At 38.6% G+C, this 288,358-nt stretch overlaps 11 protein-coding genes, 1 long non-coding RNA gene and 2 other non-coding genes across 25 annotated transcripts in view; 6 read left to right on the top strand and 8 right to left on the bottom strand.

Annotated features, from left to right (window-relative positions):
* banp (BTG3 associated nuclear protein) overlaps window positions 1–61,245 on the bottom strand; it is a 77,183-nt gene extending 15,938 nt beyond the window's left edge. Inside the window, exons 1-12 of one of the 4 annotated variants that reach the window (XM_062035972.1) lie at window positions 61,107–61,245; window positions 55,713–55,791; window positions 55,490–55,602; window positions 55,185–55,384; window positions 54,691–54,771; window positions 53,939–54,111; window positions 51,152–51,391; window positions 50,006–50,140; window positions 47,167–47,288; window positions 42,817–42,888; window positions 39,466–39,510; window positions 209–349 (exon numbers count right to left, since the gene is read on the bottom strand). In XM_062035972.1, coding sequence (XP_061891956.1) covers window positions 209–349; window positions 39,466–39,510; window positions 42,817–42,888; window positions 47,167–47,288; window positions 50,006–50,140; window positions 51,152–51,391; window positions 53,939–54,111; window positions 54,691–54,771; window positions 55,185–55,384; window positions 55,490–55,602; window positions 55,713–55,782 — 1,392 coding nt within the window. In that variant the 5' untranslated portion in view covers window positions 55,783–55,791; window positions 61,107–61,245. Of the gene's footprint in view, window positions 1–208; window positions 350–39,465; window positions 39,511–42,816; window positions 42,889–47,166; window positions 47,289–49,981; window positions 50,141–51,151; window positions 51,392–53,938; window positions 54,112–54,690; window positions 54,772–55,184; window positions 55,385–55,489; window positions 55,603–55,712; window positions 55,792–61,106 lie in introns of all 4 variants that reach the window. The other 3 variants (XM_062035970.1, XM_062035971.1, XM_062035973.1) reach the window with 3 other exon arrangements.
* LOC133641879 (F-box only protein 31-A-like) lies at window positions 61,146–75,695 on the top strand. Its single transcript, XM_062035976.1, has 2 exons — window positions 61,146–61,284; window positions 75,043–75,695. The coding sequence occupies exons 1-2, from the start codon at window positions 61,214–61,216 to the stop codon at window positions 75,263–75,265; spliced, it is 294 nt and encodes a 97-aa protein (XP_061891960.1). The 5' UTR covers window positions 61,146–61,213; the 3' UTR covers window positions 75,266–75,695.
* Window positions 62,515–72,778, bottom strand: LOC133641878 (cilia- and flagella-associated protein 20-like). 2 transcript variants are annotated; one of them, XM_062035975.1, is made up of 7 exons: window positions 72,583–72,778; window positions 72,353–72,389; window positions 67,553–67,632; window positions 67,350–67,461; window positions 67,077–67,265; window positions 63,217–63,329; window positions 62,515–63,121 (listed from the first exon to the last, which is right to left on the bottom strand). In XM_062035975.1, the coding sequence occupies exons 1-7, from the start codon at window positions 72,612–72,614 to the stop codon at window positions 63,085–63,087; spliced, it is 600 nt and encodes a 199-aa protein (XP_061891959.1). In that variant the 5' UTR covers window positions 72,615–72,778; the 3' UTR covers window positions 62,515–63,084. The 2 variants fall into 2 exon arrangements, with proteins under 2 accessions (XP_061891959.1, XP_061891958.1); XM_062035974.1 differs by lacking the exon at window positions 72,583–72,778 and having other exon boundaries at window positions 72,353–72,510.
* A 3,754-nt stretch (window positions 75,696–79,449) lies between the features above and the next one.
* LOC133641858 (fatty acyl-CoA hydrolase precursor, medium chain-like) lies at window positions 79,450–96,355 on the bottom strand. Its single transcript, XM_062035937.1, has 13 exons — window positions 96,156–96,355; window positions 91,144–91,336; window positions 90,892–91,033; window positions 88,646–88,779; window positions 85,321–85,474; window positions 85,147–85,251; window positions 84,963–85,064; window positions 80,890–81,033; window positions 80,737–80,814; window positions 80,512–80,659; window positions 80,292–80,441; window positions 80,162–80,234; window positions 79,450–80,088 (listed from the first exon to the last, which is right to left on the bottom strand). The coding sequence occupies exons 1-13, from the start codon at window positions 96,217–96,219 to the stop codon at window positions 79,902–79,904; spliced, it is 1,674 nt and encodes a 557-aa protein (XP_061891921.1). The 5' UTR covers window positions 96,220–96,355; the 3' UTR covers window positions 79,450–79,901.
* Window positions 96,356–101,574: 5,219 nt separating this feature from the next.
* On the top strand, window positions 101,575–120,868 carry LOC133641952 (fatty acyl-CoA hydrolase precursor, medium chain-like). Its single transcript, XM_062036102.1, has 13 exons — window positions 101,575–101,761; window positions 107,702–107,894; window positions 108,015–108,156; window positions 110,429–110,562; window positions 113,822–113,975; window positions 114,045–114,149; window positions 114,232–114,333; window positions 116,706–116,849; window positions 116,930–117,007; window positions 117,103–117,250; window positions 119,911–120,060; window positions 120,118–120,190; window positions 120,269–120,868. The coding sequence occupies exons 1-13, from the start codon at window positions 101,698–101,700 to the stop codon at window positions 120,453–120,455; spliced, it is 1,674 nt and encodes a 557-aa protein (XP_061892086.1). The 5' UTR covers window positions 101,575–101,697; the 3' UTR covers window positions 120,456–120,868.
* fbxo31 (F-box protein 31) lies at window positions 120,086–149,374 on the bottom strand. 2 transcript variants are annotated; one of them, XM_062036104.1, is made up of 10 exons: window positions 148,924–149,374; window positions 143,066–143,137; window positions 139,452–139,538; window positions 139,119–139,195; window positions 138,803–138,970; window positions 138,616–138,690; window positions 138,387–138,496; window positions 136,047–136,200; window positions 128,818–129,179; window positions 120,086–123,069 (listed from the first exon to the last, which is right to left on the bottom strand). In XM_062036104.1, exons 1-10 carry the CDS (start codon window positions 149,318–149,320, stop codon window positions 122,847–122,849), a joined length of 1,725 nt encoding a protein of 574 aa, XP_061892088.1. In that variant the 5' UTR covers window positions 149,321–149,374; the 3' UTR covers window positions 120,086–122,846. The 2 variants fall into 2 exon arrangements, with proteins under 2 accessions (XP_061892088.1, XP_061892087.1); XM_062036103.1 differs by lacking the exon at window positions 139,452–139,538 and having other exon boundaries at window positions 120,088–123,069.
* Window positions 149,375–159,330: 9,956 nt separating this feature from the next.
* trnar-acg (transfer RNA arginine (anticodon ACG)) lies at window positions 159,331–159,403 on the bottom strand. Its single transcript has one exon. It is a non-coding gene; the product is annotated as a tRNA-Arg (tRNA).
* A 348-nt stretch (window positions 159,404–159,751) lies between these two features.
* fanci (FA complementation group I) lies at window positions 159,752–182,883 on the top strand. Of its 5 annotated transcripts, XM_062035951.1 has the most exons (39): window positions 159,752–159,829; window positions 159,916–160,002; window positions 160,113–160,182; window positions 161,879–162,009; window positions 162,263–162,416; window positions 163,434–163,491; window positions 163,663–163,704; window positions 163,788–163,911; window positions 164,007–164,092; window positions 164,180–164,312; window positions 164,406–164,483; window positions 164,566–164,702; window positions 166,353–166,533; window positions 166,610–166,697; window positions 166,850–166,980; window positions 167,057–167,127; window positions 167,230–167,344; window positions 167,970–168,125; window positions 169,941–170,063; window positions 170,239–170,307; window positions 170,460–170,561; window positions 172,688–172,870; window positions 172,952–173,073; window positions 173,147–173,308; window positions 175,560–175,739; window positions 175,803–175,969; window positions 176,062–176,132; window positions 176,195–176,311; window positions 176,385–176,436; window positions 176,501–176,628; window positions 178,330–178,395; window positions 178,483–178,579; window positions 178,693–178,880; window positions 178,964–179,020; window positions 179,094–179,153; window positions 179,260–179,331; window positions 181,083–181,178; window positions 181,265–181,366; window positions 181,464–182,883. In XM_062035951.1, exons 2-39 carry the CDS (start codon window positions 159,922–159,924, stop codon window positions 181,521–181,523), a joined length of 4,110 nt encoding a protein of 1,369 aa, XP_061891935.1. In that variant the 5' UTR covers window positions 159,752–159,829; window positions 159,916–159,921; the 3' UTR covers window positions 181,524–182,883. The 5 variants fall into 5 exon arrangements, with proteins under 5 accessions (XP_061891935.1, XP_061891933.1, XP_061891934.1 ...); XM_062035949.1 differs by having other exon boundaries at window positions 159,770–160,002; window positions 181,464–182,882; XM_062035950.1 differs by having other exon boundaries at window positions 159,770–160,002; window positions 178,696–178,880; window positions 181,464–182,881.
* polg (polymerase (DNA directed), gamma) lies at window positions 180,895–198,210 on the bottom strand. Its single transcript, XM_062035954.1, has 23 exons — window positions 197,900–198,210; window positions 197,072–197,674; window positions 196,430–196,625; window positions 193,189–193,356; window positions 192,972–193,118; window positions 192,070–192,149; window positions 191,788–191,970; window positions 190,158–190,300; window positions 189,962–190,085; window positions 189,656–189,877; window positions 189,477–189,591; window positions 189,269–189,334; window positions 188,655–188,780; window positions 188,421–188,581; window positions 186,798–186,851; window positions 186,607–186,724; window positions 186,395–186,527; window positions 185,895–186,141; window positions 185,699–185,821; window positions 185,434–185,602; window positions 183,378–183,586; window positions 183,143–183,303; window positions 180,895–181,680 (listed from the first exon to the last, which is right to left on the bottom strand). Exons 2-23 carry the CDS (start codon window positions 197,641–197,643, stop codon window positions 181,592–181,594), a joined length of 3,606 nt encoding a protein of 1,201 aa, XP_061891938.1. The 5' UTR covers window positions 197,644–197,674; window positions 197,900–198,210; the 3' UTR covers window positions 180,895–181,591.
* A 150-nt stretch (window positions 198,211–198,360) lies between these two features.
* trnar-ucg (transfer RNA arginine (anticodon UCG)) lies at window positions 198,361–198,433 on the top strand. Its single transcript has one exon. It is a non-coding gene; the product is annotated as a tRNA-Arg (tRNA).
* A 6,553-nt stretch (window positions 198,434–204,986) lies between these two features.
* On the top strand, window positions 204,987–253,054 carry LOC133641512 (uncharacterized). Of its 3 annotated transcripts, none has more exons than XR_009824292.1 (8): window positions 204,987–205,128; window positions 205,932–206,125; window positions 207,388–207,609; window positions 214,525–214,867; window positions 250,080–250,132; window positions 250,246–250,298; window positions 252,473–252,596; window positions 252,708–253,054. It is a non-coding gene; the product is annotated as an uncharacterized LOC133641512 (long non-coding RNA). The 3 variants fall into 3 exon arrangements; XR_009824290.1 differs by having other exon boundaries at window positions 250,246–250,302; window positions 252,422–252,596; XR_009824291.1 differs by having other exon boundaries at window positions 250,246–250,302; window positions 252,708–253,053.
* Window positions 246,221–269,289, bottom strand: rhcgb (Rh family, C glycoprotein b). Its single transcript, XM_062035291.1, has 11 exons — window positions 269,021–269,289; window positions 262,960–263,152; window positions 262,368–262,518; window positions 261,422–261,569; window positions 261,168–261,334; window positions 260,946–261,083; window positions 252,689–252,825; window positions 252,484–252,608; window positions 252,336–252,409; window positions 252,202–252,269; window positions 246,221–247,572 (listed from the first exon to the last, which is right to left on the bottom strand). The coding sequence occupies exons 1-11, from the start codon at window positions 269,241–269,243 to the stop codon at window positions 247,539–247,541; spliced, it is 1,458 nt and encodes a 485-aa protein (XP_061891275.1). The 5' UTR covers window positions 269,244–269,289; the 3' UTR covers window positions 246,221–247,538.
* Window positions 269,290–273,363: 4,074 nt separating this feature from the next.
* Window positions 273,364–275,066, bottom strand: gdpgp1 (GDP-D-glucose phosphorylase 1). Its single transcript, XM_062035292.1, has one exon. It carries the CDS (start codon window positions 274,749–274,751, stop codon window positions 273,669–273,671), a length of 1,083 nt encoding a protein of 360 aa, XP_061891276.1. The 5' UTR covers window positions 274,752–275,066; the 3' UTR covers window positions 273,364–273,668.
* A 3,094-nt stretch (window positions 275,067–278,160) lies between these two features.
* LOC133641666 (titin-like) lies at window positions 278,161–286,145 on the top strand. Its single transcript, XM_062035566.1, has 4 exons — window positions 278,161–278,512; window positions 278,866–278,965; window positions 279,090–285,350; window positions 285,484–286,145. The coding sequence occupies exons 1-4, from the start codon at window positions 278,492–278,494 to the stop codon at window positions 285,516–285,518; spliced, it is 6,417 nt and encodes a 2,138-aa protein (XP_061891550.1). The 5' UTR covers window positions 278,161–278,491; the 3' UTR covers window positions 285,519–286,145.
* Window positions 286,146–288,358: the final 2,213 nt, after the last annotated feature.

Genomic DNA, 288,358 nt, shown 5'->3' with positions numbered 1-288,358 from the left:
AACGTTTGTCTTGGTGAAAACATTTTGAGATCCACTGTTCTACTTTATGCTGTAGTTTTTGTAGACAGAATGAAGATTGAATTGTGAGTGATTTAGAGGAGTTTACTCAGGTAGTTGGAATGTTACCCAGTGTTAGTGTTACTAAGCAACTGTTTACACTTGGTACAAGAGCCTGCAGGAGTTGGTGTCTGGTGCATTACTTTTTTACCTGTACTGCAGCTGTGTGATCTGTGACTGGGGCAAGTTGGACATATTGTACTTGGATATCAGGGGGAAGGGAGGTGCCTTCAATCGCTGTCGCCCCCGCTTCAGCTGATGCCACTGCTATGAGCTGAGCTCCCCGAAGTACCTACGCAAAATAGGAAGAAAGGGAGAGGGAAATGGGGAAAGAAAAGTTAACAATCGTCTCTAGCATTTTTTATTTGCCTATAACGTTATCATGAGCCATCTAGCTTTGATTTTGTCAAAAAAGGGGAATTGATAACAAACCTAACAACAAACTAATAACAAACCTAACAATACGTGTCATCAACTTTAACCAGCAGAATGTAAAAAGCAGTGGCCTAACTTTTTATGATACATTGATGTTTGCACTGTGCACCGATGGAAATTAGAGCCTAACACACAAATAGCCGAATGCCTCGTTAATGTTCAGTCAGATGTGTTGAATTGATCACAGGTGCCAGTGTGAAAGTGCAGTGTCACACAGACATATAAATGAACTTTGTGACAACAAAATGAATCACAAGGTCCAAGGTAAATTACTTTTTACTTTTAATTGATTCTCATTTGTTCACTCAGTTGTACACAAACAAAACAACAAAGTATGTGATTACTTGTTTGTTTTTTTTACATTTAAGTTCAGTGTTCTGTAGACATTTTTCAGTGGTGTAGCTCTGGTGTGGCTGTTGCAATACAGTGGAACACAATCCACATAGCCAAAGTACTATAGTGCAGTATATACAAAAGTGCAAGGTCACAATATTAGCAGGGTCCACAACAGCTGTGTTTTGAATAAAAGTTCAAAACTCTGTTAAAAATAAAAGTTGTTTCCTTTGACAAAGAAGGGAATTGACATTTCTAATTTTGTATGCCAAAATGATGGGTTGTTCATGCAATATTCTTTGTTAGCTGTATGATTAAACCCATGCATTAAATGGTTCATATCATGATTGTTTTCTGCATTTAAACACTTCCTTATGGTCTACAAAAAAAATAAAAAATGTTTGCATAGATAATAGATAGGATGCGCTGTTTGTGGGCGGTCTTATGTACATGCCTCCACTTCGACTGCATCTTATCCCTGTCAACCATTACCATGTTGTAGTTTTTAGGGTTTCCATAGGGAGTCTACTGACAAATGTTAGAACTATACGCTACTTTGTATTAGAAATGGCTACAGCGGAGGATGCATGTGCATGTACGAGCCAGTATGCCTCACAACAAGATAGAGAAAAATAATTAACTTATTGCATTAATTATGTGAATCACAACTTACAAGAACTGTTGTATTTATTATTCATAGACTTAAATTGTGTTACAGATTAAAAAACAAAGCGAGTGAACAGATGTGTAAGTATATGCAATAAAGTGAAAAGGGATAGGATTAAACAAGCTGTGCTTCTTTCTACTCCTTTTCGGACAAGTTGTAATGAGAAAATGGAAATATATGATGTACCATACCATGCCATAGCATACCATACCAACTTTCTCTATAAAACCCTTTAAAAACAACCACAGTTGTATCAGATTTTAACAGTTTGCATTGTCGAAGTAAACACTACAACAACAACAACATCGGACTACAATGGCAGACTCACCAATGGGAAGAACGTCACAAATGGGACAAATTCCTAATAGCTCATTTGGAGGAACTATGAAAGAGGGCAAGATTGTTTCATAAAAATCACCGCCATACCTTAATGGTTTGATTTCACATGTTCGGGACTTATGCAGATCCCAAATACACACAAAAAAAGGGACCAATAGGTAAGAAGATGTGTTTTTGTATAATAGGTTACCTTTAAGAAGGCAGCTCGCTTTCAATATTACCGATGTTGATTTAATTTTTACAACAGTCCATTTCATGAATGGCCCAATCAGGCAAGTTCCTGATCAGAGTCATAGGTGAGCTGGCGCCTATCCCAGCTGACTTTGGAAGAGAGGCAGAGTAGACCCTGGATTGGTCAATCACAAACAACCCTTTTTACATTCACATTCACACCTATGGATACTTTAGAGTCCCCAATTAGTTTAGCATGCATGTTTTTGGACTGTTGGACAGAACCAGAGTACCTGAAGTAAACCCCTGCAAGCATGTGGAGAACATGCAAACTCCAAGAAGAGGTCTGTGCCAAGCTAGCCAAATCCACCTGGCTGTGAGGCAGATGTGCTAATCACATGTGCTGCCAAGATTATTCCTATTTTCAATTAATTCTATTATGCAAGCCCTTGCTTTTAAACAGAAACATGTCTAGTGCAGTTAATGCCTCCAATACAGGTTTTATTAAGCTTTGTTTATGTGATAATTCAGTAAAGTTATGGGAGGTCTTCTTTAACGTCGCTTTCCAGCTGCACTCATTGCTGAGGTTGGCTGGGACTTTTCCAATAGGCATTACAAACTGCAGAAAAACCAAACCTCAGCTCCACCGTCTACCCAGTCCGCTCATGTTCTTTGAAGTTCTGAAAGATCTGGCTTGGTTAAGCCCCCCGATAACCACCAGCGTGCTATGTCTTCGGCACGATCACTAGTTCCACCACAATTTCTGCTGAATCGTCACCACCATGCAGCAAGTACAGGCAGCCCGCTGGAAGTTATTAGTGTGGAAGTCTGGCTGACTAACTCAATCAAAAACACAGGATTGAGGCTGACAGAGCCGCACTCTAAATATAAAAGACAACTGTTACGTCTAAGTGAAATGAATCATGTTTGATTGTCCATAAATGATTCCTGATCAAAAGAAAAGTCATCTTAAAAAGTTGGTCAAGGAGAGCAGTAATCTGAGGGCTCTATTAAGTAATTTACATGTTGCGTGCCTTTTATAGTTTACTTCAAACCGAAAATGCAACTGTTTCAGTTCTTTTTTTCTTGCTTAACTGATGCAGTCATCTTTGCACAGATTTCCTCAAATAAAAAATATCTGCCAAACGCTTTATGTCGCTTTTCTTCATATGTTAGTTTCCACAAAACAATCTCTACTGTTCAAATACTGGACATAAGCAATCAAACTGCAGTTTAACGGATGCTAATGTTGGCACTAGTAGATTGTAGTAGAACACTTGTTATACTAAATTCTTGACTTCCATCTGAGAGCCATTTGCATTCTCAGCTGTGTGAAGATGTACACAGTGGTTCAGAAAAACAGCTCAAATTGGAACACTATTTGAGATCTTCGCAGTGAGGACACAGGAACTTCTCTTTTGCACATCCTGTCCCATGACTCAGTGTGTCTGAACACGTGGTCTATGGTAATCAGGTATAGTCACACTTGGCTTCGGTGCTTGATGTGCTGAAAAGAAAACAAATCTAAACTGAGGAAATGATCATACACGGTGGAAGCTCGAAATAAAAAATGCCTCTGAGGTCATTCATTTCAGACTTCAAAAAAATGTCATGAAAATACCGATATGGTGCAGACGTCCACAAGTTTTGATGAGGTCTCCCATCACTTAATGTACAGTACAGGTGATAGTAAAAGCTTAATGTAGGAGTTAAAAAAGTTGAAGGCATTCTTGCATAACGATGTAACAGATATTTTTCATCATGTGAAAAATCTAATGATTAGGTAGACTAAACAACAATAGTGACTGAGAATGCACAAATGCAACAAAGTGGGTAATGGAAGTGTAGGATAGCTCTTGGATTAATTCCCTGACTGGAATAACAAAGCAAAATTGTTTGGATTCTGCATCCATTGTTATCTAAATGAGAGATGAGATGCATGTCTTAAAATGCAGAGTAGCGAAAATAACTTGGCTAAATAATTTTTTTGTCAGACTCAACAACTACTACAACTATCATCAGGTCTTAAGTACATTTGTTACTGCTAGGGATGTAACAGTATTACAAATACTGCGCTATTTCAGTTTCAACGTCATTTCAATAACACTGTGACGTGACGGTATTAAATGAAAACTTGGTGAGTGTAGTTTTCTTTTGGTGTTTTAGCTAAATAAACTACATCTCCCAAAATACTCTGCGCAGCACGGGATAGGCAATATGGGGACATTGAACACTGTAAGCAGGAAGTGAAGCGTGTTCCTACTCATCGTAGATCAAATGAATTGTTTTTTGGACATTAAATTTGTCCATAACTGGTTGATTCATGTTGCTAACAAACAGACAAACAATCCAAGGCAAAACATAACCTCTTTGGCGGAGGTAAGGAAGTCTGTGTTCTGCAAAGCGAAGCACGCCAGCGAAACACGCCACTTTTGTTTCAAGTGTTTCCAAGGCGGCCAGCTGGTCTCGTCACACCGCATAGCGGGAAATCACCAAAGAAAAATGTTTAACGTGGGAAATAAGAGTAAACTAAAAAGCTACTTAATAACATCCTCAATCCATCAATCTATTATTCAACTGCTTGTCCGTCTATGTCGCGGGGGAGGGGGGGTGGGGGGCGCTGAAGCCTATACAAGCTGCACTCTGGTGGAAAGTAGGGCTGGACAAGTTGCCAGCTCAAACCGTCACACAGAAAAGATATTTGAAGCCAGCGAAACCAACATCAGTTTGTGAGGTATTTACATTTTTAAAAGTTATGTTAGTTTACTTTTCTGAAAAACATTTTCCAGACCTATATGAAAAATTACCACTGTAGAGAACAGTTTCCCGTAATGTAAAAAAAACCTGTACATTATTGTTTTACACTTGTTTTTGGATGTTTACTTTGTTACTTTAAAAGACATCAACTGTAAGTTATTCTTTTCAATATTTGCTTGAAACAGTAGATGTTCCTGCACAATTATTTGCACATAGAAATACTTCTTCATAGTAAGAAATATGATTAGAACATTTTAGCCTTATGTTTGTGTTCAATTACAGTAAGCAATTTTATCCAAAACATTCCTGCCACTTCATTTTAAACACTATGGTATTTTTACCAAGCATTTTTGGGACATATACTACAATAATATCGTTCTGTGGCCTTAATACCGTGATAATATCTACCATGAGATTTTAAACCGTTACATCCCTAGTTGATGCTGACCTCGAAGCCGAGACTCAAATAACTTAATGTGCATGTAAGCCCTCAGTGTTGTCAGCCTGAGTGCAAACAGGCAGTGTGAAAGAGATGGTTAGCACAATAGACTGCTGATAAGAAAAACAGAAAAACTATTAGGAGTTGTTTTAATCGTCAGTTGGCTTTGTGAGCTGCTGGCCTTAAGGAAAAAATAAGTAGCTGATGCTAATATGGTTTCACTAATACATTTATTAAGCAAAAAAAAAACTAATTTTGAAAAAAATAGGAAATGGTGAAACCTTTTTTCAAACTAGCTCTTTTTCAGCTTTATCAAAAGATGTGATATTTCAAATAAAATGCTTTATACTAGTTTATATGTACATTCCTGCTAGCAAGTCAAGTGATGCATCAGTTGAACAAATACTGTTTTGGCATTGAACTATGTTCATGAGGCTGACTGGCATCCAAGCCCATAGAAGTTTTCAGTTAAAGCAAGCTGTGCATCAGATGATACTATTAGTCAACAACTTGGTGTCTGTAAGTGTTTTTGTCTGACTTTGTTTTGTGGTGTTTGCTGCAATCAGAGCAGAAAGGAATCCCCCATTCCGCAGGACCCTACAGCTACACATACAATATACATGACACTATTCTGTGTTTTAAGGAAAGGGACACACTAATGTGTTCCTTTAATTCCCAAAGGAAAGCTTCCTCATCTAAAAAGAAAAAAAGGCAAAACAAGGAAATGGGAAAAAAAGCAACATTTGGACTTTGGAGTGGCTTGAACTTTCTTTCAGCTTCACAGCTGTCAACATCTGGATTTGCCAGCTCTGGACAGATGTCCCGGCAGTAACACTATCTCCGGTTAGATAGGTGGGGCGGGGCGGCTTTTGGACTTTTATTTTGGCTGTTACTCTGCTGTAAAAATGCCCAAACATAGAGAAGAGATGGGTGCTTGTTTAGTGCCGACCTGAAAAATGAACCTAAAAATGTCTTATCGCACTCATTGGCCCTTTAGTCACGTATGCATTTATTTTTAGAGTTGGGAAATACACTTCTAGACAAAAGCAGAAACATCATAATTACTGCTAAGAAAATTAGGAATGCTATACAATGTCGTAGCCTGACGGTGACCTTGTACCCTGAACCACAGCTTCCCATCTCCTCCCATACCAAATCTTAACACATGCATTTAATTACCGTAGTCCCCCCCCACCCCCCCACCCCCGCACACACACCATCATTCCCACTATGAAGCTAGGAGTTATATCAAGACATGGCTCAGAGAGGCTGTATGACGAACCCAGCATGAACTAAATCCTGACCCTGATCCAAAACCTAAAAATCAAAAGGGGACTGATGACAAAAATAACAGCTGTAATTAAGCCAGGCCCCCCCAACACTAAAAGGACGGAAATTCCACTCAGGCGTTCTCTCTCCATCCGCTTGTGCAACTCCAAACTTGGCCCATCTACCTAATAAAGCCATTTTTTCTCATGTTGCTATTGTAAATTTAACGATTTAGATTACTCTTTGATGATTTGACCCAAAGCCGCGCGATTATAGCGAAAATCTAAATCACAATTAATTGAACCTTCTAACTTCATTTTGGTCAATGCACAATTTTCTCAATATCAACTACTACTGTACTTTTTGGTCCACTTTATTTTTATTGTAGCAACAATGTGTTCAAAACATTTTCCCCTCTTGTAATTCTCTCTACTAATACAGCTTCCCCTTAAAATACACTGTTGGTTACTCAACAGGCAAGGTGTCAGAAAGCCTTAAGGCTGCCAAAAAACATCAGAGAAAGTTGCCAGTCCGCTAAACCGAAGTGTCATGGAAATTTTTTTTATCACAGAACCGGAAGTACTACGTGAGCAGCTTGTACCTAAAAGGAACAAAAATTATACACTTAAAATATCCATCAGCGATATGCCAACATTTCTAAGCGGACAATACATTATAACAGTTATTGGAATTTTCCTTTGAAAATCTAAATATTTGCAGACTCAATTTCAGAAAAGGGAAGGATTTATCATCGTTTATCACTCCGCGTCAGCTACCAATACTTTTAATTGTATTTTGTCATACAGTCTCTTATAATAATTAAGACTTTCCAGTCTTTTTCCTCAGTCAGTCAGCAGTGATGTTGCTAGGTATGCGCCCTTTGTCCCTGACGCATTCAAATCTGAAAAAAAGCAGTAAATGTACTATCCATGCGTTTCATAGAAGCACCTAATTTCTCCCATGAAAAAAAATAATTGTGAACTACAAATCATGTTTAAAAATCCAAGTAACGAGTAGGAGTGCAACAATTTGTTGATGTTGAAAAATTGTCCCAAAAATTGGTTGCCGATTAATAATTTTGTCAATAATAGATGACGTCATCATGTTTTTTTCAGAAAGAAACGAAAAAACAAGCGCCAGCATGACCGGTAACTACCGAGCAACAGGAAGAGAAAATGTAAAAACTAAACAAATCATTGACACGAATAACTTGCTCAATTTTCAAAGCAGAAGTTGCTTTTCATGGCAGTACGTCCGATTTAAAACGTTTAAAGCGCATTTAAAACGGAGGCATGTCAGACATCTGGAAAATGCGGCTTTCGTCACTCCTTGATAAGATAGTTAGCTTGTGAGCTAGCTAAAAATAGAAACAAAGTTGTGTGAAAATGTCTTAAACTATCATTTCAGACAAAGTCTGCAAGCTGAACTAAATTGTCTAAATACTGTGCCTGTGTGTAGCTTTCTAAACACATTCATCATAGTTACAAATATCTATTTTTTGAGGAAGTTATAGCTTTAGTGTTGTTTTGTTGTTATTGCTGTTTTATTTATTCTGTTATCAATACAAATACTATTGTTTTTATCAGCACTTGCTTTTAAGTAATTTAGTAGTAATTTGTGTTGTTAATTTTCCCATGCCTAAAATATCTCAAAATGAATTTAAAAGCCAATGGTTAAATTAGAGCCATTTCATAATCCAATTAATCTAATCTTTAAAATAAATAGTCGATGACTACTCTACTATGAAAATAGTTATTAGTAGCAGCCCTGGTAACAAGCAAAAGAAACCTTGTTGTCAGCAGACCAGACAATTTACTCTGGAAATCTGCTCAGCAGACATCATCGCCTGGCGACAGTTTCGCGACATGCTAGTTTAGCCACTACCAAAACAACTAGCTCGTCAGCAGGATTTAATTTCAACAATTAAAAATACTGTACATCCGGAAAGTATTGACGGCGCTTCACTTTTTCCACATTTTGTTATGTTGCAGCTTTATTCCAAAATGGAATAATTAATTTTTCTCCTCAAAATTCTACAGACCCCATGACAATATGAAAAGTTTTACTTTAATTTTGCAAATTTGATAAAAACAAAGAAAATAAAGTATGTAGTTTGCGCAACATTTTGTTGATGCACCTTTGGCAGCAATTACAGCCATAAGTCTTTTTGAATACGACGCCAAAAGTTTGGCACAACTATTGCTGGGCAGTTTCGCCCATTCCTCTTTGCAGCACCTCTCAAGCTCCATCAGGTTGGATGGGAAGCGTTGGTTTTCATCCAAGATTTCTCTGTACATAGAGCTTTAATTGGAGTTCACCTGTGGTAAATTCAGTTGATTGGACTTAATTTGGAAAGGCACACACATTGCTATATATAAGGTCCAACACTTGACAGTGCAAGGCAGAACACAAACCAATCGTGAAGTCAAAGGAATTGTGTGTAGACCTCCGAGACAGGATTATCTTGGGCCACAAATCTGGGGAAGACTCTCAATCCATGAGAAACAAAATTCTGTGGTCTGATGAGACAAAGATTGAACTTTTGGGCGTGAATGCCAGGCATCATGTTTGGAGGAAACCAGGCACCACTTGTCACCAAGCCAATACCATCTTTACAATGAAGCATGGTGGTGGGATCATTATGCTATGGTAGAGAAATTAACATTCAATTCATGGGCAACAGCTTTTGTGGACATTCCTGCAGTCAGCATGCCAACTGCACGCTCCCTCAAAACTTGTGACATCTGTGGCATTGTGCTGTGTGATAAAACTGCACATTTCAGTGTGGCCTTTTATTGTGGACAGCCTAACGCACAGCTGTGCAATGATCATGCTGTTTAATCAATTTATAAGCTACATTTTAAAAGAGTAATTAGTAATCAGATTACTTTGGCAAAACTGTTAATAAGTTAAATTGACTGACTGATTGGAAGAAAAAGTGAAACAACAGTGCTTCAGTCCACAATTGTCCATACCTATTGTGAAAACTTCTTAAGCATGCACATATCTATTTCAAAAGATTACTTTTTAGTGTTTACACAGAAAGTGTTTTCTTTCCGTGATTACTTTTTAAAGCCCACCCCATTTTTCTTTCAACTTGACAAGGCCAAGCCCAAATAAATTCTGATTCATTATCATGATTCTCTGCAACTTGACAAGGCCAAGCCCAAATAAATTCTGATTCATTATCATGATTCTCTGCAGCTGTTATTTTGTTTATGCCAGTATAAAAATGATTTGTTTGATAGCAATCATGAGATATGATTAGAGATGTCCGATATTATCGGCTGATAAATGCTTTAAAATGTAATATTGGAAATTATCGGTATCGTTTTTTAAATTATCGGTATCGTTTTTATTTTTTATTAAATCAACATAAAAAACACAAGATACACTTACAATTAGTAAACCAACCCAAAAAACCTCCCTCCCCCATTAACACTCATTCACACATTCTGTTATTAATATTCTGATTCCTACATTATATATCAATATATAACAATACAGTCTGCAAGGGATACAGTCCGTAAGCACACGATTGTGCGTGCTGCTGGTCCACTAATAGTACTAACCTTTAACAGTTAATTTTACTCATTTTCATTAATTACTAGTTTCTATGTTACTGTTTTTATATTGTTTTACTTTCTTTTTTATTGAAGAAAATGCTTTTTATTTATCTTATTTTATTTTATTATTTTTAAAAAAAAGGAACTTATCTTCACCATACCTGGTTGTCCAAATTAGGCATAATAATGTGTTAATTCCACGACTGTATATATAGCGGTATCGGTTGATATCGGTATCGGTAATTAAGAGTTGGACAATATTGGAATATCGGATATCGGCAAAAAGCCATTATCGGACATCCCTAGATATGATTGACCAATACTCATCAGCTGGAACAATTTTACAAAGTAGAAGTTATTTGGATGTGTCCCCACTTTGCCAATATCCGGAATAAAGTCCATACTGTCACCCTCTTCTGAAACAAAATTGGTTAGGAAGCCACCAAGGTTCAATCCTGCCATGAAGTGGAAACAGCAGGAAAACCACTGTCCATAGTTAACCCAGTTTTACATCAACATGGACTGAAGGTGCCTACTAAGAAAGAAGCCCCTGCTCCAAAAACAACACCTTCCAACTCGACTAAAATTTTCAGCTACCGAGATAGACAAATTTTGAGTTATTAGGCCATAATGACAAAAAGCATATTTGGAGGGGGCAAAATGATGCTATCAAACCTAAGAACCCAAAACACTGTGCCAAACTTCACTTCACTTAAAGGTTTAGTCTTTGCCAGTAATCAAAGATCAGTTGTGCCGTTCTTTGACCCCACTTCCCACTTAAAGACCAGCATGTGTGTCTAGTGTGAGTGCTCTGATCCCTGCTGCTGTTCAGTATATTTTCCCTCGTCCTTTGGCACGACTGGAAGAGGTGAAACAGGGGATGGAACATTCATATGCACGCACGCAACATAGCTGAGTCATAGAATGTGATTGCCTCCTTGTAGGTCTTTAACAGAAGCATTTCATAATATAAATAATTCAATAAAATTGCAGTCAAATTCCACGGCAAGCTCACTCACCCGTGATTACATTCGTATGCGCAATAGAGACTTATTATTTAATTGATGTGATTGCTCCAATCGCAAGTAATTCATAAAGGCAACCACCTTGCACAATAGTATACACATACATGCATACATACATACATATAATCAGAATGACTTGAAATAAGATAAAGTTGCAAGAAAATTGCAGTGACATCAGATAAACTGGCATTTACTGACTTTTGTTGGAAGGAGGAAATCAAGCCAGAAACTGGCCTAATTATGTGTAGTAGACTTAAAGGACATTAAGCCAAATAAGGGCGAATGTATAATTTTGTCCCTGTATGAATACATTCAAACCCTGCACACCCAATTATTATGTTTTAATTATTTAAGTTTTATAATAAAAAAAAAAATGGAAAAAGAATGGCTCAAAAAATATTTAAAAATCCCAAAATCAATATGACATTTATGTCCATAATGAGTGTATTTAAACTTTTGACTGGTGCTGACGTCATCATACATTTAATTATCGTATTGCACGATTGCAGTCTCAGTGAGAAAGGACATTTTTGGGTTCTTTGTGTAAAAAGCAGCTTTTAATAAATAAAATATCTGTAATATATCTGTGTATTTGTGCAGGATCTTTGTGTAGAGAGACTAATAACTTTTTTGAAAACATCCACATTTTGTTTCGTCTGCAATTTCAGGATAAAATATTTCAGCAACAATCCTTTGCTAATGTTGAGTCACATTGAATGAGTTGAAAACATCTGGTCCCTCTTATTCATGCAGTCCGTTACTCCGGGTTCTGCCGAAACAGAAAAGAAAACCGACAGAAGTGTACCGGCCAATGTATGATACGCATACAAACAGAACATAGGATTCCTTGATCTGTAACTCTGTATCGCCATGCTGCGATGACACAAGGACATGAAACAGACATCTACTCCTTTGAAACAATATCCACCCTTAGGCCTCCCTGTTTATGTGCATCCCCCTTACACTAAAATGGGTCATAAAGTATGCTCTTTGTAGCTTTGTATTTTATTTAACTTTTGCTGCATGTGTGAGTGACAGGAATCTCAACAACCACCAACACACTACGAGCAAGTTCTAAAAACATGAGTCAGCAGTTTCATCCCAGCACAAATTATACCCAAAATCTGCTAGGTCATTACAACTTTTAAGCAAGTGTGACATCTGGGGCATCATGGTTAAGTCTTTCTCCGTGTAGACCAACCACACCAAAGTACAGGCTGGGCTGCAGCCACGAACAATCACTGGGCCAAAATCTTGTTTTGTTTAATCTCCGACCTACTTCCCACACTGACCCAAAAAGTCATGCTTGGGAGGATCCAGCAGATGCACGGCAAAATGTCCTGTGAAATGAGGTTTTCCCTACGAGGAGGTGAGGCTTGGGGTGTGTATCCTCTTGATAGTCACTTCAAAACTCCCTTGGGGGGCATACAGGTCAGTTGTTGATACTAATGGCCACACCCCTTGCACTCCATGCAATTAGGATTGCTTGCAAATCATTCAGCTGAATCCAAAATATCAATGTTTTTAGAAAAAGTGAAATGTTATATGGATAAAATTTATTAAGGCAGACTTAGACTTGAGAAAAGCATTTTTTACTGTAAACCATACCATACAAAATCAGCGTATTTTAATGTTCCGACCAAAAAATGCATGGAGTCTTATTTATCCAACACCACAACATAATGTCTGTGGTCAGTTGGGGGAAGTCTTTCCAAGATTGCCCTAAAAGGGAAGGCTACCTAATGGATCAGTGTTTTTTTCCCTTAACAATCAACCTGACATTTGCATAGGTGTAGACATTCAGTTCTATGCAGATGATGCAGTAATTTTTAAGAGTTGTAAAACTCCTGAAGATGCTGTTTAGATTATTTCATCAGGTCTGGTCAATGTTCAGGACTGGCTTACTGGAGTCCTGCTTTCTGTTAAAAACAGAAAACGGTCTTTTTAATGTATTTTGGAGGTTAAAAACTAAAACTGGTGAAGAATTTTAAATACTTAGGCATACTACTTGACCTGGCACTTTCTTTTAAAATTCAAGTCAAAAACATCGATCTATCCATTCATTTTCTACTGCGTGTTTGTCCCTCTCGGGTTTGCGGGGGAGCTGAAACTGAAGCTGCACTCTGGCGGGAGGCAGGGTACACCCTGGACAAGTCCATATCAAAAATATGTCCAGGACAATTAAATACTTTTTTGTTTAATCAACTGACAAAAGTTATAATGTTTTTTGCACTGCATTCAGCAATTTCACTGCAATTCTGAAAAAAATTAAGTAGCTCTATGAAAAAGCTTTGAAATTTTGGACAATAAAACTTAACTTGCATAACTGTAATATTCTCTTTAAGTAAAATATGTTGCGCTTTGCTAAGTTTATAAAATTGAAAAATGTCTGTCTAATGTATAAAAGCCTAATGGATTAGTGCTGCCCTCACTAAATCCATCCATCCATTTACTACTGCTTGTCCGTGTTGGGGTCACTGGGGGTGCTGGAGCCTATCTCAGTTGCATTCGGGCGGAAGGCGGGGTACATAACTACGTTATATACAGAATGAGAATGTAACGGTAAACGATATGATGATAAAACTCGGTAAAATTCCAGACGTTTTATACATTTTACATTTTTCATTACCGAAAAAACAATTCATTAATGCCTTTTAGACAACACTGTTTACTTCCTGAAAACATAAGTGCCACAGCAAGGGCTAATGCTCACTAGCACCGTTTAGCTTGAGGAAAAAATGGCGGCAACTACACGTACTTTGCTCTGGAGATGTTCCCTCCGAGTGAACGTAGCCAATTGCTTCATTTCACTTCATTTTACTCGCTTCTACTTCCGTGGCGTCTCGGCGTGCATTTAAGAGTGCAGTGCTGTAATTAGATGTGGACAGAATTGGAGATAGACGCATTAGTCCCACACTAAAAGTACAACTTGGAGGAGAAAAATATTTGATGTTGCAGTTTCATTTTGAAAGTGCAACATAGCGTCCTTCCGTCAGCTGCTGGGACTGGAGTTAGCATGCAGCAGGCGATTTGTCGGGAACTTTGCCCCAACTTGTTTATAAAGTATTTAGTTTGTTTACTGGGATGGTCACTTGTCCTTTATTCAATAGCTAACTTTACCAGTGTTCAAATATCATCAATACTTGCTAAAATGTTTTGTCATCTCATCGAATTAAACGCAGGCTGTGTGGTCAGTGAGGCACAAAACATGTGTATTAGATGTAAGATGTATCACTCCTGTTTATTTTTGTTGGCCAAACTGCTGCACTATACCACACAGTGTTGTTGGAGAAACAAGCTTATTTATTAGACTTGATCTTCATTACCCAAACTGCTTTGTGTTTTATATTGATACCAAAAAGTAAACAACCTGTTTTGTTTTTTTTTGCATTACTTGTGTTTTGTCATTTCATGAAGTTTATCACTTTAAAAACCATTCATGTGACATCAGATTTTGTTAATATTTTATAGTGAATTCCTATACGACAAATTTCTGCTCAAACTCTTAATGGATCTGTCCCGATACAGCATGCATATGTACATACATTAGTACATGTAAATGTACATACCGTAACTTAGAAATACCTCTCTCTATGAAAATGTAAAAATAGAGATAAAGGCATCATGTAATGAGAAAAAGCTGACATGTTGATACAATTAATGAGCAAAAACACAAATATATGTTTTTAAATATATGGAAAATATTTATCTACAGCCTTTTTATTAGACATTACAAATTACATGATGGCATTGTGTTCACACCACACCAACACTTTTTTTACCCAACATAATGAATAAACGTGACTTCAATATTGATAAAAAAAATAATCGTAATTATTATTTTGGCAAAAATCGAGCAGCTTTATTTGTGACACTAGATCTCATATATGAACACTATTTTATCCATATTGACAAAAAGTGAAGTTACGTCTTATGTCCATAAGGTGCCATATTGTACAATTCTCGCATTTATTTGTTTATTTATGTTATTAAATTTTTCTGCCATATTACTTTGTTTATAATGCTTGTGTTGCTTTCATATGCACTTTCAATTTGCTACTTGAAGTACATACATACATTTTGAATGTGTTGTTTAAAAAAAAATAAAACTTCGTTAAAAGGTTTCAGTACATGTAGTTTTTGAAAATGTATCATATTTAAAAATACCGCGATAATGATAGCGGTGATAAGAAATGTTCATACTGTGACATCCCTAATGCCTCATAAGTCAAACAAATTTAGGTTTCAATCACTCTTGTGGCATCACATACAGTACATATCTAGAAAGAAACCAAAATGCTCCGAATGTGCTCTTACTCCACTTCCAACTAGGGTCATACAGTATATCGGTACTAATAGAGTACCACTGTACCAATTATTTAAAAAAGGTACTAAACTGCCTTTGAAAAATACCAGTACATTTTTTAATCGACATTATGCACGCTGCGGTGACAATGCTAGCATACAAGCCGCGGCGTATGTTAGTCGACACACGCACACACAGCACTTGCAAGCAGAAACAGTGCAAAGAAAGAAGAGGGAGAATGGAGATGTTTTGGGTTTAAAACTAACGATAAAGTATGTGGAGCTATAAACAATACAGCACAGCTCTGCAAGTGGTGCATTTAAACATAGCTAGCGAGCTAGTGGCTAACGTCTTTCCGTAGTGTTTTAGCTACTTCTAAACCACTAATCCTCTCCTTCATGGCAACAAATAAATTGTTTCTTACAAGTATCATCCGTACAGGACGAGGAATAGCAAAACATGCATCACGACACACCGTAGGAGGATAAAATAGCTAACCGCTAACAGCAAGCTAGGGTTGTTCTGATACCAATATGCAATTCGATACTTTTTAAATTAAAGGGAACCACAAAAATGTAATTACCGGTATAGGCTTTATTTTAACAGAAAATGTTATAATGAATTAAACATGTATCTTTTTGCAATCAAATAACAATTTTGGCATTAAATAACATTGTGAACAAACTAGACAACTTGTCTTTTAGCTGTAAGTTAAAAGTTAAAGTTAAAGTACCACTGATAGTTACACACACGGAATTACCCTAAATAAGCAAATAAAGGCTCCTATTATGGCTGCTGACATATGCAGTAACATACTGTGTCATTTGCGAATTGTAATATTTTGTCAAAATTATGAGCGACACGCGGTAGAAAATTGATGGATGGATGGATGAATGATTAATCTACTTGTTCATTTACTGTTAATATATGGTTACTTTCTGTTTTAACATATTCTGTCTACACTTCTGTTAAAATTTAATAAACACTTATTCTTCTGTTGTTTGGATACTTTACATACGTTTTGGATGATACTAAAAAAGTTGGTATCAATCTAATGCCAAGTAGTTACAGGGTCAAACATTGGTCATACTTAATGTTCTCATGTGTCCAGGGATGTATTTCATGGTTTAATAAACAATAAAAAATCAAACACGGAAAAATAAAAAAAATATCACAAAAAAGATTTTGTGATAATAAAAATAGCTATGTAATCATTTAGTATTGACTGTATAAGGCTTGTGTATTTGGTATTGTTAGTGTTTACAGCTTCACCTTTATCATTAGTTTTAAGCCAAAATGTGTCCATTCTCCCTTGTCTGTCTCTACATTGTGTCTTCTTGTAAGTACTCCGTGCGTATGCGTTGCCTAACATGCGCTTCTGCTCGTATTATCAGCAATGCCATGACGTGGCAATGTCCATCCACCCATCATGTCAGTAAGAAAAAAAAAAGGTCCACTATTTTTCAGAGGCAGTATAGTACCATTTTTAATTCATTAGTACCACGGTACTTTAGTAGTACTGGTATACCGTACAATCCTAGTCTACACAGATATCGACTGTTACAAATTCAAGTACAAGAGCTGTTAATATTAATGATTACATTAATATTTTTTATCATCACAAAATATTTTGTTTTTTTGTTTTTATTATGTTGATAAACTCCGGATATAGGTCCCTGGACAAATTAGGACTTTAAATATGACCAATGTATGACCCTATAACTACTTGGCATCGGCTCAATATCACATTTATTTTATCACCCAAAACTTATGGAAAGTGTCCAAACAACAAAGGAATAAGTTCTTATAACATTTTTTAACATAAGTATAGATGCAACATGTTAAAATAGAAATGAACCAGACATTAAAAGTAAATGAACAAATAGATTAAAATCCAGTATCTACCGCTTGTCTCTCATATTTTTGACAAAATAATACAGTAGGAAATGACACTATGTTACTGTATATGTCACCAGCTAAATTCAGAGCCTTTGTCACCTGTTTGCTTACTTACTACTAAAAGATACGTTTTCTAGTACGATAACCATGTTATTTAATGCCTAAGAGTGTTCTTTGATTGCAATAAGAAACACATGTTTAATGTATCAAAAGATATTTTGTTAAAATAATGCCAATAATGCCATTTTTTGTGGTCCCCTTTATTTAAAAAAGCCTCAAAATACTGGTAACAAAATGTTTGTATCGGAACAACCCTATTTCCAATCAGAAGTTAACAATTCAACCAGCATCTCAGAACTGACTTCAGAGATTCCCCTGTAGGCCATTTTTGACAGGGACAATCTTGTTTTAATTGTATAGCAAACTGTCAAAACAAGTACCAATGTTTTTTTTTGTTATTTCACCCTTCATTTCCTGCTTTGATAGATTTGAGGGGGAACATACAAGCCAGCAAAGATGGAAATATTATAATGATTCCTTTGAGGTCAATGTGGACACTTCCTAAACCATTTGAGCTGGAGAAAACTTTTTTTTCAATTTAAGTTGGTATCTGGTACAGTAATGTTTTTTTCCTGTTATTCAAAGCTCAACTGGTCCCTGTATTTAATTATGAATGGCACAAAGCATTTCTTCCAGACAGTTTCTCTTTTTGGCTTTCCTCTCCACAGCTTTCCCCCTCTATCCCCTCCTCTTCATCAATCTAGTCTTTCATGTTTCAATCCCCCATTTGGTCTGCATCAGTGCAGCACAGTCGAAAAGGGAGTCGGCCACTCGATAAGAAGCTAGGACAGCCAGGAAGTACAGTAAACGACTATATTATAGTTTCAATGGTCTGCTTCTATTTCTTCTGTTTTATAGAGAAACATTTTTGGATCCAATTTTGCTTCGACAACACAATTGTTAATGGCATTGACTGACAACGCCTTTGATGTAAATCTTCGTAGATTGTGGAGTAATGAGCAGCTCGACAAGATCCATTAGAATAGTTACAGCAAAGTCCTGCTTACACATCGAATAATAATGTTCATTTTGGTAATCTTTACTGTTGGTGTGTCAGTCACACAAACCCTTTTTTTTATCAGAGGGTATTACAAAAATACTTTTGTCAGAACAGATGCATCATAGTGTGTATATCAAGTAATAAGAGTTCCCCAAATATTCTCTGGGAGTAAACGAAAACACAGATAGCGAAAGGTTAAATGTGGAAAATGGATGTAAAAAGGTTAACTACTATCTACAAAAGCCCAAAGAAACGTTACAAAGAATAAAGCATCACCAGAAACCATGAACATGACTGATGACTCTGATAGGTACTTTGAATCCTGCTGTAAATCATCTGGGGTGATTTGGTGAGGCAATGAACCCAGAAGCAGCTGATTTTTTAATGACTATGCTGAACACCTGACAATGCATGAAGTGCAGGAAGTGGAAGGTGCCATATAGGACAGGTGTCAAAAAGGATATAGTAGAGCATAGGAGAAAAAGATAAGACGGAAATGAGGGGGAGAAGAAAACTGCCCCAGGGAAAGGAACAGTGGAAGCGAACTCAATGTGATGAAGTGTGTGGGCTACCTTCCAAAAACATAGCCCCCACACTGCAAGACTACAAAAACAATGACATCATACATAGAATGCTTGATGAAGGCCTCTCTGTAAACAAAAAAGCGGACATTTTGGTGAGTCTACGGGATTTAGTTTGATTACTACGGTGTTTGTCCAAAGTTTTTCAATGGTAGTCCAAAACACATTTGAGCAATCATAATAAGGACAGCAATGTATGCAAAAATATTTATGTACATGTCATGCATTTACTTTTTTGTGAGATGTTTCTTAATGTCCTTTATGTACTTTCTGGCATTCTGATTTAAAGGGGCTCTACTAAACTAACTTGTCTTAACTTTTGGTACCTGTTTGGGATCCACATAAGTCCAGAACATTTGAAATCAAACCATGGAGGCATTGCGAAGATATTTATAAAACAATCTTGCCTTCATTCAAACTTGCTCTAAAAGAGCAGTTTAAAATTTGAGACTTTAGTGACGCATGTTGCCTTAGTTTTGTCAGCGGATATCTCCATATATGGTAGCGGTTGTACCCTAAGACAGTGGTCCCCAACCTTTTTGTAGCTGCGGACCGGTCAACGCTTGATAATTTGTCCCGTGGCCCGGCGAGGGGGGGGGGGGGGTGATTTATTTATTTATTTTTTTCATAAAAAAAGTAAAATAATAAACGTGAATCCACTGTGTACTCATATGGACCTTTATTAGCACATTGCGCCAACAACATAACATGAGTATACCATCAACGTCTCTGGTAACTTCCTCTCTGCCCATGATAACATAAATAAAAAAATCACGTGAAAAAATATATAAATGACAAGAATTAGCAATTCCACACTACTTTCATTATGAATGTTATTTTTCAACAGCTGAAATAAAGTTGTCAGTTTGAACCGTCAGATAAGCCTCCTGCATGTTTGTGTGCCCGAGTCGACTCACAAGCTCCTCCTCTCCCTCACCTCCCTCTGCCCAAACGCGCTCTGATTTTCGTTGCTATGGTAACGTTTACATGCCTTCAAAATAAGATGCAGATACAACATTAAAAACGAATATAAAGTGCATGAGATTTTTAACTCACCGTAACACTACATCAATGGGAGCCCCGAGCTTGTTTCTCTGCAACGAGACGGTCCCAACTGGGGTAATGGGAGACAAAGACACCCGACGTGTGTTGCTTATGTCCAGTCTGCTACGTTGTTTTGTTTTGGTGGCTGTCCCTGCAGAAAATCCCGCTTCACACAGATAGGATGTTGGAAATGGCAACAGTGTTTTCAGTGCTGTGGTGGCGATCTCGGGGTATTCTGCCATGACTTTAATCCAGAAAACAGGCAGAGTTTTTGTCTGAAATACACTTTTAAGGCTGCCGTCATTTGCGATCTCCAGCATTTGATCTTCTTCTTGCACAGACATGCTGGATTCATCTGCTTTGTTGACAAATGGGTCGCGGATCCATTCCTTGGTAGTTCGTGGGTCTTTTGAAGTTGGGAAGTAGCGCTCAAACTCTTTTAAAAGCACAGACAGGTGATCGTGCAGCAGCTTGGTGAATGAAGGCGCAGGCTCAGTCTCACGCAAAAACCCAGCCAATGTTTGAAACATGTCCAGGTTTTTTGGGTTGGTGCACTAATTGTAAGTGTATCTTGTGTTATTTATGTTGATTTAATTTATTTAAAAAAAAAAAAAAAATTTAAAAAAAAAAAAAATTATTAAAAAATTCTTCTGCGGCCCGGTACCAATCGAGCCCGGTGGTTGGGGACCACTGCCCTAAGAGCTTTGCGTGAGTCCGCCTTTTTTATCAAGTTGTAGTCCCAAAGTTGTAGTCAGTAAGTTCCTTATTTTTCTCCATCCTCTTGTTGTGGGGCAGACTGGCTTCTACATGCACATGCATGCTAATATCCTCCGCTGTTGCCATTTTCTAATAAATAGTGTATAGTTCTGACTAAGGTCTTTCAGTAGACTCAATATGGACGCGCTAAAAAATTACAACACGGCTGACGGGGAAAGACACAATCGAAGGGTCTTGGCCTGGAAAACTTTGGCACGTAAATAAAGCCGCCAACAAAATGGTGCATTCTGAAAAGACAGAAATGTTGACCAAAGCACCACCATTACATGTTATGTTGACCACAAGGAAATGTTTAAATGTAGAAAAAAATCATAAAATGGCCCCTTTAAGAGATAATCTGGGATCACTGCTTTACCATAATACTTGTGTTAAAAGCTCAATGTGCAACAAGAGACTGAAAAAGAGGTCCCTGTTATTTTGTTTTGGAACGGCCTATCATTCTACAAACACAACTTAAGCGTTAAAAAAAAAACACCCTGACACTCCCAAAGGGATTAAAGTCTTTTGCAGTTTTGTAGTTCTCACATCCTTGGACTCAATAGTGTCTGTCTGCGAGAACCAAAACCTTAAAATGTATCTAATGCATAAGCACCCAGACTTACAGTCTTTACAGCATATAATCTTGATATAGATGATAAAAATGTAATGTGTTATAGTTTAAAACTTCGCACCAGCCTAATCACGGTCGCAGGTTGAGAAAGATAGAAAGGTCTGCAGCAGTTTGGTTCAACAAGCAGGTCAAATGAGGGCATTTCTATGTTTGTGTTTGAGACAGAAAAAACAAGGCAGGACACTTGGTGAGAAAAACAATTAGTTGAAAACACACAAGTGGCCAATAAAATTTAACAATTTTTCCTCTTCAAATCAAGACTCAAAACACACTTATTCCTGACTGACTGCTTAATCACTTTAATTCAGCTATCTTTGTTGTTGTTTCGTAACTAATGATTTTATTGGTACCTGTTTTTTTGTACAGCATTCTTGAGTGCCCAGAAAGGCACCTCCTAAATAAAATGTATTATTATTATTGTAAAAAAAACACACAAAAAATGCTCTCAAAACAAATATGTGTGCAGAAACAAATTTTATGGATGATTGAGATCTTCATCAATTGAATAAATAACTGAGCAGCTGAAAGAGCATAGTTCCAGATGCAGATTCAGGATGTTGCTTGTGATTCTAACACATGACATCTTTTTAGATATTATGACATATGTTGGTGGAAGGATTTTTACCAACTTGTGTTTATGCAATCACATTCGCTGCTGCATTGAAAGATAGTAAAGTCTATATTTTTTTAAAATTATTAAATAGGTTGTTGCTTGCATATTAGTTTCAATAGGTGATTTCATTAACAAAGTACTGGTGAATTAAGCTACCCTGTATTTAATCTATCTACATTAGAATAAATGTTTAAATAATGATTAGCAATGACACTAAGGATGTTTCGATCAGGGTTTATGCTGCTGATTCTGATCTTCCATAAGTGAGCGCAAATTCCATAAAATAAGGCCCTACTTTTTTCCTTCGCTTTGAACTCTGCGATTTATAAAACAATGCAGCTAATTCATGGATTTTTCTTCACTGACAGCCATAACGTAAAAAAAAACAAAGCAAACAGCCCTTTGAGACTCTTGTGATTTAGGGCTATATAAATAAACATTGATTGATTGATTGAAATACACTGAATAGGCATGTAATTGTTTGTGCTATGGCGCCGTCTTTTGGACGAGTTTGCTCACGGCAGATACAATTGCCGTTTGGTCTTTTAGCTGTCCGTAGCGTTACTATTTGTGTCGATTTTTCATTCATCATTCAAAGCAACATTTGTAAGTTTTACACTATAACTACAACAACTCTTACTTGATAAACCGTCCCGTGTGATGTATGTAGGAGTGTTTTACCAGTGTTGGTCATCTTACCTTAATGAAAGTAATTAGTTATACAGTTACAAATTACTCCTCCCAAAAAGTAACTGAATTAGTAACTCAGTTACCTCAATGTAAGAGTAATTAGTTACTCAGCAAAGTAACTGTGACATTATTTTTCATTCGTTATTTTATAGGCTATTACGTTTGATAACACCTTTAACGTCAAATATGTTTATATTAACTGGGTGAAAGATAAAGACATTATATCCAGTATTTTAGAACATTTTGAATTCATCTGAACTCATTAGATTGCAGCGTGCCATATATGCATAAAAATCAAAATGTATAAAAAATAAATATTCTGTAAAGTAACAACATTAAATATTGAAAGTACAAAACCCATTAAGGTACCAAAAGTGTAATCTTAGGTAAAAAGACACAAAGGAACATTAGGCCTTTAAAGTACTAGTAGAATGGAAAAACAAGTTAATTTGATATGCTTAATTATGTTTCATAGTATTCTATAAACCATATACGTTTGTATTTACAATCCGCAAAGTATGTGAAAATACCATCTGAACATCATAAAATGCCACAAACTCAGTCAGCCATTTTAAATATTCCCCTTCGAATATCTTCTGCAACGTAGATTCTACGTTACTGGAGTAACGTTCTGCACTCTGACATTATCATCAGATCAGTCATACTAGAAATGTGCAAAAATTGTAAAGAGATGTGCTGTTTATCATTCACAATCCTAATGTAAGGCAAGAACACATATGCTTGACTTTTTTTTAAATGCATTCGAAACCGTAAATAGCTAACAATTGAGTCAACAGATCTGTTGACCAATAAAACGGAATCTGTTTTAATAAAAAGCTGTTAAACGCAGAATATTACAGAAATTGACATAACTTTGACTGAAATGCTGTCATTGTGAGGAGGAACAACATTTGTTTGGTAAAATAATGTGTCCAGTACCGCTCAAACAGCCACAATACACTCAACAGCATCTTCCAGAACTAAACAATGTTGAGACAGCCGCTCCAAACACGGACTAAACTATGACGTTAAATCTACAAGAACAATCCATACACCCACAACACATCTCATCTGTGTTCGTTGTTGTGAACATCATCATCAATGTAAGATCAATGTACACACAGAACTGCAGTAGCAACTTGAGAAGCTTTTTTTTGTTTTTTTTAAAGAACCTCAAGTCGTCTCCAAACTTTTCAAGCTCAGAACAGCTGCATTCTTCCCCGTTCACAATAACTGTGCTGTGCGCAACATCCGGTATGACTGCACTAACAAAAAAGAGGTTTCAAAAAAGTACCTTACACAAGTATGTTTTAAAGCACTTATTAATACATTTACAAAATTATGTTGACTAAAAAAACTGGGCAAAAATGTCCAAAGATGTATTTGGACAATGTATGCAAGCATTTTTGCATTTATGTTTCAAACATTTTATTACATTTAAAAAATGGATGGATGGATAATTATGACACAAAAAGCACACACTCCATGGTGCTAAAATACGTTTAATAGTGACAAACTAAATTAAAACATTTAAATGAGGGAAAAGCGGTAGAAAATGGATGCACGGAAATCGGAAAAACTCAATTTATTTGTATTTTTATATTGCAATGTTTGTTTAAATTTATTGTTGATACTATACATTTTATTTTACTTGTTTATTCATTACCAATTTATATCCGGTTGTTCTTTTATGTCATATTTTCATCTGCATTTTGGTAGTACAACAAATACTAAAAAAATAATAATCATGTTATTAATGGTGATTTCAATCCATCCATCCACTTTCTAACGCTTGTCCCTCTTGGGGTCACGGGGGGTGCTGGAATCACGATTGTAATTTTTGCCATAATCGTCCAGCCCTACTTTGTATGGAAATACACATTTAACCGGTAGCCGCCTCTGTGACCAAAAATACATTAAGTATCGGTCAGAGGTGGTTGGCGTTGAAAGGCATTAATTGGCAGGGTCTGATCTTGTACTTTTTCACAAAACTACTGTTACTTGGTGATCTTACGTCATTTGAATACCTGTGTGCTGTGTTGAAATGCTCTCCCAAAATTCTCTTGTTAATTATCTACAGGCCACCTAAATATTCTGCACATTTTTTCGATGATTTTACTGAATTATTGTCTAGCATCTCCACTGACTTTGACTGCCTGGTTATAACTGGTGATTTTAATTTTCATATTAGAGTTAGAGTTAGAGTTTGAGTTTATTTCGAACATGCAAGCATACAACATGATACATCACAATTTCCAGTTTCTCTTTTCAACATGTTCGAAAAGGAGTAGGAAGAAGCAGAGCTTATTTAATCCTACCCCTTTTCTTTACATAACAGTTGCTGAAACTTTTTTGTTCACTTCCTGTTCTCAATTTATTCACAATAAACTCCATAGGTAATCACAATAAAAATAAATAAATAAATAATAGTAAGGATTTAATAATAGTAATTGGTGAAGTAAGTCATATTTCATATGATGAAATAAGTAAAATTACTTTAAGAATGAATGAATGGATGGATGAAACAAATTGAGAATGTTTGTCATGGTTCTTCTTCTTTGTACTTTGTGAACACTTTAAGTTTGAAGAGTTTCTTGAAGTGGATCATATTAGTACATTGTTTGATTGCTTTGCTTAATCCATTCCATAATTTAATTCCACATATTGATATACTGAAGGTCTTAAGTGTTGTACGTGCGTACAAATGTTTTAAATTACATTTTTCTCTAAGATTATATTTCTCCTCTTTTGTTGAGAAGAATTGTTGTATATTCTTGGGTAGCAGGTTATAGTTTGCTTTGTGCATAATCTTAGCTGTTTGCAAATTCACTATGTCGTGGAATTTCAGTATCTTTGATTCAATAAATAAAGGATTTGTATGTTCTCTATATCCAACATTATGTATTATTCTAACTGATCTTTTTTGTAACACCGTTAATGAATGAAGTGTACTTTTGTAATTATTTCCCCATATTTCTACACAGTAGCTCAGATATGGTAACACTAGTGAGCAGTAGAGAATATGAAGTGATTTTTTGTCTAGAACATGTTTTGCTTTACTCATTATTGACGTGTTTCTTGCTACTTTATGTTGTATATTTTTTACCTGAGATTTCCAGTTCAATTTATCATCAATCATTATACCTAGAAATTTGGTTTCATTTACTCTTTCAATTTCTATTCCGTCTATTTGTATTTGACTTTCTCTACTACTATTACCAAATAGCATTATTTTAGTTTTACTGAGATTCAACGATAATCTATTTTTGTCAAACCATCTTTTTAATTTGTTAATTTCTTCTGTTATTATTTGTATTATCTCCTGTGTGTTCTCTCCTGAACAAAACGCTGTTGTATCATCCGCAAATAATACTAACTTTAAATCTTTTGTAACTTTACAAATGTCATTTATATAGAGATTGAATAATTTAGGTCCTAATATTGATCCCTGAGGTACACCACAGGATATATTTAGCGTTGTAGACATGTGTTCGCCTAGCTTCACGTATTGTTTCCTGTTCGTTAGATAACTTCTTATCCAGTTTAAGACTAACCCTCTGATGCCATATCGTTCTAGTTTTTTGATTAAAATATTGTGATTAATTGTGTCAAATGCTTTAGTTAGATCCATAAAAACTGCTGCTGCACATTTTTTACTGTCTATTGCATTGGTAATTTCTTCTGTAATTTCAATTAAAGCCATTGAAGTTGAGACATTAGCTCTGTATCCATATTGGTTCTCTTCGAGTATTCTATTTTTATTTATGAAACTCTCTAATCTGTTATCAAACAGTTTTTCAATGATTTTAGAAAATTGTGGAAGTAAAGAAACAGGTCTGTAATTTGTAAATTGATGTTTATCTCCAGTCTTATAAATTGGTGCAACTTTAGCTATTTTCATTTTGTTTGGGAATGTACCTGTTTGAAATGATAGATTACTAATATACATTAATGGTCCTGAGATCTCTTCTATAACCTTTTTTATCGTTTCCATATCAATTCCATTACAATCAGTTGAAGTCTTAGATTTACATTTTTTAACGATTGTCACTATTTCCTCCTGTGTCACATTACTGAGGAACATGGAGTTGGGATTTCGCTCTATGGTATCATTATAGTCCTCAATTGGAACTGGGTCTGGAATCCTTTCTTCCAATTTTGGTCCAATATTTACAAAATAATTATTGAAGCTTTCAACTACTTCCTTTATGTTGTCATTTTTTTTATTTCCGTCTAAAAAGTATTGAGGGTAGTCCCTCTTTGTGCCATTTGTAATAATGCTATTGAGGATGCCCCATGTTGCTCTCATATTATTTTTGTTCCTGTCCAATAATTCACTGTAATATTCTTTTCTACATGATCGTAGTATGTCTGTTAACTTGTTTTTATACTTTTTGTGCTTAATTTCTGCCTCTATAGTTCTTTGTGCTATAAATTCTCTATATAGTGTATTCTTCTTCTTACAAGCATTTTTTAATCCTTTTGTCATCCACGGTTGATTATTCTTTCTCTGTTTATTACTGAGTTGTATCCATGGACAATGTTTGTCATAAAGTATTATGAACTTGTTTAAGAAATGTTCATATGCTTCATCAACCTCCTTTTCATTGTACACATTGTCCCAATCTTGCTTTTGTAGATCAATTTTGAAAGCAGTCATCCTCTTCTCTGTGCACAGTCTTCGAAATGTCCTTTTGTCTTCCATGTTCTTCTTGTAGTGTCCATCATATATTGTAAAAACTGGCAGATGATCACTAACGTCGGTTATAAGTAGACCACTTGTAGTGTTATTGTCAAACTCATTGGTAAAAATATTATCAATAAGCGTGGCACAGTGTGCTGTGGTTCTGCTTGGCTTTGTGATTTTTGGATATAAACTGATGCTGTACATTGTATCAATGAAGTCATCAATAGACTTTTGCTTGTTAGGGTTCTATAAGTCAATATTAAAGTCACCACATAAGAACATTATTCTTTGACCATTATCCATGTAAGTAGCCTTGATCCATTCTTCAAATGTTTCTATACTTGACTTAGGTGATCTATATATACAACTGATGAAAATGTTTTTGCTTTTTTCCTGACATATTTCAATGGTTATACATTCTAAGATATTATCTATAGCAAATGACATGTTTTTTACCACTTTGTAGTTCAGGTTCTTCATCACGTACACAGCTACTCCTCCATTTTTGTTGGTTCTGTTGTAGTTTAGTTCATATCCTTCCAGATCAAAATCTATTCCTTTTTTATCATCAATCCATGTTTCTGTGACAGCAATCACTTTGAATGGTTCGTTGATGTGTTCCAAAAAGTTCTTAATGTTGTTGTAGTTTGCATACAAGCTTCTGCTATTAAAATGAATAATTGACAATTTGTTATCGCATGTAATGTTGCTATTATATTGATCATCTGTATAATAAAAACAATTATTACTGATGTGGGAGAAAAAATTTGTATCTGGATCTATATCATTTTCCAAATCCTGGTTTTTGTAATCTTTTTTGCAGAAATTTTTTAGTTTCATATTTTCTTGTTCAACAATCTTTGATGTTGTTTCAATAATCTCAATAAGTGTAGGTGGATGCAATCCTGAATGTAGGTCCTCTTGTTTAGTCGTCCCTTGGATTATAGTAGTGTCGATGCTGAATTTGGGTGTTTGTTTTCTGTCAGAGTCCATTATCATCGTTGTTGTGGTAGCTGTGTAAACTTTAAAAATTGTCCAGGTCCTTGATGTCATGGACAACAATTACTCTTGCTTCTGGACCTCCATTCAGCTTGATGTAGATTTTACAGTTGGTGCTCCAAGTTCCCTGGATTTTTCCCTGCTTTCTCAAGTCGCGTGCTTTCTTGGCGATTCCAGCATTACGTTTTGTGAGATGCTCATTCATGTACACATTTGTTCCCTTCAGCTTCTTTCCCTGTCTCAGCAATGCCATTTTAGATTTTGTGTTTACGAGTTTCACGAGCACGACTGGAGTGGCGTTGTTGTTTCTTCCGTTCAGTGGGATGCATGTTTCGATGGTATTAATGTCAATTTCAATTTCCTTTGATTGCAGAAAGTTGACCACTTGCTGTTCTGCTGAGATCATATCCATTTCATCTGGTTCACCTTCATTAGTCACAGCTTTCGCATAGGATCTTGGTTTAATTCGGTGCCCTGTCACGATGATATCATTCATTCATTTGTCCTGATCCATTTAATCTATGATATTCCTCAACATGTTGTTGTCTTCTTGAAGGGTCTTCATTCGTTTGCCCATTTCAGTGGCTTCATTATTTCTTCTGTTGTTCTGAGATTGCAGATTTTCTATATTTTCCTGCAGACTTTTCACATCTTGTTCGTGTTCTGTTGTTACTTTTCTCAGATATTCTTTCAATTATTTCATTTCTTCTTTCATTTCTTTTTTCATTTCTTCTTTCATTTCTTTTTTCATTTCTTTCATTTCTTCAAGTTTTTGTATTATCACTTCTTGATTCCCATCATGTCCTGTGCCCAACCTCAAATCTTGTTCCCAGTTGTGTTCTGTATCAGCTGACCCCGAAGGTTTCGGGATTTCAATCTTTCCTTTACCTTTTCGCATCGCGGCAGTCACTGACGTCAATGCCTCTTGCTTGTGTCTTAACGGCAGTTGCTTCTTTAGCGACTTGCAGCACTTTAACTTGTTTTTTCCAACAATTTCGTATCTTGCGCCGTTCAGAGATCAATTTGAGGTGTCAGCCTCATATTGACGATTTAAATGACAAGGGCGCAAAATAACTTTTTACTAGTTTAGACACATTTGAACTGTCTCAACATGTGAAAGAGGCTACTCATTGTAAGGGACACACTCTGGACCTGATTATCACAAAAGGTCTCAATGTTTCTGATGTTCTTGTGATTGATCCTTCATTATCTGATAATTTCTGTGTTTTCTTTAATATTTCTGTAATTCCGGACACACAAACAGAATCAAAGAATGTCAAAAAGCGGTACATAAATGAACATGCTAATGTCCTCTTTAAAAACGCCATCTCCTCACTACCACCTCTAAACCCATGTCATGCTGATGATCTTGTAAGCATCTTTAATTCCAAAATTGTGAATATCATAGATATCATTGCACCTGTTACAGTTAAAACGATTTCTGGCAAGCAAAAGGCACCCTGGAGAAAATCTGCTGCTGTAACAGCCCAGAGAAGAGAGTGCAGGAAGGCTGAACGAATCTGGCGGAATACAAAACTTCATATTCACCATGACATCTATAAAGAGAGCCTCCAGGCCTACAATTTAGTCTTAAAAAGTGCTAGAGAAACATTCTTCTCCAATATCATAAACAGCAACACAAATAAGGCCAAAACCCTATTCGCAACCGTTGACAGACTGACTAAACCGCCAACACAAATACCAGCCGAACTCCATTCCACGCAGAAATGCAATGAGTTTGCATTCTTTTATACTGATAACATTGAAGGCATCAGACGCACCATCAATATCTCAAGTAAAAAAGTTGGATCACCAACCCATTTAGGAAAAAGTAACACAGCAATGATGGCAAGCTTTAATGCCATAGACTCTAAAACTCTAGTGGAAACGGTGACAGCTCTAAAGTCATCCACCTGCTGCCTTGATGTTTTACCTACCAACTTCTTTAAGAATGTTTTTGACTGCCTATCAACAGACGTCTTGCAAATAGCTAATAATTCTATTCAATCGGGCAATTTCCCAAAGGCTTTCAAAACTGCAGTCATTAAACCTCTTCTAAAAAAGCAGAGCCTAGATGCCTCTGTTATCAACAACTACAGACCAATTTCAAATCTACCATTCATAAGTAAAATAATTGAGAAAGTTATCCTCCAACAACTAAATCACTTCTTGGCTTCTACTGGCTGCCACAACAACTTCCAGTCAGGATTTCGACCTCTTCATAGCACAGAGACGGCCCTTCTTAAAGTTATAAATGACATCCGTCTAAACACAGACTCTGGCAAAACTTCAGTATTAATGCTTTTGGACCTCAGTGCTGCATTTGACACTGTCGACCACTCAATACTTTTGGACAGGTTGGAAAACTGGTTGGGGATCTCAGGCACAGTTTTAAGCTGGTTCAAGTCATATCTACAAGATAGGAACTATTTTGTTTCCATTGGTGACTTTGTATCAGAACCAACCAACGTAACGTGTGGAGTCCCCCAAGGTTCAATCTTGGGGCCGACTTTATTTAACATCTATATGCTCCCACGAGGACAAATCATGCAAAATAATAACATTGACCATCATTGCTATGCCGATGACACCCAAATCTATGTAGCGCTATCACCAAATGACTATCGCCCCATAGATCTTCTGTGCCAGTGCATTGAGCAAGTCAAACACTGGATGTGCCAAAATGTCCTACAACTAAATGAAGATAAAACTGAGATAATTGTTTTTGGTGCTAAAAAAGAAAGGTTTAAAGTCGTCCAACACCTTCAATCACTGTCCCTGAAAACCTCAAATAAAGCCAGAAATCTTGGGGTTATTTTAGATTCTGATGTACATTTCGACAGTCACATCAAATCAGTAACAAAATCGGCCTACTATCACCTCAAAAATGTAAAAAGACTTAGAGGGCTCATGTCAGCTCAAGACTTTGAAAAACTTGTACATGCCTTTATTACCAGTAGGCTAGACTATTGTAATGGTCTCCTTGCAGGTCTTCCCAAAAAAACTGTCAGGCAGCTACAGCTTGTTCAGAACGCTGCTGCTAGAGTTCTAACAAAGACCAAAAAATGTGAGCACATTACACCAATTCTTAAATCCTTACATTGGCTCCCTGTACATCAGAGAATTGATTTCAAAATCCTCCTGCTCACATATAAATCACTACATGGTCTAGGGCCGAAGTATATTACTGATATGCTCCCACTATATAAGCCCTCTAGATCACTAAGATCTTCTGAGACCAATCTGTTAGCGGTTCGAAGAGTAAACGCAAATCAAGGGAGAGCATCATTCAGTCACTATGCAACAAATAGCTGGAATAAACTTCCTGAAGATGTCAGACTTTCCCCAACTCTGACTACTTTTAAAACTAGACTGAAGACTTTTATGTTCACCTTAGCTTTCAGCTAAATCTTTTAATCTTTTAACTTTTAACGTCTGCACTGTTTTTATTTTTATTGTCTGCATTTTAATTTTGCTTTTATTTTCTTTCATTTCACTTTGTTGTCTGTGAAGCACTTTGAGTCTGCCTTGTGTATGAAAAGCGCTATACAAATAAAGTTGCCTTGCCTTGCCTTGTTAGGCACATCCCTAAATGATACATAATTACAACAAAGTGGCAAATGCATCCAATAAGATATGTAAGGAACAAACTCTAGTTTAATATTTTTATAACAACAAAGTTTAAAGATTGGAGTATAGAGGTATGAAATTGGCACTTTTCCATTGTTAAGCGGTTATAAGGAATTCAATAGCAATGATTGCACACATGCATTTACTGCATTTAACCTCAGTTTGCTTTGTACGAAACAAAAAGCTTACACATGCCCGTCGCGTAGGGCACCTGTCTGTACAAAATAACACATTGAACAGCAAGACAGACAGTGTGAGAAAAGGCTTCCTTCCCAAAAGCCTTGCCTCTGGACAAACATATTGAAACAATGCAATTGAAATAATGTGTTTTTTCAGGTCCATATACAGGCTGCAATAGTCATGCACAGGCCAGGTCCCCACTGACCAAAACCTGCTTAACTGTGTGTGTCTGTGTGTATGTGTCTGTATGTATGTGTCTGTCTGTGGTCAGATGCAAGTTTCTGCTTGAGTGCAGTGAACAAGACAAAGTAGTCAAAGAACATTTTATAAACTAACGAAAGGAGAAAATCCCTAAGTTAATAATCATCACTTCTATTGCGGCAAATGAACTGTAATTCTTTGCATCTTTGCGTTATCACTGGAGGACGGGAGGACAAGGCCAAATATGTTATACTCTGACGAACAGCAAGCAAGAGCAGGCATGCTAATTACTAAGCTCACCGCAAAATTGGCTTGAAAAAAGAGAAGAAATTAGTTCTTAGTAAACTATAAGAAGTTTAGATGGAACTACGTTACAGCAGAAAGTAAGCAGGAGGGCTGTGAATCTTTGGGCAGCAGATGATACAATTCGCTTCTAGATTTAAAAAGATTTTCGATTCAAAATCAATACTTTTTAATAACATTGATTGTCGGTTCTATGATAAACTACATTCCTCCATAAAATAGATAAACAGCTGTGATACATTTCTATATTACTAGAAAACTGGTTTTGTTTTGTAAAATGATATCCCAAAATGTTATGAAATCAAATACAAATAGGGCAACAAGAGAAGTATCCCAGAATTCTCTTTTCTAATGCAAATCTGTACAGCAGATATGGGCATCTACATCAACAATATGATTTGCCTGAGTAGCTGAAGACAGATTGAAAACATGTTATTTTAGTTGTTTTTTTTTAAAATCTATATTTGATTTTTTTAATCGATTAAGAATCGTTCCAAATAAGAATCGCAATTTACTCTTAAATTGATTATTTTTGACACCACTAGTAAGCAGGTATTAACAGGAAACTAACAAGTACTGTAAATACTTGACTAGGGTTCTACGGTATGCTGGTACTAACAAAGTATGCGGTACTAATGAATTAAAAAGGTACTATACTGTCATTGAAAAATATTGGTACTTTTTTTTTTCATCTTCTTGATGCGTGCCGTGGTGACATTGTTGGTATACAGGCTTCGGCGCATGTTAGTCAACACACACAAACAGCACTTGCAAGCAGAAAGAGTGTGAAGACAGAAGAGGGAAAATGGACGTATTTTGGCTTAAAAACTAACAAAGTACATGGAGCTATAATAATTGAAGCGCTGCTCTGCAAGCAGTGCTTTAAAACGTAGCTAGCTAGTAGCTAGTAGCTGGCTAACGGCTTACGTCTCTCCGTAGTGTTTTAGCTACTTCTATTTCACTAATCCTCGCCTCCATGGTGACAGATACGTTTCTTATAAGTATCATCCCTCCAGGACGAGGGTTAGCGAAACATGCTTCACTACTCACCGTAGGATGATTACAATAGCTAACCGCTAACAAGCTAATGCTTCTCAATATAAACAAAAGGGTAGCTCTATATATATACAGTGGGGCAAAAAAGTATTTAGTTAGTCACCAAATGTGCATGTTTTCCTACTTATAAAGATGAAAGAGGTCTGGAATTTTCATCATTGGTATGCCTCAACTATGAGATAAAATGAGAAAAACAAAATCCAGAAAATCCCATTTTAAAGAATTTATTTGCAAATGATGGTGGAAATTAAGTATTTGGTCAATAATAAAAGTTAATCTCACTACTTTGTTATATACCCTTTGTTGGCAATGACACAGGTCAAAGTAAAACAAGTTGAAAAACGTATTCGGGTGTTACCATTTAGTGGTCAATTGTACGGAATATGTACTGTACTGTACAATCTACTAATAAAAGTTTAAATCAATCAAAAACGTTTTCTGTAAGTCTTCACAAGGTTTTCACGCACTGTTGCTGGTATTTTGGCCCATCCCTCCATTCAGATCTCCTCTAGAGCAGTGATGTTTTGGGGCTGTCGCCAGGCAACACGGACTTTCGACTCCCTCCAAAGATTTTCTATGGGGTTGAAATCTGGAGACTGGCTCGGCCACTCCAGGACCTTGAAATGTTTCTTACGAACAGTGTTGAGACTAACTTTGTAACGCGCTACTGTAACGCCGTTAGTTTCGGCGGTAACTAGTAATCTAACGCACTATTTTTTCATATTCAGTAACTCAGTTACCGTTACTACATGATGCGTTACTACCGTATTTTTTGGATTATAAATCACAGTTTTTTTCATAGTTTGGCCGTGGGTGCGACATATTCTCCGGAGCAACTTGTGTGTGAAATTATTAACACATTACCGTAAAATATCAAATAATATTTAAATAATAAAACAACAATTCAAATCTGCCTGGTTAGGCTTTGTGTATGTCACGTGTGCCTTCCTTAAGTGAAGCCAGGTTTACAGCTGTGTTGTTATCATGTTGTTTGTTACTTATGTATGTTATCCATCCATCCATTTTCTACCGCTTATTCGCTTCGGGGTCGCTGGAGCCTATCTCAGCTACAATCGGGCGGAAGGCGGGGTACACCCTGGACAAGTCGCCACCTCATCGCAGGGCCAACAGATAGACAGACAACATTCACACACTAGGGCCAATTATAGTGTTGCCAATCAACTTATCCCCAGGTGCATGTCTTTGGAGGCGGGAGGAAGCCGGAGTACCCGGAGGAAATAGCCGGAGTACCCGGAGGAAATCCACGCAGTCACGGGGAGGACATGCAAACTCCACACAGAAAGATCCCGAACTCGGGATTGAACTCAGGACTACTCAGGACCTTCGTATTGTGAGGCAGATGCACTAACCCCTCTCCCACCGTGCTGCCTTATGTACAAACCCCGTTTCCATATGAGTTGGGAAATTGTGTTAGATGTAAATATAAACGGAATACAATGATTTGCAAATACTTTTCAACCCATATTCAGTTGAATATGCTACAAAGACAATATATTTGATGTTCAAACTGATAAACTTTTTTTTTTTTTCAAATAATCATTAACTTTAGAATTTGATGCCAGCAACACGTGACAAAGAAGTTGGGAAAGGTGGCAATAAATACTGATAAAGTTGAGGAATGCTTATCAAACACTTATTTGGAACATTCAACAGGTGAACAGGCAAATTGGGAACAGGTGGGTGCCATGATTGGGTGTAAAAGTAGATTCCATGAAATGCTCAGTCATTCACAAACAAGGATGGGGCGAGGGTCACCACTTTGTCACAAATGCGTTAGCAAATTGTTGAACAGTTTCAGAAAAACCTTTCTCAACCAGCTTTTGCAAGGAATTTAGGGATTTCACCATCTACTGTCCGTAATATCATCAAAGAGTTCAGAGAATCTGGAGAAATCACTGCACGTAAGCAGCTAAGCCCGTGACCTTCTATCCCTCAGGCTGTACTGCATCAACAAGCGACATCAGTGTGTAAAGGATATCACCACATGGGATCAGGAACACTTCAGACACCCACTGTCAGTAACTACAGTTGGTCGCTACATCTGTAAGTGCAAGTTAAAACTCTCCTATGCAAGGCGAAAACCGTTTATCAACAACACCCAGAAACGCCGTCAGCTTCGCTGGGCCTGAGCTCATCTAAGATGGACTGATACAAAGTGGAAAAGTGTTCTGTGGTCTGACGAGTCCACATTTCAAATTGTTTCTGGAAACTGTGGACGTCGTGTCCTCGGACCAAAGAGGAAAAGAACCATCCGGATTGTTATAGGCGCAAAGTTGAAAAGCCAGCATCTGTGATGGTATGGGGGTGTATTAGTGCCCAAGACATGGGTAACTTACACATCTGTGAAGGCGCCATTAATGCTGAAAGGTACATACAGGTTTTGGAGCAACATATGTTATAATGATAAATGATAAATGGGTTATACTTGTATAGCGCTTTTCTACCTTCAAGGTACTCAAAGCGCTTTGACAGTATTTCCACATTCACCCACTCACACACACATTCACACACTGATGGCGGGAGCTGCCATGCAAGGCGCTACCAGCACCCATCAGGAGCAAGGGTGAAGTGTCTTGCCCAAGGACACAAGGGACGTGACTAGGATGGTAGATGGTGGGGATTGAACCCCAGTAACCAGCAACCCTCCGATTTCTGGCACGGCCACTCTACCCACTTCGCCACGCCATCCAAGCAACGTTATCATGGACGCCCCTGCTTATTTCAGCAAGACAATGCCAAGCCACGTGTTACATCAACGTGGCTTCAAAGTAAAAGAGTGCGGGTACTAGACTGGCCTGCCTGTAGTCCAGACCTGTCTCCCATTGAAAATGTGTGGCGCATTATGAAGCCTAAAATACCACAACGTAGACCCCCGGACTGTTGAAAAACTTAAGCTGTACATCAAGGAAGAATGGGAAAGAATTCCACCTGAGAAGCTTAAAAAATGTGTCTCCTCAGTTCCCAAACGTTTACTGAGTGTTGTTAAAAGGAAAGGCCATGTAACACAGTGGTCAACATGCCCTTTCCCAACTACTTTGGCACGTGTTGCATCCATGAAATTCTAAGTTAATTATTATTTGCAAAAAAAAAATAAAGTTTATGAGTTTGAACATCAAATATCTTGTCTTTGTAGTGCATTCAATTGAATATGGGTTGAAAATTATTTGCAAATCATTGTATTCTGTTTATATTTACATCTAACACAATTTCCCAACTTTTATGGAAACGGGGTTTGTATGTTATGTTGCAGCTATTTAAAATAGTTTTGTCAATTAGTTCTGGCCTGAAATAAATTGGCCCTTTGAAACATATCTTTGTCTTTGTGTGTTGTATGTAGACCACATTGCTTAGCAGAGTTCAGTGATGCAAATGCATGTCAAGTTGATCAACAGATTGTATTATTCTCCAGTGCAATAACAGTACTGAAATGAAGGCTAAAAGGGCATTAATGGGAGCTGTTAAAAAAAGAAGAAAAAAAAAGAAGAAAAAAAAAGGAACTAAATAGTTACTTTTCACAGTAACGCATTACTTTTTGGTGTAACTAACTGAGTTAGTAACAAAGTTAATTTTGAAATAAAGTAATTAGTTACTGTAACTAGTTACTGGTTTTCAGTAACTAACCCAACACTGCTTACGAAGCCACTCCTTTGTTGCCCGGGCGGTGTGTTTAGGATCATTGTCATGCTGTAAGACCCAGCCACATTTATTCTTCAATGCCCTTGCTGACGGAAGGAGGTTTTCACTCAAAATCTCACGATACATGGCCTCATTCATTCTTTCCCTTACACAGATCAGTCGTCCTTGTCCCTTTGCAGAAAAACAGCCCCAAAACTTGATGTTTGCACCCCCATGCTTCACAGTAGGTATGGTGTTCTTTGGATGCAACTCAGCATTCCTTCTCCTCCAAACATAACAAGTTGAGTTTTTACCAAAAAGTTATATTTTAATTTCATCTGACCATGTACCATTCTCCCAGTACTCCTTTGGATCATCCAAATGCTCTCTAGCAAACTTCAGACGGGCCTGGACATGTACTAGCTTAAGCAGGGGGACACGTCTGGCACCGCAAGATTTGAGTCCCTGGCGGCGTAGTGTGTTACTGATGGTAGCCTTTGTTACTTTGGTCCCAGCTCTCTGCGGGTCATTCACTAGGTCCCCCCGTCTGATTCTGAGATTTTTGCTCACCGTTCTTGTGATCATTTTGACCCCACAGTGTGAGATCTTGCGTGGAGCCCCAGATCGAAGGAGATTATCAGTGGTCTTGTATGTCTTCAATTTTCTAATAATTGCTCCCATAGTTGATTTCTTCACACCGAGCTGCTTACCTATTGTAGATTCAGTCTTCCCAGCCTGGTACAAGTCTACAATTTTGTTTCTGGTGTCCATTGGAGTATGGAGTGTGACTGTTTGAGGTTGTCTTTTATACTGACAACGAGGCCAGGTGTCATTAATACAGGTAACGGAGGACAGAGGAGCCTCTTAAAGAATAAGTTACAGGTCTGTGAAAGCCAGAAATCTTGCTTGTTCGTAGGTGGCCAAATACCTATTTTACAGAGGAATTTACCAATTAATTAATTAAGAACCCTACAATGTTATTTTCTAGATTAATTTCCCCCATTTTGTCTCTCATAGTTGAAGTGTACCTATGATGAAAATTACAGGCCTCTCATCTTTTTAAGTAGGAGAACTTGCACAATTGGTGGCTGACTAAATACTTGTTTGCCCCACTGTATATTGGCAACAAGTAAAAGAGCCGTATCTAGTCAATACTACAATGATTACATCAATATTTTATTATCACAAAATATTTTAGAATTTTTGAAATTGTTTATAAACTCAGAATATACATCTCTGGGAACAGGAGAATTTAAATCATGAACATTGATGACCCTAAAACTACTTGGTATCGGATACCCGAATTTGAGTTTGGCTGTATTACTAGGGTTTAGGCATTTTCATTTTTTGTGAAGTGAAATGAGATGTGAGGAAAACAATGGTTAACTCTTCCAAGAACCCTTCCATCCATCCATTTTCTACCGCTGGTCTTCCAAGAACCATTTTAATGGAATTCATTACAATTTTTATTTTTCATTAAAAAGATCAGCAAATATCAGTGAAATCTTTTCCGGATTGTCAAGTATTCTTAGCAATATTGTTATCACGCCATTTCATGATGAGCTGTGAAACATCTACATCACTATCTTACATTACATTATGCACACTGACACTGGGACAGTTGTTTCATACCATGCTGAAGCACCGTTAGGCCTGCCTCCCTGTTCCCTGCATCATTCTGGCCTTAACCATTCCACTGCCTTACTGCAGTGCTGTGCAGTACTACTGCGTCTATTCTTCAACACTTCTATTTTATAATAAATGTTGGTCCACTCTCAGGTATTTCGATTTCACTTTCACTCCTACAATCAATACTACTTGATTTGTAACCTCTGACATCATCCTGACACAGGAAGCAGCCTATCAACAATAAGAACCTTAACAATTGTCAGTTTCAGTTCAGCCTTGATAGAGTTGGATAGTTTTTTATTAATGTTTATTATTATGAAGACCTGTGATGAACATGAATTTCCCTTGCCTTTGCCGTGTTACAAACATGTTAAAAAGTCCTGTTTGTGTTTGAATGAAGACCAACTCTTTGAGTTCCAGTACAAAGGAGTGTCAGTAACTGAGTACATACGGAAGCACCCACAGTTGTTCACTACTCTGCCCCCCATTTAATTCAATGTTCTTACCTGTCCATCTTGACCAACATGCACCTGGTGGATCTGGAGGTTCCCCTAAAAGGCAGAAATGGTGTGTCAAGTCAGAATCTACAAGCTATCCATCATGAGAGTCCTCAGAGTGAAAATACATCCTCTAAGACATGCAACTTGATAAGATCCGACATAACACAGCAAATTACGTCCTAATCATAGGGGATTTGAAAGACAAAAACACCTGAGCATGTTTCCCATGTTAAATTTAAAGTGCTGATGATGAGCCATTAAAAATACAAAGGATTAAGCGTGTTGTTTATTCTGAAACATTAACAATAGATTAAGAAATTGCTAAATTACAGTAGTAATATGGATGTCACAGGCACAGCTGTTGTATGGATTCTCAGCGTGCAGTTGCCATGGCACTATATTACATATACATCAGTGTTACTATACACTGTATATATACAGTACCAATGTATTTGTATATTCATGAACTATTCTGTCATGTCCACTTACAACATGGCAAAATAAAGACAGACTGTCCTCTGCACACGTCACATGAGTCTAACTGCAATGCAAGGAGCATTGTAAAAGCACACCAACAATGCCATAAACAGCACTGCACAAGATGGATCATATGTGCCATATTGAAACATGTCTCAAATTACCAGTTTTTTCTCGTTAATTGCATTTCATGTGATAGCAGCAGTCTAAGATGTCATATTGTCGGAGACCTGTTTATTCTTGCAAATAGCTTATTTTCCTTTTCAAGCAAGCTAAAATGCAGTGTCTTGGTGGAAAGGGGTCTGTTGAGAATGAAACTCTCTGTTAACGGCGGTTGGAAGATGTGGGTTTCTGTTGCTAAGCTTTGAACTCTAGAAAACAAACATAATCATGAAATAGGAAGGGGAGAGGAGAAAAAAAATCTGACATCAGCCAGTAAAGACTTTAAAAGCTTTTCTGCCTTCGATTCGCCTCGTCCCTCTCACTCAGCTTCCTCCTCTCCGTGAAAATTTGAGTCCAAAATGTGAAAAACACGTGGTCAAAGTGTCAATGACTTCTGCTTAAATGTCAAGCTGTAATGCATGTGCTGAACATCAAATACTATGTGATTACAGTTGTGTGTTTACATAGACTGGCGCCTTGAAATAAATCTCTCCCCAAATACCTGACAAAGTCATCTACAGTGATGCTAATGCAGAAATTACTCTTCAGTTGCCAGAAAGTTTTGTATTTTAATTTCATCTGGCAGGTCAGTGCTGTTAGCGCATGCAGTGACGCCTGGTGGGGGACACCAGACATCTGGGATTTACATGAAAACAAAAGTTGTAACTCCGTGAAAAAGTAGGCGGGTATACAAACATGAAGGCATTCGAAGACCAACATCTGTTTTTGTTCAAATTCACTAATGACTTTAATAGTCAGCTATTATTTAAGTGCTTTACTTAGACGTACTGTACTAACAGAAGGCACATATTTGCTGGATACGCAATTGTTTAACTTTCATTAAGCTATAATTTTTCACCCAACACTGAAAGCTACGACTAAAATGACATACCAGCAATAAGTGTAGTAGTAGTGCTAAAATGTATTGGTTATCATTGCGTATGTAGTTTTTAAATTATAAATACAGTCATCCCCAGTATTGGCTGTTAATTGGTACGGAAATTGACCGCGACATATCATAATTTCTGCAAAGAAGGTATTATTAATCATAAATTAAATATTCCCATTGCCGGAGCATTAAAAAACCTGTTTACAACCTTCTAAATGTCTTTCAATATTATGAAAGCACCAGACATGAAATAACACCCTTTAGTCACCGTTACACTTTTTTAATCCTGCTGGTTGAGGCTTAGCCAATCAATGGTCACGATACTGAATAGCGTGCTATGATTGATCTAGTCTCCTCCAGCAGCCAATGTTACTGTAGTATTGACATTTTTATTTTTTATAGTAACCCTTAATGCTGGAAATGCCCAAAAAAATTGTAGAATAAAAATATCTCAAAAATATACAATGTGTTGAAGCCACAATATTTGAAGCACGGTGTGGCGAGGGATGGCTGTATACTATATATTTTTACTGAAGGTCACCCAGAAAAGCAGAAAATGGTAAAGTTACAAGATTAAAGTTGTACTATTACAAGAGTAAAGCCATAATATTATAATAATGAAGTTAAAATATATAAACTAAAGTAAATAATCTCCAGTGATGGCCAAAAATGTTGGAAGTGACTTTAAATATATTATGTGCGTGTGAATTTGTTGCTTCATTTTTCATGTGTGGTTCAAAAAAAGATTTTTTTTTTTAGAATCTAACAGACATGTCTAAAATGTTCCTTTAAAAATACTGAGGCAGCAGAATTATTTGAGCACAAAATTTAAATTACTGCTCAAATTTCAAGCCATGGCTGCAATAATAACAAATATTAATGGTAACATTATGTTGATGTTCCCATAAACAATGAAATGGAACATTTATTTATGAAGACCTGACTAAACATTCAACACAACAAAAGAGGCCAACTCAGTTTGTGTATTTTTGTCACAAAAAGACAAACTCTAGCACAATCACATTAAAATGCACCGATAGAAATGTAATTATGGCAGCACATCACAATATATGTTAACTACAGCAGAAAGATTTTTTTCTAGATAGCATTATCATACAAACACATTATAACTATGTTGCTTGTCGTTCCAACGGCATACAGATACCAACGCTGACTTGGATGCAGCACATTATAATGCATCTAATGTATATCAATATAGTGATGTCAGATGTACAGTGACATAAACATTGTTTAAAATCAGTGCGCACTTAAATGGAGCCCAGGAAACACCATGAGTGGCTACCGCTCCACAAAATGAAACGAACACCCGTAAGTAAATATTTATGTTCAAATGTTAAATAAGGTTGAAAAACATGAGACAATGTCACACATTTTTTTGTAATACAAATCAAAAAGCTCCCTTTTACCTGTGCAGACACAAACACAGAGTTTTGCATCGTGGCTGAGCATGCTAATTAGACGATAACATAATTTTGCCTCCCTCCATCGCTACAGATATATTACATTTCTTTAAGATTATGCTTGTAATATATCTTTTCCCTCACAAAATGCCAACTTAATTTTCTAAATGTTTATTTTCTTATTATTGTGGCACTTTATGTTCTTTTTTTTAATTTATAGTATACAACCATATTGTTTCTATTTATTATTTAACCAAATGAAATGTTTGTTTCAGTCACTTCAAGGGTTAATGTGACATTTATATTGGAAATTAAATACATTTGTTTCTCTTCTCTCTGCGCATTAGAATAGGATAACATACTGAGCATTATTTTTCCTCACACTCCCTTACAAATGTATAGACTTACCTCACTGTCCTGTGTGATCTGCACCTCCTCTCCTTGAGGCACCTGGGCAATGTGCAACTGTCCCTGTGGAATCTGCAAAAGACATGAGGTAAGAACATGAAAAAAATTTAATAAAATATTGTAGACTGCAGGTAAGCTTTTATGGGGTCACTGTGTTAGAGGGTAAATTAATGTAAGATATTTAACTGATCAAGCAGACAAACAACGTCAACTTCGCAAAAGGGCTTTTTGATTCATGTTTTTTCTTAACTTATAAAGATGTCAGTGTAACACAGACCACTGAAAAGATGGCTACTGAAATGCTTGATTATGCTATTAATGTTTTAAGAAATGTTGTAAATTTCCAGCTCTTAGTGTCAATTAGTTAATAAAAGACGGTGCGCAAAAAGGCTCAGAACAAGGTGGTATAAGGCACTACTTCTCAAAAATTAAATGTACATATGTTGGTTTCAGACCAGTTGTTGGCACACAACCACAGAGAAGTGTCATGACCTTCAGTTACTATATCTTAGTGGAACATTTTAGTCAAACCTATAAACAAGAGCTATGCAACTACAATTGCAAAGCCAATGCAAATGATCAAATATCCCCTCCATTTGTGCAGTGCCAGGGACAAGTACATATATGCATGAGAAGGAAGAGACAGAAATGCGTGTAAGAAGGAGATGAGGGGGGAGAATTTTTTGAAAGCATAAACACTTCATGTTGCATGCCTGGTCTGAGGGGTATTGATGCATACCACCAAGCTTGACAAAAATCCAAGGAGAAACACCACATTTCCATATGCAACTCAATACAGATCACAACATGTGTTTATCTGTCATTGAATAAAATAAGTGGTTTCTAATAAAAACAAGCAAAAAAACCAATGTAAATTTCAAAATGATTCGAAATTCAACAATTTGGTCAGGGTCATCTATAAACTCAGAGATTGACATATTGACATGTTATAATCTGATGTCAGCATCACTTGCCAAACTCCTGTTTGGAGAAGATCCAGTACATGGTCATATCATGATACCACCTCCAGCTGGATAATAGAGCAACATAAGAGGGCAACAGGTGCTATGATCATGTATTCATTATGTTTTTAATTAAAAATAAATTCAATACAAAAGCAGTGTCAATGCCTTAAAGGGGACCTGTTATGCAAAACCAACTTTTCTTACCTATTGGTAGCTGTTTTTGTGTATTGAGAATCTGCATAAGTCCCAAAATATGTAAATAAAAACATGGAGGCATGGCAGAGATTCATAAAACAATATCGTCTTCCTTAATACTTCCTCCAAACAAGCCACTTGGAATTTGCCTCATCTGTAATTTTTTTCCCATTGGTGATGTCAGCGGCTATTTCTAAATACGGTTAAGTTTTAACCAAAGATCTTTGCGCGAGTCCACCATTGTAGTCCGACGCTGAAGTCAAAAGGCACATTTTTCTCTATCCTCTTGTTGTGGGGCAGACTGGCTCATACATGCACATGCATCCTCCGCTGTTGCCATTTCTAATACAAAGTAGCGTAGTTATAACGTACAGTGCATCTGGGAATAATTCACAGCGTTTCACTTTTTTCACATTTTGTTGTTACAGCCTCATTCCAAAATTTAATAAATTCCTTTGTGTCCTTAAAATTGTACACACAATACTTCATAATGTCAATGTTAAGACATTTTTAAGAGCTTTTTGAAATGTATTAAAAAAAAGTTTTTTTAATCACAAGTTCTTAAGTACTTCTTTGCTCAATACTTTGTTGATATACTTTTTGGCATAAATTACAGACTCAAGTCTTTTTGAAAAGGATGCCACAAGTTTGGCACACCTATCTTTGGGCAGTTTCACACATTCTTCTTCGCCTATTCCTCTTTGAAGCACCTGGCTGGGCCACTTAAGGACATTTATAGGTTTGTCCTGAAGCCTTTCCGTTGATATCTTGGCTGTGTGGTTAGGGTCGTTGTCCAGCTGAAAAATGAACCGTTGCCCCAGTCTGAGTTCAAGAGCGGTACGGAGCAGGTTTTTATCCAGGATGTCTCTGTATATTGCTGCATTCATCCTTCCCTCTACCTGACTAGTCTCCCAGTTCCTGCCGCTGAAAAACATCTCCATAGCATGATGCTGCCACCACCATGCTTCACTGTATGGATGGTATTAGCCTGGATGGTGATGAATGGTGCCTGGTTTCCTCCAAACATGACGCCTGGCATTCAGACTAAAAGAGTTCAATCTTTGTCTCATCAAACCAGAATATTTTGTTTCTCATGGTCTGAGTCTTTCAGGTGCATTTTCGCAAACGTTTACGAAGGAATAGCGTCAGTCTGGCTACTGTACCATACAACCCTGAAGAGATGGGTGTCCTTCTGGTAGGTTCTGCTCTCTTTAGCTCTGACAGAGTGACCATCGGGTTCTTGGTCACTTCCCTGAGTAGGGGCCCTTCTCCTCCGATTGCTCAGTTTAAACTGCTGGCTAACATTAGGAAGAGTCCTGGTGGTTCCAAACTTCTTCCATTTACAGATGATGGAGGCCACTGTGCTCATTGAGACCTTTAAAAACAGCAGATATTTGTCTGTACCCTTTCCCAGATTTGTGCCTCGAGACAATCATGTCTCAGAGGTCTACAGACAATTCCTTTGAATTCATTCTTTGTTTGTGCTCTGCTATGCACTGTCAAGTGTGGGACCTTATAATATATAACTAGGTGTGTGCCTTTCCAAATCATGTCCAACCAACTGAATTTAAAACAGGTGGACTCCAATTAACCTGTAGGAAAATCTCAAGCATGATCAGTCAAAGCAGGATTTCCCTGAGCTTACTTTTGAGCGTATTGGCAAAGGCTGTGAATACTATGGTACATGTGATTTCGTAGTATTTTTTTAAATACATTTGAAAAAAAAGTGAAAAAATTCTTTACAAAAAAAAAAGTTCTACATTGTCATTATGGGGTATTGTGTGTACAATTTTAAGCACAAAAATGTATTTATTACATTTTGGAATAAGACTAACATAACAAAATGTGGGAACAGAGAAGCGCTGTGAATATTTTCCGGATGCACTGTAGACTCGACATGGAAGCGCTAAAAACTACAACATGGCTGGTGAGAAGACACAGTGGAGGCACGTAAATAGAACCGCTGACAAAATGGCTCAGTCAGACAGTCAGTATTAATGGGGCCTTCAAAGATGTGTAAGTTACCCATGCCTTGGGCACGAATACACCCTCATACATTCACAGATGCTGGCTTTTAAAATTTGCGCCTATAACAATCCGGATGGTTCTTTTCCTCTTTGTTCCAGAGGACACGACGTTCAGTTTCCAAAAACAATTTGAAATGTGGACTCGTCAGACCATAGAACACTTTTCCACTTTGCATCAGTCCATCTTAGATGAGCTCGGGCCCAACGAAGCCAGCAGCGTTTCTTGGTGTTGTTGATGAATGGCTTTCACTTTACATAGTAGAGTTTTAACTTGCACTTACAGATGTAGCAACAAACTGTAGTTACTGACAGTGGTTTTCTAAAGTGTTCCTGAGCCCATGTGGCGATATCCTTTACACACTGATGTCCCTTTTTGATGCAGTACCGCCTGAGGGAAGGGATCGAAGGTCCGTGATATCATCGCTTATGTGCAGTTAATTCTCCAGATTCTCTGAACCTTTTGATGATATTACGGACCGTAGATGGTGAAATCCCTAAATTCCTTGCATTCTCTCGTTGAGAAAGGCAGCAGGGGAGTAGCTCATCCCCCTTTGGCTGAGAGTTTTCTAGAAAGTCGATATATGAACATCCACCTCACTGTGACATCGCAACATAGTCGGACTGCAAAACCTTGCGAACAGATGCATCCAAAAATGTGTACAAGCTCAGGCAAAAATGCATTAACCTTATAATTTGACGCGTTAGCAGTTTGACACAAGTATCCAACATTGTAACGAGTCAGAAAAGACAGAATTCATCATTGGTGCCCCTTAAACCTGTCTGCATACATTCTCAAGATACTTCATTTTCACTAAAAACTTTTTAGCGTGGTTTGACTATTTGGAGATACTCTAGGTGCACCAATAAGAAAAGGATAATTAGTACCAGACACTTCCTGTTTGTCAGCCCACCCATTATGTCATAATGGTCTGATTACAAATTAACTCAAACAGCTGTAGAAGTTATCCCAGAGCAACCCCTTCTTTTAATGTTAAGGATATAGAAGATTTCTGCTTCGTTGTGTTGCGCAGCCTAATCCCTTTATGCACACTACAAATATGCACTTCACCATTTACAAGACAGTAAACTTCATGCAGAGTTCGCTTCTTCTTGGAAAATAACCAATCTAGAGAAATAGCTAGGGACAAACGCTTGATACTCACCACTTGAACTTGTCCATCCTCGCCAATATGATGGAACTGGACCTGCTGATTGGCCAACGCATAGTGCAACGTCTGCTGGGTGGCTGTTTCTATGTGGGTGGCTTCTTCTGCGAGGCCTCCCTCTGATCCAGAGCAGAAACACTACATTACAAGGGTGTTTGTGTGTTCAGTGGGGGTGGGTCAAGATTTAGGTGAACCTGATTTAAGCACACAGGAGCATATACATTACTGTATATTAGATGCTTCCTTTCCCACTTGAGGCAAAATCATCTAAAGAATTGGCAACACAAACCCTTTTAAACTTTTATAAAACACTCGACCATCTGTGAACAAGGCTGTGTTTATACTGTGCATGTGCATCAGACATTTACAAACAACAGGGATTCCTGATCTTGTCATCCAAACTCCAGGCCTCAGTCTAAACACTCCACCAAAAGTCTGACACCCTTGCTGGATCTGTGATATGACCCAAGAAAATGCTACACAAGTTCACATATAAAAAAAACAGGGTAGACAGTAACTGAAGTCTGCCAACCAGCTATAAAATAAACACAATCATATCTACTCTCTAATACAAATGTGAAACAATTAAAGAGCATTTGCTCTCAGAAATGAATGAAGCAGTTTATGGTAATTTTTTCATAACAAACCAAGTTTTCTGGTTCAGTGCCAAGAGTCAATATTAATATTTGGGGTATAAATATGTTTAAAACAGGAAGGGCAGCACTGTGAAGAATGTAGTCTGCCTCAGTAAAAAGGTTTGCGGCTAGGAGACCCAGAGTGTAACAAGCGGTAGAAAATGGATTAGAAAGGACAGATTTTTAAAAATAATAATAGAAAATATATATATCTACATATATACTTTTTTTTTTTAACTTGGGAATTCCCGCGGGCCGGAATTTGGATGCTGGCGGCCCGCGGGCCTTAGTTTGGGGACCACTGGTCTATATGCTTCAGTTACGAGATAAAACTGGCAATCGGTAGTGGGTGTGTGTGTGGCCGGGATAGGCTCCAGCATCCCTGTGACCCTTAACAGGATGATGAGCAAAGAAAATGGATGAACAAATCCATTCGTGTGTTTTTTTCCCGTTAAAGGTCTCCCATTTTTAATTATTATGGTCATACATTGATAAAAGTAAATAACCTGTACTACTGCAGTTTGCCAGAAGAGGAAGCGTTTCCAGAGGACGTGTGGAAACATTCTGCTTTACTGCTAGTTTTTGCTAGAATGGTGTTGAATTGCCTCTTTTCTTCTAATATGTAATTGGATTAGAGGGTGTATCATGTCAGCATATCTTGTGCATGTGTCATAATAAACTGCAGTATTTGTATTTTGATTTTTAAGGCATGTGTGGCCTGAAAATACATGGCCTCACCAACTACCCCTAGTGTGTGCTCACAGGATATTTGGGTTTCCTCTGCAGTCCTACTTTCCCTCAATAGAGGTGAGAGGTGATGTTTCACAGGGAGTGAAGGAGAGCATGCATTGTGTGCTGATTGCAACCACCTGCAACATCACGCATTGTATGTGAAACTTCCTAAAATAACTCTAAAGTAAGTGTATAATATACAATTAATGAATAAAGTACTTATTTCGGTGGAACTGTAGGAGAAAAAATTAAGCATTTTAATCATTTGGTGAAATGTATCCAACAATTACCGAAGTAAGCAGTTGGTATTTTTTTTCTTTTTCTCCTGTCCAGCTTCTCAGGCAAATCATATTGTTGATGCAGATGCCCATATCGGCTGTACAAATTTACTTCACAAAAGAGAAGTGTGGGGTACTTCTCTTGTTGCCTTATACGTATTTGACTTTATTAAATGTATTTATATTATCATTTGGTGCAGCCGGGCCGGAGCAGGAGGGGATAGAAAGACAAAATAAGGAAGACAGAGGGGGAAATTGTGGGGACAAGAGGGGGACAAGACAGAGAGACAAAAACAACAACAGCAAACACAACAATAACAACAACAATAGAGCAACATCAGCAAATACAATATGTACAAATATGATGGTACAAGTGATAGCAAAGAAGCAGTTAGTAAAATAAGTAATAAAACAGAAATGAAAATTACACTAAAAATGGAGCAATACAAATACCATATATACGTAATGATAACTAGAGATACAAAAGAAAGCAGAAAAATGGAGGGGAAGAAAGAGAAGCCAGCTATATTAACCTTGTAGATTGTTATAGTAACAATAGGTTAAGCTTTGTCAGTGTGCCATGTGTTACCCAGTTTACCCTAGGGTAACAACGTTAATTTATGTTTGATGAAACGTGATTATATGAATGAGTGTATGTATGTATATGTACAGTATGTGTATATGTTTGTTTGTACAGTGAATGTATATGTACAGTATGTATACGGTATATGTATGTTTGTACAGTGAATGTATATGTACATGTATGTGTATATGTATGTTTGTTACAGTGAATGTGCGTGTGGATGTACGAACTTTGAGTATGTATGTACTGTATTTGTGTATGTATGTGGAGCGTAGGTACCTATGTATGTATGTATGTATATATGTATGTATGTATGTAAGCAGTTGGTAATTATACTTGGGTATGTTATATTATAAAGGAATTTTCTATTTATTGTCTATTCTGAAACATGTGCCACTATACTGATCTTACTTATTACTTTTACCACAATTAGATAGGGAAAAGAAGGTTGTGAAATATTACATGTTAATCTGTATTTCATACGGTTAATGTCTGGTGCAATGCAGAATGAGTGATCGCATTAAAGAAAAGATATTGTGAAACTTTACGGCCCTGTTTAAACAACCACATCATTTGTACATTACCTGAGCCTGAAACATGAGGCGTACGTTTAGAGAAGCTCTTGACGGCCAGACTCTGACCACGCTGCTTGCGTCTCCAGGCAGTGCGACATTTTGAGTCAATGCTTTGCTTGATGCGATACCAGTCTGACTCTGAGATGTCAAATTTGTGGAACAAGTGGCCTGCGGAGAAGCGAAAGAAGTCTGAGTTCATCTTAAACTGCTTACACATTGGAATATTCTTATTTAATGCTGAAATGAATTGAATAGCTGCAATCTGAAATTACTTTGTGACAGCGTCACAAATAAAGGGCACCAGAATACACAAAGCACATGATAGAACGAGATGCACAAAAAAGTAATTTGATTAGTGCAAGGACATGTAACCACTTGATGAAGGAGCGCAACAGCCGTTGATGGCTGTCTCGCGAAGCCCAATGAACTGATCAAGTAATTTACAACTCAATTCTACACAAATTTATCACTCAGCCAAAGCCTGGGGTAGAAAAATGAGAGGGGGGAAACTGAGGGTTATCTGCAGACATGTCATATGGGAGAAGGCTGCCCTTCCACACTCAATTGGACAAGTACAAACAGGAAAAACAAGTGCTCTTTCATTCCTTTTTTTTTGAGGAAAATTAAGTGATTCATTCAACCGGCTATGCTTCAGTTCTAATGCAGTCTTGTATCCCCTCACTAATCTGATTTGGACTCTATATGCATGTGCAAAATACACTATGTAGCTACAGGACAGAAACAGCAATCAAAGAGCCCAGTGAATTAAGAGTGTCTCTTCTTGGATCATTTTCCAGACATGTGCTTGTCATTTAAAGTCTGGTATGTTATAAAATGTGTTGCACATTACGCTTGTGTGCAATGATGAATGTATGTTGTTGTAACCCACCATGGGAATAGAGACTGCAGCCTATTTCTGAGTTCTATTCAATGATGCTTTGTAATGGCAGGAGATAAAATATTGGAAGTTTTCAGAGTTCATTTATGGATTCAAGGGGCAAGGAGTTAATCCCTGGGCGATTTAAGGTTTACACATATTACTTTGATATACAGTACAGTAATCTGTACATGCAATAGTCATAAAAAAGGTCTGCAATTGGGTCACTGTAAAGTCTTCAAATAGTAGCACAAGCATATCTTCTAAAATGAGGAACATTTTAAAAGTTACATTGGACTCACATCGAATGCCATAAATCATGAGTGGATCCAGCTGCTTCTTGCCATGTTTGCCTTGACCAGACAGATTAGACATGGCCTGGACCTCCCGATGGAAAAGGTAGTCCAGCAGTGTCAAAGCCATTTTTTCTGCTGTGCGGCAGTTTGAGGTGATATGGAGCATGTCAGCTGGCGAGACTGGGCAGCGAACCCGCATCTCTGGGTTCGTCTCATCGCCTAACCATGTGCCCCCAGGGTAGTCATCTGAAACCATATAAACACTTATTCAAACTCAAGATTTACTGTGTGAACAACTTCAGTCATTCAGGGTGGAACATTTTAATCCTTCCACTGTATTAATGACAAACATCTTTACTGATAAAACTGCAAAGCGCCTAATACAACAGCACACCCATCTGGCAAAACAGGGGAAGTGCGAGAATTGAAAAGCAAATTGTTTCACCCTGGTAAAAACAACAACATTGAGAGCCACAAAATGTGTTGAATATAAGACACAGTTTTAAACTTAAAACATAAATATGATTTAAAATTTAATGGATAATAGTCTGCATGTGAAGACCACCTATCACAAATAGTGCATTATGCACAAGCAACTAAGTAAACCTACTGAAATAATGAATGCAGTGTTACTCAAAGAGAGACAGGAGTCAATGTCCATATTTCATTCTCTCGTGATTAATAACATTAAAAGGAGTGTACAGAGCAAGAGCCCAATCTTAAAGCAAACATTTGCAATCTCCAATCCCTCAAATGGCACAGCATCAAGAACTATCATTCATCTGGAGATGGGGCTCAAGATTACTTTGACAAAACAGTTGACTAGAACTAGAATTAGAAGTTACAGCTACAAACGCCAGGTAAAACACGGCTGAATCCAGATGTCCTGTCAACTACTGCCCATCCTCTGAGACATCTGATCCCCTCACAAAGGAAACGTATTTTGTTGTCAAACCAATCACTATTATAGGTCTTTTTGAAAAGGATGTGGGCCAAAAAAAAAGGAAATAACCGTGTGGCTGTTACCAACAGGCCCAGAAGCCTAGTTGTATCAGTGCATGTGCTTTCAATATAGTGCCAGGTATAGCTGTAGAAGACAGGTAAAATATAATAAACTATCCACCTTAACAATACCTGACCTTTTTCTGGTTTGTGATTTTATCTATATTTACTGACATTATAGGTATAATGAAATGAAAAGCAATGCTTTGTGTATGGATAATAAAAAAGGATGTTATGGTAGAACTAACAGAGGATTCATATATAATCATTACAGTCCATATTAAAGAGCTAACGATATTTAGTGTATGCAATCCAGGAGATTTGATTTAATGAATGTAAAAAGGTGGGAGATTTATGACAAACTAATAAATGGGAGAACCAGAGTACAGAAGGGCAAGATACGGTCGCATCTTAAGGGAAACGAGAGACTTGACAGCTATGTGTAATGACCCGGAACTTATGAGTTTTAGAATTTCAGGATTTCACATGTATGTGAAGCTGTAAACATGCACAGGCTGAGTCCTGATTGATTATTGGATCAGAGATGAGTGACGATGGCTGCAAATATGTGGATGTGCTTTTCATTGGTATTGCGGAATTTGCCGCCAAAAATAACCTGTTCAAGTAATAAAGAGATTATTGATCAATCATGTCCTCGTCATCCTTTGAATGTCCAGGGAAAGGCTTCAGTATTTTATATTAGTGGTATAACTGTACAGGATTCTGGCTCTGTTTTGCTACATTTTTTGGGTGTTAAGGGAGAAACCTTTATTCCTCTTAAAGTTTTTTCTTAATTGTACTTGTCAGCAAACACTGTATTCTGAAGTAAACAAAGAATCACTGATGTAAAGACTTTTATTAAAAGTTAACAGTTACTCAACAATGCTTTTAAATGGTAAATTGCCACTTACCAGTGGTTTGGCTTTAAGACGCACCATCTCTTCTTAATGGTGACCCAAATTGCAGGGTTTTTGTTTTTTACTTAAAATAGCTTATAGTTAATAAAAACACATTAAAGTGAAGTTTGAATTTGAGCTACAGTAGTTTAAAATATTGTCTTCCATCACAAAAAAAAGTTTAATAATTTCAGGAACAATATTTTTTATCCAAAGAGTCAACAATTATTTGAACAAAAAGTGTGAGTCTTTATTCGTTTATTCGTACATGCTAAATCTGAGTTAAATTACAGCAAACATAAACAGAAAGTCTAATTCAAAAGTATTTACTTAAAAATGTTTTTTTCTTCTTCTGATTAACTCAGTAGGTAAATGTATTTCCCCAGTATAGTCAACGGTGCCCGCAGTACACATTGTGGGCGGAATATTCCTATGCAACAACTGATCTGCCTGAAAACGGTGAGACACTGTCTCTCTCGAGGTGCATTTGAATGAAGCTGCTGCTTTTTTTATTTTGTCTTTCAACTTCTATGCTAGTGCTGGTCATTATTCCTTTTTCTCCTGGGCTCCAATTACAACAATATGACAGGGACGAGGCACGGAGATTGAAGATTACATTGTGGGGAAGGCTTTTTGTGACCCTGTACAGGCACACCCCCGCAAACACACAAGTGTGGTTCATAAAGCGCATTGTCCGGTGCAGGCTGGACTCATTTTACCGCCTACCGTTGCATCCCTATTAAATATCCACACAAAAATATTACTATCTGGGAAATGTTTAACTTTACCAAGGATGTTGGTGGACAAAGGAAATGTATGTGGGTCTCCTGCAGAATCCAGTGGGCAGCTCTGACATTTGAATTTCATTGGGCTCGTCTAAAGTGAAAAGTCTTACCCTCAGAATTGAGTGTGATGAGCGTGACATTCTGTCCATTTTGTGCATTGTTCGGATTTCCTCCATTGGAAACAGAGTCACTGGCCTCTGAGCCACTATCCTGTTCCTCCTGACTCTCCTCGGGGGCTGGCACCTTCACCAGGATTGTGTTTTGTCGCTTCTTAGCCACTGTGCTGCAAAGAAAACCCCATGCAGGACAAAAATGCATATTGTTATAGAAGGACAAACATGCATATTGTTATTAACAGTGGCCAAATTAGGTATGGGGATTCACAACACTTCGTGAGTGTGATGATGACCATAGAACAGGAAATGTATTATGCTATAGTGACAGAAAATGGTGCAGATGTCTCTGTCCAGGCTGCTCATTACAATATGGCTACAGCGACGATAAAAGTTCGGAAAAAAGATTACGGAATCTAGAGAGTAACTTCCGCTGTATTTAGTCTTAATGGGAAGAGTTCCCACCTACCAGGTATACACATTAAACCTCTCCTAAAAAGTATTAGTGATTATGTAACTCGTTTTAGGTTGTTGCAGTACCACAGTCAACTCGCCTTGAAAAAGCCTACATTTCTGTCTCAATATGACAGCAAGTTGTGTGTATTACCGGTTAGTTTCTGGTAAAATACAACGGAAAAATTATCGAAGCTCTCAAAAGATGATCAGGACTGACAACAGTAAAACTGTTTCTTCACAAAAAATCATTTACCAGCAGGCTTTAATGCAGCAAGAGACTAAAAGCAACTCACTTGCTGAGCAGATTTTCCAATGAAGGGTCTTCTTGCTTCATGGGTTCACTGCCCACAATCACATTTGTTTGAGGAACAACACTGAGGGGGATGCGAGAGACAAGCGTTCAATTGATACATTTGACTTACATTTAATTAAGCTCCTTTTCTAAAAATCATATTTATCCTGGTCAGTTTTTACTCTAAAGCAGGGATCCCAGGGATGACTTTTTGACTCAGAGGCAACATAAGAGCATAAGAATTTGTATTTTTGAATATTCTGCTAAAATAGACAATGAACAGGTTATCTGTCTACAACTGGACGTAGCAAGATGCCGCTGACCCACCAGTGTAATGTCCAAGCCTTAAAGAAAGAGTTACTTGCCCTTCAGACTTACATAAGAAATGTGATCAAATAGAGCAATATTCCCAATGCATCATTTATGCAGCACTAAAAATACCTAAAGCCTAATACAGATAAATTGGTCTGAAATCTGCGAGCACATGATTCTTACCAGCGCACTTTGTTCCATGTCTGAGTGGCCCCCTGAGGTGACCCTGCAACCATTGGAACCTGGATAGGATTTTTTGCATAATTCATTATGCTATCCAGCCTTTGTGTTAGAGCCTTGCAAGTGGTGTCCACAGACTGCAGCTTGGATTCAATTACTTCCAATCGCTGGTTGACCGATGTTGTGAATGAGACCATCATATTCTGGCAAGAAAGTTTTTCAAATATGTGAGCGAATGCCTCCCAAAGTGTCACATTGTAAAAATAAAAGGGTTTAGGATTACACCCAAGGGAGAAAAGCTTAAATACCTTAATATAAGATATGTCCTGGTTGTTGCCATAGTTTTCCTGACTGTTGCTGAATTTTCTCTTTTTCTTCTGAGGATTCTCTTCATTTTGTCCATGATTGTCCAGCATGTCTGCTATGACACAAGTACACACTCTTTAGCCAAACAGAGGCAAGACCGATGTTTATATGACATCTTTTAACATAAAATAACAATACTTTTGTAATTTTTCCATTGATTCTCACCTGCAGGGCCCTCCGGGCTTAAGTCCTCCACTGTTATTTGCACAATTTCCTCCAGTTCCTCTTCTGACATAGCTCAGATCTAGAATAAGTGAAACCTCTCCCTTTACTACACTATTATAAATAAGATATTGAAAATGATACCATTTTTTTTTAATATTTATATTTTCAGAATTCCAGGAATGTTCTAGGTTGCAAGGGATATTAGGCACAGTAATTGAGGAGAAAATCGGGGAACTGATTAAATTAATGTACAGTATATTAAAGCATTTGTATTTAACACAAACTGTTGAGTTTCATATAAAATATGCTTACAAGTCCTAATGTTTATTTAAATAAATCGTACTTTCACACACAAAATACAGTATATTCACCATAAAGTGGAAAGTGCCCATCTTAAGGAAAGTTCAAGGAAATGTTTTGATAAATTTACTACTCCTATACATTAAGATTGTTTTTTGTGCATTAATATTAATCAGACATGCACCTTGAGAGTATCTGATGTAACATACGGTAAGTCTCTCACATGTATGTAAATTGGGGCCATTTCCGGCCTCTTGCTTCATACACTGGCACAACATTGAGAGAATATTGTACAAAACCCAAAACCAGTGAAGTTAGCACATTGTGTAAATTGTAAATAAAAACAGATACAATGATTTGCAAATGCTTTTCAACCTACATTCAATTGAATACACTGCAAACACAAGATAGTTAATGTTCGAACTGGTAAACTTTGTTATTTTTTGCAAATATTAGCTCATTTGGCATTTGGTGCCTGCAACATGTTTCGAAAAAGCTTACACAAGTGCCAAAAAAGACTAAGAAATTTGAGGAATGCTCATCATACTTATTTGGAACATCCCACAGGTGAACAGGCTAATTGGGAACAGGTGGGTGCCATGATTGGTATAAAAGCAGCTTCCATGAAATGCTCAGTAATTCACAAACAAGGATGGGGCGAGGGTCACCACTTTGTGAACAAATGCGTGAGCAAATTGTCCAACAGTTAAAGAACAACATTTCACAACAAGCTATTGCAAGGATTTAGGGATTTCACCATCTACGGTCCGTAATATCGTCAAAACGTTCAGAAAATCTGGAGAAATCACTGCACGTAAGCGGCAAGGCCAAAAACCAACATTGAATGCCCGTGACCTTTGATCCCTCAGGCAGTATTGCATGAAAAACCGACATCAGTGTGTAAAGGATATCATTGCATGGGTTCAGGAACACTTCGGAAAACCACTGTCAGTAACTACCGTTTGTCGCTACATCTGTAAGTGCAAGTTAAAACTCTATGCAAAGCGAAAGCCATTTTTCAACAACACCCAGAAATGCCGTCGGCTTCGCTGGGCCCGAGCTCATCTAAGATGGACTGAAGCAAAGTGGAAAAGTGTTCTGTGGTCTGACGAGTCCACATTTCAAATTTTTGGGGGAAACTGTGGACTTCGTGTCCTCCAGACCAAAGAGGAAAAGAACCATCCGGACTTGTTATAGGCGCAAAGTTCAAAAGTGTATTAGTGCCCAAGGCATGGGTAACACACACATCTGTGAAGGCACCATTAATGCTGAAAGGTACATACAGGTTTTGGGGCAACATACGTTGCCATCAAAGCAACGTTTTTTTCATGGACGTCCCTGCTTATTTCAGCAAGACAATGCCAAGCCACATTCTGCACGTGTTACAACAGCGTGGCTTTGTAGTAAAAGAGTATGGGTACTAGACTGTGAAAATGTGTGGCCCATTATGAAGCATAAAATACGACAACGGAGACCCTGGACTGTTGAACAACTTAAACTGTACATCAAGCAAGAACGGCAAAGAATTCCACCTGAAAAGCTTCAACATTTGGTCTCCTCAGTTCCCAAACGTTCACTGAGTGTTGTTCAAAGGAAAGGCCATGTAACAGTGGTAAAAATGCCCCTGTGCCAACTTTTTTGCAATGTGTTGCTGCCGTTAAATTCTAAGTTAATGATTATTTGCAAAAAAAAAATTGTGTTTCTCAGTTAGAACATTAAAATATCTTGTCTTTGCAGTGTATTCAATTGAATATAAGTTGAAAAAGATTTGCAAATCATTGTACTGTTTTTATTTATGAATTACACAACTGCGTGGGTTCCCTCCAGCTACCTCCCACCTCCAAAGACATGCACCTGGGGATAGGTTGATTGACACTAAAGTTGGCCCTACTGTGTGAATGTGAGTGTGAATGTTGTTTGTCTATCTGTGTTGGCCCTGTGATGAGGTGGCGACTTGTCCAGGGTGTACCCCGCCTTCCGCCCATGTGCAGCCGAGATGGGCTCCAGCACCCACATCGACCCCGAAATAGATGCATGGATGGATGTATAGAAATTACCAAAGTAGGGCAATATTATATCTTATTTTGAATGTGCTTGTTACTACATTATACACACCTACAGCATGTATGTAAAACGTTGATGGAAGTTTTGGGATATTTTTAGAGCACTGTATAGGTGGAATAGAGCGAATCCCTTTACCTCAATTGTTAGCTGACTTGTGCTCGCATAATTGTCGGAATACAAGCAATACCGTACAACCTGAGAGAGGACACTAAGGAGAACAACATATACCGTCCCTCTTCGCCTGATGAAACGATATAGACAGCGGCAGGAGTCAACCCATGTAATTAATCCTGCTTTTGATCGGCAACACAAAATTGGCCCTAGTGTGTGAATGTGAGTGTGAATGTTGTCTGTCTATCTGTGTGGCCCTGTGATGAGGTGGCGACTTGTCCAGGGTGTACCCCGCCTGCCGCCCGAATGCAGCTGAGATAGGCTCCAGCGACATCAAAAGGGACAAGCGGTAGAAAATGGATGGACAACGTGCCAACTTCACTGGTTTTGGGTTTTGTATGTTACCTCTATCACAAACAACACACATGTTTAGATAAAAGTAATTATAAAAACACAGTTGGCATATGACATTATGAGAATTGCATTAACAATGAAAGCGGTAGAAAAATGGATCGTTATTATTTATATAACAGCCAAGAAATTAGCACCACTACATTTCACGACACAGGTGTCAAACTCAAGGCCCGGGGGCCAGTTCTGGCCCACCAAATCATTTTATGTGGCCCGCGAAAGTCAGGAAAAAATGGGTTTCAATAAAATACTTTTTTTTTTTTTTACTAAATGCATTCGTTCTTTCCATTATGACAGAAAAAAAAATGCATATTTTAAACTTTAATATCTGATCATGCCAATTATATAATATACTGTATTGCAAAACTATTTTTGTGAGATAAAAACAAATAGATAAATATCTGCTTGTCATCTTTGTTTATGGTTTTAAAGCAAGTTATACATTTTAAAAAAAATAATCAAATGCATATGCATTTCGATTGCTCATGATTAATCACAGGTTATTACCCTCATGCATAATGTAAATTAATTTGAAAAAAAGCAGCCATTACTGCGATGTGGCCCTCAATGAAAATGTGTTTTGACACCCCCGTTTGACAACATTAATTTACAACCGCATTACCTCAACATTCTAACATGGACTCAATTTATTTATCTAGATCAGTGGTTCTTAACCTGGGTTCGATCAAACCCTAGGGGTTCGGTGAGTCGGCCTCAGGGGTTCGGCGGAGCCTCCGCCACGGAGGTAAAGACACATCCGAATTTTCATGTAAATAAAAACTTCTCCCTATCGGCGTATTATGGATACCCCCAAACAATGTTCCCTCTAGTTTTCCATCTGATTTGCACGTTTTTTGATTGATCGATTGAAACTTTTACTAGCAGATTGCAAAGGAAGAGAATACATTATATGAAACAGTACAGTTTACACAGTATAGTACATATTCCGTACAATTGACCACTAAATGGTAACACCCAAATAAGTTTTTCAACTTGTTTAAGTCGGGGTCCACGTTAATCCATTCATGGTAATGTGTGTAAGGCAGAGGTGTCCAAACATTTTCCAGCGAGGGCCACACAGAGAAAAATTTAAGGATGCGAGGGCCACTTTTATACATTTTGCATATGAAAAATACTCAAACCAAAACAATGTAGGTGAACATATGCTAACATTTTAAAAACACTTCTACATCTTAGCTTTGTGTTATAGATAACAAAGCAATAAAATCATTCATGATTATTTTATTTGTATTTTTGTTAACTGTGCTCTAAAGTAAGCTTGTATTTACTAATATTGCTATTAGACCGTCAACTGAAACGCTTTTGGAGGGCTTTAGTACACTCAAAAACATATCATGTTTCACACACGGAAATCATCAAAGACCTCATACAGTAAGACGCTCAGGTTGTTGGCCATTTTGGTTTTCAGCTCCCATTTTTGGGGCATTTGGTCCCGTTGAATTTTTCATAGTTTTTTGTTCTAATTTGATTGATTTCGTTTTTTGTTGTAATTTGGGGCCTGTTTACTTTGTCTATACAATGTGTCGCGGGCCAATAAAAATTGTGTTGCGGGGCGCAAATGGCCCCCGGGCCGCACTTTGGACACCCCTGGTGTAAGGTGTGTAATTTGTTGTGAGTTCATGTTGGTTTTGATCTTTGAACAAGGTAGTGTTCATGCACGGTTCATTTTGAGCACCAGTAAAAAAAACAAATTTTTCTTGAATTTGAAAAAAAACCATTTTATTTTTCACTAAAGATGGGTTCGGTGAATGCGCATATGAAACTGGTGGGGTTCGGTACCTCCAACAAGGTTAAGAACCACTGATCTAGATACATGATGTAACATGTGAATATGTTGATGACACATACAGAAATATATAATATTGCATGTAAACTATAAGGGTGACTGCCAGTATTATGCAAAAAAAATCAATGTTGACTTGATTGCGTGCCAGCGCTGTTTAGAGACACAAGCAAATTAATTCGAGTACACATTTCCCTAAACCGACATTTCAGCTAATGTTTACTTAAGGTAAGAGTCGAATTAGGTTGACTTAGCAAAACGGTTTGAATTGTGTAAAATAGTCTTATATTATGTTACGCTATTTACATTTAAAGGCTATTTACAGCGCAGGCTCCATAGCCTTGATGAAAATGAAAGACGTTTTGATAGCCAGTAACTTCCAAACATAACCTGAAAAATATATATATTTTAAATTATGTAAGCCTCATTAATAATGAACTCGGATAAACGGCGTTTATTTGATAGTGTACCAAAATGCTAGCTAGCGTTAGCTTAGCTTGCTTGATAATGTCACAGCTAATGCAAAGAGTCGCGGCAAAAGCTAGTCTGGTGTTAGCATGCTAGCTGGGCCTAAAGGCCATGAATATATTGCACCATATGTGTAAACCTTTAAGAAAAAATAACGATACACTTTGTTTTAAAATTGATTATTTCCCCTCTACTTGCGAACAAGTACTTCGCAGGCGAAGACGGGCTTATATTACCGTGTGAATGATGAATTCTCGTGTTGTTTGTCGAAGGTACGATAACGGCGTCGTTCCTCGCGAGAGATGAGACGCTGTGGGGCGGGCCTAGTGCGCATGCTCAACAGATGCGTTCAGGGACTCAACGGGAGAAGGGGAAAGGGCGCCTACCTGATTGTGACCTGTGCCAAAGGATGAGGTATCACACAATTCTACAGCATTCTAAACAGACAAATGTTTTCATCATTTCAACAAATCCTCACTAAATGTGTAAAGACGTGCACAAGTTGTCCATAACATTCGAAACCACAGCTGTATAATACGTGATGCAATTAGTTGAAAGTCCACTAGGTGGCTATGAAGGTTAATGTTGGAAAAAAAATCTCTTAAAATGCTTTTTAAAAAGACAGCAATTCAGCCAATTGCAATTACAGTTTTTACCTTGAATCACTACACACACCGTGACATCTTTTAGAAAGTGTAGTGTTATCTGGCTCCCAGTAAAGGAGTTTAGGTACAATTGACCTCTGACCCTAGGTATGTTTAATCAGTAGATATGTCCGATAATGGGTTTTTTTCCAATATCTGATATTCCGATATTGTCCAACTCTTAATTACCGATACCAATATCAACCGATACCGATATATACAGTTGTGGAATTAACACATTAGTATGCCTAATTTTGTTGTGATGCCCCGCTGGATGCATTAAACAATGTAACAAGGTTTTCCAAAATAAGAGAACAACTTCAACTCAAGTTATGGAAAAAAGTGCCAACATGGCACTGCCATATTTATTATTGAAGTCACAAAATGCATTATTTTTTTTAACATGCCTCAAAACAGCAGCTTGGAATTTGGGACATGCTCTCCCTGAGAGAGCATTAGGAGGTTGAGGTGGGCGGGGTTGGTTGGAGGGGGAGGGTGTATATTGTAGCGTCCCGGAAGAGTTAGTGCTGCAAGGGGTTCTGGGTATTTGTTCTGTTGTGTTTATGTTGTTTTACGGTGCAGATGTTCTCCCGAAATGTGTTTGTCATTGTTGTTTGGTGTGGGATCACAGTGTGGCGCATATTTGTAACAGTGTTAAAGTTGTTTATACGCCCTCAGTGTGACCTGTATGGCTGCTGATCAAGTATGCCTTGCATTCACTTGTGAGTGTGTAAAAAGCCGTAGATATTATGTGACTGGGCTGGCACGGTAAGGCAGTGCCTTCAAGGTTTATTGGCGATCTGTACTTCTTCCTATGTCCGTGTGCACAGCGGCGATTTTAAAAGTCATAAATTTTACTTTTTGAAACCGATACCGATCATTTTGAAACCGATACCGATCATTTCTGATATTACATTTTAAAGCATTTATCGGCCGATAATATCGGCAGTCCGATATTATCGGACATCCCTATTAATCAGTTATAGTTATTAGGATTTGAGGTGATTTCATGATCACTTGTGGGAACACCTGATGCTTAACTATAGGACATAACAAGAAAGAGGCAAAGGTTAGGCTTGTCCTGAAGTTTTTACCCAAAAGCCAAATATCTCAAACTTTTTTGTTTTGTTTTTACACAAACAAAAGTCACAATGAATATTGCAGTATTCTTTAGTGTAAGTTTACACAATGTATCATTCATTTTAATTCATGAATGAAATGTGTCACGTTTAAAGCAGTCTTATGTTGTCCAACAACATGCAACATTTTTGGCTTTTTTTTGGCCCAAGCTTTAGTTTACAAAAAATATACTTAGTTGTTGTTTATTATTTTTCACAAGAGATATTTACATCATTCTTAACACGAGGAACATTGTTTTGCAATGAACAAAACACAATTTAACTTCAGTAAGTCATGCAAGTTCAGTGGGATTTGTTTATGAAAATAAAGGAAATCCCACAATTAACTAGAAGCTTATTTGTTTCAAACGACAATATTACACTGTATATATGTTTTAGGGGTATTGTAAGGTTTTTCACATTAAAGAAAAATGCTCAAAACTATTTTAGGTCTATGCTAATGGAGCAACTCTGGAACCTCCCTTTTTGCTGCAAGAAAAAAAAAGGCAAATAGAAGTTGTAAACATTGAATAATCCAAATATTTACTTTTTAAATGTACTTTATGAATTTCAGCAGGACCCACCTTCCGTCTTGTTTCTTGACAGGAATAACCAGCTTAAACTCTGGCGGGAGCTCGTCCTCTGTATACCGTTTATCTGTGAAATACACCCTCCTAATACGACAATTTGCATGCATCTGAAAAAAAAAACACCAAATAACATGTATAAGTGACAAAAATAAGACAAAGGTTGTGGAGATATTGCTATTGATCACTTGTAGTCCTGTATGTTTATAGCTACAAACATTTTAAATATTTAATCGTGATTAATCGCAGTTTGTTCATAGTTAACTTTAAATTAATCGCGATATCGCATATAGATATAATTTTTCATCATTAATAATTGTGCCCATTAAAAGGTCATTTTTAAAGTTTTTATTACCATGACTGGACAATTAGTTTGCTCTATGAAATGTTTTTTAAACACTATGTTTTTCCTAAACAGCTCAACACAAAGGACATACACACGCTTTTAAAGAAAACAAAAAAATACCGGCAGTGCGTTGGAGTCTTGCCAGATTGTGTAGGATTACAGAATTTGTGTTTTTGCGGTCTAAGCGCTTTGCATTCAGAGGGGAGGAGCAACACTTCCATGATCAGATAACAGGTTTGCACATTAACACAAAATGTGGATTGTTACAATCATGCTGATTGTCAAAGATAATGTAAAATAAGATATTTCTATCTGAATAAATGCTTTTGATATTCTCTACATTACTGTACATCTTGTACAAGTTAATGGTATTCATACTTCTGCATGACAATGTTTTAACCTTCAGTATTATCTATAAAGTGTAAAATTCAGCCTGCTAAACATTCTATAATTGCAAACTGTCAATCAGAACAGGTTATAAAATAATATACACTTTTATTTTGATCTGCCAGAAAGCGTTCATTAAGGTAGAAATATCACTTATTGCATGACAAAACATCTTTGAGCATGACTGTAATGAAAGACAAATGATTTTTGCTATTGTAGATAGACCGCATGTGACTCGTAGCGCTATTCTTGTGAAGCCCGAAGTGCGTGATTGGTATGAGAAAAGGTGTCTTCACATGTTTTGACAAATCATTTACCTGCTCAGTGTTCTTGTGGTTAGAAGGTCCGCCCTGAGACTGAAAGGTCGTGAGTTCAAACCCCGGCCGAGTCATACCAAAGACTATAAAAATGGGACCCATTGCCTCCCTGCTTGGCACTCAGCATCAAGAGTTGGAACTGGGGGTTAAATCACCAAAATGATTCCCGAGCATGGCCACCGCTACTGCTCACTGCTCCCCTCACCTCCCAGGGGGTGGAACAAGGGGATGGGTCAAATGCAGAGGATAAATTTCACCACACCTAGTGTGTGTGTGACTTAACTTTACAAGTCTGTTAAAAAGTGACTGTAGACTTCCTCTCTACCATCTTTTTTTCTGTTGAGCTTTTATTTATTCTTACTTAGCAGTTAGTGTAACAATCTACATTTTATATTATCAATGCTTTCAACTGTAATGTAAACACAAACATGAAGTTCCTCCTCTCTACAAGTGGCAAAGCCCGCCAGCAGGCGCTCGCTCCAGTGTTGTCGTCTCACCGCGATCGAAGATGAAATAGTCTTGTCGGGAGAACTACGAGCCATGGCTGTGGATCTGAGAGTTCCATAATGAACCTCTTAATTTGTGCATTTCTGCTCGCTATTTTCGAGCTTGTGGCTCAACAGTAACCGGACGCCATTACTTTTTCCCCACGCTAATGAATGGACAGAGGGTAAAAAAGGAGTCAGGACACATGCGGGTTAATCGCGCGTTGAAAAAATTAGCGCAATTAAAGGAACTTATAGTTAATTAGTTATTATCACGTTAACTTTGACAGCCCTATTTAGCCCATCAAAGTAGGGTGCGCAGCAATAGTGACATATTGGCTCAGTGGGCCTGCAGGGATGCAAACCTTGGGCTGCTAAAATAGTACTAAATCGTAAAAATGGTATTAACCCACCTAGTAATGGCATTCCCATAACAAATATTTGTCCCATTCTTTTTCTGCTACTGCTCCCGTTCTTCCCACTCCTCCGTTATACTTAACTATTAAATACTGTTACTACTTCTACATTTCTCAACCAATTCAAACCATTCCGAAGTCAAATCACTACTTCATGTCCTCAATGTTAGTCAATTAATGATAGTCATTCTAGCTTTTTAAGCTATCTTTGCAGGTATACACCTCAGTCATATATTTTGATACTTGATGCACATATTTAAGCATGCGTATTTTGCAGGCATGCAACCATATTTTTTGACACCTGTTGCATCTGTACAGTCAGTTAGCATGCTAGCTTTTTTAACTATTTTTGCAGGTTTTTACCTCCACAGTCATATATTTGGTACTTGACGAATGCAAACTGTTGGTGTGCTAACATACTAACTAGAGATGTCCGATAATATCGGACTCCCGATATTATCGGCCGATGAATGCTTTAAAAATGTAATATCGGAAATTATCGGTATCAGTTTCAAAAAGTAAAATGTATGACTTTTTAGAACGCCACTGTACGGAGTGGTGCACGGACGTAGGAAGAAGTACAGAGCGCCAATAAACCTTAAAGGCATTGCCTTTGCGTGCCGGCCCAATCACATAATATCTACGGCTTTTCACACACACAAGTGAATGCAGCCATACAGGGCACACTGAGGGTGACCGTATAAACAACTTTAACACTGTTACAAATATGCGCCACACTGTGAACCCACACCAAACAAGAATGACAAACACATTTCGGGAGAACATCCGCACCGTAACACAACATAAACACAACAGAACAAATACCCAGAACCCCTTGCAGCACTAACTCTTCCGGGACCCTACAATATACACCCCGCTGCCCCCTACCCAAACCCCGACCACCTCAACCTCCTCATGCTCTCTCAAATTCCAAGATGCTGTTTTGAGGCATGTTCAAAAAAATAATGCACTTTGTGACTTCAATAATAAATATGGCAGTGCCATGTTGGCATTTTTTTCCATAACTTGAGTTGATTTATTTTGGAAAACCTTGTTACATTGTTTAATGCATCCAGCGGGGCATCACAACAAAATTAGGCATAATGTCTTAATTCCACGACTGTATATATCGGTATCGGCTGATATCGGAATCCGTAATTAAGAGTTGGACAATATCGGAATATCGGATATCGGCAAAAAAGCCATTATCGGACATCTCTAATACTAACGCATGTTGATCTTTGTATAGGCACACACCTAAAAGTCGTATGTTTGTTACCTGACACAATCTGGCTAGTATGCTAACTTTTTGCATTTCTGTGTGTTTTTCTCAGCATTTACTCACAATTTCTACCAAAATTGCTTCTTGTAGTTGTACATGTTGCTCCAAAACCAGAAAAGGCTTACGATTTGAAAATGCTGTTTTTGCAAAAACAGTAATGGTTTTTTACATATTGAAAATTCTGTATTGAAAAAGCAGACCAATCACAGCTTTGCAGTCCGCAAGTTAAAGTTTGTAAATGTGCACCTCAAGCTCTTTCAGAGGGTTTGGAGAGGGATGAGTGAGCCGCAGTAACGCTGTATCATAATCCAAGCTTTAAATGTAAGTATTTAACTTCTTTTTTTACACAAGCCATAATCTACATTTGAAATATTCCTTACTCATTTTAATATTAACAGTGGTTAACTTATTTTTACACTTGCATGACAGTTAAGCATATTACTGTGCATTTGCCCGTCCAATTAATGGAGGTTTTATGATGGCATCCTCTCTGCACACACACACACACTTACACACACTTACACACACACACACACACACACACACACACACACACACACACACACACACACACACACACACACACACACACACACACACACACACACGCACACACAAACATACCTGCACACGTTGTGTCTCGACATAACTGGTTCCATAAGCCCTCATGGTAATATCAGCCAAGTTAAACTGAAACTGGTTCCAGCAATCATCAACATTAATCGGCATGGTGCACATGAATGAGTTGACTTGCGTCGTGCTGTGATGATTGCTTGCCCGAAACCGTCGGCGTAAATTCTGATCGTCCAACACCTGAACGTGAAATGGAGAGGAGACATCTTTAACAGCAACAATTATCGTATATCCTGAACACGTGTAAGGTGCCTGTATCTGTGCCTGGACTTCAAAGCTGAAATATTTCCTGGTTTTCTTGACAATCATCACGAGAAAAGGCATCTTGATGCCAAGCGTCTGCCTGGGGTCAGCTGGACACGTGATGTAGTTCGTACTGTCGGGAGGACAGACAGGTGAACAAGGTATAAGCGTGTATATTGTTACGAATAAAAAACTACGGTTGGAGTTGAGAACATCAAACTCACCTGACGTTTGCACCCTCCACCTCCAGCACAAGCGAGTTGATGTCATTGTCTGTAACTCGTTTTATATGACCATTCTTCACCTGGGAAACCCCCAAAAAATATTCAATTCAATTCATTTGTTATTAAAAAAACACATTTGCTTTGTCACCTGTAACACAAAGCTAAGATGTTGATGTTTTGTTCAGAAAGCTTTCATTGTGTTGGTTTGAGCACTTTTAATTGCTTGCATTTCGACACCTGACTTCAAAACCAGTGTTGGTCAACCAAGCTAAGATGGCTGTTGTACAGCAAGCAGTGCGCAAACTATCTGAGTACAAAAGAGGCGTCAATCTTCCTGCAAAAAGCAGATACGAGCAAAAAAATCTAACTATGCAATTGAATAGATCCCTATACTTTGTAAAAAAAAATATCTGCAAAAAGTCAGTGTTCAAAAACAAGAAAAAAAAAAAAAAATTAGGGGTATTTTATTTGAACTAAGCAAAATTATCTGCCAATAGAACAAGAAAATTCGGCTTGTCAAGACTTTCCAAAACAAGTAAAATTAGCTAACCTCAATGAACCCAAAAATACCTTAAAATAAGTATATTCTCACTAATAACAAGTGCACTTTTCTTGGTAGAAAAAAAACCAGACCTTTGTGCTCAATATGTTGAAAAATATTCTTAAATTAAGTAAATGCTAGTGCCATTATCTTAAAATAATGATATGCGCTCGGCATCATGATTTTTTTTCATGCTTGAAGTAACAAATTATTACTTTAAAAAAGTAGTTTTATATTTGTGAGTTTTACTCAATATAGGTCATAAAATCTCAGCAACAAGCTGTAATAAATTACTGAGATCATTTAGGACCAAAACACTTAAAACAAGTAAAAGATTATAACATAAAATCTGCTTAGTGAGAAGAATGATCTTATCGGACAGAAAATAGGCAAATATCACCCTTATTTGAGATATTTAATCTTACTTAGATTTCAGTTTTTGCATTGCAGACATATCGAACGATTGTGCTCCAGACGCCATTTTACACCACAAAACAGATAAAAACTTGGAAAAGCATGGCGGTCTATAACTTATTTGTGTGTGGTTGGGTCAAGGAAATTGCTATCAAGACTCTCCCAGATAAATATGCATTGTTTTTGAGCGGGTAAGGTTGCACTTCATGATTTAACTTCACATCTAAATAAGCCATGTTCATTGCTGTTGTTGTACGCATCGTTTACGAGTAACATGTTTTTCCCCGTCTTTATCAAAATATAAGTGTATATGTCAACATTGTGTATGTGCTGAAAGCTTCATTTTTGAATGCCTTTGGTAAGAGCTTAACTCTTTTAGCTTTTGCTCACATTTGCTTTCTTTTAATTAGAAGAAAGCAAATACTTGTCGCAAACATCCATCCATCCATCCATCTTCTACCGCTTGTCCCTTTCGGAGTGGCAGGGGGGTGCTGGAGCCTATCTCAGCTGCATTCGGGCGGAAGGCGGGGTACACCCTGGACAAGTCGCCACCTCATCGCAGGGCCAACACAGATAGACAGACAACATTCACCCTCACATTCACACACTAGGGCCAATTTAGTGTTGCCAATCATGTATTTAAGAAATACAAATAATATCAAGATCATATTTAAATGAGAAATAATAACCGTTAAAAGTATATCAAACAAACCTTTAACGAAGTGATCACTGCAAACTCATGCATTTTTCGATTCTGCTCCCTTAGACTAGAGCGTGAGCTGCTTTTCTCATTGTTTCGTCAAATCTTGCACTCTTCCTCCCTTTTTAATTGAATGATTCGTACAACCGAAAACAATGCAAGCATAAGGCATTATTTTCTTCGAGAAAGGCTGAATGGCGCCTAGTACCCATTAAGAAAAGAGCTAGCTTGACCACCACACATATTCATTGGGCGGGATGTGTTGTCAGTAACTGCTCAGTGGACTTGTGGTTAGAGTGTCCGCCCTGAGATCGGTAGGTCGTGAGTTCAAACCCTCAAAATGGGACCCTGCTTGGCACTCAGCATCAAGGGTTGGAATTGGGGCTTAAATGACTTAGACTTAGACAAAAACTTGGACAAACTTTAATGATCCGCAAGGGAAATTGTTCCACACAGTAGCTCAGTTACAATGATCGAAAGTGTAAGGATGGAAAGGACAATGCAGGTACAGTATAAATAGACTAAATATAGCGATATAAAATATAACATGTATACGTAATATTTACATAATATATGTATAGTATACTATATATACTGATATATTATATTATATTATGTTTATCACCAAAACGATTCCTGAGTGCAGCCTCCGCTGCTGCTCACTGCTCCCCTCACCTTCCAAGGGGATGGGTCAAATGCAGAGGGTAATTTCAGCACACGTAGCGTGTGTGTGACTATCGGTGGTACTTTAACTTTTAACATCCCACAAAACGGGACAGCCAATCATTTCCGTGGGTCCAATATTCCTAAACCGATCACCGGGATGAGTCCATCTTTCTGTGGCCAATCACGGAACCGGGCCCATCTTTCCAAACACCAGCGCCAGCTTTTGGCTGCCCAATCACAGCATGAATGCAAACTTTTTTGGCCAGCCCCTCCAGAGCGATCATTCGTAAATTGAGCTGTTTAGGCAAAGCGGGTGCACTTTGTACCCTAAAGCAGTGGTCCCCAACCTTTTTGTAACTGCGGACCGGTCAACGCTTGAAAATTTGTCCCACGGACCAGGGGGCTGGGGGGGAGGTGGGGTGTTATGGTATTTTGTTATTTTTTATTTTTTGTCATAAAAAATACAATCACGTGTGCTTACGGACTGTATCCCTGCAGACTGTATTGATCTATATTGATATATAATGTAGGAACCAGAAATATTAATAACAGAAAGAAACAACCTTTTTGTGTGAATGAGTGTAAATGGGGGAGGGAGGTTTTTTGGGTTGGTGCACTAATTGTAAGTTTATCTTGTGTTTTTTATGTTGATTTAATAAAAAAAAAAAAAAAAAAAGTTTTTTAAATGTATTTATTTATTTCTTGTGCGGCCCGGTACCAATCGATCCACGGACCGGTACCGGGCCGCGGCCCGGTAGTTGGGGACCACTGCCCTAAAGGCCTAATAATAATTTCACTATTAATTATTTCTTAAGTTATTATGTTGTGAGCACTTTGTACTTTAGAGGCCTTATAATAATTTCACTATTAATTATTTCTTAAGTCATTATGTTGTGATCCGCAAAAAATTGTCAATGCATAGTTGTCTGTTTTCATTAATTATGCCGATGGATAAAAACCCTTGTCGCCGCATTTTGGTTGTATTGTCTGGTTATTAGAAGGCGCATGTATCTGTTTCTTTTGCGCATGAAACATTTTTGCCATCGTTGCACAGGTGTAAAAGAAAGTGCATCTCTATCCTCCTTCAAAACCGCACTAAAACAACACCTCCAGGCAACTTCAACCCTTGACTAACACCTTCCCCCTTCCACATCCCACCTCCCCGGATCGTAAATAACCAAATGTAAATAATCAAATGTATTTCTAATGTATATACTTGTTCTTATGCTATCTGAACTCATTATGTTCTCTGCTCGCTGTACATAGAGTTAGAGTTAGAGTTTGAGTTTATTTCGAACATGCAAGCATACAACATGATACATCACAATTTCCAGTTTCTCTTTTCAACATATCCTACCAAGTCAGACCTACACTGTTTCAATGCCCATTTCTCTGATGATGCAATTGTTGATGACTGAAGTATGCTGTTATCAACCAAACCCTCCTCATCCCACCCCCCGGATTGTAAATAATGTAAATAATTCAATGTATATACTCTGATGATTAACTTGTGTGATGACTGTATTATGATGATAGTATATATTTGTACCATGAATTGATTTACGTGGACCCCGACAAGTAAAATTAGCTAACCTCAATGAACCCAAAAATACCTTAAAATAAGTATATTCTCACTAATAACAAGTGCACTTTTCTTGGTAGAAAAAAAACAGACCTTTTTGCTCAATATGTTGAAAAATATTCTTAAATTAAGTAAATGCTAGTGCCATTATCTTAAAATAATGATATGTGCTCTGCATCATGATTTTTTTTCATGCTTGAAGTAAGAAATTATTACTTTAAAAAAGTAGTTTTATATTTGTGAGTGTTGATGACACAGTTTTGCATCAGTTGATATGAAAAAATACAATCATGTGTGCTTACGGACTGTATCCCTGCAGACTGTATTGATCTATATTGATATCTAATGTAGGAACCAGAAATATTAACAGAAAGAAACAACCCTTTTGTGTGAATGAGTGTATAAATATACTCTGATGATTAACTTGTGTGATGACTGTATTATGATGACAGTATATATTTGTACCATGAAATTATTTACGTGGACCCCGACTTAAACAAGGTAAAAAACTTGTTCGGGTGTTACCATTTAGTGGTCAATTGTACGGAATATGTACTGAACTGTGCAATCTACTAATAAAAGTTTCAATCAATCAAGCTTGTGTTAGGTTTAACTATTTTGTTGAATATTTTTTGGTCAGATTCGGTTAAAACCACTTTCATATCGAACATGCATGTGCTGTGTATCATAACTGACTTCAATAACAAAAAAAGAGGACTGAAGTCATGAAAATGTATTATTTTCTTAGCTCCCACACGAATCGATCAAGCCCCCCTTTGGCCCCTGGAGAGAGAAAATCCTGGAGCCGTCCCTGGTTACGCTGCACAAGCCGCGTCAGAAAAGAAGCTGAAATCGATTTTTTTTTTGGTGTGTTAGTTCTAGTCGTCGGTCACTTACCTTTGTGTCCCAAATCTGAAGAGGTTTGCTCCCGATGCTGTACAAAATAGACAGAAAGCCGCCTTGAAAGGTACTTCTGAACATGTTTGTATGTGTGCGGCTCTGTTGACAGAACCGAAAGTGTCGTCCATAGAGTGACAATGTATGTGCACACAACACACAATACACTTACTTTTCAATCAAAGGCGATCATGCACGCGTAAGAACAACACAAAAAGCACACCTCATACCTTTTAGCGACACGCTGCGACATCGTCGTCATTTGGCTTTTTTTTTTTTTTTTTTTTTTTTAATATTGGAATGTTTCTTTTACTTTTTTTCAAGTCCAGCAAGCCTGATTGTATGTGACATTTGACTTTTCAAAAGCATCCCTTTATAAAACTTAGGGTAAACAAACACTGCATGTGCTTTTACTTTGAAAGCCTAGAAACGTGACACTGCTGATTTGGATATCAGCAGGGTCTACTATCTAAAAATAGTTAGTGTTGCTGTTAAAATAGATCTATATTTTGTTATATTGTATTCAGTTGTTTTGCACTACAAGCTAATTTATTTTGTTTGTAATAAAAGTAAATAAGAGTATTAGTTGTATAATTTTGTAAAGAGCCTTGCTACGGGGTGTTAGCCAATGACTTGGCTGGGGGGCGGGACTTCTGGGGAGAGATAGGGAAGTGACGTCGAGGATAGGAAGTAGTGGTTCGAGTATTGCCGGGAAAAGTTGTGTGGTTGAATCGCATCTTGTGCAACAAAGACAAGACAAACAGAGAAGTTGTATGAGCCTACATTCCTGGGATATTACAATATTGTTACATTGTCTTGCATTAAATATTGTTAAATTGTATTTACTAAATTGTTTGCTCAAAATATTTTCCTACTTTTTTATGATTATCATTATGAATTTCTTTGTCTTTCTTTGGCCAAAAATAGAACAAACACATTGTGAAAATTTTACAATAAAAAAAGTAAAGTTTAAATTATTTAATGTTTCTGTGCGGCCCGGAAGCAAATGTGTCACAGACCAGTACAGCTCCCACAACTGGTGGTTGGGGACCAAGTCCTGTACAGCAGTGGTCCCCAACCACCGGGCCGTTTGGTACCGGGCCGTCCGTGGACCGATTGGTACCGGGCCGCACAAGAAATAAAAAAATAGATTTTTAATCTTTTTTATTTTTTATTATTATTATTTTTTTATTAAATCAACATAAGAAACACAATATATACATTATATATAAATATAGATCAATACACTCTGCAGGTATAGTCCGTAATCACACCTGATTGTATTTCGTGCATAGTGTTGCCGATACTTATGTTGATACATTTTACCTGGACATTTTTCAAGATCATTGAATGATTTTGGTGATTTAAAAAATTGGTTAATTTAAAAATTATAATCATAAAAAACAGAGGAAAATATTTTGAGCAAACAATTTTGTAAATACAATTTAAACATATTTACACTAAGGGGCTATTGTTCTTAAGATATTTAATTAATTATTATTCTTATTTTTTAGAAATATTATTATTCTGCCAACTAAATCTTTTTTGAGGCCCTTCGCACACTAAAAAAACATACCGTATCTTGCAAAAAATTAGTATCAATCAATCAATCAATGTTTATTTATATAGCCCTAAATCACAAGTGTCTCAAAGGGCTGTACAAGCCACAACGACATCCTCGGTACAGAGCCCACATACGGGCAAGGAAAACTCACCCCAGTGGGACGTCAATGTGAATGACTATGAGAAACCTTGGAGAGGACCGCATAAGTGGGTAACCCCCGCCCCCCCCCCCTCACACACGTTCATAATGACAGGACGCGCAGAAATCATCAAAGATCATACACAATAAGACGCACAAGTCGTTGGACATTTTGGTTTACAGGTTCCATTTCTGGGAATATTTGGGCCAGTTCAATTATTTTGTCGTTTTTTGTGTAATGTCCTAATCAAGGATGTGTTTATTTAGTCTTTAAAATGCCTGCTCTCCATTCAATTTACGTGCTTAGTGGTTCTGTGAAAGAGCTCCTAACTTAACACACTTGTATCTCAAACCAACGTCTTATAAATATTCCATCCATCCATTTTCTACCGCTTGTCCCTTTTGGGGTCGCGGGGTGTGCTGGCGCCTATCCCAGCTGCATTCGAGCGGAAGGCGGGGTACACCCTGGACAAGTCGCCACCTCATCGCAGGGCCAACACAGATAGACAGACAACATTCACACTCACATTCACACACTAGGGCCAATTTAGTGTTGCCAATCAACCTATCGTCTTATAAATATGTCATTTATAAAGAAAATACATCATAAATGTTACTAGAAAATAAAAATAGCCGTGAAAGTAAAATAAGGTTTATCGAATCAAATTAAGAATGTCAAAGACTGTATTATTCTCACTGATCTTTTTTGTAATAAGGTTAATGAATGAAGTGTACTTTTGTAGTTATTTCCCCATATTTGAGCACCAATGGGTTTAGAGTGGGAAGAGGGAGTTTTGTGTATGAAGGCCCAGAAAGTGGTGCTACACCTCTGGTTGTTAGGCTGTTATTATTAGATGTTATTCCACTCATATCCAGAGTTCCGCTTCATAGAGGAACTTTGACTTGACTATAAGCAAATCTGCATCTGTTCAAACATTGACCAGATATTCTTTTTTTTGTTTTTTTGTTTTTTGTACATCCATATCAGCTTCTACGGGACAGGCCTGATTGCAGGACATGGCTTTACAAGTCCCGAGCGCACCCCTGGCCTCTTCGTGCTGTTTGACGAGTATCGTTTCGGATTCATCTGGCTGGAGTTGAAGTCGTTCAGTCTCTACAGTCGCCTGACGGACGGCCTCGCCCACGCACACGCCCCAAACATGGAGCAATTCGAGGCCATGCTGCGCAACATGCAGTCTTGGACATCCTGATAATCCCAGCTGTAGGTCCCTTCCGGCAATGCAATGCATAATAATAATAATAATAATAATAATAATATACAGTACTTTATACCCAAGTAACCTCTGTATCCTCCTCCTGCAGCGTTACAATATATATGACACATTTTCCAGCTTTTATCTATACATGTTTGTCAAACATTTAATTTAACTGTCCAATAGAGGCAGTTTTATCTCGCACACCCAAGCAATCCCTTTGGAAGGCCAGTGCAGCATGACAACGGGTCACAATATTTATTTATTCCCTCCAGGCAAAAAAAGGAGCGATATTTCATGCCACTTCTTATGGAGCAAACTGTATGTGCCTCTGATTTTAAAACCGTGTGTGTGAAGCTAATGCATTTCAATTCAGTGCCCAGTATGCTCCACTATACACACATGCTGGTTTTGGTTTGTCACTTTAGTTTGCTACAGTACATAATCCTGCGGAGAAAAAAAGACAGCTTCTCAGGTACCTTTTTCTTTGGGCCACAAAATTGGGAATGATGACATCAGTTTTAATCCCAAATTAATTTAATTATTAAAGCAAGATGTGTAACAGGCCGTGCCGGGCCGTGCATTTCCCACCTAGGCCTTCAGTGATGTCCGACTTCAATGATTATCTCTCAAAATACCATAACTGATGTCACCACATGACCATTGCTGGAGAAATACTATACAGGAACACATTTACGCACTACTGTGCATTGAATCACGACCAACAGTGTATAAAACGTGTTATTTTCTGGCGCATTTAAAAATCAATAAACCCGCATCAGCAATTAAAACATATCTTATGTGGTACTGTCAAAATTAAAATTGCAAAAAACATATTAAACGTGAAAAAATAAAGAAATAACATATCTGAACTCATCTACCGGGGTTGGCTGACATGGTCTCACAAGATGTAGTTTCTCTTTAAATATCCTTCTTGAAAATGGCTTTGCAAATATATGTGTTGTCTTGTCTAATCATAAAAGATGCAGACGAGGCATGTTGGCTAAGTTCTTAAAGTTTACTCCACAAGGTGCTCATCAAAACATCCCGCTGCCAGCTAAACGGGGCTACTGCGCATGCTCTGCACTACTGTGGCATGCTGGGTAAAGGAGTTCTTGTTTTCTCTAGCTCATAACATCACAATATATATCTGCCTTAGGCCATCTAGAATGCCTTACTGACAACAACTCGTGATCTGATTGGCTATCGCAATTATCTATCAACTATATGGGCCCGTTCACTTACAGTGCACGGACGGCCGCATTGCTGAATCTGAAGGCTCAGCCCGATTTGGTACAGCCTGGCAACATAAGCTAGCTGAATTCTGATTGGAGAAAAACTCTATAAACTAAAAACAACAGCGCTGAAGGACATGAAGAGAATATGAATACTTTTAGATATTTAGGGAAAGTAAATAAAAAATAACTTGTATCTTTAATTATGATCGTGATTTCTGGTTATGTTAGGCCAGCAGAGAAGGCCTTGCTGGCCCTGACGGCACACCATTGGTAACAGGACTATCTTTTAACTCTTATCAAACGCTGACATTCAGATTTTGTGCTCTTTGAGCTTTAGTGATAACATTTTCCATCCATCCATTAATTTTCTACCGCTTATCCCTTTCGGAGTCGCGGGGGGGTGCTGGAGCCTATCTCAGCTACAATCGGGCGGAAGGCGGGGTACACCCTGGACAAGTCGCCACCTCATCGCAGGGCCAACACAGATAGACAGACAACATTCACACACTAGGGCCAATTTAGTGTTGCCAATCAATTTCATTTTGGAATAATCCAAAGCATGATCTCACCACACCTTACTTGATAATGTCAACTGGAAAGATGTGTTAGAAAAGTAGAACATAAGCTATACAACTTGCAATGGATTTTGCAAAAATGCAGTGTATTGTTTGAAATGTATTACTTGTTCTGTTTATTGAAATGTATACCTTGCCTTTCACCAGAAACCTTCCTCTATTTTCCCCATACATGACTATCTAGCTATATATTTGAAAAACCCCTTCAATCAAAATTCATATGGAAGTATACCAAGTACTATATGAGTATATGTTTGTGTGTTGTATTATGACTTGTTGCCCAGTAGCTTTCCTACAACAAGTGCACTTTTCCCAGGCAGTATAGTAACTAAATACACTGCGCAGACTGGGCAGCATATTTGTGGTAGACTGCAGCTATATTAACATTTGCACACAAAAAAGTACTTGAGCATCTTCAAATTGTGTCCCGTTCATCTGAACCAAAATGTAGAAATGTTCCTATCTTCAATTCATCATTACGTGACTAATTTGAATGACTTACCTTATTGTTGCTTTGTATTCTGTACTACTGTAGGGCTCATTTATAATAAGCAAACTAATTAACTTTTCACATCAGTTTTTTTCTCTTTGTAATTTTGTTTTTCATTGTAATCGTACATACGATTCCTCCCCTACTGCTGTTTAATAGAGGGCCAAATGGGTAAAAATCTGTAAATAATTACTTGAGTGTCAATATCATTGATTACTGAAACCATTATTCAAATTATATGTAATCTTATTAAAATGTGTCAATCAATTAAATTATTAAACCATGAAATTAAATCGAGAAATAATTAAATCAATAAATTATTAAATGTAATGTAATTTAAATGTTTCATTAGTAAACCTCAATAATAATGAATTTAATAACTTAATAATTTAAATCAAATGATTAAATGTAGTTTTAGTGAAATAATGTAATCAATTCTATTTTTTTATGATTCAAATGATTGATTTGATGATTTATTAATCACACATTTAAGTAATTCCTTAAAGATTTATTTAATCTTGTCCCATTTGGCAGTCCATACTCTTTTACCTCAAGTGCCATGGTCATGGAGTAAAAAAAACGGCATCTGTAGCATCCGTGATAAGTATATTTATTTCTAGAAATCAATTTCTGGTGCAAGCCACACTGCAAAAAGTGAAAATTAAGCAAAATTTAATGCCCAAATTAAAAGTTCCTTATTTTGTACTCAAATATTTTTTCTCAATGGGCACTTTCTATGTTAGACAACTTCTCTTCTCCAGAACGAGACCAGTTGACTTGTCAAAATACCAAATGTTACGTACTCTGTCAACTCAAATGTATGTTCTTGTTCTGTTGGCATGTTATTGTATTTTTATATTAATATTTTTAGATTTCCTATTTTGCAGTATAGCTTTTCTCCTGTCGCCGCTTGAGACACATGCATTTTTTTTCTTTTACATTATTTAATGATATAAATGATCAGTGTTGGGACTAACGCGTTACTTAGTAACTTAGTAACGCGTTAGTCCCAACACTGATCACTGTAACGCCGTTAGTTTTGGCGGTAACTAGTAATCTAACGCGTTATTTTTTTATATACAGTAACTCAGTTACCGTTACTGCATGATGCGTTATTGCGTTATTTTACGTTATTTTTATGTAGTATCGGCTAGAAACTGAAGATCTGAGTGTGTTTTATTGGAGCGCTCCGGTGGAAAAGAAGAGGCGTGCTTTCCCCCACCCACAGAAAGCACGCCTCCCCGCAGGGGAGACGTTCCTCCAGAGCCGTACTTCGGGTCTAACAACCTTCGCTTTACCCGGAAGAGGGTCTTTACAGCTGAGGGTGAATGACGAGGCCGGCGGTTTGTTGCAACTTTGTGACTTTATTGCACGCAGCCATCCACCAAGCTAGAACACCTGCACACACTCACTGTCGCCGCTCCCTCACCTCTCTCGCCCACTCACTCACTGACGTCACTCACCCCTCATGCTGTCATATCTTAAAGGGCCACACACACACACACACACATACGCTACTCTCATAACAACTAACAAGACATCATGGCGAAGCCAGAAGTCGAGTTTTTTAACATGGAGACATTCTCAATACTTTTCTTTTGTCGAGCACAAAGAAAATAACATTTTAGTTAAATGTAAGTTGTGTCTTGGATCAAAGATCCTATCTACTTAGAGTTCAAGTTAAAGTGCCATTATGTTGCAGCTATTTAAAATAGTTTTGTCAATTTTTTCTGGCCTGAAATAAATTGGCCCTTTGAAACATATCTTTGTCTTTGTGTGTTGTATGTAGACCACATTGCTTTCTGAGTTCAGTGATGCAAATGCATGTCAAGTTGATCAACAGATTGTATTATTCTCCAGTGCAATAACGGTACTGAAATGAAGGCTAAAAGGGCATTAATGGGAGCCTTAAAAAAAAGGGGGAAAAAAGAAGTAACTAAATAGTTACTTTTCACAGTAACGCATTACTTTTTGGTGTAAGTAACTGAGTTAGTAACTGAGTTACTCTTGAAATAAAGTAACTACTAATTGTAACTAGTTACTGGTTTTCAGTAACTAACCCAACACTGTAAATGATACATTTCATTAAAGTTTACCCGTTCAATTCTTTATTTTTTGGGATAGCATTTTTGAAACTGTAAAAAGTGCACGTCTCTTACAGTCAATGAAAATATCTTGTTTCAAACTTTCATACAATTGCATTGATTTTAGAATATATCCTGCGGGATCAATAAAGCATCTACCTAAGTATTGTTAACTGCATTCATCAGTTTAACCACCTCAAGTAAGTGCATCACAATCGATCATCGGGTTGAAATGATGTCCGTCTGCTACAGGTCACTACGCTTCAGCTTCTCCTGATGCAGTCGAAGTTTCTCTGGCAGGATCTGAGTCATGAAGACAAAGCGAGACTGTTTCAAGTGCTGACCAGTGACTTGCTTCTTTTCACTTATTGCCAGGAAGTGTTCTTCTCCTCCATAGTTTGGCCAGTGAGCAAGTCCATCCCCATTAGGAGACCTACATAAATGCAACAAGAAGACGTCTTAATGCTTGATTCTCGCTTTGCAACGTAATCAACCAGGTTTGTTACCCTGTGCGAGCAAAGGCACCCCAGGTTCTCATCACGGTCTTGCTAAGTTGTTCTTCCTCCTCCGGACATGCATCTAAAACAAAGATTATTAATACAATAAACAATAAACAGACATCATTTAAGATCTCACCAGTTAATCGGATGTGGGCCGTGGTAAAGCAAAATCCGAAAACGGTGAAAATCTCGTCTCCGTGGTCACTCTTAACAAAGCTTGGCCTTCGAGCTCTCAAAAAGTGAGGGGAATGCTGGTACTCGTACAAGTACACTGGGACACCTGCATCTATGAGGCAGAAAGTGTATGCAGCGTCTTCAAAAAGAACAGCATTTTGTGTACTCCTGTATAAGAATACCTCTGTGAGCATTTGCAGTCTTAATGGCAGGAATGACAAACAGCATATCTCCCAGCATCTCGGTAAAAGCGTCTCTAATTTTTGCACGGTCTTTGCCAACTCCGACATATTCGTCTACCATCAGATCCGTGATGATGGATTCTTCAGGCTGGAAAAGACCGTTTATAGAAAAACACTCAAAGGGAGCAGTGACACAAAGGAATAGAATATTATGAACCTTCTTACATTGGAGTTGAAGGCAGAAAAACTGTTAACAATCTGCTCTCGGTCCATTCCTTCAGTCCAGTTTGGGGGAGCCATGAACTAAAAAAAAGCAAGTATATGAGGGTTTTTTCTTGAGTGCAACTTCTGGGCACAAACTGAATGGATGGCACTTACAGCAGGAAGCAACCAGCCGCCTTCGTCATTGTTGACACCAGTCATGAAAGGTACATTCAGAATTTCCCGTTTCTCAAACAGCTCATTCACAGGTTTTTTCAGGAAGACTCCATCGATATTAACGGAAATTTTCATAGTTTTTTCCTTGGGAAGATAAGAGACAGCAGCCACAAGAAAATGACCACCTCGTTAGTAATTTCAATACACACAAATTGTAAATATTTGTGTTGAACTTGTTCAACAAGTTACATTGAGGGACATCACAATTGCACATGCACAATTTACAATTTCCAAAAAGGAGTCGGAAGAAGCAGAATTTGTTTAATCCTCACCCTTCTCCATGCTTGTTACTTAGAATTAATTTGCGCCATTTCTATTACATTGTTGCGTTTTTCCTTGTTCCTTGCATTGAACAAAGAGAGCACAGTACCAAGTCAAACTCATTGTGTGTAAAACATGCTCGGCTAATAAAGATTATTCTGATTCTGATGGTGACTCTTAAATAATTCATGTTTTTAGTCCGAAAAGGAGTATGTAGAAGCAGATCTTATTTAACCCTACCCCTTCTCTTGTGTCTATTTGTGCAAATTAATTCAGACCATATCTTTTACATGTAGACTTACAATAGTTCACATTTAGTCTGAAAAGGAGTAGGCAGAATATTCCATTCAATCCCACCCTTTCTCCATGCCCATTACTGATGATTCATTGACAACATTTTTACGTGTTGCCTCTTGGAGTAATATTTTTTGTTTAGTTCAAAAAGGAGTAGGAAGAAGTACAGCCAATTTAATCCTACCCCTTCTATGTGCCGATAACAGATCATTCATTCACATCATACAGTGTGTTTAATAAATTGACTCTTACAATATTTCATTTGATAAGTCTGAAAAGGAGTAGGAAGCAGACCTTATTTAATCTTACACCTTCTCCATATCCATTATTAATAATTCATTTGCACCATATTTTTACACAACTCTTACACTATTCATGTTTAGCCGGAAAAGAAGTTAGAAGAAGCAAAGTTTATTTAATCCTCTGTTCTCCATGCTTGTTACTAATACTTCATTAGCACCATATGTTTACCATGTTGAATTTGACTAAATGTTATGTTTAGTAAAAGGGAGAAGCAGAGTTTATTTAATCCTACTCCTTCTCCATGTTCATTATTGATAATTCACACCATATTTTTTACATGATGACTCTTACACAATTTGTTTATTTTGAAAGGGAGTAGGAAGAAGCAGAGTTTATTTACAAAACCCAAAACCAATGAAGCTCGCAAATCGTAAATAAAAACAGAATACAATGATTTGCAAATCCTTTTCAACTTATATTCAATTGAATACGCTGCAAAGACAAGATACTTAACGTTCGAACTGGAAAACTTAATTTTTTGCAAATTTGAGCTCATTTGGAATTTTCAATCAATCAATCAATCGTTTACTTATGTAGCCCTAAATCCCGAGTGTCTCAAAGGGCTGCACAAGCCACAACGACATCCTCGGCTCAGATCCCACATCAGGGCAAGAAAAAAACTCAACCCAATGGGATGACGATGAGAAACCTTGGAGGGGACCGCAGATGTGGGGACCCCCCGCCCCCCAGGCGACCGGTGCAATGGACGTCGAATGGATCTAGCATAATATTGTGAGAGTCCAGTCCATAGTGGATCTAACATAATAGTGAGAGTCCAGTCTATAGTGGGGCCAGCAGGAGTTGGAGGAGTTTTGATGTCTGCGACATGTTTCAAAAAAGGTGGCACAAGTGGCAAAAAAGATTGACAAAGTTGATGAATGCTCATCAAACACAGGTGAACAGGCTAATTGAGAACAGGTGGGTGCCATGATTGGAGATAAAAGCAGCTTCCTTGAAATGCTTAGTCATTCACAAACAAGGATGGGGCGAGGGTCACCACTTTGTGAACAAATGTGTGAGCAAATTGTCGAACAGTTTAAGAACAACATTTCTCAACGAGCTATTGCAAGGAATTTAGGGATTTCACCATCTACAGTCTGTAATATCATCAAAAGGTTCAGAGAATCTGGAGAAATCACTGCACATAAGCGGCAAGGCCCGTGACCATCGATCCCTCAGGCCGTACTTCATCAAAAAGCGACATCCGTGTGTAAAGGATATCACTAGATGGGCTCAGGAAGACTTCAGAAAACCACTGTCAGTAACTACAGTTTGTCGCTACATCTGTAAGTGCAAGTTAAAACTCTACTATGCAAAGCGAAAGTCATTTATCAACAACACCCAGAAACGCTGCCGGCTTCGCTGGGCCCGAGCTCATCTAAGATGGACTGATGCAGAGTGGAAAAGTGTTCTGTGGTATGACGAGTCCACATTTCAAATTGTTTTTGGAAATTGTGGACGTCATGTCCTTCGGACCAAAAAGGAAAAGAACAGTCTGGACTGTTATAGGTGCAAAGTTGAAAAGCCAGCATCTGTGATGGTATGGGGGTGTATTAGTGCCCAAGACATGGGTAACTTACACATCTGTGATGACACCATTAATGCTGAAAGGTACATACAGGTTTTGGAGCAACATATGTTGCCATCCAAGCAACGACTTTTTCATGGACGCCCCTGCTTATTTCAGCAAGACAATGCCAAGCCACATTCTGCACGTGTCACAACAGTGTGGTTTCATAGTAAAAGAGTGCGGGTACTAGACTGGCCTGCCTGTAGTCCAGACCTGTCTCCCATTGAAAATGTGTGGCGCATTATGAAGCCTAAAATACCACAACGGAGACCCCGGACTGTTGAACAACTGAAGCTGTACATCAAGCAAGAACGGCAAAGAATTCCACCTGAAAAGCTTCAAAAATTGGTCTCCTCAGTTCCTAAATGTTTACTAAGTGTTGTTAAAAGGAAAGGCCATGTAACACAGTGGTAAAAATGCCCCTTTGTCAACTTTTTTGCAATGTGTTGCCGCCATTAAATTCTAAGTTAATTATTTGCAAAAAAATATATGTTTCTCAGTTCAAACATTAAATATCTTGTCTTTGCAGTCTATTCAATTGAATATACGTTGAAAAGGATTTGCAAATCATTGTATTCTGTTTTTATTTACAAATTACACAACGTGCCAACTTCACTAGCTTTGGGTTTTGTATTAATGCTCCACCGTCTCCGTGTCCATTACTAATAATTCATTTGCACCGTATATTTAACATGTTGACCATTATACTATTTCATGTTTAGTCTGAAAAGGAGTAGTAAGAAGCAACATTTATTTAATCCTACCCCTTCTCCATATCCCTTACTGATAAATAATTTACATCATACAGTATGTTTAATAAATTGAGGCTTACACTATTTTATGTTTAGTCCAAAAAGGAGTAGGAAGAAGAATCTTATTTAATTATATACCTATGTCAATTACTAATAATTAAGTATAGTGCAGACGGTTTATTTCTACCCCTATTCCATGTCCGTTACTAATAATTAAATCATATACTGCATCCATGGCAGCCTATTACTGATAATTCATTCATATCACACATACAGTATGTTCAACAAGTTGACGCTTACGCTATTTATGTTCACTCCAAAAAAAGAGTAGGAAGAAGCGGGCTGTTTATTCCTACCGCTTTTACATGCCCATTAATAATAATGCAATCACACCATATTGACTATTAATTTAGTCTGAAAAGGAGTAGGAAGAAGCAGATCTGATTTAGTCACACCCCTTCTCTATGTCATAACTAATAATTACCGGTAATTTGCATCATATTTTCACATACACTCCTACACTATTTTTGTTTAGTCTAAAAGGGGTAGGAAGAAGCAACGTTTATTTAATCCTACTTTTTCTCCATGACCATTACTAATTAATTTGCACCATATTTAAAAAAAAGAAAAGAAAGTATGATACTATTTTTGTTTAGGTCGATAATGAGTAGAAAAAAGCAGAGCTTATTCAATTCTAACTCTTCTCCATATCCATTACTAATAATTCATTCACACCATTTGTTTAACAATAATGTATGTTGATCTATTTTGTCATTAAAAGGTTTGTAAATGGTGAGTTTAATTCCTCACAAGTTTAAATCCATTCTGCATACCTGTTCTGTAACTTTCAAAATGGTGTCCAGATCCAGGTTTTTCATGCAGTCAGCGATGTGTTGTGTACTCTCAATGTTACATCCTGTTCTATTGGCGATAGCCTGAAGACGCAGAACACGAAGGACTGGGTTAAACATGACGTCGTGAAACCCCACAACTATTTTTGACTGAAGATGCATCAACCTTGGTTACGGGTAGAGGATCATTCGTCACTAATGCGTCCATTGCAGCAGTGCCACTTTCAGCGATGGCTCGGTGGATCAGGCCGTGGGACAAAGGTGAGAGAAGCTGGGGATCAAACCACAATCAGGGTCTCTGTGAACGTGCACCACTCTGAACAAAGAAGTTGATCCTCACCAGCAGGGAAACGCTCACTCCGCCAGCAGACTCTCCAAATATGGTCACAGAAGATGGGTCTCCTCCAAAGTTGTGAATGTGCTTCTGGACCCAGCGGAGTGCTTGGACCTGATCCAGCAAGCCAAAGTTACCGGACATGTGCTCATCTCCTGTGCTACATGAGACACGCATCACACACCAATCAGTGTTGCACATCAGTCAAACACACTCCTGGCACAGGACGATGCAACCATTAAGTCAAACTCTTATTAGGCTGTACATTGTGATCACGGCTACGTGGACAAATATGCTTCTGAAGTTGCATCAAAATGTCTGCAAGTGTCAGAAATACGAAAAGACGGCAAAGGTGCTTTTTACAGCTTCTGTGAAAGCCATTACAAGATGAGGTACAAACTTGAACCCGAATCTGCGGCTGGTAATTATAAAGGAAATATGGACAATGGTCAATGACTCACATTACATTTGAGGGTTAAAGAAAAGATGGCTGAAGTGGACAATTTATTTAGATTTGTTTGGTAAAATAATACCCTTTTGAAGATACAGTAACCTATTAAAATGGTACATTTAAGAAAAAAAGCATCTTTTGTTTTGTTTGTTTATTTTTAACAATTGTATTTCTTTCTATTAAAAATGTTATGGTTCAAACACCTGCCGCCTTTCACTCTGCTATGCGCTCCGCTGAGCCCACGGGCGTTCCTCTCCTGCAGGAGGCTCGGCTGCTCTCACTCTACAATCAACACACCTGACGCTGATGAGATCCCTGCCTTCATAAGCCAGCGCGTCCTGCGTTCCGGTGCCAGAACGTAGCTACTTGTCCCGGTACAGTAAGCCTTACACGTCTCTAGCTTCCTTGCCTATGTGTTTCCCCTCCGTTGTGCTCATTGTGTCTTGTCCTGTGTCGTCATCCAGCAGCCCTTCGTCATTCCCTGGTTTCGAACTATGTGTCTCGTCTCCCCGGATCCCCTCTGGACTTCCTGCTGCCTTCTCGGATCTCGACCTCACGGACAACGACGCCTTGCTCCAGACCCTGACCACCTGCCTGTCCCCGGACCTCCAAGCCTGCCTTGCCCTTTCTGGACATCCGCACTGATCTCAACATGCACCTTCAACACAACGCGGTAACACTTTACATATAATCGCTTCACATAGTCACACCATATATACAAACCCCGTTTCCGTATGAGTTGGGAAATTGTGTTAGATGTAAATATAAACGGAATGCAATGATTTGCAAATCCTTTTCAACCCATATTCAATTGAATGCACTACAAAGACAAGATATTTGATGTTCAAACTCATAAACTTTATTTTTTTTTGCAAATAATAATTAACTTAGAATTTCATGGCTGCAACACGTGCCAAAGTAGTTGGGAAAGGACATGTTCACCACTGTGTTACATGGCCTTTCCTTTTAACAACACTCAGTAAACGTTTGGGAACTAAGGAGACACATTTTTAAGCTTCTCAGGTGGAATTCTTTCCCATTCTTGCTTGATGTACAGCTTAAGTTGTTCAATAGTCCGGGGGTCTCCGTTGTGGTATTTTAGGCTTCATAATGCGCCACACATTTTCAATGGGAGACAGGTCTGGACTACAGGCAGGCCAGTCTAGTACCTGCACTCTTTTACTATGAAGCCACGTTGATGTAACACGTGGCTTGGCATTATCTTGCTGAAATAAGCAGGGGCGTCCATGGTAACGTTGCTTGGATGGCAACATATGTTGCTCCAAAACCTGTATGTATCTTTCAGCATTAATGGCGCCTTCACAGATGTGTAAGTTACCCATGTCTTGGGCACTAATACACCCCCATACCATCACACATGCTGGCTTTTCAACTTTGCGCCTAAAACTATCCGGATGGTTCTTTTCCTCTTTGGTCCAGAGGACACGACGTCCACAGTTTCCAAAAAAAATTTGAAATGTGGACTTGTCAGACCACAGAACACTTTTCCACTTTGTATCAGTCCATCTTAGATGAGCTCAGGCCCAGCGAAGCCGACGGCGTTTCTGGGTGTTGTTGATAAACGGTTTTCGCCTTGCATAGGAGAGTTTTAACTTGCACTTACAGATGTAGCGACCAACTGTAGTTACTGACAGTGGGTTTCTGAAGTGTTCCTGAGCCCATGTGGTGATATCCTTTACACACTGATGTCGCTTGTTGATGCAGTACAGCCTGAGGGATCGAAGGTCACGGGCTTAGCTGCTTACGTGCAGTGATTTCTCCAGATTCTCTGAACCCTTTGATGATATTACGGACCGTAGATGGTGAAATCCCTAAATTCCTTGCAATAGCTGGTTGAGAAAGGTTTTTCTTAAACTGTTCAACAACTTGCTCACACACTTGTTGACAAAGTGGTGACCCTCGCCCCATCCTTGTTTGTGAATGACTGAGCATTTCCTGGAATCTACTTTTATACGCAATCATGGCACCCACCTGTTCCCAATTTGCCTGTTCACCTGTGAGATGTTCCAAATAAGTGTTTGATGAGCATTCCTCAACTTTATCAGTATTTATTGCCACCTTTCCCAACTTCTTTGTCACGTGTTGCTGGCATCAAATTCTAAAGTTAAGGATTATTTGCAAAAAAAAAAAAAGTTTATCAGTTTGAACATCAAATATGTTGTCTTTGTAGCATATTCAACTGAATATGGGTTGAAAATGATTTGCAAATCATTGTATTCCGTTTATATTTACATCTAACACAATTTCCCAACTCATATGGAAATGGGGTTTGTATTTGGATTAGTCACACACTTCATTCTTGTATATTAATAAACATGTTGCAAATTAATGACGTCCCTGCCTCCGTGCCGTCTCCTTCTCCCACTGTACTGTTACAACAAATTGGGGTTTGTGTCGCTGGCCGGCCTGGCTGTGTGGGACCGGAGGTCCCTTGTTCCCTGGGCACTGCACCTGCTGTTTTGTGCTAGGCTCTCTGGGTGGCTGGGGCCGTACATTGGCCCCAGCACACACTCTCCATTGTGACTATAAATAGTATAATTGGTCTATAAAATTGTTTTAACTATACCTCGGCATAACATTGTACGCTAAATATTGCATTTAAACGATAATTTCACCCTGTGTACAATGTACGATGAATTCCCATAATGTACAATCATTTCCCACATTCAATACTTTGCTATTAGCAAACAGGATACATTGTGTACGTCAAAAAATATGATACCATGAACAGAATTAGAGGATAAATAACTGTTGCACACTTCTCCTTGTCTCCTGTATTTTCATTGAACTTCACTCTCCTTTTTCTTTAAGGAAGTTGTCACTCCGATGTTCTGTGGATGGTTTTACAATAATAATTACCTGGAAAAGCCCAAAATTCCCAAGCGATACTGGATCAGAACCACCACCACATCCTGATAAGCAGCCAAAACAGATCCATCAAACGATGAAGCTGATCCTATAGCAAACCCGCCACCATGGATCCACACCATCACCTGGTCAAACAAAGACAAAACATACTCATATTTTGCTTTTTTTTAATGTTTAAATGAAATACTGATTATGAATACTAAAAAGACTTTGGTCTGGTTTACCCTCCTGAGAATCATTTGTATTTGTTTTTAGTCGGCTTCTTTTTTCAGCGTTCACTCAAGGCACAAAACTATCAAACTTAATAATAATTTAAATGCCAAACTAAAATGGAGAGAAAATTGGATTAAAGAAAATACAAGGATTATTATTACAGAGAATAGTAAATGTATGTTAGAAATATATTTTAAAAGAATGAGCTGTGCTGAATTTGACAGTGGAAGGTTTTGTCATTGAACAGGTTACTGAAGTAAAGCTACTCGGTGTCAATGTAGACAATACAACCATCCCTGGTTTATCGCAGTTAATTGGTTCAGGGCATGTGATAAATGAATTTCCGCAAATTTAAATGAAATATTTTCAAAGCAAGAGCATAAAAAGCCCGTTTATGAGCTTCTAAATACATTTTTCAACATTATAAGAGCCCTCCAGACATGAAATTACACTTTGGTCACCTTTACATTCTTTTATTTCAGTATAGTAATGCTGTCTGAGGCTGAGCCAATCAGTGACCACAATACTCAACAGCACACTCTAATTGGTTTGCTCTCCAATAGTAGCCAATACTACTCTAGTATATACTTTTAGTTTATTTAGCTATGTATCTGCTTAAAAATGCTTAATTTATGTTTAAAATTAATAAATACAAATCTGCAATATGGTGAAGTCGCAATATTTGAAGCGCAGTGTGGTGAGGGAAAACAGTATGTTAAATTTGAACAGCCAAATTGATAAGATTTTATTGAAAATTGGCAGAAGTATGGCAGTAATAAAGCACTGTAAAAAATGTTTACCGAATAGTGTTATGAAAATTCTGGTTAAATCATCAGTTTTGTCCCATTTAGATCATTGTCCTGTGACTGTATGTTGCTCAAAATGAAGCGTCCTTAACTGTCCAATTAGGACGTGTGTTACACGAATACATTTCTATCAGTCTTGGTTAACTGTGAAGGGTCGGATTGATTTTTCGGTTTTCAATTGTGTTAGAAAAACAATTTTAACAATAAGAAAGCCAATGATATTTTACAACATACAACATTCCACGTGTCAGTCAACAGAAAGTCGCTTCTTGATACCTCTTTCTCAAAGTAATTTAATGCAGATGACACTGCAATAGAGAGCAATGGTGGCTTGGAATTTCCTTCAATTTCTGATCATGGGAATGATGAATTCAGTAACTTTTTGTAAAAGATTAAGACTTTATACATGTACTAGGGCTGTCAAAAATAATGATTATGATTATTAGTAATAATGTATGTACACAGAATAATCACACAACTTATTTTGAATGTACATGCTGCTTTACCTTAGTCGTGGACCTGAAAGGCGCAGTGATCAGGTCAATGCATACGTCAGTGCAAAGGCGAGTGAGCTGGTGTGCTCGCTGGCAAATTTAACTTCAAAATTCACTCCAATGGGACTTTAGATGAAACTGTTGCCAAGTTTTGAACAAAGTAACACTTTTAATCAACTTTTAAATGTTCCGAGATGATATTCTGACAATAAAATTGCATTTGTGTCAAAATATCGGGCTCTCTCTTTAAATTAATTTAGATTGTGCAAGCGAGCAATAACCTGCAATTAATCAAGATAACCCAAATTCAAAAGTGTGATTAATATGACTTAAAAAAATAATTTGACAGCACTAACTAAAATGTACACTAATTTATTTTTGCTTTTTGGTCTATGTTCTGGTTTCTAACTGGATCGAGTGCAAATATTTTTTACCTTTTGTTTTGTAAACAATATTGTATTTTTATGGCTTCCATTTGATCCTTTTATAGCCTAACATGGAGCAGTTTTATTTTGACCGTGGAGTTATCTGTTATGTATGAAAGTGTATAATCCCTTTTGCCTTAACGTTGTGCATGTGTAAAAGCCTTTTTGAAATTTTAGAGCCCAGGAAGAACAGCGGCTGCTATGGCAGTAGCCAATGGGGATCTTAATAAACAAACTCCAGTGTCCACCACTACATCAACTACAGCAACAGTCCAAAACTAGTACCAAGGGGTTCTTACTGGGAGTTTAGCATCATGAGCTCTGCTCTCAGGAGTATAGATGTTGAGGTAAAGGCAGTCTTCTGAAACGTCAGGAATTTCTGGAATTAAGCCGCCGAGCAGTTCAGACACATCGAGGAGAATCTGTCTATTTTGCATGCATCTGAAAAGGAATATTTAAAAAAAAAAATGTACAAATGCATAAAAACACATAACATGGCAGAAAACACATTGACTTGATTTTGGTTAAGAGTATACTTTAGTAACGCTTACATGGGAGGCTGCTTGGTGGCGTCTCTCACACCTTCCCACCTGTCCACATCCTGGGGTGCAGACAGTCTCAGAGCAGGGCCAAGGGGGGGCTTGGCAAAGGGGACACTCAGGTAGGCATAGACCCCCGTCTCCTTCCCCTTCACACTCACATAGTCACCTTTCAGGCTCCCGAGCGCTGTGTGGACTATGGGTGCTGTCAAGATAAAAGCGCTGAGTCAGAATCCTTGCGTCGTATACAATCAGTGGGTTAGGACAATTCTAAGTACCCCTGCCAAAAAATTGGATTGTGGCAGTTCCTCCAGGATTTCGCAGGCTTTTTTTTTTTCGTGATTGTTGTGGCCTAAACTGATTGAATTTGTGGCCTCTTTTTCAGAAAGTTGCAGCAAAAGTTGCAATGTTTTTACGATTAGGCTTATCTTTTTCAGTAACACTGAATCAATTTGTGATTTGAGGAATTTGTTATCAATGTTTTAAGAAGCACAGGATTTCAACACAAAATGGAAAATACTGTGTTGATGTTTTACTCATTTTACACCACAGACTTAATTGTAGACACTAAATGGCAGGAGAAGCACACATTTACAGTATTTTCCGGACTATAATGCGCACTTAAAATCATTTTTTCCCCTCAAAACTCGACAGTGCGCCTTATAACCCGGTGCGCCTAATGTAAGGAATAAGTTTGGTCGAGCTCACCCACCTCAAAGCTATTTTATTTGGTACATGGTGTAATTATAAGTGTGACCAGTAGATGGCAGTCAAACATAAGAATTACGTGTAGCCTGTACTATGATGGGTCTCAAGTAAACAAAACCAATATTTTAAACGTTCCATTGAAAATATAGAACATTACACACGGCGCTCAAAAATCTATCAAAATGTTTTAGTACGACTTTGATAAGCTATGAAGCTGCACCGCTTGAAGGATTGTCGGCGCATTAAACATACGAGTATTATTATGGTGTGTGTATAAGGTAAGACATTATCTGCCATTTTGTTTCGCAATATTACGCAAAAGCAACTTTGCTTACCTTCTGGTATCTGCTGATCTGTATTTGGGATCAGCGTAAATCCTGAAAAATTGCGCGCGTCCGCGCCGACACCGTTGTTGATAAGCTTCTTCTTGTTATATGACATTCATCCTCCGCTGTTGCCATTTCTAATATAAAGTAGTGTAAAGTTCTTACTGAAATCTGTCAGTAAACTCGCCATGAAATCGCTAAAACATACCGGTGTAGTGAGTTTACATTATTCACCCAAGGAACTTTAGTTAATAAATTGATTAACGTGGACCCCGACTTGAACAAGTTTAAAAACTTATTCGGGTGTTACCATTTAGTGGTCAATTGTACGGAATATGTACTGTAATGTGTAAACTGTACTGTTTCATATAATGTATTCTCTTCCTTTGCAATCTACTAATAAAAGTTTAAATCTAATTTAATCAATCAAAGTTATTAGAGTTCGGGTCGGACGGTTTTTCACAGGACACATTTCCGGTGTGGTTGTTTCCGGATGAGGAGATGCTGCTCCGTTATTGATTGAAGTAAAGCCTAAATGTCATTAAAACAGTTAGCTCCATCTTTTAACACTTCTTCCACTCCCGTCCTTGTATGCTACACCGCTACAACAAAGATGACTGGGAGAAGACGCTGCCGAAGGTGAGCCACGTAAATAAGACCGCCCACAAAACGGCACATCCGGAAGCGACTGTCAGAAAGAGGCTTGAAGATGATCTGTAAAACATAATCTATGCAACATTTTGACCAAACAAACCACCATTACATGTTATGTAGACCACAAGGAAGTGTTTTCAGTTTAGAAAAAATAATAATAATATGACTCCTTTAATGCACCCTATAATCCGGTGCGCCTAATATATGAAAAAAGGTCAAACATAGACCATTCATCGGCAGTGCGCCTTATAATCCGATGCACTCTATGGTCCGGAAAATACGGTATATAGTAATAGTTTATTACCTTTTAAAAGTTTCCATCTTAAACGTTCGTTTATGTTCCAACACATTTACACTCGCACATTAAGAGCATTTTTTAACTGTGGAGATCCATACATAGCGCTCATTTATGTTGGTAAATGAGAGGATGAGAGACCATCATCACACTTTAACATCTCTGTCATCTATATGCTGTATATTTGTTTAGTCGGCTTGGCAGATAAGAATATGTTCCTAATGGTCTTAGCCTGAATAAATAAAGGTTAAATAACTGAATAAATTGTGTCAGTGATGGTGCTACACAAAGGTTAGAGGGGGCTATAGCCCTGTCAGAAATCTGTTTAGCCCCAGTTGAGCCCTTCAGCATTTGTGGGCCCTATCAAGCAAATCCAACATTTCCTACCCATTGCACTGCAAAAACTGAAATCTAAGTAAGATTAAAATATCTCAAATAAGGATGATATTTGCTTATTTTCTGTCTGATAAGATAATTCTTCTCACTAAGCAGAATTTATGTTAGAGTGTTTTACTTCTTTTAAGGGTTTTGGTCCTAAATGATCTCAGTAAGATATTACAGCTTGTTGCTGAGATTTTATGACCTATATTGAGTAAAACATGCTTGAAACTAGAATATCAACTGATGCAAAGCTGTGTCATCAACACTCACAAGTATAAAACTACTTGTTTAAAGTAATAATTTCTTATTTCAAGAATGAAAAAAAAAAAAATCATGACTTTGACACAATTGTGTCTCATATTAAAACAGATGACAGCCAAATGGACTTTGCTGTTTTATTTTCAATGAAACAATAGAAAATACGTACTCGTATGGTAGTGCAGTTGTTATTAATGAGAATATACTTATTTTAGGGTATTTTGGGGTTCATTGAGGTTAGCTAATTTTACTTATTTTGGAAAGTCTTGACTAGTCAAATGTTCTTGTTCTATTGGCAGATAATTTTGCTTAGTTCAAATAAAATACCCCTAATTTTTATATATTTTTTTCTTGTTTTTGAACACTGACTTTTTGCAGCGTGGTACCTGCTGTGGGGTATTTGGGATCTGCATAAGTCCCGAAATTTTTAAACCAAACCATGGAGACATTAGAAAACAATCTTGCCTTCCTTCATATTTCCTCCTTCCTCCAAATGGAGCATGCATGTAAATAAAACTGCCACAAAATGGTACAACGTTGGGGCAGCCAATCGTCTCCGCGAAACCATCTTTGCTAATCCTATCACAGGGCTGAGTCCATCTTTCTGTGGCCAATCACGCAACTGGGTTTTCAAACTTTCCAAACCCTTATCAAAAGACCCCCTTGTCTTCTTCTATGGCGTTTTACCTGCAAGTCCACGTAAAACTTATTTCAGGTCGACTTGTTGTAAGCCCCGCCCACAGGCACCCGCCCTCCGTGTCAAATTGCGGCCATTTTGAAATGAATCGAACAGAAGCGTATGTGAAAAAGGAACAGTTGGAATTGAAAACCTACCACACGCACAAAAACAATACCAGTGTAAAAAAATATGAAGATTGGCATTGAAAAGCATGTCATGACAAAATATTGTATTTTTTCAAACAAACATAATTAGACCGTTGACATGCATGTTTGAGTGCCACTAAATAATTTAACAGACAAATTCGATTGGCCAAAATGTGCGAGGAAGTTGCAGGCTTTAGACAAAATAGCAAAACTGCGCTTAATTCGCAAAGATTCGTTGGATTTGCGTCAATCTTGTCTGCTTTTTTTTTTTAATCACGCACACAAATCAGCACAAACACACTACGATATAAGTTACGAGGCATTATACGTTTTTATAGGCCAAAGTTGGAACGTTCGGGTCACGGCAATGGTTTGGACAGCCCTGCAATACATGGTTGATCGTACACCGACTGCACAGGTCAGGTAAGGTTGCTTTACACTGTTGATTTCAAAACATATTGTGTAATCTAACATAATCTGCTACAGAGACGTTAGGGAGTGGTTCATCAGATGAATGGGTAAAAAGTCAAAGAACAATCAAAGTTTAATTACAGTATATAGCCCTTAATCACAAGTGCCTCGTAGGGCTTGAGTTATGGCCAATTCCTTATCAGGGAGCTGTGTCACACAGGCCCTACAGCAAACCCAATAGTCAGGGTTCATTTGTTGCCGATTAGGATTAGATTAGGATAGCATAGATTTTTATTTATTCCAGAATGGGGAAATTGCGTTGTTGCAGTGCAGGTTTTTACATAGAGTAACAGAGCATAATGACAAGCAAAAAATAGTAATACATACTACATAAATAAACAATCAAAAATATGGTGCGCAGCACAGCACTGCAAGTCTGCACCATACTGAAGGAGAATGAGTCGATGATATGAAATATATGAAAAAGCAGCCGATGGTGTGTTTGACAGAGAAGCAACTGGGAAGAAATACTGCATACGTTCACACTGCTGTACACTATTATTACGTTACTTCTTAAAACTACTGTAGTTGTTAGTAGCACATTTGATTGTACTGTTTTTATACAATAATTCTTATCTAAAAGTGTGTTGTTATTTTTTACATGTTAACATTGTGCAAGCACTGATTAAATTGATTCCAATTCCATTTCAATGGTTGTTGATTTCAGATACAAGTGTTTTGAGTTAAGAGCTCAGTCAGGGAACAAATTAAGCTTGTAAACTGAGGTACTACTGTACATCAATCAGGGATGGAAAGAAGACAAGAAAAAAGAAATGTGTTTTTAAAAAAAAAATACTAACAAGAAAATAGGAAAACAAATTAAATGTTAAAAATAAAAAAATAGCAGTAAAAATTAAATGAATATATAGGAAAATAATACAATTTGATTAAAGACAAAGTAAAAAGAGATTTAATGAAAATTTGCAAGTTGCACAGGTGGCTGCTGGCCAACACCCACATGGCCTTTGGACACACACAATTCAGCAACAGTGGAGGACTAAGATTTAGGATTAATAACACACTTGGAGGTTTGAAACACAAAATGAGTTGTAAACGCATTAAAGCAACAACCACTTCTGCAAAGTCAAACAAATACTGCTGCTCACCGTCACTTTTTGCAGCAACACATGCAAACAAGAGGGTCAAAAGAAAGCAAAAGGTTTCCTTCATGGTGGTCCTCCTTGTTGCTGGTGTAGGTGTGACTGTCCACACAAAGTTCTGCAAGGCTGCACTCGTCAGTTCTTCAGTTTGTATTGCTGCTGCACTTTAGGAGTAGGAGAGTGACACTCTTTGCCTTACTTTCGCAATCTGCAGGCCCAGCCCACTTTTACCATTTTAAGTTTTCACCAAAACATGACATGACAAAAAAACCTCCCTCCCCCATGCACACTCATACACACACACTCACACAAAAGGGGTTGTTTCTTTCTGCTACCAATATTTCTGGTTCCCACAACATGGACAACACTTCTGCAGGGGACACAGTCCCTGAAGCACACTTGATTGTATGTGCTGCTGGTCCACTTACATTTTCATTTAATTATTTTTTCTTTTTTTAATGTAATTATTTTTATATTGTTTTACTTTCTTTTTTATCCAACAAAATATTTATTTATCTTATGTAAAAAAAAAATCTTCACCAGACAAGGTTGTAAATGAAATTAGATTTGTTTAAAGGGTTTTTAAAACCAGGTCCAGTCCAGATAATGTCCAAGTCGGGTTCAGCAACACACACCTTCATTCATGTACACTGAAAAAAAATAAAAAAATTTGGGAACACAACAGATTGCATATAATATATAAACAAAATGACATTTTCCAAAAAAAATTTTTTAGAAAATGTACCATTTTACATTTTCACCACACCAAAACATGACATGCATTTGCTACAATAATACTTCCATAATGCACCCTCTATTTCCTGCTAATTCACATCCTTTGCATCATATCATATCTGATGGAAAAAAACAGATTTGACCTGTATGCACTTTTCAGAATGCAATTATTGAAATCGGAAACTTATGTGTACACATTTGTATTCTACCCTGTGCAATAATACAATACAATTATATTACAGTGATAATATTACAACACAATGCAAAGGTCTTTGACTTATTATCTTATTAATTGGAACAATAAAATGATTTGTTGGCACATATGTTGGTTTTCTATGGCAACACGTGTTGCAATGCATTTTGGGATTGCAAGATAACGACTCAAATTAGGTTTAGATACACTGTATAAATCTTACACACGTACACGCAGATGTACACAAATGATCCTATTGTGTTAATATGTGTGTGACCGATATTTTCTTAACATATTGTCAAGTATTGGTGAGCGCAGAGAAGTGTTTTATTTTGAAGAGCCTCAAAAGTGTTTTAGTCCTGTTACTTACCCTGTTTGTCGCTTTGTGTGTTGCCACTACTTTTACATTGACTTACATCCATCCATCCACTTTCTACCGATTGTCCCTAAGGGGGTCGCGGGGGGTGCTGGAGCCTATCCTAACTGCATTTGGGCAAAAGGTGAGGTACACCCTGGACAAGTCACCACCTCATCACAGGGCCAACACAGATAGACAGACAACATTCACACTCACATTCACACACTAGGGACCATTTAGTGTTGCCAATCAACCTATCCCCAGGTGCATGTCTTTGGAGGTGGGAGGAAGCCGGAGTACCCGGAGGGAACGCACGCAGTCACGGGGAGAACATGAAAACTCTACACAGAAAACCCCCAAGCTCGGGGATCTAACTTAGTACCTTCCTATTGTGAGGCACACACACTAACCCCTTTCAAACAGTGCTGGCAACTACTGAATATTTACATGAAATGTATTCTCAATTGCACAGTACAAATTACTAGATGAAGCAATTCCTGAAAGAATTGCGTACGTGTGAACGCTCCAAAGCTGAATCTGAACTAAAATGCTGATGCAATGTAGAATGAATGGTTGACTATAAAAATGGGACCCATAACCTCCCTGCTTGGCACTCAGCAACAAGGGTTGGAGTTGGGGGTTAAATCACCAAAATGATTCCCGGGCGCGGCGCCGCTGCTGCCCACTGCTCCCCAAGGGGATGGGTCAAATGCAGAGGACAAATTTCACCACATCTAGTGTGTGTGTGACAATCATTGGTACTTTAATCTTAATCTTTAATCTTAGAATGGTTTGAATGTTAAAATGGTTTGAATGTTAAAGAGCTGACGCTGAACTGAAATGCTATGTCAATGTACAAAACCCAAAACCAGTGAAGTTGGCACGTTGTGTAATTCGTAAATAAAAACAGAATACAATGATTTGCAAATCCTTTTCAACGTATATTCAATTGAATAGACTGCAAAGACAAGATATTTAATGTTCGAACTGAGAAACTTATTTTTTTTTTGCAAATAATCATTAACTTGTAATTTAATGGCTGAAGCAACACGTTGCAAAAAAGTTGGCACAGGGGCATTTTTACCACTGTGTTACATGGCCTTTCCTTTTAACAACACTCAGTGAATGTTTGGGAACTGAGGAGACACATTTTTGAAGCTTTTCAAGTGGAATTATTTGCCGTTCTTGCTTGATGTACAGCTTAAGTTGTTCAACAGTCCGGGGTCTCCGTTGTTGTTTTTTATGCGTCATAATGCGCCACACATTTTCAATGGGAGACAGGTCTGGACTACAGGCAGGCCAGTCTAGTACCCACACTCTTTTACTATGAAGCCCCGCTGTTGTGACACGTGCAGAATGTGGCTTGGCATTGTCTTGCTGAAATAAGCAGCTAACGTTGCTTGGATGGAAACATGTTGCTCCAAAACCTGTATGTACCTTTCAGCATTAATGGTGCCTTCACAGATGTGTAAGTTACCCATGCCTTGGGCACTAATACACCCCCATACCATCACAGATGCTGGCTTTTCAACATTGAGCCTATAATAATCTGGATGGTTCTTTTCCTCTTTGGTCCGGAGAACACAACGCTCACAGTTTCAAAAAAAACTATTTGAAATGTGGACTCGTCAGACCACAGAACACTTTTCCTCTTTGCATCAGTTCATCTTAGATGAGCTTGGGCCCAGCGAAGCATTTCTGGGTGTTGTTGATAAATGGCTTTGGCGTTGCATAGTAGAGTTTTAACTTGCACTTACAGATGTAGCGGCAAATTGTAGTTACTGAAAGTTCCTGAGCCCCTTTTACAAAAAAAACAAAATGACATTGAACGTCACTCAGTGAGACAAAGATAGTGCATCCTGGTTGAAACGCGACACGGCCACTAAAGTTGTGTATGAGGAGCGTTTGTCCTAGTGCCGTGCTAGAGTGCATGTTAAGTGCCTTTAGAGGAATCTTTTGGTACACCTGCCGATGACAGCCTTCAGACTTCGAGACCGATAGAGGACAAGTACCTCAAGGGAAAGTTGAAAAGAACTTTCTTGATGGAGAATCCTCCATCAAGTCTTTTATTGGGTGCCAAACAATCATCCATGCCACACCCACTTCTAAACATGAAGACTTGCATTCAGACTTAGTCCAGATCATTTCTTTGCTTAGTCAGAATCCCTCTGTTGGTGTTTGGTCGCCTCCATGCAGGCTGTGTTGTGCCTTTTTACTAAGGAGTGGCTTCCCTTTGGCCACTTGGTGGATTGCTTCAGACTTGTCTTTCTGGAAGGTTTGTGTGACAAGAAAACGCGGGAGCTCTCGTTTTTTTTTTTTATGTTGGTTTTTGATGCAATACTGCCTGAGGGATCGAAAGTCACAACCTTGCTGCTTACGTGCAGTGATTTCTCCAGATTCTCTGAACCTTTTGATGATATTAGAGACCATAGATGGTGTAATCCCTAAATTCCTTGCAATAGCTGGTTGAGAAATGTTGTTCTTAAACTGTTGGACAATTTGCTCACGCATTTGTTCACAAAGTGGTGACTCTTGCCCCATCCTTGTTTGTGAATGACTGAGCATTTCATGGAAGCTGCTTTTATACCCAATCATGGCGCCCACCTGTTCCCAATTAGCCTGTTCACCTGTGGGATGTTCCAAATAAGTGTTTGATGAGCATTCCTCAAATTTCCCATTCTTTTTTGCCACTTGTGCCAGCTTTTTTAAAACATGTTGCAGGCATCAAATTCCAAATGAGCTAATATTTGCAAAAAATAACAAAGTTTACCAGTTCAAACGTTAAGCATCTTGTCTTTGCAGTGTATTCAATTGAATATAAATTGGCAAGGATTTGCAAATAATTGGATTCTGTTGTTGTTTACGATTTACACAACATGCCAACTTCACAGGTTTTGGGTTTTGTATGATGAAAGTAGAAATTTTTGACTGTTTAAATTATTTAAATCTTGAAACGGTTTAAATGTTGAAACGGTTTTAATTTTGAAGTGGTTTAAATGTTGAAATAGTTTGAATGTTGAAATGGTTTGAGTGTTGAAATCATGGTTTGAATGTTAAAAAACTATGTTGCTTGTTGCTAAACTGATGTTTTAGTGTAATTTAAAAATGTGTTGAAAGTGGATATAGTTTCAATCATCAATAATTATTTGGTTAAAACATATCAAATTAGCTCAAATGTTAGCCTAAAATGTGTTAACTGGAGAATGGGAACAGGGGAAGAGCTAACATACTTCAAAGATAATGAAATCCATGATTATTTGGTTTAAAAAACATAGAAAATGATCTAAAATGCTAGCATAAAACATTGAAGAGCTAACATTAGCATGCTAACATTGGCATGCTAACGGGCGAAAGACTAGCATACTTTTAAGATGGCGGCAAGTCATGGAATCCATGGTTATTATGTTAGAAAGTGCGTGCACACATACCCTAGGGGGGGTCCCCACATCGGCGGTCCTCTCCAAGGTTTCTCATTGTCCCATTGGGTTGAGTTTTTCCTTGCCCTGATGTGGGATCTGAACCGAGGATGTCGTTGTGGCTTGTGCAGCCCTTTTAGACACTTGTGATTTAGGGCTATATAAATAAACATTTATTGATGTTGATCGATTGTCTTTGCAGTTTATTCAATTGAATATAAGTTGAAAAGGATTTGCAAATCATTATATTCTGTTTTTATTTACGAATTACACAACATGCCAACCTCACTGGTTTTGCGTTTTGTATTTTTCCAGTGTATCTAAACTTAATTTTAGACGTTATCTAGCAATCCCAAAATGCATTGCAACACGTGTTGCCATAGAAAACCAACAAATGTGCCAACAATTCATTTTATTATTCCAATTAATAAGATAATAAGTCAAAAACATTTGTATAGAGTTGGAATATTATTAGTGTAATATTATTTTATTGTATTATTGCACAGGGTAGAATACAAATGTGTACACATAAGTTTTCAATTTCAATAATTGCATTCTGAAAAGTGCATACATGTCAAATTCTGTTTTTTTCCATCAGATATGATATGATGCAAAGGAAATAGAGGGTGCATTATGGAAGTATTATTGTAGCAAATGCATGTCATGTTTTGGTGAAAACTTAAAATGGTAAAAGTGGGCTGGGCCTGCAGATTGCGAAAGTAAGGCAAAGAGTGTCACTCCTACTCCTAAAGTGCAGCAGCAATACAAACTGAAGAACTGACGAGTGCAGCCTTGCAGAACTTTGTGTGGACAGTCACACCTACACCAGCAACAAGGAGGACCACCATGAAGGAAACCTTTTGCTTTCTTTTGACCCTCTTGTTTGCATGTGTTGCTGCAAAAAGTGACGGTGAGCAGCAGTATTTGTTTGACTTTGCAGAAGTGGTTGTTGCTTTAATGCCTTTACAACTCATTTTGTGTTTCAAACCTCCAAGTGTGTTTTTAATCCTAAATCTTAGTCCTCCACTGTTGCTGAATTGTGTGTGTCCAAAGGTGCAACTTGTTTACTTTTCATATCATCTAAGATTGGAATACTTAATGGGTATGATTTTCATTAAATCTCTTTTTACTTTGTCTTCAATCAAACTTGATTCTTTTCCTATACATTCATTGAATTTTTACTCCTATTTTTTTTTTTTTTAACATTTAATTTGTTTTCCTATCACTAGATTGTGCAGTACTTTTTTTACTACTGTTTGCTTGTTATTTTTTTTTCTTGTCTTCTTTCCATCACTGATTGATGTACAGTTGCACCTCAGCTTACAAGCGTAAACACTTGTATCTGAAATCAACAACCATTGAAATGGAATTGGAATCAATGTAATCAAAACAACACAATGTTAAGAAGTAAAAAGAAAAACACACTTTTAGATAATAATTATTGTATACAAATGGTACAATCAAATGTACTACTAACAACTACAGTAGTTGTATGAAGTAACGTAATAATAGTGTACAGCATTTACCTTGGAGAGTGAACTTCTGCAGTATTTCTTCCGAGTTGCTTCTCTGTCAAACACACCATCAGCAGCTTTTTCATATATTCATAGATAAATATATGCCGCTTAGATATCGTTTTATCATTCTTGGCTGCCATCATCGATTCATTCTGCTTCAGTATGGTGCAGACTAACAGTGCTATGCCGCGCGCCATGTTTTTGATTGTTTATTTATGTAGTATTTATTACTATTTTTTGTTTGTCATTATGCTCTACTTCTGTTACTGTATGTAAAAACCTGCACTGCAGCAACGCAATTCCCCCATTGTGGAATAAATAAAAGTCTATGCTATCCTAATCTTAATGGAACTGGTTAAGCCTGTCGGCAACAAATGAACCCTGACTATTGGGTTTGCCGTAGGGCCTGTGTGACACAGCTCCCTGATAAGGGATTGGCCATAACTCCAGCCCTTTGAGGCACTTGTGAATAAGGGCTATATACTGTAGTTAAACTTTGATTGTTCATTGACTTTTTACCCATTCATCTGATGAACCACTCCCTAACATCTCTGTAGCAGATTATGTTAGATTACACAATATGTTTTGAAATCAACAGTGTAAAGCAAAAAAACAAAAAAACCAAAAAAAACAGTGTAAAGCAAAAAATAAAAAAAACACCAAAAAAACAGTATAAAGCAACTTTACCTGACCTGTGCAGTCGGTGTACGATCAACCATGTAATGCAAGGCTGTCCAAACCATTGCCGTGACCCGAACGTTCTAACTTTGGCCTATAAAAACGTATAATGCCTCGTAACTTATATCGTAGTGTGTTTGTGCTGATTTGAGTGTGTGATTAAAAAAAAAAGCAGACAAGATTGATGCGAATCCAACAAATTTCTCTTTCTCTCTGGCACTCATCGAGGGCGGACGCTCCCCTTTCCTCTCCCTTATCTCTCCTGCTTGCTTCTTTGTCTTGTCTTGTCTTAACTTTCTTGTTACCTCTTTTTGCACTGCTCTCCAAATCTAAACATTGGAACTATTTAACTGGCCTCAACGAAGTTGACAAGATCTTGGGTTTGGGGGAACCTGCTTGTTGTGAAGAAACGGTTGTTGCTGGACACGCAATGGACTCTTGGGAGAAGAAGGAGTGCTGCGTGCCTGGCGACCCTTTTTTGTCGAGGACGTGAAGATATCTACCTGTTCGGAATTATGACAACAGGACATCTACTGATTGGAGTAAGCCTTGCTCTGGTTTGTCCACAAATTGGAAGTTGCTGGCAGTCTTCAAAGTACCCCAAAGCTGCCACAAACGATTGGAGGATGCAGGAAGAACTGTAGACACTTGTGATTTGGATAACATCGGACTGTCTGCCCCGCAGGATTTTTGAGGACCAGTCATAGACAATTTAGAGTGAAAAGCAAATTTTATTTTCACTCGCATACAAAACATTCTAACTTGGATTGTTTCCCTGGCTTCGAGACTCTCCCGAAGGACAGTGCGGCGAAGACACAACAAACTCCCTTCTTGTCTCTCATGGACACACACTTGTTGTTGTTTACTTTGGACTAGCGACTGCACAAGATCAAGGCCGCGGAACAGAGACACACTGCAGGCTTACACACAAACATGCATCCAAAAAAATATACGCCACACATACACACCCCACCCCCCCCCCCAACCCAACGCCCTCGATTTAAATCCCATAGGGGTGATGAAAGGATGGTCAGCGCCTGAGAGCTGCAGCCTACCACCATGACCCCACACTCCCTTCCCTCTGTTGCTAGATATCTCGAGATGTATGTTGTAATATGTATATGTGCTTTGCTATGGAGGTTTTTTCCCACTCCAGACTGGGCCCCCTTAGGAGCCCAGTCTGGATTGTATTTTTTTTACTCATCCTTCCCCGGCGTTTTACCCTTTTCCCCATCTTTTACGGGGCGCCTTGTGGCGACCCATCAGCGTTCCTGTTCTGTAACCCTGTACACTGTTTGTTTGTCTAATCTTGAACGGGTTTGTGCTGAAAACAAAGTTTTGTTGTACTTGTGCAATGAAAATAAAGACCTATCTATCTATCTATCTATCTATCTATCTATCTATCTATCTATCTATCTATCTATCTATCTATCTATCTATCTATCTATCTATCTATCTATCTATCTATCTATCTATCTATCTATCTATCTATCTATCTATCTTCACGAATTAAGCGCAGCTTTGCTACTTTGTCTAAAGCCTGCAACTTCTCCGCACATTTTGGCCAATCTGTGTCATTTTTGCCATTCGAATTTGTCAGTTAAATTATTTAGTGGCACTCAAACACGCATGTCAACTGTCTAATTATGTCGACGAAGCAAGAACAGCAACATGTAACACTATATCAACTCTATTGATCAAACAACATAATCCTTGACCGATTTGTGGGGGGTGTGGGGGGCTAAGAAAATAATCTATTTTCAGGACTTCAATTCTCATTTTTTCAATAAAATCAATTATGATACACAGCACAAGCATGATCAATATAAAGGTAGTTTCAGCTGAATTTGACCAAAGAATATTCAACTAAATAGTTAGGCTTAACACAAGCCACAATGGCAAAAATGTTTCACGCGCAAAGGTGATATGGAGCCAAAACACTGTCAATAATTTTTTAAAATTGAATTTGTAGAAAAAAATGCATTGGCACTGAAACAAGTTTTGGCATTGTAACAAATGAATACAAACATTAAAAAAAAATACAATATTTTGGTGGCTATTTTTGAGTGTCATGACATGCTTTTCAATGCCAATCTTCATATTTTTTTTACACTGGTATTGTTTTTGTGCGTGTGGTAGGTTTTCAATTCCAACTGTTCCTTTTTCACATACGCTTCTGTTCGATTCATTTCAAAATGGCAGCAACTTGACACGGAGGGCGGGTGCCTGTGGGCGGGGCTTACAACAAGTCGACCTGAAATAAGTTGTACGTGGACTTGCAGGTCCTGCGATGAGGTGGCGACTTGTCCAGGGTGTACCCCGCCTTCCGCCCGAATGCAGCTGAGATAGGCTCCAGCACCCCCCGCGACCCCAAAAGGGACAAGCGGTAGAAAACGGATGGATGGATGGACTTGCAGGTAAAACACCGTAGAACAAGACAGGAGGACCGAGGGGGTCTTTTGATAAGGGTTTGGCAAGATGAACCCAGTTGCGTGATTGGCCACAGAAAGATGGACTCAGCCCGGTGATAGGATTAGCAAAGATGGTTTCGCAGAGACGATTGGCTGCCCCGAAGCTGTCCCATTTTGTGGCAGTCTTATTTACATGCATGCTCCATTTGGAGGAAGGAGGAAATATGAAGGAAGGCAAAATTGTTTTCTAATGTCTCCATGGTTTGGTTTAAAATTTTCGGGACTTATGCAGATCCCAAATACCCCACAGCAGGTACCAATGGGTAAGAAATGTTGGATCTGCTTGATAGGGCCCAAAAATGCTGAAGGGCTCAACTGGGGCTAAACAGATTTCTGACAGGGCTATAGCCCCCTCTAACCTTGGTGTAGCACCATCACTGACACAATTTATTCAGTTATTTAACCTTTATTTATTCAGGCTAAAACCATTAGGAACATATTCTTATCTGCCAAGCCGACTAAACAAATATACAGCATATAGATGACAGAGATGTTGAAGTGTGATGATGGTCTCTCATCCTCTCATTTACCAACATAAATGAGCGCTATGTATGGATCTCCACAGTTAAAAAATGCTCTTAATGTGCGAGTGTGAAAGTGTTGGAACATAAACGAATGTTTAAGATAGAAACTTTTAAAAGGTAATAAACTATTACTATATACCGTATTTTCCGGACCATAGAGTGCATCGGATTATAAGGCGCACTGCCGATGAATGGCTTATGTTTGACCTTTTTTCATATATTAGGTGCACCGGATTATAGGGTGCATTAAAGGGGTCATATTATTATTATTTTTTTCTAAATAGAAAACACTTCCTTGTGGTCTACATAACATGTAATGGTGGTTTGTTTGGTCAAAATGTTGCATAGATTATGTTTTACAGATCATCTTCAAGCCTCTTTCTGACAGTCGCTTCAGGATGTGCCATTTTGTGGGCGGTCTTATTTACGTGGCTCACCTTCGGCAGCATCTTCTCCCCGTCATCTTTGTTGTAGCGGTGTAGCATACAAGGACGGGAGTGGAAGAAGTGTGAAAAGATGGAGCTAACTGTTTTAATGACATTCAGACTTTACTTAAATCAATAACAGAGCAGCATCTCCTCATCCGGAAACAACCACACCGGAAATGTGTCCTGTGAAAAACCATCCGACCGGAACTCTAATAACTAAATTTCCTTGGGTGAATAATGTAAACTCACTACACCGGTATGTTTTAGCGCTTTCATGGCGAGTTTACTGAAAAATATAAGTAAGAACTTTACACTACTTTATATTATTAATGGCAACAGCGGAGGATGAATAATACAAATAAGAAGCTTATCAACTACGCGCGCAATTTTTCAGGATTTACGCTGATCCCAAATACAGATCAGCAGGTACCAGAAGGTAAGAAAAGTTGCTTTTGCGTAATATTGCGAAACAAAACGGCAGATAATGCCTTACCTTATACACACACCATAATAATACTCGTATGTTTAATGCGCTGACAATCCTTCAAGCGGTGCAGCTTCATAGCTTACCAAAGTCGTACTAAAACATTTTGATAGATTTTTGAGCGCTGTGTGTAATGTTCTATATTTTCAATGGAACATTTAAAATATTGGTGTTGTTTACTTGAGACCCATCATAGTGCAGGCTACACTTATCCTTTATGTTTGACTGCCATGTACTGGTCACACTTATCATTACACCATGTACCAAATAAAATAGCTTTGAGGTGGGTGAGCTCGACTAAACGTATTCGTTACATTGGGCGCACTGTCGAGTTTTGAGGGGGAAAAAAGGTTTTTAAGTGTGCCTTATAGTCCGGAAAATATGGTAAATATGTGCTTCTCCTGCCATTTAGTGTCTACGATTAAGTCTGTGGTGTAAAATGAGTAAAACATTAACACAGTATTTTAAATTTTTTGTTGAAATCCTGTGCTTCTTAAAATCACAAATTGATTTAGTGTTACTGAAAAAAAGAGCCTAATCGTAAAAACATTGCAACTTTTGCTGCAACTTTCTGAAAAAGAGGTCACAAATTCAATCAGTTTAGGCCACAACAATCACGAAAAAAAATCCTGCGAAATCCTGGAGGAACTGCCACAATCCAATCTTTTGGCAGGGGTACTTAGAATTGTCCTAACCCACTGATTGTATACGACGCAAGGATTCTGACTCAGCACTTTTATCTTGACAGCACCCATAGTCCACACAGCGCTCGGGAGCCTGAAAGGTGACTATGTGAGTGTGAAGGGGAAGGAGACGGGGGTCTATGCCTACCTGAGTGTCCCCTTTGCCAAGCCCCCCCTTGGCCCTGCTCTGAGACTGTCTGCACCCCAGGATGTGGACAGGTGGGAAGGTGTGAGAGACGCCACCGAGCAGCCTCCCATGTAAGCGTTACTAAAGTATACTCTTAACCAAAATCAAGTCATTTATATACATAAAGGTGTGTTTTCTGCCATGTTATGTTTTTATGCATTTGTAAATTTTAAAAAAATATTCCTTTTCAGATGCATGCAAAGTAGACAGGTTCTTCTAGATGTGTCTGAACTGCTCGGCGGCTTAATTTCAGAAATTCCTGACGTTTCAGAAGACTGCCTTTACCTCAACATCTATACTCCTGAGAGCAGAGCTCATGATGCTAAACTCCCAGTAAGAACCCCTTGGTACTAGTTTTGGACTGTTGCTGTAGTTGATGTAGTGAAGGACACTGGAGTTTGTTTATTAAGATCCCCATTGGCTACTGCCATAGCAGCCGCTGTTCCTCCTGGGCTCTAAAATTTCAAAAAGGCTTTTACACATGCACAACGTTAAGGCAAAAGGGAATATACACTTTCATACATAACAGATAACTCCACGGTCAAAATAAAACTGCTCCATGTTAGGCTATAAAAGGATCAAATGGAAGCCATAAAAATACAATATTGTTTACAAAAACAAAAGGTAAAAAATATTTGCACTCGATCCAGTTAGAAACCAGAACATAGACCAAAAAGCTAAATAAATAAGTGTAAATTGTAGTTAGTGCTGTCAAATTATATTTTTAAATCATATTAATCACACTTTTGAATTTGGGTTATCTTGATTAATTGCAGGTTATTGCTCGCTTGCACAATCTAAATTAATTTAAAGAGAGAGCCCAACATTTTGACACAAATGCAATTTTATTGTCAGAATATCATCTTGGAACATGTAAAAGTTGATTAAAAGTGTTACTTTGTTCAAAACTTGGCAACAGTTTCATCTAAAGTCCCATTGGAGTGAATTTTGAAGTGAAATTTGCCAGCGAGCACACCAGCTCACTCGCCTTTGCACTGACGTATGCATTGACCTCATCACTGCGCCTTTCAGGTAACCATCCACGACTAAGGTAAAGCAGCATATACATTCAAAATAACTTGTGTGATTATTCTGCGTATAAACATGATTACTAATAATCCTAATCATTATTTTTGACAGCCCTAGTACATGTATAAAGTCTTAATATTTTACAAAAAGTTACTGAATTCATCATTTCCATGATCAGAAATTGAAGAAGGAAATTCCAAGCCACCATTGCTCTCTATTGCAGTGTCATCTGCATTAAATTACTTTGAGAAAGAGGTATCAAGAAGCGACTTTCTGTTGACTGACACGTGGAATGTTGTATGTTGTAAAATATCATTGGCTTTCTTATTGTTTAAATTGTTTTTCTAACACAATTGAAAACCGAAAAATCAATCCGACCCTTCACAGTTAACCAAGACTGATAGAAATGTATTCGTGTAACACACGTCTTAATTGGACAGTTAAGGACGCTTCATTTTGAGCAACATACAGTCACAGGACAATGATCTAAATGGGACAAAACTGATGATTTAACCAGAATTTTCATAACACTATTAGGTTAATATTTTTTACAGTGCTTTATTACTGCCATCCATCCATCCATCCATCCATCCATTTTCTACTGCTTGTCCCATTCGGGGTTGCGGGGGGTGCTACTTCTGCCAATTTTCAGTAAAATGTTATCAATTTGGCTGTTCAAATTTAACATACTGTTTTCCCTCAACACACTGCGCTTCAAATATTGCGACTTCACCATATTGCAGATTTGTATTTATTCATTTTAAACATAAATTAAGCATTTTTAAGCAGATATATAGCTAAATAAACTAAAAGTATCTATACCAGAGTAGTATTGGCTACTAGTGGAGACCAAACCATTTAGAGTGTGCTGTTGAGTATTGTGGTCACTGATTGGCTCAGCCTCAGACAGCATTACTATACTGAAATAAAAGAATGTAAAGGTGACCAAAGTGTAATTTCATGTCTAGAGGGCTCTCATAATGTTGACATTTTTATTTAGAAGGTCATAAACAGGCTTTTTATGCTCTTGCTTTGAAAATATTTCATTTATTTTTATTACAAATTAGTTTTGCTTACAATTTCGTTGTACAATGTACAATGACAATAAAGATATATTCTATTCTATTCTATTCTATTAAAATGATTGATTCCTACTTCGCGGAAATTCATTTATCCCAGTCATGTTCTGAACCAATTAACTGCGATAAACCAGGGATGGTTGTATTGTCCACATTGACACAGAGTAGCTTTACTTCAGTAACCTGTTCAATGACAGAACCTCCCACTTCTTTTAAAATATATTTCTAACATACATTTACTCTTCTCTGTAATAATAATCCTTGTATTTTCTTCAATCCAATTGTCTCTCCATTTTAGTTTGGCATTTAAATTATTATTAAGTTTAATAGTTTTGTGCCTTGAGTGAACGCTGAAAAAAGAAACAGACCAAAAACAAATGCAGAGGATTCTCAGGAGGGTAAACAAGACTGGAGTATTTTTAGTATTCATAATCAGTATTTCATTTAAACATTTTCAAAAAGTAAAATATGAGTATGTTTTGTCTTTGTTTGACCAGGTGATGGTGTGGATCCATGGTGGCGGGTTTGCTATTGGATCAACTTCATCGTTTGATGGATCTGCTTTGGCTGCTTATCAGGATGTGGTGGTGGTTCTGATCCAGTATCGCTTGGGAATTTGGGGCTTTTCCAGGTAAATATTATTGTAAAACCATCCACAAAACAATTGAGTGACAACTTTCTTAAGGAAAAAGGAGAGTGAAGTTCAATGAAAATACAGGAGACAAGGAAAAGTGCATCAGTTATTTATCCTCATGTATTTTGCCACTGATTCTGTTCATGGTGGAAGGAGAAAACCATCATATTTTTTGACGTACACAATGTATCCTGTTTGCTAATAGCAAAGTATTGAATGGGGCAAATGATTGTACATTATGGGAATTCATCGTACATTGTACACAGGGTGAAATTATCGTACAAATACAATATTTAGCGCATGTTTTTCCACACTGTATGACACCACTGTAAAAAGGTGCGATGCCAGGGTGGTGCATGTGTGAGCTCGGGGAATATGCTTTTTTTGCCATACCATAATATGATGAAGCATATGTAGCACTTGGCTTCACTGTAACCACGTTGGGAGACGAGGAAAGACCGGTGTGTTGTTTCCTTTAATGTTAATAAGCGTACAATGTTATGCCGAGGTATAGTTATAACAATTTTATAGACAAATTATACTAATGGTTAGAGTGTCCGCCCTGAGATCGGTAGGTTGTGAGTTCAAACCCCGGCCAAGTCAAACCAAAGACTATAAAAATGGGACCCGTTACTTCCCTGCTTGGCACACAGCATCAAGGGTTGGAATTGGGGGTTAAATCACCAAAAATGATTCTCGGGCGCGGCCACCGCTGCTGCCCACTCACCTCCCAGGGGGTGATCAAGGGTGATGGGTCAAATGCAGAGAATAATTTTGCCACACTTAGTGTGTGTGTGACAATCAGTGGTACTTTAACTTTAGTCACAATGGAGAGTGTGGGGGTGGGGGGAGCAATCATTTCTTCTTCCTAAGGCGGGGGTAACAGAAAATATTTAAAAAGCACTGCCCTAGGGCAGGGGTCGGCAACCTTTACCACTCAAAGAGCCATTTTGGCAAGTTTCCCAAATTAAAGAAAGTAATGGGAGCCACAAAAAAAAAATTTAAAATGAAAAACACCGCATAAAAAGCTTAAATGCTTTGTGCTATGTTAATGCACTTTAATGTGGAAATTTGATGTTAGTGCAGCCCGCGAGTTTTGAATGAATGGCGCTTGATAGCGCCATACTTGCCAACCCTCTCATTTTTCCCGGGAGACTCCTGAATATCAGAGGGTGATGACACTGCATTTGGCGCCCTCTACAGTCTGCCCTAAAAGTGTACCTGCTCGACTACATGTAGAATGCAGTTTCAGCTTGCTCACGTAAGTGACATCAAGGCGTACTAGCTCAGCAGCCACACATCTTACACTGACGGTACCAATACCCAGAATCCCATGCAGCCCTAACTCTTCCGCTCAACCAACGCACGGAGAGGGGGGGGGGGGGGTTGATGTGTGGGGGGATTTGGTGGTAGCGGGGGTGTATAATGTAGACCGGAAGAGTTAGGGCTGCATGGGATTCTGGGTAAGAGTTGTGTTGTGTTTATGTTGTGTTACGGTGGGATGTTCTCCAGAAATGTGTTTTTCATTCTTTTTTGGTGTGGGTTCACAGTGTGGCGCATATTTGTAACGTAACAATGTTAAAGTAGTTTGATACGGCTACCGTCAGTGTAAGCTGTGTGGCTGATGAGTAAGTATGCTTTGCTGTCTCCTGTGTGTGCAAGTAATAACAACATGCAACATGTGGCTGGACTGGCACGCTGTATGTAAATGCTATAGAGGACAATTACTGCAGTGCAATTAGGGCACGCCCTTTATTTAGTAATTAGAGTGTAAATAGGACTATTTTTTCCCTGGGAGTTATCTAGGAGAGACACTGAGATCCATAAACCTCCTGGGAAAATCGGGGGGGTCGGCATGTATGTAGCTGAGCCGCATCAGAGTGGTCAAGGAGCCGCATGCGGCTCCGGAGCCGCGGGTTGCCGACCCCTGCCCTAGGGGAACAACGTCAATTCATGTTTGATGAAACGTGATTATATGCATGAGTATATGTATGCATATGTATATGTACAGTATGTGCATATGTAGGTTCAAGGTTCAAGGGTTTATTTGTCACATGCAGAGTACACCACAGTGAAATGCTTTTTTCCATGTCCTTCAGATATTGCGTACAGTGGGATCCAAACACTAGTTGCTGAATCTAATACACTAATACAAAAAATACAACAATTTGAATAGCTCTGATGTACATTAATTACAAGACAATAAGTTGCACAATAAGTCCCAGTAGTTATGGTAGAAGTATCAGTACAAGTAAAAGTACAGTAGTCACATACAGTACCAGTAAAATATCAAATAGTATAACAGTATATACAGTATACACGGTATATACAGTATAGGAAGTAATAAATATTAAGGTGTCTACAGTTCTTTTGGCAGTTGTATGTATGTTTGTACAGTATGTGTATATGTATGTTTGTACAGTAAATGTACCGGGAGTGTGTATGTATGTATGTACTACATTTGTGTATGTATGTGGGAGCGTATGTACGTTTGTACCTGTGTGTGTGGGTAAGTACCAATGTGTGCGCGTATGGATGTATTAATGAATGAATATACATGTGTGTATATATGTATGAATAATTGTGTGTATGTATGTGAATTTGTATGTAGAATATATTTGTCTCCCAGTGTGTGCGGGGGCCAAAGTACGGCCCCAGCCACCGAGAGAGCCCAGCCCAAAACAGCAGGTGCTTGTTCCCTTGCCCAGGGAACAAGGGACCTCCGGTCCCACGCAGCCAGGCCGGCCAGCGACACAAACCCCATTTTTAATAGAAAAAAATACAATTCTATTTTGTTAAAAATAAACAAACAAAACAAAAATGCTTCTTTTTTTTTTTTTTTTAAATGTACCCTTTCAATAGGTTACTGTATCTTCAAAAGGGTATTATTTTACCAAACAAATCTAAATAAATTGTCCACTTCAGCCATCTTTTCTTTAACCCTCAAATGTAATGTGAGTCATTGACCATTGTCCATATTTCCTTTATGATTACCAGCCGCAGATTCGGGTTCAAGTTTATACCTCATCTTGTGATGGCTTTCACAGAAGCTGTAAAAACCAACAACGATCCTCTTTTCGTACTTCTGACACTTGCAGACATTTTGATGCAACTTCAGAAGCATATTTGTCCACATAGCCGTGATCACAATGTACAGCCTAATAAGAGTTTGACTTAATGGTTGCATCGTCCTGTGCCAGGAGTGTGTTTGACTGATGTGCAACACTGATTGGTGTGTGATGCGTGTCTCATGTAGCACAGGAGATGAGCACATGTCCGGTAACTTTGGCTTGCTGGATCAGGTCCAAGCACTCCGCTGGGTCCAGAAGCACATTCACAACTTTGGAGGAGACCCATCTTCTGTGACCATATTTGGAGAGTCTGCTGGCGGAGTGAGCGTTTCCCTGCTGGTGAGGATCAACTTCTTTGTTCAGAGTGGTGCACGTTCACAGAGACCCTGATTGTGGTTTGATCCCCAGCTTCTCTCACCTTTGTCCCACGGCCTGATCCACCGAGCCATCGCTCAAAGTGGCACTGCTGCAATGGACGCATTAGTGACGAATGATCCTCTGCCCGTAACCAAGGTTGATGCATCTTCAGTCAAAAATAGTTGTGGGGTTTCACGACGTCATGTTTAACCCAGTCTTTCGTGTTCTGCGTCTTTAGGCTATCGCCAATAGAACAGGATGTAACATTGAAAGTACACAACACATCGCTGACTGCATGAAAAACCTGGATCCGGACACCATTTTGAAAGTTACAGAACAGGTATGCAGAATGGATTTAAACTTGTGAGGAATTAAACTCACCATTTACAAACCTTTTAATGACAAAATAGATCCACATACATTATTGTTAAACAAATGGTGTGAAGGAATTATTAGTAATGGATATGGAGAAGGGTTAGAATTGAATAAGCTCTGCTTTTTTCTACTTCTTTTCGAACTAAACAAAAATAGTATCTGTGGAAGTCGCTTCCTCGCAGTCCCACTGTCAGACATGGCACAGGAGCCCAGCGTGCAGGTTTAACAAGGTTTTTAATGTTTTATACAAAGTTTTCTCTCTCAGAACGTGACTTTTCAGACACGTCCGTATCCTCTCTCCTCATCTGCTCCCAGACGCTTACTGTTAAAGACAACAGATGATTAGATTAACACGTACCACCTGTGCAATCTAATCACCTGCCAGCTGTGTCTCGCCGTCAGCACATGCCCCGCCCCTGCCCGATGGTGCTCGTCCTCAGCACCTTGGACAGCGGTGGTGACTTTTGCTCCTACAGGCAGCGCTGACTACACCTTCCCCCACAGTATCATTAATTTTTTTTTTAAAAATAAGGTGCAAATTAATTAGTAATGGCATGGAGAAAAAGCAGGATTAAATAAGCTGTGCTTCTTCCTACTCCTTTTCAGACTAAACAAAAGTAGTGTAGGAGTCTATGTGAAAATATGATGCTAATTACCTGTAATTATTAGTTATGACATAGAGAAGGGGTGGGAATAAATCGGATCTGCTTCTTTCTACTCCTTATCAGACTAAATTAAGAGTCAACATGGAAAAATATGGTGCAAATGCATTATTAGTAATGGGCATAAACAGCCCGTTTCTTCCTACTCTTTTTTTTGGACTGAACATAAATAGTGTAAGCGTCAACTTGTTGAACTTGTTGAACATACTGTATGTGTGTCGTGTGATATGAATGATTTATCAGTAATAGGCTGCCATGGATGCAGTATTTGATTTAATTATTAGTAACAGACATGGAATAGGGGTAGAAATAAACCGTCTTCACTATACTTAATTATTAGTAATTGACATAGAGAAGGTTTATTATTAAATAAGATTCTTCTTCCTACTCCTTTTTGGACTAAACATAAAATAGTGTAAGCATCAACTTATTAAACATACTGTATGATGTAAATTATTTATCAGTAAGGGATATGGAGAAGGGGTAGGATTAAATAAATGTTGCTTCTTACTACTCCTTTTCAGACTAAACATGAAATAGTATAAGAGTCAACATGTTAAATATACGGTGCAAATGAATTATTAGTAATGGACACGGAGAAGGTGTAGCATCAATAAATAAACTTTGCTTCTTCCTACTCCTTTTCAAAATAAACTAATTGTGTAAGAGTCATCATGTAAACAATATGGTGTGAATTATCAATAGTGAACATGGAGAAAGAGTAGGATGAAATAAACTCTGCTTGTCCCTTTTACTAAACATAACATTTAGTCAAATTCAACATGGTAAACATATGGTGCTAATGAAGTATTAGTAACAGGCATGGAGAACAGAGGATTAAATAAACTTTGCCTCTTCTAACTTCTTTTCGGACTAAACATGAATAGTGTAAGAGTTGTGTAAAAAATATTTTGCAAATGAATTATTAGTTATGGACATGGAGAAGGTGTAGGATTAAATAAGGTCTGCTTCCTACTCCTTTTCAGACTTATCAAATGAAATATTGTAAGAGTCAATTTATTAAACACACTGTATGATGTGAATGAATGATCTGTTATGGGCACTTAGAAGGGGTAGGATTAAATAGGCTCTACTTCTTCCTACTCCTTTTTGAACTAAACACTTAAAAATATTGTGTCAATGAATCATCAGTAATGGGCATGGAGAAAAGGTGGGATTGAATAAGATATTCTGCCTACTGCTTTTCAGACTAAACGTGAACTATTGTAAGTCTACATGTAAAAGATATGGTCTGAATTAATTTGCACAAATAGACACAAGAGAAGGGGTAGGGTTAAATAAGATCTGCTTCTACGTACTCCTTTTCGGACTAAAAACATGAATTATTTAAGAGTCACCATCAGAATCAGAATAATCTTTATTAGCCAAGCATGTTTTACACACAATGAGTTTGACTTGGTACTGTGCTCTCTTTGTTCAATGCAAGGAACAAGGAAAAACGCAACAATGTAATAGAAATGGCGCAAATTAATTCTAAGTAACAATTTGGAGAAGGGTGAGGATTAAACAAATTCTACTTCTTCCGACTCTTTTTCGGACATTGTAAATTGTGCATGTGCAATTGTGATGTCCCTCAATGTAAGTTCAACACAAATATTTACAATTTGTGTGTTGTGGTCATTTTCTTGTGGCTGCTGTCTCTTATTTTCCCAAGGAAAAAACGATGAAAATTTACATTAATATCGATGGAGTCTTCCTGAAAAAACCTGTGAATGAGCTGTTTGAGAAACAGGAAATTCTGAACGTACCTTTCATGACTGGTGTCAACGATCACGAAGGCGGCTGGTTGCTTCCTGCTGTAAGTGCCATCCATTCAGTTTGTGCCCAGAAGTTGCTCTCAAGAAGAAAAAAAAAACCTCATATACTTGCTTTTTCTAGTACGTGTTACCCCCAAACTGGACTGAAGGAATTGACCGAGAGCAGTTTGTTAACGGGTTTTCTGCCTACAACCCCGATGTAAGAAGGTTCATAATAGTATTATGATTATTATTATAATATTCCTTTGTGTCACTGCTCCCTTTGAGTGTTTTTCTATATACTGTCTTTTCCAGCCTGAAGAATCCATCATCACGGATCTGTTGGTAGACGAATATGTCGGAGTTGGTGAAGACCGTGCAAAAATTAGAGACGCTTTTACCGAGATGCTGGGAGATATGCTGTTTGTCATTCCTGCCATTAAGACTGCAAATGCTCACAGAGGTATTCTTATATAGGACAGAAGAAGAATGGAGTAGTGCCTATAAAGTTAAAGTACCAATGATTGTCACACACACACTCGGTGTAGCGAAATTATTCTCTGCATTTGACCCCTCACCCTTGATCACCCGGGGAGCAGTGAGCAGCAGCGGTGGCCGCGCCCGGGAATAATTTTTGGTGATTTAACCCCCAATTCCAACCCTTGATGCTGAGTGTCAAGCAGGGAGGTAATGGGTCCCATTTTTGGGGGGTTAGTGGGGGTTTGTTTTATGACCGGAAGTGAGGGGGGAGTTTATGACCCCCCCAGGAAGTGGGCGTGGCCTCCATGGTCTCACTAGTTTAGGGAGGGCTAGTGGGGGAATGATTAATGACCCCTGAAGTGGGCATGACCTAAAGTATACAGTATATCCGGCCGCCATTTTAATTTGTAGGGTTTTTTTTTTCAAGCCATCCGCCACTTTGGTTGTAGTTCGAGATGTCGGCAGTCCGATATTATCGGCCGATAAATGCTTTATATCGGAAATTATCGGTATCAGTTTCAAAAAGTACAATTTATGACTTTTTAAAACACCGCTGTACGGAGTGGTACACGGACGTAGGGAGAAGTGCAGAGCGCCAATAAACCTTAAAGGCACTGCCTTTGCGTGCCGGTCCAATCACATAATATGTACGGCTTTTCACACACACAAGTGAATGCCATTCATACTTGATCAACAGCCATACAGGTCACACTGAGGGTGGCCGTATAAACAACTTTAACACTGTTACAAATAGGCGCCACTCTGTGAACCCACACCAAACAAGAATGACGAACACATTTCGGGAGAACATCCGCACCGTAACACAACATAAACACAACAGATCAAATACCCAGAACCCCTTGCAGCACTAACTCTTCCGGGACGCTACAATATACATCTCCCGCTACCCCCTACCTCAACCTCAACCTCGCCCAACCCCGCCCACCTCAACCTCCTCATGCTCTCTCAGGGAGAGCATGTCCCAAATTCCAAGCTGCTGTTTTGAGGCATGTTTAAAAAAAATAATGCACTTTGTGACTTCAATAATAAATATGGCCGTGCCATGTTGGCATTTTTTTCAATAACTTGAGTTGATTTATTTTGGAAAACCTTGTTACATTGTTTAATGCATCCAGCGGGGCATCACAACCAAATTAGGCATAATAATGTGTTATTTCCACGACTGTATATATCAGTATCGGTTGATATCGGAATCGGTAATTAAGAGTTGGACAATATCGGAATATCGGATATCGGCAAGAAAGCCATTATCGGACATCTCTAGTTGTAGTCCTTAATTATTTATGACCCCTACAGCATACTTGCCAACCCTCCCCATTTTAGCGGGAGAATCCCGATATTCAGCGCCTCTCCCGACAACCTCCCGACAGAGATTTTCTCCCGACAAACTCCCTAACCACGCCCCCCGCCCCAACCACGCCCCCCCCCCCCCACCTCCCGATATTGGAGGTCTCAAGGTTGGCAAGTATACCCTACAGGCTGACAAGAGTATTACGGCTTGTAATTTTGACTCGTATTAGAACCATATTGTGCAGAGTCCATAACTGTAATTTTAAACATGTTAGTGTTTCTCCTAGGAGACTGTCCAAGTGCATGACGAATCAATATTTCATGATTACATGTACAGTACATACTGACAGTCATCACACAGAGAGCTAACAAAATGTTAGTTCTTATAGATGAGTTATGGTTATGTTCCCCTAACTGGGATTGCCTTCAACTCGGTCACATATGACACCGTCATAGTGACCAGATCGCATATAAAGAATAAATAGAAATAGAGGGGAAAAAACACCAATATTCCTACAGTGTAATGACAGACAATTAAAAATATTGTGTTAATTGATACTAAAAAATCTATGTGTCTTAAACATTACCGCTATTCTGATATAATTAAACATATCAAGTTATCCATCCATCCATCTTCTTCCGCTTATCCGAGGTCTGGTCGCGGGGGCAGCAGCCTAAGCAGGGAAGCCCAGACTTCCCTCTCCCCAGCCATTTCGTCCAGCTCCTCCCGGGGGATCCCGAGGCGTTCCCAGGCCAGCCGGGAGACATAGTCTTCCCAACGTGGTCTGGGTCTTCCCAGTGGCCTCCTACCGGTTGGACGTGCCCGAAACACCTCCCTAGGGAGGCGTTCGGGTGGCGTCCTAAGCAGATGCCCGAACCACCACATCTGGCTCCTCGATGTGGAGGAGCAGCGGCTTTACTTTGAGATCCCCCCGGATGACAGAGCTTCTCACCCTATCTCTAAGGGAGAGTAGAGCCCCGCCACCCGGCGGAGGAAGCTCATTTCGGCCGCTTGTGCCCGTGATCTTGTCCTTTCGGTCATAACCCAAAGCTCATGACCATAGGTGAGGATGGGAACGTAGATCGACCGGTAAATTGAGAGCCTCGCGCGAATCAAGTTAAGTCATCATATATCGAAGAAAATAAAGCAAAACAGTTAATAGCCATGATGCTTTCTAAGAAAAGCTGATTTTTTTGTTAATTTCACTTTTAAAAAAGCCATTCTGATGTATCCCCGCTGACCAACCTTTATAGGCACTATTCCATTCTTCTTCTTAGGAGTACAGAAAATGCTGTTCTTTTTGAAGACGCTGCATACTTTCTGCCTCATAGATGCAGGTGTCCCAGTGTACTTGTACGAATACCAGCATTCCCCTCACTTTTTGAGAGCTCACAGGCCAAACTTTGTCAGGTCTGACCATAGAGACGAGGTGTTTGCCGTTTTCGGATTTTGCTTTACCACCGCCCACATCCGATTAACTGGTGAGATCTTAAATGCTGTCTGTTTATTGTTTATTGTATTAATAACCTTTGTTTTAGATGCATGTCCGGAAGAGGAAGAACAACTTAGCAAGACCGTGATGAGTTACTGGGGTGCCTTTGCTCGCACAGGGTAACAAACCAGACCTGGTTGATCACGTTGCAAAGCGGGAATCAAGCATTAAGACGTCTTCTTGTTGTATTTATGTAGGTCTCCTAATGGGGATGGACTTGCTCACTGGCCAAACTATGGAGGAGAAGAACACTTCCTGGCAATAAGTGAAAAGAAGCAAGTCACTGGTCAGCACTTGAAACAGTCTCGCTTTGTCTTCATGACTCAGATCCTGCCAGAGAAACTTCGACTGCATCAGGAGAAGCTGGAGCGTAGTGACCTGTAGCAGACGGACATCATTTCAACCCGATGATCGATTGTGATGCACTTACTTGAGGTGGTTAAACTGATGAACGCAGTTAACAATACTTAGGTAGATGCTTTATTGATCCCGCAGGAAATACTCGAAAATCAATGCAATTGTATGAAAGTTTGAAACAAGATAATTTCATTGACTGTAAGAGACGTGCACTTTTTACAGTTTCAAAAATGCTATCCCAAAAAATAAAGAATTGAACGGGTAAACTTTAATGAAATGTATCATTTATATCATTAAATAATTTAAAAGAAAAAAAAATGCATGTGTCTCAAGCGGCGACAGGAGAAAAGCTATACTGCAAAATAGGAAATCTAAAAATATTAATATAAAAATACAATTACATGCCAACAGAACAAGACAATACATTTGAGTTGACAGAATACGTAACATTTGGTATTTTGACAAGTCAACTGGTCTCGTTCTGAAGAAGAGAAGTTGTCTAACATAGAAAGTGCCCATTGAGAAAAAATATCATTTGAGTACAAAATAAGTATCTTTTAATTTGGGCATTAAATCTTGCTTAAATTTCACTTTTTGCAGTGTAGCTTACACCAGAAATGGATTTCTAGAAATAAATATACTTATCACGGATGCTACAGATGCAGTTTTTTTTTTACTCCATGGCACTTGAGGTAAAAAATATGGACGGCCAAATGGGACACAATTAAATAAATCTTTAAAAAATTACTTAAATGTGTCATTAATAAATCATCAAATCAATAATTTTAATGATAAAAAACTAGAATTGATGAAAAATGTCATTATTTCACTAAAATTACATTTAATAATTTGATTTAAATATTAAATTATTAAATTCATGATTATTAAGGTTTACCAATGAAACATTTAAATTACATTACATTTAATCATTTATTGATTTAATTTTTTTTCGATTTGACTTCATGGTTTAATAATTTAATTGATTGACACATTTTAATAAGATTACATATAATAATTTGAATAATGGTTTCAGTAATCAATGATATTGACACACAAGTAATTATTTACAGATTTTTACCCATTTGGCCCTCTATAAAACAGCAGTAGGGGAGGAATCGTATGTACGATTACAATGAAAAACAAAATTACAAAGAGAAAAAAACAGATGTGAAAAGTTAATTTGTTTGCTTATTATAAATGAGCCCTACAGTAGTACAGAATACAAAGCAACAATAAGGTAAGTCATTCAAATTAGTCACGTAATGATGAATTGAAGATAGGAACATTTCTACATTTTGGTTCAGATGAACGGGACACAATTTGAAGATGCTCAAGTACTTTTTTGTGTGCAAATGTTAATATAGCTGCAGTCTACCACAAATATGCTGCCCAGTCTGCACAGTGTATTTAGTTACTATACTGCCTGGGAAAAGTGCACTTGTTGTAGGAAAGCCACTGGGCAACAAGTCATAACATGATACACAAACATATACTCATATAGTACTTGGTATACTTCCATATGAATTTTGATTGAAGGGGTTTTTCAAATATATAGCTAGATAGTCATGTATGGGAAAAATAGAGGAAGGTTTCTGGTGAAAGGCAAGGTATACATTTCAATAAACAGAACAAGTAATACATTTCAAACAATACACTGCAATTTTGCAAAATCCAGTGCAAGTTGTATAGCTTATGTTCTACTTTTCTAACACATCTTTCCAGTTGACATTATCAAGTAAGGTGTGGTGAGATCATGCTTCGGATTATTCCAAAATGAAAATGTTATCACTAACGCTCAAAGAGCACGAAATCTGCATGTCAGCGTTTGATAAGAGTTAAAAGATAGCCCTGTTACACATCTTGCTTTAATAATGAAATTATTCCGGTTTAAAACTGATTAAAACAATTTTGTGGCCCAAAGAAAAAGGTACCTGAGAAGCTGTCTTTCTTTTCCACAGGGATTATGTACTGTAGCAAACTAAAGTGACAAACCAAAACCAGCATGTGTGTATAGTGGAGCATACTGGGCACTGAATTGAAATGCATTAGCTTCACACACACGGTTTTTAAAATCAGAGGCACATACAGTTTGCTCCATAAGAAGTGGCATGAAATATCCCTCCTGTTTTTCCTGGAGGGAATAAATAAATAAATATTGTGACCCGTTGTCATGCTGCACTGGCCTTCCAAAGGGATTGCTTGGGTCTGCGAGATAAAACTGCCTTGATTGGACAGTTAAATTAAACGTTTGACAAACATGTATAGATAAAAGCTGGAAAATGTTTCATGAGCTAATATATATTGTAACGCTGCAGGAGGAGGATACAGAGGTTACTTGGGTATAATGTACTGTATATTATTATTACTATTATTATTATTATGCATTGCATTGCCGGAAGGGACCTGAAGCCGGGATCATCAGGATGTCCAAGACTGCATGTTGCGCAGCATGGCCTCGAATTGCTCCATGTTTGGGGCGTGTGCGTGGGCGAGGCCGTCCGTCAGGCGACTGTAGAGACTGAACGACTTCAACTCCAGCCAGATGAATCCGAAACGATCCTCGTCAAACAGCACGAAGAGGCCAGGGGTGCGCTCGGGACTTGTAAAGCCATGTCCTGCAATCAGGCCTGTCCCGTAGAAGCTGATATGGATGTACAAAAAAAAAAAAAAGAGTCAAAGTCTGGTCAATGTTTGAACAGATGCAGGTTTGCTTATAGTCAAGTCAAAGCTCCTCTATGAAGCGGAACACTGGATATGAGTGGAATAACATCTAATAATAACAGCCTAACAACCAGAGGTGTAGCACCATTTTCTAGGCCTCCCTACACAAAACTCCCTCTACCCGCTCTAAACCCATTGGTGCAGAAATATGGGGAAATAACTACAAAAGTACACTTCATCCATTAACCTTATTACAAAAAAGATCAGTTAGAATAATAAAGTTGAATATAGAGAACATACAAACACTTTATTTACTGAATTTAAAAATTGAAATTCAATGATTTGGTAAATTTGCAAACAGCTAATATTATGTGCAAAGCAAACTATAACCTGCCACTCAGGAATGTACAACAATTCTTCTCAACAAAAGAAGAAATATAACCTTAGTGAAAAATTTAATTTAAAACATTTGTATGCACGTACAACACTTAAGACCTTCAGTATATCAGTATGTGGAATTAAATTATGGAATGGATTAAGCAAAGAAATCAAACAATGTACTAATACAAACCCCGTTTCCATATGAGTTGGGAAATTGTGTTAGATGTAAATATAACGGTGAAATCCCTAAATTCCTTGCAATAGCTGGTTGAGAAAGGTTTTTCTTAAACTGTTTAACAATTTGCTCACGCATTTGTTGACAAAGTGGTGACCCTCGCCCCATCCTTGTTTGTGAATGACTGAGCATTTCATGGAATCTACTTTTATACCCAATCATGGCACCCACCTGTTCCCAATTTGCCTGTTCACCTGTGGGATGTTCCAAATAAGTGTTTGATGAGCATTCCTCAACTTTCTCAGTCTTTATTGCCACCTTTCCCAACTTCTTTGGCACGTGTTGCAGCCATGAAATTCTAAGTTAATTATTATTTGCAAAAAAAAATAAAGTTTATGAGTTTGAACATCAAATATCTTGTCTTTGTAGTGCATTCAATTTAATATGGGTTGAAAAGGATTTGCAAATCATTGTATTCCGTTTATATTTACATATAACACAATTTCCCAACTCATACGGAAACGGGGTTTGTATGATCCAATTCCAAGAAACTCTTCAAACTTAAAGTGTTTACAAAGTACAAAGAAGAAGAACCATAATAAACATTCTGAATGTATTGTTAATCTTTTTTTAATCTTTTTTTTTATCTCAACATATAAAATGCAATTTACTTCACTAGTTATTGTTATATTTTTTAATCTTACTACTTATGGAGTATATTGTGAATTAATTGATTGCAGGAAGTGAACAAAATGTTAGTAACTGCTATGTAAAGGAAAAGGGTAGGGATTAAATAAGCTCTGTTCTTCCTACTCCTTTTCGAACATGTTGAAAAGAAAAAATATAAATTGTGATTTATCATTTTGTAATTGTATGCATGTTCGAAATAAACTCAAACTCAATTCAACCCCACTAAACGTCCCACTTAATATGTTTACATGCACTAAAACACTAATTGCAAGTTAAACATAGCTTTTTAAAACAAATGCAAAAACCTTAATTAAATTTTTGACTTTTTAAAGATGGGATTAATAGACCTAGATAAACCCCCTAAATAATTAGGTTTTGTTTAAAAAAAAAAAAAATTAAAAAAAGGTTAGTTTTTGTTTTTTAACAAAAAAAGCCAACAAAGTCAATATAATATGGCCTTAAGATCAATTTAAATAATCATATAATCTGCCATTATTCACCTAAATATGATTATAAATATGTAAAGTTTCCTTTACGTCAGAGTGTGAAATAGGGATATGCTCAGGGGTGTCCAAACTCCCGCCCGCGTGCCAAGTGCGGCCAGTGAGTCATCGCAAGTTTATCAAGAAGATGTATGCCTAAATGTATTCCCCTGTGAATTGAGTTGGAGTGATGTTGTCGCCATCTTGTTGGCAAAGATAGAATCAATGTTCAATTTCATTTGACAGTGGCTTGAGCACAGCATCAATATAGATGACCCAATCCAAAAAACTTTCCCCACTCATGGTGTAAATGAACTATAACCAACAAATAAAGTCAACACACGGTCGTACATAACACACCTGCTGCTCATTGAACTTTGTGGACAATATAAAACACGTACATATAATTGAAAACTACCGGTACACATATATAAATCCATTACAGTGCATGTTGGGTGATATGCAAAACAGTCTCGCCACACTTCCCCATGTTTGACGCATTTTAGCTGCTTGGTATTTCTGATTGATTACAAAACTTTAAGGAGGTGGCCAGGGAAGTAAACAAGGTAGAAGTCGAAATTTCACATACTCTTAATATTCAATGTTTTATCGTTTATACTTCATAGTGCATTGTCGTTAGGGTCTGATATAGGTGGGAGTTGTTAAAGTTGAAGTATTTGAATTATGTGTTGTTGTTCAGTCTATTATAGCTCGCTTTAAACAATGCAAACTGAAGTGTTTGGTACTAAAGACCCATCATATTGTGTGTATTAGTGTATGGCTTTAAAAAATACACAAATTATGGCTTTACCACAGTTTGTACTGTATTCTTACATGTTTGGCAAACCCCGGCAAATGTTTTAGCCTAATGCGGCCCCCCGAGTCAAAAAAATTACGTAAGATTGTCCTTAGTGGATAACATCAATAATAATAACACATCATTATGAATACGGTTATATATATAATTATAATTATTAGTGCATGTCCTCCTCCTGTCTTTAAAATCTAATGACGGCTGTTTGTAGCATTAATCGAGGGTCTTTGAACGCACCACAGTTATGTGCAATGAGATCCAAAATGTTCTTCCATGCTGCCACTAATAGATTTATTATATTTTTCCCTTTCTTTTATCACCTAATATTTGTTGGAAAATGTTGGTGTTGTGAGTCAACGTGTGAGCTTTGATGATGTTATGACGTCTGCGTTGAGTGAAATGTTCAAAGTTAGGTTTGCTGCTATCAAGGTGGAACAAACCATTTAAGACGGGTGTAGGTAGTCTTAGACATTATTCATTTGATTCAATAAACTTTATTATTTTACTTTCACGGCTATTTTTATTTTCTAGTAACATTCATGATGTATTTTCTTTATAAATTACAAATTTATAAGACGACAGGTTGATTGGCAACACTAAATTGTCCCTAGTGTGTGAATGTGGGTGTGAATGTTGTCTGTCTGTGTTGGCCCTGCGATAAGGTAGCGACTTGTCCAGGGTGTACCCCGCCTTCTGCTCGAATGCAGCTGGGATAGGCTCCAGCACCCCCCGCGACCCCAAAAGGGACAAGCGGTAGAAAACGGATGGATGGGATTTTTATAAGACGTTGGTTTGAGATACAATTGTGTTAAGTTAGGAGCTCTTTCACAGAACCACTAAGCTCGTAAATTGAATGGAGAGCAGGTGTGGTAAATTTGGTGCTATCGCTCTCACACTTAAATATGGCCCCTCACGGCAAAGAATGCTCAGCAACATGACACAAAAAGATTCGATTAGATCAGGGGTGTCCAAAGTGTGGCACGTGGGCCATTTGCGGCCTGCAGCTTATTTTCTTATTGGCCCCCGACACATTTTAAAGACTAAATAAACACATCCTGTATTAGGACATTACACAAAAAATGACGAAAAATTGCGACTGGCCGAAATATTCCCAAAAATGGGACCTGTAAACCAAAATGTCCGACAATTTGTGTGTCTTATTGTGTATGATTTTTGCGTGTTCTGTCATGATGTAAGTGTGCACTAATTTCTTGCAAGATATGGTACGTTTTTTTAGTGTGCGAAGGGCCTCAAAAAAGTTTTAGTTGGCCGAATAATAATATTTGTAAAAAATAAGAACAATAAATAATTAAATATCTTATGGACAGTAATAGTCAACATACAAAACCCAAAACCAGTTAAGTTGATACGTTGTGTAAATCGTAAATAAAAACAGAATACAATGATTTGCAAATCCTTTTCAACTTATATTCAATTGAATAAACTGCAAAGACAAGATATTTAATGTTCGAACTGAGAAACGTAATTTTTTTTTGAAAATAATCATTAACTTAGAATTTAATGGCAGCAACACATTGCAAAAAAGTTGGCACAGGGGCATTTTTACCACTGCGTTACATGGCCTTTCCTTTTAACAACACTCAGTGAAGGTTTGGGAACTGAGGAGACCAATTTTTGAAGCTTTTCAGGTGGAATTATTTCCCATTCTTGCTTGATGTACAGCTTAAGTTGTTCAACAGTCCGGGGTCTCTGTTGTGGTATTTTAGGCTTCATAATGCGCCACACATTTTCAATGGGAGACAGCTCTGGACTACAGGCAGGCCAGTCTAGTACCCGCACTCTTTTACAATGAAGCCACGCTGTTGTAACACGTGGCTTGGCATTGTCTTGCTGAAATAAGCAGGGGCGTCCATGATAACGTTGCTTGGATAGCAACATATGTTGCTCCAAAACCTGTATGTACCTTTCAGCATTAATGGTGCCTTCACAGATGTGTAAGTTACCCATGCCTTGGGCACTAATACACCCCCATACCATCACAGATGCTGGCTTTTCAACTTTGCGCCTATAACAATCCGGATGGTTCATTTTCTTTTTGATCCGGAGGACACGACGTCCACAGTTTCCATAAATAATTTGAAATGTGTACTCGTCAGACCACAGAACACTTTTACACTTTGCATCAGTCCATCTTAGATGAGCTCAGGCCCAGCGAAGCCGATGGCGTTTCTGGGTGTTGTTGATGAATGGCTTTCACTTTACATAGTAGAGTTTTAACTTGCACTTACAGATGTAGCAACAAACTATAGTTACTGACAATGGTTTTCTGAAGTGTTCCTGAGCCCATGTGGTGATATCCTTTACACACTGATGTCGCTTTTTGATGCAGTACCGCCTGAGGGATCGAAGGTCCGTAATATTATCGCTCAAGTGCAGTGATTTCTCCAGATTCTCTGAACCTTTTGATGATATTACGGACTGTAGATGGTGAAACCCCTAAATTCCTTGCAATAACTCCTTGAGAAATGTTGTTCTTAAACTGTTCGACAATTTGCTCACGCATTTGTTCACAAAGTGGTGACCCTCGCCCCATCCTTGTTTGTGAATGACTGAGCATTTCATGGAAGCTGCTTTCATGCCCAATCATGGCACCCACCTGTTCCCAATTAGCCTGTTCACCTGTGGGATGTTCCAAATAAGTGTTTGATGAGCATTCCTCAACTTTCTCAGTCGTTTTTGCCACTTGTGCCAGCTTTTTTGAAACATGTTGCATGAATCAAATGCCAGATGAGCTAATATTTGCAAAAAATAAAGTTTTCCAGTTTGAACATTAAATATCTTGTCTTTGTAGTCTATTCAATAGAATAAATGTTGAAAAGGATTTACAAATCATTGTATTCTGTTTTTATTTACGATTTACACAATGTGCCAACTTCACTGGTTTTGGGGTTTGTAGATTAGATGTTACTCTAATATGCTTTGTTACATATAACAAAGCTAAGCTGGTAAGTTTTTTTAGATCCTTCAGCATATATTGATTGACTTACATTGTATTGTTTTTAGTATCTTTAGTACAAATCGTGTGAAAGTAGTCCTCGCATCCTTCAATCTTTCTGTATGCGGCACTCGCTGGAAAAAGTTTGGATGCCCATGGACTAGATTAACCATAAGGTTATGGTTTTTATTAGTGTCATTACTTCCACAATAATATTTCAAATGTCTTACCATTTTCTGCAGGTGCGAGGATACACCTCATTTCGAGCCATGACTCCTAGAGGCAGAATGAAGGGCTGCGTCTCAGGAGGACCGGTGTCTCCGCTTGGACCCGCCTGGCAACCGTCTGAACCAACGCCATTATGGACCTCAAGCCCTTCTGCTGAGCTAACACCGCCACATGCTCCCTCTGCCGGGACTCTCACCGGGGCGGGAGTGTCCTCTCTCGCCTCGCTCTGTACTTGTTGGTGTACCCCAAGTACGAGTCGTGACAGCTCCTCCACATTGCGCTGATGTTCCAAGTCCGGGAGGAGGAGAGGCTGGCTCAAGTCAACATCCAAAGTCAGTTGCCCAGCAGGAACGTTGGGGTCTCCCTGTAAATAAAGTGCAAAATACTGTTAGCATTACCGTTAGAATAATACAGCTCCTTCTTTAATAGCAATTGTTACCTTTCACATATGAACTGATATGGTACCAGTTCCTGAAACCTGGGATACCGGTCCTCAACGGTGCCAATTTTCGATACTTTTCTGTGTGTTCATAAATGTTATTTTTTTAATATTGAAATCTAATTTCTTTATGTAACAGCTGAATATTATAACGGTGCTAGCCAGATTTGTTATCTTGTTTTCTTACACTTCTGAATCTCATTTGCAAGTATAATGTACTTGCAATTCCAAGATGTTAGATAGCAGTAGCGTATAGGCTATGGTGTGTTGCCAGTCTAGTCTTATGTTGCACCCTACAAAGTATTTATACTGTGAGTATTGTACTTATTACAATCACCGAAATGATTCCCGAGCGCGGCCACTGCTGCTGCTCACTGCTCCCCTCACCTCCCAGGGGGTTGAAACAAGGGGATGGGTCAAACTCAGAGAGTAATTTCACCACACCTAGTGTGTGTGTGTGACTATCAGTGGTACTTTAACTTTAACTTTTATTACCAGTGTTGGTAATCACGGCGTTACTAACAGCGTAATTATTTTCAGTAACGAGTATTTATATCATTACGATTCCCATTGTTGCAATGCCGTTGCCGTTACTGAGAATGTGAAGTGGCTCGTTACTACAGTTTGAAGAATGAAGCGCAAGGTGTCAGGTTTCGGCCACACATCAGTTGCCTGGAGATAGCAGGAGTGGGGATGATGACACAGTTGTAAATGTGTTGATGATGATTGGCTGGGTGAGCGAATCAAGCCGTGCTAATTCTGTCTCACTGCACGCTCTGACTGACACATAACTAGACCGCAATGATGGAGACAATCCGGAGACAGGGAAATTCAAAGGTAGCATTCCCAAACCTAGCACTACTTTTCGCTCATTGAAATTAAAGGCAAGAATGTTTATGTAACATGCACGCTATGCGCAGGAAAAAAGAGTTTATCCACATCTGCGTCAAGCAACTCGAATCTTATGAAGCACCTCACATCAACACATGACGCTTACTGCTGCTTCTTAACCCAAACCCGAGCCCAAATGCAGTCACTCTATTAAAACAAGCAACCATTGATTTTTCCAGTCAGCAACAGTTGACCAAGGCTGACCTGAACCACATTGATTGCCAGGTACATTGTTGGAAACTTGCTACCCCTATCTACTGGGGAGTCTGAGTCAATCAAAGATGTCATTGATAACATTCCAATACGAGGAGGAAGGAGGGTTGCATCATGCCGAAACACTTTTGCGAAATTTAACTTGTAAAAATCGTCTCGTTCTAGGTGGTTAGCAATGCCACTGATGGGAGCAATCCATTCCGACTCAAAATCATTTTAAAAATGCATTCAAAAACCGCTAACAATACCGGTACTTAATTTACATTCCATAACCTGTATAATAACCAAACTGTAGCGACATTGTTATTGTAAGAGTGAACACTGTGAAACTGTTTGTCTAGTGCAGTGGTTCTCAACCTTTTTTCAGTGATGTACCCCCTGTGAATATTTTTTTAATTCAAGTACCTAATCAGAGCAAATAATTTTTGGTTGAAAAAAAAGAGATAAAGAAGTAATATACAGCACTATGTCATCAGTTTCTGATTTTTTAAACTGTATAACAGTGCAAAATATTGCTCATTTGTAGTGGTCTTTCTTGAACTATTTGGAAAAAAATATATAAAAATAACTCAAAACTTGTTGAAAAATAAACAAGTGATTCAATTATAAATAAACGTTTCTACACAGAAGTAATCATCAACTTAAAGTGCCCTCTTTGGGGATTGTCAAAAATGTCCTCTCCTGTTGTTCTCCCCTCTAATGTTTTACAAAAAAGTATGTGCTTATGAATATCGTCAGTATCGATGTATCTGACAAAACCTACAAGTTGTGCATTTCCACTAATATCTGTGGATTCATCCAGCTGGAGGGAAAATGAGTCGCTAAGTTTTCCAACAACTTGCTCAACAATGTATTTTCCCATTTTATCTACTCTCTAGCAAACAGAGTCATTTGATAAAGGCACATTCTTTATTTTCTCGGCTGCGTTTTTATCAAGTATTATCAGCTCTTCAGCGATAGTGAACGGCTTTTTTGGCTTTAGCAACAAGCAAAGACACCGCGTAAGAAGCCTCCAGGGCCAATGTTCCCTCTAATTTTTCATGTGTGTGAGCAAACGCACAAACTCCTTGAGCATTCAGTGGAGCACATGTGAGCGACATCAGACGTGCACACTGTGGCTACACCAGCGTCACACCTGACCCAAACCTGACATCATAACAATTTAAATGTTTTATTAAAATAATTTTCTGATATAAGTGATTTTGCCCCCTTACAATGACAATAACAAAAATACATGTTTTTCATGAGCTATGTGCTAGTATTGTATGTCTGGCTGCGGGTCCTGCCTTTAAAAGAAATGTTACCCCTTTCAGAGATTACATTTAGTTCCTGTAACTTTCTGTCTGTAAAATACATCTTTTTATTAGCATTTATGAAATCTAGTGACAATATTTCATGAATAATATCCTTAGATTAACATTCTTAATAAATGGCAGTAAAATAAGCACACATCTGATTGTGGAGTCAGTATTACAACCTGGCATTTACACATTGTGTGGCAGCGTTGGGGTTGTCTGACTTTTTGTGTGGTCATAAACGCAGCACTGGCTAAGTGCCATGAGTGCGTGTGTTGGTGCAGGTGAACGAGCGAGCGGCTTCTGTTGAAACGACGGATGATAACGTTGGTTTAAGCCTGGTTTGTATGGCAGAAAATTACCAGTTTTTATAGATAAAAGGTTTTTTTACTCATGTTTTTGGTGTGGTTACAAACAGTTTTGCTCAATAAAGTGATTGATGGAATTCCTGTCCGTAAAGTGTCTTGACAGACGATAATTGAACTGTGTTGACAAAGATTGTTTTATTCATTGGGGCCACTCTTGTTGTCACTTGTCTCTCACAGAGTTGCATTGCAAAATCATACAGAATAAATTGTAATGTATTTATTTTGTTTAAAGTTCAGATGGGATTTTTGATTTCCTGTGCGGCATTAATTTGCAGTATGCAGAGGACGCATGAGCGGTGCGCAATTTCGCAGGCGCGCACCTTAAAAGGAACGTTGTCCAGGGCTTTGGCTGATGTTGTGGAGGGTTTCCGCATCGTGTCTTGAGATGACCTGAATTAATTTAGTCTCCTCTTAAAAAAATCAGGTGGCTTACCGACATGGCAAGCGTGTTTTGTCCGGAGATGCCGCTGAAGATGCGCGGCCGCTTCATGCCGCTGTTCGCTAACATTTCTCCACAGAAAAAACACAATGCCTTGGGGGGGGGGGGGGGTTACAACTCGAGGCCTAAATCCCATTAACACATATTCTTCAGAATACTGTCTGAATTTTGCCGGCTCAGGTTTGGCCTTCTTTGGCACATGTTCCTCCTTGTTTTCAGCTGCATTACAGCTACGTTTTAATCAAGCCTCCATTGTTTTCTACATCGATAGTTGATTGACAGTTGCTGCCGTGTGGCAGCGCCAGGTAGGGTTAAACCATTATGGCATGGGCCATGGGGGAAACTCTGGGTTTATGATAATGAATGGAATAGCCTACTTGATTTGATGTTCAGTTTATGAACTTACATTCATATTTTGTTGAAGTATTATTCAATAGATATATTTATAAAGGATTTTTGAATTGTTGCTATTTTTAGAATATTAAAAAACAATCTCAAGTACCCCTTGGCATACTTTCAAGTACCCCCAGGGGTACGGTACCCCCATTTGAGAACCACTGGTCTAGTGTACCAACACATTGGTGTGCTACGGTATTAGATAGGAGAGATAAGTTGGCTTCTACGTCAGCACCCGATTCACATTTGAGTTTGTAATTCACAACACAAACCAATCTGTACTGACTGAAAAACATGAACAATCATATTACAGTATCTGTACAGTATTAGTCCACATTTCATGTTTTTTTTTGTACACAGCTAGCTCGACAGCGTATGTAATTATAATAACACTCGATGGACCATTGTGCGTTTGGTCCATCTTGGCGGGGAAGTTACCAGTTGATTTTGGGTAAGAAATCCATTTTATAGTGGCTCATAGTTTGGCTCCAAGTTGCACATTTGCACCGTCAAAGTCTCGCCGACCTCACTCTCTTGGCTTCTGTCTGCTCCAACGTTTCACTCTCTGTTCACGATCGCTTCAGTAACCACACTGTAAAAACTGAAATCTAAGTAAGATTAAATATCTCAAATAAGGGTGATATTTGTTTATTTTCTGTCTGATAAGATAATTCTTCTCACTAAGCAGATTTTATGTTAGAGTGTTTTACTTGTTTTAAGGGTTTTGGTCCTAAATGATCTCAGTAAGATATTACAGCTTGTTGCTGAGATTTTATGACCTATATTGAGTAAAACATGCTTGAAACTAGAATATCAACTGTTGCAAAGCTGTGTCATCAACACTCACAAGTATAAAACAACTTTTTTAAAGTAATAAAGTAATGCTTCCTTCAAGCATGAAAAAAAAATCATGATGCCGAGCGCATATCATTATATAAATAAATAAATAATGATAAATGGGTTATACTTATAACTTACTTATATAGCGCTTTTCTACCTTCAAGGTACTCAAAGCGCTTTGACAGTATTTCCACATTTACCCATTCACACACACATTCACACACTGATGGCGCGAGCTGCCATGCAAGGCGCTAACCAGCAGCCATCAGAGGCAAAGGGTGAAGTGTCTTGCCCAAGGACACAACGGACGTGACTAGGAAGGTAGAAGGTGGGAATTGAACCCCAGTAACCAGCAACACTCCGATTGCTGGCACAGCCACTCTACCAACTTCGCCACGCCGTCCCTATGTCAAGATAATGGCACTAGCATTTACTTAATTTAAGAATATTTTTCAACATATTGATCAAAAAGGTCTCATTTTTTTTCTACCAAGAAATGTGCACTTGTTATTAGTGATGTACTTATTTTAAGGTATTTTTGGGTTCATTGAGGCTAGCTAATTTTACTTGTTTTGGAAAGTCTTGACAAGCCAAATTTTCTTGTTCCATTGGCAGATAATTTTGCTTTAAAATACCCCTATTTTTTTAATTTATTTTTGAACACTGACTTTTTGCAGTGCAGCACTTCATCCTCCGTATATTCAGGTTCAAAAAGGAAAGATTGTGAATCCTCATTTGACCAAAAATAGTCGTCTTCATTGTCTGTTAACAAGTCTGCCATGATTACAAAACACACTCGCATTTTTTTCCGGAAGTACCAACACACATTTTTTGCCATTAGTTGGAAGTGCGATGCTATGGAAACTGAAAAAAATGCACCGGGGTAAGTTAGTTCTGGCAATGCTTAAAATTACCAAAATACGGTTAATATTGTACAATTTACTTATTGTTACGAACGTGTCTGTTACTACATTATATATATACTTTCAGTGTGTATATAAAACATTAATGGAGGACTTTGAAGGCTACAATGGTGACTCCCATTAGCCGCATCTTCCAAGCGTTTTTATCATCTTTAAAATCCTTAAAAAAAAAGGACGTGTGTTCTTTTTTTTCATAATGATTGTGAACGATGAGCAAAATTCCAAAAAAGTGCAATTCCCCTTTAAGGAGAACACAAGTGCTAATAGATACAACATCCCATCAGTCGGCATTGTAAGTGGCTGTTTTATGTTTAGCAATAATACTACCTGATAAGGCTTCAAGGCTCTCACAAAGTCTGACATTAGTTGTAGCAAACAGAGGGTGCTCTCGATGCTGTTGTTGACATCGATTTCACAGAGCACATAACGGTAACGTTCGTTGCTTTGTGCTCTGTGGAATCAATGCACTCAGAAATAAGTTCCGGCAATGCTTAAGATGACCAAAATACAGTAAAAATTACATGTTATCATGAATGTGACTGTTACCACATTACAGACAGTATACTGTATGTATGTATGTATGCATGTATATAAAACAGTGTTGAAGGTTTTTGGATGGTTTTTAGACTGCTTTATAGGCTGAATAGATCATATTCTATTACCTGCATTGTTACAGTCACCTCTTACGAGCAGTATTTTTTACGATTGAGGATGCACAGAAAAGTGAAAGTGATGTCTGTTTTTGTCTCAAATAAGGACTGTGGACGATAGGCTAAATTCTGAAAAAAGTGCAGTTCCACTTTAACAAGCTGCATCACAAACACAGGCGTGTTTTACATGAGCACTACCACTGAATGGCGGCTGACACTTTCACATCCTGTTCCTCGTCCCGCCGGCCAGGGAAAGTTGGTATCATTTATTAGCTTATTATTAATAGGTTTTTCTTTTGACCTGTCTTTATCACATGTATGTATGTTGTGTGGAGTGAACGAGTGTTCCATGTTTTGAATTGATGGATTTTTTTTGGTCTTTATATTTATTTATTTTAGAAACAAAGTTGCAGGCCAACTGTCCTACAAGGACCTTCCAAGACGAATGATAGCATTGGAAGTTTTTTTTCCACACAGAACAATCAATCAATCAAAGTCAATCAAAGTTTATTTATATGGCCCTTAATCAAGACAAGGAAGAGTATAATATATGCTGTCGCAAACAGATAACCCAACTGAACACACAGCCTAAAACATGTGTTAATTGTAATGGTTGTTGGGGAGCTGCTAGTCCCTTAAGATCACAAAGTGGACGCATGCTCGTAGAATGAAAGAGATGAGTGAAATGAAAAATAATCTGTTGATGAATATGGCATAAAAAAAGCATTCGCCAATAGCTTTTAATGAGTGAAATATAGCAGTAGATATTGGACTTACAGTGAGTTTGGTGGCTCGTGCAGAGTTCCTGTGGAAGCTGAGCATGACGATCTCCAAGCCGTGACTGCCATAGGTGCCTTTGAAGAGGCCCGGCTGAGTCAAGTCAGTCGGCATTGCAGGTGGCAAGTAGATGCGCCGGTATGTCAGGCAGTTGCTGTAAGAACAAAAAATGAGATTTTTACCATCCATTATTAGAGCTGCCTTTCCATGACACCAATCTTAACCTTTTTCAGTCAAACCACAAGCCATACATCTATATTAAAAAACGAATTGTCCTTTTAAAACAAAAAAGACACTAAAAATAGAATGATATTTCCACATAAATTCAGATATATATATATTTAAAAAACGAAACCAAATATATCAGCAGGGTGGTTAAAAACCCTTTCCTTTTTAAATATACACACAGAGGACCAAAAAACAAAACTAAATATATCAGCAGGGGGGTTAAAAACCCTTTCCTTTTTAAATACACACACAGAGGACCAAAAAGACTGAAAACATTTTTTGTTGCTGTTTTTAGGTTTATAAAAAATCTTAGAAATTCACAAACTAACATACTTGCTAAAATAAAGCAAATACTGCATTATTTTGAAGGCCAATGTAACAGACTTATTTCAAAAGGTCAGCCAAATCTGGCGACTGACAGCCAAATTACGTTAAAAAAACCTTAGAGCTATTATTATGTGTACTATTCAGTTGCTCCATGATTTTGCAGGATTTTTTGGAGATTGTTGCGGCTGAAAAAATGCTTGATCCCACCACAGTCTTTTCAAAAAGATGTTTTGATGTTTTTCGATTATGTGTATTTTTATTCTTACTCTAATCTAATTATATTATTTCTTGAATTCAGTAGTGTTTGTCACTTTCTTTGCCAAAGTGCTGACAATAAGCAAGTGCACAACTTTGTTTACATCAACTGATGCAATCAAACGCATGTACACGAGACAGTTTTACGGCACAACAGGTCACAAGTGACTTTGCTGCCTTAATTGCTTTCATGCAGTCTTATGCGTTCTGGCAAAATGCCTGGTTGCGCCTCCTGTCTCAGCAGGATTTAAAGTGGTCCACTTCTTGCAACGTTTGTAACTCTTAGCGCAAGCAAGTTCCATTTTTGCCATCAAGGTAGTACCAGTGTAAGACCAGGTTCTCTACCAAACTACAGAGGACAGACAATAGGCACCATATAAACTGTGATTGTTTGGCTCGACTTACTGTAGCAATGTGATGCGTTCAGTGACACTCTGGAAACACAGACTCTAAAGCTCTTACTCTGACTAGTACTGTATGCTAAAACTTCTGTATGCTAAAACTATACCGAGCTCTTCACAGAGACTAAGTCACTGTGTTTTTAATCATACTAAAACCAAGACATATTTATTGTAAAAATGTTTGCCTTTAACTGAATCATACTAAATCCGGGGTTAAGGCACCACTGTATATGTTTGTACTAAATTCTTCCGACTTGCATCAAATCTCATCGCAGCGGTGTACCTAATGGTGTGGCCAGTGTGTGTTTTGTGTAATGAATGCAATCAAGCAGAAATTTTAGACTCCAAAATAAATCACACATTTGACCAGTGATTCTCAAACTATGGTACGTTTACCACTATGCAGGCTACATCTAGTGGTACGCCAAATAATCACTTGATTAAAGTACAGTGTTTTATTTTTCTTACATTCAAACACAGTGTTTATGTTGTGGAGAATGCATATATTTTTAAGAGTTCTTTCTTTATTCATAGTCATGTTTAAAGCAGCTAATATTTTCCCATGTGTACACTTTGTGTTTGAATCTTATGTCCGCAAGTAAACTCTGTACCTTGCCTTGAAGGCGTTGGAATGTGTATTGGGAGTATGACGTACACCCTTTTTACCTTATCTGTATTAGAACAATGAGGCTGTATTCTTTTCTAGGCCGAGTGGGGGCTGTTTTCGTATTCAATAAGCTGTCTCTTCCCGTTTGATTTTTGGACCGCTTCTAGATACTGCTATAAACGCACTGTAAGACTGGTCTCCTAAAGCTTTAGTAAAACTTGATAATATTCCTATTCTGTCTTGATGGTCCTTCTTACTCAACATATATGTCTCCGAAAGAATTTGGGATTGACCAGTGACTTTCATTCTCTGAGAGGAAGACTGATCTGATGCAACACTGTTCAAACGGTGTGTAATGTTACAGTGGCCAAAAATATTAAATATACTTGCAAAATAAAACCTCTGCCTTATTTTTAATGATTACCTAGGCCTACTATGTTACTCTATTTAATGTTGGTCATTATGGTGGTACTTGGAGAGCCAAGTGTTTTCTGAGGTGGTACTTGGTTAAAAATGGCATACTCATATTGGCTGGTGTAAATGAACTTCATCAGGATGAGCTCCTGCATGTGCTCGTGGAAGATTTCTTCTAGCGTCCGGCCCCATTCTTCCTCCAACCATGTCCTGAACTCCTACACACATACACACACAGTAAATACAATCTAAATCACACAATATAATTATGTCACGATGATCGAGGTCGTAGTGAGAATAGAGGAAGTGGCGGACATCTCATAACTGATAGACCTACCTCTTGTCTGCCTCCTGGCATGCGGTGATGATCTGTCTGATTACATTTCGTTGAGAATTCATCCTTTTTAACGGTCTAAAACATAACAATATAACACTATTAGCAAATTACCAACTTTTTACATGCACACTCGTGCATAGAATCCAATGGGCGTGTGTGTGTGTGCGCGTGTGTGAGTCACACTCACCTGGATGTCTCCTTTGTGGGGACCCTTGTGTCCATACATGCACTCCACAGTGGCCTTTTTGTTGTCCCACATGTGGATACGGAAGAGCGGTCGTCTTCTCATGGGATCTTCCACACGAGGATCATGCGGTGGCAAATACATCCAGCCGATGATGAACAGCCCATCCACCTTTAAATAATTCACCAGCCGGACAATCAAAAATGGCTTTGTTGACAAATATATTTAGCTAAATATTGCATCGCGTTCAATACATGATCCCTACTTGACATTTTAGAGTGGGTGATACTCAATATTTAAGCTGTATGTTAATGCTTACCACAACATTGAGTAATCCTCCATAAGGGCCAATGTCAGGCTGCCATAGGCCCAATATATGTCTGTATGGATGAAGCACTGCAACATAAGAACACATTGCAGCATAATTATATTATTATTCCTTATCATGCTACTTACTCACATGCTTTACGCAAAGTCCCATTTTATTGGTGCTTAACTTCCATTAATATTCCAATTATTAAGCATATATTTTGTCACACCACAGCAAGCGATGCTTAATTTGTAACAGAGCGGTTTAATCCTAAATCAAACCCACACACACACATGGCTCTTCATGCTGTAACCACCCGTGTCAGGGCCAATATGTACATACAGTGCATGTACACGTCTTTATAGTCCATATGCTCGTAGTCCGGTAGGAGCTTCATAAAGCGCCCCGACTTCACTCGTGGGTTAACACCTGGACAAACACAACACAGGCATGTGTAGAGGATCCGGCGTGCACCGAGAAACGCTCTGACCAATGCAGCACTCCTAATGAATGACATCATCTGCCTAGACCAGGGCTATTCAACCAGAGACGTCAGTTCAAAACTTGGAAGAACAACATTTTTGCAGCACTAGAGTGCTCCTGTTGTATAGAAGAACTTGGACCACTGTAAACACATTGGCAGATCATTGCATTGACATTTTAACTTCGCTAGTAAACATAGATCACCTGAGGGGTGTTTCAGGGCACCACTTTAGGTCCTCTCCTTTTCAGCAATTACAATTTTTTTTCGTAATGTGACTTATGTACCTAAGGTGTTACTGTAGCTTGTTTACTTCAGTTGCATTCAGTAGTCATTTGTTCAACTTATTTTTGTTATACTAGTGGTGGTCCTCAAGGTTCCATTTTAGGTCTCTTCTTTTTCATCATTTGGGTTATTCAACTCGTGGCTCGCGTGTTTAGTTAAAAAAACTTGTGAGAGATTCACATGTTTGCAGCTGATTCTTAAAAACACTAGAATACTGATGATCATTGTCAGAGCGCTCCTGTAACGCTGATAAAACAAATAGACCAAAATCAAATGTCTACTGTAGAGGACGCTGCTTCTCCGGAAAATACAAAGTAAGACTGATGGGGAAGTGAGAAGTCCTGCCCCTCGGTCCTTAGCTTTCGGGAAATGTGGGCCCCAAAACAACTTAGTTGAATATCCCCTTGCCTGATACAAAGATGCTTGTGCTTTCACCAGGATATTCTTTCAACTCAAAACAGTAAATCATGAGAGAAAATACTTTCAACATACAGCCTTGCATACGACGGATACAATATTAAAAGATGGAGAGTAATATAAAAAGTTCATTCTTCATTAGATTGTATGCCTAAACATTTTTAAAATGTTGAATAAATAGATAATATATATACATATTATATATAAATAGATAATATATATATCATTTGTTAAATGATCAAAATATTTAATCGTGGAATCGCAGTTTGTTCATAGTTAACTCAAAATTATTGTGCTTAATCGCAAACAAATATAATTTTTTGTCATTAATAAGTGTACCCTAAAAAGATAATTTTCAAGTTTATATTACCAAGACTAGACAATTAGTTTGATTTCATTAAATGTTTTTAAACACTATGCTTTAATCAGTTCAACACAAAAAGGATATGAACACGCTTTCAATGACAATAAAAAAAAAATACCTGCAGTGCGGGGTTTTTTTTGCCGTATTTAGTATTTTGTAGAATACAAAATTTGTATTCTTGCTGTAGAAGCACTTGCATTCAGAGGAGAGGAGTTACACCATGTTTAGATACCATTTTCACGCATTAATAACACAAAATGGGGATTGTTATGATCATGCTTTGGTTGTCAAAGATGTTTGGTCATTTAATCTGTGATATTTGTACCTGAATAAATGCTTCTCATATTCTGTACATGTTGTAAAATTAATGGTATTCATATAATGTGCATGACAATTTTTTGACATTCTCTATTTATTAATAAAATGTAATATTCAGCTTGCTAAACATTCTGTAATTGCAAACTGTCAATCAGAACAGGTTATAAAAAAATGTACACTTTGTTTCAATCTGCCATGAAACATTTATTTAGGTAAAAATATTGCATATTACAGTATAAAACATTACAAGCATGTTTTGGTGGATAGAGTGGATGTGACTCGTAGCGCTATTATTGTGATGCCGGAACTGTGTGATTGGTATGAGGAAAGGTGTCTTGACATGTTTTGACAAAAATCGCCGATAAAAGTGTTTCTACACTTCCTCTCTATCGTCTTTTTTTCCTGCTGAGCTTTTATTTCAACTAACTAAAGCAGTTCGAGTAACAATCTACATTTTATGTTATTAATGCATTCAACTGTAATGTAAACACGGACGTGAAGCTCCTCCTCTCTACGAGCGGTAAAGGCGCGTTATTTACAGCAAGTGATGTCAACAGCAACACTAGTGTGAGTGGCTGCAAGGTGCCTACTAGTGGTGAGTATAAGGAAAGGCAAGGGGCAGTTGGGGGAAGTGTCGCAAAAGTCACCTGTAAAAAGACAGCCAATAAATAAGTTCTTGCTTCACACAAGTCTAAATACGCATACACATTTTTGTTTTTTGCACAGACACGCCAAACGAAATACGGACAGACAGATATTTTTTTATACACAGACAAATCATAATACGGACAGACAACTTAAAACAGAAACACACGGATCTGATTAGACATACATATTTTTACTATACAGACACACACATTAGTACACACACACACACACACACACACACACACACACAGGTGAATAGGGCTACACACGCACAGATTGAAATACACGTTTGCAAATAATTTTGCTACAATAATACTCTCATAGTCACCCAGAAAATATATGTGAAGCCAGCGAAGCTAAACGTCCGATTGTGAGGTATTTGTTAGTTAACTTTTCTGACAATCGGTATTTTCCAACTTGATATAAAAAAATGTCCACTGCAGAGGACACTGCTTCTCATCAAGTAAAAGTTAAAAGACACTTAACTGAAAACTGTACATTAGTGTTGTATACTTGTTACACTGGATTTTTACATTGTCTCGTTGTTTTTTAAACATTTACTTAAAACAGTGGTTGTTCCTGCACAATTCTTTGCACTTAAAAATACATGTTTGTAGTAATAAATAAGATTAGAACATCTGAGTATTAAGTGTGTGTTCAATTACAGTGTGTTATCCTAAACATCCCAGCTATTTCCAATTTACACAATATACATTTTTTTTTTTTTGTTGACATATACCACAGTAATATCGCACCGAGGCCATAATATTGCAATAATATTGTACCGTGAGATTTTGATATCGTTACATCCCTAATTAATACTGTACAAAAATAAAAAGACAACTAGTTACCGGTGTGCTGTGAAATAATACGCAAGGGAAGTAATATTGATAAGATCACTGATAAGGACTCTTTTGGACATAAATTAAATAAATAAATCAGCTACTGATACGCAACCAACAATGCTTTTCTAGGGTTCGGCCGTCTGTCTCAAATAGTGGGGCGGGTAGGCTCTGACTTTAGGGAACATGATTTTTTTTTTCGTACCAGAGTATGACGAAGCGTACTGTATGTAGAACTTGGCTTCACTATAACCACGATGGGAGACGAGAAATGGCCAGTGTGTTGTTTCCTTTAATGTTAATAAGCTTACAACGTTATACAGAGGTTTATAAACAAACAATACTATTTATAGTCAAGGTGGAGAGTGGGGAGGGGGCTGCAAAATATTTTCTTCTTTCTTGGGAGGACGCAACAGAAAATAATTGAGAAGCATTGGGCTGGGGGTGTATTTGGCTGACAGGGGGATACTTTACTGACAAAAAAAGTTTAACAACATTTGGTATAGTACATTATTTACAATCATCTTCCATGAACAAAAGTATCTATCGTATCTATTATCTTAACAAGGTAAAGGCTTTGCTGTAAAATCCCGGCACTCACGTTTCACATAGAGGTCACGGCTAGAAACTCCACCCGATTCCATCTTCCTCAGATCTTCCTTCATGTGGAATTCTGCAGAGACAAAAAGTGTCATGAAAACAGAACCAGAGAGGGCTGCACATGCACAATGTTATTGTCACAACGGACAAACTGTTACACGTGTTAAGCACTGATGTGTTGCACATTGTGGCATTGTTATTACAAGCATTTGCAAAAGCCCGATCAACCCCCGAGGCTGCAATGCACCATGATCAAGAGACCTGACCCAAATATAAACTGTTGACTGTAGACACACTGGAGGAATGGACAGGTGCAGCCTATGAGACATTGTAAAGTCAGCAACAAGCGTGATATGATACTGAGTATCAAATTGAATGGTCTTACACTGTAAAGGACAAAAAGTACTGGCATAGACCTAAATCAATTATTAATCATGACAATATATTTTGCGTAATTGTATGCTCTTAAATGTGTGGGAAGAGTTTGGGAAAGCTCTAATCCAGAGGTGTATGAGTAAACTAATTTTAGCTCAAATAAAATAGCTCAAAATACGATATGAACTACGACAAATTCAGATTGTGTTCTTTGTTTTATTTCGGCCCAAAATAGAACAGGCACATTCTGAAAATGTACATATCACAAATAATCCTCTTGACAAAACACTTCAGATGAAAATTCTGAAGAAAAAAATTGGTGCAGAAAACACCATGAAGAATGAATCAATGAACTTTGACTTAATCTTTGTGTATCTACAAAGAAATTAAACTTTAAATCACAGCGCATCTAGGATTAAACAAAATACAAATTAAAGCATAAATAAAAACTATTCTATGAATCAGCTACTTCATTTGTCAATTCCATTGTTCACTTTCTTTAAATTTGCACAGAAGACATTAATTTTCACAGAACTACAGACGTGGTCAAAAGTTTACATACACATGAAGGACATAATGTAATGGCTGTCTTGAGTTTCCAATAATTTCTACAACTCTTATTTTTTTGTGATAGAGTGATTGGAGCACATACTTGTTTGTCACAAAAAACATTCATGGAGTTTGGTTCTTTTATGAATTTATTGTGGGTCTACTGAAAATGTGACCAAATCTGCTGGGTCAAAAGTATACACGATACAACAATATACATGATCAATTTTGGTGATGTAGAAAAGTTACAATCAAATCAAATTAGCTTCATGGCATGGCCTCTTAACTTCATTTGAGTGATTATGATTGGCGACACCTGTTGACTTCTCTGAGCCCATTTAAATAGGGCTCATGTGATGCAGTCATTAGACTCGATTACAAACGCGACAATGGGAAAGTCAAAAGGAACTCAGCACAGATCTGAAAAAACTAATCATTGACTTGAACAAGTCAGGAAAGTCACTTGGAGCCATTTCAAAGCAGCTCAAGGTCTCAAGAGCAACTGTGCAGACAATTGTATGTACAAGTACAAGTGTATGTAAACTTTTGACCACGACTGTATATCAATGTGCAGTGTGTCATGCAGCCTTTTAAGTGGGGTTACCAATTGTTTATTTTACTCTGGTTTGTTTTACGTTGGGGTTGAGGGGGAGGATTCACAGCCCCGCTTTACCATGCACCTCTTGCTTGGTGTATTTGCTCGCTCTGGTATAAACTATTTGCTTGCCTAACAGAATTGCTATTGCAACATCCAGTGGACACATTCAGAACAGCAGTTTCTTTAATCTAAAAATGCAGCTCAATTTTACACTTAGCAAACTCATCTCCCGGGCCGGATTGAACATGTTCACGGGCCTGATCCAGCCCGCGGGCCGCCTGTTTGACATCCCTGCTCTAATCCAACATGCAACGTGCGCACAATGCAAAGTCCATAGAATATGTTTGCTCGAATTTTGACCATTTTTTTATAGATGAACACAAATGATCAGTTACACTTTTTAATTGGGATGTGCCGATCGATCAGTTTTGGCCCATTTGCGTGAAAAAGTATTTGATCGCCGTTGCTGATTTTTGCCTTTTAATAACGATCACAAAGTGTCGACCCCCTTTGACTGACACTGTATTTATTTTTAGTCCTACCAGCTAATTGTGCGTCTTCGTACACAGTGTGGAGCCGCTCCCCTAAGCTAATAATATTCACCTTCATTACGGAAAAAAAACTGTGTTTCTTAGTATCATCAGTATCATTATCACTGGAGGACGAGGCTACACATGTTACACAACAAGCACAAGCCAGTAGAAGGCACGCTAATAGCTGAGCTAGTTTGAAACAACCCTGAAAAATAAGTGCTACATGTGTAAATGAAACCGCATTACAGAAGAAAGTAAGCAGCTATTAACAAGTAGATAAATAAGAGTCAAGAGCGAGGATAATATAAGAACTACTCTTGGTGTGTCAGCAGGAGAGGTAAGAGGAAGGTGGATCGATCCATAAATATATGGTGTAGATACCAAATGTAGTATCAGTATATGATCGACGCAAGAGTGATTAGATCCATCCATCCATCCATTTTCTACCGCTTATTCCCTTCGGGGTTGCGGGGGGCACTAGAGCCTATCTCAGATGCATTCTGGCGGAAGGCGGGGGTACACCCTGTACAAGTCGCCACCTCATCGATATTTATATTCTCTCAAAATCTTTTTTGGTCGTTTTTGTTAATGTTTACAAATTCAAGTAATAACTCCCTGAACACAGGAGGACATAGAGGGTAAAAACCATACTTGAGTAATAGATAGTAGTTTTTAATTTTGTTTACTTATTGTGTACTATTGACTTCGTTTTGCTCAAACAATTGAATGCAATAAAAGAGAGTAAGGAGCTATTTTAAATATTGTGTTGATATTGTTAAAACTGTCAGTAGCACTCACCATAAATAAATGGAAACATTTGCAGTTTATACATGTGATCGATATTGATATCTGCCGATGTCACTCATGGTTGATCGGTATCGGTATCAGCAGCATGACACCCTGATGGGAACATACAGTACCTTCTTTTTAGTTATATTTTGTCAATGCAAAGGAGTATTATGTCATACATTCTTTTGCTGAGAACTATTATTTATTTGTACTTACAGTATTATTAACTGGTTAAGTTTAATGCATTCCTTATGAAACTGCAATGTTGACACTCCAAACAACTACTTGGCGTTTTTGCACAATTATTGTAATTAAACAATTTCTCACATTTAGAGATGTCGTTTAGTGGTCGACATATTTTAGTAGAGTGTTCCCCTTTTTTTTAACTGCACTGGGATCAGCAGCATAGGTGCCGATCCCAGGGGAGCTTTGGGCCCGAGCACCCACGTACAATGCCGATCACCCACGTGGAATTGATGGCAACATTCAATCTTAAAAATAATTATTCAAAAATCCATCCTCTTGTTGATAATTTGTGGCAAGTTAGACACGTTTTACTTATTTAAAGAGTCACAAATCAAAGAGTTCATAATTAATAAACCCTAACCAAGATTTCATTGCACCCAAAACTGAACTAATGTTACAATTTACTTGACCATTTACACATTACACACGAGTTAATGAAGGGCATACTTACTCAACAGCCATACATGTCACACTAAGGGTGGCAGTATGAACAATGCCAACACTGTCACAAATATGTGTCATATAGTGAACAATGACAAACACATTTTGGAAGAATATTTGCACCGCAACACAACATAAACACGACAGAAAAAATTCCCAGAATTCCCTGCAGCGCCAACTCTTCCGGGATGCTAAAATATAAACAAACGCCAATGGTGGATCTACATCTAACGTCCACTGTAACGATACCACATACAATAGCGTATCTAATCGATACTACTATGATTACATTGATATTTTTTAACATCACAAAATCTTCTTGAGTTTTTTTTAAATTAATATTATGTTTATAAACTCAGGAAATATGAATTGATTAACTACTTAAACAACTTGAAAAACGTATTCGGGTGTTACCATTTAGTGGTCAATTGTACGGAATATGTACTGTACTGTGCAATCTAATAATAAAATTTGTAATCAATCAATCAATGTCCCTGGACACATGGGGACTTTGAATATGACCAATGTATGATCTTGTAACTACTTGGTATCAATCAATCAATCAATGTTTATTTATATAGCCCTAAATCACAAGTGTCTCAAAGGGCTGCACAAGCCACAACGACATCCTCGGTTCAGATCCCACATCAGGGCAAGGAAAAACTCAACCCAGTGGGATGACAATGAGAAACCTTGGAGAGGACCGCAGATGTGGGTGACCCAATACCCAAATTTGTGGTATCATCCAAAACTAATGTAAAGTATCAAAGAAGAGAAGAATAAGTGATTACTACATTTGAACAGAAGTGTAGATACATGATGCAAATGAACAAGTAATAATAATAATAATAATGGATTAAGGCAGTCAAGGCGTTGAGGGGATCCGGTTTGGTGGCTGCAGGATTAGGTCTCTGCTTTTTGCAGATGATGTGGTCCTGATGGCTTCATCTGGCCAGGATCTTCAGCTCTCACTGGATCGGTTCGCAGCCGAGTGTGAAGCGACTGGGATGAGAATCAGCACCTGCAAGTCCGAGTCCATTGTTCTCGCCCGGAAAAGGGTGGAATGCCATCTCCGGGTTGGGGAGGAGACCCTGCCCCAAGTGGAGGAGTTCAAGTACCTAGGAGTCTTGTTCACGAGTGAGGGAAGAGTGGATCGTGGGATCGACAGGCGGATCGGTGCGGCGTCTTCATTAATGCGGACGCTGTATCGATCCGTTGTGGTGAAAAAGGAGCTGAGCCGGAAGGCAAAGCTCTCAATTTACCGGTCGATCTACGTTCTCATCCTCACCTATGGTCACGAGCTTTGGGTCGTGACCGAAAGGACAAGATCACGGGTACAAGCGGCCGAAATGAGTTTCCTCTGTCGGGTGGCGGGGCTCTCCCTTCCAAAGTAAAGCCGCTACTCCTCCACATCGAGAGGAGCCAGATGAGGTGGTTCGGGCATCTGGTCAGGATGCCACCCGAACACCTCCCTAGGGAGGTGTTTAGGGCACGTCCGATCGGTAGGAGGCCACGGGGAAGACCCAGGACACGTTGGGAAGACTATGTCTCCCGGCTGGCCTGGGAACGCCTCGGGATCCCCCGGGAAGAGCTGGACGAAGTGGCTGGGGAGAGGAAAGTCTGGGCTTCCCTGCTTAGGATGCTGCCCCCGCGACCCGACCTCGGATAAGCGGAAGAAGATGGATGGATGGATGGATAATGGATTAGAATTATATAGCGCTTTTCTAACCCATCATTCATTCACACCTGGTGTTGGTAAGCTACTTTCATAGCCACAGCTGCCCTGGGGTAGACTGACGGAAGATTAATTATTCATTTTCTACTACTTGTCCTTAATAATTTTGACTAAATAATAGAATGATAAACGACACAATATGTTGCTGCATACGTCAGCGGCTAAATTAGGAGCCTTTGTTTGCTTACTTACTACTAAAAGACAAGTTGTCTTGTATGTTCACTATTTTATTTAAGGACAAAATTGTAATAATTAATATATGTTTAATGTACCCTAAGATTGTTTTTGTTAAAATAAAGCCAATAATGATATTTTTGTGGTCCCCTTTTTTAGAAAAGTACAGAAATACTTTTGGTACCGGTACCGCAGTACTGTGCACTGACAATGTAATACAAAAACGACGCACCTGTGGGTTTAAGGCTAATAGCTATAATGTTATATGCCATCAGTAGGAGTACAAGTGGCTCCATCCGGGTCCTGGCAACAACGTCAGCCGGCCTGGCTTTGCTTTGACGGCACTTATACCCGCCATATACTTATAGCGTCTTCTTTCCGACCACTAAACAAAAGCAGCTTGACAGTTGAGTTCCTACCTTCCACGCAGCGTCTTCTCCAGATGGTTTCAGTGTTGAGAATCTGTCTAAACGTCTTGCAGACGAGGGCGACATTCGGTAGTGCAATTCCGGGAAGCAGGGAGAATATCTCCACTAAAAGCTCCGGCGGTAATTCCGACAAAACCTGCGGGTGCGGCAGTCCCACGCCGTGTCGTTGGCTGCCAGCCCCGCTGCAGTGCACCCGACTCGGCCCCGCGGTGTTGACGCCGCCGTCTGGGGCCTCTGCGCCGGCGTCGCCTCGCCGCTGACCCACGATCCGCTCTTCTTCCTCCTCGTCCATGTCCGAATCGCTGCTTTGGTCTTGCTGGTTCTGCCGCGGTCGCCTCCGGCACCTCCGCGACTGACCCACACCGCACAGCCTGGCACAGACAGCCATCCGTGGTCAGCGGGCAGGCGACATTACATCACTCACGTACATCGTCTCCTCTTCTGGTGGAGCACGGCGGAAGTGCAGGCAACCCACGTGACGTCACATTGCACGGCTCTCCAAAGTGTGGTCCGGGGTCTTTTTCGGCCCGCAGCTTGGATATTATACAACTAAAATACTTTTACTAACACTAATTATATTGTGTGGTATGTTCTATGGATGAGATCTATGGAGGTTAATTTGTGTCTTTATTACGAAAGCTTTTTTTAAACACACATTTTGAACTGAACTTTACATCAAATTATGCAGACAATTTCCATCCATCATCCATTTTCTAACCGCTTGTCCCTTTTGGGGTTGCGGGGGGTGCTGGAGCCTATCTCAGCTGCATTCGGGCGGAAGGCGGGGTACACCCTGGACAAGTCGCCACCTCATCACAGGGCCAACACATATAGACAGACAACATTCACACTCACATTCACACACTAGGGCCAATTTAGTGTTGCCAATCAACCTATCCCGACAATTTCATTGAATACAAATTTGTGAGCGAAATGTGTGTGTTTGTAAATTCAGTTAAGCGGTACCAAAATGATTTTGATACTTTTCGGTACTTTTCTAAATAAAGGGGACCCCAAAAAATTGCATTACTGTCCTTATTTTAACAAAAAATCTTACACATATTTTAAACTGAACATTACATCAAATTATGCCGACAATTTCATTGAATAAAAATTTGTGAGCGAAATGTGTGTGTTTGTAAATTTAGTTTAGTGTTGTCCGATACCAATATTTTGGTATCGATACCAAAATTATTTTGATACTTTTCAGTACTTTTCTTAGTAAAGGGGACCTCAAAAAATGGCATTATTGGCTTTATTTTAACCAAAAAATCTTACACTCATTTTGAACTGAACTTTACATCAAATTATGCCCACAATTTCATTGAATAAAAATTTGTGAGTGAAATGTGTGTGTTTGTGAATTCAGTTTAGTGTTTTCCAGATACCAATGTTTTGGTACCGGTACCGGTACCAAAATTATTTTGATACTTTTCGTACTTTTCTAAATAAAGGGGACCCCAAAAAATTGCATTATTGGCTTTATTTTAACAAAAAAATCTTACACACATTTTGAACTGAACTTTACATCAAATTATGCCGACAATTTCATTGAATAAAAATTTGTGAGCGAAATGTGTGTGTTTGTAAATTCAGTTTAGTATTGTCCCGATACCAATGTTTTGGTACCGGTACCAGTACCAAAATTATTTCGATACTTTTTGGTACTTTTCTAAATAAAGGGGACCCCCAAAAATTGCATTATCGGCTTTGTTCAAAAAAGCTTTTATCAATTACGCCAAATAGCAAAAGTGAAACCGCTTCTATCAGGACATGATCTTGAGAAATTAATCCACGCCTTTATCTCGAATCGTTTAGACTACTGCAATGCCCTGTATGTAGGCATTAGCCAGGCCTCCCTCGCCCGCCTGCAGCTTGTGCAGAACTCTGCTGCTCGTCTGCTAACACAGACCCGCAAACGTGAGCACATCACCCCTATATTAGCGTCCCTTCACTGGCTCCCTGTGTGTTACAGAGTCAACTTTAAACTCCTTTTATTTGTTTTTAAATGTCTAAACAACCTCACGCCAACATATCTCTCCGACCTCCTTCAGCCTTACTGCCCCACCCGATCCCTAAGATCAGCCGATCAGCTGCTGCTGACGGTCCCTGACACAAGGCTGAAGCTTAGAGGTGACAGAGCTTTCGCCGCTGCTGCTCCCAAGCTCTGGAACGACCTACCTCTGAGTGTTAGACAAGCCTCCTCTCTTCCTGTTTTTAAATCTCTCTTAAAAACATACTTTTATTCCATGGCTTTTAACACTGAGTGATATCCATCCTGCAATGGTGCCCCATAATACACCTGCTGTGAACCTGTTTTTATGTTTTATTTATTTATTTTTTATCATGTTCTGTTTGTGTTGTGTTGTGTTTGCTCGGTACTCGTGTTATCTTTTAACCTGCCCATTGTACAGCACTTTGGCTACCCCTGTGGTAAATTTTAAATGTGCTTTATAAATAAAGTTGATTTGATTTGATTTGATTTGTTTTAACAAAAAATCTTACACACATTTTGAACTGAACTTTACATCAAATTATGCCCACAATTTCATTGAATAAAAATTTGTGCGCGAAATGTGTGTGTTTGTAAATTCAGTTTAGTGTTGTCCCGATACCAATGTTTTGGTACCGGTACCAGTACCAAAATTATTTTGATACTTTTTGGTACTTTTCTAAATAAAAGGGACCACAAAAAATTGCATTATTGGCTTTATTTTAACAAAAAATCTTACACACATTTTGAACTGAACTTTACATCAAATTATGCCGACAATTTCATTGAATAAAAATTTGTGAGCGAAATGTGTGTGTTTGTAAATTCAGTTTAGTGTTGTCCCGATACCAAAATTATTTCGATACTTTTCGGTACTTTTCTAAATAAAGGGGACCACATAAAATTGCATTGTTGGCTTTATTTTAACAAAAAAATTTGCACACATTTTGAACTGAACTTTACATCAAATTATGCCCACAATTTCATTGACTAAAAATTTGTGAGCGAAATGTGTGTGTTTGTAAATTCAGTTTAGTGTTGTCCCGATACCAATGTTTTGGTACCGGTACCAGTACCAAAATTATTTCGATACTTTTCGGTACTTTTCTAAATAAAGGGGACCACAAAAAATTGCATTATTGGCTTTATTTTAACAAAAAATCTTACACACATTTTGAACTGAACTTTACATCAAATTATGCCGACAATTTCATTGAATAAAAATTTGTGAGCGAAATGTGTGTGTTTGTAAATTCAGTTTAGTGTTGTTCCGATACCAATATTTTGGTACCGGTACCGGTACCAAAATTATTTCGATACTTTTCTGTACTTTTCTAAATAAAAGGGACCACAAAAAATAGCATTATTGGCTTTATTTTAACAAAAAAACTTTGGGTACATTAAACATATGTTTCTTATTGCAAGTGTTTCCTTAAATAAAATAGTGAACATACAAGACAACTTGTCTTTTATTAGTAAGTAAGCAAACAAAGGCTCCTAATTTAGCTGCTGACATATGCAGTAACATATTGTGTCATTTTCCATTCTATTATTTTGTCAATATTATTAAGGACAAGTGATAGAAAATGAATAATTAATCTACTTGTTCATTTACTGTTAATATCTGCTTACTTTCTCTTTTAACATGTTCTATCTACACTTCTGTTAAAATGTAATATTCACTTACTCTTCTGCTGTTTGATACTTTACATTAGTTTTGGATGATACCACAAATTTGGGTATCAATCCGATACCAAGTCGTTACAGGATCATACACTGGTCATATTCCAAAGTCCTCATGTGTCCAGGACATATTTTCTGAGTTTATAAACATAATATAATTTTTTTTTAAACGAAAGAAGATGTTGTGATGCCAAAAATATCGATGTAATCATAGTAGTATCGACTAGATACGCTACTGTAATTGGTATCATTACAGTAGATGTTAGGTGTAGATCCACCAATGGTGGGTGGGGAAAATTCATATACTGATTTTTTTACACAAAATTTTTCTGCACTGAATTTTGCTCACAATAATTCATTCAATGAAATTGTCAGTATAATGTGACGTAAAAACATTAAATTCACAAAATTGAAACGCAAAAAAAAATCAGTTACCTTTAATTCAGTGTCCAAAAAAGCTTTCATAGTAAAGGCACAAATTAACCTCCATACCTCTATATTGTTGCTCTTGTTGACATCGAGTTTATTTTTAATAGACATAAAGACAAGTCACTTCAGAGGATATTTTCATATAAAATGCCTTTCATATAAAAACTGATAACTGTACACAACTTTTACTGATATTCTATTTCAACTATGAGTATGATTATTTCCCTAAATCATGATCACAAGCAAATGAGACTAAGTACTAGCAAGTAAACAAGTTGTAATCAAGATGTTATCTTTATAGCCTTCCAGTTGTTATGATCTGGCGGCACTGCTGCCGCCTATCTTCTTTTTGTTGCGGTGCCTGGTTTCTGTGTCACGGGGCGTAGCCACCTGCACACACACCTGATGTTCATCTCCTCCTAACGCAGTGGTTCTTAACCGGGGTTCGATCGAACCCTAGGGGTTCGGTGAGTCGGGCGGAGGGTTCGGCGGAGGTCAAGACACACCCGACTCATTGTGTAAATAAAAACTTCTCCCTATCGGCGTATTACGAATACGGCAACAGCAGAAGTCAGACTGGTTTGCAGGTGTGTAGTTTGTTGTGAATTTATGCACTGTGTTGGTTTTGTTGTTTGAACAAGATGATGTTCATGCACGGTTCATTTTGTGGTCCAGTAAAAAAACATGGTAACACTTTAGTATGGGGAACATATTCACCATTAATTAGTTGCTTATTAACATGCAAATTAGTAACACATTGGCTCTTAACTAGTCATTATTAAGTACTTATTAATGCCTTGTATAGGCCTTATTATAACCCTAACCCTCTAACCCTGGCCCTAACCCTCTAATCCTAACCCTAACCAAATAACTCTAAATTAAGTCTTTGTTACTTAGAATATGTTCCCCATACTAAAGTGTTACCAAAAAACATATAACTTTGTCTTGAATTTGAAAAAAAACAAAACATTTTATTTTTCACTAAAGAAGGGTTCTGTGAATGCGCATATGAAACTGGTGAGGTTCAGTACCTCCAACAAGGTTAAGAACCACTGTCCTATCGCCTTAAGCTCTCCAGTCCCTTTACTTTGCGCCAGTAGATTTCCTGATGTTCACTTTTCCATTTGTGTACATCTCCTCTGCTTTGGCTCTACTCCTGCTGCTTGGTCCCATCGTTGCACTAACTGTTACTTCCCCACACCTCTATGTGCTATTTCTGCTATTCACACCATAAGTGGGCATCCTTTGGTATTTTTCCTCACTCCCTTTTGAGTGCTCTTTTTGTTTTTATTCCTATTTATTTTTGGCCATGCGTAGGGGTCCTATTTGGACAAAGTTGATCGTGTTATTATATGTCTATCAATGGCTGGTCTATTCACAGTGCTTCACTTTTTCCACATTTTGTTATGTTACAGCCTTATTACGAAATATATTGACTTTCTTTTTGTCCTCAAAATTTGTTAGAATAATTTTGTATAAGTTATCACACAACTCTTATGCTTGAAGGCCGTTGCTATAGTTATTATCTATTGTGCTGAAGTTGTACTTTTCTATCTGTGCAAAGGCACACAACAGGTAATCTTGCTTTGCGAGTTGTCTCGTGTCAGCAGTTTGTTTCCAGACCCTGCCTGCTGACAACCGAGGACGGACATCGAGTACCTCGGCGCGGACAGGACAGAGACAGGGCGAGATCACGAGTGTCAGCACATTTACATTCTGAATAATCATGTATTGTGTCTACTGGGGCTGCTTGCAGCCTCAGTGATGTTAACTAGGGACCTCCCGAATAAATAGAGGCGCACGTGGGACTGTACCTTAGAGCGTAGGGGGAAACTGTAACTGAGTGTACAGCCCAATACGTCTCTCCTCATGAGTAAAATTGAACTCTGTCTCTGCTTGATTCCTTCTTCTTGTCTTGTGTAATAGATAGTTCGGTGTTTGAACATGACAAAATTCCACAGACAACATCCCGTAATGTGATGTGAAACATTTTTTTTTAACTTGCAAATTTATTACAAAGTAAAAACTAAAAAAATAATATACACATACGTATTCCCAACATTTGCTCAATACTTTGTTGATGCACCTTTTGCAGCAATAAATATGATGCCACAAGCTTGGCACACCTATGTTTGAAAAGTTTAGCCCATTCTGTCATGTCTGTGATCATGTTTTGTTTAGTATATGTTTTGCTTGGTTTCTGTACACTTTTTAGTTCTTGTTTTCACTCCCTTGCTTTGTCACCATAGCAACCATTAGTTTCACCTGGTTCACATCCTCATGTCACGCACCTGTCTCACGTTTTCACATTTCGAGTCACGCACCTGTTTTCACTAATCATGTCACCAGTATTTAAGCTTGTTGTTGCCAGGCAGTCGGCCTGGTGACATTATCCTATCTTACCCCTGACATTCTGGATTTGCTCTGTGCTGACTTATTTCATGCTTGTATTCCATGCCATAGTTTTCATGCTTTTCACATCACAGTAAGTGTAGTTTTTTCTTGTCCATAGTTTCTGTCTAAGTGTTTTTTGTTTCTTAGCCAAGTTTATCTCCGCCTTTGTGCACGCCTTTTGTTTGCACCTTTTTTTTGCAGTTTAGAGTTAAAAATAAATCATGTACTCACCTTCACGCCTTGCCCGCGCCAACTTTCCTTTGCATTCCGGGAAAACACAACACCCCAAGGTACACATATTGACACATTCCTCTTTGCAGCAGCTCAGATTGGGTGGGAAGGGTTGGTTTTCATCCAGGATGTCTCTGTACATTGCTGCATTCATCTCAGCTGAAAAACATCCCCACAGCATGATGCTGCCACCACCATGCTTCACTGTAGGGATGGTATTGGCCTGGTGATGAGCGGTGCCTGGTTTCCTCCAAACATGACGCCTGGCATTCACGTTAAAGAGTTCTATCTTCGTCTCATCAGACCAGAAAATTTAGTTTCTGATGGTCTAAGAGTCTCTCGGGTGCATTTTGGCAAATGTTTTATTCAGAAATTACTTTTGTCTAGCCACTATATCATACAGGCCTGATTGGTGGTTTGCTGCACAGATGGTTGTCCTTTTGTAAGGTTCTCCTCTCTCCACAGAGGAATGCTATAGCTCTGACAGAGTGACCATCGAGTTCCTGGTCACCTCTCTTACTAGACTAAGATGAATGCAGCAATGTACAGAGACATCTTGGATGATTCCCATCCAATCTGATGGAGCTTGACAGCTGCTGCAAAGAAGAATGGGCGAAACTGTCCAAACATAGGTTTGCCAAGCTTGTGGTATGGTATTCAAAAATACTTCAGGCTGTAATTGCTGCCAAAGGTGCATCAACTTAGTATTGAGCAAATACTCTGAATGCTTATGTACATGTGTGTTTTTTAGATTTCTTAATTTTTAACACATTTGCAAAATTAAAAAAAATTAAAATGTTCACAGTGTCATTAGGGGTATTGTGTGTAGAATTTTCAGGGACGAAAATAAATGTATTCCATTTTGGAATAAGGCTGTAACATAACGAAATGTGGAAAAAGTGAAACCCTGTGAAAACTTTCTGGATACACTGTATTTCATTCAGGATACATCCATACTGTCTTCAGGCAAGTTATTTCAACTTATACATTTATTATCGGGACCAGACTTCTTTTGTTTGAAGGACATATGCATAAACATACACAAATTTGAGCTTCAAAGTTCATATAAGCAAGAAATTGTTGACATTCTAGTATCCAGCTGTTCACTAAACTGTATAGCAACTATGAGGTTTAATTGTATTCCTGTAACCTCCTTGACTTTGTGGATTATGTCCATTCTTATTTTGAGTCATTTTGATTATGTCCTTTGTGCAAGGTGGTGGCTGACGTTATTTACTTGCGACAGGAGAGATCGCAGTAGTTAAAATTAATAATTAACTCTGCCTTCTTCAGGTTTTAAGCGCTGAATGACGTAATGTTGTTTACTAATGATGGCAATTTGGCAAAGTCTAGTTACTAAAGTTAGCTATCATTGAATGTATAGAGTTAGTATTATCACAACAACATGACTACAGCTTGTTAGTTGCTTTTTCTGGGCTTTTATGTACATATGTGCACACGGTCCCTTCATGTAGGTCGGGGGTCAGCAACCCGTGGCTCTTTAGTGCCGCCCTAGTGGCTCCCTGGAGCCATTGAAAATGGAAAAAGATAGGGGAAAAATATATGTTTTGTTTTAGTATGGTTTTTGTTTGAGGACAAACATGACACAAAACTTCCCAAGTGTTAGAAAGTCCACTGTTTAATTGTTTGTGTGTGAGAGTATTTGGTAAACATCGTTTTGTCCTACTAATTTCGGTGGTTCTTGAACTTACCATAGTGTGGACTGTGATGCAACAGTTTGTTTACATGTAAAATCTTCCACTCCTTCTTTGTCTCAATTTGTCCACCAAAAGTTTCATGCTGTGCGTGAATGCACAAACATGCACTTTGTTGATGTTATTGACTTGTTGGAGTGCTAATCAGGCATATTTGGTCAGTGCATGACTGCAAGCTAATCAATGCTAACATGCTATTTAGGCTAGCTGTGTGTACATATTGCATCATTATGCCTCATTTGTAGGTATATTTGAGCTCATTTAATATCCTTTACTTTTATCCTCTTTGTATATAATTTAGTTTTGAATGTGAGTGTGAATGTTGTCTGTCTATCTGTGTTGGCCCGAGATAGGCTCCAGCGCCCCCCGCGACCCCGAAGGGAATAAGCGGTAGAAAATGGATGGATGGATGTCTCATGACACATTATCTCTAGGTAATATTGGCTGCATTTCAGATCGTTGTTTGTGTGTCACATTGTTCCAGACCACAGCAAACATTACCTAGCTTACCATAGATTGGGAAAAAATCTATTAAAAGAAGACAGCCTGCCGTTTCCTTTAACTTGGACACACACATCTATACTTTTGACTTTTGGCCATTAAAAGCCAGTAATTTCCAGGAGTTATCTCACCTTCCGAGTAGCCTCTGATTTACTAATGGTTTCTTATGTTGTAAAATGTGTAGAATAAATATATTAAATTTCAACATTCCTGTCAACGAAGTTTTGCTTCAGCCTGCGACACATATTCATTTTGATAGTAGGCTATTATAGCTAATATAGACACTTGTCATGTGTTGCCTTTATTATAAGACTTATATACGGCTTTTAATTTTTAGCGGCTCCAGACAGATTTGTCTTTTGTATTTTTGGTCCAATATGGCTCTTTCAACGTTTTGGTTTGCCGACCCGTGGTTTAGGTGTACGAGATTGCAATGAGTGACAAGCCAAATTTTTTATTTAATATAAGTAGTAGTAGGGAAAAAAATAGACATTTTAAATATATATATATATATTCCGTTCTCTTTAACCACTACCCAGAATTAAAATCAGTTGGTAACATTAGATAGTTGGTGGTGTTCTTGCTATATCTTTTGTTTAAAAAAATGGGACTTTTGAGCACCAACCAGAAACTTGAGGGTTCCTGCTTTGAATCCAGTTTTTGCCATTCCAGTCACTGCCGTTGTGTTCTTGGGCAAGACACTTTACCCACTTTGCTCGCAGCTAGTTAAAAAGTGCCACCCAAACTGGTTTAAATGTAGCTTCAATGTAGATAATGGCCCTGGGTTTCTGAATGTTAACAGCTTTGAGTCACTAGAGCAGGGTTCAGGAACCTTTTTGACTGAGAGAGCCATGAAACACAAATATTTTAAAATGTCTTTTCTGAAAAAAATTTTTTTTTAACACTGATTACAACTAAATGTGTGCATTTTTAAGTAAGACCAACATTTTAGAGTATAATAAGTCTCTTATTATTTTTAATAACATTGTTATTCTGAAGCTAACCAATAATAAATAAAACACTTCTTACCATAAATGCGACTTCTTGAACAGGTGCGTTAGAAAACGGATGGATGGATTAAAATGCATGAGAACGTTTTATATTTTTAACCTTATTTTTAACTCTGTGATTACCAGCGGAGTTATTCATTACTTCTCGTGTCAAGCAATGTCAGCTAAGATTTATCTGAGAGCCAGATGCGGTCATCAAAAGAGCCACATCTGGCTCTAGAGCCATAGGTTCCCTACCCCTGCACCGGAGAAAAAGCGCAAAATAATTCACTTCACTTCACTTCAACGCACAGTTCAACACATTTACCAATACCTTTGGATAAAATAGTATCTAATTTAAAAGTGAGCCAAAGGGCATTAAAAAACACAGTCAAGGGGCGTTTACACCTAAATATTTTCAGAAGACATTTTTAAGACAAAATATTTGCTGAACCAAAAGATCCGAGCTAGCCAGGAGTCGAACCTAGAATCTTCTGATCCGTAGTCAGACGCGTTATCCATTGCGCCACTAGCCCATATGAAACATGGTGAGTAATGTTGTTAATACACGTTAAAAAACGTTTTATGAACGTGTTAAACGTAAGTTATTATATAATACGGTGACAGCATCAAGCAACAAGACCAACTCAATCATCGGGAGATGTACAATTTAAAAAGCAAGAGCCGTTCGTCAAACTTACTTGCCAGATTTAAAAATTACGTTTTCGCTTTCTGTGACATTCATTGATATAAATGATTATTATATTAAAAGTACCGCCATTGTTTAATTATTATGACGATATATGAGCAACAATAAGAGTGTTTTTTTTAAGTCATTGTATTTAACGTGAATATGAAATGTTATCTTCGTAGGACACGATAAACTCAACCTGGCAACCCAAAAAGCACAACAGGAAGTACTCTCTGCTGGCGGGAAATACGCTCGCGCTAATTTGCTGCTAGTACGTTGTCGAATGTCGTGCTTCTCTTTCGGTTACACGGTTTGATGTAAATGTGAACATATATACACTTTCTTTCCATCATGAAGGCTGAAATGGACAGAATAATTTCCCTGTCGGATGGCGACAGTTCTTTGGAACTTCAAAAATACTTGTCCTCCATTGGTGAAGAGAAGGTAACTCGTGTTGTTGACAGAATATGTCAGAGTATTTGTTGTCAACACTGCCACCAAACTTTGTAAATTATTTCTAAATGGTGTAAAACACTAACTTCTTTGTTTTCTAGTTGATCACACTAATTACCCAAAGTGCATTGAAGGGCAAGATAGTTGGCGTTATTAAAGCCATATTCAAAGGTAAGGTATTATTGTCAGTTGTGTATGATTGATAACTATTGTTTATTAGTGGTGGGCGACACTGCTAATTTTGGTATTTACCTGGTACCAAGTAAATACTGTACAGGGCCAGTGTGGCCGATACAGATAGTTGTTCATCATGGTTATAATCAGAATACAGCTAAAGGACAAAGATTTTAGGCAAACAAACTAAAATGGTTTTCAATCAATCAATAGCTTTTAAGTTAACCGGGTAAAAAACTCATTGAGATTAAAGGTAGGTCTTTAATTTCATTGCACAAGTACAACAAAACTTTGTTTTCAGCACAAACCCGTTCAAGATTAGACAAACAAACAGTGTACAGGGTTACAGAACAGGAACGCTGATGGGTCGCCACAAGGCGCCCTGCAAAAGATGGGAAAAAGATCAATGCTGGGGGAGGATGAGTAAAAAAATACAATCTAGGCCCAGTCTGGAGTGGGAAAAAACCTCCATAGCAAAGCACATATACATATTACAACTAGGGCTGCAACTAACGATTAATTTGATAATCGATTAATCTGTCAATTATTACTTCGATTAATCGATTAGTAATCGGATAAAAGAGACAAACTACATTTCTATCCTTTCCGGTATTTTATTGGGAAAAAAAACAGCATACTGGCACCATACTTATTTTGATTATTGTTTCTCAGCTGTTTGTACATGTTGCAGTTTATAAATAAAGGTTTATGCGCATAGCATAGATCCAACAAATCGATGACTAAATTAATCGCCAACTATTTTTATAATCGATTTTAATCGATTTAATCGATTGTTGCAGCCCTAATTACAACATCTCGACACTCGCAACAGAGGGGAGGGAGTGGGGGCCAAGGTGGCAGGCTGCAGCTCTTCAGGTGCTGCCCAATCCGTCCATCACCCCTAAGGGATTTGCATCAAGGGCATTGGATGGGGTGGTGGGGTATGTGTGTGTGACGTATATGTTTGTGGATGCATGTTTGTGTGTAAGCCTGCCGCGTGTCTGTATTCTGCGGCCTTGATGTCGTGCAGTCGCTAGTCCAAAGTCAACAAGAACAGGTGTGTGTCCATGAGAGACAAGATGGGAGTTTGTTGTGTCTTCACTGCACTGTCCTTCGGGAGAGTCTCGAAGCCAGGGAAACAATCCAAGTTAGGATGTTTTGTTTGCGAGTGAAAATAAAATGTGCTTTTCACTCTAAATTGTCTTTGACTGATCCTCAAAATTCATCCTGTGGGGCAGACAGACCGATGTTATCCGCTCCGTCACGACAAGCAGGTTCCCCCAAACCTAAGAGCTTGTCAATTTCGTTGAGGCCACTTAAATAGTTCCAATGTTTAGATTTGGAGAGCAATGCAAAAAAAGGCAACAAGAAAGTCAAGACAAGACAAAGAAGCAAGCAAGAGAGATAAGGGAGAAGAAAGGGGAGCGTCCGCCCTCGATGAGTGCCAGTGAGAAAAATCTATTTTCCAATACAATATAGCAATATGAACAAGACTAAAACACACTTGCGTAAAAAACAAATACTTTTTATTACTGCTTAATACATACTGTATAAATGTTTGAATGAATATGCTTACCTCTACATTTATTCTTGTTTTGTAAAAGATATAATTTTCTGGATGCCAATTTGACCTTAACTCATTTCAGGCAATGCTCGTTCATACAGTATATCATGGGTTCTTTTTGTACTGCAGGCTCTCCGCCTGCTTCTACTGAAGGGTCAGAGCGCAGACTTCTACTTTACCAACATTCTATCCCCCTCTGTGAGTCTGGTGATGTCCACAGTGAAGTGGCAGCCGATGTCATTGGACTGCTCATGCTTGAGGTACAAAGTTTAACATGTATTATTTAGACTCTTATGGGTCTTCAGCCAAAGGACAGCAAAACTGCTGATAAATTAAGTTATTTCGTATAATTATTAGTCTTTACTATTGTTTCTCTCCAGAGCTTTACACAAGCCCTTTTTACAGTTCCTTTCCTTAAATGTTAACTTAGTCAATTAATGCTGTTTGACTCAGACATTATTTATTGTAAAATTGTTTCTCATTACTATTTGTATTATTTAATCTCATACGCAGACGCACACTCTGACTGGATCCTCTCTTGCAAAATTGGGTGAACTTTTTGTGAAAGAAATCAAAGTGGGAAAAATAACCAATGGGAAGTCATTGGAACTATTTCCGACTGTGCTGACTGCCATGACAGCCTGTGAAAAATTGTCATATGGCAAAGGTTAGTACAAACAGTTGCTGCCATTAAATTGTAAGTTAATGATTATTTGCAAAAAAATAAAGTTTTTTCAGTTCAAACAATATATATTTTGTCTTTGCAGTGTATTCAATTGAATATAAATTGAAAAGGATTTGCAAATCATTGTATTCTGTTTTTATTTACGATTTACACAACGTGCCAACATCACTGGTTTTGGGTTTTGTAATACTGAAATGCTGAATCAATCATTTATAAAGTATAAAAATGCAACCATTAAGCTTTTATGGTTTATACTCCGTCTGCTAAAACGTTGCAGCAGATGGAAGCCGAGAAAGTGAAGGAGCCAAGCTATGCCAACAGAAATGGAGTGTTTGCCCAAAATCAACTAGAAAAAATGTTTTCACAGGGAGCTGGGCCAAACGCATAACTGTCCATCGAGTGAGTCACTATAATATTGATCATGATACATGCAGCACATCGTGCTTGTTAATACAACTATAGTACATATGCTTTCGAGCCAGCTGTGTACAAACAAAACATGAAATGTCGGCTAATATTTTACAGCTACTGTAATATGAATGTTCATGTTTTTAATCAGTACAGATTGCAGGAAGTATTGCATCGTGTTGTGCGTTACAAACTCAAAAGCCATTCAGATGTTGACGCAGTAGCTCGCTTACGGCAAATACCGTAGTATGCCATCGCGAGGGGATGTGTTACAACGCTAGAAAAAGAGTTTCTCTGTGTTCGCTTTAACAGTAACAATGTCGCTACAGCTTGGTTAGTATACAGGTTACAGAACGTGCAACACAATTTTAAATATTTAAAGTTCCGGTCTGGATTTTATAAATTTTTATTAGTTAAACGATTAATCGAAGCAACATAATATAAATCAATGCTTTTTCTAATCAATTGGTTGTTGCAGCCCTAAAATTAATACTATTTTGGCTGTATTATTTAGTAAAGCTTTTTTATTTGCTCTGATTTGACAACACAGAACTTTCCACTTAGAATGTTCTGCCGTTCTTTGAATTTCAGGTGAGCTCAGTGGTGAGGAATGCAAGAAGCAACTGATCAATAGCCTCTGCTCAAGCAGGTAACATAATGCAACACCTTTTGTTCTTGATTATGCCTAAAAAACATCAAACTTATTTTAGATTCATTGTGTATTATGTTGGTATTGAATAACAAGCAATTTGATTCCCTTTACTGAAAATTATTGAAGCCCAAAGTTTATCAACACTAAGTACCTGTATTCCTGATGCAGATGGGACCCACAATGCGTTATCTACTTGACCACGATGTTCAGGTCACTTTTTTCACGTCACTAATGCTGTTACATTTGCTCGAATATTATATTCGGCTGCATTTTGACTGTCTGTGTCAATTCAGGGATGTACCTTTGTCGTTAGATGAGCTGCACTTTCTGGTGGAGAAAGTGCTGCGGATGTTCAGCAAACTTGATCTGCAGGCAATCCCGCCGCTTGTTTATCAACTGCTCTTGTTATCAGCAAAGGTAAAAAGTGTGTGACAGCATGTGCACAAGACAGGAAATCTTTCTTTCTTCCCCTGGTAATCTAATGATGGTATTAATCATGTTGCGCCTTGTAGGGTTGCAAAAAACAGGTCCTAGATGGAATCATCAGTTATTTTAAGCAGCAAGACATAAACCAACACGAGGAACAGTCACATGGAGAGTGGGTATTACGAGTGTTGCAAGTGGCACTTTCAATGTTCACTACTTGAATTATCAACCCCAACTCCCACACTTTCGTTTTCCTTAGGAGCGTGGATCTAGAGGTTCAGTCCATTCCACAGGACCAATTACGGCATGTGGAGGGTACGGTTATCCTCCATATTGTCTTTGCTGTACGGCTAGACCACGAACTTGGGAGGGAATTCCTCAAAATCATTAAGGTAACGAAGGTCTCATTTGTCACTCACAGAAACTCTTTTAGAATCCGCTTAAACATATATTATTGATTCCACTCATACTTTCCTTTGCACCAGACATCTTATGGGGACCTTTGCCCATTCAGCGTTGCCCTATTACTCTCCGTTGCACGCATCCAGCGCTACGAGGAACAGGTCACTACGCCGCTCTTTTTTTTATTGTAACTTGACACTATTCTGCGAATGTATCATCTCCCTCATTGTCTTTATCTGATAGGTGTTTGACCTTTTGAAGGGGAGCATTATCAAGAGCTTCAAAGATGAGCAGATGCTGCAGGGGTCCAAGTTCTTGCAGGACCTCCTGCCTAAGCACTGTAGTGTTTCTCAGATGATTTTGGACACAGTGAAAAACAGGTATGAAAAATTACCTACTGTAAGTTTATCTCATACAGTAGTACCTCCAGTTATGAGGTTATTGGTTCTATGACCGAGTTAAAAACTCAAAACTCACATCAGTGTCGCTCATTGAAATTAATTTAATCTATGGTTCACCCCCCAAGAACACCACGTTTTTAACAAGTAACATGCCTTTTTGGGGCGGAGTGGCTCACTTGGTGTAGCGGCCGTGCCAGCAACTTGAGGTTTACAGGTTTGATCTCCGCTTCCGCCATCCTAGTCACTGCCGTTGTGTCCTTAGCAAGATACTTTACCCACCTGCTCCGAGTGCCACCCACACTGGTTTAAATGTAACTCAGATAATGGGTTTCACTATGTAAAGCGCTTTGTCATTAGTGAAAAGCACTATATAAATATAATTCTCTTCATTTTTTTAAATGATAAACAAACTTTCAGATTAAAAATATTATATGAAGAACAATTCATTATAATGTACTACAAACTACTCCAGTAGTTTTATCAAGCAATTAAATAATAATGTACAGCATTTACTTTCACATTCATTTATTTGGATCTTTGCTGCTGTAGCTACAGCGGAAGCTCACTCTGTTTACAAAATGTAACTTCTAATTGGCCCCTTTTACACTGCACACCAAATCAGATTTTTTTCCTTTAAGTGACACAGCTCGGATATTTTTTGCCAGTCTAATCGCTCCAAAGTGCTTGAAATCTGAACTTTTTGCGTCAGATTCAGGCCACATGAGGAGGTAGTCCAAATCCCTTTGGAATCTGATTTATTCCAAATGAGACTTCAGTATAAAGGAAATTGGACCTGAATGTGACTCTTTCATCATCTTTGGGCGAGCCACATCAGGACGCAGCCTGCCAGCGGAACTATTAACATCATCACAACATCCGCTTTCAGTGAGAAAAGTAGTTTTTCGGCGGCTACATTTTCGATGCATCACTCGTCAACAGTACACAAATATTAGGCTCTGTGTAATATATGAACATATATACTTTGATTCTGAAGAAATAGCGATTGTTGGAGGACCGGAATTGGCATGTACGCTGTCCCGTATATGCTTTTATGTTACATACATTGCGTAAGTTTTTTACATAAGTCACTTGAAAAATAAAGCTAACGTAGATCCACGCTGATGTCTGTGACGCCTCTACTTAAGTCATAAAAAGATTGGAACACTCCCAAATATATTACACTACACAAATGAAGATAGGAGAACAAACGTCTACAGAGCTGAAAATATATTGTGACGTTCAGGCCACATTGGGGCCTGTATGAGTTTATACTGGAGTCTGATAAAGATCACATGTTACTTGCAGTGTAAAAAGTCAGCTGAAAAATCAGAATTAATCAATGTGACAAATATAGTATTTGTACTCACTGTATTTTCTATGTGGTGGCTATGGCACAAAGAAAGTGAAAGAATCAAATGTCAAAATATACAGATGTTTTATTTTGAACAAAATCACAATGTAATGCTCAGTTTTTGTAAAGATTTCCAATTAAATGTACCACATTCCAGGCTGCAGGTACTGTTTTGATCCCACCATACTGTGAGCACTCAAAGATGCCTACTGTCATCCTATCTTGGCATGTACTTGTAAAACTGGTGTTCATGTTGGTTTGCATTATTTTTTGGGCAGTGTGTTTGGATGGGATCATGTCACACAAGGTCTGGTGCAGCTGGGCTTCTTCCTGATGGACACATTTGGACCTAAACCCGGACCATTTGGCAAAACCACAGAAGTGTCTGCTACTGTGGCCAGGACCCCCACTCAGCTGGCATGTAAACTGGGAGGTCAGGTGCTCCAGCAGGGCTTTAAGGTAACATTTGGTTACCTGACCAAGACTATATATGTGTATTGTGTTGCTGTATGGTGATGTACATTTGTTCTCTTAGATGCATGAGGCAATCAGAGGCGAGATACTGGAGCAAGTTCTGAATCGACTGGTCACAAAGACCGCATCACCTGTCAATCATTTCTTAGGTATAAAACCTCTTACAATCAAAAATCCTAACAGTGACATGACCTAGCATCTTTGTCATTAGATTGTGCTTGAAAATCTAATCTCTGTGCCGTTCAGTGAAACCTGTTAATTGTACCTTGACTATAACAGACCTTTGTCTCTGTGTTGTCAGACCTGTTGTGTGACATTGTGACCTCTGCTCCAATGATACTTCTGGAGTCATCATCCAAGGTTACAGAGACATTTGACCACCTGTCATACCTGCCCCTGGCCACAGTGCAGGGCTTGCTGAAAGCTGTCCAGGTGTCTAAAATATACCTGCACACAGACTCACAGACATACACACAGCTTTGTAAAATGTTTTCTCTCTGATATACAGCCTCTGCTGAAAGTCAGCATGTCCATGAAAGATGCATTGATTGTAGTTCTCCGAAAGGCCATGTTTTCCAGGTATATAGACTGTTGAAACAATTTGGGTTTATAGCATTCCAGCAAGATTTGATGTAACAATACATTATGCTCAGTTTAACATATATTTTGACTCTTTACCAGCCAATTGGATGGACGGAAGTCTGCTGTGGCTGGTTTCTTGTTGTTATTGAAGAATTTCAAAGTGTTAGGGAGCTTGGCCACCAGCCAGTGCAGCCAGGCGATCTCCTCCAGTCAGGTAAGTTTACAGGTGTGCTTTCAACATTAGGGATCATACTTGGGCTTGAAATTCTTGAAATAGTATGGATTTTAATGTTATGTACAAAGTACTGTACTTAGGGTTATCTTCAAATTGACGAAGATTCAATGATCCAATTGGGAGGAGTCGTATTTAACTATAAACGTTAAACGTTGTTGGAGGCAGGTAAGTTAAAACCTGCTGAGGCTCCAGCGTACGGTGTGTTTGTTGGGAGGATAAATTGATTGCGTTCATCATCCATCCATCCATTTTCTACCGCTTATTCCCTTCGGGGTCGCGGGGGGCGCTGGAGCCTATCTCAGCTACAATCGGGCATGTTTTTCATAAATATTAGTACAGATCTTTGTGTGGAGACAAATAGTTTTTAGAGAGTAAGAGTAAATCTTACTTTCTTTCGGCTGTAACTTCAGCCTTCCTCAGAGCAGTCACTGCTTCCTGGTGTGACGTTACTCGTCTAAAAAACAGCTGACCTTGTTTTGGCCTCCCACATCTCTTATTACATAAAACAATTTGTTTGCACACAATATTATTTTACTAATAATGTTGGGGGGATATTTCTAAATGGCGGAGGCGATTGAGGTTTGTCTGAATACGCTTCCGACAGACACGGGGCGAGCCAAGCCTCGGTGCATCTGGCCAGTTAAACTCCTGTCTTCGGCCTCGATGGGACATACTGGAAATTAACCCCGCTGCGGGCGCCGTAACGCACCGCCTTTGCCCCGCGCCTCACCCGAGAGGTGTAGCTCTCCTCTTGAAAAAGGTAATGATCCTTCCGCTGGTTTACATACAGAAAACATTGTTGCAACTTTTACCTCCTAGAGCCCAAGACTTAACAAACTATGGTTAAGCCTTTTTTGAGGTGGAAAAAGTTGAAAATAGGCCCCATTATGCAAAACCAACTTTTCCTACCTGTTGGTACATGTTTTTGTGTGTTTTGGATCCCAATAAGTTCCAAAAATTTGAAAACAAACCAGGGAGTCATGGCGAAGATATTTTTCAAAACAATCTTGCCTTCTTCCAATCGAGCTATACGTATTTTGTCATGTTACATCAGTAGATATCTCCATAAATGGTAGTGCAGTGGCTCTTAAACCACCTCAGAAAAGCCTTGGCTCTCCAAGTACCACCATAATGACCAACATTAAAATACAGTTGTGTAATAGGCCTATGTATTCATTTAAAACAAGGCAGAGGTTTTATTTAACAAGCATGTTTAATATATTTGGCCACTGTAACATTACACACAGTTTGAACAGTAACACTGTTTTTGAATATAGGAAAATACAACACCCTTCTTTGATCAAGTGATTCTTTGGCGTAACCCTAGATTTGGGGCAGACTGTCTCGTACATGCACATGCATGCTAAAATCCTCAGCTATAGTGTATAGTAGCGTATAGTTCTAACGTATATCTGTCTGTAGACTCGATATGGAAACGCTAAAAACTACAACATGGCTGACGAGGTGGAGACGCAGTCAAAAAGGGCTTGGCTGGGAGAAGGGCTTCGGCATGTTTTGAAGAGACAGGCAAAAAGCGGCTTGAAGATAATCTGTAACACAAAATGTATGCAACATTTGGACCAAATCACCAATATTACATGGTATGTAGACCACAAGAAAGTGTTTTAAATGTAAAAAAAAAATAAAAATCATAATTTAAGCCCTGTCATGAAAAACTGTATTCCTTACATAAGTAAAATGAATTAACATTGGAATAGTCAAGTAGATGTGCTAGTGCACTTCCAAGTGACATTACTAACACCTAGTGAGCAGTCAGTAATACAATACCGTGAGCCTTTCCACAATATCGCAATAAATATCGTATTATGAGGTCAATTTCAAAATTGTATCATATTGTGAGATTTTGATATTGTTACATCCCTAGTCAGTATACACTACTACATATCACCATCTGTTTATTTTTTTTTTTAAAACAACATAGATTCGGCTAATATTTGACGATGGGCAAAATCTAACCAATCAGATTTGACTATGAAAATTCTTAGTTGAAGATAGCCCAAAGTGTACTTAAATTGATCATTTTTGTTTAACAAAAACTATTTGAATTGTACTCCTGTTCTAACTAGATTGATAAATAATTAAAAAAAATAACGTGCATAAAACTCTTACCTAATTTTTTATGATGTGATGGAAACTTCTTTTTTTTTTTACCATGTTTAGATTTGACTAGATATGTCATTTCCTACTGATAGTGTGCTAGAAGAGCATGAAAACTGACCCTGAAATTGCTCAGTGTTGCGTGTGATTCCGGAGGTTTGTGGGTGTTGCGTTGTGTTCATTTTGGGTTCTCGCCCAAAGGCCTGACAATCCCAAGCCCATGTGAGTTGTGTGTACATACAACACAGGAAGTGAACACATTTATTGGTGATTTATGTGATATGTAGAAGGAGTAGGATTAAATAAGCTTTGCTTTTTCCTATCTTTTTTTCCAGACACATTGAATTGTGTAAATGTGAAAGTGAGATTTAAGTCAGTGTAACCTTGTATGGATGTTCAAAATAAACTCCAACTCAACCCTGAACAACCTAACTAACCTTCTTGAATCCCCGACTAGATCCAAGTGGACGTTCATTCTCGTTACAATGCTGCTGCCAATGAAGCGTTCTGTCTGGAGATCTTGAGCAGCCTCCGTCGTTGCCTTGGCCAGCAGGCTGATGTGCGCCTTATGCTCTACGAGGTTTGTGCTCTTTTTTTAAAGCCCTGTAATCATTTTCAGTTCCATTTGAATAATTTCTAGAATTCCATATTACATTATGTTGGAAGTTGACTTTAGTTTAATATGAAATATGTGAATGAATATGTACATTTAGTTTCATCCATTTACATGAAGTGTTGATTGAGATGTTATGCAGGGCTTCTATGGTGTTGTAAGTCGGAACTCCCAGCTCGCAAGCTCCATCATGCAGACACTTCTATCACAGGTATGAATGTCTTTCCAGAATTAAAATCAATCAATCAAAGTTTATTTATATAGCCCTTAATCACTAGTGTCTAAAATGAAGTGTGTATATGTTCATTATGACTTATTTATCATGCTTGAAGCATTTATACACCCGCTCTCTCCTCTCATTAGCTGAGGCGGTACTACGAACCTGAACAAGATCTCCTGCCCCCAGTGAAACTGCAGCCGTGCATCACTGCTCATGGAGAGCAAGTCCACATTCAGGAGCCTTTGGTACTATAAAACTCTAGTGATGGTGCTTTGCTTACGTCTACTAAGTACTCATTGAATACACTGAGAGTTGGACTTAGCAGTGTAATTAAATTAAATGTGTTACATGCCAGTCAAGTTCTCTATGCTGTTTCATTGGTAGCTTGGGACAAAATGGGTTCAGTAGCCAACACAGTATAGAAAGTCACAGTCAGACAGACATCCATCCATTCATTTTCTACAGCTTATCTCTCTTGGGGTTGCTGGGGGTGGGGAGCTGGAGCCTATCCCAGCTATACTCGGGCGGAAGGCAGGAATATTATGAAATGATTCCATAAATAGTACTTCAAGGATTTTTATGCTCAGTTCTAAAGTTGAACCTCTACCACAGGGGTGTCAAACTTGTTTTCATTGAGGGCCACGTTGCATTTATGGCTGCCTTCAGAGGGCCGCTTGTAACCGTGAATAATTTATGAATATAAAAGAATAGGGACTCACCTCATGATATTATACAATTATTTGATTGTTGTATTTTTTTTGCATATACTTTATAAAAATATTTAGATTTTGCAGTAAAAAAACTGGCAGGTCAGTTGCCACAATTTTATCGTAAAATGTACTGTGGTTTTTACACCATATTACTATAAATGGAAAAAAATTTACTATAGTTTTTTACGGTAAAATTCTTGCACCTGAGCTGCAAATTTTTTATCGTAAAAACTATTGTCATTTTTACAGTGTACAATTTAATGGATAAATTGCTTTGAAATCATAAATCAAGTACCGTATTTTTCGGAGTATAAGTCGCTCCGGAGTATAAGTCGCACTGGCCGAAAATGCATAATAAAGAAGGAAAAAAACATATATAAGTCGGGCTGGAGTATAGGTCGCATTTTTGGGGGAAATGTATTTGATAAAACCCAACACCAAGAATAGACATTTGAAAGGCAATTTAAAATAAATAAAGAATAGTGAACAACAGGCTGAATAAGTGTACGTTATATGACGCATAAATAACCAACTGAGAACGTGCCTGGTATGTTAACGTAACATATTATGATAAGAGTCATTCCAATAACTAGAACATATAGAACATGCTATACGTTTACCAAACAATCTGTCACTCCTAATCGCTTAATCCGATGAAATCTTATACGTCTAGTCTCTTACGTGAATGAGCTAAATAATATGATTTGATATTTTACGGTAATGTGTTAATAATTTCACACATAAGTCGCTCCTTTGTATAAGTCGCACCCCCGGCCAAACTATGAAAAAAACTGCGACTTATAGTCCGAAAAATACGGTATATATGTATTACCATTGTTTTATTTTAACTAACAAAAAGTTTGAAATGTATGATAACATTATATTTGTTGCATTATTAGATAATGTTAAAGTTGAAAAGATATGCAATTACGTGTAATACCTGTATTTTTTCCGTCAAAATGAGAGAAAAAATACATTTTGTAAGAAAAGATAAAGTACTTCATTGACACATATTATTTCAAGTCTCCCGCGGGCCACTTAAGATGATGTGGTGGACCAGATCTGGGCCGGGCCTTGAGTTTGACACCTGTGCTCTGCCATGTCATACAAAATGGCACGTGTTTGTTACCACAGCACCATCTGCTGGATATGGTGTGAGTTAAAGTTCTCGCTAATGCGTCCATAGACATATGTATGTACCGTATATGTAGATACGCATTGAAAAATGTATCATATGTCGATGTCGCCGCCATGTTGGATGTGGCAAAAGTAAAGGGAGAAGATGCCTTATGTGCTGCGTAGAATTGCACCTCCAAAATCTCATTAGATTTACAAGTAAGACTAAATGCTTTGGTTTGTATTTGGCCATTATAACAACATTTTACGAACAGAATTTGCTGACTGTGCGTAACTAGCCTCCAAACAACAAAAACGGCTTTTTATAAAGTACGGTCAATGCATTTCCTTCGGTCCATTAGTTCACGGAGCAGATTTGACACATCCAATTTGACGGACACGTTAGCATGTCGCAGCAACGGAACAACTGGTTGAGTGAGGTGTTTATGTGTACAATACATCTATGGTACAGTCAGCAACCTGTTGGTATATCTATCTTTTTGCTTAAGGTATTTCTGCCCTAAAAATGTTTGTTTACACCTCAGGCCCACCTGATGAGCTGCACTGTACATTGCCTGTTGTGGCTTAAAAATATGCGCCGTTCCACCAAAACCGATGATGATGATGACGAGGATGAAGATGAGGAGGGGTACCAGTCAGAGCTTCAGACAATTCTAGAGAGCATGACAAAGCGCATGATCAAAAGTGAAATGGAGGACTTTGAACTGGTAAGTGTGCAAGCATGACATTGTGGTATATTGTATTAGGCGGGGGAAACATGATGGTAATGCAGTACTCTGTTTTGTCAGGACAAGTCAGCAGAATTTTCCAATGCTTCCAGTGTCGGGGTGAAGAACAATATATTTGCTGTTCTGGTGATGGGGTTGTATGAGGTCCTCATAGAGTACAACTTTGTCAATGCTAATTACAGGTAACAGCTCTTTTGTGTGCGCATGCGTGTCATTAACATGTGGGGAATTTAAACTTTTTTATGAAATCTTCAGTAAAATTCACTTTGAGGAGCTGATGGAGCTGTTTAACCGCTACTTCAAGCTGTGGGAGATCCAGAAAGACAAATCTGGAAAGGGCCGGCTCCCTTCTAACAAGACTCCTCGAAGTTTACTTTCAATGGGCTTTATATCAACTCTCCTCACTGTGCTCTTCAGGTAAGTAAGCCATAGTACTGCTTTAGCCACTCATTGACACAGAGAGAATAGTGTATTTTCACACAGAACAGTGCATGCTGTAATACAGTGGTGGGCAATTAATTTTTACCGGGGGCCGCATGAGCAACCCGAGCACTGCTGGAGGGCCACATCGACAATATTTGAATTAAATATTGCTCAATATTATTTTTGATATACCGTAAGATAAATAATAATAATAATAGTAATTATTATTATTATTATTAATAATAATAATAATAATTTCATTTAACCTAACTTAACTTTATACAAAAGCAGATTGCTTTTGATGGTTTTATTTTTAACACTGTCTTACACAACACTTCCTGATGTATAATACAATGCAAAAATGTCAATTTCTGCACAGGGTTAATTTCTGTCACTTTATTCTGCATCCTCTTTAAAAGTCCAACATTTTTCCCCGTCAGAATTGGACAACCATCTGTTGTCACACCTGCCAGCTTGTCCCATTTCAGTCCTAACATGTCCAAACACGCATTTACCTCTGTGAACAAGTCATTACCTGTGGTTGTCCCTTTTAATTGACTGCATGGCTGCCAGCTCCTCCGTGATTTGAAAGTCTGCAGTTATCCCACGTAAGAAGATGAGCAGCTGGGCGGTGTCACGTACATCGCAGCTCTCATCCAAAGCCAATGAAAAACAGTCAAAGTCGGCCGTTCTGTTCGGTTTCCAGCGATGGTCTCAACCCACCTCGTTACAGTGCGTCGGGAGAGTGACACGTTCTCAAATGCGCCCCTCTTCTCCAGGCATATCAGCGCAACGGAGTCCAATAAGCACTCCTTAAGAAACTCTCTGTCGGAAAACGCCTTACTTTTTCTGGCGATTTTGTGAGAACTGACAAAACTTGTCCTGACGGCTGCATCTCTGGGGGTGTGAAATTTGGCAAAAAGTCCTTGTTGGGTTTGCCGTTTTACCATCAACGCCTCAGCCTCCCTTGCACGCTCTTCATCAGACAGATTCCGGTATGTTTCCTCGTGCTTCGTCGTGTAGTGACTATTCAAATTATATTCTTTAAACACAGCAACCTGTGTACCACAAATTAAGCACACAGCTTTACCTTTAATTTCTGTAAAGAAATACTTGGCACTCCATGTCTTGTTGAAAACACGGCATTCGTCATCAACTTTTCTTTTTTTAGCGTGAGCTGACACTTGTCGCTGTGCACCTTCACTCACAGATAGATGGTAATAGATGGTGATTTGTAATGTAAAAAATAAATACACATACATTTGGTTTTTTTTGTCTTTTTGATATGCTTTCTGACATGTGAACTTAAGCCACATTCTAATGCACTTTTCCTAGACAGTTTGGAAATGTCTCAAAGTTTCCTAGAATGCAGCATTCTTATCTAAACATTTCATTCCAAAACTTTTGAATCTAAGAAAATAATGTAATTCGATTTACATAATGTAGGCTGACCGTTTGTTTATTACTCTCTAAACATTGATAAACAAGTTCATTTTTTAAAAATGTTTTTCTATTTTCTAAGGAGTTGATAAAACGTCAACTAAGGTGGACATGCTAACTAATGTATTTTTTTTTAAAGAAATGAATATAATAAGACTTTGAGAACACTATGAAATGTGTTTTTAAAGTTTTTTTCAAACAATGTGTTCATAAGTTTTACGTAAATTCTAAGAACATTAATTATTTGATTTGCATCAAGTATTTCCCAAATCAAAGTCACAACAATACTATAAATTGCTTTTAAAATATACCCAGCGGATGCATGATGTCCAATTTAGTGGACACATGACTAATCACAATTTCCTCAAATCATATTATAATCAATACTAATTAGTTGTTACTTGATATCCTCATGTCATGTTTACCTGCAAATGTTTCCTAGAATACAAGGTATATATATTGATATTCCTACCCTACTCTGCACTTCCCTTGGCCATCTTGCTTTTGAAGAGGGTTTTTTTGCACTTACAACGGCTGTCCAGTGGGTGGCAATGTATGGCAAGACTCACTAACGTCCACTGTAGTGACTGCACAGTCCATGAAAAGGTTTGCGGCTAAATCTAGATCAAGTCCAAATGAGTAGTGTTTTTGACTTTACGCACATGGAATGTTTGAGTTTGAAGTATTTTAGAGGAATACCGATTCATTCTAAAGATCCAAATTGATGTGTTGAACCAGGAAAATTACACACACAAACACATACTGGTGGGAGGTACTTACAGTAGGATAATGTTATTGTTTTCAGAGACAGTTCTCAGAGCAGAGAGGAAGCTCTCTCTGTGCTGCGCTCCAACGGAGAATTTGTGCGTTACTCGCTTTCCACAGCCGTGCAGAAGATCCAGCAGCTGGAGGAAACCGGAGTGGCAGACGGCCCGGGCGGGAAAAGCTCAGACTTGACTTTCCGCTTCCTCTGTGAAATGACAAGGTTGGTTGATGAGCCGCATTCAGAGAAACATCTGTGTGTAATGTAGTGTACTTGTTCTTACAGTGTGCTGATGTGGCGGTATACCAACGTCCCGAGCGCAGTGGAGGATGCTGGAAAGAAGGATAAGCGGTCCAGTCTGTCCCATCTGTGCCTGGAAGGTCTTCTTAGGATATTCACAACATGCCAGCAGCGCTACCCCGACAAAATGCCCATGCTTCTTTCGTCCATCGGTAGACTCACGTTTTTAAACAGAAACAAAACACACAAACGAGATGCACTGTGGCACAAGTATGAAATATTTTACAATTCTGGGCTTTTTCAGGAAACTCGGAGGATGCTGCTGAGCCAGAAGATGGTGATGGGATGAGTTACTTTTACATCCGTCAATTTCAGGTATATCAGTTTAGTCATGTGTAGTGTCACGTTCCCCTAATGATCATTTTCTTTGTCGACAGAGAGCATTATTTGCTCAGTTAAGTAGAGGAGAAGATGACTTTAACAGCAAAGAAGCTCAGCTATTGGTCAGCATTTTGAGTGTGCTTTCACTGCAGCTTAAGCCGTCATCTCAGCAGGTAAAAATGTGATGAATTGCTTGCCAGGAAAACTGATGCTCGGCCCGCTAACACGTCTTCATCAAATTAAAAGTTTGTTCAGATGGTCACTTGGACGGTGAAAATCTGCAAGGAGACAAGCTTTGGTAAGTCAGTGCCAGCAAATGTTAATTTTTTTGAAGTTTTTTAATCAAAGGTCTCTATTTGTAGAGGACTCTGCTTTGTCCAAGGGGCTGCTCTCGCTTCTCTTCAGCCTACATGTTCTCTTTAAGAGCCCCGCCAGCTTGTTGCTGGAACTCTGCCAGGACGTCCACAGCCATCTCGGAGACATTGATCAGGTACATACAAGGTCCAAACTTGCTAGCTTTGTAAGCCAACTTAGTTGTCTGATGCAGCAAATTGGAACGACATCATCGCACGGCTGTTTTGACGTAAACCTGGTCCTCAATAATTTGAACATATTGCAAGCTACATAAAGCTACTATACAAAATTGGGGCCTTAAGAAGAATTTTACTTTGAGGCCCCGCTGCCCCGCATCACAATTTTTTTTTGCGCATTTTTATTTAAGTCAAAGAATGTATTTTTTAAATTTGATTTTATGTATGTTTTGTACTAATGCGAATACATGGGGAATAAATTATATGTTTTTAGTGCAAAATAACATTGAATGATAAAAAATGTTTGGTCCTAAATTAGGCATTTTCAAGCATAAAAATGGCTAAATAAACTAAAATATCATTACTACAGTAGAATTGGCCACTAGAAGAGACCAAACCAATCTGAGTGTGCTGTTCAGTATCGGGGCCACTGATTGGCTCAGCCTGAGGCAGCATTACTATATTGGAATACAAGAGTGAAAAGGTAACTAAAGAGTGTAATGTCATGTCTGGAGGGCTCAGAATGTTGAAATATATATTTAGTATGTTGTGAACAGTTTTATTATGCTCTAGCTATGAAAATATTTGATTAATAAGTAATAATTCCTACTTTGCGGAAATTCATTAATCGCGGTCTTGTCCGAAACCAATTAACAGTGATAAAGGAGGGAAAAGTGTACGTCAAATTACCACTCTATGCCACGGGAGAGAATAAAACTGGGTGGAGAAATCGGCAATTACGCTATCATTGATGGAGCGGGAAAGTGGCTAGAAATACGTTTGCAGTAAAATTTCATATGAAGCGCCCTGTCATTCATGAATTGACATTTTAATGCGCTGTTCCAAGCAAAATGGGGACTTTACATAATTGTGTGTGTTGTTTGGCCCTGTGTACACAAAATGTACCATAAAAAATATAAAAGATCCACATTACACTGTAGAGAAATGGCACATGGGCTGAGAAAGAAGCCATTCAACTTTGGCGCATATCTGGATAAAAAGTACTGTTTGCAGAATGTATTTTCACTTTTTAATTGTTAGTCTGCTTACATTCAGGATAGCAGTAAAATAAAAATAAAAGATTTGTGCATTGCAGTACTAGTACAATAAGCACATATTGGAATTACTGTATGCATTACTGCCACCTACAGGACTGTAATGGAATAGTCTAATATTTGTCAAACAAGGAGTGTTCAGCATTGACTGATGTGTTCGTGTCATTTATGTTGGCACATATTTTTCTTTAATGTTTCCAAGATAAAATGCTTCAGACAGTGACCAATAAGTTTAAAGGAATTGTACACTCAGCCTTCATCTCTCGTCTTTTTATGCGACAACCAGACTATCCTTATTGAAAAATAAGATAATATCCGTCTCATTAAGTGAATCATTTAACTATTTGAGGAGAACTGATGTATTTGGAAGGGGTTGATGTAAATTGTATACAAATTGAGAACAGGAAGTGAACATGTGTTAGTATTTGCTATCAAGTGGAAAAGGGGCAGGATTAAATAAGCCTTGTTTCTTCCTACTCCTTGTCGAACATGTTCTAAAAAATAAATTAAAAAAATGTCAAATATGTGATGTATCATAATAATACTGTATGCATGTTCCAAAATAAACTTTGACCAATTAACCTCATGTTCGGTTTGTATTTCCAGGATGTGGAGGTAGAAAATCAGTCTCACTTTGCTATTGTCAACATTAAAACTGCAGCAACAGCAGCAGTAAGTGCTCGGGGTTTATCCTCCCCAAGTTCTTGATTTGCTTTGTTCAATTTTCAATAAACCGTATATATTTTCCTCTTGCTCCAGCTGCTGGTTTTCTCCCAAATTGACAAAGTGCTAGATGAAGTGGACTGGCTGATTGGTAGAAAGAAAAACCAGACAGCCTCTGACAAATCAAGCCCTGGTAAGGAGACTTTTTTTTACACTGATGCTCACTTGCATGAACTGTGTGGGTTATTTGAGCTTGTCCAGTACAGTGCAAACACGTGTTTTACGTTTTGTTATGTCGCTGACAAGTAGAAGAGGCCACACAGGCTGCAGGTCAGCAGGATCCTGTGGAGAAAGCAGTGACGCTACAGCTTGGGACCCTCCTGACAGCACTAAATGAGTTGGTCCAGACCACTCTGCAACTCGGGACTTGCACCATCACTCTGCTGAGAGAGCTGAGTCGCACTTACACCATCCTCACCTCGCTGGTTAAATATGTATGCCGTTCTCTACTTATTGTTTTCTAGCTACATTTGAAATACCCACTATGATAAAAATTTATTTTTCAACACATTCACAGTACATCCAAGTATGTGCCACTCAAAATGGAAATCTACCGGCGCGCTTTGAGAAGCTGGTGAGAACTTTTTTTTTGGGTCAAAGTCTTCTTCTTCATGCTTATTAAGTATTCTGTATGTGCTATTTTGCAGGTCAAACTGTCTGGTTCCCACCTAACGCCACAATGCTACTCCTTCATCACATACGTCCAGGTCAGAGTTGTCTGAACCAGGCCATGCACATTCCAGGCTTAATGACAAGTTATCAGTTATTGCAAGTTACTAATGTTTGCAACTGTTTCATTTTTTTATCGTCCAGGGTGGAGAATCATGTGGAGGTGTGGACGACAAGAAGAAAAAGAAAAGGAATGAAGTGAACATTGTTGCTTCTGTAAGGATGATGACACAAATATGTATTTTATAATGAAGTATATACGAGTGCTGTCAAACAGTTACCATGCATTCCGGGCTGTAGAGCACACTCGATTGAGTGCTGTCAAACAGTTACCATGCATTCCGGGCTGTAGAGCACACTCGATTATAAGCCCCACCCACCTCATTATTGGACGGATTTTATTTTGTACATATATTGGCCACACACGTTCATAATCCGCAAGTGTACACATTGAAACATGAAATATTTACACAGGCGCTTGTTCATTCACAAAGATAATAAAACAAAGTGCTTGAAACGCGTCATACAGTACAGTACCTACCGAAAAAGTAATTACCGTATTTTTCGGAGTATAAGTCGCTCCGGAGTATAAGTCGCACCGGCCGAAAATGCATAATAAAGAAGGAAAAAAACATATATATGTCGCACTGGAGTATAAGTCACATTTTTTGGGGAAATGTATTTGATAAAACCCAACACCAAGAATAAACATTTGAAAGGCAATTTAAAATAAATAAATAATAGTGAACAACAGGCTGAATAAGTGTACGTTATATGACGCATAAATAACCAACTGAGTGCAGTGTATGCTAAATGGCTGACTGAATGTTTGTGTGAGTGTGTGAAAAATGTCATTGGTCCACCTTGACCCTTTCGGCAATTTGATTGGTCTGATGTGTCGAGGCTAAATTTATTGGTGGTATGTGAAGCTCATGAGGCCGTAAAAAGGAATAAATTAGCAGCCTCGTTGTATAAAGCGCAGGGTTCAAAACACGAGGAAAAAAGTAGCAGCTTATAGTCTGAAAATTACGGTAATTTTTTAAATCTGATTATTGATTAATCGCAGTTATTACTTACTTGGATAGTTTGAATTAGCTTTCAAAAATACCTAAATATTATGCCACTAAAGTAATGTCAGTTGTACTTACGTAAATACCCACCAATTATTTGCTCAAAACTTGGCAACAGTGTTATGTGAAGTGCACATTTTTAACAATTCTGCAATAATATTGCAAAAAGGGTGCTTATTAGGCAAAATTTGTATGCGAGCACACCAGTTTGAGTGTCCTCACTCATCCTTGCACTGATGTATGCATTGACCTGATCACTGACCGTATAACATGTGCCACTTTTCAGGTAACCATCCGCGGTTAAAGTAAAGGAGAATGTGCAATCAAAATATATTGTGTGATTAAACTGCGTTTGCACACCTATAATGCAAAACCTATTTTTGCAATTAATCCCAGGTGTTGCCACTTTAACTTTGACAGCTCTAATATATACGAACATTAGACTTTAAACCTTTTTTCATCAAGTACCACCTCAAAAAACACTTTGATTGATTGATTGATTGAAACTTTTAGTAGTAGATTGCACAGTACAGTACATATTCCGTACAATTTACCACTAAATGGTAACACCCGAATAAGTTTTTCAACTTGTTTAAGTTGGGGTCCACCTTAATCAAGTACCACCCTAATGACCAACATTAAAATAATGTAGCATAGTAGGCCTAAATATTAATTAAAAACAAGACAGAGGTTTTATTTAACAAGTATATTTATTATTTTTGGCCACTGCAATATACTTGAATATTTAATTCAGTATTTCTTTGGCGTACCACTAGATAGAGCATTTAAGAATCACTTCATTCCACCATGTGAAATAAATAGCACACTTACATATGTACTGTATTTTATTGTAAAAATAACATGTTTTTCCTCTTTTTTTTTTTGCTTTCTGGGAAGTCAAAACTTATCCGTGAAACCAAAGCTATTCCCAACTTGATCTTCAGCATCGAGCAGTATGAGAAATTCCTCATCACGCTTTCTAAGAAGTCAAAGGTAGGCGTGATGTGCACTGCAAAACAATTCTAGTTTTTTTTTTGTTTTGTTTTTTTTTAAACCTAAAAAGCAAGAATGCCTTCCAGGTAAATCTGATGCAGTACATGAAACTGAGCACATCTCGAGATTTCCGCATCAATGCTGCAACTTTGGATGCAGCCCTGCAAGAGCAAGGCGACAGTCAGGAGGTAAGAGTCACAGATTGATGATCAATCTCAATATGAGGGGGAGAAAAACTGTTGCTTCCCTCTCTCAGTGTTTGCATTTGTCTTTATTCCATCTAAGGCTGTGTCCCAAGATGCCGAAGAGACTCAAGAACCCAAACGGAAGAAGAGGAAACAATGAGCCGAGCTCCTCTTGTTGGTTCGACACATCTCCAGCTTGCATGCTAATGAGCGTCCAAACATTTGTGTTCACTTGTTCTGTGTGTCCTTTGCTTGACTTCCTTTATTGAGGGAGCCTTTAGTGATGTCAATGAGTTGGTAGATGTCCAAGGCTTCACCTAAAAGCACATATTGTTCATGTTTCCTGCAATATTTGTTTATTTTAAATGAGAAAAACACTTTACTTTTACACATCTTAATACAAAGTGCCACTTGTACTGGTTCTTCCACGGCTGACATTAAAACTGTAATATATCATAGGTTAAGTGATGAATTTCTTCTTCTAAGTTTTTGATTGGTTGATGCTTTTTGGCAGCTTTTATTACTAAGAACTAACCTAAAGAGATCCATTACAATAGCTGGAACCAAAATCCTGCTTTTACACATCCAATAAGGCTGCTTTTGATTGCTGATCGATATGTTTATTAGCGTGGTTCTCAGTGGTGTACAACCGCATTGTATCACACTGACTGAATATCAGTCATCTCTTTTAGCTTTCTGACAGACATAATATTAGACATCCACTGCATCCTATGTGTCAAAGCCAGCAGGCCGAATGAATTATCTATGGCCCCCAGGATGATATTTGATTAGTATTAGAACCGTCCCGCAGGCCACAGCCGCCTGCTACTGTCTTGCATGCACCAATACTCCATCAGTGTTGGCGATAGGAATTTTCAAAATGGGGTCCCAGGGACCCCATCAAGTCATAAAAAAGGGGGCCCACAGAAAATTTTTGGGGTCACACTTTTTTGTAACCGTTTTGAAAACAAATGATAAATGTATGCATTATCCTGTTATAACTCACATTACTTATTGTGTTTTGGGAAAAGGTTGTCAGAAACGTTACTTGATTCATTAAAAAAAATAATACAAATAAAAATAATTTTTATGCATATGTAAATGTATTCAGTTATAAACATGCATTCACTTTCATCTTTCCTTCATGGATCTAAACTCTACCGCTGCCGGTATTTTTTTCTATATTTTTATTGTAATATTTTCAGAATGTGTTTGTTCTATTTTTGGCCAAATTAGCACAATCTGAAGTTTTCTTTATTTTTCAGTTTTAATGCCATGATTTTAATAGTCCGGCCTGCGTGTGCAAAGATTTTCCTCCATGGGGCGCCTGAGCTAAAATGAGTTTGACACCCCTGCACTGTAGAGACTCTTATCAATAATGCTACATCTGTCGATTATTTCAGTACTCTATCAATCAGTTTGTTCATGTAATCGGATAAAACACTTTATCGCCTCAATGCAATTATTGGGGAAACAGTCAAACAATTTTTCAGCACTTTTAACACGTGCACATTAATTTAAATTTGTATTAAAACTTTTTGCTGCCTCATAGATCACACCATGTGTTTTTTGTTGCTGCAACTGTGCAGAAACTATGTCTGCATATTCAAAAGTGAAGTCCGGATTTTATCAATTATTATTGACGCAACAGAATATGAATCAAACATTTTGTAGAATTCATTGTCACAGCCGTATTACAAATTTACACAATTTAGCAATTTTCTCTCTGCGCTCAACACTACACTGACTTTTTGCAAGCGTGTTTGGTTTTAGGCTCACCAGGGGGAAGTCCGTATCTTCGTTCCACACCTGTCGGGTTGGAGGGAGTCACGCAATCCATGGTGACTTCCTTTCTCAAACACGTGTCGATGTCAACGGCACTGAAGAAAGCGACAGACTGTGGAAGGTCCTGCATGCCTAACGCATGTGCAAACATACTCCTGGGGAGGTAAGGAAGCGCACTCATGACCATTGTTCATTTTGTGTTTTCATCCCAGATAGATTTTAAACAGACCGTGTAAGGAGGTTGGTGATCTGAAGTGCCAGTGCTGCTCGGTATCTGTCTTCGCTGCGGACGAGGTACCGCACCTCATCGTGGATGCTGATGCAGAAGCGTCCGTCGATGTCGTGTTCCTCAAAGAGCCACTTCATTGCCACCAGCATCAGATGAAGGTAATCCACTGCTGAGCTCTGGACCACCCAGTTCACTCTGCTGGTGATGAACTGACGCAACAGAACCCAGTAAGTTAAACACATAAGGTCTCACAAACATGACTTTATTTAGTCCCTCCATGATTTCACTGGCTTTTTTTGTGGTTGTTGCAGCCTGAAATTCCTGAATTTGCGGCTGCAATGTTGGAGCCTAGCCCAGCTGCACCCGGGCGGAAAGCGAGGTACGCCCTGAACAAATCTCCACCTCATCGTAAGACCTCATTATAACTAATAATAGTCATAATGAATTATAATTATAGAAAGAAACACAACCAAAGGCGTTCTGATTGTCCGCTGTCTGCTCTGTGGACAATAAGTTTAATTTGTGTTTAAAGTGTTTGTCCATCTCAAACATTCATTTATGTTTTAACACATTTACCCCCGCATGTTAGAGCCTTAGTGAACTGTTGAGTGGCCTATAGTGCAAATTTTTGTTGGTTAATGAGTAGAGGTGGGAATCTTTTGGCACCTCGCGATTTGATTACGATTCGATTAAAAATCGATTATTGATGCATCTTTATTTAATGTATATTGATGCAGTTTTACATTTATTTTCATTTGACTAAACAAGCGTTTGTCACTTGCGACTTTTAAAAACAGTGTATTTGTAATAAGAAACAGTAAAATTAATTCCCATTACATTTATTAAATTATAATGAAATGTGTGCATAACTGGAACATAAGTGCCCTAAAATAAAGGAGCAGCTCGGATCTTTTGGTAAGGTGGTTCGCAGCAGTCAAATTTTAGAACTGTCTGCATTACTTTATGTACAATAAATATGCGATTTGTCCAGGGTGTACACCGCCTTCCGCCCGAATGCAGCTGAGATAGGCTCCAGCACCCCCCCCCCCCCCCCCCCCCGCGACCCCGAAAGAGACAAGCGGTAGGAAATGGATGGATGGATGGATATCGATTATTAAGTTAAAGTACCAATGATTGTCACACACACACACACACACGAGGTGTGGTGAAATTTGTCCTGCATTTGACCCATCCCCTTGTTCAACCCCTGGGAGGTGAGGGGAGCAGTGAGCAGCAGCGGTGGCTGCGCCCGGGAATAATTTTGGTGATTTAACCCCCAATTCCAACCCTTGATGCTGAGTGCCAAGCAGGGAGGTAATGGGTCCCATTTTTATAGTCTTTGGTATGACTCGGCCGGGGTTCGAACTCACAACCTACTGATCTCAGGGCGGACACTCTAACCACTAGGCCACTGAGTAGGTTATTGACGTTTACTAATCGATTTTATGATCGTCCCTGTTCGAATTGCGATGAATCTAAAAATCGATTATTACACCCACCTATATAAATGAGAGACTATTAGAGATTATTGTCACGCACCAACCTCCGTCATGAAAATGCTGCGTCTGTCCTAGGTCAGCATTGCAAACGACAATCTGTTTGTAATTACCTTTCCCTGGATAAATAAAAATGTAATTATTAAAAGTGAATATTTTTATATTACCCAGAAGACTTGGTGCCGTAGACAGAAACAGGAAATAGGTCTGAGCTACAATTGTGTCGATGATCAATAAAGAGTTGATATATTGTTACATGTTGCTGCTTTGTCTACACAAGAAACTGAGTTTTGATTGGACAGTTATTTAGACAGCTAATGTGCTTGTTTCAATGCCTCTGTGAGTGAAATTTGATTGGCAAAAATTACGCTGATTGGGAAAGTGCCGACATTGGACAAAGTTGTTCATAATAATTCACAGGGGTTGCTGGAATTTGTGTGAATTAGTGCGGTCGCGAGTTCCTGGAGGAAATGTTTGTTGCACAGGACTCAGGACCTGGTGATGGCTGGTTCCCCCGATGTTAAAGGTTATTTAAATGTAATAATCCAGTCTTGGCTCACCTCATCCTTTACTGCGATGGGTTCCAAAGCTCTGCTAATCCTGCAGCCCAGCACAGGCGTCGCAGGTTGGGCTGAATGGGCAATGCACTCCAGTTTGTTAAACATGTCAGACTCTGTGCCTCCAGACCACAAGCGTTTGCCCACCAGGTCCCACCTTCTCCGTCGGGAACTTGCGGGTTTTAATGAGAAAATTGAACAGAGAGTATACACAAAAGCGGTTTTCATTTTTGTAGGAATTGAGTTATACTACATTTATTTTTCTTACTGCTGTGAGGCCAGTCTATTGATCTTCCGCAACTCCTCCAGGGATACACTTCCATCCTCCTCTCTTTCCACCTCAATTTCCAATTCGTTGACCAGCCACTCAGCTTCCTCTGCTAGTTGGTATCTGACAAAGAAACGCATGCAGCACATTGCTCAAGTTGCACAAACTGTCCAATAATTTTAATAGTTTTGTGTACCTTCGTAAACCCTTTGTTAAAGCATACATCTGTCTGGCCTTACTGGCAGCTTCCGTCTGACTAAGTCGATGGTTGAACTGCAGCAGCAGCCTTTCGGCAAAGGGCTGTCCTGCTCCGTAGATGCGGCCATAGTTAAACACTTTGGCGTGCTCTCTGCTGATGCCCACGGTGTCGGCGGTGCGGCTGTGCAGGTCAGTGCCCTGGCTCTTCTTTCCTTGAAGGGTCATCCAGCCAAACGCTGTACACCCTGAACGCCACACACACGTTAGTCAGACTGGAATTGACGTACTTGGAGAGGGAGTGAAGGTTCGTATGTAAGTTTGAATATTATCTCAGCTGTCTCCGCTTTTATGTTCTCCCTCACCGTCCAAAACATGCATGACAGGTCCACCGGTGTCTTTAAAGGGGTAGTAATAGTTTTCAATATGTGCCCTGGGTGTAGCCCCACATTTCGCCCCATCAATTGGGATAGACTCCAGCTTCCCTATGACAATTCTCACCATGCATGCCACTACTGGCCTCTCCGAGCACAGCTGCAATCCACAACTCTTGAGAATCCACGTCTGCTCCAACAAGGTGGTAGCCAGGTGGCGTTTGCACCATTGCCTTGAGCTCACTGCCCACTCTGTCCCTCTGAAAACACGGAACATAGTCCGTTTAACAAAACAAAGCTTATGAATTGACTTACATTATGTATTTCTGCGTGTCTTACACGTGCATTACTGGCAGTCAGCCACGTCGGCTCCACAGCACGCCTTGTTACCGTGCCAGCGGTGACAACCTGAGGTAATATAGCGCCGTACTGCCCCTCTCCATCAAAGTCTTTGTGCCTTGAATATCATAGAAGGCATTTTTCTTCCATTCACTTTTTCAGTTATTTAAGATCACATACAGCATACGCACCTGCTCACAAAACGAGGAAGCTCTGCCTTCCTCAGCCACAGCACCATCTGGGAGCTACGACAAAAGTCACACTTCATTGATCTTTGAAACTCTTGCGTGTCCATTTTTTTAAAGCTTTTCCAGCACCATACAGTTCAGGCGAAAGACATGCTCTTAAGAATACAATTCGATTTTCTGATTTAGCAACGCTTAAGTAAATCAGACTTAACTAGAATCAACAGAAGTTAAACATTTCGTATCTGTGTTTGACCATTTGAAAAGTATCAGACCTCTTCCTGCGTCAATGAAGATGACAAAAAGACAGCGGGTACCAATGAATGAAAATATTTTTTTTCATGTGCACCTTTATCTGCATGGATAATTTATAGTTGACCTTATTATATTAAAATAAAGGGCTTAAAATTCTAACAGTTTTGTATACATTTGAAACACAATTTGAAGGCACCACCTGTTCATAAACACATCATAATGGGACTGTCTGGATGCAGCTTGTCATCACAACTCTTTAATGGGACTGTCTGAATGCAGCTTGTCATTGCAACTCTGCTTCTTAGCACACCTCATAAGCTTAGCTTTGTCTAAACGAGACCTGGGTAAATTAAGGCCCGGGGGATTTTCAATCTGGCCCGCCTGACATTCCCAAATAATTTTTTTAGATATTTAACATGGAAACTGTAGCTGCCATTATGATGTGCAGTGATGTTTTCAAATTACAGTAAGTCTTGAACTATACAAAGTATTTCAATGGTTGCAATCTGTGCTTTTGCATGATATATTAGTTATATTAGTTGCCCGTATGTGGGCTCTGTACCGAGGATGTCGTTGTGGCTTGTACAGCCCTTTGAGACACTTGTGATTTAGGGCTATATAAATAAACATTGATTGATTGATTGATTGATTGACTATGGTAATCTAAGTCACAGCAGCTCAGACGAGGCACCAAGCAGTGTGGGTGGGGAGCGTTTCCACATAGTGTTTCCAGAGCGGCCAGCCTGAAATGTGGGTGTCAGGGACAGACGCGGAAGGAGATTTTTAGAACAAAGTTCTAAAGCTTAGTGATATATCCGATTGTAGGTCTTTGGTTTTTTTTACCCTTCGCGTTCATATTTCGCTGTTTGTTACATTTTTGTTGCGTTTCGCTTAATTGTAAAATATGTCAATCGAGAGGGGGTGTGACGTTCATATGTTGTTAGTATTCCGTGTTTTATCGTTCATAGTTAATATTGTAAATCCCACATTCTTTATTTTCTTGTACATTCTGGGTGTCTCATTCAGTAAAAATTTTTTTAAATTCCATTCCATTTTTTAAGGCGGTCTGTCATGACGTTTTTTAGCATTCAATCAGACATTATTGTGAGGTTTTGTATTAGTGTTCCTAAAAATCAGATATACCGGCCCCCAGATACATTTTCTTCTCTAAATTTGGCCCCCGAGTCAAAATAATTGCCCAGGCCTGGTCTAAACTGTTGTATATGTAGCAAGCATTAAAAAAGTGACAAATCTAGCAAGCATTAAAAAAGTGACAAATCTAGCAACACTTTTTGGTCTTTTTGGACACTTAACACTTCAACGGGTAGCAGATCCTGAGTCTGATGTGATCATATAGTTAGTAATGATACACACCTTATACGTTTATGAGCATTCCTCCAGAAGGACATCATTTTGTTGATCTCTAAGGCACGTGTGGCGTTGGTTCCTCCACTCCCTGCCCTCAGAGTCCCATCCTCCATCTTAGGCAGGAAGTCTTTGGAAAAAGGACTGCCAACGTTATTTTGATTGCCATCCTGAAACACGTGCATTTCCCATGAGTGCTTTACGCAACGCTGGTTCTTGGAGTTACTCTCGCTGAAACATTACCTTATGTGGTAATTTGAAAAACCAACACCCGGGTATATCGACATCGTTGTAGGGTCCATTTCCTTGGTGATGAGGGCAGTGACTCTCCTCTGGGACATAACGAGAACGACGGCCACCTTGTTGTTTCTGCAACAAGAAATACAACTTTTTATTGGGTAATGCTTTGTGATGCATCACATGTTTACAGTTGCACAATTCAACATGTCCGAAAAGGAATATGAAAAAGCATAGCTCATTTAGTCCTACCCTTCAGAAACAAATGACAGTTTGTTCACTTCCTGGGTTTAAAATGTGCTTGGTTGGTAAAGTTAATTAAAATGATCACTTCTGTACATACAGTACATTTAAACAACACATAGGGCCTAATCTAATAAAGGTTTGTGTGTATTAAAACAAGTGCAAACTTGATAGTGCACACAAAGCTGAGCTACTAAGCTCATGCGCAGAGTATTGCGTCTCTTAAATTATAGAAATAGATAGAAGGCACATCCCTAGTATTAAACGATACAATTCAAAACATACGCATTGATGATAGTAACACATATATATTGTTGTTATTAATAAGAAACATGTATGACAAAAGACACCAAAATAGCATGGAACTTATTGCATACCTCATATGCCGCTCCATTCGCTCCATGTTCATCTGTCAACCTCTCCAAAGATCCATACTCCTCTACCTGATAACGAGTTAAACAAAAATCTCCATCATTGTGCTTGTATGGTGCGCAACATTGGTAAACACATAAACACGTGACTACATATTATGACGTCAGAGTATCATATAGAATGATGTGTTAGTCACATTGCATCAAATTGTACCTTTGCCCAAACTGTGCTGTCTGTCCACATGACATCATCTGATGGTGTGCACTCATATTTAGGCTGTTCCTTGCTGTTCTGCTCGCAGTACTCTCTATAAACACGCTCAATCTCTCTGAGGAGCATTAAATGCTTCAACACAACAAACTAAGCTTCATCAGCTATCAATCAGACTCTACCTGTGAGGGCAAGCTGCTGCTATATTTCCCTCCTGGGGATTCAAGTTATCCCTGCGTCCGGGAACAAGATACCCCCAGCCATGTTTCTCCATGTAATGCAAGGGAAAGCCATCCCATGTCAGACCCATCAGCTTAGGAGTTACTCTCATTTGAAGACTGATAAGACCAGCTCCAGGGGACCAGCCATCCGCAGACATCTTCTCACACAGCTTACGGTACCACCTGACGGTGCAGCCAAGAGGGGACATGATGAGGAACAGCAGAAAGGACACAGGTTTGGTCTTAAGTGTCGTTTCGAAATCAGACCCAGGATGTCCAGGCAGGTGTTGTTTTCTTTTGGGAAGTCGACTGACTGTTTCCTTTAGTTTTTCAACAGCTGCCCTGCTAGGGCAACCTGCTGCCACATCCTCTTCAGATGGTGGACCTTCATCTTGTAGCAGAAAACATGTCATCTAAAATGAATGCCTCCTATACATTGGTTGTCCATACTTTAAGGGTTTACCTTCCATCCAGTCTGGAAGTGGAGTAGCAGTTTGGGATTGTGCTGCTTTAATGGCCTGTTTCTTCTTGCTCGCCGGCGCCTTTTTCAGCTTAAACTCCTGCACGTCCCACTCAAGGTCCCAAAGCCAAGGGTCATCTTTAAATCTAGGGTCAATGACATCAAATACACAACATATGAAGTTGTTCATCTATACAACTGCCCTGACCTCTGGAAAGATGTTTTACACAAGTGTGTTTGTAAAGCATTTGTGAGGTTAAATATAAATGATGTTAGACAAGAAGCCTGGCTCGTCTGCTAGTAGTTCCAAAAACTATTAAGGACTAGAAGCATTTAACTCATTCAACTGATCGTCAACCATGAGCAAAATCTTCGACTATGAAAATCTTTAATCGAAGACAGCCCTAATCACAAAATATTATATGGTGTATAAATGATACAAAACGGGTTATAAAAACTCCCAATTAGGCTGCTAACATTGCCTCATTTCTGGTTTTATTATTTTGTGAAAACTATTATTAATCTACTTGCAAATTGTCCGTAAAACACTGGTTACTTTCTGTTGTAACATGGTATTATTTACACTTCTGTAAATATGTAATGAACACATTATCTTCTATTTTTTGACTACATTACATTAGTTTTGGGTGATACTACAAATTTGTAGTATGCAAAATTGTTGATACTTATATGTCAAATCTTCAAGATCATTAAATGATTAAATTTTAATTTAAAAAAACAGGATGGCGTAACAATATCAAAAAAATATTTAATGTATATCCTTGTTCCTTCTTATTGCATTCAATATTTTTTGCAAAATAAATTAAATAGTAAGGACAAAAAATACTATTGGCTCTGATGGTTTTACCCCTTAAAACCTTCCTGTGACCAGGGACTTATTTTGTTGAGTTTATGAACCATAACAAAAATGATTTTGTGGTAGTAAATAAATATCCATCAAATAACTGTAGTATCGATCATATACTTGGTATCATTACTGCCGATTTTTGTGTCAATCCGCCCAACTCTCTTTGTATTCAAGATCTATTGCTTAGCGGTTAACATTGATTCTTGTATGCTCTTATGCAGTGTATTGTAGCATGTTTAGCTCTTCCTTGTCCTCCAGTGATAATGCTACCTGTAAGAAATGTTAAATTTATTTGCGGCCATGGAGGCGAGGATAGGTGACTAGCAAGGACTCAACATTGCTTTGCGCGGCTGTCAAATTAGCGTGACGCAGCTAGAACAAGATGCATTATCATGATACTGAATGACGGTAGTGATAACATTTCTATCATCTGCCAAATGCATATCATTTATATCGTGTAACCCTAATCACACTATGTTTGAAGCATAGAATTGTCCAAGATGTCTCAGTAACATGAAGAAGGTCTTATACTTGTGTCCAAAGGTGTAGTCACTCAAAAGGTATTTTTTGTGTCCCAAGTACAGTACTGTTCTACCTAATACACCATGACTTCCTGTAAGGCCTGCAGAAAGCCATTAAAATTAAATACTTTAGCTCATTTTACCTGTATTAATTTGTACCCTTTCTCAGACATCCCCATTAGTCTACAGCAACCTGTTGTATAAATTTAGATTTTAGGTCCTAATAAAGGCTCTTTTCCCTCACCTCTCTTCCTCCAGGAGCTGGCATGCGTCATCAGCCAGAGTCATGAGTGACTTTTTCATCTCTCTCTGGAGCTCTTCATAAATGTCTTGGGAATCCTCCAGATATCTGCCCCAATTTTGATTGACAGGAAGGTAGCTCACGCCCATCTCCAGCATGCCAGCGAATGTCACCGGGTGGGGACATCTTGGTAGAGATACATCAGTAAGTCAGCATTATCCTCTAGCGACAGTGACACACTATACTATTTAAGTATTTCAAACAATAGTGAGAGAGTTTTCTTACCTTTCAATGAAGAGGGGTAGCTGTTCTATGAAAACTTCATGTGTGGCTTGAACATCCAGGGCGCAGTACTGCATTAGCTCCTGCAGGGGATAGCAGAGACAACATTATGGTCTATGGCTTTAACTTCCAACAAATGCTCACAAATGGGTGAATAAACCGTTTTGAAATCACGCATCCAAGGAAAAACGGTGACAATAAAGCAAATATTCAAGTGTAGTTGTCGAGTTTAAAAGGTTTTGGTGACAAAAATATCTAAAATATGCAACTGCAGTTAAAAAAAACCTGAATGCAGTAAGGAAAATAATAAATTGGCGCGTTCATTTTGCATTTGGGCTTCTGTTGGCCACATAAAATTACCTGACAGGCTAAAGGTGACCAGCTGGCCAATGGTTAAGGGCTCCAACAATAATTTGATGAATTCAATTAGAAAAAAGCTTAAATTAAAGCAACAGAACGTAAATTGATCGTTTAATGCAACCAATACAAATAATATAATCCGGTCCACATGGCGTGCATAGGATTTTAAATATGCGGACATAGTTTTCGCAGAGCCGCTGCAAAAGAGTGCACAGGTGGTGTGTGGTTGACATGATCTGTGTGGCGGCGAACAGAATTTTGTGGGATTTTTTTTCACATTTTTTATTAAAGCACACATGTTAAAAGTATAATTTCAATGTTGATCATGCCCATCTATTAGAAATAAGAATGAAGGTTAAGAAAAGCAGAACAATCGTTTAAAAATCCCTAAAATACGTCGAGGCTATAAAGTCAATTTTATCAGATTAATAGAACAAATTATCAATAATAAGATAATCATTAGCTACAGCACTACCGGGGTTTGACATCCGTGCTTTAATATAATATGAACTCAGGTGTTCAATGATATATAGTGAACCTCATACCTGGAAGTTGTTCCTAACATCCATCATTGTGCCTTTTACAAAAGTCTCCCTTGCTTCTTTCTGCAGTGGTGGCCCTCCCACGTACAGAGCATGGACATCAGCTAAGTTGTTAATACTGCTAATATTCACCCAGTCCCAATAGCCAATCTGTGAACAAAAACACTTGTGAAAACGCTCGTCTTTAAGCTAAAAATATCACGACTAAAAATATGCAAACCTTTGGGCCATCTTTTTTCTGTCCCACTTTCTTTAAGTGTTGGCTGACCTCCTGGAGGCCCCTTCTCTTGCCCAGCTTGTTGGCCATCCACAGTGTGCGTTGGAAGCCAGTCAGGCCTGAGATAGCCATGTGCAGACTCATAGTGTCTATGAAGCGCACCTTAGAGCCCTTGAGATAAGAACACATTTGGATGTGAGTTACAAGTCAAACACAGGTGTGCTGCACTGCAACATAGAATATAATAAAAACACACAAAACAAAACCTGCAGTGACTGCAATTAGAGATGTCCCTTTACCGATAATGGGGTCTGATCGTTGATCCACTGATGAGCTGCCTAGCTCATACTATCTTTACCGCAGCTGTGTTTACACAAGGCTCAAGGTTGTACACGCATAAAACATTCATTCAAAAGGAATGCACACTCAGAAAGACACAATCCCATTTCCATATTCCTTGTTACACACATGCAGGAAGTGCATGAATTGCAGGAGGGTGTGTGTCTTGCCAGAACACCGGCTCTAGCTGCAACAAACACGTCGTATATCCACAGTGTGAAGCCGCTTCAAAGATACCAATTCTCACCACCATGGCAGTAAATAAACTAAGTTTCTGCAAAGTATCATTATCACTGGAGGACTAGAGGAAAAGGAATGGCTAAGCATGCTACACACACACTACAAGCAGGATGACACAAGAAGCTAACTGCTACAGCTTCAATGTAAAGTTGGGGTGATCGATCCAGATGTTGATACTATCGATACCTAGTATAGCACCAGTATAAAAACAAAGGGCAATCAATTATTCTACATTTCCCACAATGCATTGCAATTGGCCATATTAGCAGGCTTTGTTTGTAAACACGGCCATTGTTGCTGGCCATTTATCAGGTGATACTGATAATACCGACGACGTGTGCGATCGTCAACTGCCGCGATAGAAGTGGGAGAGATATTACTAACTTTTATCGCATTCCTAAGCATATTTCTGGACAGATGGAAGCGGCTGAAAAAAAGACTGAACGGCAAAGGCGAGCATGGATTTCTGCAATCAACCGAGATGTGACATGCTATGACGGCTTTGTGTTTGTTCGGATCATTTCATTTCAGGTAATTAAGAAAATTTTGCAAGTAAAAATAAATTTTTAAAAAACGACAGCCACACTTTGCAATAACCTGACGTGATTGGTCGAAGAACTTTGATTGTAGTTTTATTGCTCATGAATACTTAAACACAAGTGAAACAACATGAGAACAGCAATCTCCAAATCCTGCCTTACAGTCACAGTGTGCTGAGATGACCTTAGATTAGTTGTCCATGATTATCATGGTGTCAAACTTGGGTCGGATAATTTCTAAGAGTGCATTACTAAAGCCTGGATACAATGTCCCCTGGGTTTTTGCAGAAACACAAATGTCACAAACAAAGCGGTCATGGTTTTCTAGACTATTATAATTTTGAAAATCCTTCAAGGTGTAACATGGGCTGGGTTGAAAGATTAGGTAGTTCACCAAGTCTGGGTATGAAACATCCTGGAATATGTCGTGGTATCTGCTCCACTCAGACTTGTCGATCTGGTAAGAATCCTTACATCAAATTGCGGCTGTTTTCTCCTTGTAAAGACGAAGGCACTTTTTATTTAATGACTCACAGTTTCACAGCCGGTGCAAAGTATTTTCCACTGAACAGTTCAGGAGTATTACGTGTAGCGCTATTGTGAACGATGACTCTAGCCTTTCAATACAGCTGCTGACATTGCGGAATACTTTAGCCAAAAATCCAAAACCCTGTATACTAAAGGGATTACCGTAAATTCGCCTTGAAAGTTGTGCAATATAACTAAAACTATTCATACTTACTAAATCGTCCCATGTGTGATGTCTGTAGGAGTGTTTTCATACATATTTGTACGTGCTATCGTAATGTAATCAAGCTAGCGTTGTTAGCATTAGCTAATATGCTGACACATTTACGAGTGTCTGTGTTAGTATTATTAACTTACAATGGCATTCTTTTTGTATAGTTCAAATTCCTCAGTAAATTCACCAAAACGTCACTATGGAGTTATTGAGTCTGTTTAGTGGATTGGAGAGCTAGCTTCCGCAGCTAATGGGTCCATGACGATGACTTTTGTTTTGTTTGCTCATCTGTTTTACTGCCGTGTTACAGACATAGTTTGGAAACAATTAGGGTATATTAAGGTATAAACATTCACAAAATCTTTGTGCAAAAAAAATAATTTTACAACGAATATATCTGCAGCTTATTGTCCGGTGCAGCTTATATGGAAAACTATTTTTTTGTCCTAAAATTTAAGCGGGTGCAGCTTATAACCCAGTGCGCTCCATAGTCCGGGAAATTGGGAGATCGATATTTTTTTCCCTTATAATTACAAAATCGTTTTGGGGTTTTTCTTGGTATTGTTTACAAAGCCAGAGAGTACCGTAATTTCCGGACTATAAGCCGCACCAGCTAAATTTAGGGGAAAATACAGATTGCTCCATATATAGGCCGCACCCGACTATAAGCCGCAGGGTTTTGATGTGTAATTACCGTAGTATATAGGGGTTCCTGCTACCACGGAGGGGATTGTCGGGACAGAGATGACTGTTTGGGAACGCAAAGCGCCCCATTTATTAACAATAAATCTTTCAATCATTCAATCAAACTTTCACATCTTTGACATGGCGAAAAGCATTCGTGCAGAGTACAAATAATACAACGGTGCAAAGTAACACAAAGTGCTCGCCTGTACGCTATCAAAATAACCAGCCTACCGGTATATGAAAAGTCAGTCTTTAATCATTGTGTCATCGTCTTCCTCCTGCGTACTAAAACCACCAAAATCCTCTTTGTCGGTGTCGGAGAAGAACAGGCCGTAAATAAGCCGCACCCTAGTATAAGCCGCAGGGATCAGAACAAGGGGAAAAAGTAGCGGCTTATTGTCCGGAAATTACGGTAAATGTTGTTTTGGTTTCGTTACTGTGCACTAGCCACTTTATTTTGTTAAAAGAAATTGTATGTAGCATTCAATACCACAAATGTATTACATCAACTGATTTACAACAATATTATCAACTTCTAAAAGTAATAAGATAAGTTCATAAAATGTGTTATTGTGTTTTACTTGCTATAAAACATCAGTTCATTTATCTATTGTCAAAGTATCGGATCAGGACTCAGGAGGCCAAAATTGTGGATAGGGACATCCCAAATTGCGATACCACGTCCCCAAACACTCACCTTCAGCAAGTATTGCTCCTTTATGTAAGATCGGTCAAAACTGACATTATGTCCCACTATGAGACGCTCCTTCCACTGACCCCCTGGAGGACGGACTGAGTTCATCGGTGTCTCCAATGGGATGAGATCAGCCAGGGTCAGCTGGTTTGACCAGGAGTAGCGCTCTTCAATCAGACGTTTGCTGCACCAGGAATACCTTGCAACGAACACATTATTTTACTACCAATGATGACAACTTATTAACAGTGACACATACAGTACAGGCCAAAAATTTGGACACACCTTCTCATTCAATGCTTTTTTCTTTATTTCCATGACTATTTACATAGTAGATTGTCACTGAAGGCATCACGTGGAGTTATGTACTTAACAAAAAAAAGATGAAATAACTGAAAACATGTTTTATATTCTAGTTTCTTCAAAATAGCCACCCTTTGCTCTTATTGCTGCTTTGCATACTCTTGGCATTCTCTCAATGAGCTTCAAAAGGTAGTCACCTGAAATGGTTTTACCTTCACAGGTGTCATAGTTTTGATGCCTTCAGTGACAATCTACAATGTAAATAGTCATGAAAATAAAAAAAAACCGCATTGGAATAAGGTGTGTCCAAACTTTGGGCCTGTACTGTACATCCTTTCTCACCAGTTAGTAGGAGACAAAGCAACCGCTAGTGTAGGACACTGTCCCTCTGTCATGCACACCTCCACGTCAAACACAAGTGCAGTCTCGTCCGGGAAATCGACCCTGTGACTCTCTCCTTTGGGCCCGTAGCGTGTCCAACCGACCTGCCATGTCCACTCCTGAGGCATGGGAGGAAGCTCTGCCTGCTGCAGCTCGGTGGCGGCTTCGAGATAGGGAAGCGTTTGCTTCTGGGCCAAAGTGCGAAAATGCTCGTCGATATTGCGGCCGTACATTTTGGAAAGTTTTAGCTCCACGTCAGGTAACAGTGAGGTTTCCTTCCCCCACAGCTGATGCTTCTGCAAGTGCCTCACACTGCGGTCCACAGCCTCCTCCCGATACTCCGGCTGCAGACCCCGAAATATCTGCTCGTGGAGAGTTCTGGACAGCATCTGGATGTTAAGGGGGTTCCGCCGAGTCTCTGTGGCGTCCTCGCCCTGCAGAGAGTGGAGCTTTGTGGAGCAGAAGGTGCGGATCCATTGCCTTTTGATGGAGATGAGAGACCTCGGCAGGGGACAGCGAATCGCCTGCAGCATCACCCCCTTGATGCAATTCTAACTGAAGTCACTGAGAAAAACAACACCAGCACATTAATTCATATCACTTGGGGTCATATAAGTGTGATCATCATTGCAGTAATACTTCATCTAAAAACAAAAAACACACCAAACATTCGTGACCTACATAGCCTTACATCAAGCTTAACATTATCATGATACATAATAACATTAAACTTAGTTAAATCAGTTAGAGAAAGTATCAGCAGTGTATTGTGTTTTTTAACCAACTTACCTCTGTCAAATCATGATGGCTTTGGCATTGCTAACTGCTAACTCGGTTGTTGTTTTGACTTCGATAAGAAGGAACTTACTTATTTAAGACAGCTCACTGCTATATTCGCAATATTTTCTGACACAACTATGAGAGAAACATATCAAATTTGTTTAGACATACAGCCGATAATATTGACCAAAACTCCCCAAACAATGCCTCAGCCGCCTCAGCGTGGTTGTCCGAACAGGTCTTAGCGACAACTAGCGGCCTGGATGACCGCCTAATTTCCACAAAAAGCAGGAAGGAGTGTACAGTATATTTGCGCCTCTTAAAATATGCCCCAGCTATATAGACATAGGCACGGATACTTGTTTGACACTAATAGAGCCGAAGCCGAATGTTTTCACCGTGTAACCTGCATGTACCCGTTGTCTAGAGGTTGATAAAAGTAATCTGAATTCCACCACTTGGACACCATCGGCCGTGTGGCCTAATGGATAAGGCATCTGACTTCGGATCAGGGGATTGCAGGTTCGAGTCCTGCCACGGTCGCATTTTTGTTTCCCACAGACATTGAAATTACAGTATACAATAGTTTCGGGGAGGCGTGGCTCGGTTGGTAGAGTGGCCGTGCCAACAACTTGAGGGTTCCAGGTTAGATTTCCACTTCCACCATCCTAGTCACTGCTCTTGTGTCCTTGGGCAAGATGCTTTACCCAACTGCTCCCATTTCCACCTACACAGGTTTAAATGTAACTTAAAACTATACAGATCAGGGGTGTCAAAGAGATGGCCCACGGACCGGCTCAGGCCCGCAAACAGGTTTTATCCGGCCCGCGGGATTCGTTTGCCAAGTATAAAAATGAGCCGAAATTTTTGAATGAAATAAACTGCTGTTCTAAATGTGTCCACTAGATGTCACAATAGCATTTATTTTTTTCTTTGTAGATGCTGCTGCATAAAAAAAATAAACCACATTAATGTTAGTGCACAAGTCGAGGAAAATGATCAAACTACATAAAAAACATCATGTAATTTGATTTTGATATTATTTTTTTATCTTGATAGATTGAAAAATATTATGCGATGAGCTGGCGACTTGTCCAGGGTGTACCCTGCCTTCCGCCCGAATGCAGCTGAGATAGGCTCCAGCACCCCCCACGACCCCGAAAGGGACAAGCAGTAGAAAATGGATGGATGGATAGATTGAAAATGAACACCAATGAGTTGACTGATGAACATTATCACATAATTTATTCAGAAAGTATAAATAACGACAAATCAAGATAGAATACTATTAACCGCAGCATGTAAGTGTAAAACAAACAACAACATTAAGATTTGTACATTTTCAGAATGTGCATGTTCGATTTTTAAACAAAGAAAACAATCTGAAGTTGTCTTTATTTTTAAGTTATCGTGCCGTGATTTTACCAGTGCGGCCCACTTGGAAGTACATTTTTCTCCATCTAAAATTAGTTTGACACCCCTGTTATAGATAATGGGTTTCACTATGTAAAGCGCTTTGAGTCACTAGAGAGAAGGCGCTATATAAATATAATTTACTTCACTTCAATTTCAAAAACTGCAACAATTATGTTCAATACACAAATGCAGTTTCTTGCCGAGAAACACAGACGCATCCTCAGGAAAAATGCCTCTTCTTATGAAACCTACAGGAATACCGCATTGTAAAAATAGTCAAAAAAGTAAACGGTTATTGTCACTTTACTGAAAATCCTTTTTTTACACAGCAAAGCGTCTTGCTCTTAAAATCTGATTGCATTGTTAGTAAACACATTAGTTGTAAAAAGTTTCATTGTAAACTCACAGATTACTGAGTTTATATCCTAAAATCACAAGGCCAAGCAGAATCTCAGGACACAGCGCCACACTAATTGATAATATTTTCACTAATGATTTTGATAACAATACCCCAAGTGGCCTGCTTTAATATCCGACATCAGTGATCATCTGGCAGTTTTCATAATCTACGACAGAAACTACAAGAAGACGAACATGGATGACAAAAATACTTTTCGAAGAATACGTACAGAACAAAGTATGTCAGCTCTCAAAAATGATCTGAGAAAACAGAGTTGGGACAATGTCTACAGTGAAAATTATGTGGATAGTGCATATGTTTTTTTTTTAATACCTTCGAGATGCTTTATGACAAACACTGTCCATTGAAACAACTTACTAAGAAGCAAAAGAAAAATAATCAACCATTGATGACAAAAGGACTGAAAAATGCTTGCAAAAAGTAGAATACGTTATATAGAACATTTATAACACAAAGAAAGCAGAAAACAAGTACAAAACGTAAAAGAACAAGCTAACCGGCATACTATGAACATGTAGAAAATAATGTTACAGTCAATTATTGGACCAGAACAAAAACAATATGAGAGCAACATGGGGCATCCTAAATAGCATTATTAAAAACAATTACATAAAAGATAGTAATTAATGAAAATGTTAATGGTCCAGCACCACACACAATCATGTGTGCTCGAAAGACTGTATCCCTTGCAGACTGTATTATTCTATATTGTAGAAACCAGAAGATTTTTTTTTTTTTTTGATAACAGAAAGAGACAGCCCCTTTTGTGTAAATGAGTGTGGATGAGTGTGAATGGGGGAGGGAGGGTTTTCTTGGGTTGATGCACTAATGGTAAGTGTATCTTGTCTTTTTTTTATGTTGTTTAAAATAAAAAATAAAATAAAAAATGGTGCTAAAAAGGACTATCCTAAATACTTCTTAGATGGAAATGTAAAAAATGGCAATATGAACAAAGTAGTTGAAAGCTTCAATAAGTACTTTGTGAACATTGGTCCAAATCTGGAGTAAAATATTCCAGATCCAAGTCAGTTGAGGACTTGAATGACACCATAGATAGAAACTCCAAGTCTATGTTCCTCGAAAGAGTGACATAAGAGGAAATAATAAATATTGTGAAAAAAGGTAAATCCAAGACCTCAACTGATTGCAACGAAAATGATATAAAAACGCTAAAAAAGTTATTGAAGAGATCTCAGAACCTTTAACATATATCAGCAACCTATCATTTCAAACAGGCAAATTCCCAGATAAAATGAAAATAGCAAAAATCGTACCGATTTATAAGACTGGAGACAAACACCAGTTTACAAACTACAGACCTGTTTCTCTACTTCCACAATTTTCTTAAAAAAAAAGAAAAACTGTTTAACAACAGATTAGACAAATTCATAAATAAAAACGAAACACTCACAGACAACCAATACGGATACAGAGCCAACATCTCAACATCAATGGCAGTAATCGAAATAACGGAAGAGATCAATAGATAGCTAAAAATGTGCAGCTGCAGTGTTTATGGATTTAACAAAAGCATTTGACACAATTAATCATAATATCTTAATAAAAAAATTAGAAAGGTATGGCATCAGAGGGTTGGTATTGAACTGAGTGAGAAGCTACTTAACCAAAAGGAAGCAATACGTGAAGATAGGCGAACACACTTCCACATAGCTAAAAATATCTTGTGGCGTACCTCAGGGATCAATACTGGGACCAAAATTGTTCAATCTCTAAACATTTGTAAAGTTACAAAGGACTTAAAGTTAGTATTATTTGCAGATGATACAACTGCCAATACAAATAATAACAGAAGAAATAAACAAATTAAAAAGATGGTTTGACAAAAAGAGACTATCTTTGAATTTCAGTAAATCTAAAATAATGCTATTTGGTAACAGTAGAGGAGAAAGTCAAACACAAATACAAATAGACGGAGTAAGGCAAGGCAAGGCAACTTTATTTGTATAGCGCTTTTCATACACAAGGCAGACTCAAAGTGCTTCACAGACAACAAAGTGAAATGAAAGAAAATAAAAGCAAAATTAAAATGCAGACAATAAAAATAAAAACAGTGCAGACGTTAAAAGTTAAAAGATTAAAAGATTTAGCTGAAAGCTAAGGTGAACATAAAAGTCTTCAGTCTAGTTTTAAAAGTAGTGAGAGTTGGGGAGAGTCTGACATCTTCAGGAAGTTTATTCCAGCTATTTGTTGCATAGTGACTGAATGATGATCTCCCTTGATTTGAGTTTACTCTTGGAACCGCTAACAGATTGGTCTCAGAAGATCTTAGTGATCTAGAGGGCGTATATAGTGGGAGCATATCAGTGATATACTTGGGCCCTAGACCATGTAGTGATTTATATGTGAGCAGGAGGATTTTGAAATCTATTCTCTGATGTACAGGGAGCCAATGTAAGGATTTAAGAATTGGTGTAATGTGCTCACATTTTTTGGTCTTTGTTAGAACTCTAGCAGCAGCGTTCTGAACAAGCTGTAGCTGCCTGACAGTTTTTTTGGGAAGACCTGCAAGGAGACCATTACAATAGTCTAGCCTACTGGTAATAAAGGCATGTACAAGTTTTTCTAAGTCTTGAGCTGACATGAGCCCTCTAAGTCTTTTTACATTTTTGAGGTGATAGTAGGCCGATTTTGTTACTGATTTGATGTGACTGTCGAAATGTAGACATTCAAGGGTAAAAGAAAACACATGTTTGGGTGTAATAATGGATGATAACATTAATTGGAAATCTCATGTAAAAAATATACAACATAAAGTAGCAATAAACACGTCAATAATGAATAAAGCAAAACATGTTCTAGACCAAAAATCACTTCATATTCTCTACTGCGCACTAGTGTTACCATATCTGAGTTATTGTGTAGAAATATGCAAACACTACAAATGTGCACTTCATTCACTAACTGTGTTACAAAAAAGATCAATTAGAATAATACATAATGTTGGATATAGAGAACATACAAACCCTTTATTTATTAAACCACAATTATTGAAATTCAATGATTTGGTGCATTTGCAAACAGCTAAAATGTTGTACAAAGCAAACTATAACCTGCTACCCAAGAATGTGCAACAATTCTTCTCAACAAAAGAGGAGAATCTAATTTAAAACATTTGTATGCACGTACAACACTTAAGACCTTCAAGTAATCAGTATGTTGATTTAATTTATGGATTGGATTAAGCAAATAAGCCAAACATTATGATCCAGTTTAAGAAACTATTCAAACTCAAAGTGAAGTGAGATGAAGAATCCTCAGAAACATTTTAAACGTTATTGAAAAATGAGATAATCGTATTCATCTCATTGTGTGATTTTCAACTTAATGATTTATTATGAACTTCTTAGTAGATTGGTGTAAATTGGGCATCAATGGAGAACAGGAAGCGAATAAACATGTTAGTAATTACTTACTATGAAACGGAAAAGGGGTGGTATTAAATAAATTATGCTTCTTCCTACTCCTTTTTGAAGATGTTGTAATGAGAAACTGAACAAATATGACAAGTAGCATGTTTGAAATAAACTTAAACCACAAACCATGATAGTAGAACATAAATAAATACAAGATGGTATCCAAGTATCAATAATTGAGTACATACATGATATCATGTTACATTGTAAAGTAAACTAGTTCCATGATTTTAATCCGCATGTCTGTTTTTATAGGTTTTAGTGTTGCACGAATGTAATTTCCCTGTAAATTGTTGAGTTGAGTTGAGTTGAGTTTGAGTTTATTTGGAACATGCATGCATACATGATACATCACAATTTCCAGTTTTTCCATTCAACATGTTCGAAAAGGAGTAGGAAGAAGCAGAGTTTATTTAATCTTACCCCCTTTCCTTTACATAGCAGTTATTAAAACTTTTGTTCACTTTCTGTTCTCAATTTATTCACAATATACTCCATAAGTAATAACAATACAAATAAATAACTAATAATTGGTGAAGTAAGTTATATTTCATATGGTGAGATGAGTAAGATTATCTTGAAAATGAATGGATGGATGAGATATATTCATGGTTATTCTTCTTTGTACTTTGTAAAGTTTGAAGAGTTTCTTGAAGTGGATCATATTAGTACATTGTTTGATTTCTTTGCTTAATTCATTCCATAATTTAATTCCACATACTGATATACTGAAGGTCTTAAGTGTTGTACGTGCGTATAAATGTTTTAAATTACATTTTTCTTTAAGATTATATTTCTCCTCTTTTGTTGAGAAGAATTGTTATATATTCTTGGGTAGCAGGTTATAGTTTGCATTGTGTATAATTTTAGCTGTTTGCAAATTCACTATGTCGTGGAATTTCAGTATTTTTGATTCAATAAAGAAAGGGTTTGTATTAGGTATGTCCGATAATGGTTTTTTTTGCCGATATCCGATATTGTCCAACTCTTAATTACCGATACCAATATCAACCGATACCGATATATACAGTTGTGGAATAAACACATTATTATGCCTAATTTGGACAACCAGGTATGGTGAAGATAAGGTCCTTTTTAAAAAAATTATAAAATAAAATAAGATGAATAAATTAAAAACATTTTCTTGAATAAAAAAGAAAGTAAAACAATATAAAAACAGTTACATAGAAACTAGTAATTAATGAAAATGAGTCAAATTAACTGTTAAAGGTTAGTACTATTAGTGGACCAGCAGCATGTACAATCATGTGTGCTTACGGACTGTATCCCTGGCAGACTATATTGATATATATTGATATATAATGTAGGAACCAGAAATATTAATAGCATAAAGAAACAACCCTTTTGTGTGAATGAGTGTAAATGGGGGAGGGAGGTTTTTTGGGTTGGTGCACTAACTGTAAGTGTATCTTGTGTTTTTTATATTGATTTAATAAAATAAAAAAATAAAAAAAAGCAAAAAAAAACAAAACGATACCGATAATTTCCGATATTACATTTTAAAGCATTTATCGGACATCTCTAGTTTGTATGTTCTCTATAGCCAGCATTATTATTGTTTGTACATAATTTTAGCTTTATGGAAATTAGTAAAAAACGAAAGGAAATAATACATGGGGACAGTTCCGTAGCTGTGTGCTAAAAAAACAACTAAAATCTCCATTTAGGAGGGAAACATCCTTCCCAGTTTCAACACGCTTTGGAGGCAGCGGAGCCCTCTGATTGGTCCGCTTGGGTACAGGGTGTGACGTCATCACAGGAGCGGCTTGACTGACAGTTGGAGAAGCGCGTGAGGCTGGAGGAGAAGCAGAAGGTGGAGGAGCGACGGTGAGGATGGAAGTGGACTTCCACGGGAGCAATGACAACCTACAAAAAGGCCTCCCTTTCCTTCTGGGGAATTAAAGTCTCTGTCGATGAAGGACTTTACGGCGCGGACTCTAAAAAAGGTAAGAAAAGCAAGATTTCCCACTTCCGTGACGTTTTACCTGCTTCATACCATGTGGCTTACCGCCGTGCTGCATTCAGGGAACACATGAAAAAATTATCTTTATATAAAAACAATGGCAAAAATCATGCCTTGCCAATTACTATAAACGGAATAACTCACAATATTTGGGCTCCTAATGTTGTTTTTTTTAAATCGTGTATATCGTGGAAATGCTATATAGTTAAGCAGAAGTAGGCCAGTGACATAAGTGCGATTAAAAGTATCAATAAAGGCGTCAAATGAAAGCATCTAACATGTTGAAAATGACGTGTTTTTAAAAAATGTGTCACGTCACGTTCATGGTCATCTGACGTGTGTTCTATTCTTTATAGATGCAAACTGCACAGCGGTTATATTACAATATCATGTTACACACTACATGAAGCCTTGATTTTTATATTTTTGCCACACATTTGTATATTTGCGTAACAAACGAGGTTATGTATTGTGTATTTTGTAGGTGTCTTTTAAATCCTATACTAATTTATAACAGGGCATGCATGGGCCCATTTTGAGGGTGGGATATTTTCAGGTATGGTTTAAAACTATGTATGCAAACCTTTTAAATAAGACTAAATTATACACTAATTAATACTGACCTAAATATTACATGATGTATTCTGCTCCTCATGGAGTATATCTCAAATGTATGCCTTTTTGCTCCTTAATTTATCAATGGCCTCTTGTGTTACATGAAATAAGATACTAAATGATGTTTTTCATAATATATACGCTAACACATGTTTTTTCCCTTCTCTACAGATATTACGTGGCATCATGACAAGTGTTGACGTCAACAGCATGGATAGGTGGTCTGTTCCTGTCTTTGGTTATCTAGCTGTATGAGTATTAAATACCTGTCATAAAGCTAGATAACCGAATGTAGGAATGACTTCCTTTAAAATTGAAGTGGGGGAAAAAAGAAATGCAAAAATAAATGTGCTTTGGTGTCAAGGGTAAGTTTTGCATTACTTACACATGTATAATGCTAAATATTTCATACAGAACAATCTAGTTATTTACAAGCAAATATGTATGTTTTTTTAAGTGAAATATTTTTTATCTGAATTTGTTTTTGCTCAAAAAGACCCAACTTTCTTAGGTTTTCTGCAACAACAAAATAGGGGATGATGCAAATAATATAGATAAGTAAACAGACTTATAATATTGTAACCTGTAAACTGGCTTTAAATATGTAATGTCAAATAAACAGCATATAATTATACTATTTAGTGAGGTATGATGTGATAAAATCAGTATGATATGTTAATAATTACGGTTAGCGTATACCCTGTACTTACAATGTGTATATAAAAGCATGCAAATATGACATTTTGTGACTATAATCACATGTTATGTTGACTACTAATCAAATGAGTTTCAAGAAGGTGTGGGCCTTCTGCATCTTGGTGCATTTATACTGTACAAAAGTAACGTTAAATAACTTTTAAGACTGAATAAGTGAATCCAATCCCATCCTGGCCACCAGCATATTGGGTTGAATTAACAGTGAATCTTTTAATTTCCATTTAAATGTAAAACAACCGCGGGACGCTTTGTTAGCAGAATAAAGAAAGGGGAAACAGCTGCTTTGTGCTGGCACTAATGTCTCCGGGACTACTAATAATGCCATGGAGTGGTGTAGGACCCTCGATTTAAAAAAACACTTGGCATCTTGTGTTTAAAAGCTGTAACGAATCTTAAAGAGAGTCTTTGGGATACATTGTAGCAGGCCTCAATGAGGGGGGCCAGCCTATCCTGTAGAAGGGAGCTGAACTTTTCAACTTGCTACTTGAGTGTGATGCAGTCCATATCAGCCCTTAAAGCCTTAAGAGCGGCAGAGTGAGATGAGGTTTTCATTCAGTGCGTTAACTACCTATTGCGGGGGAACTGGCGGCCTAATTGCTTCGTTTCACTGCAGGATATTGGATATGTGGAAAAGGGGGCTGGGGGTCCGAGCCTCTTCCTGTTAGCCTGTGAACATGACATGCTTCCTTAATGAATGGCCACACAAACACTATGAGTCCTTATTTATGGGATGCTCCAAGGCACCATTGTGTCATCCTTTGTAGCACATGAAAGATTCCTTGCCTGCACTCCCGCTCTTGTGATGAGCAGCTGAATCGCAAGCGCGGGTTTTAAGAAACGTTTAATGAACGAGGCCAAACACGGATTGTCTTTGTGTAGCTTCTCTCGTAATATTCTCTTCTCGTTCCAGATTTTCAATTAGCGCCATTCTTCCTGTAAAAGACAGAAGCATTGTTCGAGGGGGTAAAAACGAGGACGGGGTCGCCTGCTCTGGGATGCCATCTGCGCCGCCAGCGAGAGACGGCGTGCCCATGCCAGACGGCACACAAAGGCCTTGGCCCGTCGTCACGTTCTGGAGCCATCTTGGGAGATGTTGCCGGGATATCCAAAATGGCTGGTGCTGACATACAAGGTGGGTTGCATCATTTTTTGCAGGGTATCAGCGGTTATGGTGACAGTGTGTGTGTGTGTGCGTGCGTGTGTGTGCGCGCAAGATGGCCATTTCCTCCCCAGTCACATGCAGCCTCTCGCTTTTTTATCTGTCTAATTAGCAGTTAGTGGGTGATGTGAAGGAGGAGGGGGGGCGGGAGGGTTGGTGTGGGGTTGATGGGGGGCTGGGTAGCAAACAAAATTAATGAGCTGGCACCGGTTGAAGGAAAGCTGCCACCCTCTCTTGTCACCCTCATGATGCACACATGGTGGACGCCATTGTTGTTGTCGTGCACCTGCAGTGCCGCCTCGAGGCTTTTAGTGTCCCCATTTCGCTCTTTAATATTACTAAGGTTTGATTTTATTCTAGTCATATTGAGCCAAATGTCACTTATTGAAAATATAACAAGTGCATCTAGACTTGAGTGTAGTTGTATGCCCCGCCCCCTAGTGGTTGTGGCCATTAACAACAGCATATAGTGTTGATGCCAGGAGCCGGCTCGGATTGAAAAAGTAACATTTTTTATAATGTACCTTTTTTTCTGTGTTTGTGGCAGTAAAGAGTCCTAGCTTTTTTACTCACAAAAGTATATGCTTATCTCTACAGACAATGAAGCCATTTTTTTTTGTCCATCCATTTTCTACCGCTTATTTCCTTCGGGGTCGCGGGGGGCGCTGGAGCCTATCTCAGCTACAATCGGGCAGAAGGCGGGGTACACCCTGGACAAGTCGCTTCCTCATCGCAGGGCCAACACAGATAGACAGACAACATTCACACTCTCATTCACACACTAGGGCCAATTTTTAGTGTTGCCAATCAACCTATCCCCAGGTGCATGTCTTTGGAAGTGGGAGGAAGCCGGAGTACCCGGAGGGAACCCACGCAGTCATTCTATTTTATTTCAATCATCAGTTTTCTTGGAACATAAAATACTAATCAGCAAAACAAAGCATTGTTTTATTACAGTAAAAAAAAGCCATGTGCGTGTCTTTGTATAGGTCACCTATAGGGAGTGCACTGATAAACTAATTCTAAGCATTTCTTGGGTGAAGTAGCCGAGTAACCCAAATTATTGCTGAAACCATCACCTTCAAAATTTGACACACACACACACACACACACACACACACACACACACACACACACACACACACACACACACACACACACACACACACACACACACACACACACACACACACACACACACACACACCCACACACACACTGGTGATGGTATATTTTTACAATGGCATGTATGTTTACAATTTCACAATTCGAAATGTCCAAAAAAAGAGTAGGAAAAAGCAGAGCTTATTTAATCCTCTTAACTCTTTTCCATGTCTAAGCAATTACTAATCATTTGTTTCCTGTAACCGTATTTTGTTAGTTTACAATGTTGTTTCTTTATAAACATTCATTTAATTTTATTTTTCAACAAAAAAACAACAACACAGAAACAATAATTACTCAAGGGGTACTGGAAATTAAGGATAATCCCCTCAATTCCCCCCCAAAACGGATTAACTCGCTGGAATATAAAGACAATATAACATATATCCATAAACGTGGATGCTTATGCAAAAGTGCAATACATTTATCTGTACAGTAATCTATATATGCACCTTATTGCTCTTTTATCCTGCACTACAATGAGCAAATGCAGCAAAATTTCGTTCTTATCTGTACTGTAAAGTTCAAATTTGAATGACAATAAAAGGAAGTCTAAGTCTATTCACATTGGAATTTATTACTTAAATAATGATTTCGAATTTTTGAATGTTGCATTTTTTTAGACCACCTTAGCTGCAGATATACTCATGTCAGCAGCCAAGTGAAGCTTTTGTAACATGTTTTGAAAATGTTTTATTATAATTTATGTAACCTAAAGAAATATTGCGAGAATTGTGTTCAATGGAGAATTTATTCTGATTCCAATATCAATCAATCAATCAATCAATCAATGTTTATTTATATAGCCCTAAATCCCAAGTGTCTCAAAGGGCTGTACAAGCCACAACGACATCCTCGGTACAGAGCCCACATACGGGCAAGGAAAACTCACCCCAGTGGGACGTCAATGTGAATGACTATATATTATAATATATATTATATTATATATATAATGGTCACCCCAAGAATCGTAATCTTATTGAATCGTTAGTTGTTTGTAAGATTCATATCCCTAATAACAACAAATAATTATATTGTTGTTTTATTGTAAAAGTCGTTTTCTTTGAAGGAATAAGTTTTTTTAAATTTATTTATTTATTTTTATTTTTTTTGTCCTGTCCAGCTTCTCAGGCAAATCATACTGTTGATGTAGATGCCCATATCGGCTGTACAAATTTACTTTACAAAAGAGAAGTGTGGGATACTTCTCTTGTTGCCTTATTTGTATTTGACTTTATTAAATGGATTTATATTATTATTTGGTGCAGCCGGGCCGGAGCAGGAGGGGATAGAAAGAGAAAAAAAGGAAGACAGAGGGGGAAATTGTGGGGACAAGACGGGGATAAGACAGAGAGACAACAACAGCAAACACAACAATAACAACAACAACAATAAAACAACATCAGCAAATACGATATGTACAAATATGATATGTATTTTGAAGGAAGAGTGGACCTCCTGCCGGTTCTTGGTCTTCTTCTGAGACACATTTTTACAATCTATTGAGATCTATTGCAAAATCTGTATCAATATATAATTGAGGTTAATGATGCTCAGTTGAGTTTATTATTGTGGTCGTTGTTGCCTCGTTAGCCACTATACACTGAAAGGTGTGTGAGTTATCGGCTCTCTCATCGAACCACACAAGTGAGTCCAAATATTCCAAGAAGCTAACAGTAAATGGTACCCATATGCATTTCATAAATAGATCAGAGCAATGTTATCTCTGTAAAGGCAGGATTAGATCAAGTGTACCTAAAGCTGCGGCTGTGCCCTGGTGAGCAAGAACACGTGAGCGTGTGTGTCCTCCGCCAACATGTGCAGCTGCTTTGCTTGCGTGTTAATGAAGAGCGTTGTGTATTTTCACATTATCATTCAAGTCCGCGCTCTCTCGCTCGCTCCCCTCTCAATAGCTGTTTATCCCCCCAACCCTACACCTGCCCCTCCCTCAAAAAAAAAAAAAAAGGAGCGCTTTCCCACAATTGTGGGAGCTGGTGCTGCGGCGGGCCTTGGCTGGGGGGCAGGGTGGGAAAGGCCCTCCAGACTAGACATGAGCAGATGCCTGAGACATTAGACCGTCGTGCGGAGCACCGAGGTCGACTGAGGCGCTGAGTTTTAATGTGTTTGCAAGTGTATGTGTGCTTGATATGTGTGCGTCGGGAGGGGGCCCTGGAGTGCCACCTGACTGTTCATTAGTCTATTCAGGCCAACTCTGCATGTCTGAGAGGCATGGAGATGTGATGCTGTTTTTCTCTGCCAATTGGGAGGGCTTCACTGGCATTAGGCATGCACTCATGCACTACATTCAGTGCAGGTGGAACACAATTATAACCCACCGGCACCCGCGTTCCCAATCTGATCTTCACGTCGCAGTCACACCTTTGACTTACAGTATCTCTGCTCAGCTTGACACCAGGATGCAATTATTTTAAGCAACATTGTCACGCGGCATGGCCATAAGGCGCAAACGCATCAATGCCTGATGACAAGCTGAATGATGCAACTCCTGATTCACAAGGAGTCTAGCTATTACTGCACTGCATACATCTACAGAGATTGTTGTCCTTCATATTTAGTACACACACCAAAATCTGTTTGTCTGATAGAAGAGGAAGGTCAAATATGAATCATAAAGATATTGTAGATGGCAGAAGTCAGCAAAACAAACAAAAGGAGACGTGATGAAAATGCACTTTCACGGGGGTGCAGAGCCACACTATCAGATTCAAGACACCTTTTATCCAGATCAGCACCAAGCATCCATTTAACAGGCTTGATGGCTTCCATTGCAGAGGGTATGGGTTTGATTCCCGGGCAGCCAAACATATTCATGCGATTGACTGACAGAAAAGCGTGAGAAAAAAAAAAGTGTTGTTTTGGGCTCATTCCTCCGCTTCTTCTCATATTTTATGGAAATTTGGCGGTTTTGGTGCAATGTTAACTAACAAATAACTCAACCGTGGAAGATGAGCCCTTGGTGTTTGTCAGGGGGTGTCCAAAACTTTTTGAGGGATCACTTATTAGAAAAGTGAAGGATGCAGGTGGCATTTTGTAAAAAAAACATTTTAAAGGCTAAACCCAATACAATTATAGTTTAAAGCCTGCATGTCTGCTTTTTCTTTATAAATGTTGCTCTTTTACCCCATTTTTGTTGTGTTGGTAATTTCATTTTAATTTTAAAAGTGGGGTGAATTAAAATGAACTGCATCTCACGCCATTTGTACTTATGAAATAATGATATGCTGTACAAGTAGGATGAGTATGATTTTCTGTATCCAGGAATATGTAAAGATGGGAGTATTTTTTGTAGTTATCCCATTATTTATCTTTTATTCTCTACTGATTTTATTGTATAAGACATTCACTTCTTAAAAAAACAAGCGATGTCAAAGGACAACATATTGCATTATTTTGTGAAACCATTGCAATAAAGTAAAAAAAAAAAGTAGTGCTGCAAAAAGCCCCCCTAGGCACACTTTGGTCATCCCTGCTAGGTAACAAGAAGTGTGGGTGAGCTGAATGAACTCTGCTTATAGCAGGTCTGTGGTACAATCCTCTTGTAGAAAAGCGAGCGTGGATTGCGACACCCTCTTTCCTCTCTCAGGGGTTTGGTGTTATCCACTTATTTGAGCAGTATGGTGCCCCCCGAGCACACCCCCCCACTCTTGCGGTGCTCCAATAAAATGGGCAACTTCCCATGCGGCCCATATCTAAAACTGGCACGGATTTAGCATATAACGGCATAGAGGAACATTATTTGTGTGCTTTTAGAAGGACATTTTGCAGGCCGTACACATACACTGAATAAACCAGAATCTGATGATTAAACATCTTAAGCGTCTGTCTAATCTCGATACAAAAGGTGTTTCCAATTAGGCGTACAATCATTGGCGTGAGGATTTAGAGCATCAGTGTGTACATGAATTGGATTATTTAAATTATAGTGTGTACACAATTGTGTGTACGCATGAGATATATTGTTTAATGTTCTATAGGGACTGTAAAAACTAGCAGAGCCTCCACTATCACCACTTAATTAAATACAGAAACATTATAATATGATGAACTAAAAGTGTATTTTTGGAAATGATTGCACAACTTTTTTTTTCTTCTTTTGAGTAGTCTTTCAACTCAATTTAGTTTTTGGTTGGACATCTTTTTAGGAGTTGTATTTTTTTTTTATAAAGAGGGAACACTAAAAGACATTAAGGTCAGTTTGCATGTGTCATGTTTCTCCTATAGAGCTGCATAAATGTGTAACATGCTGTAACATCTCATGCAAGAGCCCCCCCCCCCCCCATGTGTGTCGAGCAAAACCTCATCATGCTCTTTCAATGCAACTTTGACCGAGAGCAATCTAACGCAACGTTAAGTATCTTAAAGTAAAGATACGAGAGGCGTTATATGAGTTGAGGTCCCGCAGAGGAATTTGCTGAGTATGCTTATTGTTTGTAAGGAGGAGAATTAAGAGAAACTCTGTTTGATTGTCAAGTTCAAGTTCATGGCCACACTGGAGGGTACAGAAAAAATGGGGGTGGTCTAGCGGGGCGGAGGGATGGTCGGTTGAAGGGAGGTTACATAACCTTTGACCTCTGTTGGGGTTGCTATGGGGAAGAAGCCAGCAGGCACAATCATGTACGAGTGAAAAGGCCAAACCGTCACACACACACACACACACACACACACACACACACGAACACGTACACGTTCACACTAGTTGGAGAATGTTAGTTATAATTAATCAAATTCATGAGAACTCCCATTATTATTATAGTGTATTATGAGCTTTTAAGATAGCAAATATAAAAATTAAACACTTCTTGTTAGAACAGTCCCAAAATCATCATACATAAAATACAAGTGAGAAATAACCATTTCAGCATACAGTTAGGTCCAGAAAGAGTTTTTATGATTTTAATTTGAGGTTTCACATTTACCGTTTAGGTGCCATCTTATGGAAAGTCAAAAGTATTCATTGATATTCATTTGTGCTGTGAATCACAGTGTAATTACAATATACTGTACTTTCAAGCCTCTGAAAATGTAGGTGTTCCGTTTAAAATCACCAAGCAATATTTTTTGTAAAACCTTTGAATCAATGCTGAAATGCTACCCTTCAATCACATCTTGTTTTTTTTCTTTTTTAAATCCACTGTCCTCTTTTTATGAATTTGACTATTTCTGTGTGCCTCAGTGATTGAAATAAGTGCACGTTTCCATGCCCCCTCTGTAAATATGTGTGCAAGTGTGGCCTCATTTAAGCTTGTATTCATTCAGGGGAGGGGGGCCAGAGAATAAAGCGGTGTGTATTTGCATACGCTGCATGCTGTCTGCAGAAAAAAGGAGCAGGCAAAAAAAGATATCAGGGGTGGACAATGAGAACAAGGACAAATCCTTCATTGTGGGCTTGGTGGGAGAAAAAGCTTGTCTGAATTGGGGAGTGGGTGAAAATTGACAGAGAAAGAGTCGGGGATGGTTCCCCGTGGGGATGAAAGCCTCAGGATCCCTCCATGCAAAGAGCCTGCAAATAGCAGAGAAAAACAACATGTAAAACACAGGCTTATTTTTTATAGGATATCTACAGCATCGTCTTCATTATTGATTATATTCCCTGCCCCCTTCAGTCAGTTTTAAGATGTAATAGTTCAAATATATTAGTGTTTATCTTGTTGTCTTTGTAAAGTTGGTAACTTACAAATACTTATTTTAATTATTTGTCCTCAGGATGGAGATGGCAAGCTGTGAAACTTCAGCCTGCAGACCTTGGATTAAACGCATCAAAAATAATCACACAATGAATTGTCCAATCAATGTTCACATTTTACATTTTAATAAACATGTTTCTTGTATTTTCCTGCCTTTTATTTTGTAAGTTTCTGTTTTTGTTTCTGCTTTTGTTTCCGGTTCCTATTCCTGCTGGTGCAGGGCGGAGTCTCACCTGTTACTATTTGCAATTTGTTTGAAGCCGTGCTGTTTATATTTTTTATAATTGCCAGCTGATGGAATATTTCTTCAATTTTCCATTGGATTAATAGTTATTTTTGACTTCTATATTTTCATGCAGTATGTGAGTATTCCTGTTTGTATTATACTTCTATCTAAATTAGTATTAGTTTTGTTAGTTACCATGGTGCCTTTTTGCTAGCTTTAGCTTGGGTCATTTTAGCTCGCTACTGCTGACATTATTTTTTCTCGGCTGAGTAATTTATATGGATGGACATTTTTCAGTTCTTTAAAGGAACCTGGGCTTTTTACCTCTGCTTTGAAGTCCAAACTTACTCGAACGTATCAACTAGTGTATATGGACCTGTTTTTCCTTGCGGAGTAATGCCAATTACTGCCTATGTGTGCTCACTGCTCAATGATATACAGAATGTGTGTTCAATTTGGCCTCTTGTGTAAGATGTGTTCATTCAAAATATGCAAATAAAAGTCATAAACTTTAGTTTCTCATAGTTTCGTTTAAAAACTTTAAATTGGTAAATAATTGCGCTCGAATCTGGGATAGGCTCCAACATCCCCCGCGACCCCCAGAGGGACAAGCGGTAGAAATGTAAGGATAGTTAGTTTTACCATTCACTTATAAACATTCATATTCTAGAAACAAAAAATGAATGCATAATAGGAATACTGTCCTCTTAGAAGTATAAAACAATATTAAAGAATTTTATTTTGGTGGGTGAAGTACTCCAGCCGTTAACTATTTGACGTTTTGATGTACCGATAAATAATACATTTTATTTTGAAGGAAAAACAAAGGCCCAATGGTATCAGAAATAATTGGGATGCCAGCAATTAATGCAATTCGTTCACTTTTACGTTTAACATGGATGTTACATAAATAGCTATACACAAGCTGTCAAATATTATATTGCAATGTATAATTCCTTTATGGAATAATAAAGTATATCTAACTGGCGTGTCTATATACTCATATATATGTCGAATTATGAATACATATGCATAAATACAGAATTATAAATATAGAAATGTAAATCAGATGCAAAAGAAACAATACAATCAATCCATAAATATAGTATTACGTAAATATATTGTCAAGGGACTTAACAAGGGGGATCATAACATTAATATAAAGATGACTCTGAATCGGCAATTTTGCAATTTAAACCCAGCAGAATAAAAAGTGAAATATTTTTCCATCTTTATTGCTGGTGTATAAGAAAATTGTTAGGCACAGTATGCTTGCTAATATGCATCTAAATGCACAGTAGCAGCTCCTCCTTGGTTGGATGCAAATCAATTAGTGGAATCAGCCTCTGCTGCAGTGTTGAAATTAATAAATACTGCTCCACTGGAGTGATGCATAATCATCTAAAAGTTATTGTGTGTGTATATATATATATATATATATATATATATATATATATATATATATATATATATATATATATATATATATATATATATATATATAATTTATTTTAAATTTAATTTTTTTTTAATTTAAAGGTTATTCTAATTTGTATTTTTTTTCCCATTTAGAAATATTGTAATTTTTTTAGGTTTTTTTATTTTATTTGGTGTAGATATGCCAGAGGCCTTCAAACTTTTGCATGAAACAAATTAAAGGTGTGGTTTGCAATTTTAGTTTTTATTGTACTAAACTTAAATGCAACATATAGATATGCTAAGATGTCAGCTTTGTGTAATAGGTTACAACGATTAGCGCTATTGTTGTTCAAATGTACCGACCTTTTTTAATCATCTTTCTGAATGTGCCACGGGCCAATAAGAAACAAGCACAGAGTCGCTGATTTAGGCTAAATAAACTTTTTGACCAGTGTTTTTTTGTCATTGCATGACATGAAAAGGTCAGAGTTCATGGTCAGTATGATCCCCTGAGGACAATAAGTACACCGGAGAGATTCTGAGGTCAGGAGCCGGAGTCAAAGGTCAAGAGCTGCTAATTAAGAGGCCATTTCCTTCCACTCCCCAGTGACCAGTGCACTGTTACACGTGTTGTACACCAAACAGGAAGCAAATAAAGAGAGGACTAAGTAGGAATAAATCCTCATCAACACGGTAAAACAGGAGCTTGTTTGTTAAAAGAGAAATTACTGACAAGACAATGAAGGAAGCGTTCAATAATGTGCTTTTCTAACACACAACATTTTGGAGGGAAAGTCGGTGAGGAGTGTTGTGAATGAGTCTGGAAGCAAACCTTTAGCATAAGAAAGGAGAAGAGGTCTATGTGAACGCCACCTTCCTCACACTCGTTTCAATAGCTGACTATTCATTCCAACCCCAGCCTTCAGGGCTTTGGCATAAACTCCCAATCAGGCTGATTTAACACATCCAACAAGCCCTCGTTCACAGACTTTTTCCTAAAATAAAGTTTCTGCTCCAAATGTATTCCTGCCGTTTCAAAATATAGTATAATATAATGTATATATTAGCATTAGTAATGTTCATGCAATCTGTCAAAAAAAGAAAGAGGCATTCATTTAACAATATATTTTCATATCATACTTGCCCTATTTTGTATTTAACATATAAGCAAGGCAGCATATTCCAAAGAGCTAAATGTCAATTGGAAATATATTGTTAACTTAACACCACTACAATCAATCAAAAGGGATTTTTTCAATCAAAAGGGATTTTTTTTAAATAAGTTTCATGCACCGGGTGCTGTCTATAGTGTGGCTAAGGGGACATTTCCTGCTGTTTTTCTATATAAAGAAAAACTATAACCTGAACATGCTAAAATAATACAAAGACAGTTTTTTCTTAAATTATATTAAAATGTTCGGCATATCTTGGATTGTGTTGGTTTTTGTGTGCTTAATAAACAAAAGAAAAATAATATGGATGCCTCCATGCACATCCATCAAATTTTCTGTATTGAAAATGTAGCAGACTACACTGGACTCTATACTGTTCAAAAACATGTCTAACTTGTTTATCTCCAATCAAGTTTGAAAGGGAAAGAAAATGGTTGCCAGCATTTGATTATGTATGTTAGGGGTCTCAAGCTGACAGACAGAGGGCCATTTGTGGCCTACTGCTGAAAGGGGAACTGCACTTTTTTTGGAATTTTGCCTATGGTTCTCAATCATTATGAAAGACATGACGACAGATGGATTTTTTTTTAACGCATTCCAAATATTAAATAAACGTAAATAAAAGTCTGCTTACAGCGGACCCAGTGGGAGCTCCTCTATTCCGCCCATAAAATCCGTTAAATAACCATCCAAAAAGCGGCAAAAGTACCCCATTTACATTTTGTGACTTGAATATGAACCAAGTATTAGTGATATCGTTATTATAAGCGCTAACACAGACAAACTATTTATAGCGGCACCATAATCACTTCTGGGTGTCCCTATGTTTACATCATCTAGTGGTCTGCTGTTTCCTCACTTCCCTGCTCCCTGTAAATGTATTTTAGATCATAAATCATGCATCTCACCTGGACAGAAGATGTCGGAGTCAGTATTCCGACAAGTTGGGACAATTTGACTGCCATTTAGGACTCGAAACTGGCGAGGACGACATGAAAAGACGCTAGGTCGCACCTATACCCCACCCCGTTTCTTCACAAGGATTATTCTTCATATAAATGGGAATATCCTATCAGTCGGCATTCTAATGAAAGCAGACCATATACAGTATGTGATGTTTTATTATGTTTGTTGTCTCTCATGAAGTCTGCAGTGAGTAATAATCAGTGATGAAGAAAAAAAAAGCAAACTGTATGCGTTTTTTAAATTAATGCGCCGTGTATGCTTGAAATTATCAAAATAAGTAAATATTAAGTATTATTATAAATGTGCCCGTTACTACATTACATATATACTTACATCAAACCTCAATGAAGGTGTTTGGATGTTTTTTTAAGGGCTTTATAGGCAGAATTGTGCGACTCCTTTAGGCTCCATTGTAAGCAGACTTTTGATCACATTCATTTAACATTTAGAATGCAAAAAAAAATAAAAATAAAATATATATATATATATATATATATATATATATATATATATATATATATATATATATATATATATATATATATATATATATATATATATATATATATATACACACACTACCGTTCAAAAGTTTGGAGTCACCCAAACAATTTTGTGGAATAGCCTTCATTTCTAAGAACAAGAATAGACTGTCGAGTTTCAGATGAAAGTTCTCTTTTTCTGGCCATTTTGAGCGTTTAATTGACCCCACAAATGTGATGCTCCAGAAACTCAATCTGCTCAAAGGAAGGTCAGTTTTGTAGCTTCTGTAACGAGCTGAACTGTTTTCAGATGTGTGAACATGATTGCACAAGGGTTTTCTAATCATCAATTAGCCTTCTGAGCCAATGAGCAAACACATTGTACCATTAGAACACTGGAGTGATAGTTGCTGGAAATGGGCCTCTATACACCTATGTAGATATTGCACCAAAAACCAGACATTTGCAGCTAGAATAGTCATTTACCACATTAGTATATTTCTTTAAAGTTAACACTAGTTTAAAGTTATCTTCATTGAAAAGTACAGTGCTTTTCCTTAAAAAATAAGGACATTTCAATGTGACCCCAAACTTTTGAACGGTAGTGTATATATATACATATATATATATCCATCCATTGTCATGTCCTTTATAATGATTGTGAATGATAAGCAAAACTCCAAAAAAAGTACAGTTCCCCTTTAACTTCATACAGTTTAGTGTAATTGCGGCCTGTGCCCACTGGGCGTCTATTAGTTAAATACTGTATATTCTGGTCATTTTGTATACCACTATACATTAACAGTGCAAAGACAAAAATAACATATATATATATATATAAATATATATATATATATATATATATATATATATATATATATATATATATATATATATATATATATATATATATATGTATATATATATGTATATACATATATATGTATATATATATGTATATACATATATATATATGTATATATATATGTATATATATATGAATATACATATATATATATATATATATATATATATATATATATATATATATATATATATATATATATATATATATATATATATATATATATATATATATATATATATATATTTCTCTTTGCAGATTAGACAAACTGCCTTCTCCTTACACTGAACAAAAAAAAGTAATATGTCCAATTGTCAACTGACGTTTAAAAACTCTACACTTGGAATCTATTTTAATAGATTTCGCCATTTTTTTCCCCCTCGTGCACTAATTGACTGAAAGAGCGCACACTTGCCCGACACTGCGGTGCGAGCATGATGATGTCACGTTATCGATGGGAAAATGCATTTTTAAACAATATGATTTGCCTGAGCGGCTAAGAGACCCCAAGAGTAACAAGCAGTAAAAAATTGATTTATGGATGATCTAGAAAAGACAGATTAATTAAAAAAAAAAATTTTTTTACTCTGGATTTTCGCGAGCCGGATTTTGGACGCTGGCGGGCCGTATCTGGCGCCCGGGCCGTAGTTTTGGGACCACTGCTTTAAACAGTCAATATACTGAATTATTGTATTAAAGTGCACACCAAATACCAACACTGATGATGCCAATGTTCAGGGTGATAGGAATGATTTCTTTTTAGTTTTCGTATATCACTGTTTTTGTTTCTGTGAATATCTGTCCTATTTTTAATTTGTTTACCTTTTTAAATAGTGTCCTGTAAATTAAAGTTAAAGTTAAAGTGCCAATGATTGTCACACACACACTAGGTGTGGCGAAATTATTCTCTGCATTTGACTCATCACCCTTGATCACCTCCTGGGAGGTGAGAGGAGCAGTCGGCAGCAGCGGTGGCCGCGCCAGGGAATCATTTTGGTGATTTAACCCCCAATTCCAACCCTTGATGCTGAGTGCCAAGCAGGGAGGTAATGGGTCCCATTTTTATAGTCCTTGGTATGACTCGGCCAGGGTTTGAACTCACAACCTACCGATCTCAGGGCGGACTGTTCCGTATTTTAAGTTTCACTATAAACTTTAAAGGGCAATGAAGGCCTACCTTTTCAGTCCACTTTGCAACATACTGGGTGGCAACATCAGCATAATACATCCTGTAAAGGCCTTCAAAATAAAAGCATGCCAGCAAAATAACACAATCGCATTTTGTTTGCCTAAAATCTGTCTGTCATGATCAACAAATCAAAGCAAAATTAATAAATAATCTTGGAGAATTCCATGTATATGTATCAGTAATACTTGAAATCACTTGGTATCGGATTGACCCCAAAAGGTGCAGTATCGCCCATCCCGAGTTTGCACTCGGGATGGGCGTTTACGTTTCATTTACTGTATTGTTGGCCTGCAGGAAGTGGAAGAACATGAGAGCTGAGCTGATTTCCTTCAAAACCACATATCTGATGAACATGCTTTTATTGTGAAATGAAATGAGCCCTTTGAGACCCACCTTCCGCCCAAATGCAGCAGAGATAGGCTCCAGCATCCCCCGCGACACCGAAAGGGAGAAGCGGTAGAAAATGAATGGATGGATGGATGAGAAAAGTGTGCAAACTTGTTATGGCTTCAGCAGCATTGCAAACGTCTGAAGCTCCCAAATAGTTTAATCAATGCAATGTGTCAACGTGTTCTGTTAAAATCATAACATGAACCAAGGTATAATTTTTACCTTAAAATTTATATTTTTGAACGTGGCCTTTAAAAATGAGCCTCCACAGGAATTCTGAGGCACATTCCAACACAGTGTTTTGGGTGATTTATCATTCAGCATTTATACGGACACAGGGGATCCGAACCGTGTCTGATGTGTGACTGCTGTGTTAGCCTTTGACCCCAGCCTGTCTGGAGGGGCCATGGTGACAGAGAGTCAAGGTCAAGGGAAAGGGGGCGGGGAGATGGTGATGGGTGCCATCTGACGAGTGGAAGGCTTCCCTGTCTGGGAGTGCAGAAGCCAGACAGTCTCAGGCACCTCTATGCGAGGCCAGGCGGGGTCCTTACGTGGACCCCCTCTTTATACCCCAACGCTGCATTCTGTCTGCTCCTGAGGCCTGCAGAGAGAATTCATGTCTGCTGGCAACACAAAGACTCACTAATCCCTGACATACAAATAAACACACAACTCACCGCTTTTGTGTCTCTCAGCCATGAAAGAAACAAAAATACAATATATACACTTGTTAGATTTATTATCAAATACATAGTTATTTGGCTGGAATTTCAGCTGCAGTTGCATAGAAGAAATGTCAAAATGTCGGATAAAAACGCTTCGATGTTTGTATTGACAGTGTGTATTACAGTATAGTTGGAATGAAGTGGTGTAAAAACAAATGCATCTCTGAGTATTTCTAATATTTTGGGTATTCACGTATGTGACATTTTCAAGGGAAAACACATTTATATTCATATTTAGCACTTATTTTGTGAAATATCTCAAAATATACATTACCGTTCAAAAGTTTGGGGTCACCCAAACAATTTTGTGGAATAGCCTTCATTTCTAAGAACAAGAATAGACTGTCGAGTTTCAGATGAAAGTTCTCTTTTTCTGGCCATTTTGAGCGTTTAATTGACCCCACAAATGTGATGCTCCAGAAACTCAATCTGCTCAAAGGAAGGTCAGTTTTGTAGCTTTTGTAACGAGCTAAACTGTTTTCAGATGTGTGAACATGATTGCATGAGGGTTTTCTAATCATCAATTAGCCTTCTGAGCCAATGAGCAAACACATTGTACCATTAGAACACTGGAGTGATAGTTACTGGAAATGGGCTTCTATACACCTATGTAGATATTGCACCAAAAACCAAACATTTGCAGCTAGAATAGTCATTTACCACATTAGCAATGTATAGAGTGTATTTCTTTAAAGTTAAGACTAGTTTAAAGTTATCTTCTTTGAAAAGTACAGTGCTTTTCCTTCAAAAATAAGGACATTTCAATGTGACCCCAAACTTTTGAACGGTAGTGTATATCAAAATTTATTGGTGGTATGTATTTTTCTTTCAAAAATTCTAAATATGTGAACAATAAAACACATTTTTTTTCTAAAACAATTATACACACATACATGAATACACATATGTCCATCCATCCATCCATTTTCTACTGCTTGTTCCGTTCGGGGTCGCGGGGGTGCTGGAGCCTATCTCAGCTGCATTCGGGCGGAAGGCGGGGTACACCCTGGACAAGTCGCCCATATGTATATATCTAAAAAATGTTTCATATAGCTAATAAATATAGTTATACATATATCTCAAACAAAATGTAAATTAAATGATGTATAGAAAAAACAGATAAAGTATTTTTCTCAATGCACATGTGAACAATTAAACATTTTTCGAAAAAAATACATATATTTTTTTGTATTTTTTTTTAGAAACCTTTTTCCAAATACCAATAATTTTTATTTTAATGTGTGTGTGTGTATATATATATATATATATATATATATATATACATATATATATATATATATATATATATATATATATATATATATATATATATATATATATATATATATATATATATATATATATATATATATATATATATATATATATATATATATATATATGTATATATTCTAAAATTAAAACTAAAATTATATATGTGTAAAAAAAATTTTTTTTTAATCTAGAAAAAGTCTCTGTTATTATTTCCAAATAAACATTTCGAAAAAACTGAACATTGAATATGTGAAATATATCTTTTTAGTTGAGAAAAATATACATGTCATATTTTTCCAAATATTTCAAATAAAAATGTGTATATATTTATCATATATATATATATTTAAAACTTTTTACAGCAGTTGTAATTACTTGCAGAGTTCCAATTTATCAGCAAACATCTGCTTGGACAGATATTCATCAAAAAAGTCACAGTGATCATAGCACTTTGACTCAAATGATTGCCAACAGCATATTTGAAACATGTATCAGTATCAATGGTGCTACTTTTATATTTCCATATCTCCATCATATATACCGTTTGCTCACAGTGCATAACTCACCGGAACTACACTTACACACACACACACACACACACACACACACACACACACACACACACACACACACACACACACACACACACACACACACACACACACACACACACACACACACACACACACACACGTCTGAAATATAATGTCACCCCCCTCAGACCTCCCGGGTGATCCGCAGCGGAGCGTGTAGCCACCTGTCAATCACTTCTTCTCAGCCGCCTTAAGAGAGACATTTGGTCTGGGACAACAGCAGCCCGTCCCTCCCCATACATTCTGGCTCCCCTAGCAACCGTGGCTGGATGACTGAGAGGCTTTGTCCCCTCACAACAGGAGCGCACCATTGAACCCAGACGGCCGTAGCAACCAGAAATAGAGGGTGCCAAAAAGGGGTCTTTTCTGTGAGACCGGGGGGTGAAAGCTGTGTTCTTGTCCATACGTCTGAGATTCATATCACAGGTCTGAATGGAACCCCTCCCCCCACACATCCCACGCTCCCCTTTTTAAATGCTGGTGTAACGGAGCGTATGAAGGGGCTAGCGGCGATGGAATAGGATCATGCTTAATCTGCTGTTCCTCTCCTCTGTGGTCCGATAGGAGCACTTAAACAGCCTGTGTGTGTCGCTGCTGACAAGGGGAGATACCTGGGGCACGCTCAGGTGGGAGCTTCATTGATGGGGAACATAAGCTGCACATTATGTGTGCACGTCCCCTGTGGTGAGAGCAGAAAGGCCCTAAATAGTTTATGAACACTTTTATGGACTTGTGGATGCTTTCAGTCAGGCCTTTTACTGCTCACTTTTATTGAGGTACAACACGGAGCCCTGAATGCAGCGCTGCTGTTACTCCGTGTAACTGTAACGCCTATTCAGGGATGTTTCTCAAATCAAACAAAAGGGTTTTGCATGTTAATAAATACAGTGAAAGCTCCAAAGTACAGTGGGGCCTCGGTTTTCCATGAACACCTGCGTGAAAATTTGCCCCGGTTATTGTACGTCCAAACATTGTGCGTAACAAACTGGTCAATAAGCCCCTGTAGCGATTACCCAACGGCATAATAAGCCTCCTTGGGGTCAAAGAAAGTTGCGAGTTATAGGACAGCGCTGTGGGGTTGCAAAGTCTCTTCTTGGTTATAATACGAGTGCAAGCACTTTGATAAAGAAGGTGAGAAACACTGTTGAATTTAAGAAAAAAATAGTATAAAAGTATGACGGTGGCTCTTTCTTCACCTCCTCCCTCTCTGCTCTTCAGTAAAGGCAAAAGTGATGTTAAATATTAATTGTACATTATTTGCTCATAAATGTTTTGTGTTCATATTTTTGCGTTTATGGGAAAAAGTACTTTGGATTTCCAACAATTCAGTCTTTGTCTGACCTTTTGGAACGGATTATATTGGAAGGAAACTCGAGGTACTGCTGTAATATCCCCCAATTCACATTTTTATACAAATTGTTTTGACAAAGACACCATTACAGTCACACTAAACTGATGCAGCAGCCCAAAACAAACGTGAGGAGAGAAAGAGACTATTCAGAGAGAGTTATGTTCTATGTTAATATCAGGGCTGTCAAAGTTAAAGGCCTACTGAAACCCACTACTACCGACCACGCAGTCTGATAGTTTCATCAATGATGAAATCTTAACATTGCAACACATGCCAATACGGCCGGGTTAACTTATAAAGTGCAATTTTAAATTTCCCGCTAAACTTCCGGTTGAAAATGTCTATGTATGATGACGTATGCGCGTGATGTCAATCGTTGAAACGGGAAGTATGCGGACACATTGAATCCTATACAAAAAACTCTGTTTTCATCTCAAAATTCCACAGTATTCTGGACATCTGTGTTGGTGAATTTTTTGCAATTTGTTTAATGAACAATGAAGACTGCAAAGAAGAAAGTTGTAAGTGGGATCGGTGTATTAGCGGCGGACTAAAGCAACACAACCAGGAGGACTGAGAGATGGATAGCAGACGCGCTAGCCGTCAAACTCACCTTAACTTCCTCCGTCTCCGGGCCGCCGACCGCATCTGTGATCGGGTGAAGTCCTTCGTCGCACCGTCGATCGCTGGAACGCAGGTGAGCACGGGTGTTGATGAGCAGATGAGGGCTGGCTGGCGTAGGTGGATAGCTAATGTTTTTAGCATAGCTCTGTGAGGTCCGGTTGCCTAGTTAGCTTCAATGGCGTCGTTAGCAACAGCATTGTTAACCTTCGCCAGGCTGGAAAGCATTAACCGTGTAGTTACAGGTCCATGGTTTAATAGTATAGTTGATTTTCTATCTATCCTTCCAGTCAGGGGTTTATTTATTTTGTTTCTATATGCAGTTAAGCACGATGCTATCACGTTAGCCCCGTAGCTAAAGTGTTTCGCCGATGTATTGTTGTGGAGATAAAAGTCACTGTGAATGTCCATTTCACGTTCTCGACTCTCATTTTCAAGAGGATATAGTATCCGAGGTGGTTTAAAATACAAATCCGTGATCCACAATAGGAAAAGGAGAGAGTGTGGAATCCTCTCTAGGTCGTCCTCAGACGAGCCTTCCATCGTTGCTTCCAGTCATCCCGATTCTCCATACATTTGGCCAGTTCCTTGGTACTCTGAGCTCCTGCATCCTTCTTGAGTATGTCCACGTATGTTAGTGTGGGACGTCCTCTTGACCGATGCCCATGTGTTGGTTCCCACAGTACCAATTTGCTGGCTGGCAGCTCCTGATGCCTTTGGCAGTGCCCTGCTAGTCTCATTCTTCTTACAGCAATCTTCTCGCTCACCCTTGGTATTCCCCTGTAGAGGACTCTGTTGGTTACGTGCGCACTCTTGTTGATGTTATGCACTGCACGCAGCATCCTGGTGTAGCAACCATCCAGAGACCTCCCCAGGGTTGGCTTCAGGGTCCAGCATTCGCTGCCATAGAGGAGAACGGACTCAACTGTCGCGTAGAAGAAGCTGAGTTTGATTTGGCGGGGGAGGTTGGAGCTCCATACCCTGGTCATGCCGTTCAGGGCCCTCCATGCAAGTGCCTTCCTCACTTTTAAATCCTGCTCAGTTGAGTTGACCCATCCGCCCAGGTATTTGAAGTCCTCAACTTCTTTCAGCACAGTGCCTCCTGCTGTTATCAGAGGTTGATGTTCTGGTGGAACATTGTAGGTCATGACCTCAGTTTTCTTGGCATTTAGCCTAAGGCCAACCTTGGCGCACTCTAGCTCTACCCTGTGTAGGAGTTCTTGTGCTTGTTCCACGTTGTTGGAGAGCAGACTGATGTCATCCGCATAGTCAAGGTCTGTCAGGACCACTGCCGGTTGTCGACTCGACTTCCTTGGTGTCAGCGTGAAGCCAAGTTCCTGCTCTCGCCCATTTATTGCCTTCCTGAGCGCATGATCAAGGACTATGATGAAGAGGAAGGGGGCTAGTGTATCCCCTTGTATAACTCCAGCCAGGATGTCAAACTCCTCGCTGTTGCCATCTGGGGTCACCACCCTGGCCCTTGTTCCTGCGTACATGGACTCTATTGCTCGGAGTAGGTTCGGAGGAATACTGTATGCCTTCAAGATCTTCACCATCGTGCCTCGATGTATCGAGTCAAATGCCTTTTTGAAGTCTATGAAGCATAGGACTGCAGTCAGGTTGTCCTTCCTCACCTCCTCAATCAATCTCCTAAGTGCCAAGATCTGGGCTGTAGTTGTTCGTCCTTCTCGAAAGCCGTTCTGATTTACTCTCAGGTGAGGGTCGATTGCATGCCGGACCCTGTTTAGGATCATGCGGTTGTAGACTTTCGCAGTGATACAGGTCAGGCTGATGCCTCGGTAGTTGTCTGGCTTCGAGAGGTCTCCGGATTTGGGCACTGGTACGATGTTTGATAGAGACCACATATCAGGCAGCCGATTGTGCAGCAGAGCAAGGTTGCAGAACTCTAGAATGATGTCATCAAGATCACAGTTCTTCACGACCTCTGGGGGTATGCCGTCCGGGCCAGCGCTTTTTCCCACTCTTACTGTGGCTTTTGCCCTGGCGAGCTCTCCGAGTGTGAAGGGACCATCGTTGATGTTCAGGTTTGGGAGGACTGATGGTATTTCTTCTTCCTCAGCTGCGTCTGCTGTTTCTCCCAGCAGCCTTTTGAAATGCGTGGAATCCAATGGATTCCAAGTGGAATCCAAGTGAAAATCCAAGTGAAAAACAAATGTCTTTGCTTGAAGATGTCAAGAAATGCTGACCAATGAACGATCGGTTCAACTTTTAATGATCAAGCCAATTTTTAAACACACACACACAAGTGAAAGCACAGCATACTTAGTCAACAGCCACACATGTCACAGTCAGGGTGGCCGTATAAAAACAACATTAACACAGTCACAAACATGCACCACACTGTGAACACACACCAAACAAGTAGACAAACACATTTTGGGAGAACATCCACACCGCAACACAACATAAACACAACAGAACAGATACCCAGAATCCTTTGCAACACTAACTCTTCCGGGACGCTACACAGCCCCCACCTAGCTGGGTTCGTTGTCCCCAACAGCCCATGCGTTCATCACAAAGTCCCGCAAGTGCTGAGGCAACCGGCGTCGTCGACGCCCCTCTGATGGCGGCTGGCTGCTACCACTGTCTGCAGGTAGGTCGGAAGGGGGTATTACCTCAGCATCCTCATTGCTCCCTGGGGGTATCTCCCTCTCTGGCAGAGTGGTTGACTCCAAGTGCCCCCGGCTCTGGTCCAATGGCTGGTATGGGGCCAAGCGGTCTCGGTGCAGCACCACCAGCCGGTTCCGAGGTGCCAGTCGTATCCGATAGACCACGTCGGACAACTTCTGGAGGACCTTGCAGGGTCCCACCCAGTGGCTAGTGAGCTTTGGGGAGAGTCCTTTCTTTCTCACCGGGTTGTAGACCCAGACATGCGCGCCTGGTTCAAAGTCCTGGCCTCGACTGCGGAGGTCATATGCCCGCTTCTGTTGGGCCCCAGCCTCCGTCAGGCTGGTGCGGGCAAAATCGTGGGCCTCCCGCAGCCGCTCCACAAGGTTGTAGTAGTAGTCCAGGCCCGGCGCTCCTCTCACTTCTGGTTCTGGGGCTGGGCCAAAAACCAAATCAACAGGCGTGCGTAGTTCGTGACCAAACATCAATGATGCAGGGGTGCAGCGTGTTGACTCCTGCACCGCTGTCCTGTAGGCCCAAAGAATGAGTGGGAGGTGTAAATCCCAGTCTCTCTGCCGCTTGTCGGTGAGAATGGCAAGTTGTGTGGCCAAGGTTCTATTAAAACGCTCCACCAACCCGTCGCTCTGAGGATGCAGCGGCGTGGTGCGAGTCTTTTTCACACCCAGGCGACGGCACACCTCCTGGAATACCTGGGACTCGGAGTTCCGTCCCTGGTCGCTGTGCAACTCCTCTGGAGCTCCGAATCGGCAGAACATCTCCGAAACCAATCTCTCTGCCGTTGTTGCAGCGCTCTGGTCGGGTACCGCATACGCTTCTGGCCACTTCGTGAAGTAATCCATGGCCACCAAGATGTAACGGTTTCCACTATCAGTGACCGGAAATGGGCCTAGAATGTCCACACCCACTCGTTCCATGGGGGCCCCCACCTGGAACTGCTGTAGGGGAGCATGGGAGCGGCGTGTGGGGCCTTTCTTTGCTGTGCATGCATCACAGCGGTGGACGTGCATCTCCACGTCACGGCGACAGCCCGGCCAGTAAAAACGCTGCCTCAGTCGGAGCAAGGTCTTGGTCACTCCAAAATGGCCAGTCCCTGGGAAGCCATGCATCACTTCGAGGACCTGAGGCCGCAGCACACGGGGCACCACGAGTTGGAGGGCAGCATGTTGTCCTGTCGGAGCTTCCCAGCGACGATACAGCAGGTCGCGAGACAACAGGAGGCTGTCCCACTGGGAGTACAGTGCTTTGGTCTCAGTATCCAAGTGGAATCCAATGAGCCAGCTTGTACCTAAGTTACGGTCAGAGCGAAAAAAGATATGTCTTGCACTGCATTCTAGCCCTTCACTCTAACGTTCCTCATCCACAAATCTTTCATCCTCGCTCAAATTAATGGGGTAATCGTCGCTTTCTCGGTCCGAATCGCTCTAGCTGCATTGAAAACAATGGGGAAATGTGAGGAGCCTTTCAACCTTTGACGTCACGCTACTTCCGGTACAGGCAAGGTTTTTTTTATCAGCGACCAAAAGTTGAGAACTTTATCGTCAATGTTCTCTACTAAATCCTTTCAGCAAAAATATGACAATATCGCGAAATGATCAAGTATGACACATAGAATGGATCTGCTATCCCCGTTTAAATAAAAAAATTTCATTTCAGTAGGCCTTTAACGCACATTTCTTTTAATGGCACTATTTTGACCATCGGTCCATAGTGCAGTAGCGTTCCAGCTAATGTTGAGCCATGAACAAGAAGCAGAAATGGAGAAAGGAAAGTGTGCCCACAGATTTCCACTGGATACGAAACGGCCGCGGAACGGCCCCCGCACGGCTGCGGACTGCTCCTGTTTTTATTCAAGACAATGTGTCCTTTTCCACCGCCTGCGGAACATCACCAACATGCCTTTGATGATCCGCCTTCCAGCGCTAAATGTACTCAGTACTTCTATATTTGCCGGACGCCACAACAAATCCATTCAATTGAGCTAAAATCTGCTCGTATTGGACAGAAAGTCATGCACCAACACAGAATAAATTATCTGGTTTACTTTCAAAATAAAATACTCAGTTTTAAAGGTGGATCGTATTTTGCACTTTGAAACGTCCTAATGGGTGGCGCCGGACATTAAGTCAACTTGTAAAAAGTAATTTTACCTCGTTGACACAAACGGACGAGGACTTGCTGATTCTGGAGGTCCAAAATTAAAGAATAATCTACAGGCATATCCTGGGGCAGTTATATGGGGATATGTGGGCCTGTGTCATACCAGCTGATACGGGGACCAGGAAAGCAAAAGAGCGGTTTGTTGTGACACTCTCGCCAGGGACGATGTTACTGTTGTATTGTTGCTTGCTTCAAAAAAATAAGTTTTTTATCAAGGCAAAACTGTTGTCGGTGTTGTCGTTCAGCACCTGTTAGAAAAGGCAGCACCAAGTTTATTTGCTTCTGCTCCAGCAAGAGTCGTAGTTGGGGCAACATTAATGTTACGGCTGCTGAAGCATTGGTTATTGGTAGCTTGTTGACAATGAGTTAGAACTTCAAATTTTACAAGGCAGTGATCGGACATTACTTTAATGTACCGAAGTACCATAACTTTGGAGGTGGTGACACCCCGGACAAGGACTAGGTCTATCGTATTACCATTGCGATGCGTGGGTTGATTTATTATTTGTGTGAGACCACAGCTATCAATTATAGTGTGGAGCGCCACGCACGGAGGGTCTGATGGGATATTTTATCTGGATATTAAAATCCACATTATAATTATATTATCTGCGTGCATCACTGGATCAGCAACAAATTCTGAAAATTCACTGATAAAGTCCGAATAGGGCCCAGATGGGGCAATCGATAACAGCCAGATGCAGAGGTAGCAGTGTGACAGACCTCATAGTAAGCACCTCAAATGATTTATATTCATTACTTAGGTTGGAGCTAAAGTTAAGGTTTTCATTGGATATTAGTGCGGCGACTCCACCCCTTTTAAGGGGACGGGCAATATGTGCACTCGTAGTTAAGAGGAGATGCCTCGTTCAGTGGGAAAAATGTATCTGGTTTTAGCAAAGTCCCACTGAGACCAATGACGTTAGGATTGTTGTCCCTAATGACCTCATTAACTAATAACATTTTGGGAGACAATGATTTGATGTTTAAAAAGCCCATATTATAGGTAGTGGGCTGTTTTGAGGCATTTTTGTTAATGGGATCCGTAGTACTGATGTTAATAACGTTACGTCTATTTTGCGCAGTGCGCTTTAAATCATTTTGATCACATCTAGAAATTGATATGATGGGGATCTTGAGATTATTTGCTGCTTGGTGCTGCGAGAGATTTAACACGTCATAATTTGCCACCTCAGTAGAATGCATGTCCACCTCTGGCACAGTCACTGCAGGAAAAAACATTATGTGAGTTATGTATTATTCTATGATAAATGGTGTGCAGGAATTGTCCAGCCTGGCGCTGGTCAGTTCTATCTTAACGGACTCCTCACCCGGACTAACAGGCACTGTAATTGCCTTTGTCCCAGCTTGCTCTAGTGTAGTTAGCCAAGTGTGACTCAAAAAGTAATCTATAATTTTGGAAAGAGTGATGGCGCCTTCCCGATGAGGGTGAAGGCCGTCCCTCCTCAGCAAAAAGGGTTTGCCCCAGAAAGAGGGCCAATTGTCAATAAACCTTAGTCCTTGTTCTCTACAAAAACTAGCCAGCCACTTGTTAATAAGCAAGACTAATCTGCTATACCTCTCATCATTGCCTTTCGCAGGCAGGTTGATATATATATATATATATATATATATATATATATATATATATATATATATATATATATATATATATATATATATATATATATATATATATATATATATATATATATATTAATACAGTGGTTCTTAACCATAGGGCATCCAAAAAATATCTATCTCAAATGTGGTGCGTATGGGCCGCAGCGGTACTCTGTTGTAATACACTTTTCCACCACTTGTGGCAGTAAAGACAATCTCAAACAAACAGAAGAAGTCTGGAACTAAAGTCTCAAGAAGTTTTTTGAGCACAAAAATTATGACTGAAGCGTTGAAGCTGTATTTTCATTTGCACTTAAATTTCATTGACAGTTTAGTTAAGAAACATATTCATTATTAATTTAGTTTATTTTAGCACAACATAATTGTATGGAAATATATTTTCATCAGTTAGTTATGAGTACCTTCTTATGCAGTATATTTGATTGGGACTTATTTTTCTAATTAGCCTGACCTAAGGCTAAGTTTTTTTAAATAAATATTGGTGATTAACACGTTTCCATATCATTTGGCATGGTTGTAAACTGTAGGTAGGTTAGACATAATTATTGTATATGATTAAAATCAAGAGTAAGACGACTAATTCAGTCTCTTTGTAGTGGAAAAGCTTAAGAACCCCTGTATTAATATTAGAGATGTCCGATAATATCGGCCGATAAATGCTTTAAAATGTAATATCGGAAATTATCGGTATCGTTTTTTTTATTATCGGTATCGTTTAAAAAAAAAAAAAGTTTTATTTTTTTATTTAATCAACATAAAAAACACAAGATACACTTACAATTAGTGCACCAACCCAAAAAACATTCCTCCCCCATTTACAGTCATTCACACTCATTCACACAAAAGGGTTGCTTCTTTCTGTTATTAATATTCTGGTTCCTACATTATATATCAATATATATCAATACAGTCTGCAAGGGATACAGTCCGTAAGCACACATGATTGTACGTGCTGCTGGTCCACTAATAGTATTAACCTTTAACAGTTAATTTTACTCATTTTCATTAATTACTAGTTTCTATGTAACTGTTTTTATATTGTTTTACTTTCTTTTTTATTCAAGAAAAAGTTTTTAATTTATTTATTTTATTTTATTGTATTATTTTTTAAAAAAAGGACCTTATCTTCACCATACCTGGTTGTCCAAATTAGGCATAATGATGTGTTAATTCCACGACTGAATATATCAGTATCGGTTGATATCGGTATCGGTAATTAAGAGTTGGACAATATCGGATATCGGCAAAAAAGCCATTATCGGACATCCCTAATTAATATACTTAATACTTCCAAGTATCGGTGATTATATATTGATTGATTGATTAAGAATCAGATGATCTGAGTGATGGGGCAGGACAATACAAGCTTTTGCTTCTTCCTGCTCCTTTTCGGACACACACACACAGAGGTTGCACGGTGAATGATAGCGAAAGTAAAATTCCAAATCAGGTGCCCTCCCACGACCCCCCATGTTGTATTTCAGCCTTTCCGTACATTGCATAGGATTAATGTGAACCTGCAGACGTAAACACTGTTCTTTCTCATTAATGAGCTGTGTGGCCCCGGCTCTGGAGTATGTTTTGTGCACTTTTCATTATGGAGTCCTTGTTCTGCACCCTCACCTTATCCAACCCCCCTGTCAATCAAACATCACGACTGAGCCTGCATGACCGCCAGGCAGCAATGAAAGCCAATAGTTCTCAGTGGCCCCTTTGCCTTCCTCACTCTTCTCGTTCTCACCTTCTCAGCTGCCCCAAAGCCACCAAAATCTGCTCAAGTCACATGTGTGCCCGTTTCACTTTCTGTCAATCAGGGCTGGTTTGCACCTGCACATTTTAAGGAGGACTGCTATCATGCAAACATTGATTTAGTTCCGCATTTGTCCTTTCAGCAGGTGGGGAATAAACATGAGTCACGTTGGAGTGGGAAGTGACTGTCCAACAAGAAGGAGGCAATGTGTGTGGGTGGTATCCACAGCAATGTGGGAGTTGTTCCTCCCAGCAGGGCTGCGTCGCCTTTAATTGAAGTAGTTGTGGCATCATTACCTTATTTACTCAAACGTCCCTGTAGACAAAAAGAGCAAGCATCAAGCTGGAAGTTTAATTTGTTTAGCCGGCAAGTGAACGTGGAGATAAACTCCTCAAGGAAGCACCTGCAACTTGAGCCTTTTTAAAAACAAGCTAAACATTTTGCACATGCTAGTGTGCCCGTGACCGTCTAAACACGGAAATGTGCAACTCTTTCCAAAATGGAGGACGTGCAAATGCATCGGAAAGTTGGGTCCTTTTGCACAATATACAAATGACATTGCATCGCACTTCCAATATTGCAGCTTTTATATATTTTTCTCACTTATTCTACAATTTTTTTTTTTGTCCAAAATTAAGTATTTTCAGTAAGGATGTAACGATAAATTTCACCAATTATTTGATGTGATTCAGAATTTGCCGATACGATCTGAAAACGATTCAGTGAGTTGAAATTGATTCAGTAATTTTTCCAACAACAAAATTCAATCGGTGTGACTGTGAAATAAATAGTGGACACTGTATCGTCATATTGGAATAAAGTGCAAACAACACTTTAGTTTGAATAAATGGGACCTAAATCAATAACGGAGCAGCATCTCCTCATCCGGAAACAACCACAAATGTGTCCCGTGAAAAACCGTCCGACCGGAACTCTTAATAACTAAAGTTCCTTGGGTGAATGATATAAACTCACTACGCCGGTATGTTTTAGCGCTTTCATGGCGAGTTTACTGACAGATATAAGAAATAACTTTACACTACTTTATATTAGAAATGGCAACAGTGGAGGATGAATGTCCCATAACAAGAAGATAGAGAAAAAGAAGAAGCTTATCAACTACGTCGTTGGTACGGACTACAAAGGCGGATGCGTGCAATTTTTCAGAATTTACGCAGATCCCAAATACAGATCAGCAGGTACCAGAAGGTAAGAAAAGTTTATTTTGCATAATATTGCGAAACAAAACGGCAGTTATGTCTTACCTTATACACACACCATAATAATACTTGTATGTTTAATGCGCCGACAATCCACCAAGCGGAGCGGCTTCATAGCTTACTAAAATCATACTAAAACATTTTGAAAGATTTTTGAGCGCCGTGTGTAATGTTCTATATTTTCTGTGGAACATATAAAATGTTGGTGTTGTTTACTTGAGTCATATTGCCATCATACGTCTTACCACGTATCTCTTATGTTTGACATCCACTGGTCACACTTATCATTACACCATGTACCAAATAAAATTGCTTCGAGGTCAGTGAGCAAAACCAGAATTATTCCGTACATTAGGCGCACCGGGTTAGGAGGCGCACTGTCGAGTTTTGAGGAAAAAAAAAGATTTTAAGTGCGCCTTAAAGTTTGAAAAATACGGTAACAAGAGGAAACATTTTCTGCTCACATTTTCAACATTCAAGCAATTTGCTACAAAAGTAAAGTAACCAACATTTCAAGAGTAAATGTACCTGTTAAATGAAGTTTCCCGACCCGATCATACAGTATCTGTTCTCCACTCTGGTGTCGCCGATGACTGACAGTGTCCCAGGTGTGCAGAGCCATGTACGTCTCCTTATCCCGGTTGATAGTGTTGGCTCATCGCTTCATAATTTCCATAGCCTCCTTCATCCATCTTCTTTCTCATGAAATTGATTCTCCTTGTGCTCCAGAAGTCAGTGTGTCAACGTAACTCGCTCCGCTGTCACTTCTGTTGTGTCGGCCACGTCTTTTGTGGCTTAAAGTTGTGTTGTGGCTTTATATTATGTTATGTTGTTTGTCTTTCTTGTGGCTTTTGAAAACGTGCTGTTGCTGAAAGTTTCTGTGTTACAATTTATGATATCGTCTTGTGACGTTTGCGTTTGTTGTGACCACCGTAACTATCCGCCATTTTTGTTTTGATGACAACACAGGCGGGCAGACAGACTTAACGTTTAACGCCCTTATCATTAAAAGGGCTAAACATAATATAAAGTCTGCCGTTCTTAAATAAAATGTTTTCCTTTTTCTAGTATCGATAAAATCGATATGTTCCCTTTTTAAAACGATCTTGGATCAATACCTATCTTCTGGAAGGCAAACTTGCCGAGCACAGATCGATATACTTGACATTTAGGAATATAAACCGATCTATAGCAGTGGTTCTCACATTTTTTTCACCAAATACCACCTCAGAAAATACTTGACTCTCCAAACACCACCATAATGACATTAAAATACAGTAGTGTAATAGGCCTAAGTATTCATTAAAAACAAGTTTTTTTTTAACAAGAATATTTAATTTATAATATTATTATTATTATAATATTATAATATATGTTATATTATAATATTATAATATATAATATTATTATAATTTATGGACAGAATTTCTAGGCGCAGTCAAGGCGTTGAGGGGATCAGGTTTGGTGGCTGCAGGATTAGGTCTCTGCTTTTTGCAGATGATGTGGTCCTGATGGCTTCATCTGGCCAGGATCTTCAGCTCTCGCTGGATCGGTTCGCAGCCGAGTGTGAAGCGACTGGGATGAGAATCAGCACCTCCAAGTCCGAGTCCATGGTTCTCGCCCGGAAAAGGGTGGAGTGCCATCTCCGGGTTGGGGAGGAGACTCTGCCCCAAGTGGAGGAGTTCAAGTACCTAGGAGTCTTGTTCACGAGTGGGGGAAGAGTGGATCGTGAGATCGACAGGCGGATCGGTGCGGCGTCTTCAGTAATGCGGACGCTGTATCGATCCGTTGTGGTGAAGAAGGAGCTGAGCCGGAAGGCAAAGCTCCCAATTTACTGGTCGATCTACGTTCCCATCCTCACCTATGGTCATGAGCTTTGGGTTATGACCGAAAGGACAAGATCACGGGTACAGGCGGCCGAAATGAGTTTCCTCCGCCGGGTGGCGGGGCTCTCCCTTAGAGATATGGTGAGAGGCTCTGCCATCCGGGGGGAGCTCAAAGTAAAGCCGCTACTCCTCCACATCGAGAGGAGCCAGATAAGGTGGCTCGGGCATCTGGTCAGGATGCCACCCGAACGCCTCCTTAGGGAGGTGTTTAGGGCATGTCCAACCGGTAGGAGGCCACGGGGAAGACCCAGGATACGTTGGGAGGAGCTGGACGAAGTGGCTGGGGAGAGGAAAGTCTGGGCTTCCCTGCTTAGGCTGCTGCCCCCGCGACCCGACCTCGGATAAGTGGAAGAAGATGGATGGATGGATGGAAGTATATTTAATATTTTTGGCCACTGTAACAATAGACACAGTTTGAACACTGTGTTTGAATATAGGAAAATAAAACACTGTACTTTAATCAAGTGATTATTTGGCGCACCAATAGTGGTACACTACCACAATTTGAGAATCACTGATCTATCGATCAATCGTTACACTCCTAAGTTTTCAGGCATTAAAATGGCTAAATAAACTAAAAATATCAATAGTACAGTATGATTAATCACTAGAGCAGGGTTTCTTAATCTTTTTGACGTCGGTGCCCAACTTTTACACTACAGAGGGGTCCGGGGCCTGCTCAAATATTAACACTAAATTAGTAATCTTACTCTTGATTTTATTCATGTTCCATAATAAATAATTATTATTTATTTAACACTGAAGGTCAAGCTGATAACAAAAATAATAATTACACGTAGTAAAAAAAACATGGTCATTTGCCAGTTAGAAACTACGCTACGAGTTGCAAATTAAAGCTTGGTGAGTCACGCCATGAGCTTCACTGATGCTATTATTTCAATTTATAGGAATATTAATCAACATTTAATAAAGTGTAAACCATTTTTCAAAGTTTATTATTTTGTTAGCACAGTTGAATGTGATGCATAGCGCCATTATATGAGCCCGGGAAGTATGTGACTGGTGGGAAAAAGGGAGCTCTTGATGGTGGCAGCTGTTTAAATGAGATGAGACTGTTGACTTTAAAAAAGTGCCTCTCGCATTCTTGTCTGCTGTCCTTCCTTCTTGTTACATTTGACCAAACCCTCGGTTTCGGTAAGTTACCTTTTTGAGTGATTTAAAACAGCGGCTTTTAACCTTTTGGGCCTCAAGGCGCAACGTTTCCACTACAGGAACCCGCCCACTCAAATAATAACACTGAATTAGTAATTTTACTCTTGATTTGAATTGTATTCAATAATTGTCGCTAACCTACATATTTATTTAACACAAACCGTAGGCTTAGGTCAGGCTGATTAGAAAAAGGAGTACAAACCAAATATACTGCATTAGAAGACACTCATTAATAGCTGACAAAAATACATTTGCATACAATTATGTTGTGCTAAAATAAAAAACTAATTGAAAATATAGCTTCACCACCTTAACCATAATTTTGCGCTTAAGTAGGCTGACCATATTCTGAAATCCCAAAAAGAGGACACATATATGCGTGCCAAGGCGGGCAGCACGCCAAGGCCGGGACTTGGTGAAAATTTGCCAATGATACTCGAACTTGCTTTATAAATAATATTTTTTTTTAAATAAAGCATTTTTTCTCCTCTGTTGACAGCAGTGTTGGGGCTAGGAATTTTCAAAATGGGTTCCCAGGGACCCCATCAAGTCATAAAAATGGGGTCCCACAGTATATTTTTGGGGTCCCACTTTTTTGTAAGCGTTTTGAAAAAAAAAGATACACGTATGCATTATCCTGTTATATCTCACATTCTATATTGTGTTTTGGAAAAAGGTTGTCATAAACGTTACTTAATTCATTTTAAAAAATAATACAAAAGAAAACAAATGTGTATACATATGTAAATGTATTCAGTTATAAACATTCATTCACTTTCTTCTTTCCTTCATGGATCTAAACTTTACCACTGCTGGTAGTTTGTTCTATGTTTTTATTTAATAAGTTGTAGGTGTATTTATTTCAGTATAAAAGTGTAAAAAGTGCTTTGCTTGGGTCATGAAAGGATGATAATGGTGTGCCAGGGCATACATACATTTTATATTTAACGCTTAAATCTCTGGAGTCTACATCAACTTCAGATCTATTCCTCATTTCAAAATGTTTTAGTTTTTTTATGTTGTTTTTTTGTTTGTTTGTTTTTCGCCCTTTTTTGTCAAACAAAACTATGTTTTTTATGGCAAACACACAAAATATGCAAAATCTTCCACCAAAAATATTTTTCAAAGTGGAATATTTCATTTAAAGTAATGGGAACCTTTGATAGGTCAATAATTCATAATAACATTGATTTTGATTCAATATTATGTTTTGAGCAATGACCGTTTGAAAGAAAAAAAACAGCTTTGTTTTATTAGTCAACATTGCAACTTTTTCTAAATTACATTTCACCTTTAAGCTTTTTTATTTCACTTTTGTTATGTTTTTGTTCATTTTAATAGTATTTTTAGAATGTGCCGTGGGCCTTTAAAACATTAGCTGTGGGCCACAAATGGTAAAAAAAAAAAATAATAATCTGCGTCCTCTCTGATTTCAATGCGTTAAAAAAACACAAAAAGTGCGTTAACGCCAACACTGCTTGACAGTATAACAAAATAAGTCACACTTATATTCTGAAACATTCACAGTTTTGGAAAAAAAAGTGCAGAGGTAGAAATATTCAAAATAACCTCTTGCATATAATGTAAACATAAATAATGCCTCAAAATAAGTTAATTAAATTTAAACAAAAAACAGCAGACGAGCTCTCGCCCTGCGTAGCTGTTTTGTGCTTTGTAGTGCGGATATGGGCTTGTAGATCGTTGGCCCCTTTATTTGCCACAGATACATACAGTACGTTGCTGCTTTGCACACAGTGCATTCTGCTTCCCATGTGTCACAGCCAGGACGAAAACACAAATACTTTTCCCGCAAATCATCCGTGAAGTTGCATTTACCTTTTAGGCATTTCTTGTTCTCATGTCTCTCTCCACTCACTAGCTCTCTGGCTCTGTGTCTCTGCCCCTCCCTCACGAATGTTTCTGCGTGCGCGCACCTTCAGTTTTTTTTTTTAACCCCTTCTTACCTTAACCCTGGACGTACATTGAAAATACACGCAACCCTAATTCAAAATGCCGGACATTTGAGGCATTTAAGAAACCCCGCCCGGACACCCCCGCAAAAGAGGACATGTCCGGGGAAAAGAGGACGTATGGTCAGCCTAGCTTAAGAAACTTCTCTCTGACTGGACATTGTCATTACTACCCCAAGTGGTAGAAACGTGTATTACAACTGAGTACCGCTGCGGCCCATATGGACCACAGCTGAGAAACTGATATTTTTGGCGGCCCTTTAGTAGTTAGGAAACACCCGCTAAAGGATGGATGGATGGATGGATGGATGGATGGAGACCAAACCAATTTGAGCACGTTGTTCAGTAATGTGGCGTGGCCACTGATTGGCTCAGCCTCAGGCAGCATTACTATGTCGCAGTGGTCCTCAAACTTTTTTCCACCAAGTACCACCTCAGAAAACACTTGGGTCTCTAAGTACCACCACAATGACAACATTAAAATACAGTAGTGTAGTAAAATAAGACAGAGGTTTTATTTAACAAGTATATATAATGTTTGGCCGCTTTAACATTACACACAGTTTAAACAGTAACACTGTGTTTGAATATAGGAAAATAAAACACTAATCACCTTATTAAGTGATTATTTGGCGTACCACTAGTTGACTGTTATATTGGATTTAAAGAGTTTAAAGCTGACTAATGTCTAGAGGGCTCTCACAATGTTGAAAAACGTATTTAGAAGGCGGTGAACTGTTTTTATGCTGTAATCATGAAACTATTGGATTTCAAACGAATGATTCCTACTTTGCGGAAATTCATTTATCACCATTTAACAATGATAAACAAGAAACAACCGTACTTTTAGGCATCTTTGCTTTTTTTAAATTGTGAGTATCCTATACAACTCCATGAAAACGTCTACAACTTTTGACTTTTTATGAATATGTTCATGCTGCACATAAATAAATGTGTTTGTCCATATGTGACCTGCATCATAACTTTTCTTATTGGTGTGAACAGTACAGTTCCAATTTTTTCAAATCTGACCTAAACCTCTTCATACGTGTCCATAAATCCGATATTTACATGATGCAACTGCAGTCTGGAAGCTGGACCCGTTTATCTCACCTATACGGTACGTCACCCAGAGGTGTCACAATCGTCATCATTTCAAAATAGACTGTCAGTTGCGAAAACTCATGTCAATATCTCACCACTCCTGGCTCTGAGTCCACACACGCACGTCGTCGGAATAGATTTGACAAAAAATGCCCCACAAACTGCAAGGGCCAAAATGATGTCCCTCTTTGTTGGTAAAGGACCAAAAGCTTCCAGATGACCAACATTTCACTGACAAGTTCTTTTTATGTATTTTTTGCTCCTGAAAATTAATCTGTCAGTCATTTTCCATAATATCAATTTGTTTTTGAGTAATTGGTAGATAACTAACTGTACTTGGGACGCCCCCTTTCCATCGGCAGACTCGATATATTGCCCCCCCACCCCTTGGTGTGACATCAACTATAGAACCGGAGCCCATTTCCCCACATAGACAAAGTTACTGTTACAAATGACTTCTCCCAAAAAGTAATTTAGTAACTCGGTTACCTCATTGTAAAAGTAATTAGTTACTCGGCAAAGTAACCGGGACGTTATTTTTTACGCTATTATGTTTGTTTATATCTTTAATGTCAAAAATGTGTTTATATTACCTGATTGAGGAATAAAAACATTATATACATTTGGCATTTATCTGGACTCATCAGATTGCAGTGGGCCATATGATATGCATGGATATAAAAACGTATGAAAAATTAAATATTGCATAAAGTAACAACATTAGTGAAAGTGTAAACTTATGTAAAAAGACACCATGGATCATTTGGTCTCTAAGTAGTGCAATTCTCTGCACGTGTATATGAAAATACATCCTGAAAGAACTTTAGATAAAACTGTTAGCAAGTATAAATGACAAATAAATGACATCCATTCAAGCAAAACGTTTAAAACGTTCCTGTATGACATTCTGACAAAAAAAATGGCATTTGTGTACAAATATTGGGGTCTTCTTCTAAACCAATTTTAAAAATGCAGGCACGTAATCACCTGTGATTCATCTACATTCCAAAATGTGATGAATCTAAATAAAAAATTAACATTACACACAGTTTGAACAGTAACACTGTCTTTGGATTTATGACCGTTAGCACGGGGGTCAGCGACCCGCAGCTCTAGAGCCACATGCGGCTCTTTAGCGGCGCCCTGGTGGCTCCATGGAGCTTTTTAAAAAATGTATGCAAATGGAAAAAAATTGGGCGAAAAATGTTTGTTGTAATATGGTTTGTGTAGGAGGACAAACACGACACAAACCTTCCTAATTGTTAGAAAGCCCACCATTTAATAGGTTTGTGTTTATGCTTCACTGATGATAACTTTCTCCAACGCTGCCACAGAAAGACGTGTTTTATGCGGTTCTTGAACTCACCATAATGTGGACTGTGACGCAACAGTTAGTTTACATGTAAAATCCTCCACTCCTTCTTTGTCTCATTTTGTCCACCAAACGTTTTATCCTGTGCGTGAATGCACAAAGGTGAGTTTTGTTGATGTTATTGACTTGGAGTGCTAATTAGACATATTTGGTCACTGCATTACTGCAAGATAATTGATGCTAGCATACTATTTAGGCTATCTGTATGTACATATTGCATCATTATGCCTAGTTTGTAGCTATATTTGAGCTCATTTAATTTCCTTTACTTTTATCCTCTTTTTATTTTATTTGCATGTCTCATGACACATTATGTGTATGTAATATTGGCTGCATTTCTGATAGTTGTTTGTGCGCCATTTTGTTCCAGACCACAGCAAACATTACACAGCTTGCAAAGATTGTAATAAATCCATTAGAAGAAGACAGCCTGCCGTTTCCTTTAACTTGGACACGCACATCTATACTTTTGGCCATTCTAAGACAGTCATTTCCAGGAGTTATCTCACTTTCTGAGAAGTTTTACCAATGTTTTCCAATGTTGTAAAAATGTGTAGAATAAATATTACATTTCAACATTTCTGTCAACAAAGATTTGCGTCAGCCTGCGACACAGTCATTTTGATAGTAGGCTAATACAGCTAATTAACCACTTACATCATGTGTCGTCTTCATTATAACACTTATTTAAGACTTAATTTTTTGCGGCTCCAGACCGATTACTTTTTTGGATTTGTGATCAAATATGGCTCTTTAAACATTTTGGGTTGCTGACCCCTGGGTTAGCAGCAGCAGCAGCAAGTGTGAGGTTCGATTCAAGTTTCTTCAGGCAGACCTGGATAAACGCTTTTTTCCTGGACATAACGTGCATTTTACATAAACATTCTTGCCTTTTATTTTAATGAGCGAAAAGTAGTGCTTGTACATTCAGTTTGAGGACGTTACCTTTGAATTTCCCTGGCTTAGGTAGCTAGAGCAAAGTGGTCTTGTTGTGTGTCAGTCAGAGCGTGCAGTGAGACAGCGTGAGCAGGACATGATCCGCACACCTAGACAATCATCATCATCACATTTACAACCGAGTCATCATCACCACCCCTGCTCTCTATCCAGGCAACTGATGTGTGACCTGACACCTTGCGCTTCATTCAACCAAACTGTAGTAACGAGCCACTTCAAATTCTTAGTAACGGAAAATGGGGTTGCAACAATGGGAACAGTAATTCATTAGATTACTAGTTACTAAAAAAAATAACGCTGTTAGTAACACAGTTATACTCTAACGCAGTTACAACCAACACTGATAGACAGTGTGGAAAAAGACACTTAAAACTATTATTTCCATCACTTAATTGCATGTTATTGTCACCATGGTACACAATCACTTCAAAACTGATATGGTTTTCATTATGAACCAAAATGAATACGAAAGAATCAGCATTTGCGGATTTACCTGCTCTTCCATAAACACCACACCCTGTGTTTCATCTTAAAGAAAACATCAGTAGAAGAAGACACAAAATAGAATACTCGCGGGGTACCTACTTTTTTAGTGTTTTTGAGCATCAGGTCCGCTCTTCTTTCTGTTTTTTCGCAGGTTCTGGCTCAGTCTTTCTCCCATCGAGGGTGCTACTAATTTTTGGGATCACATTTGCCTTGAGTCTTTTAAATGTTTCCCATCCAAAGTAACATCGCTGCAAATTACACTACTCTCGCTTGGTCTGTACTAGAGACGATAAAGGCTTTAAAATGTAATATCGGAAATGATCTGTATCGTTTTTTTTATTATCGGTATCGTTTTTTTTGTTGTTGTTTTTTTAAAAATTAAATCAACATAAAAAACACAAGATACACTTACAATTAGTGCACCAACCCAAAAAACCTCCTTCCCCCATTTACACTCATTCACACTCATTCACACAAAAGGGTTGTTTCTTTCTGTTATTAATATTCTGGTTCCTACATTATATATGAATATATATCAATACAGTCTGCAAGGGATACAGTCCGTAAGCACACATGATTGTGCGTGCTGCTGGTCCACTAATAGTACTAACCTTTAAAAGTTAATTTTACTCATTTTCATTAATTACTAGTTTCTATGTAACTGTTTTTATTTGTTTTACTTTATTTTTTATTCAAGAAAAAGTTTTTAATTTATTTATCTTATTTTATTTAATTATTTTTAAAAAAAAGGACCTTATCTTCACCATACCTGGTTGTCCAAATTAGGCATAATAATGTGTTAATTCCACGACTGTATATATCGGTATCGGCTGATATCGGTATCTGTAATTAAAGAGTTGGACAATATCGGATATCGGCAAAAAGCCATTATCGGACATCCCTAGTCTGTATCATTCTGCTCCAGTCTATTTGAGTGGAGAGGTCCATACTTTCCTCATGTTGCCATCATTTGGAAATGTATGCAGGCTGACCCCTTCTTTAGTTATACTTCTACAGCCTGCAGCCATGCATCCGGCAGGCATATTTGTTAATTCATTCAAATTATTTGTGTAAATATTGTGATTCAGGGTACAGATGCTAGTAAAACACAAACTATATGAAATTGCCCGCAGTCTTCTGTAGGTGATGTCAGCAGGCAGATGCAGGGTCATCCACATTTTGAAGTAAAAGTGGGTGTTCCAAAATGTGCTGAAACTTGTTACAAAACAAGTCTAAAATTATTGCTGTGTCTGTTTGGGGGAATTTTTACCTGTAGACATCATTTTTAGGTCTAAAATGATTACATTACTGACATTTTTATGCAACAAAATAAATGACTCTGGTTGCACAAAATCCTTAAAATTGCCAGAAAAGTGCCAGGACTGAGGCCTATACACATTGGAGCCATTTTTAATTCCGTAAACACATTGCAGCGCATGTGAAGTTGTGTTTCGTGCACATGCGGACGTATTTAGTTATTGTAGACGTCGCTTTTTTTTCTGGTAATGTAAACGACAACATTTGCGAGTGAATTTTAACCACAAATCTGAATTGAGCTTCATACCCTGCAGTGTGAACATGGTCTATAGATAATTTTTGTGTAAACTGAACTTTAGCAGGAATGATCATGACTGGTCAATGCAATAAAGTAAAACACAACTTTGACTTTGACCACTTTCACTCACCAATGATGTTCTGACCTGGCGGCACAAAGCATAAGCCAGCGTGTGTTTGCTAACCACAAAGTCTCCTGGGATCAATAAGGGTGTGACCGTTCTTTACCTTTTGTCTGACCCGTGCAAAAAAAGCTTGCTGGACGTCTTTTTAATGAGGGAAATATGATTTTTTTTTGTATACAGTAACAATATAAATGTATTGTTTGAAGTTACTTCTTTAAGTAGACATCTAAGAATATAATAATGCTGACTTTCGGTTTAAGTTAATCTTGTGGTCAGAGTGCATTATGCATGTTATACAATGTGATACCTTAAAAACATTTTATTTTCAAAAACTATTCCTCTTCTAATTGACTCCTCATGACAGCACACAAAACATATTTAGTCATGTTATCAATCATGCATCCATCAATGCCTTAAGGCGGGGGTCAGCAACCCGCGGCTCTCAAGCCGCATGCAGCTCTTTAGTGCCGCCCCAGTGGCTCCCTGGAGCATTTTTAAAAAAGGATTGAAAATGTAAAAAGATGGGGGGAAAAATATTTTTTTTGTTTTAGTATGTTTTTTGTTTGAGGACAAACATGACACAAACCTTCCCAATGGTTGAAAAGCCCACTGTTTAATATGTTTGTGTGTATACTTCACTAATGAGAGTATTTGGTGAACATCGTTTTGTCCTACTAATTTTGGCGGTTCTTGAACTCACCCAGTGTGGACTGTGATGCAACAGTTAGTTTACATGTAAAATCCTCCACTCCTTCTTTGTCTCATTTTGTCCACCAAATGTTTTATACTGTGCATGAATGCACAAAGGTGAGCTTTGTTGATGTTATTGACTTGTTGGAGTGCTAATCAGGCATATTTGGTCAGTGCATGACTGCAAGATAACCAATGCTAACATGCTCCTTAGGCTAGCTGTATCTACATATTGCATCATTATGCCTCATCTGTAGGTATATTTGAGCACCTTTAATTTCCTTTACTTTTATCCTCTTTGTATATAATTTAGTTTTGCATGTATCATGACACATTATCTGTATGTAATATTGGCTACATTTCTGATATTTGTTTGTGTGCCATGTTGTTCCAGACCACAGCAAACATTACCTACCGTGCCAAAGAATGTAATAAATCTAACAAAAGAAGACAGCCTTAACTTGGACACAGAGATCTATACCTTTGGCCATTAAAAGCCAGTAATTTCCAGGAGTTATCTCACCTTCTGAGTAGCCTCTGATTTACTAATGGTTTCTAATGTTGTAAAAATGTGTTGAATTAATAATACATTTCAACATTTCTGTCAACAAAGATATGCTTCAGCCTGCGACACATAGTCATTTTGATTGTAGGCTATTATAGCTAATATAGACACTTACGTCATGTGTTGCCTTCATTATAACACTTATATAGAGCTTTTCATTTTTTGCGGCTCCAGACAGATCCGTTTTTTGTATTTTTGGTCCAATATGGATCTTTCAACGTTTTGGGTTGCCGACCCCTGCCTTAAGGAATAAAGTAGTCCATGTTGATTTTCGTACACACATGCATTTTATTCGGCAAATATGGGAAAAAAAATCCTCAAAAAAAGAAACTCTTTGGCTGGACAATAAATATTTGTAGAGGTGGGAAACATGATCGAATGAAATCTGTTTAGGAGGAGAATAAAAGGATACCAGCAGAGGACAGCAACCCTCCAAGTTCCAGATGATGCTGGGTCAGTTCTGCTCCATTGTGAAATTTGACTCTGTCCTGTAATCAAAAACATTTCACATAAAATGACACATTGGATTGGGATTGTGCCGAAAATGTAATTTCAGTTCTTATGTGTCTTGCACATGTTAAGAATGGACAAATAAAGCTGCTCTCTCATTAAGTATTTCATAAGATAATAAAGATAGGCTCCAGCACCCCCTGCGACCCAAAGAGGGACAAGTGGTAAAAAAATGGATGGATGGAATAAAGTATGGAAACAATAACTTATGTCTGACAGTGTGGTGACATTTTCAGGATTTAAGGTCACTTTAGAGTACATTATGTAGCTCACCCCCATAAACACATGTACAGTGTTAACATGACATTTTGCTGCCCCAACAACGTGTGTGTGTGTGTGTGTGTGTGTGTGTGTGTGTGTGTGTGTGTGTGTGTGTGTGTGTGTGTGTGTGTGTGTGTGTGTGTGTGTGTGTGTGTGTGTTTGCTCGCGCATTAAAGGCCTACTGAAAGCCACTACTACCGACCACGCAGTCTGATAGTTTATATATCAATGATGAAATCTTAACATTATAACACATGCCAATACGGCCGGGTTAACTTATAAAGTGACATTTTAAATTTGCCGCTAAACTTCCGGTTCGAAACGCCTCTGCGGATGACGTATGCGCGTGACGTAGCCCGGCGAACACGGGTATGCCTTCCACATTGAAGCCGATACGAAAAAGCTCTGTTTTCATTTCATAATTCCACAGTATTCTGGACATCTGTGTTCGTGAATCTGTTTCAATCATGTTCATTGCATTATGGAGAAGGAAGCCAAGCAAGCAAAGAAGAAAGTTGTCGGTGCGAAATGGACGTATTTTTCGAACGTAGTCAGCCACAACAGTACACAGCCGGCGCTTCTTTGTTTACATTCCCGAAAGATGCAGTCAAGATGGAAGAACTCGGATAACAGAGACTCTAACCAGGAGGACTTTTGATTTGGATACACAGACGCCTGTAGAGAACTGGGACAACACAGACTCTTACCAGGATTACTTTGATTTGGATGACAAAGACGCAGACGTGCTACTGTGAGTATGCAGCTTTGGCTTTTTTTTGCGTATGTACGTAACTTTTTAAAAATATATAAGCTTTATGAACCTTGGGTTAGGTGAACGGTCTTTTGGGCTGAGTGATTGTGTGTGTTGATCATGTGTTTGAATTGTATTGGCGTGTTCTATGGAGCTAGGAGCTAGCAGAGGAGCTAGCATAACACATACCGTACCTACGTGCGCGTCACGTACGTAACTTTTTAAAAATATATAAGCTTTATGAACCTTGGGTTAGGTGAACGGTCTTTTGGGCTGAGTGATTGTGTGTGTTGATCAGGTGTTTGAATTGTATTGGCGTGTTCTATGGAGCTAGGAGCTAGCAGAGGAGCTAGGAGCTAGCATAACAAACACGCAGGTGTTATTATGCAGGATTAATTTGTGGCATATTAAATATAAGCCTGGTTGTGTTGTGGCTAATAGAGTATATATATGTCTTGTGTTTATTTACTGTTGTAGTCATTCCCAGCTGAATATCAGGTACCGTGAGTATGCAGCCTTGGCTGCTAAACATTCGATAACTTGACCGTATGTGCGCGTCACGTACGTAACTTTTTAAAAATATATAAGCTTTATGAACCTTGGGTTAGGTAAACGGTCTTTTGGGCTGAGTGATGGTGTGTGTTGATCAGGTGTTTGAATTGTATTGGCGTGTTCTATGGAGCTAGGAGCTAGCAGAGGAGCTAGGAGCTAGCATAACAAACACGCAGGTGTTTTTATGCAGGATTAATTTGTGGCATATTAAATATAAGCCTGGTTGTGTTGTGGCTAATAGAGTATATATATGTCTTGTGTTTATTTACTGTTGTAGTCATTCCCAGCTGAATATCAGGTCACCCCCGGCTCTCACAGCATCTTCCCTATCTGAATAGCTTCAACTCCCCACTAGTCCTTCACTTGCACTTTACTCATCCACAAATCTTTCATCCTCGCTCAAATTAATGGGGAAATTGTCGCTTTCTCGGTCCGAATCTCTCTCACTTCATGCGGCCATCATTGTAAACAATAGGGAACTTTGCGTATATGTTCAACTGACTACGTCACGCTACTTCCGGTAGGGGCAAGCCTTTTTTTTATCAGATACCAAAAGTTGCAATCTTTATCGTCGTTGTTCTATACTAAATCCTTTCAGCAAAAATATGGCAATATCGCGAAATGATCAAGTATGACACATAGAATAGATCTGCTATCCCCGTTTGAATAAAAAAAATTCATTTCAGTAGGCCTTTAAACATCAAGCAGTAACTTTTACCATGAATTAATTAATGTGGACCCCGACTTAAACAAGTTGAAAAGCTTATTCAGGCGTTACCATTTAGTGGTCAATTGTATGGAATATGTACTGTACTGTGCAATCTACTAATAAAAGTCTCAATCAATCAAATTTACAGCCCTGTTGGTGATCAGCAGCTTCAGTTTGAAACCTTGAAATTCATGCTGTTTTTATGTGTTTAGTGAACCAATACTGCCACCAAGAGGACAATTAATGCAACAACAATAGGCAGCTGGTACGTGTTGTCAGGGGAGGCAGATCACGATCACATAATTAGACGTCAATATTTTTTATTTTCCCTGTATTATTTTAATTGGTAATGTCTAAAGTTGTTTTTTTTATTCGCAGAATTTGCACATTTTCTGGTCAAATACGTGGCAACACCTGAGATGAGGCTGATTGTAAGTAAGTACATTTTATTTATAAAGCACTTTTCACATATAAAACCACAAAGCGCTGTACAAAACATAGGTGAAGTAAAACAACAATTCAATCTAAAACAACAGGGGCAACATCATAAAAAGGATACAAAGTGGATTAGTTAAAAGGTGCATGAACTAAAAGCTTTACCAAAAAGAGAAGTTTTCAAATTGTTCAATCGTTCACAAATGCATGGCCCATTTTTTGTCAGTATGTCGTTAGTATGTTTGCAGAAACATTTATCATATATTACATACTATAACACATCATGTATTTATTGTAAGTATGACATCATTACTGCAGATACCATTGATTTCTCTTTTTTTTTAAATGGCAAAGACACACCTTTTTAATCAGGCTTTCTATTTATTATTTTAAACTCTTCAAAAGGTTCTTAGTTGTTGTTCTATTTTATTTATCGTTATTTTTACTACTATTACTATCAATAAGTTATGTATTTATTCATTTAATTATTTATTAATGATATATATTTTTTTACATATATTTAAAAATAATTGTATATACTGTATATTTTTTAGATTCCATACATGTTTAGTTATTCTCCAGTGTTTTTCGCTATCTCAGTGCCATGTCTTACTGTCAATAGTGCTGTGTGTGTGTGCATGTTCGTTTTACTGGTGTAAAGCACTTTGTGTTTCCTTTTGCATAAAAAGTGCTACATAAATCAAGTTTGATTGATTATTTTTGTTCAATTACACACAGCACAGTAGTCTGGCTCAGTGTGAAAGGCCGTATAGTATGCAAGATGGTAGGTGCTTATTGCTGCTGTCTTTCTACAGAAAGTCAAAGCGACATGGACTTTTTATAAGTTTTATAGAAAAATAATGTTCACCTACAGTGAATGATTCTCTAATTTTCTCTTGTTATCCTTTTAATGAGCAACTTTTAATCACATAAATTAGAGCACAGACAGAAAAAAAATTATAATCCAGATTATTAATAATTGACATGCAATTATTCTGGAATATAAAGTAAAGGAAAAAAAGGCATGAACCACACCATACAGTCGGAAATATTTGGACACTGACAGAATATTTATTTTGCCTTAATACACCACACTGTATTTAAAAATAAATAATGTCATTAAAGCAGGTGTGTCAAACTCATTTTCACGGTGGGCAGTAACTTTAAACATAGATTAAGGGCCATCTTGATTAGCCAACATTCTCCATCTGTTCCTACCTTACAAGGTAGCCCTATACTTCCTCACACACAAACACACACACACACACCTAGACTCAATCCACAAAAGGTACTTATTATCTTCTTTTTTCTATATACTATGTTTAATTTTGTTTGTTAATTTACTGCTTTAGGTGAGAACCTTGCATAAGACTTTTTGAGTTTCTTTTCTCACCTGCACTTATTTCTTATTATGTATTTCTCATTACTTGTCTGTTTTGTTTTGTTTGTGTTTTTTTTTTTTTTTTACAATGTTACCTTTTGTACTGTTTATATTGTGTGAATAAATAAATAAATAAAAAACACATTGGCAAAAAAAAGGGTGATCAACAACACTGCTCCCACTGAAAGAGAACGTAAGTGTTAACCCTGTAATACCATTTTTGTGTTTCATTGAGGTTCTGGTATGATATTGTTGAAAATAGACGTATAGCCTATGTTTGGGAAGTCTACTCTTAGTTTCAGCAGATACGATATGCTTTGAAATGCATCATGTATGCAGCCAAATTTCAAAAGCCATGTGGCCCTTGAGCCAAAAAGGTCGCCTACCCCTGTCATAAACATACAAAAAGAGTATCAGGACTTGTCAATATTGTAATTTGGGGGGGTGTAAACATTTTATTTTCCTTTGGGCGGGGCGGGGGGTACGCCAGCAAATAATTAAAGTAAGTAAAGACTTACACATCTTTGTTCAACATGTGGTTGTTGTACTGCAGTACTGGTGGAACACTTTCCTCATCATCAGGCACCTACAATTTAAATAATATAATGTTTGACTGAATCATAGAGGAAAGTCAGACATTTGGCTCACTAACCTCCCAGTAGACTTCATCGTCAAAGCAGTTGTCATCAGCTGGATCGCCCCAGATAGGTAACCTTAAAATAAAACCTGCGCCGACAGCAAAGACATCCTAAACTTGGACCAAAACACCTTTGCCACATTCGCCATCAGTGTCCACATACCAACCATGATGCCTCCACCTACACCAAAGCAGACGGCCACACAGATGCCCGCAGCCTGGTGACCCCCCTGCCTCGTCGGTGTCATGTCTTCAAAGTCACCATCAAAGTCAAAGGTGTTTTTCAGTCTTCAATGACAAATTCAATAAACACAAGTTGACACACATTACTACTGCACTTGTGGACTGCCGTTTTCCTCTTCACTCACCCTTCTTTCCCATAAACAGACTCGGACGCGGCTGCAGCAGTAATGGCTCCCACAATGCCACCGATAAGACCAGGCATGGCGTGAAGGTTGTGGACTCCACACGTGTCCTGGATCTTCAGGTGCTTCTCCATGAAGGGCTGCATAAGAAACATTACATCAGGACTAGACTATAAAACATTCCAAACAAGAAGTAAAAAAAAAAAAAAAAAGCAGTGGTACTTCACAGGGATGTAACAATAGGAAATAACAAAAATCAATAGGCACATTGTTAGAAAACCCACTAGTTTGAAAATGTTTTGTTTCTTATGCTTCACTGATAATGTTTAAGTCTTAGTATTTAATCTGTTTTTAGGTAAACAGTGAATAATAAATAAAATCTATTATTATTTATTATTTCTGGTGAGCATTGTGTCGTACTCTATTCAACAGTCCTTGAACGCACCGTAAAAAAAACCCTCTTTCTTTTCTTCTGAGTATAGAACAGGGGTCTCAAACTCAATTTGCCTGGGGGCCACTGGATGCAGAGTCTGGGTGAGGCTGGGCCGCAAGAAAAGATTTCTTAAAAAAATTATTTTTAAATGTCTTTATTTTTATTTTCAACACAACACAAAATAAAATCAAAATATAAATGAACAAAATGAGAATTAAGTAAATAAAGCAGTCATAAGTAATAACAAGAGAGGAGAAGTCTAGCAAAACTCCTAGCCATTATGGACAACACCTCCCACCCACTACACTCGGACCTTGCGGGGAGAATGAGCACGTTCAGTGGAAGGCTCAGACTCCCAAAATGCAACACGGAACGACACAGGAGGTCCTTCATACTGACAGCCATCAGACTGTATAATGCATATGTTCCTTGACTGCACTTAAATGTAGAGTTTATGTAGTATATGTAGAATATATTTATATTATTTATATATTATATATATAATATATTATATTATTTATTGTTATTCTTGTCTATTGTGAGCGAACTGTGGTGCTGAATTTCCCCCAGAGATCAATAAAGTACTTTCTATTCTATTCTAACAATAATAATTTGATTTCTCCAGTCAGCAACAATGTATACACATACACATAATGTGCAACCCGGTTCACTCTCTCATTTCCCTGGTATTTTGCATACTCCTCAGCATGTCTAGTGGTATAATGACGTTTTAAATTGTATTTCTTGTGCACCGCAACTTTCTCTGTGCAAATAAGACACGTCGGGGTGCCCCTGTGCTCAACAAAGAAATATTGCATCTCCCACTTTTCCTGGAATTGTCTTTGCTCATCACTAACCTTTCTCTTCACTGCAGGCTTTGAAAAAGACATATTTGGGGTTGTGGAATATATTTGTCTTTAACCGACGCACGGAGAATAATGTTATTTCCGCAATGTGTGTCGTTCCGCTTTTCCTCCCGACAGCAACACGGCGGTCGGCGGAAAGTACCGGGAAAAAGTGACGGCTCCCGGAGTGTTACACGGCGTCATATAAAAATATATGTAGTGTTCATCGTGTGAGGCAATGCAAATTAAACAATAAAAAAAACAAATAACGATTTGAATTGGTCCAGGTAATCGGGGACATTATTACTGACGGAAAGGTGTCGCGGTGTGACTGCAGCCAGGGACGTAAGACAACCCTCGTCTCCATGGCAACGTTTCTCTCGCTTTCACTCATTTGCCGCTTTTCCACTAACGCAGGGGTATTTTGGACCCAAATAACAAAAATCGTCTTTGTCTGGAGCCAACGGGAGGGGCGGGGGGGCTCGCTGTGGAGTTTACAGTTTTGGTAGCACAATTAGCCCCAATCACGACTAACGTGTTATACGTCCGATTCGCCCAGCGACTCTCTGTCGGAGTATCAGCGCTGGGGTCCAGTGCACCATACTTTTGTATTGTCGCTCGCTCCTTCGGAAGCTACCGCACCGCTCGTCTCCCCCGCTCGGACCAGCGGGAGCGAGAAAGACACACACAGTGACAGAGAGCGAGAGAGAGCGAGAGAGGGAGGGAGGGAGGGAGAGCGGGTGCGGGTCTCGTGGAAAAGCAGCAAAACGTTTCTCTGCGTGCATCACGCAAGTGACGTCAATGTTCGGCCCTTGAGAGCCATATACCACACCATGATTGGTAGATTCCTTGTAGCCCGGAAGAGTTAGGGCTACAAGGGATTCTGGGTATTTATTTTGTTGTGTTTATGTTGTGTTACGGTGTGGATGTTCTCCCAAAATGTGTTTGTCATTCTTGTTTGGTGTGGGTTCACAATGTGGAGCATATTTGTAACATTGATAACGTTTTTTTTATATGGCCACCCTCAGTGTGACATGTATGACTGTTGACTAAGTATGCATTGCAGTCGCTTACGTGTGTCTGTTGAAGCCGCATATAATATGTGACTGTGCAGGCACATTGTTAGTATGTAGAAAAAGTGGACGCTAAACCTCGTGTCTTCAATATTGTTGTCCTCAGTATTGTTGACTCAATATTGTTGTCCTCAGTATTGTTGACTCAATATTGTTGTCCTCAGTATTGTTGACTCAATATTATTGTCCTCAGTATTGTTGAAGGGTGAAAATCGGGAGGGTTGGCAAAAATGCTTCAGCTCCACACACAGCGCTGTCAAGCGCCATTCATATAATTCTCGCGGGCCGCACTAACATTAAACGTTCATACTAAGGTGCGGGCCGCACAATAACGTCTCGCGGGCCGCAATTGGCCCGCAGGCCGCATGTTTGAGACCCCTGGTATAGAACGATCATACTAAGAGACACTAAGAGACCACAACCTGTAGGTTCAATGTGCACAATTGAATAGATTAGTTGCTCAGACAGCAATGTTTTTATATAAATTTAGATTAGGGTATGTTGTTTCTAAATGGGAAAAGATGTTAATATCTCTTGTTTTCATGTTAGTATTTAAGTTAGCGAGCGGGTGCTGGTCAGTCTGTGAGTTTATCAAAGTGCAGTTATCAATCACGGTTTTTCAAGTTTTTCCTGCAATTATCATTAATACTGTGGGGAGCCGTGGCTAAGATGGTAGTGCAGCCGTCCAGCAACTTGAGGGTTCCTGGTTTGAGTCCAGCTTCCGCCATCCTAGTCACGGCCGTTGTGTCCTTGGACAAGACACTACACCCGCCTTTCTCCCGGTGCCGCTCACACATGTGTATGAATGTGAACGAAGGGGCCAATGGAGGGGCCGTAAGCGCAAATTGGCATCCATGCTTCCGTCAGTCTACACCAGGGCAGCTGTGGCTACAAATGTAGCTTACCACCATCAAGCAATTGTAAATGTGGAGTGAATGAATGATGGGTTCTCATTTCTTTCTGTAAAGCGCTGAGTGTCTACAAAAGTGCTTCATAAATTTAATCCATTATTATTAGTAGTAATAGTAGTATTGATACATCTCTAGTACCTCTGTTAGTAATTTGTTCCAAAATATTGAACATTGTACAAAAACTGAGGATATATGAATTTTTGTAAATATATTTCTTATCCAGACATAAAATTTAAAATATCAACAAAAAACACATTTTATAGAGAACTAAAAAAGTACTCGGAGAGTGCAGACCTCCGCCAGACCCTATATCCTAAAAGTGAAGAAGGCCTGAATTCAGAAAAGCGTCACTATTTCTTATCCCATTTCCTGAAAGTTTCATCAAAATGTGTCCAATACTTGTTGAGCTATCTCAAGAGGAATTAAAGACATGGAGTGAACACAGTCATCAACTATCTTTGTCTCTACGGGGTCGTTGGCATACACACATTAAGAAACGTAAACATTAAGGTAACGCAGCAAACATGGTCTGGATTAGCCCCACAATCTAATCAGTTATTCTTTATAACACTTTGGACATTTTCTTAAAGTTTCATTAAAATCTGCCTATAACTTTTGTAGGTATTTAACGTTACTAACGAACCAATGGCAATGATTACATAACCTCCTGGCAGACGTAATAATCATAGTTTTACATGCAGAAAACTACGTAAAATACACTTTTACCTCGATTGAAGACTCTTTAGAGTACCTTTGCACTTTGCTACGAGTTATTTTCTTGATTTCAATAGTGTTTAGCACCTTTTTAAACACGCACTACTGCCTTTGGCCCCACGGTAGCTTATTTTGCATTTTTACTCAATAAAAAACAACACAGAGACAGAGTCGCCAACACTTGGGGTTCTTTGTTTGGGCACTCGATTCCACGGAATAATACATGGCACACAGACTAGTTTGCTTTGTTTTGTTTGTCTGTGTGTTAAACGAGACAGTGTGCAAAAACCGGGGCATAATTTTGGCAACATTTTTTGTCAAAAACCAAATCATACGAAAAGTAGAGCATACAAAAAAAACGAAGCACTAGTGTACACATAGTTATACACTAATGTACAAAACAACATGTATAATGCACAGAGCTCTGACGAATGTACTTGTTTTGACTACTTCCTGGCTATAAACACCAGTTATTTTTTATAGTGTAGACCAGGGGTGCCCAAACTTTTTGTCTCCAAGGGCCAAAGAGAAAATGTGCCAATCGGCTGCGGGCCAAACACAGCGATTTTATTCGTGACATACAAACAGCCTAATGCAGTGGTTCTTAACCTGGGTTTGATCGAACCCTAGGGGTTCGGTGAGTCGGCCTTTGGGGTTCGGCGGAGCCTCCGCCGCAGAGGTCAGGACACATCCGACTCATCGTGTAAATAAAAACTTCTCCCTATCTGCGTATTATGGATACCCCCAAACAATGTTCCCTCTAATTTTTTATATGCGTGGACCTACTCAGTGACATAGTGGTTAGAGTGTCCGCCCTGAGATCGGTAGGTTGTGAGTTCAAACCCCGGTCGAGTCATACCAAAGAGTATAAAAATGGGACCCATTACCTCCCTGCTTGGCACTCAGCATCAAGGGTTGGAATTGGGGGTTAAATCACCAAAAAAGATTCTCGGGCGCGGCCACCGCTGCTGCCCAGTACTCCTCTCACCTCCCAGGGGGTGATCAAGGGTGATGGGTCAAATGCAGAGAATAATTTCGCCACACCTAGTGTGTGTGTGACTATCAGTGGTACTTTAACTTAGATGTGCACACTGTGGCCACACCAGCAGCACACCTGTCCCAAACCTGACTAAATACCACGTTAATGACCACAAAAGGGACAAGCGGTAGGAAATGGATGGATGGATGGATGTTTTATTATTATATTCAAATGATAGCAGTCATTTCCATGGGATTATTTTCTAAAATAAGTGTTTTGGCCACTTACAATGACAATAACAAAAAATATAGTTTTTCATGAGCTGTGTACTAGTAGTGAAGTGAAGTGAATTCTATTTATAAAGCGCTTTCCTCTAGTGAAACCCAATATCTAAGTTACATTTAAACCAGTGTGGGTGTCACTGGGAGCAGGTGGGTAAAGTGTCTTGCCCAAGTGACTACGATGGCGGAAGCGGGGATCGAACCTGGAACCCTCAAGTTGCTGGCACGGCCACTCTACCAACCGAGCTATACCGCCCCACAAGTAGTATTGTATGTCTGGGTGGGGGTACTGCTTTGGAAATAATCTGTACCACTTTCCGATAACGCATTTATTTCCCACTAAAACATTCACATGTTGCACAATGAGATGTAAACATGGGATCATGTGTACATTCCTGTAACTTTCTGTTGATAAAATATATCTTTATTAGTATGTCTTTAATATAATATCATTTTATGATTAATATTTATAAATTAAGATTAAATTAAAAAAAAAACATTTTATTTTTCACTAAAGAAGGGTTTGGTGAATGCGCATATGAAACTGGTGGGGTTCAGTACCTCCAACAAGGTTAAGAACCACTGGCCTAATGTATGTAATTCAGTTCTTTTCCATCCATCCATTTTCTACCGCTTATTCCCTTCGGGGTCGCGGGGGGCGCTGGAGCCTATCTCAGCTACAATCGGGCGGAAGGCGGGGTACACCCTGGACAAGTCGCCACCTCATCGCAGGGCCAACACAGATAGACAGACAACATTCACACTCACATTCACACACTAGGGCCAATTTAGTGTTGCCAATCAACCTATCCCCAGGTGCATGTTTTTGGAGGTGGGAGGAAGCCGGAGTAGTCAGTTCTTTTAATTAGTGCGAAATATTAACGGATGGCAACTAATTACCCTTGCAGACATGCCATCAAAGATTATGTGAGCTTGAGAGAGGTCAATTTGAACATGTATTACATTTCAGAAGCCAACCTTTTGCCGGCCAAATGCAACAACCAGGCCGGCCAATGTTGGCCCGCGGGCCCCATTTTGTAACACTAATACTAGATCATTAAGTACATACTCTTGTTCCTGTGGTTCTCATTGGGCTAAATATGGTACCCCGGGCACTACATTTGGTGCTGCTATTACAATAAGTTCCTTGAATCCTTAGTAAAATTAAGTTTGCATGTAAGTGTATGGTGCCTCTCTAAAACAATAAAAACAGGCACAAATAGATACATCTTCTCATATGTCAGTATCAACATATCTACTCCTTACTTTTGCTCCATCCCTCAGCCTCACATATAAATCCATTTGGTGGACAAAGGGTTGTTTATGCTTTTGTCAAACAACACTAAAGATGCTGTTTGTTGGGAGTCTTTTTTTTGTTAAGAGTCTTTTAAAGTGCAGAAGAGGCAGAGTGTTCTCACACCACAGTTCCATTTCGTTGCAATCTAGCTGTCCGGAAACACAGGATACACATATTTTATCAACATGGTGAATTTGCTTGCAGAAGTAACTCGCTAATAAGTGTGCCTGCAGTTCGTAGGCGCTTGCATTCCGCATACCCACACAGGCTAAACCAGGGGTCGGCAACTCAAAATGTTGAAAGAGCCATATTGGACCAAAAATACAAAAACAAATCTGTCTGGAGCCGCAACAAATTAGAAGCCATATTACATACAGATAGTGTGTCGTGAGATATACATTAAATTGAGATGACTTAAAGGAAAGTAAATGAGCTCAAATATAGCTACAAATGAGGCATAATGATGCAATATGTACATATAGCTAGCCTAAATAGCATGTTAGCATCGATTAGCTTGCAGTCATGCAGTGACCAAATATGTTTGATTAGCACTCCACACAAGTCAATAACATCAACAAAACTCACCTTTGTGTATTCACGCACAACGTTAAAAGTTTTGTGGACAAAATGAGACAGAAAAAGAAGTGGCATAAAACACGTCCTAGAAAGTCGGAGAAAGTTATACATGTAAACAAACTAAAGGTGAGTTCAAGGACCGCCAAAATTAGTAGGACAAAACGGCGCTCGCCAAATACTCGAATCAGTGAAGCATGTTTAATATAAACAGTGTGCTTTATAACAATTAGGGAGGTTTGTGTCATGTTTGTCCTCCTACAGAAACCTAATTAAAACAAAAAAATATATTTTTTTCCCCTCATCTTTTATCCATTTTTCATGCATTTTTGAAAAAGCTTCAGAGAGCCACTAGGGCGGCGCTAAAGAGCCGCATGCGGCTCTAGAGCCGCGGGTTGCCGACCCCTGGGCTAGACTGACACATTTTCCACACCACCAAAATGCCATGACGGTCCGCAGCAATTTACATTTCATCAATTGTTTGGATTAATGCAACTATCGATATATTTCCATTATTTTCCTTTGAGAAAATATTACTTCCCATTACTTTTCCAGGACCTGGAAATTGCATTTTAAAATGTCATTACTTTCCAGGTTTTTATGACCTGGAAAACGAACTCTGTAGTAGGTAACACACCTGACTTTTGGTTTGCTGGTGCGGGATCAATTTAATTCAGTGACTTACCCACCAATTGACAATTTAGAGCAGGGGTCGGCAGCCCAAAATGTTTAAAAAGCCATATTGGACCAAAAATACAAAAAAAAAAATCTGTCTGGAGCCGCAAAAAATTAAAAGCCTTATATAAGTGTTATAATAAAGGCAACACATGATGTAAGCGTCTATATTAGCCTACTATCAAAGGCTGACGCTAATCTTCGTTGACACACATTTTTTCAACATTGGAAATAATTAGTAAAATGGAGGTTTCTCACAGGAAGAGATAACTTCTGGAAATTACTGATTTAGAATGGCCAAAGGTATAGATGTGCGTATCCAAGTTTAAGGAAACTGCAGGCTGTCTTCTTCTAATGGATTTATTACAATCTTTGCAAGCTGCGTAAGAGTTTAAATTTGGAACCAAAAACACCCCTGATTAGTTACTTTAAGATCTTAAGTCCTAAGACAGTTGATCAAAACTCAGAGTGAAGAATACCGTGAGGAAGATATATCCCAGCGTGGAGATGACACCACAGCAGAAGCCAACTATTAGAGAGCCGTAAGGCATCAGCATGAACTCTGCTGCAGTTCCAACTGCCACACCTCCAGCCAGAGTGGAGTTCTGGATGTGAACCTGTAAAGCAGAAGAAGAAACTTGCTTCATAAACACTTGATTATGGAACAAAAAATGGTTTTCATTCTTATCAGAGGATGTTACCATGTCCAGTTTGCCATGCTTCTCAAAGAGGCTTGAGATGGCGACAGTGGTGAGCACTGTTGCTGCCAAGGCCAGGTAGGTGTTAATGGCGGTCCGGTGCTGCCCATCCCCATGGTCAGTGATGGCTGAATTGAAACTGGGCCAGAACATCCACAGAAAGATAGTTCCTACCCATAAGAACAGCGGGGCGCAAAATCACAAAGTCCCTCACAGAATGAAGACAGTAAAGTTGTGCAGCTTCATCTCATATCTACCAATCATAGCGAAGACATCTGAGTGGTAGACCGAGCCCTGCAGACGACTGCTCTGGTCTAAGTTTGGTCGATAGAGCATCCACGAGATGGCAAGGCCGTAATAAGCCCCGAATGTGTGGATCACCATGGAGCCTCCTGCATCACGGGCCTTTAGGGGATACCATGCACTATTTATTGTACATATTTTTAAGTGGTGAGAAATATTGCATGTATAGTAGTACCTCAATTTAAGAGATTAATTGGTACTGTGATAGAGCTCTTAACTCAAAACACGTGGATCTCAAATCAATGTCTACTACTGAAATGAATTTAATTATCATGTTTTAATATGTAACACACCTTTAAAAACAATTTATAAAAACAAGACAATATAATCTATTACAAACAACCACAGTAGTTTTATAGAGTAATGCAATAATATTGTACAGCATTTACCTCAGAGAGTTGACTTCTAAGGTATCTCTTTTCAGTCAAACACACCATCGGCAGCGTTTCCATATTTGAATGGATAATTATTTGCATTAAGATATTATATGTACATTCTTGGCTAGCGTTATTGACTCATTCTGCTTCAGTTTAGTGCAGACTAACAGCAATACGCTTCAATTGCTTTGTCAAGTTGGCAGCACGCTCAATCATGTTTTTGTTTATTTATTTATTTTTATTCAAAGAATATAATCTGCTTCTTCTCCTCAGCACGGTCCTTTACACTCACTTTATTCCTTCCCATGGTTGGAAAAAGTTAAGTTGATCACTCGCTATAAGCTAATGCTAGCGAGTAAGACCGACGTTTTGGTCGGATCGTACATCTATGGGATGCAGAACAGATAACGGAGAGACAGCTCTTATCTCAAGACACTCTTTAATTTGGACACTCTCAAGTTGAGGTACCACTGTATATCCATGTACAAAAAGAGACACTACTGTAAACATAAGTCCAACTTACATGTATGACACTGAGGATGATATATTCCTCCACGGCAAACAACGTGACGCCAAACAGAGTCAATACCATCAGCTGAACTGGACTGACTTTACCCAGCACGGCTCCATAAGCAATTAAGCAGCCCGCCACACAGAAATCTGCATTAATTAAGCTTTGAGGAGGATAAAAAAAAATAGAAATAGTTCATCACTGTTCATCTGAAAAGCACAAGCTGAGCATAATGCCTCTACATTCCAATAGCATCATCATTTTTCTGAAGTGTGAAGCCTCTGTTTACGTTATCTGACCAGTCAACCGTTAAAAACCGCTATTAGAGCTAACGTATCCCTATGGGAACGTTGGACTGGTTTCTCCAGCATCACTTGTTTTCTTTGTGTGGAAACCATGCAGGTGGAAACATATTCCATCAGAAACTTTTTTGTAGTAATACAAAACAACTATGTGTCACTTGACTGTATATTTACAAATAGCTTGGCAAGGTTTATTAGTTTTAGACATGTTTACCAAATTCAACGTGTCCAAAAAGGAGTAGGATGAAACACATTTTATTTAATCCTACAATGCTGTTTTAGCTGGAGGACGAAACACATACCTCTCGATTCCTATTTTGATCTTTCCATCGGTCCAGTCCAGGGAGTGGAACCAGCCCTGCATGAGCAGCGCCCATTGGATGCCAAAAGCTGCGATGAGGAAGTTGAAACCCACAGCACCGAAGCTGTAGCGCTTGAGAAAAGTCATCAGGAAGCCAAATCCTACAAAGATCATCACATGGACATCCTGGAAACCTTAACCAGTGATTATGTTTGCGGTTGAAGGGACAGAGAATAGCACAAAAAGATAAATTAGTGTGGTTTATTTAGAAACAGCAAATAACCATATTGACCAGAATATATCACACCTCTTTTTTTAATTATGGAATTAAGTAAAGAAGTTATTTATCTCATCATAAGTGACTTACCGAGTTATGAAGAAAACGGTTGTATTACCACAATACTGATTGTGATGTGTAAAATGTGTAGATACAGAGTACAAGGAGTGAACATATGTTTTTAAATTGAAATTGTTATGAAATAGAAAATGGGTAGGATTAAATTAGCATTGCTTCTTCCTACCCTTTTTTGGACATGTTGTAAAGACGTTTTAAACATTACAAAATGGATGGATGTGATGCATCATTTTGAAACTATATATGTTCAAATATAACTAATCTGAATCTTTTTTCAAGTCCCGTTTATATTATAGGGGGAAAGGTTTGTTTAAAATGAAATATAGACAAAATATGATACGCCGCAATTGTTCTCACTTTTCACTGACTCTGCTTCATTGATCACAATTATCTTAAAACGTGCATTATCATGCCTCCTCTGTTTGCTAACACTTTTTCCCAGTGTCACGGTTGCATCTATTAGTCTCTACTGTGTGTGAGTGACAGAAAGAAAGGCTGTGCCTCGTTTAGGGGGAAATTGTTTGGCCCCATCGGTTGGATTGCATGTATAAATCTCTAGACTGAATAAAAGACACTGTTTTTTTTCTACGGAAAACAGCTTATATTTGGGTCAATACTGTAGTAGCCCCTTCTGTATTATGACATGTAGTTCTCTATTGTCATCATCTATCCAAATCTCAAGTAAATGAATGATCAAAATAAAGATTCAAAAGTGACATGGATGCCTTTAAAGTGGTGCAATTAACAACCCATTTTGCCCCCAAAAGTCTTAACAGCTGGTATTGAGAATATTTTGCTGTAATTTGTTAGTCAAAAATAAAAAAACTCACATGCATTTTCATTTCCTTTGGATTTAATATAGAAGCTTTAATAAAAAAAATTCCTGCTTACACAAACGGTTAATAGGTGTACAGACTATATATTTACAGTAGTGTTGTAACGATATATTTTGGTACAGGTACTAACATTTTTTCGGTACGTTTCGGTACTTTTCTAAATAAAATGGACCACAAAAAAATTGCATTATTGGCTTTATTTTAACAAAAAATCTTACGGTACATTAAACATATGTTTCTTATTGCAGTTAAGTCCCTAAATAAAATAGTGAACATACTAGACAACTTGTCTTTTAGTAGTAATTAAACAAACAAAGGCTCCTAATTAGTCTGCTGATGTATGCAGTAACATATTGTGTCATTTATCATTCTATTATTTTGTCAACATTATTAAGGACAAGTGGTAGAAAATGAATTAATAGTCTACTTGTTCATTTACTGTTAATATCTGCTTACTTCCTGTTCCAACATGTTCTATCTACACTTCTGTTAAAATGTAACAATCACTTATTCTTCTGTTTGATACTTTACATGAGTTTTTGATGATACCACAAATTCGGATATCAATCCGATACCAAGTCGTTACAGGCTCATACATTGGTCATATTCAAAGTCCTCATGTGTCCAGGGACATATTTCCTGAGTTTATAAACATCATATATATTTTGAAAAAACGAAAGAAGATGTTGTGATGCCAAAAAATATCGACGTAAACATAGTAGTATCGACTCGATACGTGCTTGCACTTGATATCATTACAGTGGATATTAGGTGTAGATCCACCAATGGCGTTCGTTTACATTTTGATGCCGGTGATCTACGGTGTGTAGTGAAGCATGTTTAGCTATTCCTCGTCCTGCAGGGATAATACTTGTAAGAAACTTACTTTATTTGTCGCCATGGAGGCGAGGATTGGTGATTTAGAAGTAGCTAAAACACTGCCGACGGTGGATGGACGTTAGCCGCTAGCTATCTAGCCATGTCTTAAAGCACCTCTTCCTGAGAGCGTTTCAGTGTTATAACTTCACCTTTATCGTTAGTTTTTAAGCCAAAATGTGTCTGTTCTCCCTTTTCTGTCTACACACTGTGTCTGCTTGTAAGTACTCTGTGACTGTGTGCCGCCGAACATGCTCGTCTGCTCGTAAACCAGCAATGTTACGACGTGACTTCGACGCGGGCACAGCGGGGTGTGGGACCGGTACTTTTCAGAGACGGTATCGTACCGAAAGTGATTCCTTAGTATCGCGGTACTATACTAATACCGGTATACCGTACAACCCTAATTTACGGTTGTTTATATTTTGAACAAAGTATATAAACACAGGCCTTGTAAAGCAATGGGAGCTGATAAAGTGTAAAACATCAATGAAGTATATGTTTTGCAAACTATGCACACATTTATGTGCAATAAAAAAAAAACATAGGTTTGCTAATTAATCCAGCTGTTCTTTTTGTGGTTAAGGTTACACTTATAACAAGGTATAACAAAATTAATAAAATCACAAGTTGATGCAATGTTATTGAAAAAAATAAGCCTCAAATGATCACAACTTTTGCAGGAACATTCTAAAAAACTGCTGTGCATTCTGGCACGGTAGAAATAATTTTGAGTTTGAATAAGGGGCTGATGTACTCGTTAATTTATGGATCATTTTCTGCCGTGCCTTGCCTAGTAACTACAGTAACTCTCTCAGGTGTGCCCTGGAGTGTTACATAATCAAAGCTTATTGGCTAAATGGCCAGGCGGACCATTCTCTATCAACACATACATGCTTTCAAAATAAAACACCTGTCTCTGGGTATATTTTCAAATATGGACATGCCGTTATGCACATCAATGGTGGGAGTTGGCACACTATCTGCTTTGTTTGCCATTCTGAACCCAATTTTTGTCTCAGTCCACCTCGTTTATGCAGAGGCAGTTTTTACGATGGGCAATGTGGGCGACCGCCCAGGGTGCAATCTCCCCACTCAAAAAAACTTGCCACTTCTCTTCTAGACTACCACTCTAATGAAGCACGGTGCCTAATAAAAGACTGACATGGAGAATATACATTTTTTTTCCACGTCAAGTTAGTTGAGTGGGCACTGGGGCATCCCATATTACTATTGTGTTTTTTCTTGTGCATGAGGACGAGCTCAGAGTTCAAAATGGACAAAGGTGTTTTCAGGCTAAAGCTTATCAATACGTATACCTGAGGTCCACTTCGTCACAGGAACAGCTTTCTGGACTTGCCATCATCAGCAATATCAATCATGCGTTTGTACAACAGATTGTGTATGATGATGTAATGATTAGATTTTGCATCAAAGACGCTAAAAAGTCAGGTTTTAGATTGCACTTTACGCCTGTACTATCTATTTCAAATTATATTTATTTTATTCATCTGTATTTGTGTGACAAAGGTTTTGTACGATTTACATTGCTATTCACGTTGACATACAGTATTTACTTTATCTTTTTGTATTTAAGATTATAGATGATAAAATATTGTGTTTGTCTGTTGCTGATTCTGGGTTGGGGGTTAGGGGGGGCTCAGAGGGGTTCTCTTGCTCAGGGCTCCAAACAGGCTAGGACCGCATCTGCTTTCATAAACCAATTCTCGAAACTAAACGGATACCAGCATAACCCAGTAAGTGTTATTTACAAAACATGTCCACAGCTATCTGAATGGTACAACATGTTTTCACTATAAAATATTTGATGAAATTGTGACAAACAGCAGAGTAAAAACTATTAAAACCCACATTTACAGAAGTCTTTCATTACCTCACTAAACAAAATGACTCCAATTTGCGACTTGATTTAATAATATTGCTCTCAACTAGGGATGTCCGATAATGTCTTTTTGCCGATATCCTATATTGTCCAACTCTTTAATTACCGATATCAACCGATACGATATATACAGTCGTGGAATTAACACATTATTATGCCTAATTTGGACAACCAGGTATGGTGAAGATAAGGTCCTTTTTAAAAATAATAATAAAATAAAATAAAATAAATACATTTAAAACATTTTCTTGAATAAAAAAAGAAAGTAAAACAATATAAAAACAGTTACCTAGAAACTAGTAATTAATGAAAATGAGTAAAATTAACTGTTAAAGGTTAGTACTATTAGTGGACCAGCAGCACGTACAATCATGTGTGCTTACGGACTGTATCCCTTGCAGACTGTGTTGATATATATTGATATATAATGTAGGAACCAGAATATCAATAACAGAAAGAAACGACCCTTTTGTGTGAATGAGTGTAAATGGGGGAGGGAGGTTGTTTGGGTTGGTGCACTAATTGTAAGTGTATCTTGTGTTTTTTATGTTGATTTAATTTAAAAAAACAACAGGGTGTACCCCGCCTTCCGCCCAATTGTAGCTGAGATAGGCTCCAGCGCCCCCCGCGACCCCGAAGGGAATAAGCGGTAGAAAATGGATGGATGGATGGAACAACAAAAACGATACCGATAAGAAAAAAAAAGATAACGATAATTTCCAATATCACATTTTAAAGCATTTATCGGCCGATAATATCTACGTCTCTACTCTCAACACATTATTTATCAAAGGGATATGTTTTATTAATTGTTATAGTGTGGTTTATGTGAAACATGTTGCAACTGGATCTTCACAGAAAACAAGCACCAGTGGATGGCAGCAACATAGGTAATTATTATAGCAATATGTATACACAAATAACTTGTTTTTATCTCATTCTGAACTCTTTTTAAATGCAGACGGTGTGTTTACAAAATTGATACTTAAATAATTTAATCTAGAGCAGTTATTCTTAAACTTTTTCAACCAAGTACTAATTTAGAAAACACTTGGCTCTCCAAGTGCCACCATAGAGACCAACATTAAAATACAGTGGCATATTAGGCCTAAGTAATAATTCAAAACAAAGCAGAGGTTTTATTGAATAAGTATATTTAATATTTTGGCTACTGTAACATTACACGCAAGTTTGAACAGTAACACTGTGTTTGTTATTGGAAAATAAAACACTTTACATTAATCAAGTGATTCTTTAGCATACCACTAGTGCAGGTGTCAAACTACAGGCCCATAGGCCAGATCGGGCCCGTCACATATTTTAATGTGGTCCACAAAAGCCTAGAAATAATGTGCGTACTTTAATCTTTGTTATTAGTTTTATTCATTGTTTCCATTTTGACAGAAATTTTTTTTTATGTAATGCATGAAATTTGATATGTTTTAAACGTTTAGTATCTGCTCATAGACCAAATATTTTTTTATTATTAGAAGTGAGAATCTTTCTCACGATTTGATCCAATTCCGATTCTTAGGGTGACAATTCGATTCTGAATGAATTCTCGTTTCAACCCGATTCTCGCAATGTATTATTTTGTTTGAATATTAATAAAAACTTTTACAAAACTGGTTGCAATTTTTTACAATTAGATTGTTAAAAAAACTTTTTTAAGTAGACTTTTGAAAATTATTATTTAATTTAGAATGGACATAAATAACAATGGCGATTCAGATGTGAATCGATTCTTGAGCACCCCTGATCATTATATACCGTATTTCAATTCCTTAGAAAAAATAAAAACTTAAATATCTGCTTGTCTCACCTTGACATATGATTTCAAAGCAAGCTATCCATCATTTTTTATATACAAAAATTAAATAATCAAATGCATAGGAAATTGTGTAATGGTATAATCTATATTCACACATTCACAGGTACAAGCGTCCCTCTGAAGGCAGCCTTAAGTGCGACGTGGCCCTCAATGAAAAGGAGTTTGACACCCCTGCACTAGTGGCACATGTACCACAGTTTTAAGAATCACTTATCTAGAGAGTGACCCAACCTGACAACCATGACATTGTTTAACACTTACTTGGATATCTGAAGTAGAAGTCATTGTCAATGTCACTGGATATATTATGGACTTTCTTGTAGTCTACCCAGTGTGGATCCGCCTCCTCGTTATAACGGATAAAAACTCCAAACAAGATGATCATGGCTGTTTGCCACACGATGCACACTGCTGGAAGACTTAAACGGATATTTGTATTTTTGGTGCGGTCACAAAACTCCCTGAAGCTTTGAATGCAGCCCATCTTGGAGGATAGCTTGGTCGTTATTCAGTATGCCCTTTGGAAAAGTACAGTACCTGCCTGAGTGAAAGTCACCAGCATCATCAGCTCGGGTGAGGGTAAGCCAAGATGAGGACACACCCACAGTTACTCCCTCTACGGTAGTTCTGCAAATGTCACGTGTTGATGCAACACAACACACAAATTGATTATAACACAAACCCCGTTTCCATATGAGTTGGGAAATTGTGTTAGATGTAAATATAAACGGAATACAATGATTTACAAATCCTATTCAACCCATATTCAATTGAATGCACTACAAAGACAAGATATTTGATGTCCAAACTCATAAACTTTATTTTTTTTTGCAAATAATAATTAACTTAAAATGTCATGGCTGCAACACGTGCCAAGGTAGTTGGGAAAGGGCATGTTCACCACTGTGTTACATGGCCTTTCCTTTTAACAACACTCAGTAAACGTTTGGGAACTGAGGACACACATTAGTTAAGCTTCTTAGGTGGAATTCTTTCCCATTCTTGCTTGATGTACAGCTTAAGTTGTTCAACAGTCCGGGGGTCTCCGTTGGGGTATTTTAGGCTTCATAATGCGCCACACATTTTCAATGGGAGACAGATCTGGACTACAGGCAGGCCAGTCTAGTACCCGCACTCTTTTACTATGAAGCCACGTTGATGTAACACCTGGCTTGGCATTGTCTTGCTGAAATAAGCAGGGGCGTCCATGGTAACGTTGCTTGGATGGCAACATATGTTGCTCCAAAACCTGTATGTACCTTTCAGCATTAATGGCGCCTTCACAGATGTGTAAGTTACCCATGTCTTGGGCACTAATACACCCCCATACCATCACAGATGCTGGCTTTTCAACTTTGCGCCTATAACAATCCGGATGGTTCTTTTCCTCTTTGGTCTGGAGAACACAACGTCCACAGTCTCCAAAAACAATTTGAAATGTGGACTCGTCAGACCACAGAACACTTTTCCACTTTGTATCAGTCCATCTTAGATGAGCTCAGGCCCAGCGAAGCCGAGGGCGTTTCTGGGTGTTGTTGATAGACGGTTTTCGCCTTGCATAGGAGAGTTTTAACTTGCACTTACAGATGCAGCGACCAACTGTAGTTACTGACAGTGGGTTTCTGAAGTGTTCCTGAGCCCATGTGGTGATATCCTTTACACACTGATGTCGCTTGTTGATGCAGTACACCCTAAGGGATCGAAGGTCACGGGCTTAGCTGCTTACGTGCAGTGATTTCTCCAGATTCTCTGAACCCTTTGATGATATTACGGACCGTAGATGGTGAAATCCTTAAATTCCTTGCAATAGCTGGTTGAGAAAGGTTTTTCTTAAACGGTTCAACAATTTGCTCACGCATTTGTTGACAAAGTGGTGACCCTCGCCCCATCCTTGTTTGTGAATGACTGAGCATTTCATGGAATCTACTTTTATACCCAATCATGGCACCCACCTGTTCCCAATTTGCCTGTTCACCTGTGGGATGTTCCAAATAAATGTTTGATGAGCATTCCTCAACTTTATCAATATTTATTGCCACCTTTCCCAACTTCTTTGTCACGTGTTGCTGGCATCCAATTCTAAAGTTAATGATTATTTGCACAAAAAAAAAGTTGAACATCAAATATGTTGTCTTTGTAGCCTATTCAACTGAATATGAGTTGAAAATGATTTGCAAATCATTGCATTCCGTTTATATTTACATCTAACACAATTTCCCAACTCATATGGAAACGGGGTTTGTACATTCTCAATTTGTTGCTAGAATTCATCACTCACTACTAATGCTGAAATAACATAACTGGAAGTATCACTAAATATATAAAGAATGATGAGGAATCTTTACAAGTATGCTCTAATCTGCAAGTTATAAACATGGAAAGAAGACATACTGTTAGGGAATAGTCTCGCAAACTCCTCGTCGTGCGGCAATGGAGGTTACGTGAGGAGGAGGTAGGGGTTCTCATGACTTCTGCACGAGTCAGACCCTGTGAAGCATTCACTGTAAATAACATTTTCCACAAGGTATTAGAAAGGTGCTTGACAGGTTTGACTCAGTCATCCATTACTGGACAGGGTTCAAGGTAAACACGAGTGGCTGGCACTTTTTGTGTGTCAGAGACAAAAGTTATCCCTTTAACCTTTTTTTTTTAAATGAGTAAAATATGGAAAAACTAAAATTTAAACATCTGTATGCCTACACGACATTAAAAACTTTTAAGCGATAAGTATGCAGAGTTAAATTATGTAATGAGCAAGGCACTGAATGTACTAATAGGAGTACGTTTAAGAAACTTTACAAGGTATATGGAAGAAAAACATAATTTGTCCTGGTTTCATTCATTTATCATTATTTATTAAGTTACTGCTTGCGTTAGTCTATATCTTGTATTTACTTACTTTACATTGTACACTCTTTTCTGACAATTTACTCCTGAATGTATTAATTCATTTACCTTTAATGTTTTTATTGTATTGTATATTTTAAATTAAATTTTTGTCCTATACTTTCATCACTGCCTAAACTATCTATTGTCACCAATTATCACGTTTACAAAATTAAACTTGTCTGAAAACAAGTGGCAAGAAACAGAGCTTATTCAATTTTACCAAGTCTTTAGTCTTAAAATGAACGTATGTTTTTAATGCTACCATTTTCTAATAAGTACAGACAAAAGAGAGACTAGAAAAATAGCTAGCAAATATAAACCACATATTGTACATTACAACAAACTTAAGATGCCAAACACAAACTACATTTAGTGTTTCAGCCACATGCCTTTGAATGTTGTTGTCAAGGCAGCACATGGATGCTGAGGTAAAATAAACCCGTCACACATCACTGCGCCGGTTGTGCATTCAACAATGAGGAACCTCATCATGAGTGAGCAAGAAAACATGCACATCCTTTGAGTTGGCTTTACTACCTTGGTGACGCCATTTGGGCAAATGATATTCTCCTTGGGGATTAATCAGAATTTTGGTTCAAATAATTTTATATAATTAATGGGGACTTTTCTTTAGCTGATTATTGGCACATTTTGTCAAGTTGCATATTCGACCACAGGAGGATGAACAAGATTTTACCTGTCTCGGCATCTATCTCTCTTAAAATATTATTGCACATATTTAGGGTTCAAGTAATAGTGAAATAGCTTAGAAAAGTGTATATGTTTTTCATTTATTTATCTTATAGGCACATCAGTTTACAAGGCTTTGTCTAAACCAGGGGTGGGCAATTAATTTTTACCGGGGGCCGCATGAGCTACCCGAGCACTGCTGGAGGGCCACATCGACAATATTTCAATTAAATTTTGCTCAATATTATTTTTGATGTATACCGTAAGATAAATAATAATAATAATAATAATAATAGTAATACTTCAACATAGTGTGTGTAACAGCATTCCATGACTAATATATATAAATTAACATTAATAATAAATGACAGTAAAATAAGCACACGTATGACTGAGGAGTCATAGTGTAACTTTGTGTGGTGTTTGAGTTGTCCGACTTTTTGTGTGGCCTTAAACGCACCAGTGGTTTAGTGCTATGCGTGTTGGTGACAGATGACAAGTTGGTTTTGGCCTGGTTTGTACGGCAGAAAATGACTAGTTTTTCGAGATAGAATTGTTTTACTCATGTTTTTGGTGTGGTTATGTCCGAATATAAACAGTTTTGTTCAATAAAGTGATCGATATAATTCCTGTCCTCGAAGCATCTCGATAGACGTTACAATAATTGAACGGTGTTCAATTGAACGGTGTTGACGAACACCATTAGGGCCGCTTGTTGTCACTGTCACTCAAAGTTGCATTGCAAAATTCCATAGAATAAATATGTTTATTTTGTTTAGAATTCAGATGGGATTTGATTTGGTGCGCGGCATATATACTTGCTGCGCGCAGCGGACGCTTGAGCAGTGCGCAATTGCGCAGGCACGCACCTTAGGTGAGGGGACGTTGCTTTGCAGTCCATGTCTTGTTGAAAACACGGCATTCCTCATCAACTTTTCTCTTTTTAGCGTCTCGGGTGTAAACCGTGCATCACTTGTCGCTGCATGTGCACCTTCACTCGCAGGTTACACACGGACACACGCCCATAAATAATACTTTTCAAAATAAAAGCAGCACAGTTGTATTGCGCGCAGGACATAGATGTTTTTTCAACTTTATTTTGTAATTGCAGTTGTTCACATTCACTCACAATCACGCATACGTCCACACGGAAGTAATACAAATAACGATTTTCAAAACAAAAGCAGCACCGTTGTATTGCACACTCGACATAGATACTTTTTTAAATTTATTTTGTAATTTATAATTGGCCTCACGCGGGCCGGACAGGGACGCACAAAGGGCCGGATGCGGCCCGCGGGCCGCAGAATGCCCAGGTCTGGTCTAAACACTACGGTGTTACTAGCTGCTGAGTAAGCTGCTTTTCTAATTTAAGCATATCCTCATCTGGTAGAAGATATTGTTGAATGTTTTCTATTACATGTGATTCCGTAAAGTGCTCATAGTCCACCTTGTTCTTAAATGGCAGATGCCCAGCAAGCTCACAGAGAGCAATGTTCAATGCAGACTCTTCCTTGGTACCGAAGCAAGCTACTCTGGGCCACACAGCAATCCGCACACCTTTCCTCAATAAGTTGTCATCTATTTCGCTCTGAGTGTGACCACAAGGCGGACAGCCCCTGGTCATGAACAGGTTATGAGCAACATTGGCCTCCACCAGGAAGTCGGTGACACGACAGATGGCGGTTGCGACGTCATCCACGCCCCCTGATTCGGTGTAGAACAAAAAACCTGCAGGAAATCCCATTAAAGTGTAAAATCCGATTTCAGGAAGAACTGGCCTGACTGGCATCGATTCGATATTGAGCTTGTGTTTCAGGTAATATCCATGGAGGTGTAAATGATTGACAGATGCAAAAGCCCCGAGACTGTTGAAGCCCACACGAAAGCCTGGGTCAGAGCTCAGCAGGACAGATTCAACGCCGACTTGAATGGCCGACTTTGTGAGCACCTGAGGATAGCAGCGTGACGGATAAGGGACAAAAAGACAATGTCCAAACTCCAAAGGACTGACATTGACCAACACAACTGTCTTGCAAGGTTGATGATTACTTCCATGTCCTTCTTCAGGCTCCTTCATCATCTCAAATATGATCTCATCCTGATTGATCACGTTGAAATTAAACTGTTTGGCGTTGAACTCCTGCTGAATACTGAGTATCTTCTGTGGCTTTCTTCTTTCAGTTCCTCTCTCGACATTCAACTGGGCCACAAAACCACATGGACCAGGCAGGAGACGTGTTTGCAAGTCCCCTAAATGGTAGCGGAACAACCCCCTTGCCATCCTGTCTGCCCAGCCAGCTTGGACAGCTGCATCAAACCTTGATGCCGATACCATGCGGCATGTATTACCAATATTGGCATACACATCTTTAACAAAGTCCTGGTTCCCATAGACAAACTGGATCGGCATGGTTGATTACGGTTGCTAAGTTAAAAAAAATAAACAAGAGGCAAAACTTTTACGCCATTTGCGTAAATACAGAGGCTAGCGTAATTTTCAGAGTCGTCTGGTGGGGTCTCTTTTAGATCGTTCCAGTCGTCACAACAAAACATCAATGTAAACAATATCTTTAAAAAAACAACATTAAACTAACGTATGAATTACATACCATATAGTTGTGGTCGTAATCATACGCGTAATGGGAGTAATGTCACTACTATTTCTGTGCGAGTTACTTCCTGAATCATTGCGCCAGTTCTTCTTCGTTGGTAGTTGTATTTCCGGTTTCAGATTACAACAATAAAATACAAGCTTTTCGTCAATGTTTTGTTATATCAGAACTAAACGGAGAAAATAAATTAATAGCATTTTAGTATGTACATGGAGGGTACAGTTAAGCAATTCGCTACTGTTTTAGTGGTGTGGTTTGAATTAAGTTGACCCTGACAGGGATAAGCGGTAAGAAAATGATGTATGGATGATTGTGTTTATGTAGCTTAAAATAATCAGTTTTCATTCATGTTGCCAGCAACTTGAGAGTTCTAGGTTCGATTACAGCTTTCGCCATGTCGTCTATAAAGAAAAAGCGCTATTTAAATGTACTAAGGAAGTGATTCTCAAACTGTGGTACCCAACACCATCTAGTGGTGCACCAAAGAATAAAAAAAACAAAACATTTGTCGTCTTTCAAAATGACTGAACGATAGGCAAAATTTAAAAAGTGCAGTTCCTCTTTAAATTCACTTTTAAAAGACCTTGATATTTTGACACGAATGCCATTTTATTTTCAGAATGTCATGTATTTGAATTGTATTTTATTTTTATTTTTTAGAAACCTTTATTTATAATATGAACATTTACAAACAATCAAGACGGGATAAGCGGTAGGAAATGGATGGATGGAAGAAACAATAAACAAAATAAGTACAGAAACAGTACAAAACAGCGCCAGGGGGTTGTAAACTCAATTAAGCAACTAAAATAGAATATATATATATACACTACCGTTCAAAAGTTTGGGGTCACATTGAAATGTCCTTATTTTTGAAGAAAAAGCACTGTACTTTTCAATGAAAATAACTTTAAACTAGTCTTAACTTTAAAGAAATACACTCTATACATTGCTAATGTGGTAAATGACTATTCTAGCTGCAAATGTCTGGTTTTTGGTGCAATATCTACATAGGTGTATAAAGGCCCATTTCCAGCAACTATCACTCCAGTGTTCTAATGGTACAATGTGTTTGCTCATTGGCTCAGAAGGCTAATTGATGATTAGAAAACCCATGTGCGATCATGTTCACACATCTGAAAACAGTTTAGCTCGTTACAGAAGCTACAAAACTGACCTTCCTTTGAGCAGATTGAGTTTCTGGAGCATCACATTTGTGGGGTCAATTAAACGCTCAAAATGGCCTGAAAAAGAGAACTTTCATCTGAAACTCGACAGTCTATTCTTGTTCTTAGAAATGAAGGCTATTCCACAAAATTGTTTGGGTGACCCCAAACTTTTGAACGGTAGTGATATATATATATATATATATATATATATATATATATATATATATATATATATATATATATATATATATATATATATATATATATATATATATATATATATATATGTGTGTGTGTGTGTGAAAAAATCACAAGACTATTTCATCTCTACAGGCCTGTTTCATGAGGGTTTCCTCAATCATCAAGAGATCATCAGAAATCTCCTGATGATTGAGGAAACCCTCATGAAACAGGCCTGTAGAGATGAAATAGTCTTGTGATTTTTTCCCACACACACATATTACGCTCTACCACGGTATCAAGCACTATGTAACAAAATGTCATGTATTTGTTTTACACCAGACTGAGTATGCAGATGACGTACGCATTGATCTGCTTGTATATTAACCTGCTACACCTTTCAGGTAGCCATGCGCGGTTAATGTAGAGGAGCATGTGCAGGCAAAAGAAATAGCACAATTAATCTGTGTTCATACATGACTGATGCGATAATGTTTTGTGATTAATCGTACGGGTTAAAGAATCAGGGCGTCAGGGGTCGGCAAACCAAAATGTTGAAAGAGCCATATTGGACCAAAAAAACAAATCTGTCTAGAGTCACAAAAAATTAAAAGCCTTATATAAGCCTTATAATGAAGGCAACACATGCTGTAAGTGTCTATATTAGCCTACTATCAAAATTACTAAGTAGGCTACAAATACATATTGAGCATTCATGATTAAATGTTTATTTTCCCTGCGGCGCATCCTGGAGAGAATGACGCACTACATGACTACTCTGCTGTACGATGGTGCTTTAAGTTCAACTTCCATTACCAAAAAATGGTAATGGGAAGAATCACAAAAATGATTCCCGAGCGCAGCCACCGGTGCTGCTCACTGCTCACCTCCCAGGGGGTAGAACAAGGGGATGGGTCAAATGCAGAGGGTAATATCACCACACCTAGTGTGTGTGCGACTATCAGTGGTACTTTAACTTTAACTTTGATATTAATCTATTATGTTTCGTTGCATTGAGGATTGATGATGTATTATTGGGGCCCCCGGTAATACATTTATAACAAAATCTATAAAGCCGTGCTTGGATGAGTTTGGTGTGGAAAACCCTTCCCAAAAACTTTGGGAAGAACGAGAACAGGGACTGTGAGACAGACCCCCTATCAGGTACGACGTCATTGACATTAGACCACACAAATGTTCTTCCAGCTCACTTCCTACAGACGTACTCCGGAAAGTTGTAGAAAGTAGGCCGTTATAGTTGCAAATAGGAGATGAACTCCCTATTGCGTAGGAGAAAACATGTTTTGGGGGAGACAACTACGAATGTCGTCATGGTTGATGTTTGTTTAACGTATCTTGGCACACCTCCAAGCAACCATGTTAAAGCATGTATTGGATTTAGAGTTACAAAATATTTATGACGAACTAAACACCCAAGCCCCTTCCCCGGTGTCAGCGTTGTGTAAAGTGTCCAGTGAGGCCTTACAACAAAGATTATTGGATGTTTCCTCTAAACCATAAAAGGCAATCCCACATGGAAGGGAGGCTTCAAATGGGAGATTTTGTATTTAAATGACATTTTATAATTAAATATTCAAACAGTGTTACTGTTCAAACCGTGTGTAATGTTACAGTGGCCAAAAATATAAACTGTTAAATAAAACCTTTACCTTGTTTTTAATGAATATTTAGGCCTACTACACTACGGTACTTTATTGGTGTTCATTGTGGTGGTACTTGGAGTACTTTTGCTACAGAAGTTATCTTTTTAAACAATTTACTCTTGTACAATATTTGTATTCTATTTCTGGACTAGCATATTTAATTGGACTTTGCTTTAATATTGCCATAACAACACTTAACAATCCTATTATCCTCTAAAAACCGGTGTCATACATTTGAAACATTAAAAATATATTTACTGTATATGCAAGCAATTATTGTTATTTGGTATAGTTACATCTACTACTGTTTTGAAACACATGCAGGCTGAACTAACTTTAGAAGATGCAGCTGCTGGCCAGTCAGTCATGTGGTTATTTTAGTAGCTGCATACCTTCAGAGATAAAGCAGGCTGGACTGCTGGGGTTGTGTGTGTTTGGCTACTTACGAGCACAGCTTCATCTTGTTATATCTCAAACTTCATTCAGTTAAACTTCAGTTTTTCTTGGAATAATAACGCATTGACGATGGAAGCAAGCAGCAAAGAAGTGAGTACTTTTTTAAAACTACGGCAGCAAGGTATACTAAGTACAATTATGTGTGTATTTTAGTTTAGCCAACATTATATCTATTTTGTGAAACATTAATTTTGTGTATTTCTGATATTCAAATGTTTAATCTATTTTTGTCCTTGGGCGCTACTTTATACTGTATATATATTTAGTTTGAAAACCAGCATGACTATAACCAGTACATTGCACTCACTAGATAACATACAGTAAGTTGCTCTGTTATCAAGGACTTTTGTCATACTTTCTCATAAACATTATCCCGTTTATTTGTTTTAGCTTTCCTGCTTTTAATACAATATACTGACAGGACAACTGTAACTTATTTGTAGGCGGGAAGTAAAATGAAGGATCAATCTCAGCCAGTAAATCTGACACAAGATACTGATCTCACAGCAAGGAATATCCAGTCATCCACCTCTGCTGCTGAAGGTATGAAAAGCATTTATCTAGTCATAATGTAAACACAACCTTAAAATACATTTCTATCACAATGTGAAATTAATCAACTCACGTCCCAGCAATATTATATTTATTTGGTGTCATCTTTCTACAGCACAGCCCAGCACATCTGTTGGGAAGAGCAAACAGAATGCTAAAGACAAGTCTACTACTGATCCAGCAAAGGAAAAGGCTTTAAAACCAAAACTCCAGCTAAATTTGACCACATTCACGGTCAAAAACGCTGAAGAGTTGAAAGTAGAGATACCAGTGGTTGCAAATCCAGTTCCCAAGGTAGAATGGAAAAGAGATGGACAAGCCATCAAAGAAACATCCAGGCTTGAGATCGCAACCACATCATCATTGACAGTTCTTCATATCAGACATGCTGCCAGAGAGCACGCTGGTCAGTACTCTATCACAGCGAAAAATAATGCTGGAGACGATACTAGGGAACTCACAGTAGTGGTTCTTGAAAAGCCCGACCCACCCTCAGGACCTGTGAAGGTTGATGAGGTCAGTTCTGACTATGTTTCTATCTCCTGGGAGCCCCCAGAATACACTGGAGGCTGTCAACTTGACAACTATATTGTGGAGAAACGTGAAATTACTAACATGGAGTGGCAAACTGTATCAGCCACAACAGTACGAACCACAATCAAAGTCACAAAGCTAAAGACAGGAAGTGAATATCAATTCCGTGTGTTTGCTGAAAATAGGTATGGCAAGAGTACATCGATAACATCTCCAATTGTAATTGCGCAGTATCCATTTAGTGCGCCTATGGCTCCTGGAACACCTTTTGTGTCCGTCGTGACAAAGTACAGTATGTTGGTTGAATGGACACCTCCAGTCAAGGATGGAGGTAGCTCTGTCACCGGCTATCACCTGGAACGCAAGGAGAAAAATAGCATTTTATGGACCAAGATGAACAAACTTGCCATACTTGACCCTCGCTTCAAAACAACAGGCCTGGAGGAAGGTATTGAGTATGAATTCAGAGTATTTGCTGAGAATATCGCTGGAATCAGTCCACCCAGCAAGATATCTGACTGCTATGTGGCAAGAGATCAATGTGAGCCACCTGGTAAACCCGACGCTGTTGTTATTACAAAGGAGAATATCACCCTCCAGTGGGCCAAACCAGAGTATGACGGTGGGAGCTCCATTACAGGATATGTTGTTGAAAAAAAAGAGCTTCCAGATGGTCGATGGATGAAAGCAAACTTCACAAATGTTATTGAAAATCAGTTCACAATTACAGGCCTGACAGGTGGACAAAGTTATGAGTTTAGAGTGACTGCCAAGAATGGTGCGGGTGTCTGGAGCAAACCCTCCGAAAGTATAACTATTTTTGCTGAGGATGTTATTGAAGGGCCTTCTGTATACATGGACCCCAAGTTTAAGAGTACAATTGTCGTTCAGGCTGGCGAAACATTCACAATTGAAGCTGATTACTTTGGAAAGCCCTTGCCTGATGTAAGGTGGCTAAAGGATGGTGAGGAAATTAACAAAGCTACACCAAGAATAGATGTTAAAAACACCCTCACTCATACCACATTGACAGTCCGGGACTGTATACGAGGAGATGCGGGACATTTTATCTTAAGTCTCACAAACATTGATGGAACAAAATCTATCCAAGTTAATGCAAAGATACTAGATAGACCTAGTCCCCCACAGGGACCTTTAAGGGTGAAAGTTGTCAGTGCGGAAAAAATCAATCTTTACTGGAACCCTCCTTCAAATGATGGCGGTGCCATTGTTTCCCATTACATTGTCGAGAAGAGAGAGACAAGCCGTGTCACATGGACAGGAGTTGATCCCAACGTGGAAGCCGTTGCTTACAAAGTGACAAAGTTAACACCAGGGAGAGAATACATATTCAGAGTTTGTGCTGTGAATAAATTTGGTGTTGGAGAATTTCTGGAATCAGACCCTATCATGGCAGAAAATCCTTTTAAAACACCGAGTGCACCTTCTACCCCTACAGCTAGTGCTGTGACTGGAGACTCTGTACTGTTGACATGGGAAAGACCTGAAGCCGATGGGGGCTCAGAGATTGATGGTTACATCTTGGAAAAACACGACAAAGACGGTGTCAGGTGGACTAAGTGCAACAAGAGAAGATTGAATGACTTGCGCTTCCGATGCACAGGACTGACTGAGGGACATTATTATCAGTTTAGAGTATCAGCAGAGAATGCTGCTGGTGTTGGTTCAGCCAGTGAGCCAAGTGATTATATTAAAGTGTGCGAAGCGTCATATCCTCCTGGTCCTCCTAACAACCTCAAAGTGACAGACTATTCCTTCAGCACTGTGTCTCTATCCTGGTCCAAGCCTATCTACGATGGCGGAGCTGCCATTACTGGATTTTTTGTTGAGATGAAGGAAGCAGCAGATGATGAATGGATCACATGCATTCCAAACACAGAAGATACAAAGTACACCATAAAAGGGCTAAGACAAAACGCACAGTACAACTTCCGGGTGCGTGCAACGAATGCCAATGGAGTTGGAGAGCCTTTTGTCTTACCTGGGCCTGTGGTAGCAGCTGAAAAACTGGAGCCACCTGAAATTGAGTTGGATGCAGCTTTGCGAAAGACAGTTAGTGTTCGAGCCTGTTCAACATTACGTCTCCATGTCCCCATAAGAGGAAGCCCAGAACCTGAGGTCAAATGGTCAAAAGAAGGTGGTCCTCTCAGTGAGCGTGCGCAAATAGAGGTAACAGGCTCGTACACAGTTTTGCTGATTGAAAATGTGAATAGAACTGACACTGGAAAGTATGAACTGAATGCTAAAAACTGTGAGGGCTCCAAATCAGCATTTATCAACGTCAGGGTGTTGGATACTCCCTCTGCACCAACAAACCTGCAAGTGAAAGATGTACAAAGAGATTATGTGACCATCTCCTGGGAGGCTCCGCTTATTGATGGGGGAGCAAACATTTTACACTACGTTGTGGAAAAGAGAGAGGAAGCCAGAAAGGCATTCACAAGTGTTTGTAGCACCTGTACGAGGAACTCGTTAAAGATTGACAACCTGCAGGAGGGATGTTTTTATTATTTCCGTGTCTTGGCTGTGAACGAGTATGGAACTGGACTAGCAGTGGAAACACTGGAGCGTGTTAAAGTGTCTGAAGCTCCTCTACCTCCTGGAAAAATCTCACTGAGGGATTTGACCCAAGAGAGTGTAAAACTTGCATGGGAAAAGCCAGCTCATGACGGAGGGAGCAAAATAACATGTTATGTTATAGAAATGCAGGCTCAGGGATATGACACATGGACAGTCTGTTCCGAGAGTAAAGCTTTGGAAGCAGTCATCAGTGGACTGACGAAAGGAATGGAATATTTATTTAGAGTTAGGGCTGTAAATGAAAAAGGAAAGAGTGAACCAAAGCTCCTATTGACACCTGTTGCTTTAAAAGACACACGTGCTGAGCCTGTTATTAATTTGCTCTCCAGCACATTCAGTGTGAAGGCAGGAAATGATTTAAAGATTGAAGTGCCATTCAAAGGTGTACCACAGCCAATAGCTGCCTGGAAGAAGGATGGTAACACTATCAAGGAAACAAGCAGGGTAAATGTTAGCACATTCGATACATTATCTCAAATCGTTATCAAAGATGCAACTAAGCTAGACGTCGGCTTGTACGAGGTAACTGTGACCAATTCCGCTGGTGCTGCCTCTGCTGAAATTTATGTTAATGTTTTTGAAAGACCTGGACCACCATGCGACATTAGTGTGCAAGACATGAGCGCTGACTATGTGTCTTTAATATGGCAACCCCCCCAATATAGCGGGGGATGTCAAATTTCGAATTATGTCGTTGAGAAGAGAGATACAGGCAGTACAATATGGCAGACTGTGTCAGCCACAGTTGCCAGGACCTCTATCAAAATAACCCGTCTGACACAGGGCACAGAGTATCAGTTTCGTGTTGCTGCAGAGAATCGCTATGGCAAGAGCTCTTTTGTTGAGTCTGAACCTATTGTTGCCCAATACCCCTTCAAAGTCCCTAGTCCACCACTCAATATTGCTGTTGTGAGTTCCTCAAAGTCTAACATGCTTATTAAATGGAGTCCCCCAAGTAGTGACGGTGGGAGCCCAATTGTGGGCTATCATATTGAATGCAAGGATCAAAGTAGTATTCTGTGGACAAAGCTTAACAGGGGTCCAGTGATGGAGAGCAGATTCAAGGTTACAAGTATTGAAGAAGGCCTCATATATGAGTTTCGGGTTTATGCAGAGAATATTGCGGGTGTTGGACTTTGCAGTAAAGCATCTGAGCCTGTGGCAGCAAGAGACCATTGTGATCCCCCACACAATCTCACAGTCACTAACATAACCAACACTTCAGTATCCCTCTCATGGGACAAACCGCAATATGATGGTGGGGCTAAAATAACCAGTTACATTGTTGAGCGAAAAGAGCTTCCTGATCATTGCTGGCTGAAGTGTAATTTCACCAGCTTGCTTGACACCTTTTTGGAGGTGACTGGCCTCACAGAGGGTGAACAGTATGACTTCCGGGTCATTGCAAAGAATGCAGCAGAGCTCTTCAGTGCACCCTCTGAAACCACAGGACCTGTTACTGTGCAGCATGATGTGGAGCCACCTAAAATGATCTTAGAGGACAAATTTAGACAGGGTTTGGTTGTCAAAGTTGGCGACGTTCTAAGAATAGATGCTGACATCTCTGGCCGCCCCAGCCCTCAAGTGTTTTGGTCAAAGAATAGTTTAACTATTGGTACAAAGGGTAGGATTGAGATTACCGCAACAAAGACACATACTACTCTAATCATCAGGGAAAGTGTAAGGAAAGACTCTGGGCAATACATTCTGACCCTACAGAATATTTGTGGTACAACATCTAACACTATTACATGCAAAGTCTTAGACAGGCCAGGCCCTCCAGCTGGCCCCCTGGTAGTGTCTGGACTTTCAGCAGAGAAATGCACCTTGTCATGGGGACACCCCCAGGACACAGGTGGCGCAGAGATAATGTATTACATTGTTGAGAAGTGTGAAACCAGCCGTGTAGCCTGGACGCGTGTATATGATGAGTTAATAGCAACTACCTGCAAGATACCCAAGCTGCTCAGAGGCAATGAATACCTGTTTAGAGTGAGGGGTGTGAACAAATACGGAGAAGGGGAAACTTTGGAAAGTGATCCGATCAAAGCAGCTGATCCCTTCACCATCCCGTGTGCTCCAACGGATGTTGAGGTCACAAGTGCAACAAGTGACGCTATGACAATCTGCTGGAAGAGACCCATATCTGATGGCGGTAGTCGAATCAGTGGGTACATCGTGGAGAAGCGAGAGAAGCAGGGCGTTCGTTGGTTATGTGTCAATAAGAAAACTGTATATGACCTGCGGTTTAAAGCCTCTGGCCTACACGAAGGATGTGAATATGAATTCAGGGTTTTTGCAGAGAATGCTGCAGGAATAAGCGAACCCAGTCTACCATGTCCACTCACCATGGCAGAAGATCCAACGTTTCTGCCTTCCCCTCCTACAAAGCCGATAATCATTGATTCTTCCAAGTCTTCAATCACCCTGTCATGGAACAAGCCACTGTTTGATGGTGGCGCACCAATCATTGGCTACAAAGTTGAATTCAGAAAATCCGGAGAAGAAAACTGGGTTGTTGCCGTTCAAAACACAGAAAAGACAGAGTTTAAAGTGGCGGGGCTTACCTCAGAAACAGAATACGTATTTGTTGTTAAATCTATGAATAAGGTTGGCATCAGTGAGCCAAGTCTTGAAACAGACCCTCAAATTGCTATGGAGAGAGAAGAGGGACCCAAGTTTGACATTAGCACTGAGATGAAGAAGACACTCCTTGTTAAAGAGGGCAGCTCCTTCACTTTCACTGTGCCGTTCACTGGCAAACCTGTACCCAGTGTGACATGGGAAAAGGCAGATGTGGATTTAAGAATGAGAGGACTTGTAAACACCACCAGCTCTGTCACATCCATCACGCTAGAAAAAGTGACTCGCGATGACTCTGGTAAATACATAGTCAAACTTCAAAATGCTGTCGGGAACACCTCTTTGACTCTGAGTGTGAGGGTTCTGGATTCCCCTGGCCCCCCAACACATTTAGCTGTTAGAGACGTGACCATGAACTCTGCCACTATTACCTGGGACATTCCTGAAAATGAGGGAGGAGCCTCTGTAAACAATTACCTTGTTGACATCCTGGACATCAGCAGAAAAGGCTGGACAAGACTCACTGACAGATGCCACAGATTGTCCTACAAGGTGTCGGACTTAGAGGAGGGCGGGATCTACTACTTCAGAGTCACTGGCGAAAATGAGTTTGGCATCGGTGTTTCGGCTGAGACGAGGGAAGGAACGAAAATAACAGGTACAATGTACAGTAAACAAATGAACATAGTTGTGTTTTGTAGTATTCCAGTCAAATGACAAAACAATTATGTAATGTGTTTAAACCGTTTAATCATTTTGACCCACATTCTAATTCTCTATCTTTATTTTAGATCCAACAGACTGGGAAACCTATCCTGGAGCTTAATTTGCCTCTCCAGAGTTGAACTCTCACTTGCAGGACATTCTTCTTGATAAACAGATTGCTCATTTATTTAAAAAAAATAATGTTTTTTTAATTCATATATTATTTTGTTGTAGTTATGCAATATGTTATGTGTGTATAGTTATGTGTGTATAGCAATGTGCATAGCATTCCTATAAAACAAAATAAGAATTGTTCTAATTTATAACATATTTTTTTTGTAGAAAGTACCAAGTGTGTGGGTAAACTGCAATAAAGCTAAGATTACAAGTGCAGTACTTCTATTTTTAGGAGTTGTCATTTAAAAAGACCACATTACATTAAAACAGAACCCGCTCAGGGGCACAGGCAGAGCTCAGCCCTGCATACTTTCACTAACCATGTGTGCATGGACAAAATATATTGAATCTGATCATCATTCGGATTAGAATGTTACTGTGTACATGGACCCTGAAAACAATTATCTGCTTGTGACGTGCATTTTCATGCATCACACCTTAAATGGGAACACTTTAAGACGCAGAGGAGAAAAAGATTTGAAGTTGATTTCATTTTCCCAAAACAGCATTCTGCTGTAACTGCTAATTAAAGACGTGAGGAAACATGCAGCAGGTGATGTGTCAGGAACGTTGCCACAAATTGTTTATAAAGTCTTTAGTTTGTTTACTGGGATGGTCACTTGTACTTTAATAAACTGCTAACTGTGTTATTGTTCCAATAACATCAATACAAGCTGTGATTCTGTTGTCATCTCATCGAATTGAAGGCAGGCTGTGAAGTATCAATACGCTGAGGTACGAAGATTGTGCATTAGATGCGGGAGGTATCACTCCTGTTTAGATGTGTTGACCAATCTGTTGCACTGAACAACATGGTGTTGTTGGAGAAGAACAAAGCTTTTTTATTAGACTTTATCTTCATTAGCTAAACTGTATTGTGCTTTATATTCATATAAAAAAGTAAACACCATGTTTTTTTTACATTCCTTGTAGTTTTTTTTTCATTTCCCGATGTTAGTACTTTAAAACCATTAATGTGACATTGTATTTTGTTTTTGTTACGGTTTTATGGCCTATAGTGTATATCTGTTCTGATACAGCATGTACATGTACATACATTAGTACTTTGATTAATTATTAATGAACAAAACATGTGTCTATATATGTATGTATATATATATATATATATATATATATATATATATATATATATATATATATATATATATATATATATATATATATATATATATATATATATATATATATATATATATATATATATATATATTACATGATGGTGTCATGTTGACACCCCACTCCAACACGGTTTTCCCCAACATAATGAATAATTGTGATTAATAATTGTGATTTCAATATTGATTTGAAAAAATCTTACTTATTATTTTGGCCATAATCGTGCAGCGCTATGTTTAAGACTAGATCTCATATATATGAACACTATTTTCATCTATATGGACATACATTCTTACATTTGTTTGTATGTTTGTCTCTTATGTCCATAAGGTGCCATCTTGCACAATGTTCACATTTATTTTTATCATTTTGTTTCTACCATATTACTTTGTTTATAATGCTTGTGTTGTTTTCATATGCACATTCAATTTCTACTTGAGGTCAATGAAACACAGTGTTCTTATCTACAATGTTTTTTTTTTCTACGAAGGAAATCATTTTGAATTTTTTGTTGTTTTTTAAAAAAAAACAACTTGGTTAAAATATTTAAGTATAATTACTTTTTGAAAATACCGCAATAATGAGGTGCTGTGTCACCACACGATCCTTGACAGAATCGGGTCAGAGTCCAGTCAATCAATCCATCGATCAATGTTTATTTATATAGCCCTAAATCACAAGTGTCTCAAAGGGCTGCACAAGCCACACCGACATCCTCGGTTCAGAGCCCACATAAGGGCAAGGAAAAACTCACAACCCAGTGGGATGTCAATGTGAATGACTATGAGAAACCTTGGAGAGGACCGCAGATGTGGGTGACCCCTCCCCTCTAGGGGAGACCGGATGCAATGGACGTCGAGTGGGTCTAGCATAATATTGTGAAAGTCCAGTCCATAGTGGATCTAACATAATAGTGAGAGTCCCGTCCATAGTGGGGCCAGCAGGAGACCATCCCGAGTGGAGACGGGTCAGCAGCGCATAGATGTCCCCAACCGATGCACAGGCGAGCGGTCCACCCCGGGTCCCGACTCTGGACAGCCAGCACTTCATCCATGGCCACCGGACCTGTGCCCCCCCCTCCACAAGGGAGAGGGGGGCAGAGGAGAAAAGAAAAGAAACGGCAGATCAACTGTCCAGTGGCATGGAGTCCAAGACGACTGGGGACTCTTTTCTGCTGCAGCCTTCTTCCGCCATCGCAGCCGTTGTGGTAGTTCTTAAATCTACCGTCTTCCGCCTGCTCCGCCGTTGAGGTCTTCACCGTATCCCTGGCTAGGGGGCAGTCAGGTACTAGGCCTTTGCCAAGGGCCACCTGGGGTAACAGTAGTAAAGGGGTTAACCTCCTAGTGCCTCAAGACCCCATAAAGGAGCCTCCACTGCCGGATGCACTTTAACTCTCATGCCCAGGACATAATAATGAGGATAAGCGCGATCATTTTGGTCACAAGGAGATGTTTTCATGAACAAACTTATTTTTTAAATGTTTGATATTTTTGTATTGTTGTTCTGTTGAGTGAAATCATGTTTGTTTTTTTCTAACTGTGGGGGTGGGGGTTTTGAGATTGCAGGGGAGTGGGTTGTTGAGCTTTTGGGGGCGAAAACCCCTCAGTCACAGCCCCCCTCATCCCAAATAGGCCCTGCGTCTGGTAC

This window comes from Entelurus aequoreus, linkage group LG24, assembly GCF_033978785.1.
Source record: "Entelurus aequoreus isolate RoL-2023_Sb linkage group LG24, RoL_Eaeq_v1.1, whole genome shotgun sequence".
In the NCBI taxonomy this organism is placed as follows: Eukaryota; Metazoa; Chordata; class Actinopteri; order Syngnathiformes; family Syngnathidae; genus Entelurus; species Entelurus aequoreus.
The sequence above is the reverse complement of the archived record's forward strand: the minus strand, read 5'-3'. Positions and strand labels throughout refer to the sequence as shown.

Bases quoted from the DNA above. Each gene is read 5' to 3' on its own strand.
- LOC133641879 (XM_062035976.1), top strand. From the start codon at position 61,214: ATGCGTTCAGGGACTCAACGGGAGAAGGGGAAAGGGCGCCTACCTGAT. The intron at 61,285-75,042 runs GTATCACACAAT...CATCCATATCAG, and splicing joins GACCTGTGCCAAAGGATGAG to CTTCTACGGGACAGGCCTGA.
- LOC133641878 (XM_062035974.1), bottom strand. From the start codon at position 72,436: ATGTTCAGAAGTACCTTTCAAGGCGGCTTTCTGTCTATTTTGTACAGC. The intron at 67,266-67,349 runs GCACAGATACAG...TTTCACGTTCAG, and splicing joins ATTTCAGCTTTGAAGTCCAG to GTGTTGGACGATCAGAATTT. The intron at 63,330-67,076 runs GTATGTTTGTGT...TTTTTTTTTCAG, and splicing joins TCGAGACACAACGTGTGCAG to ATGCATGCAAATTGTCGTAT.
- LOC133641858 (XM_062035937.1), bottom strand. From the start codon at position 96,219: ATGAAGGAAACCTTTTGCTTTCTTTTGACCCTCTTGTTTGCATGTGTT. The intron at 85,475-88,645 runs GTAATTATTATT...TGTCTCATGTAG, and splicing joins GGAATTTTGGGCTTTTCCAG to CACAGGAGATGAGCACATGT. The intron at 80,235-80,291 runs GTGAGATCTTAA...TCTTTGTTTTAG, and splicing joins GGCCCACATCCGATTAACTG to ATGCATGTCCGGAGGAGGAA.
- LOC133641952 (XM_062036102.1), top strand. From the start codon at position 101,698: ATGAAGGAAACCTTTTGCTTTCTTTTGACCCTCTTGTTTGCATGTGTT. The intron at 108,157-110,428 runs GTAAGAACCCCT...TTGTTTGACCAG, and splicing joins CTCATGATGCTAAACTCCCA to GTGATGGTGTGGATCCATGG. The intron at 117,251-119,910 runs GTATTCTTATAT...TCTGCCTCATAG, and splicing joins GACTGCAAATGCTCACAGAG to ATGCAGGTGTCCCAGTGTAC.
- fbxo31 (XM_062036104.1), bottom strand. From the start codon at position 149,320: ATGGCTGTCTGTGCCAGGCTGTGCGGTGTGGGTCAGTCGCGGAGGTGC. The intron at 139,539-143,065 runs GTGAGTGCCGGG...GTGTTTGTCCAG, and splicing joins CCGTGACCTCTATGTGAAAC to GTGTTAACCCACGAGTGAAG. The intron at 136,201-138,386 runs GTATGCCATTTT...TTGTTCTTACAG, and splicing joins ATTTACACCAGCCAATATGA to CAACTGCCTGACATACCGGC.
- fanci (XM_062035949.1), top strand. From the start codon at position 159,910: ATGAAGGCTGAAATGGACAGAATAATTTCCCTGTCGGATGGCGACAGT. The intron at 167,128-167,229 runs GTATATAGACTG...ACTCTTTACCAG, and splicing joins CGAAAGGCCATGTTTTCCAG to CCAATTGGATGGACGGAAGT. The intron at 167,345-167,969 runs GTAAGTTTACAG...CGCTTCCGACAG, and splicing joins AGGCGATCTCCTCCAGTCAG to ACACGGGGCGAGCCAAGCCT.
- polg (XM_062035954.1), bottom strand. From the start codon at position 197,643: ATGCTGCAGGCGATTCGCTGTCCCCTGCCGAGGTCTCTCATCTCCATC. The intron at 191,971-192,069 runs GTAAGAAAACTC...ATCTCTACCAAG, and splicing joins CTACCCCTCTTCATTGAAAG to ATGTCCCCACCCGGTGACAT. The intron at 183,304-183,377 runs GTCTGTTTAAAA...TTACCTCCCCAG, and splicing joins ATCACCAACCTCCTTACACG to GAGTATGTTTGCACATGCGT.
- rhcgb (XM_062035291.1), bottom strand. From the start codon at position 269,243: ATGGGCTGCATTCAAAGCTTCAGGGAGTTTTGTGACCGCACCAAAAAT. The intron at 261,570-262,367 runs GTAAGTTGGACT...TATCCCCTAAAG, and splicing joins TCATCCTCAGTGTCATACAT to GCCCGTGATGCAGGAGGCTC. The intron at 261,335-261,421 runs GTAGATATGAGA...TCTTATGGGTAG, and splicing joins AGATGTCTTCGCTATGATTG to GAACTATCTTTCTGTGGATG.
- gdpgp1 (XM_062035292.1), bottom strand. From the start codon at position 274,751: ATGCCGATCCAGTTTGTCTATGGGAACCAGGACTTTGTTAAAGATGTG.
- LOC133641666 (XM_062035566.1), top strand. From the start codon at position 278,492: ATGGAAGCAAGCAGCAAAGAA. The intron at 278,513-278,865 runs GTGAGTACTTTT...ACTTATTTGTAG, and splicing joins TGGAAGCAAGCAGCAAAGAA to GCGGGAAGTAAAATGAAGGA. The intron at 285,351-285,483 runs GTACAATGTACA...TCTTTATTTTAG, and splicing joins GGAAGGAACGAAAATAACAG to ATCCAACAGACTGGGAAACC.